The sequence below is a fragment of the Phalacrocorax carbo genome, chromosome 21, assembly GCF_963921805.1.
Source record: "Phalacrocorax carbo chromosome 21, bPhaCar2.1, whole genome shotgun sequence".
In the NCBI taxonomy this organism is placed as follows: domain Eukaryota; kingdom Metazoa; phylum Chordata; class Aves; order Suliformes; family Phalacrocoracidae; genus Phalacrocorax; species Phalacrocorax carbo.
Genome location: NC_087533.1, coordinates 7471337 through 7715129, shown reverse-complemented (window position 1 = coordinate 7715129; position 243793 = coordinate 7471337). Strand labels below are relative to the sequence as shown.

The 243793-nt window shown below is 57.4% G+C and overlaps 14 protein-coding genes across 19 annotated transcripts in view; 3 read left to right on the top strand and 11 right to left on the bottom strand.

Moving 5' to 3' along the window:
- Window positions 1-1587: 1587 nt before the first annotated feature.
- DSCAML1 (DS cell adhesion molecule like 1) lies at window positions 1588-104757 on the bottom strand. Its single transcript, XM_064470890.1, has 32 exons — window positions 104446-104757; window positions 100585-100731; window positions 32214-32360; window positions 30576-30854; window positions 29380-29655; window positions 28535-28831; window positions 26295-26567; window positions 22719-22997; window positions 22313-22432; window positions 22000-22176; window positions 17268-17467; window positions 16506-16602; window positions 16263-16391; window positions 15681-15848; window positions 15449-15519; window positions 14233-14473; window positions 13085-13231; window positions 12848-13003; window positions 11732-11871; window positions 10002-10155; window positions 9657-9774; window positions 9414-9577; window positions 9023-9121; window positions 6884-7072; window positions 6505-6792; window positions 6257-6412; window positions 6073-6103; window positions 5619-5737; window positions 5060-5212; window positions 4530-4724; window positions 3587-3898; window positions 1588-2471 (listed from the first exon to the last, which is right to left on the bottom strand). The coding sequence occupies exons 2-32, from the start codon at window positions 100685-100687 to the stop codon at window positions 2020-2022; spliced, it is 5730 nt and encodes a 1909-aa protein (XP_064326960.1). The 5' UTR covers window positions 100688-100731; window positions 104446-104757; the 3' UTR covers window positions 1588-2019.
- Window positions 104758-121645: 16888 nt separating this feature from the next.
- FXYD2 (FXYD domain containing ion transport regulator 2) lies at window positions 121646-124344 on the bottom strand. Its single transcript, XM_064470812.1, has 6 exons — window positions 124236-124344; window positions 123369-123407; window positions 123151-123225; window positions 122210-122246; window positions 122030-122060; window positions 121646-121847 (listed from the first exon to the last, which is right to left on the bottom strand). The coding sequence occupies exons 1-5, from the start codon at window positions 124327-124329 to the stop codon at window positions 122036-122038; spliced, it is 270 nt and encodes an 89-aa protein (XP_064326882.1). The 5' UTR covers window positions 124330-124344; the 3' UTR covers window positions 121646-121847; window positions 122030-122035.
- Window positions 124345-125645: 1301 nt separating this feature from the next.
- FXYD6 (FXYD domain containing ion transport regulator 6) lies at window positions 125646-136202 on the bottom strand. Of its 3 annotated transcripts, XM_064470809.1 has the most exons (9): window positions 136068-136142; window positions 134444-134806; window positions 129221-129283; window positions 128947-128985; window positions 128744-128818; window positions 128571-128607; window positions 128237-128286; window positions 128077-128119; window positions 125646-127505 (listed from the first exon to the last, which is right to left on the bottom strand). In XM_064470809.1, exons 2-8 carry the CDS (start codon window positions 134547-134549, stop codon window positions 128091-128093), a joined length of 399 nt encoding a protein of 132 aa, XP_064326879.1. In that variant the 5' UTR covers window positions 134550-134806; window positions 136068-136142; the 3' UTR covers window positions 125646-127505; window positions 128077-128090. The 3 variants fall into 3 exon arrangements, with proteins under 3 accessions (XP_064326879.1, XP_064326880.1, XP_064326878.1); XM_064470810.1 differs by lacking the exon at window positions 134444-134806 and having other exon boundaries at window positions 136068-136202; XM_064470808.1 differs by lacking the exons at window positions 134444-134806; window positions 136068-136142 and adding an exon at window positions 130171-130718.
- A 7038-nt stretch (window positions 136203-143240) lies between these two features.
- Window positions 143241-149391, bottom strand: TMPRSS13 (transmembrane serine protease 13). Its single transcript, XM_064470713.1, has 12 exons — window positions 148827-149391; window positions 148357-148458; window positions 147532-147654; window positions 147305-147434; window positions 146947-147039; window positions 146814-146857; window positions 146367-146526; window positions 146051-146223; window positions 145481-145579; window positions 145066-145208; window positions 144765-144917; window positions 143241-144631 (listed from the first exon to the last, which is right to left on the bottom strand). Exons 1-12 carry the CDS (start codon window positions 149389-149391, stop codon window positions 144617-144619), a joined length of 1800 nt encoding a protein of 599 aa, XP_064326783.1. The 3' UTR covers window positions 143241-144616.
- A 10534-nt stretch (window positions 149392-159925) lies between these two features.
- Window positions 159926-164648, top strand: IL10RA (interleukin 10 receptor subunit alpha). The gene is made up of 7 exons (XM_009503823.2): window positions 159926-160077; window positions 161015-161135; window positions 161261-161439; window positions 161724-161890; window positions 162211-162361; window positions 162534-162658; window positions 162789-164648. Exons 1-7 carry the CDS (start codon window positions 160014-160016, stop codon window positions 163773-163775), a joined length of 1794 nt encoding a protein of 597 aa, XP_009502118.2. The 5' UTR covers window positions 159926-160013; the 3' UTR covers window positions 163776-164648.
- A 3036-nt stretch (window positions 164649-167684) lies between these two features.
- On the bottom strand, window positions 167685-170992 carry SMIM35 (small integral membrane protein 35). The gene is made up of 4 exons (XM_064470963.1): window positions 170799-170992; window positions 168358-168474; window positions 168021-168054; window positions 167685-167796 (listed from the first exon to the last, which is right to left on the bottom strand). Exons 1-4 carry the CDS (start codon window positions 170812-170814, stop codon window positions 167691-167693), a joined length of 273 nt encoding a protein of 90 aa, XP_064327033.1. The 5' UTR covers window positions 170815-170992; the 3' UTR covers window positions 167685-167690.
- Window positions 170993-174713: 3721 nt separating this feature from the next.
- On the top strand, window positions 174714-183458 carry TMPRSS4 (transmembrane serine protease 4). Its single transcript, XM_064470712.1, has 13 exons — window positions 174714-174722; window positions 178571-178601; window positions 178682-178795; window positions 178986-179138; window positions 179245-179374; window positions 180759-180860; window positions 180983-181023; window positions 181600-181762; window positions 182045-182211; window positions 182434-182529; window positions 182689-182828; window positions 183009-183158; window positions 183447-183458. Exons 1-13 carry the CDS (start codon window positions 174714-174716, stop codon window positions 183456-183458), a joined length of 1308 nt encoding a protein of 435 aa, XP_064326782.1.
- A 1147-nt stretch (window positions 183459-184605) lies between these two features.
- Window positions 184606-193318, bottom strand: SCN4B (sodium voltage-gated channel beta subunit 4). Its single transcript, XM_064470897.1, has 5 exons — window positions 193199-193318; window positions 188939-189102; window positions 187993-188218; window positions 187583-187712; window positions 184606-187451 (listed from the first exon to the last, which is right to left on the bottom strand). Exons 1-5 carry the CDS (start codon window positions 193260-193262, stop codon window positions 187358-187360), a joined length of 678 nt encoding a protein of 225 aa, XP_064326967.1. The 5' UTR covers window positions 193263-193318; the 3' UTR covers window positions 184606-187357.
- A 7506-nt stretch (window positions 193319-200824) lies between these two features.
- SCN2B (sodium voltage-gated channel beta subunit 2) lies at window positions 200825-205422 on the bottom strand. 2 transcript variants are annotated; one of them, XM_064470898.1, is made up of 5 exons: window positions 205199-205422; window positions 203436-203554; window positions 202203-202369; window positions 201568-201778; window positions 200825-201362 (listed from the first exon to the last, which is right to left on the bottom strand). In XM_064470898.1, the coding sequence occupies exons 1-5, from the start codon at window positions 205366-205368 to the stop codon at window positions 201163-201165; spliced, it is 867 nt and encodes a 288-aa protein (XP_064326968.1). In that variant the 5' UTR covers window positions 205369-205422; the 3' UTR covers window positions 200825-201162. The 2 variants fall into 2 exon arrangements, with proteins under 2 accessions (XP_064326968.1, XP_064326969.1); XM_064470899.1 differs by lacking the exon at window positions 203436-203554.
- Window positions 205423-207385: 1963 nt separating this feature from the next.
- Window positions 207386-214440, bottom strand: LOC135316654 (junctional adhesion molecule-like). Of its 2 annotated transcripts, none has more exons than XM_064470738.1 (8): window positions 214222-214440; window positions 211678-211726; window positions 210173-210336; window positions 209575-209800; window positions 209308-209434; window positions 208866-208926; window positions 208100-208195; window positions 207386-207875 (listed from the first exon to the last, which is right to left on the bottom strand). In XM_064470738.1, exons 2-8 carry the CDS (start codon window positions 211718-211720, stop codon window positions 207714-207716), a joined length of 879 nt encoding a protein of 292 aa, XP_064326808.1. In that variant the 5' UTR covers window positions 211721-211726; window positions 214222-214440; the 3' UTR covers window positions 207386-207713. The 2 variants fall into 2 exon arrangements, with proteins under 2 accessions (XP_064326808.1, XP_064326807.1); XM_064470737.1 differs by having other exon boundaries at window positions 209308-209437; window positions 214222-214439.
- A 1258-nt stretch (window positions 214441-215698) lies between these two features.
- On the bottom strand, window positions 215699-224083 carry MPZL3 (myelin protein zero like 3). The gene is made up of 6 exons (XM_064470830.1): window positions 223935-224083; window positions 222469-222635; window positions 221252-221462; window positions 219837-220002; window positions 218908-218971; window positions 215699-216877 (listed from the first exon to the last, which is right to left on the bottom strand). The coding sequence occupies exons 1-6, from the start codon at window positions 224008-224010 to the stop codon at window positions 216851-216853; spliced, it is 711 nt and encodes a 236-aa protein (XP_064326900.1). The 5' UTR covers window positions 224011-224083; the 3' UTR covers window positions 215699-216850.
- A 239-nt stretch (window positions 224084-224322) lies between these two features.
- Window positions 224323-230334, bottom strand: MPZL2 (myelin protein zero like 2). The gene is made up of 6 exons (XM_064470831.1): window positions 229989-230334; window positions 227631-227797; window positions 227111-227321; window positions 226715-226859; window positions 226160-226250; window positions 224323-225561 (listed from the first exon to the last, which is right to left on the bottom strand). The coding sequence occupies exons 1-5, from the start codon at window positions 230041-230043 to the stop codon at window positions 226187-226189; spliced, it is 642 nt and encodes a 213-aa protein (XP_064326901.1). The 5' UTR covers window positions 230044-230334; the 3' UTR covers window positions 224323-225561; window positions 226160-226186.
- Window positions 230335-233524: 3190 nt separating this feature from the next.
- Window positions 233525-239303, top strand: LOC104041594 (T-cell surface glycoprotein CD3 epsilon chain). 2 transcript variants are annotated; one of them, XM_064470918.1, is made up of 7 exons: window positions 233525-233650; window positions 233768-233877; window positions 235319-235339; window positions 235874-236071; window positions 237398-237550; window positions 238609-238655; window positions 239004-239303. In XM_064470918.1, exons 2-7 carry the CDS (start codon window positions 233829-233831, stop codon window positions 239058-239060), a joined length of 525 nt encoding a protein of 174 aa, XP_064326988.1. In that variant the 5' UTR covers window positions 233525-233650; window positions 233768-233828; the 3' UTR covers window positions 239061-239303. The 2 variants fall into 2 exon arrangements, with proteins under 2 accessions (XP_064326988.1, XP_064326987.1); XM_064470917.1 differs by having other exon boundaries at window positions 235862-236071.
- A 3865-nt stretch (window positions 239304-243168) lies between these two features.
- LOC104041595 (T-cell surface glycoprotein CD3 gamma chain) overlaps window positions 243169-243793 on the bottom strand; it is a 3669-nt gene continuing 3044 nt past the window's right edge. The window contains exon 5 of the mRNA XM_009500884.2: window positions 243169-243491. Within this exon, the coding sequence (XP_009499179.2) occupies window positions 243429-243491 (63 nt within the window). The 3' untranslated portion in view covers window positions 243169-243428. The remainder of the gene's footprint in view (window positions 243492-243793) is intronic.

The window sequence follows — 243793 nt, the reverse complement described above, 5'->3', positions numbered from 1 at the left end:
CCGTCCCGAAGGGAAGCCTGACAGGGTAGTAAGGTGCTGATGGCATGATCCCTGATGCCTTTCCACCAGCCTGGTTGCGAGCGTACTCCTCTCCACCCAGGGTGCTCCTCAGCAGTGGTGACAGCGTAATAGCCAAAACTGATGGAAACTGGGCACAAGAAATTGCCATAACAGCTTGTTTCCTGAGCCTCGAGAGTGAACAGCTGCCAGGCTATTGCCAGGGCACCTTGAGCTCCTCTGGATTTAATGAGTTAGAGCCAGATGGCAAAGGCCGAGCTGCTGAGCAGTGTGCCAGTGCAAGCAGGTACGGGAACTGCCAGCTGGAAACTTCAAATAAAAAGTGATTGGTGTTACTGGTGACATTACATAAACCACCCAAAAGATGACATACAGGTAAAGAAAAAACCAAACCCAACTAAAAACCAACTATGAGATGGTTTTAACACAGCAGTTATAATCAATTGCTACAGAGGTACCTTTTTAATACCTCTCCTTCTCATTTGAAAGAAGTGCTAAGCTTCCTGTTTCACCTTAAAAGAGGGGAAAAATACTGGCAGTTGATAAAAATCTATGCATAGATGTTTTCATCACTTCTCTGACCATGCTTAGTACCCACTGGTCCCATCTCTCATTTCCTTATAAGCCTAAAATTGTAGGAAATGTTACATTCTAAGGAAAGAAAAGTGCCCTTAGCACCAGAACCTCCTCTGGAAGGTGACATTCTAGTCTGGATAATTACAACACCTGTTATTAAGAGCCTTAGCTATTTGAGGTCCAATTATCTGGGTTTGTGTTCCTGGGGTAGCAGAACAGCTAGGGAAGGTTGCTGGCCCTGGGCTCCTTGCCGTGGCTACAGCTGCTCCTGTTTCCACTGCCAGGTATGGAAGGGGAAGGTATAACCTGCCCTGCTTCGCTGGTTAATTGCTATGGCTGGTGGTAAAACCCAAGGGAAAACAGGGGCAAATGCGGGCGGTTTGCTGTGGTACCCTGTGTCCGTGGGGAGCCGTGCGGTGTTTCACTGTCCTTGATTCACCCCGATGGGAAGCAGCGATGCCGGGGTTCACAGCGCGGTGCCGGCTCCACCAGGCTGCACGCTGTTCTGCTCTTCGCCACGACGCGCTGTGCTTCGCCTGCTGCTCCCGCGCGGCCCCGGTGCGGTGCTGTGTCAGGGAACGAGCTTTGCCGGCTGCGCACGCAACGCGAGCCACGCGGCACCTACCCCGTGCTGCCGGAGCCGTGCCGGGCCGTGCGGGCTCCCTCGGGCTGTGCAGCACTTCGCCCCTCCGGCCAAGCTGGGTTCACTGTCCTGCACGGCGGTTCGTCCTGCGGGGCTGGCGCTGGGCATGGCTGGGCTGGACTTACCTGGGAGCGGGTGCTCTGGGTGCTGAGGCACAGCCTGGCAGTTGCTGAGCCTGCTCTCAGCCCTTCCCCTCCTCCTGCCCTGGGGCTCTGCAGGGAAGCAGGCAGCACTGGGGGTCCCTGGGCTCCCGCAGCACGCGTTTGGTCTCCCGGATGGCTTGGGGCTGCCCCCCTCCATCCTCCTGTGACCTTCTGCCCCAGCCCCAGCTACCTTAACAAACACCCACATACAAACATAACCTTTATTGCACACAGCGCTGGGTTTTTTTTCATAGAAAAAGGTATTAACACATAAGCATTTGCAAATTGAAGCAACTCCTGTTGTTTTCTGAACAGTAAAATAGCATGCAATGTCTTTGAGACGTTCCTTTTTAAAACCACCGACAAGATCAGGGAAGAAGAAAAAAAAAAAAAAAGTCGCTGAGTCTTTCCTTGTGCCCCTTTCAAAATGATGTGAAATATATATATATGTTTACATATATATTATATTTTTAAATCTGTAACATCAAATTCTTTGTGCCCTGGTTTCTTTTTGTGTTCGGAGAAGAAGAAAATAGCTTCATTTATACAAAAGAGTTCGTTATGTACAAGTTTGTTAATTAAATATAAACGGTGCGGGGAAACGAGCAGCGTCCGTCGTGGGCGGCCTGGGTTGGGGCCCTACACCAGCGTGTAGGACTTGGAGTAGGCTCCAGCCCCCTGTTTTTGAGACCTGCCTACACCCGATGTGCTCATTTCTAGGAGCGAGTCCCTGGAGCCCCCCACTTTGGAGTGCGTGGGCACCCGCACCTCGGCGGCGGCGGCGGCGGCGGCGGGGGGCTCGGCGGCGGGGGGTGCCGGGGCGGCGGCGGCGGGCGCGGCGGCGGCGCTCGCTGCGCCGGGCATGGGGAGAGTCCGTTGAGGTAAGGTGGTTGCGGCGGAGGCCGGGGGAGGCAGGCCCAGGGGCTTGCTGCCGGGCTCCAGCGTCATGTGCCGGGCTTGCGCGTGGTACGCCCGGGCGAGGTTTCGGATGGAGGCTTCCCGCGGCGGCACCACGGGGCAGGGCTCGTGGGCGTCGGGCTTGCGGAAGAAGGCCTCGGACTTGACGTAGAGCGGGAGGTTGCAGTAGTCGCCTGCAAGGGGAAGCGGAGGCGGGTGAGGATGGTTCCGTTACGCGTTTCAGATGAGTTGTCGTGCTCGATGCAGCGCAACGTAAAGAGCACGTCTAACTCTAGTGTTCCGTGTTTCTGTATTACACGCTATAGTACTTGTTGATAAAAGGCTCTTACTTTCTTGCATCACATAAAACAGGATTATACACTAATAGTAACAGACGAAGTGTATATAGAACACGTCCTATAGTGTCATATGTTATGTTTACATTTGTAATATATATATGTTACTATAGTCTTCAGATCTGCAATATACAATACTATGTAATACTACTGTCTTATATACCACCACAGATACTGTGATATACGTTATGCATTTTGTGTAAATATTTGTACTACAGTCATATCAAAATTCATACTATGCTAATATAATATCACTGATGTGTACTGAATACTATAATAGTATTTCTTCCCCTTCCCCTCCTTGTCCCCCTTCTATCTGTATTTTCGTTCCCTCCCATTCCTCAGTAGGCTTTACTACGAAAAAATATAAATGGAAAGAAAGGAAGAAATAAGGAGAGCAGAAAAGTGGAGAAAAGAAAGTGAGGAAGAGGAGAAGTGAAAAGGCACAAAGAGCCACAAAGAGGAGCAGAGAAAAGTGAAGAGAAGACAAATGAGGTAAAAAGAGGAGCAAAGCAAAGAAAATGAACGTGAGGAGAAAAGGAGACAAGAAACACGATGAGCAGAGATGAGGGAGGGAAGGGTGTGAAGAAGCAAAGAACTGTGTGAGGAGAGGAGAGAAAATTGGAATCGTTAATTAGATTTTGAGCTGGCTCTGGGAGATCTTTTGCAGGTCGGGTTGGGATCTGCAGAAGACCCCTGCGGAACCTATGGAAACCAACTCAGGCTTCCAATAGAAATCCTAACAGGTTTTGTGAAGTGAACGTGCACAAGCGAAACAGATGCTACTGAACGACCAGCACTGTGGAGGGTGGGGGAGAGGCTTTTCCCACCTCCCCTCCTTCCCTTCTCGGGAACTGCCTCTTTCGGTACCTTTATTTTTGCGGTTTTCTCTGCAGTACGCACCCCATTACCCAGGAGGCGTGCAGCTACAGCCAAAGCACGCGTGTACTTACTCTTGCTGGCACGGTGCGGGATGGGTACGGCCACGCTCTTGCCCCGCTCGCTGTCCTGGGGTTTGGGGGGGGAGGCCGTGAAGCGACAGATGCCGGGCTCTGAGGGGGTGCTCATGGAGGTCATGCTGTCGGCGTTGTCGGTGGTGCCGGTGGTCATCTGGTCTGAGGAGCTGTCTGAGATGAAGCACTCCGTGATCTCAAACTTGGCGTGTTGCAGCTGCTCCTCCAGCTTCGCGTGCTCGTAGGCGCGTGCCAGCTCCTCGTAGGTGGACGAGGCGCTCTCCGTTGACACCATGCTGTTCCGCCCCTTGTCTGTGGGGGAGAGAACCATCACCTACCAGGGAAAGTGCCCTGGCCTGGGAACGCCGCTTTCCACAGCACTGGCGTCGTGGGAAGGCCCAGGCTGTCCCTGCCGAGATGCCACCTGTCCCCAGAGCTGGGCACAAGCCCTGCTGCTCAGGAGCCACCACCGAGCTTCGGGAGGGGACCGGGGGGTGACAGCACGGCCCCACAGCTGCCAGGGAGGGCAGAGCCCTGCACGCACGTCCCCGGGCAGCCGCATCACGTAGGCTGGAGCTCAGCATCTCCACGCAGAGCCCGGGGGGGGACACCACCGCCAGCAACTCGCAGACAGGGCGAGACCTGGCACAAGAGCCAATACCTGCATCTGTCCCATTGATGACACTATTCATAACCTTTCTCTAAACTGGAGTACATATTTCAACGCCGCTGCTTTCAGCAAGTAGCTCTTGCAGTGGCAGTCGGGGTTCCACAACCCCGTGGACTAACAGTAAATTCTACTTCTGCAGTCACCCCAAACTCACGGCTTGGGGGTCGCTGGCAATGAACCCGCGGGTGCCAAACCAGCAGCTCCCTGCTAGCACCAGCCCCTGGAGCCCAGGGAGGCCCCGGGGCTGCCGCCGGCCTGGCAGCATGGGCATACCTGTGTCCTGAGAGAGGCTGGCGCTGTAGCTGTCACTCTCCGTGACCGTGATGCCGTGCTGGGAGCCCACTGTCCTCCAGTCGGAGGTGAGGGTCCGTGCAGGGGTGGATGCCTGGCACTTGGTGAGGGTCCACTGGCTGGAGTACCGGTTGCGGGTGCTGTGTGCAGACTTCACGCTCTTCCTCGACACGGGGTCTAAGGGACAAAGGTGACAGGGTCACAGGGACAGTCAGGATGCTGTGCCATCGCCCTGGAGCACTCCCTGCTGCTCCTGCCTTACCAGCAGCTGCTTTTAGGCACAGCCAGTGCTGGGGGGACAGAGCCTGCACCCCAGCACCCTGCTGCAGGGCAGCAGGAGCACCCCTCTGCAAAGGGATGTGCAGGGACCAGCCACAGCACCCCTGTGCTGCCAGAGGGCACGCGGGGGACTGCGGGCAGCTTACCCACACCTGCCTGGCGTCTGCATCAGCACCCACCCCGTGCTGCTCCCAGCAAACCCACCCCAACCCCACACGACCGCAGCCACTTACTGGTGCCGGGGCGGATGTCCGACATGTCGATGAGGGGCCCCGTGTTCTGGATCAGAGCGGGGTGATGCAGCGAGACACCCGTGCAAAAGCTCTGGGGGTTCACCGCCTGACTGAACTCCGTGTCAGTCACCGGGATCGTGGCTTTGTCGTCCCCTGCGGGAAGAAGCTGGAGCTCAGCCCTCCAGGTCCAGGAGCTGGCTGGAGGCACCTGCTAGCCCATGCTCCACCTGCCCATGGGATCCCCCGGCTTCCCCGCTGCAGGGAGCCCCACCGGTGTTCCGGGCCATGCGGGGATGGGAGAGCTGCCTGGCTGTTCTCCGGCCAGGGCAGCAGCGTGACGGTCACCCCCGCCGAGGCAGAGCCTGGCCAAGGGGATTGCTGTGGGTGCTGCCAGCACAGCCCGCAGCGACGCAAGGGGAGCAGGACCCACGGGCATCCCCCTGCACCCTGCTCTGCCGTAGGGTAGGAAGGGGACAGCCTGGGGACACAGCAAGCTTCTCAGGGCAGACCCGGCCATTACTGGAGAGAGCCCCCGCGGCAGGCAGAGCGTGGTGCTTACCCAGCTGTTTGATGCCTTCCTTGTCCTCGATGAGGAGCTGGACGCGAGGGATGTCTATGTGCAGTCGGGGGCCCTGCGGGGGGCCCTTCACCGGCGTGTCAAAGCTGCGGTTATTCTTGCTGTGAGGTAAGAGGGGACGCAGACCCGGCCATTACTGGAGAGAGCCCCCGCGGCTCCGGCCAAGCAGGGCCTGGGGCTTGCTGCCGGCCAGCCCGCGCGGGGCTCAGCTCTCCCCCAGGCGTGGGTGCCGGACCCGCCTGCCTCAGCCCTCCGGCTGGCAGGAGCAGCCGGGAGCACCGGGCTGCTGTGCTACGGAGGGGCTGCCGCCACCTTCATCACTCTGAGCCCAAGAAGGTCTGAAACTGGGCTTAAAAGCATCCAGGACCACCCCCCTGAGCCCAACATTCCCCAGCTTCCCCACCCACCACCAACCACCTGCAGCTCTGAGACCCACCTGATCAGCATTTCAGCCAAACTCTTGGCATCTGTGCAAGAGACAGAAAGAACAAAACAGAGAAGATTTTTTTTTTTTGGAGAGCGCTGCTCAGGGTGTAACCATACTTAGGGTTGGCATCTCACTTAGAGATGGACGCTCTGCGGTCCGGTCCCATGCACCGTGCCTCTGAGCCCCATCTCACCTCGAAGCCTCTTCAGGCGCTTCTCCTTCCTCTTCTTGCGGATGATGAAGAGCAGGGCCACCCCCAGCGTGGCCAGGATCACGGGGCAGGCGATGGTGAAGAGCTTCTTCACGTCGTCGCCCTCCCCTTGGGCAGACTTGATGGGGGGGATGGTGCCTAGGGCAGAGCACGGGCAGGTGGGCGGTCAGCGCTCCCGGGAGCCCCCCGCCTCGGCGGCGCGGCCCCCCCCGCCCCGTCCCCCCACTCACTGCCGTCATAGTCCAGCGTGGCGAACTGCGCGGTCTCGTTGCCGCAGCCGGCGCTGTTGCAGGCCTTCATGCGGAGCTCGTACCACGTGGCCTCGCGCAGCTCGGTCAGGAAGACCTCGCTGGAGCTGTTGGTGCGGAGGCTCTGCCAGACCCAGTTGCCCTTGGGCCGGTACTCCAGGACGATGGCGGTGATGGGGCAGCCCCCACTGCTCCAGCCCTGCAGGTTGAGCCTGGCGTGCGTGGAGTTGATGTGGGTGAAGAGGTGCTGGTCCTTGCTGAAGGAGGGCTCTGCGGGAGAGGAGCCGTCAGGAGGGTGGCTGTGGAGAGGGGAATGCAGCATCCCCCCCCGTGGGGCAAGGACGCTGTGGGGCAGGCTCACCTCTGCCGTGGGTCTTGGCTTCGATGATCTCGCTGATGCGGCCAGCCCCCACGCTGTTCTTGGCCGCCAGCTTCACCTTGTACCAGGTGCCGCACTTGAGGCTCTCCAGCTTGAAGGAGCGCTCGGAGGAGCTGATGAACACGTCCTTCCACTCCTCGCTGTTGTCCACCGAGTACTGGAGCACGAAGCCTGTGGGAGCAAGGACGGGGCGGTCGCCTCCGGGCACGTGGGCTGCCGGGGGCAGGCGAGCAGCACCCGGGCGAGGTGAGAGAAGGGGTTACCATCGGCACACAGAGACTGCGGGGTACCCTGCGCCCACCTCAGGGACGCCGGGCCAAGTCCGGTGCAGCCTCGCAGCACCAGGGCACCCGTTACACGGCCACTCCCGCGCGCACGTGAACAGCGATGGAACGCCGCCCTGTACCCCTGCGCTACTGACGGTGGTTACAGTCGGCTCAAAGCCATTAGCAGGGGCGAGCCCCTGCCCTCCCGGACCCTGCATGTGGTCTGAGCAGAGGTCAATTCCTCTGCTGCGCTGCCCACTGCGCGGGCCCAGGCAGGAGCCACGAGCCAGAGGTGTGTGGGCACCCCCAGCAGCTAGTCGCCTCCGGAGCCCCGGGGCCGCTCCCCCACGGCCCACCGCCGCCTGCTCGCCTGTCCGCCATCGCCTGCCTCCAGCGCCACCGGCACGGCCCCCGGTGCTTGGTTTCACACGGGAGTGCGGGGAGTGCGAAACGTGATTGATTGGTGCGAGGCTATAAAGGGAAAGCCAGAATTAACTAGCTCCCTTGGGAAGCTGCTAGGAAGTTGCTTCTGTCATTGCATGCCGCCTCCTCTCCCATGATTAAGAGTATTAGGAAGCACACTGTGTCCTAGATGAACAAACCTGTTACACTGCCGTCAACAAGACGCCTCGCCAGGGTTTCCCGGGGAGAGGCACGCGCGCGGAGCTTGGGGCCAGGGATACGCCGCCGAGTACACCGGTGCCCCCCAGGGCAGCGCCACTCTGCTGCCCTGGCTGTTCTGACCTTTGTGGCTGTACAAAATCCCAAACTGTCGTGGCGCCTTGGTAGATTTTGGCTATTTTTGCAAGTTATTTTGCCAATTCTCAAATAAAAATAACAGAGAAGAGTAGGCTTTCTGCCTTTGCATGTGCGTCACGAGCCGCACAATGCAGAGCTTGCAGGACCGCTCCGGGTGCCGACGCCGCCTGGGTACCGGTGTGGTGATGCCAGAGGACCCACGCAAAGGCACGCTTGTGCCTCGCGTCAGCTCTGCGAAGGCCCAGCTCTGGCTCGGGCAGGGCAGCGCCGAGGGAAGGGAGGCTCCTAGCGCCTGCCCAGCGCCAAGGCTTCCCTATGGCCGGAGGACACGGGTAGCGGGACCTTCCCGGGGCGGCGTGGGTCTGCCCGCAGGCACACGCTTTCAAAGGCAGCCCCGCACCACCCACGGTGCCCGGTGCCCTGGTGCCTGCCACCGGTTATTTATTTATTTTATACATGCAGCATGTTTTTAATATTTCTAATCCAATTATAACGAAATTTATCAACAGAGTCCGCTGGAGTGAAAGGCTGCTGGCTGGGGAGATTTGCTTGTAATTACTTTCATGCTTTTAATTAATTGTAAGCCAGGTCTCCTTCCTCGCTCCCTGCTCCCCCCTCCGTGTGCAGCTGTTTCAACATATAATTCATGAGATGAATCAGAGCAGAAAGGAAGCTCTGGAAAGCAGGGAGGCTCCTGAAGCCCCCAGCCTGCCAGGGACAGGGGACAAATCCTGCCCTGCTGGGTTCAGAGTCACACCAATGCCAGGAGACACAGAGCAGCCACTGGCCACCAGCGCCTGAGCGATTAATGACACACCCTTCGTCAGCTACTTCGATCGCTGCATTCTGTCCAAAACACCTTATAAGCCCCCTTCATTAGGACTAGCAGCTCTCCCATGACCTCAGAGGCATCTACCTTACTCCAGAGCTTTTCCAAGGCATTTCAGAGAGGGGAAAACCGAGGCAGAGACAAAAGCGGGCGCACAACGTGCGGGGTGTGCCTGAAAACATGTGCCACAAGCCTCGTCCCCCAGCGCCGGGACCAGGATGGGTGCTGTGGTTCTGGCGTTGGCCCCATCGCTCGCAGCAGCCATACCTCGGATGGAGCTGCCCCCGTTGTCCCCAGGAATCCACGCCAGCGTGATGGACGATGCCGAGGTCTTGGAGACGGTCAGGCGGGGCTGGTCCGGGGGCACTGGGGAGGACGGAAAGCCTGTCAGCAGCTCACACGCACCGGCAGAAAGCACCCCAAACCATGCCCCGCAAAAGGGGAAACACCACTGAGATGCCCTGCTCAGCCCTGGGCTGGCGAGAGCCCCTCGCACAGGAAAGACCCTGCAGTGCTTCACCCGCCCCACCGAGAGCAGCCGACAAGCAAGAGTGGGGGCTCCCCGCGGCGGCCGCTGAGACGGAGCGTCTCCATGCAGGACACTTGCTCCCAGATGCAGCTGTGGGACCGCAGGCTGCCCCCCGCCGGCATCCCTCACCTTGCACCAGGAGGTTGATGATGATGGTGTCGAAGCCCCAGGTGTTGGTAGCGGTGCAGGTGTAGTAGCCGGAGTCCTCCGCTTTCACCGAGGGCAGCACCAGCGTGCCGTTGGCCTGGATCAGGCGATGGCCATCCACCGTCACAGGGATGGCAGAGTCCTCGCTGCCGGGAGAGGAGCGGGTGCATCAGCCACGCGTGAGGCAGCAAGGGCGGCGCACCTGGTCCCCGCCCCCCTCGCTACCTGTCCTTGGTCCACTTGATGGCGGGGACCGGCTCCCCCACAGAGTTGCACGGCAGCCTCACGTCCTTCATCCACGGGGTGGTGACGGTGCCTCCAAAGGAGATGATCTTGGCGGGGGCTTGGGGGCAAGGAGGAGGTCAGCCTGGCGAGCAGGCCCCATGCGCGGACCCCGCAGCGTGTACTGAGAGCCGAGACCGCCCGTGCCGTCCCTCCTCTGCCCCGGGCACGAGTCACCCCCGCTGTCCCTTGCCGCAGGCTGGTACGCAGCAGCCAAAGCAGCCCTGCGGGCAGCGACAGCAGAGCCGGGGTGCGTGTCCCCCCGCGAGCCGGCGGCCCCCGCCGTACCTTTCCCAGCAGGCTCGATGGTGACTTTCTCGCTGATGTTGCCGCGGCCGGCAGAGGTGACGGCGGCCACCCACAGCATGTACTGCTGCCCGCGGTTCAGGTGGGCAATGCGGTAGAAGAGCTGGTCGGGGCTGGTCTCGTACTCGCTGGGGGCCTGCGGACAGGGAGACAGGCGAAGGTACAGCCTCCGTGAGACCCTCACCGCCGTCACCCTCAGCTCGGGCACCCCACCAGTGGGGGCACTGCCACCAGCCAAGGTGAAACAGAGGCCAGAGCAGCACCTGAGCTGGCAGCAAGGATAAGCTACGTCGGAGCCAGGTGCCTGCACCTGAGCACCCCTGCCACCACCCCCAGGACCCCCGACGCAGGGCATCCCTACCATCCCGCTGCCAGCAGGCTCGTGCCCTCGCTCCCGTCCCCGGCCAGCTGACAAAGGAGCTCCACAGCTCCCCCTCCCCCCACCCGGCTCTCCACCAGGAGCGATCCCTGGGGAGCTCCCTGCGCTCTCCGAGGGCCCGCAGCAGGCCTGGCAGCCACCTCCTCGAAGTGCCATGGGTTTGCTCCCGAGCAGCGATTCAGCTCTGCGTGGCATTTCTCAATGCCGGTGTAAACCGGCTGGTGTCGTAATTTCTCCAGGGAGCCCGGGCCGGAGCCCGAGGAACAGATGGCTGCGACGGCATGATTTGTTCCCAGGAAAGGACGCTTCCCGGCTGCCCGCCGAGCTGCAGCAGGGGCCGGCTGCGGAGGCAAGCCCCGGCCAGGCTGCCAAAAACCCTCCGTGGTCGCAGCAAGCAGCCGGGGGTCCCCGAAACCCTGCGTGGGCTCGCCTCCCACATCGCCCAGAGCAAGCGTCCCTCACCCCACCGGCGGTCCTCTGGAGAGGTCCGGCCCTGGCACTCGCGCACAGCCTCGCTGCGGGGCTGCGAGCCAGTCTCCATCGCGTCGGGGTCAAAGCAACCCTGCCCCAAGCACGCTGCAGGGCGAAGGGCTGCCCTGCACGGCACCCGGCCGCCCTGCCGGGGCTGCCCCGCCACGCCAGCGCCGGACAGGGGATGGGAGGCCAACGATCTCTGTTGCATGGGATGGATGGGGCATTTATATGTGCAAACACGTGGCTGTGCATCCACCGTCTTCAAACGTGAGCCCTTGTGGGGCCCACAGATGTAAATGTACCCCACAAGCAGACACCTATATGAATATTGTATAGTATACATAATTTTTTTTACCCAAATGACAGTTTTGACAAGACGCCAAGAAAACAATATCGCATCCCAGCGGTTTTACCAGTCGCTTTGATGAAAAGATTATGTTGCCCTGGAAACCAGAGGCTCAGATAGTGAAATGAGTTTGAGAAGGAGCTTTTGATAAGCACTAGTCTGTAGACCTCCCATCAACCTCTCCCTTGCATCGGAGGGATGAGGCCAGGTTTGATTTCTGTTTTATTTTCGGTCAGCTGCTGGTATCTTTCCCCTCCTGGAGCGAGCGCTGAGCAGGGGAGAGGCGGGAGGAAGGGGAGAGAGAGACGGTGGGACTATGGCCTGATGTAGAGTGCCCACAGGCGCCCCTGCAACTCTGCAGTGCGTGGACCTGGCCCAAGGGACCTTTGCTGCTGCCGCCGCCGCCGCCGCTGCCTGGCATCAGCCCTCCCTCCCGTTCCCGCTCGGCCAGCTCAGCGTTCCTCCCGCGCACCCTGGCCACTCCCCAGCCTCCCCCCCGTGCCCGTCCCGTACCGGCTGCCCCGAGCCGGGGCTGGAGCAGAAGATGGTGTACTTCCGAATGATGCCGTTGGGCTTGGCCGGCGGCAGCCAGGACACCACCACGCTGCTGGCGGAAGAGGGGACGGCCTTGATGCCAGCCGGGGGACCTGGAACTGAAGGAGGGCGAGCGTGGCAGACCGGGCGCCGGAGGCCTCCGCGGTTTCTGCCCTGCCGGCAAGGCGGCAGCACGCCGCTGCAGGGCTGGCATCCCGACTGCACGCTGCGGAGGAGCTGCTGTGGCGTTCCCACGCCAGCACCGGGCAGGTGCAAGCAGGGACAGGTCTGCGGATGAGTGGTCACCCTGCTGTCACCCCAATGCCTGCAGGACGACTCTCCGCTCTCTCTCTGCTGAGCCAGAGGCAGGAGAGTTAATTGCAGCCCTGGCTCTGGTTTAGAAACCGCGATTGTCTTTTAATGGCTGTCTCCTTCGTCTCCTCAATCTGCCAGAGTGGCTCAGCCTTACCCTGCCCAGCTGCACCTCCCCAGCATCTGGTGCTTCCCAGGACGGGCAGGCAGCAACGCCAGCCCACGCGCCCAGGAAACGTTCTGCTACCAAGTTAACGGCAGTAAAGTAGGGCAGGCAGGAGTGTAAATATTTAAATATCTGCACTTACAGAAAAGAAAAAGACAGGGAAATGCCCTGCCCGTGGCTATACACGGGGGGTTTCCTCTGCGCCCCCGCAGCCACTCCAGCCCTTCCCTCACCAGTGCAGCAACACAACACGCCGTGGCACGAGCAAGCGCTCCCGTCTCCCAGCATCAGCCGGCTACGGCGTGCTGCAGCCCGAAGTGACAGCGGCCAGACCCGAGCGGGCTGGGGCTGCACGGGGTGCTGGCTCTGCTACCGCGGAGCAGCAGCCGACGACCATGCGCATGCAGCCGGGCAACGAGAAGGAAGGAGAATCCCTGCCCGGCCCCACCTGCTTGCTGCAGGGGCTGCACAGCTGCCTTACTTCATTAATTGCTAAGGGCTCCTACTCAACACTCCATCTTCTTGCTTCTAATTAACACGCGTTGCTGCGGCTTATCAGCCAGGTGAAGAGGCGAGCCCACCTGCACGCACCCGCTCCCCCGGGCAGCATCACTTACTGTCCTCCTTGGTCTGGATGTAGAGCACGCTGCTGCGGACGCCGTCGCCGGCCTGGGTGTACGCCAGCACCTGCACGCTGTAGTTGGTGAACTTCTCCATGCCCCGCAGCTCCACTCGCTCCCGCGTGGTCGTGATGTTCTGCATCTCGCCCCACTCTGCAGGGGGACAGGACCCGTTGGCACCGCACTGCCACCCGGCTGGGCCCCCCGTGTCACCTGCCCGCCACAAGCGCTCACCTCCATCCATGTAGAGGGACCAGAAGATGACACGGTATCCCTTGAGCACCCCGTTGAGGGTGCTGCGCGGGGGCTCCGACCAGGAGATCACAGCCACGTCCGACGTGATGGAGATGGCCCGCACGTTCTCGGGGGGCTGGCTGGGAACTGGGGAGGGGACGGACGGGGAGGACAATCAGCAGGAGGACAGAGAGGCAGCACGTGCCCGGCAGATGCCAGGCTGAAGGAGCCGTGTCCCAGCTGCACCCACATGGGACCCCACCGCAGCCCCCGCTCCCCCGGCTGCTCAAGCCCCTGGAGCTGGTCCCGCCGGGCACGCGGGGCACCAGGGCCAGGCGAACGCAGGAGCCTGCCTCCGGCGTGCAGTTTGGCTCCTGCCAGACCACCGAGGCAGGTGCAACCCCCGTGCTCACAGGGACAGGGAGGCCGCCGGGACACGCTGTGCTTCCCAGCAAGGGGAGAGCGGGAGAGCTGGCTGGATGCGAGGTAATTAGATCCCATTGCCCCACAAGAGGTAACTCTAATTTTTATGAGCATTTAAATGATAATACATCACCGTAACGAACCTCTTTGAAAATGATTATTGTTTCATATTACTTAGGTGCAAAAATATAAGCACCATGTAATTAGGGACAGAGTATAATAAACTAATACAGATAGTCCGTTTGAACAAAATGAAGGTAATATAATTATGGAAAAGACACTATTGCTAAAACAGGGGCCCTTGAATACCCCAGGAGGAGCGCTAATGTAGCCAGGAAATGATCATGGTTTGACAGGCTAACGAGAGCCTTAATTAAGTATGAAAAACTGCTGAGCAAACGCACTGCAAAACTTTTTTCCAGTTGTTTTTACAATGACTGAGGCCACCAGCAATCTCTCCCAGACGGAAACCTCCCTGGCGCTTCAGCAATGTGTAAATCCTCCTCGACGCCCTTCTAACTGCGGCAGAACCCTGGTGCCGCCTCTGTCGCAGCGTCCTCCCGCTCGCAACTCCTCCCGGGGCAGCTGCGAGCGCACACGCGCGTGCACCCAGGTGAGTGCCAAAAGCCACCGGCAGGCAGCAACCACCCCAAGCCCTGCTCGCGGCCGAGGGCTGGGAGTCCCCCAGGTGGGAGGACCCCCGGCGGGGGCCGGGACAGCCTTACCGTCCTCCAGCGTGGTGGCGTTGATCTCGCTGGATGACGGCCCCGTCCCCGCGCGATTGAATGCCTGCACCACCACCCCGTACTGGGCAAACTTCTTCAGGTTGTCCAGCGTGTAGACCTCGCTGTCCCCCGTGGCTTTCATCTCCACGATGCTGTACTGCCCGTTGCTGCCCGGGCTGTTCTCCCGGTACCCGATCTGGTAGCCACGGATCACCCCGTTCTGCAGCTCCTTCTTCGGGGCCTGAGGAACGGGGGGTGCGAGACGGAGCGGTGTCACGCAGGGCTACGCTGCCCAGCAGGCACGTCCCGGGGCCAGGGGCTCGCAGGGCTCCCTTGCCGTGACCACCTCTCCCCAGCATCTTTTCTCAGTGCTTTTAAACTTTCTCTACCCATGGCAGCACGTCCACCCAAGTGCTGAGTGGCAGAATAGCGATAAAAAAGGGCCACCAGGTCCTCGGAGGCCGCCAGCGGGGAAGGCGCGGGCTGGGCAGCGGGGCGTGCTCGGCCAGCACCATTCCCCAACTGGAGCAGCTCAGCGAGAGGAGGGAAAAACCCCAAGTCTGACAGCCTTACAAATGCACGAGGCCAGGTCGAGATCAATCTTAATGATATTTCTCTGAAGCATTAAAGAATCAATAGGGTTGATTGCAAATTTATGTTACAAAGCCAGAGTGATCAATTTCACCAAAATAAGATTCACTTGAAAGACAAGTCCCTTCAGTTTAAGAGTATTTTCCATTCATCTGTCTTTCAGCACTTAGGGGGAGGGGGAAGAAGCTGGAACCCTAAATCTATTGACTTACCAGTTCATTCCGAAGTCCTACCTTTGTAATCAATTCTATTTTTTGTTATGCACCTTTGGAAAAATAAATCCGATTCTAGGTTTTATTGATCTTTGCGCAAACGCTTTGCAACCCAGCGTCTCAGTTTTTACGTATTTATCCTCTCTCTCCCCACGGCCCCCCACGGACATCCTATGAGATAATGAGCTTGTTACAAAACATGATTAATAAGGACCCCGTGCGATGCAGCCGAGCTGCATGCCCAGCCTTCAGGTTTTCATATTGCCCGGGAAATTCTTCCCGGCCCTCGTACTGCGCTGATGAAACGCCGGGTTGTAGGACGAGCTGCTCCCGCAGAGGCTCGGGACGGCGTTTGGCGCTGCCCAAGCCACTGCGGCCAGCGAAAGCCCACGCACCGCCCCAGCCCCGCTCACCTTCCAGGTGACCTGGATGCTCTGGGACGTCATCGGCTGCAAGGTGACATCCATCGGAGGCCCATCGGGAGCTACGGATAAACAGACCAAAAAAGAGCATGGTGAGAAGCGTCGGGGAAAGGACCTCCTCGTCAGGAAAATACTCGGCTTCCAGAGAGCTCTGCCGCAGCCAGCTTCGCTGAGGGCTGCAGCCCCCGCCCGCCGGCCCCAGCGCGCACGCCGCGAGCGGCACCTGCTTCCTCCGTGCTGATGGTGAGCTCCTTGCTCGGCTCGCTGCGCCCGATCTTGTTGAAGGAGTACATGCGGATGCTGTACACGGAGGCTGGGTGGAGGTCTACGATGTTTGCCTGGTTGATGGTCGGGGAGATGTTGCGTGTAGACTGCTTAAAATCCCAGGAATCTGGAAAAGCAGCGGCGTGACACGGGAGGAGGGTCAGCACCCGAATGCTGGGGTACCAAGGGGGCCGTGCCCAGGCAGGTGCGGTCCCCAAGCACCTCTGGCTTTCGTCCCCAGCCCCCGCGGAGAGGTGCTGCTTCCCCCCTCCTCGCTGCCGTGCAGTCTGGGTTTGGCTTTCCGCAAATATTGTCTCTTTTAATATTCCCTTTCAAATGCTCCCATCCAACAGAAATTAACATATTTCATTAATGCTGCTCTCTCCTTTCTTCATCAAAGGAACCAGGATGCAGAATATTCCCTTGGAGGCGCCACCAGGGCAGGCCGGCACCACAGTGGCTGCGGAGCAGCCCCCAGCCCCACCATTTGCCAGGGGCTGTAACAGCACAGGGAGGGGAGTGGAGCTCTGATATCACCTACCCGACTTGTTCTTGTACTCGATATCGAAGCCGGTGATGATGCTGTTGCCGTCAAACCGCTGCGTCCACCGCAAATTCATGCTCCGGGCTTTCACCTCGCGGATCTCCAGCTCCGGTGGGTCTGGGGGCTCTTGGGGAGACACGGGCACGTTAGGGATGATGGGGAGAGAAGCCTCCCTGGGAGCAGGGGGATCCTCGCGGCGAGGCTTTGCACCCCGGGGCTCGTGCACAGGGGAACAAGTACCTTGGACGGTGAGCTGGATCAAGCCTCTGTCCTCGCCATAGGAGTTGATGGCGTGACAGGAGAAGAAGACCGAGTCCCCGCGGTCGGCTGGTTTCAGCTATGAATGTTTCAGGGAGAGAAGAGGGGCTAATTCAGACCGAGCTACCCCGAGCACCGTGCCCCCGCCTTCCCCCGGTATCACAGCCTGCTCCCGCCACTGGCCCCGGCGGGAGCTGTGCCTGGGCAGGCAGGTCACCCTCCAGACCCTCAGTCCCCTGCCTCAGATCTGCACTGAGAATCTGTTCTTTGAGATGTCGCTGGTGCTGCAAAACACCTTTGCAACCAGAGCCCGTTGTACAGTGCAAAATCCAGGGGCTTGTCACAGCGAGCAGACAGTGGCTGGTTTTTAATTGGCGTAATTAAAACTGGAAGCCCAGCTCCCCATGCCAGCCCAGGGCAGCACTGACTCTTACGCTGGTCATAAAAGTCCAGGCGCTGGCCAGGTGCTTCGCCTGGCTGCACCGCACCGTGCTGGGGCCGGGGGAGACGCAGCCGGCGCGTGGTGCCGCTGGCTGGAGACGCGATCCCTCCGGCGGGTTTTCTACCAGTCCTCCCCGCTGGACTCGCTTTTGCCACGCTGGGAGTCCAGCTGCAGCGCCGGCCACCGTGACACCCACCGGGGGCCACCGACACCCTCCCTGGGCACCCCCTGTGCCGCCCACCCCCCTCCATCACCTGAGCAAGACACCCGGCAGGGCGGGTGCGAGACCCCCGGCCCCTCACCTTGAGGGTGGAGATGACCTCGTCGCCGTTGTCCTTGGTGGTGATGGCGTAGCGCATGTTGCGGTCGGGATCGATGACGGTGTCACCCTTCTCCCAGCGGATGATGATGGGCCGCTCGCCCCGGGCGGTGCAGTTCAGTTCCTTGGTCTGGCCCTTGATGGCGATCGTGGTGTTGGGGTGGGAAGTGATCATGGCCGGGACTGCGGGGAGGCGGGGGGTCACCCGTGCGCCCGGGGGACGGCTCGGTGCCACCTGCGGCTGCCCGGCCCCGGCACAGCCCACAGACCCCGCCGGGGAGGCGGCGCACGCGGGTCTCACCGAGAGGCCACGCAGCCCGAAGCGGAATCGTCTCGCTGCATTATACAGCTCAGGATCATAAAATAATGAAGCAGATAAATTTTATAATGCATAGCATTACACCGGGGTAGACAATAAAACGTGAAAGACAAATAACCAAGCACACACTATAATGAAGAGAAAGCCTCCAGTCTGAGACATGCGGGTATGAATTATTGACTAAGGTTTTACACTCCCGAGGATGAGAGGAAGAATGTTTTCCCTCACAGATTTGCATAATTCACTCATATAAACCTGGGCAGAATATAGAGTGCGATTTCACATCAGCAAGGCCGCCTTTGCATTGCAGATACCAGAGGTGATTTCTTTTTTCCCATAGCCACCCCAATATGCAAACGAGGACGGTGGGGAGGCCCACACGCCACAGCCCCCAGCGCCGCCCAAGCAGCGGCCGCAGCACGGTCAGGGATGGCCCTGGGAAGGTGCGGGGAGTCCCTCTCGCTGCTGGCGAGGGCCTGCAGCCCTGGCACAACGCTGCCATCCCCCGTCCAGGCGCTTGGGCTGCTGGTCCGGCAGCGGCACCGCCGCAGAGGAGGACCGGCACGCCAGCCAGCACCGGGCTCGGCCGCCTCCTGCCCGTCCCCGTTCGCTGCAGCAGCCTCTGCCGAAGGGCTGCTCCTTGCTGCGAGGCATTCCTGTAACGAGCCCTGTCCGGGCTCCTTCCCCAGCAGCCTCGCTGGCCCAAGAGCCAAGCCCTCGCACCGCCGCGGTGCCGTGCGGCGAGCGTGAACCTTGCAGGAGAAACAGGCGAGGGCGGCGAGGGCAGCCTGGGTAAGCAGAAAAAAATGTAATGCATAAACAAACAGCGCTGCTGAGTCCCGCAGTAATATATGATAATGACAATCCGCAAAGGCAACACACACTGTTATAATGGGACACAAGAGGCTCTAATGAGCTACGACTTCTCGGCTTTCTGTGGCAATGTAATTCAATTAACAGCTAAAGAAACCTTTCCTCCCGAGCTGCCGGTGCGTGCGGGGCGCAGGGCAGGCACCCATGCCGCTGGGACCGAGCGGGGGCCAGCCTGGCGCCCGCCGGCAGCACCCCGTGGTGGCGATCCCGCGCCGAGGGGAGCGCGGCTGCCTGCGAGCCGGCACGGGGACGGCCGAGAGCAGGGACGTTGGGGCAGCGCTCCCAGCACTGCACGAGGGCACGCGCAGCCACGTTAGGGCCTCGGCACCCCGTTTTGGCACTATGGCGGGACCTCGCTGGGCTCCTGCCTGCCGTCCCCAGCTCCTGCCACCAGAAGGTCACCCCGCTGGGTTTGGCAGGTGGGGGGGGGGGCACCGGGGGCTGCTCCCCCTGATTCAGCCTTCATTTAGCCGAGGCTGGAGGCCGGTGCAGCGCAGAGGGTGTGCGTGGCACAGGGGCCGAAGGGGCAGGACAGCCCCGCGGGGCTGCGGCAGCTGCAGAGGCATCGGCCCCCTTCCTTCCAGCGAGCGGCAGCCCTGGGAGAGGAGCTCCGTTTCAGCCTCTGCTTCGCTGAAACGCACTTATTGATGTTTGATTAAAAGCAGCTCCTTGGATGTAAACATATCAACTTCTCTCAATTGCTGGGGTCCCAGGAGAGCGGCAAGCAGCCCAGAGCAGGGGAAGCAGCAGAACAAACCACAAGCCTACCCCGACCAGCCGTGCAGACAGCACAGCCCCAGGGCGCAGAGGCGGCACCTCTTGCACACTGGTACCCGACACCGGCCCCAGAGCGGTTCTGCTCCAGCCACGGAGGGACAGCATCGTCCGGAACTGGCCATGGCACCTTCCGAGGGCTGTCGGAGGCGGCTCCTGGCCAGCCATGCGCCTCTCCCCGGGTGCAGGGACATCAATAATCCTAGTTCCTGCCTGCCAGAGCATCAGCCAGAGCCCCTGGGGTGCAGACAGGCTTCCCTCGAGGAGAGCTTGCCTCCGGTGCTTCCTGCACCCGCCCGTCCTCCCTGCGCCCAGCCGCCCCTGCCAGCCCCGCTGCCACGCTCCCGCCGTGCCTTGTTAACAAGGCCCCGACAAGAGGCTCGTCCCGCTTGCTGGGCAGAGATAAGGCTGGCTACAAAGGGAGACGCCAGCAGCCGGCACGCGCTGCCGTCCCATGCCGGCTGGGGCACGAGCCGCTTCGCAGCCCGCTCGTGACAACTGAATGAGAACGGTGACAAGGGTGACAAGGGCTGTGCCTGCCTCCCTCGCCCCCCTCTTTCTTGTTTGGAGCCGGCTCTGTGATGTTAATTTGATTGCACCTATTTCAGCTTCCTTTCTACACTGATTAGCTGAGTTTCACCTGAAGCATGAGATTAATTCAAATTGCATGGAAGCAATCAGTTATGCTCTTGCTGCACGGCAGCGAACTTGCAAACGCGTCCGTCCCCGTGCCCGCGACGTGCAGGCAGCTGCCCCACTCCCAGCCAGCCCCCCGGCCGGACCCGCTCACGCCGGCATCGCGGTGCCGGGGAGGCCCGAGCAGAGGAGCCCCCTCTCCCGCAAGCGCTGCCCACCGCTCCGGCAGCCCCGGCACAGCCCACGGGGACCCGCTGAGGACACGACCCTCTCCAGCCCTCACGCTCTGCTCTCGACACCAGGGAGGCGTGCAGCCATGTGCTAAATGGCATTTATCACGCGCCGGTGGTCTCCTCACCTGCGTGCAGCCCAGCGAGCCGTCCCCCCGGGCGCACGCTCCCAGCCTCCAGCATTTGCCGTCTTTCCTTCCGCAATACACCTCGCATGCAAGGACTGGGCCCGGCCCCGAGGGTTACATTCCCACGCTGGTACAGGCAAGGCTGGGTGGCCTTCCTTGCCCACCACCTGACAAAAGCAGCAGCCAGCTCCTGGTGGCACTGACGGGTCCGCAGGCCCTTGGCCAGCACCGCACGCACTTGTCTGAGGTGTTACCTGGCTGCCTCGGCTCGCCCCGCGGAGCCCATCGCTGCGGCGTCGGGGAAGAGGACGCGCGGATGCGGGCTGGCTGCCGCGGCCGCTCCCCTATCCCCCGCTGACCGACCACCAGCGCGCTTTGTTTGGGCTCTGATTAACTTTCATTTAACTCCGTCCGCAGCGGCCTGACTTTCAAGGAAAGCCGGCACTGATCTCACTTTAATTGGCCTGACATTTCACGAAACAAACAAAAATCCAAAAATGAAACAAAACAAAGAGCCCCGTATAATGCTTAATTGGCTGTGGCGCTTCGTCTACCTATTCATCCAAACCTTTTCAAAGGCTGCGGGGTCTCCAGGAAATGTAGAAGCACATGCATAATAAGGTTATGTGCTATTCAAGTCAGCAAGCAACCTGTCCTGGGATGCAATTACAGCAGATAGCAGGGACAAGGCAACAGTTCAGGCTCCGAGACTTCTGCATGCTCAGCCAGGATTAATCGCCTCGACTTTGTACCTGCGCCTTATTGAAGTGCATTGTTTGAAGTAGCTCGTTTCGATTCATCAGTCGGCGGGATAAATTAAACAGCTGACAGGGAGGGGAGCAGAAACGCAGGAAAGCAGAGGCTGGGTGGGGAGGGGAGAAACCCTGAGAGAAACGCCTGCTGACGCCAGAAAATCAAGCGCTTGGCTGGGGAGGGGAGGCAGCAAGGGGGCTGCCCAAGCCAGAGCTCTCCTGCCTCGTCCCGGGTGCGAGACCCTCGCCCGGACACGGTGGCACCTAGGAAGGGATGCGCATCCCCTCTGCCCGGCAGCCCCCTGCCCAGGGGACACCCAGGGTGGTAGTGGCTGCCTCGGCACAAGGCAGGCGGGCTGGCACGCTCGCTGCCTCGTCCCCCGTCACGGGAAGGGCAGAGTTTAGCCCTGCTCGGCCCTGGAGACACACTGGAGCTGCCACAGGAGCGAGCCCTACCAGGCTGGTTCCCCCTCCGCCACCTCCTTTCTGAGGTTTGAAAGCTCACGGCAGCAACAATCAAAATAAATAAAGAAGAGCTGGAGATTATGTATTCTGCTGGTAGCAATGGGAGAGGAATCCAATAATAAGCGCAGTTCAAACACGGTGTCTAACAACGCTTCCCGGCCCATCCCTGTCAAATTAGCCCAGCTATTTCCTTTCCTCCTGTATGATGTAGATTGATTACTCGGTTTTATTAAGGACAAAGTGCGTTTAATAGCAAAAGGGAGGCAGGTCCCTGGAGGCAGGGAATCAATGCCCTCCCCGTGCCCCGTGCACTGATTGCGGGATGCGCGGTGCCGAGGGCAGAGCCGGGCTGGCGCAGCGGGGAGCATCGACAGAGGAGGGGGCCGTGCCGGACCAGGCTCTGCTGGCAAGCACCCACCCCGCAGCCACGGCCGCCTTCGCCGGCACGCAGGGCACGCGCCTGCCTCTGCTCCCCCCGGCCACCGCCGCAGCCGTGCCGGGAGCCGGAGCCCGCCGCGGTGCCGCCCTGGCTACTTACTCTTCACGGTGAGAAACATGGACTTGCTGATGTCTGTGCCCACCCCGTTGCTGGCCTGGCAGAGGTAGTAGCCAATGTCCTCCTCCAGCACGTGGCGGATGAGCAGGGAGCTGTTGGGCAGGATCTGGATGCGGCCCGTGAGGGGTATGGGGTGGTACTGCTGGGGGTTGCCGCTTCCTGGGAGCGAACAGAGACACAGAGCTCAGCAGAGGCAGAGGAGGGCGCGTGAGGCTCGGTGCTGGGGCAGCCCTGCTGGAAGGGGACTCTCCCACCAGCACGGAGGACCCCACGCATTGCCGTGTCTCACCCCTACCTTTTGCGTGTTTCCACATGACTTTCGGAGGGGGGTACCCGTCCACGGAGCAATTCAGCACCCCAGCTTTACCATAAATGCCATCTTGGTTGTTGGGTTGGACCACAAAACGAGGAGGCACTGAGTAATTTGGGAGAAAAGACAGACGCTGTAGCAAAACCGCCCTCAGCTTCTTGCAACTCCTCCCCTGCCTGCAGGCACATGGGTGCTCTGGCTCAGCCCTGCTCCTCGTCCTCCCCACCGGCTTCTGCAGCGCTCCTTCAACCAGAGGACAAGGTCATCTCCCTCCAGCCCCGTCACGTACCTCTGCTCCGTGCCGTGCTACCCCTCCGTCACTGCCCGCCCTCCCGAGCCCGACCCGGCGGCTGCATCGGGGACGGGGCTGGGCTGGCCCCACGGCACTCACCCCGCACGATGAGCTGCCGCTCCCGGCTGACCGTGGCGGCGTCGTTGCTGGCGATGCAGGTGTAGTTGCCGTTGTGCTTGAGGGAGACGCTGGAGATCTGCAGGGAGCTCATGAACTCCTTGCTCTCGATGGTGACTCCAGAGCCAGACAGGATGACGTGCCCGTCCTTCCTCCAGGTGATGTGGATGGGCATGTCCCCGGAGGAGACCACGCAGGGGATGTAGAGGAGCTGCCCGATGGAGGCTGGCGGGAACTCGAAGGGCTGGATCAGTGGAGGGACTGTCGAGGGGAGAGGCAGAGCATGCTGGAGAGCCCGTCCAGGGAAAGCCTTCCTCCAGCGGGGACGTGCCCCGCTGCCCCGGGAGGAGAATCAGCCTAGAAACTAAGGCAGGCTTTTGCTTCCACCAGGAACACGGCCAGGGGAGAGTGGAAGGTGCCGCCAAGCAGAGGGCAGCGGGAAGACAGCTCCCACCTGGCAGGGCCGGCACGCTAGGAGCGGGACGGAGGAACGCTGACCTCCGGAGCGGAGTGGGCCCTGCTCTGGGGAAAGCCCCCGCCGCCACCGCCCCCGCCCACACGTGCTGCCGAAATTCCACCTCAGCATTTATCTGCTCGCAGAAAAGCGATTATTAGATGGATGCTTTTCTTAAAGGCACTGGATTCAGAACCAGCCATTATCTTCCTGATAACTCAATTACGCAACCACAGCATCTCTGGCAATGTGGGAGAGGGAAGAAAGTAGAGAGAGGGAGACAATTAGCTTAACAAGGCTCAGCACCTGGTGGATGAGATCCTCTTTCTACAGTCTCCATAATTAAATTAGCAGGCTGCCAATTGTCCCCTCTGCAGAAATAAGCTGCCCTCTCACACAGGCGCAGGAGCGGCTCCCCGCACCACCACGCGCGTCCCTGGGCTCCCGTCTCCACCCCGCGCCCAGCCCAGTGCATCGCTACGGTCTCTGCGCCGGGTCTCTGCCCCTCCGCCTGGCCCCGGCCCAGCCGGGCAGCTCTGCAGAGCAGCGGGCAGGCGGGGGGCTGCTCGCCGCCCCCGGTAGGCAGGCAGACGGCTGCGGGCAGGGCTGGCCTGTCCCTTCACCGGCTACAGCAACGTGGCTCGAGCTGCCGGAGCCATGGAGCCACTGCTGCCTGTTTTCCATAATTAATGAATAATTAATTGGGAATGCACTGCAGTCTATTGCAGAGCAGGGATGGGCTTGTGGATCCGTGCCTCTCCAAACACGCCCCACCAGCCGCTTCCGAGATGCCAAGAAAAGGACAGGCTCCCTCGACAGAAGAGCTGTCCCTGCTCGAGCTCCCAGCAACTGGAGCTTGCAACTCGCCTCTCCTTCCCAGTTCGTTTCCCACTGCAGTTCCCCTTTCTCCAGGGCTCCCAGGCTCTCTGAGGCAGCTGCAGCAGGAGCCGGCCACGCGGCCGCAGCCCGGGGCACTGCAGGAGGGTGCCCCTGCCCACGGTGCCCGCCGCGCAGCCCGGCACAGCCGCTCGGGTCTGGAGGGGAGCCCCAGCCACCAGCCTCTGCCTCCCTGCGGGGTGCAGCATCGCCCCGCCGGTGCCCCGCCGCTGCGGGCTGCGGAGCGGGCATAGCTGGTGTCAGCACCACGCTCCCAGAATCGCTGCCGTCACCGGAGAAGAGCTGTGCGAGAGCCCCAGGACAGCACCAAACCCACACATGATTAATTAAAACGTTCAGAGATGTCTGCAGGAATAACGAGCTGTCAGGGCACCTTGGAGGAGGCTGGGTGCTTGGACTGTGCTGCCGGGGAAGCGCAGAGAAGAGGCCCCAGCAGCATCCCCGAGCAGCTGCAGAAGCCCTAAGGAGCAGGGAGGTTTGAAGCTGGGACCTGGGGTCCCCAGGCTAAGCAGCAGCAGCTGAACCCAGGTGGGAGCTTCTCTCAACGCAAGACTGGGAACGTGGCTGGGGCATTGCCTTGCGAGCAGGGCTGGGGGCTGCCCGCACATCCCCGCTCCCCGGAGGAACAGCGCTGGAGGGGAGCTGTAAAGCTTTTACTACCGCTTGCTCAGAAAGACCTGCATAACTCACTCGTGGCACTTAATGTGGTCGCTGGGCACTTGTGGCAATAAAAGCTTTACGGTGCTCCACGCCACCCTGTGCTCCTCGCTCGACGCAGTTATATTTATTCACTGCTCCACGGAGCTAGCTCTGACTGTCTTCGAGGGCCTTTGCAATTCTTTTCCACAGGCCTTCTACCTGACGGCCAGAGCAAATAAGGAATCCAGCAAGCGGGGCTGGGTGTAAATCTCCAGCAGCTGCGCTGCGGGCGGAATGAAGACATCTGGCCGCGGCAGAGCGGCGTGCCGCCGGCCCGCACCGCGCTTCCACCCGCTTGCCTTCCTCAGCCTGTCACCGGCCACTAATCACGGCAGTAAATCCAGATTCAGAAGGGTTCGCTTGCGCTTGCTTCCCAGAATATAGGGATGCTCAGCTGAACCTCAGCATCCTGCATCCACCGGTGGCACCTCCCAGTGACTGACAAAAAGCGAATCCCGTTATTTGACTTCAGGCACACACAACCCTGCAGATGCTCTCTCCACACCAGCCCTGCCTGTCCCATTCACCCCAGGAGAGCACCAGCATTTACTCACCTCCGGCCTGTTCTCACTCGCGCATTGATGGAGATTTTGTGTAAGGTGAGGAAAGCCGGGCTGGCCATGCCCTGCCCCGCAGTCCTCCCCACACCGCCCTTAGGTGATCCACAGCCTACTCTTCCCTTTGCAAAGCCTTGGAGAGGAGCATTAGCTAATCAAGTGGTAGCATCTATAACCAGCCTGATATGCTCTCTTGCTAACCCAATTCCTAATAAAAAATGGTGGATGGGAGGGGAGGGAGGGGGATCAGAGTAGAATCCAGTCCGTAAATACCCTGCTGGGTGAGACAGAGGAAAGACAATTGGCCAGCTCCGTCCCCAGCGCGGCTGTGTTTGTCTAAATGATTTACTGCAAACACCGAGCTGGCGACGGCAGAGACGACCCGACAACTCTGAGGACGGGAGATAGAGGAGCAACGCACACTTACGGCACAATCTCAGCGAGTCACTGGGAGGGAATGCATCCGCCTCAATTCATTAGGACTGATAGCTCCCTCAATGGGGCTGAATAATTGATGGCCTGGAGAAGCTTTTAAGATGTTCTGTGCGCTCGAAAGACTGAGAGTACTCTTTTTTTAAAAGCTAACACACACAGAAAAACATTGGTGAAGGTGATCCGAGCAAAGGTTAGATGTTTTAATACGTTATGTTTACACCGCAAATCTTTGCTCCGTCGCTTGTAACGGGAAATGGATACGGTGTGGCTCGGGGCAGCTGCGGGCGCGCAGGCGGGGCCAGGTAGCCGCTCCAGCAGGAGCTGAGCCAGCTCCCGAGGGCTGCGGTGGCGGGAGCTGGGCTCCCATCGGCGCAGCGTTGGCGGAGCACGGCCACCGCCAGGCCGCTGAGTCCCCTGTGCGACTCTTCTCTGCCTCCGTCCCGCAGCAGAGGCGTCCCCAACGTAACCTGGACGGCCTCTCCAACCCATCCAGGGAAAGCCTCTCCGCCTGCTTACCTTTCACCGTGACGTGGACGCTCTGGCTGATGGAGAGCTGGGGCTGGATCAGCACGCTGCACAGATACTCCCCTTCATCCATGCCTTTCTGGACGTCCATCAGCTTAAGAGTCCCGTTCTCAAAGACCACTTGGCGGTGGTTATCGGGCAGCAGCAAAGAGTCCTTGTACCACTTGATGGAGTAGTACGGGTACCCGATCACCCTGCAGTTGATGAAAGTGTCCCTACCCGCTACCGCTGTTATGTTCTTCATCGCTCGGATGCTCGGGGGACCTACATATTCGGGAAGAAGGAAGAGGCAGGCTAGGTTAATTCCGAAGGGCAGCTCGGTTGCATGCAGATCTGCTGCTATTTCAGAGCGAGCTTCACAGGCAAAGGAGGTAACCAGAACAACTGGGACCCTGCCCGATTTTGGGCGAGGAGCAGGCACGGGCTCCTCTCCGAGCGCGCGTGGGGAAAGCCACCTCCAGCTAGAGCTACTCGCACACACCTACAGCCGCACAGCTACGAACTGGGCTGCGGGCCTCGACCGCGGCCACGCTTCAGCAATGCCCACCCCGGCTCTGCAGGTGCAACTTCGGTGCTGAGGCAGCTGAGCCCGCAGGCACCACTGCTGCTCATTGGAGGAGGTTGACGCTGTCTGGAAGTGCAGCGTGCTCTGCAACGGGAACCGTGGCCGCCCAGCACACCTCCAGCAGCGCCCGCGGCCGCAGGAACTGCAGAGAGATGGTGAGTGCGCCGGCACGGTCACAGAGGGGCTCTCTGCCCCTCTGAGAAGGACTGACTGTGTTGTGCCAAACGTCCTCGACAAGACTTGCTAGGGGAACCTGACTTCCATGGGCAAACGTCTCTCGCCTCCCCTAAAATACACCTTTCTGAGCCTCCCACTGGCAACCTGAGCATTGCTGAAAAGCCAGACAGTCGCTGGGTTCTGGCTGGCTCTCGTGGTGTCTTAAGGACCGGCAGAATGCTGCAGGTGAGTATTTCAGCAAGAGGTTTCAGGCATCGATAATTACATTGTTCTCCCGGCCACTGCATAAAATAGCAAACTAATCTAAAGATTAACCCTGTCTTGACTCCTCGTCCTAAGGGCATAGCAGGATAACAGCCTAACAGACACTCAGGATAAGCTGGTGGACGGTGTTTCTCATACTGGCACACCTTTGGAAAAGGAGCAGGAAAAAAGAAATTAGCATCTCACTATCTAACTGTCTCTCGGGCCCATCTGAGGGACTTGCTCCATTCCAGAGCAAAAAAAGCCTGAATCTTATCTCGCGACAGCCTGTCATGAGCTGAGAGAGGGGGAAGAAAGGAGACAAGAGAACATCCTCCTTGTAAACGCTGCTCTGGCTTTCTGTGGCTGAGGGATGAACTCGCTCCAAATTTAGCCATAAACGGCAGCAAAATTCAGACTCTCCTGGGATCCCAGCCAACAAGCCACTAGATCCATTTCAAACCTGAGACAGACAAACACAGCCCTTCAACCCTCTTTCTCACTAGACAAATAAACGCTACCTGTCTGTCTCTCGCTCCCACCTGTAAGCCTAGCAGCTTTAATTGGTGATTATTAATGGGCAGGGGCTTATACCATACCCTCTGCCTGAAAGCGCTCCCTGCAACGCACCAAGCGACACGCTCCAGCCGCAATAACACGGTGATTAACGCAGCCATGGCTTTTAGCAGACAAAGAAAATACAGACATGACAAATCAAAGCTCATTTTCCACGATTTCACGTGCTGCCTCATCATCATTTGTCATGTAGATCCCTGCGCCGGCGGGAGCGTTTGCTGCCAGGGAGCCGGGCTCCCGCCGGGACCAGGGGGCGGTTGGCAGAGCACGGGGGGCCCGGGACGCTTCTGTGCCTGCCCCCACCTTCTCCCCACACGGGGGTCCCTTGGGGAGCTGGTTGCCGACCCTGCGCAGACCCCAAGGCAGGGGCTCGGCAGGGCGAGAGCGGATCCCGTGGGGAGAGCGCTGCCCTTTTCCCCCTGCAAAGCCAAGCTCCAGCTCTCCAAGGCTACATGACTGCTTTGCACTTCGTTAAACTCCCTGCTTGAAACGGCGGGGAGGCTCAACCCTGCGGGCAGGCGTGCGAGCGAGCGGGGCAGGAGCTCGGGGAGTGGGGTCGGGGCGGCTGGGAAGAGGAGGGAAAGGCAAGAAGGAGCCATCGGCCAGGAAACAGAACAAAACCAAAAGCCCAGTAAAAGTCCTATTCTGATATTTAAAAGTAGACAGGCACCTCTTACGTTTATTCGCGCTTGGTATTCGGCGCTGCCCACCGAGTTCCGCGCGGTGCACCGGTACACGCCGCCGTCCTTGATCTGCGGGCTCGTCACGTTCATGTGGCTGACCGTGGTGCCGTCCGACATGGTGTACTGGTTGGTGCGGTGCCCGCTGTCCCGCGGGATGGGCTCGTCGTCCAGCGCCCAGGTGACGGTTGGCGGGGGGGCCCCCTTGGCGGCACACATCAGGGAGAACTGCTCCCCGGGGTTGACCACCTTCTCGCTGAAGGAGGAGACGATGCGGGGGGTCCCATCTGGGGGGCACCCAGGGGGAGGGGGGTCAGGGAGCGGCAGCCACAGGCAGCAGCAGTCACCCGCTGGCGGGGCGGCTTCGAGCTCCCGCTGGGGGTGGGAGCCCAAGTCGGCAGCACGTGCACGGCTGTGCCTGCATCCCTCCGGCAGGGAGATGCTGAGAGGGGCTGAGGGGGCACCCTGGTCGATACAGACATTGGCTCAAGGGAACACCTGGCTTGGTAGAGTCCATCCCTTGCCCAAGCATCCAGCAACCTCGACCGGGAAGGGGACACCCAGTGAAAGGCAGTGCCTCGGTCGAGGGGCTGGGGACAGGCAAATCAACCCTTATTTTGCTCCTTCCCCGTCCCGGCCGTGCTGCATCCCTGAGCTCCTTGCAGATGGCACGCACAGCCCAGGAAGCAGGCTGGAGCAGTCTGGCCCCAGGAGCCCCTGCCCCGGTGGGTCTCACTGCCCTCCAACCATGCATAAAGCATCCTGGCACACCCTGGGGATGCAGTGGCTGGGAGAGGGGCAGAGGACAGCCCCTGCCCCGAGAGAGCCAGCTCACCCTCCAGCATGATGATGGAGAAGTCCTGTGCCGTCTGGGACTTGCGGGTAGCAAAGCACTGGTAGGCCCCGGAGTGGCTCTTCTGTGCGGCCGTGATGAGGAGGGTCTCGTTGCTGATCCCCCGGATGGAGATGTAGTCATCCACCACCACGAGGTCCGTGTTGCGGTACCAGCGGATGATGTACTCGGGGGACCCGCTGAGGGCACAAGAGAGGATGACGGTGCTGCCGATGCCCGTTTTGAGCTTCTTTGGTGTGAGGGTCACACGCAGAGGGTCTGTGTGAGAAAGGGTGAGAGCGGGAGAGGCGTTGGCGGGGCCGGGCAGCCCGGTGGGAGGTGTCTTGTCATGACTGTGCTCCCTCTGCCTTTCCTGCCCTGGAATTGCCAGCCCAACTACGTGTAAAATGTCACCTCACAATAAGGCGGGTGCCCCCACACTGTCCGCCCTGCTGACAGCCCCTGCTTTGAATGTCGGGCCCCGGCGGCGGGGCCGGCAAAGTGGGTGCCATCGGGGAGGTGGCAGGATGACTGGAAGAAGTGGCCAGTGTGATGGGGGACAGCACTGAGCTGGGGACGTGCCAGGGCAGCTCCCAGCAGGCTGCTGGTGCCCAGTCGGTGGTGTGCTCGCCGCGGCATTGCTCCAGGTAAGGCAGGCGTGGTGTACGCCAGCCCCGGCAGCTCTGGTACCACTGGGATCCCGGTCACGGGAGGACCCCCCAGGAACAAAGCAGACGATAAATACTTGGCCTACCCAGATGGTATTTACTGTTTGGCTGGAGCTTATTTTATGGAAGTCAACAAAAGAAAGCGCAGAGGCATCTAACATAAAACCGACGTCGCCATCTAGCATTTCATCTCCCCCGGTATTGCCCTGCGTTTTCCCAAGGCCCCTCTCCCTGCCCCGATTGAAGCAGTAAATCAGGGGACATCTGCAGATGCGCTGCTGCAGCATGATAAACCTCCTGCAAGCGCTCTGAGCGCCACATCGGACACGCTGCGTCGCAAGACGGCGGCCTCCAGCGTGGGATGCGCCACGCTGAAATGCAAGGCTTGTAATTTATACAGCTGTAGAAAACCTTTAAGGCTTGGTATTTACAAATGCTTTATATTTAAGAAGGCTTTATCAAGTCGGGCCCCAGGCAGCAGGAGTGAGGTAACCCTGCCGCCACGCCCCGCTCCTGCCCGCCGGCTCTCACCTATGACTGTGAGGGTCCCCGTGACCTCTGCGGACCCGAAGGTGTTGGTCACCTCGCAGATGTAGGTCCCGCTGTCCTCCACGCGCAGGTCGTTGATGGTCAGGCCCGTGATGCGCTTGGTCCAGCGGCTGTCGGCGGGGAGCGGCCGCCCGTCCTTGATCCACCGGACGGCCGGGTTGGGGTAGCCCGAGGCGATGCAGGGCAGCTCCACCAGCCGGCCCGCCTTCACCTCCCGGGACTGGAAACTGTCTAGCATCGTGGGGATGGACTCTGCCGGGTCTGGGTTTGGAGAGGAAACAGGCTCACCCGGTGAAGAGGAGGCGGCGAGGCTTCTCCCCAGAGGGACACCAGGAGAGCCCTTGGCACGGTGACACCGGTACCACGTGCTCCCTCGGCAGCAGCCAGCAGAGAGCAGCTCTCCCCGTCCCCGTGAGCTGCAGCTCTGCCGGGCAGGAGCGCAGGATGCCAGCCACATCCTCTGCCGGACACGGGGCCGGGGCAGGCAGGGGGTGGCCTGTCCCACGCGGGACAGCCGGCACAGCCCTCGGTGGCCAGGGCAGTAGGCTTTCAGAGAGGTGGAAGGGAAATGCATCTTACTAGCTGATGGGACGAATAAACTCAGCACCAGAGGAATTACTCAAGGTGACACCTAATTGGTGCAAAATACACAAATTCTGTGGCACATTTCAAAATTTACAAGCAAAGGGACCCATCAGGCAGCTGGGAAAGGAGAAAATTAATCACCAAGTCTCAGGCGTGAAATTAAATTCCAGGGGAAAGAAACCTCTTTCATTACTCCCAAGCAGAAGTAAAACGCCGTGACGTGTAAATAATGACAGAGACCAGGAGGGGACCGGGCCAGGCCGAACGCACATGGAGAGGGGATGATACACCCGGCAGCTGCCCGCACTCCTGGGGGGCCACGCAGCAGGATGGCCACAGGAGGGACCGGGACCCTCAGGCCTCCCAGGAGGCTGGGGCAATGTCAGGCGAGCCCCAGCCTGGCCGTCCTGGACCCCTTCCCCACTCCTGCGGGGTTAATTCGAGATGCTAGCGTGGGAGCCACAGCCCGCACACCCGAGCATGGAAAAAGCATATGGCAGAGAGCAGGCATGCTGCAGCCGAGTGGCGGGAGCGTCGACGCGGCTGCGAGTCGGGCGAACTCCCTCCCGAGCGGAGTAATTTGGGCAGTCAGCGGAGCCAGGAGCGCCCCGAGACACCCGGCACTATGGACTGCGCTGCCTGCGCTGCAGTATCGCTTGCATCTTCGTCACATCACGTCAGGCTGCTCACATCGCGGGCTGTCACATCGCATCGCCTCGCACTCCATCGCCTCTCGCTCGGGGTGCTGCGCAGCGCTGCCGCTCGCCGCGGCCAGCAGCGGGGGGGGCTGCACGCTCAGGGGCCCACGCGAGGCAGCACGAACCCCCCGCGCAGCCCCGACGGGACCCCCGACCCGCCACCGGGATGTCCTCTCGCTGCAGGGATGGGAGGCAGCCCTGCCATTGCTCCCCCCTGCACCCCGGGGAGAGAGGCACTGCCGTGGGCAGGCAGGGGAGGAGGAGCGCAGGCAGGGCCGGATACCCTCACGGGCGCAGGAGCTGCGCCTGCCAGCACTGCCAGCAGCCGTGTGCTCACCTGAGACCGAGAGCCTGGCTCCGTTGCTCTGCCGCGTCTCCCCGCTGTACTTGTGCTTGGTGATACACCTGTAGGTGGACAAGGCATCTTCCTTCTGCACGTCCGATATGTACAAACCTCCGTAAGAAGTAATAAAAAACCTATTTTCTGGAGACAGAAAGGGAGGAGAGGGGTGAGCAAGCCAGCCCCGACCCAGCACATCATCTCCCAGGGTCTCAGCACCAGGGTCAAGCAGAGCCCCTGCACTCCACGCAGGCACCAGCGCTGTGGGCAGGAGCTGGGCAGGCAAAGCGGGTCCCTCCTCCACCTCCCCATACCCTGACTGCACTGGGGTGCAGTCTCTGGCTTCACCTTCAGGGGCTGAAGTTTCAGGCAGGCAAAGTTGGGCCAAAAAGGGCGAGCGGCAGCGCTTGCCGCCTTAGCCCTGGGTGTGCCACAGCAGCAATCCCTCGGTGGCAGTACTCATCCTGCGCAAACACACCACCCAGGCGCAAAGGTGGGCTCGGGGTGTCCTTACACGCACCTGCGTTCCCCAGGGGTGGGATTCAGGGGATTTAGCCGAGGCAGACGGCACGCAGCCCTCTCCCCTCCCTGCCCCAGCCCTCCATCGCAATGAGCTCTGGGCTGGCCGCCGAGTCGCAGCGACGCGGCGGCTGCAGAGGGCGAGGAGAGCGTGTGGCACGATGCTCCGCCGGGGCGATGCTCCACCACACGCTGCATAGCAACGCGGCAATTAAAAGTGAATCCGTCCCGCTGAGTTAATAATTAGCTTAACTTACTTGGGAGCATGTGAAAACAAACAAGGGCTGGAGCTGATATTTGAGTGCTGGGCGAGGATGGCAGGCGAGCAGGCAGGGCAGCGCAGCCCCAGGCAGCACTGCCGGGGCAGCCCCCTCCAGCCAGCAGGTTTAGGTGCCTGGTGCACGCCAGTGCACACGGGGAAGGTAGTCTTTGACTCGCTCATGAAGCCAGCCTGACCCCTATAATTCATCATGAATCTTAACTAACACGAACAGGAAGACCTGTGCTGGGGCACCATTTAGTGGCTCCATGGAGAGCAGGGTAAGCAGAGGGACCGCCCCTGCCCACCTGGGAAACCCCTTTACCCTGCCAGTGCTAACAGTGAGAGGAGCCTTTGACCCCAGTTTCTGCGGGGGCCTTTGGGGTTTATTCCAGCACCAGCCGCCACCAAGCCTCAGCTGGGATGGGGTGGCACATCTGCTTGGCCGCACCGTGTTGCCAGCCAAACCACCCCCTGCCAAACACAGAAAGTGCAGAGAAGCAGAAGGTAATTAGTAGAGCTGAATGTTCAGAGTTAAAACCTTTAAACCTAGTCTTAAAATCAGCAGTGGCTGCAAACGGCTCCTTCAAGCCCGGCACCGTGCTTGGCAAAGCAGGACCTAGCTGCTGAGGAGAACCAACTGTTTTTTCTTCTAGCACCTTTTGGAAGCATGTGGATATTCTCAGTTTAGGTGGAGGAAAGCGCCGTGGTTGAACCCGTAAGAGCAGGAGAAAGACAGGTGGAATTGGGGAACTAAAGGCACGTGCTCCCGGAGCAGCCTGGCTCCCCGCTCCCGGGGCAGGACCGCAGAAGCCTCTCGCTGCCCACAGCAGCAGCGCTTGACGCCACAGACTGAGAGAAAACAGGGCTCTCCACCCAGCGAACCGCAGCACATCCCCGGCACGAGCCAAGGCGACGGCAGCCCTGAGCTCTGCTGGCACTACCCCATTCCAGCTGCAGCTCAGCTAGATGTGCGTATTTGACTCTAATTGCTTGATACGAGAGCATTAGGGACTCTAAACAGCAAAGAAATAGCAACCTTAATGAAACGCGAGCCCTGCTGCAAGTTAACAGGAGGCAGAGACGACCGCTGGGCTGGCAGCCCTGTGCAGATTCTCCCTGGAAGCGGCGGGAGCAGGAGCCGGCAGCCCCACGGGGTGCGACGGGCAGCGGGGCGGCTGTCCCAGCACCTCCCGCGAGCTGCAGCCCACGCGCCCCTATGGCACCGCAAGACCCACGGCACTGTCCGTGTTTGGAGGGGCCGGGGGCTCCCCAGCCAAAACCTCAGGTGCAGTTTTGCCTCCCCGCTAGAGCACGGCGACGCCAGCGCAGCAGCACACGCGCTGCACCAGTACGTAACTGGGAGCGGGCGCGCAGCGGCGCGAGTCTCGCGCTCCACGCCGCCGATCGAGGCGCCGAGGGATTCATACAAACCCCGTGAAAGGGAAGGGGGGGGGGAGCAGTCCCGCGAGCGCAACTGAAATAACATGCAAATCAAACATTAATTTTGCATCTTCCATCAAACCAGTAAGCGAAGAACATTGGCTGCACTGGAATTTGGGGGGGGGGAGCCGGTTTCCATGGTAACAGGGGCCGTATTTTGCAAAGTGCTCGGCAGCCCCAGCCGGCCTCCCGCTCCCCGCACGCTCGCATCCGTGCATGGTTAACCTCAGCCCTGCTTGCAGACGCGCTGTGCTCCTCTGGAAACAAAGCCTCGCAAGAGCCGGGGCGACGCGCAAGGAGCCGGCGGAGGAGCAGAAAGCAGCGGTGCTGCGTGCCCGCCCCGGGACACGGGGCAGCGGCAGCGGGGCCCACCAAAGCCCGAGGCTCCTGCCCGGGCAGCGGGAGATGCCGAGGAGAGCGACGCGTGGGAGCGGGCCGGGCGAGCCCATCGCTGACCAGCACCACAAACCAAGCCCTGCCCGGACCCACTGCCCTCAGCCCGGCCCAGCTTGCTGGAGCTCCCCAGCTTCCAGAGCCTGAGGTCAAGGCTCTGAGATGGGGCTCGAGCCAGAGCATCACCCCCAGAGACAGGAACGGGCAGGACATCGGCAGGTTTTAGCATCCGCCTCTGCACCGTGCAGCGGCAGGAGGCATCTGCCCCCTTGCAAGCCACAGCTTTAAAGATTAAACGCAATGTCTACAACCTGACAGCACAGCTTCCTTTTTCTTACTTCTTCCCCTGAAAAGGGACAAGTAACTCTGTCGAGGAACGTTACGCTGGTTCAAGGGAGAGATGCAGGGCAATAATTGATGTAAATGGCTCCGACAGACCTCACCGAAGTGACTTATTGCTGAGTTTGCTAGCGAGATTAACATTGAAGGTCGCTGAATAAAATCAGATCTTTCTGCCTGCCAGGAGGTGGAAAAGCTTTACGGGAAGCAGAGGATTAAGCACATCCGTGGCCAGACTGGAGCGATGTGTCTCTAATAACTCTTCCAGCTAGACTTGAGCCGCTGCCTTCGGGAACGCCTCGCCGAAGCCCCCCGCGCCCCTCTCGCCCACCCCTGCTAGAGAGGAGCAGGGCAGCCAAGAGCCCCGCCGGCCCGCGGGAGCTGGCCCCTCACCCAGGGAAAAGCACGAGGGCGAGAGGGGGGCTCTCCCCCACAGCACACACTGCGGGGGGGTCCCTCACTGTGTATGCACACACACATACTCGCTGTGACCGAAATCCTCTCCCGCCTCCAGCTGCCTGTGGTGGCCATGAAACCCCAGCATCAGTCCCAAGGGCCTTCCAATTTCAAGAGAAAAATTACAGTCGATATAGGTTACCAGCTACTGCTCTATCCAATATAGATTTATAAAAACAATGGGGTCAGGGCTTCAGGAGAGAGCACATTTTATAGTTCGTAAGACTAATGAGATAACTTTCCCTTGGTACTCCGGGGCCAATATTTCCTTATGCAGTCTATTTTAACTGCTGGAGAATCAATAGGTGCCAGCGTTTATGAATTAGCCGTACTTTGAGCATATGCATCCCAAGGCATCCCGGACAAATCCAATAAGTGTTTGGTGCTATTTCTGGCCATGTTTAAAGTGACAAACGCCTCCCCAAGGGGAAGGCATGGAGGGGGAAGCCCCAAAGAACAAAGCCTGTGTTTTTCTGTCACTGCCGTAACGGCAGTTTTCTGCTGCGGCTGCTGTTCCCGGATGCCATTTGCCCGGCATGGAGCTCTCCCGGGGACGAGGAGCCTCCCAGGGGCAGGCCAGCAAACCCATCCAGCAGGGAAACTCCTGCCCACCGCCACAGCATGGCATGGCACGGCACGGCACGGCTCCGCTGCCCCGTTCCTCTGCCGGCTGCTGGGTGGATTGCAGGCACCTCCCTCCCCCAGACGCGGGGGACGCGGGGCAAAGGAGGGGGCTGGCAGGCGGCGGCCGTGCACCAGAGCTGCCTTTCATCTCAGCAGGCTGAGCCCAGCTCCGTGCCACAGCACATGCCAAAAGCAGAGGGGGCCTGGACTGGGTGCCAGGATTAAACATCCGTCCGTCCATCCCAGAGATGTTAAAGACGAACCGCGACTCGAGCTCAATGCAAATTTAATAAGAGCCGCACGATATCTGACAGATTTATTTACATGTTTGCCCGCCGTCGGGGTCCCAGGGGAGGTGTCAGGCAGTCACCGCTCCCCGGCCCTTTCAAAGGCAGCACGTCTCTCCCGCGCAGCCGAGCTGCCGCGCACCCAGCCGAACGTTCCCACCTTGAGGGCTCGTGGGCATCTGTAACACAACAGACGCCGGCTGAGCAAGTGGGTCAGGCTTTGCACCAAAGGGCTCTCTCTCCTCCGCAGTCCAGGAGGAGCGGCCCTTCCTCGGAGGAGAGCGCCGTGCCCCAGAAACCTCGTCCTGGGAAGCTGCGGGGGCCGCAGGCGCAGCAGGCCCTGCCGTGCTGCGGGCGGGCGAGGGCACAGCGCGGGCAGCTGCCTGTTCGCGGGGCCTGCCCGCGCTGCCCGTTCCCCCGGGCGCTGCCTGCTCCTGCGGGCACTGGAGGCTTTGCCAGGAGCCTCCCCCTGCGGGCCAAGACATCCAGGAATTCAGGCAGCCCCGGTGCGAGCCCTTTCCTGGTGGTGGGCAGGTGCGGGCAGGAACGCCAGCCGCACGCCTGCCTGCTGCTGCTGGAGCCAGGGAGGGGGAAACGGCAGAGGAGGGGTGGAAGTCGGGGAGTCGTGACGGGCTTTCCGCCTCCCCTCCTTAATCTCCTTTATAAGCATGGCTCCATCTCCTCCCGTTACAGGATTAACACCCATCTCTCATTCTCCTCTTGCAACAAGATTTTATTTCTAATTACGCTGTAATAAAACCGGGCGCGCTCCCAGGGCTTCTTCCAAATGACTTGTCGACACTAGGCGAGATTGGATCCTACTCGGGCCCCTTGCCGGCGCCTCTGCCTGATGTTCATTAGGCATGCATGAGGGAGAGGTTTTAAGAATGGAATTGCATTTAAATAGCTTTTCTGAGAGGGAGAGATGAAAGAAAAAAAGAGAGAGGCAAAAAGCAGGCAAGGTTTACAAGGAGGATGTCATCGTCACCTCCCTGGCACGCTGCTGCCCAGCAGCTCTGCAGCACCCCAGGGACCCAGCTGCGGCTGGGCAGGGGCGCAGGGCAGGGACGAGCCCTCTGCCCCCACGGCTCGGGCAGGGGACAAGGTCTGCCTTCTGCTCCCTCGTCCCTGGCCCAGCCATCCCACGCACGGCAGAGCGGCCGCTCGGCAGCGGATCCTTTGCCGCTGAGCGAGCTCCTAATGCGTTACAGAATTACCTGCAGAAGCCCAGCCTGCCAGCGACAAGTCAGCAAATACAAAAGAAAAGCTATGGGTTTTTCTGAGCGTCAAGTTTGGCTCTGACCACCGCATTTACAGCCCAGAGAGCGCCAGGGGTGCAGCGGCGTACCAACACCCTCTGCAAACAACCTTAGAGATTTCAGCTCCTGCCCAGGACACCGTTCTGCGGCCAGCGTACACGGAGGTAGACAGCTCCCGCGCCCTCTCCCCTCACCCACAGCACAGCCTGCAAGAAGACAGTGGCCAGTGGCACACAGTGTCGAGCATCTCTGCCCTGCCCTGCAGAGACGGGGTGCCCCGGAATGGCGCTGGGGTCTCCCTCGCTGCAGGGGCTGCAGGTGCTGCAGGCTGGGGCATCGCCCCGGCCAAGGGGCACCGAAGGCAGCTGCTGCAACGGCAGCCAGGTTTACTGGGAGAAATGGCCTCGGGAGGCAGGGATTTTCCTGGCGGGGCTTAGGAAAACGCGCACCAAAACAAACAGGCTTGGTAAACTCAGGTGTTCGCCTCGGCAATGCTGCTCCCCTCCGTCTGGGAGCGAGTGGCCAGCATGTGGCTCGCACGCGCGCCGAGGGAGCACCGCGGCCGACCCACCCTTTGCAGACGTCGTGGCTCTCACCAGCTGCTCAGGTGCAATCCCCACTGCAAAAATTAATCAGCAGCAGCAGCATGACAAATAGTTTCCAACGAAGCAGAGGAAGTTAATCTGTTCACGGACACTCACATCGCAGGGAGCAAAAGTTGGTAAATAAATTACTGCCTTCACAAGGAATCTGCCGGGTGGGAATCACCTTGTTAAAGCTCCCCCCCCCCCCAGCGCCCCTGCTCTCCCTGTCCTAGCGTAAGGCGTTATCTCCCGAAATCTTACAGTCCACGTAACAATTAGCATCTCTGTCACTTCACCCTCGGTGCAATGGCTTTACCATCTGCATTCCTCTCTCTCTGGGCAAGGAAGGTGTAAGAGAAGTTCCGATTTTGTGCACAGGAAGCTTTTGGGGAGGGAAAGCAAAAGGCTGCATTTTACAGCTGCGAGCAGGATCCACGCAGGTGCTCATGGAACTCTGGAACATTAATTTCAATTCACCTGAGAAAACGAAAACCGTTGCCGTAACCGTAGCCTTTCACACCCGTGGTGTTTCCGCCGCGCTCCGAGCAGTGGCTCCAGACGTTTTCCTTGTCCGCTTGACTCACTCGCCGCGTGCGGCTGCCGCTACCTGGACGCCGCTTCCCAGATACAGGCTCACAAGTCAGCAAACTTGGGAAAACAGATGTTAGGAAAGATCTCTTTCTATTAACTCCCTTGGAAGGAAGGTATCCTGCAGGGCTGGCAGGAGTTATTAAATCAAGGGTAATTATTTACCAAAGGGCCAGTCTTGCGAGTCATTTTCCTAGAAGTAAATCCAGAATTATGCTACCTCAGCACGGGATTCACGCGGGCATAAACGAGCGCAGAGTTTGCCTCTCCGGGTTCTAACCTGCCTCTGAGACACCGGAGCTTTTCGCGGGCGCACGCAGTGAAAGCGACGGGCGTTTGGGGACACTGTCACTCGTTTGCGTAGGTTCCTTTGGAAATGAGACGCTTGCACTGAAACACACCAAGGAGGAGGAACTCCTCCGGATCGGGGCCGGACCGGCCGCAGGGCCAGGGCTTGCCCGCAGAGCAGCCACGGCACCAGCCGCGCTGGCACGACCGAGGAAGGAGGAGGAATTAATCTCCCGAGGTGGTCGGAGCCGTCTCATACCAGCAGAAAATTACAGAACAGGATGAAGAGCATTACAAAATGAATAGGAGGGGACCAGAGATTTCCATGGCTAATCCTGTTAACGAGACAATTTCTTATCAAACTCATTATGTGGCAGAAAGCGGGGGCGGGGGGTGAGGGAGGGGCTGGGGAAGCAGGGGAGGAACGGCTACGCCAGGCAAAAGGCATCCCCGGGCGCACCCGGAGCCGGGGCTGGCAGGAGAGCACCGCGGCGCCCCGAGCCCAGCCCACGACGCTGCATCTCTGTACTGTGCGCGTCGCTTTAGCGAGAATTGTATTTCTATTTCCATGGAGAGCTAAATATTACTAGAGTGACATTTAGCACAAAATAGTGCCGTCTGCTTCAGATGTATTGCCAGTCCTCTCCCAGCGCTGAGCTGCAGCGGGTAGAGATTACGGCAGGCATAAAAAAAAAATATAAAATCCATCGAGATAACACTCATTTCAAAAAATGATTTTTCTAGCGTAATTTTTTCTAACCCACTATTAGGACGAGCCTCGTTTTCCAGGAAGAAGCAAAATGAAAGGCTTCAGTCTACAGGTTGAACGTGTGTCTGCCTTTGCTCTGGCGGCGGCAGAGGCTTCGGCACGGGCTGGGGGCTTGTGGCCGCAGCCCAGCGGGGCTGGGCAGCCGGGCAGGGTCTCTGGCCACTGCTCCCTGCCCGCCGGCAGCTCTGCCCGCCTGGCACCCGCCGAGCTGTCGTCTGTCTCCCGCTCAGCGATGCAAGAGCCAAGCAGAGCAGCCTGGCACGGCAAACTGCCGGTGAGGCTCAGCGATTCCTGAACAATTTCAGCACGTTCCCCACCAGCCTCTCCACCTTCTGCCCCCGAGAGTCGCAGGGACTTCGCTGCTACTTTGTGTGCACTGTTTCTTTTTTTTTTTTTTCATTTGCTATTTAAAAAACAGTGGAACTAGTCAGATTTCATGCTAATGAGTCGAGAATCTGGATCGAGGACTGTGCACAAATTTGCATCTCAAAGAGGAAAACAGGAAGTCGCTAAGAAAGGAAAATCCACCACCGAGGTAGTGTGTATGGCCATAATTAGGCTAATTCTGCCTCTTCTGTCAGCTCATTTCCATCAGCCCCGGGGTAACAGGGACAACAGACTCCTTCACCACCCTCGCCGCCGCACTAAGACATGTTTCCCTGCCGCGGCACCCAGCCCCGGCGCACCCAGCCAGGGAGAGGGTTTGCAAGAAGGGACGCGCATCCGGAGAGTCTTCTCCAGCGGCACCGCCGACGCCACGGGCGCGTGCGCCCACCCAAAGGCAGAAGATACTGCAGCACCCTCGTGTTATCCCAGCCGTAACCTCCTTGTAACTACTCCCTTGCCCAGACCAAGGTCACGGTGAACACACGGCTCTGCCCGGCCGCAAACACAGCACCGGCTCCCAGCGCCCGCCCGGACGCGCGGCTGCCTCCAGCCCACCTGCCCCGGCACCGGCCGCCGAGCAGAAGCCGGCGGCACGGAACGACCCATCCTTGTCCCCCGTTTGAGAGGGGCTAATCTGCAGCGTTTCGTCAAATCTCCCCGGATTTTTTAATTGCATTTCGCTGACGCTGTAGATGTTTCTGTTCAAACAATTCCGAATAGCTCTAACCAAGATACTTGCTCATAAAAATCCATCACGAACGCCGAGAACGACAGAAATGGAAAACGCCTAATGAAAACAAAGGGGAAAACAACAGGTACTTCAGCCCTTTGCCATCCATCAACAACCTCGGGTTATTAAAAATACGGGAGGGGAAAAAATTCCTCACATCTGCAATCAAATCTTGAGAAATCTTGAACAGACAAACACCCGCATGGGAGGAAATTCTTTGCCCCCACTTCAGTCTGCAGGAGTTTCGCCATAATTGTAGTAAGAGTAAGGCTGCTGGATAACACGAGAATTATTTTCCCCACTTACATTGTCAAATGATCATTTTGCCCTGCAGTGAAATCTCAATAATTATAATGCTGAACCATGAAAGAACAAAGAAATAAAAAAAGCGGTGTTTTCTTCCAGGGAGCGGGGGGGGAAGGGGAGAACTGCACTCGCAGGACTGAAAGTGCATCCTTTCTCTAATTATCTTTCTCAGGGCCGCGCATCTCTCATCCAAGCAGTAAGAGACCCTTGTCTGCCTTCCTCCGCGGCACAGGAGCCGGGCCAGCCCCCCCTCGAGCGGGGCAGCTCCGGTGCCCCGATAACCTCGGCAGACGGAGGGGATGGTGCGGACGGGAGCGGGCCCCTCCACGCCCAACACAGCGGAGTTTCCCCACCTAGAAACCAGCTGTTTGGGACGAGCGGGAGCCACGGCACCACGGCATCACCTATCAGCCCCCCGAGCCCCCCAGCCACGCGGGGACCTCCCCGCACAAGCTGGCGAGGGGCCTCGGCCACAGGGACCGCTGGCTGCCAAGCCGTGCCTTCGCACCCATCCCAACGCTGACCGCCCAGCGGCAAGGGAAACGCAAGGGGAAATAAAAGAGAAAGGGGACAGAAAAGAGAGGGAGGGGGGATAAAGGAGTCGAACAAGAAAAACAAGACGACAGAACGCTTGCTCCACAGCCCTCGGCTAAATTACAAACCAGTTTACTGAGGTGGAAAGCTGCAGTGAGCTGAGGAGGAATATGTGGAAACCATCTGCAGATTTAAAAATAATCTATTTTACGATCACCCTCGAACATATTCTTTTGCAGAAACCAAATAGGATTTGTTGTTGTTGTTTTGTGCAAACTGTTAGGGAAAAATTACTAGAAACATGCAGGGGGTTCTGCCTTCTTGAGTACTGAGAGGCTAAATATGCCCTTCCTTATGTTTAGAATAGTAACAGTCATCTTAAAATTAACTTGGTCTGCATCAGAGCTTAAAAACAGTTGCAATTCAGAGCCTGCAGAAAGCAGGACGAACCTGCACTGGGATATCTAGTGCTTCTAGCTGGCAGATGTCTTCCTACATATAGTAAATATAGGTCGTCTTTTCCTACCCAGAGAACTGTAGATCTTAATTAACCGGGCCACAAGCATCGTACGTAATGATTTTTTGCAGCGTGCTAAGGAAACCTTCCCTTGATTAGGCAGAGGGAAAATAAGACGCATGTGTAAAGAAGCCATCTCCTCCTGACCCGACTTCCTCACTCCAGCCGCAGCAGCCCGGGCAAACCTCGTGCTGCGGCTCTGGTCGTTATTTCACGCTACAAAATCTGCCTAACGAGATCAGAAGGGTGCGGAGTCACGCATCGCCCTTACCGCTGAGCGCAGCCAACAGCCTTACCCCGGCCTAGCCCAAAGCTCGGCTTTACCATCGGCAGCCAGAGGGGGTTATTAAGCTTTGCAGACTAAACCTCGCTCCTCCTTGTAAACCACTTCTGGATTAAATTATCTCCAGGCTCAGGGAGCCAGAGACAAATGAGCTAATGAAATTCATGCTGCATTATGATGAAGTCGTGCCGAGCCCTCGGCGGAGGGGCAGTTGGCGCTGGGACGGGCGAGGGCAGGCGGCTGCGCCCATCGCTCTCAGGGTCCCCCCAGGAACACAGCGGCAAAGGCGAGCGCGCCGCCGGCAGCGCCTCCTCCAGCCGGACCGTGCCGAGAGCCGAGCCCGGGCTGGCCGCGTCTCAGCCCCGCTGCCGCAGCCTCAGCTGAGGAGGAGGGGGAGAGCTGGGCGAAGTTCTACAGGACAGCGGCCGTGCACCGCCTGAGCGAGGGCATCCAGCAAGGACCCAGCCTTTGCACTGGTTTTCATGGATGGGGTGCTCTGAATCTGAGAGGTGGTCTTTAAAAACCCCTCGAGTTAGAGGGATGGGAGAGCAGAGCAAAAGTACACGGCCTGGATCCCCTCATAGACTGTATTTCTACAGCCAGAAATACACTTGGCAGTGCAAGAATAGCATAAAGACATCTATTTGCAAAGGTCAAAATGTAGGTGCTGGGGATGCTCTGACTACAGGAGAGGCAGCAAGAAGCTTCCTAGAGCCTGCGGGTGGAAAGTCTCGAGGCCAAAAAGCTCCCTTTGCAACATGGAAATCTGCAAGAGAGCTGCATATTTCTGCCCTGCACCAGGCCTAAGCGAATCCTGCTAAAGCCAAGACCTTGTCTTGATCTGATGAGAAAACCCAAAAGCCTCGCAAAAAGAACTCCTGTTGCCTAGAACTCCCGAGTAAGGTGGAATGACCCCCCGCCGCCGCTCGCTGCCACGGCCCCACACGTCCACGCAGATGCGCTCGCAGGCCCCTGCGGTGCGTCCCCTCCTCCCCTCCCTACTACACACCAGGGGAAAAAAAATCGGTGCTTGCAACTCGAACAAAGAGCAGAACTTCCTCCCCGCTCATTAGCGCTGGAAAAGCAACTGAAAAAAAATCCCCAGGACATAACCTCCTCTTCAGCTCTGAAGTCTGAATGGCTTGGAGAGGGTGGCTGGGTTTATTCTTTGCCTTTCACCTTGCTCAAAGAGTTGGTCTGCAGGTTTTCGTTAAGGCGGCACAGATAGGAGCCCTTGCCCATGAAGGCACCCCCAAAACCACCCGGCCTGTGTGCTGGGTCTGCAAAAGCCTGCCCTGGTTCAGACTGATTCCTGCACATGAGTCCCTCCCGCAGGCACAGCCCCATCACCGCCTGCCTTCGGGGGCTGTCGGCAGCTCAAGGCAGCACGTGGCGACCCTTCCCGGCCCATGGCACGCTCCTGCTGCTCCCTCCCTCTCGCCCGTCCCGCTGGAGCGGCTGACTCCAGAGGAAAACCACCTCTCCACGCCTGCCCCGCAGCTGGGAGTGCTCGTGGGGGTCGGCAGTGGGAGAGGAGGGGGGCTGCCAGGTCAGATGGGGGCATCACCTGCCCTCGCCCCCCGTCTACTCCCCAAGCACCACCACTCACTGCTAACAGCAAGCCCGTGGACTGACACGCCTGCTGCAGAGGAGCCAAGCCATCCTTCTGGAAGAGGGCAAGGTGGGAGAAACATCTGTGCAGCCCCAAAAGCCAGCGGTGCTTCACCAGGAGCCCTTCACCATTCACCCACGTTCCAGTGCTGAAAAGGTTCAGAGAGCAACTGGGGAGCTGCAGCTTTCACAGGGGGAAACCACCATCGCGTTGCGTTACTGCCGCTCCCCCCGACAGGGACAGGGCACCAATTCGCTGCAGAGGAGCCTCTTTGCCACACGCAGGGGCTGCAGCGCTGGCAGCGCAGCTGGGAGGGGGAGCGGCCGCCTCCTGCGGGGCACACGATCTGCCGCATCTTATCAATAATTATTAAGACAAGGCAAACGTATGTTGACCTAGTTAGAGGTCCAAGAACTAAACCAGCCACGGTGGCTTTGTTTAACAACCCAGCAGTTCTGCCACAGACAGGCCTGTCTGGTTGCTGTGGGAGCCTCGGCATTAACACCTGCACCCCACAAGGACCAGCAACACCCAAAGCTCTGTGGATCAGAAGACACAGCAGCACGTGACACGTGCAGTGGTCCTCACCGCGCCCGCCCCCCGCCCTGGTCCTGCTGCAGACCCCAGGAGGGAAGTCTGCACATCAGCAGATGAGCACGTTGCCGGGGGGCCTGGAACAATTCTGGTACCTGCTCATCTAGCAGAATTTATGTATGGATTTGGCACCTGGACCATAAATCACTGCTACACCGAGCAGAGTGGGCTGCCTCAGAGCGCTCGCTCAGCAGCACTCGGAGCAGGAGCAGAGGTGCCGGCTCTGCAAACCAGGATGGCACAAGTGTGCCGCATGCGAGCTGTAATCCCACTGAAGAGTCCTCCTTCACCGCGACAAGGATGAGAGCGTGCTACCAGGGCCACCTTATCATTATTACTGTCAGCATATTTAGCGGTTCTCACAAGGTAGGGGCTTTCATAAAGAAGTGTACTTGAGCGCTGCCCTACCTCCTTCAGCAGGGCTTCGAGCACCACCACGGTGTGAGTGGGGACCCTCTTCTCCGAGAAGAAAGGCAGGCCACCGGCTGTTCTGCCACGATGTCAGGTGGGGCTGGGGACCAGGGTGCTGAAAAGGGAGCCCAGGAGCTGGGAGCACACCAGGAGCACGCTGCCCTTTGGCAGAGGACGAAGGAAGGGGTCTGACAGCCGGGGCAGGAGGAGCGGGGGTGCCTAGGCTCTGCCACCACGCACACTGCACACCTCCTGCCTTTGGCTGGCTTCCTTCTTCCACCGCTCTCCAGGACTCAGTCTAGTCTGGTTGGAAACAGCAACGTGCCCGCCGAGTCTCGGCCCAGTGCTGCCGGCTCTTTATCCATCCTCTAGACCCCTCTTAAAATCCTTGCTGATCGATTTTGCCAGGTAGCACAGTGACTGATACAGCAAGTAATGACCAGGGCAGGACAGTGCTGCTGTGATCCCATCAGCTTGCCAATGCCGTCGTGTCCACTGCGAGGCATTTGCTTCAGGGGGCTTGCCAGGATGCCAGCGGGCCCTCGGAAGCAACGCAGTACCCCCTGGACTGGGGACTCAACCAGAAAACCAGTCATGGAGAGGGACAGCCCCAGCAGGCTCGAGCCAGGCCATCAGTGAGGAGGAGGAGGGAAGTAGTCTCACGGCTATATGCAGCCCTCATGCAACTGCTGTACCAAACTACCTGGGAGCGTACGACATGCCACAGGGGGTCAGAGCGATGCTGTGTCTGCCCAGTGCTCTGCCCTGGCACTGTCCCAGACACTGCTCTGGGAGGGCGCACGAGCACAGGCGTTTCTGCAGTCCGGTTCCCTCCCACTTGCCCAGTGTCCCCATCGCATCAGGGACGCGAGCGGGGACACCCCTGCCCAGTCTTTTTAGTAAAAGCTTATAGATCCACTGTCCATGGACATATCTAATCAGTCCCTCCCAGCCCTGGTGATAGGACCTGTGGCCGCAAAGCTGACAACCTGCTGCCAGCAGAGGCACTTTCCGTTAAAGCGATCCCCTCCCAGCGTCAGGGAGCCCCGCAATGCCAGCCCTGGGGGATCCAGCAAGTAACGGTTTATACTTCAAAGACTGGGGGGAAACACTCCAAAATGGGATCACAAAAATGATTCAGGGCTGGAAGAACTAGTCGGATGTTGTGGGATGCAGCACAGTGCCCAGCACCCATCTGTAAGCGGTGGCTTGGTCACCACAGACACGGAGAAGAGAGATCCCACGTCTTCCTGACAGCAGCACAACAGTATCCCCAGCCTGGGAGCTCACCCTAGGCGAATTCAACCTTGCAGTAAGATGCAATTTCCTAGCAACAAGGAATGAGATGCTGGGGCAGCTTACCAGGAGAGCGAGCGGACTCCACACAGCTCAAAGTCTTTAAATGTGATGAGGTTGTCTAAAGACATCCTTTCGCCCACCTTCTGGAGCGGGCTGGGGGACACCCTGGCCCCCAATGCAGCTCTTGGCAGTTTGGATTTAGCCCAGGGGAAGCAGAAGTGGCACACGAGGGCCTGGCACTCCTGGGCATCACTGCCAGGTCGCCCATTATTTTCGGAAAGCATGCTCCCTCCGAGAGGAATGGCTCTTTGTTATCCCAACAGCACAAGAGATGCACGATGCACCCACGCTGTGCTCTGCTTGGTTCGTGGTGTTCAGTTCCTGGGAGCTGGGACCCCATAATTCACCAGTGACTCAGGTGTGACCCATGGCATCTCGCTCACCCTCAGCACGCACGCACATGCACACACACACAGAGTTTTATCCGAGACCCGAACTCAATCTGTCCCCTCCCCGCCTCCAATTTGCTTCCCTGCAGTGACATTCAGGATGAGTCCCTTCATCTCGGGCAAACGTGAGAGGGTCTCAGGAGGTGCCCGCCCCCACCCTTGCCAGGTCGGAGCATCACTTGGGGCAAGGGATGCGAGGACAGCGTGGACACTGTCGTCACTGGCCGGGGGGGACACCTCCTTGGCCACTGGCCTTCTGCCCAAGGCTCCCTCCTGCTCTGCACGGTTCAGTGGCGCCTTTATAACATTCGCTGTGCCAGGACAGCCCGGGGCTTCAGCAGTCACGGCTGGCCTCGTCCGAGCCGGCTGCCTCGGAGAGGCAGCAGCCCACGCCAGGAAGCCACCACGGCTGGGTCACCGCAGGAGGGCAGGCGCAGAGGGGAGCCGCGGACGTGGGGACGCAAAGGGACAGCCTGCGGCACAGGCTGGACGGTCCCTCCCTGGACGGCACGCAGCATCCAGCCTCGTGTGTCCAGCTCCAAAGGCGACAGACTGCAGGGCACTCCCCCTAAAGGGCCGGCTGACAGACTTCCATCACAGGCCCCCCTGAACACAGCCCTTCTGCCTAGGGCACAGACCCCTGTCTCCAGCCCTCCCCAGGCTGGGAACACTCGCACTTCTCCTGCGGCCCAGCCCCTGCGCAGGTCCCCCTGCCCCTGCAGTGCTGGAGCCAGATCTCACCTCCAAAAAGCCTTCCAAAACTCATGGGATACAAATTGGTCATCCCTTTCAGCTGCTATCCAAGGCTTGCCAGCCACCCTTCTCCGCAGCTGCTGCCTCGCACGCGTTGTCCCACCCGCTGCCCACGAAGGGCGGGCAAGGGGCGGCGGGGCGATTTTGGGAGCAAGGAGGGGCAAGCGCAGCGTCCGTACACAGCCACGCAAGGAGGCTCCTCATCCGCAAGCGCCGAGGAAGGCAATGGGAGCACAGTTTGCACGACAAGCGGAGCAGAGAGCTGTGCCACGGTCGGGAAGGATGAGCGTGCTTTTGCTGCAAAAAGCTGAGCTCTCCCAGGGAAGGTGGCAGGGAGGGCAGCACAGGATGGGCTAATGATGCTCCTCGCCAACACGCGTTAGCGGGTGTGCAAGCTAAAGTAGAAGGGCCAATACCCAGCCAATTCACAAACATTTTATTCATAAAAACACTGCAAAGTTCATGCGCATTCACTAATTACTCAACCTGCTCGTCTGTCAGGTGAATAATGAGGGGAAAAATAATCAGCAATTTGTTCAAAACCACATGGAGAAATTCACTGAATGTGTTATTGCAGCGCCCTGCTCTGCATACTGAAACGCAGAGCTGGCGCGTCCCGCGCAGCCGTGCTGGTGCGTGTGTAAAAACCCACAGCACACACAAAAGAGCAGCCCATACGTAACTAGCGCCCGTCATCCGGCAGCGTTTCCAGTGCAGACACACCACACACCACCCCTGCCAGCCGGTTCAGGCCCTGCTGAGACCCAGCTGCCCGCGGGGTGGGAGGCAGCCTCCAGCCTTTACTCCCAGAGGTGCTCTTGCAGCCAGGGTTCAGAGCTGTTGGACTCGAATTGCTCAAGGTGGATGGACCAGGGTGGGTCATGGTGCTCAGAGACCTGGAGAAGGTGCTGCTGCTCCTGCCAACCCTTGGCAAAGCTGCCAGACAGGGCAGCATTCCTATTTCATATGGAGCTTGGACCAAAACCAACAGCTCGCCCCTACAAGGACAAGGGTGCCCGTGCGGGCGCTCGCTGCAGTGGGGCAGCTCCCGCTCCCCCAGCACAGCGGCAGAGGCGTCCGGGGCACATCAGCCACAGCCCCCTTGTTGCTTGCAGCAAGCAAGGGACGAGAGACAAGAAAGTGCTAAACTCTTCCAGCTTCCTTCAGCAGAGCACACACCGTGCACAACAGCGGCAGCAGAGGAAAGCCTCATACAGGACAGAGAACAGTAAAACCCCTCTGGTGTGTCCCACGGTAGAAGGCAACTCCACTGCCAGTCAGACAGAATTTATGTGCCCATCCTTTCCTGGCTTCATCATGATCCCCACACAACGAGGAGAGGTGGCACGAGGCAACGAGTCTGTGCTGACGCCCCACTTCTGACCAAGGTGCACCGGGCGAGAGCCCCACTTTCCTCTGCTCCCTTTGGGGTTTCTTTGTCTGCTGTACGTGCTCTGAACCACGAACGAGAGCAGCATGGCTGGACAAGCTGCCGCTGCCGCAACCCACTGCCTCCAGTGCCAAGCCCTGCCCTAACGCTGGCTGCCAGCGCTCGCTCCCCCCCGGCCCCCCGGCGCTCAGACCCGTGCTGGGAGCTGCACTCAGCACCCCAAACCCCGTCCTGTCCCGTGCAGCCAGAGACCATTTCAGTGGCTCGCGTGCAGACCAAAGCCGGTGCTGAGCCGGGCCTGGCACAGTTATACCTCAGCGGAGAGACATCTTTAACAAGTGGTGAGGAGCTCCTGCTTCCTTGCAGCGCTTGGAAGCCCAGCCAGGCCTTGCTCTCTGCAGTGCTGCTAATTACCACGGCATTTGCACAAGGCAGGAATAATTAAAGCACCTTCCCTTTCCCCAGAGAATGAGAGCGGGGGCCTTAGCAGACGGCACGGGGAAGGGAAGCCACTTCCCAAACTTCTTCGCTTTCCTGAGGAACTGACCCTGGCAGCAGGGCAGAGCACGCTGCCCAGGAGCGGCAAGGGGCATCCTGGGGGGATGCTTCTGTCAGCACACACCCAGCGGGGGAAAGGAGGAGCGAGAGAAAACCAGCGGGCACGAGAGCGCCGGGTGGCAAACCTCTGGATGTTTGGTTGAAGAGGCACTGAAGATCCGGCACATCCGCTCCCCAGGAGCACCTTCGCGCAGGGGGCTATTGCCTTTGCACGCTCATTATTTTAAAAGCAAACCATCCACTGAAATAGTGTGAAAAAGCATCACAGAGCATTAGCAGTGGAAGCCCCTGCCCTGCACACCCGAACACCCCGACACGCTGTGCCGCCCTGTTGGTGCGTGGGAGAGGAGGCGGGTGTAAGGACGGGGCCACCGAGAGTGCTCCGGGGCTGGAGCGCAGGTCTCTGGCCAACACCGACTTTCAGACACGAGCTCTGCAACTCCAGCGAAGTTGCAGGCAAGCGTTCGCCGTAGCGGCAAACAGGAGCGCACGTCTTCCGGAGTGTAATCACAGAGAGGTGAGGGAGGATGGAAACAAAAGCCAGCAATAAATCACTTCCCTGCTGCTACCCGAGGAGATATAATTAAGTTTATGCCTAGAGTGGCGTTGCTGACAGTAGTCCTGGAATAAGATAAACATAACGCGTGAGGTTAGGCTGTAATAACACAAGTGCAGAGTGGCAGGCGATATGTGTGCTCGGTAATGGTCCTCAATTAGGGATCTGCAATCTCCAAGTGCAAGCTAGAGGGGTGAGCGCCATTAGATTTCTTCAAAACTGCACATTGGATGGTGTGGGGCACCGGCATGGATCCAGAAAGGGCTCCGCTGCCTCTGGCGAGGTGCCTGGCACTCCTACCAGCCTCACCCCCAGTACCCCTGCCCAGGGGTGTCCCTTCCCTTGCCCACCCCGCCCCCCACCATCACCCACATGCGGCACCCTGCTCGCACTTAAGCACAGGCTTAACTTTAAGCACGTGAAATATCCACTGATCTCCAAAGGATTATCTGCGGGCTCAGCTGCAGGCACCGGGTGCTCTGCAGGCGCGGGGCTGGGATGCTGAGTGTCACACCCCAAGGACAAAAGACAGCGATAAACCCCACAAGCGGGTTACCCCGATGTAACCACGACGGCCGGGTGGGCCCCATCCAGCCGGCTCAGCACGGGGACCATTGCAAAGGTTTGAAAGAGCTGGTCAAAACCTCCTTACAAACACCAACAATCCTGTGGCCAGTGCAAACCATCTTCTACTTGGACACACCTGCATGTTTTCAAATGGTTTCCTCAAATCTCTTAAACAACAATTTCGTCAACCCTGTATTAATTATCAGTTATTTATTCAAAAGAGCTTTTTTTGAGTTTTCTTTATAGCACACGATATTTTAAGACAATCCCAACACAGGAGCAGGTTTTCAAAGGGGTTTAGTCCTTAAGTATTTTTCGAACCTCCTTATTTTAAAGCATCTGTAAAAGCCTCCTTCTGCCCTTCCCCACAATGTTTTAAGGTTTGCCGGTGGCATTTAGATTAACCCTTTTCTGCGGAAAGTTATGCAGCTTCGTTGATGCCGTCCAGCTGACATCACCCCACGCCGCCTCCACCGAGAAGTCAGACCTGGCCACCTGCGAAGGTCGGCTTTAGCAGCTCAGGCCAGAGGAGGGTAGCCCAAAGCCAGCGGAGCATCGGCGGGCTGGTATCGAAGCAAGAGCCTCTTCCCACGCCGGTGCCCAGCACCGCAACGCCAGGCGCAGACGCCGCCCAACGCTACCGCGGCGGTCGGCCTCCCACCTCCAGCCCCTGCTCCCTCCCCAGCCAGGAGGAGCCTCCGAAACACAGAGCAGGGCCTGGCTCGGCTGAGAGCACCCAGCTGCCATCTGGACAGATAACAGGATTTTTTCCATGCATATATGAAAGAGGGGGTGGGGGAAGGCTGAGGAGAAATGAGGCTGCAAAATGAATTCAGCATCAATTATTCTAAAATATGTGTGTTAATATGGGAAGGGCTCCGCGGCTGCATCCATCTCCACTTCTGATCATTGCAAGCATCAAAATGTGACCCGGGAAGATGACAGCATCTCGCGTCTCACTTACACAAACATGAGCCGGGAAAGGGGGAATATTAAAAAGGGAGACAATGCCGCATATTAAAATGCCACAGATGGAGCTTTCTGCAGCCTTTGCAGTCTGCCTCAGAGATTATTGCTGGGCCATATTGTATTAGAAATGGGGGGTGGGTGTGTTATTTATTTAATTTTTAAACAAATTCCGTCTCCTACTCATGCCGGATGGATAAAGTGAGCTCTTGAGCTCCAGCCAGCTTTTCCAGCAAACCCACATGAAAAATGCATTTTCATTACTACAAACTGTTTGCAGTAGGTAAATTAATTCTGGAAATGGTTTTCATACATGGCAAATTACACGTTCAGTGAAAACACTAGACGACACTCCGCAGTCACAATAAAAGCCCTGCATTCCCTTTAATGAATCAGGATTGCCAGGTAAAGGCAGCTAGCTGGAACAATTAAATAAAAAAATAAGTAAATCGGTGAGTAAAAGCTGAGGGGGTTTGGTGGTGCCAGGAGGGTCCCGCAGCGATCCCAGGATTGGGCCCCACGGGCTCCAGTCCCCGGTGAGAAGCAGGAGGGGAAGGAGGAGGCCACGTCCCTTCCCGTCGCTGTGGTGCGAGGGCCGAGGGTCCTGCCACGGAAAGGTGCAAGGGGACGCAGAGTTTGAGAGCGCAGTGGTGAAGAGCTCAGCGTGCTCGCTGAGGAACAGCCAAGGCGACTGCCAACCCTGCGCCATCTCCCTGACGAGAGTCCAGCCCAAATACTAAGCTCCCTCCTCACAAGTTTCTCTTCTGCTCTCAAATCTTATTATGTCTCCTTTATCAGTCCTGCTTCTGAGCGCCTGCTTACAGCAAGGGAAGCGATATATAATTGATGAAATGACGATGTGCTACGGCCCCAGCCCCAGCTAGAAGACATCTGTTCTGCACGTAGACTCGCTCAGGTGCTGTCACGCTGCATTTACCGCAGCGTATCAGAGCCTGACTGCGTACGCTAACGTCGGGCCAGCCCAGATCTGTAATATCGTACAGCTCGGGGTGTCGGGAGCTAGCGAGATATTGCTGTAGGTATTATGCCTCTCTGCTATGACCGTCCTGCCTTCTCTGCCCTGCGTTTCAGGCTTATTTCCACAAATTGCCTTCAGCTTGCTTCCCCCATCCCTCGGTGCCACCGCGCCGAGCCTGCAACGCAAGCTGCCGGGGTTCGGGAGCGACGGCACCGCTGCGCCCTTCCCTCGCTGCGCCCTTCCCTCGCTGCGCCCTTCCCGCAGCTCACAGCCCCTCTCAGGCAAGTTGCCTACTAACGGACCGCCTTTGCCTCGGCAGTTCTGACTTTAACGAGGGCCAGACGGAAGGCAGGCACGACACCTTGGGAGCGGACAAACCATCTCAGAGTGATTTGAAGAGCAGCGCAAATATCAATCCCCGCATTTGTCACGGGGAACTGCGAGCCACGGAAGGAGGGGGCAGCATTTCGTAACAGCCTGCCGCATTAGAAAACAAAGAATGATAAAGGATCTTTTAGTCACCTCTTAATTACATATTCCAGATGCATTAAGAAAGGAGAAATGCATCTCAGGTCACTGCCTGTCACCGTGACAAAGGCCCGTGATGAGTTCTGTATTCAAAATATTTGCACTAATTATCAGCACAGTTCCCCTTTGAAAGCACTCGGAGGGAAGGACGGTGTTTCACCCGAGGGAATCAGCTCGCAGCCCGCGCTGGTTTCACTGCACTACAGATAAATATACTTGTGCGCGTGTATATTTTTACCAACGTGCCCGCGTATGTATCCATGGAGAAAAACCTATAAATGACTAACACTCATCTTGTGGGGCTGGAGAGAGCTGGAGCAGCAGAAGAGGGGCTCTCTTCCTCTCTCCTGCAGATGCCAGCAACGATACGGGCTGAGACACGATTGCCTCCGCTGGATTTCTGAATGTGGGAGTGGGTACTCTCACCCTGGGGCAACCGCTGCAGCCACAGCTTGGTCAAATGGAAAACAACCCTCTGCCAATGCAACCGCCCAGGGAAGGAGAGAAACGCATTGAATCCAAATGGCGACTGACCTTTAATTAGTGCATAAGTAGGCACAAAGAGGGAAAAAAAACCAAGCCACCAGACCTTCCCTAGGCACCTTCCCTTTCCCAAGAGCAGCAGGAATCACAGCCCTCCCATGTCAGCAACTCTGACTAATATTTTAGGCAGGAGCTCCCAGAAAACATCCTCTCCCTCTCTGCCTGCGCTGCCGCTGAGCCCACCTCCCAGGACGGCCAAAAGGAGGGCGAGGGATGGGCAAACACAGTGCCCAGCCTCCCACCGCGGGTGCCTGCAGGATCTTACTGATAAGTGAGGCCAGAGAAGGACCAAAGACGTTCGGTACATGCTGCTTTCCCCCAAAATCGCTCCTGCCACCCAGCAGGACACAGAGCAGGACTGCCTGTAGACATCCTCCTCGTTCGATGGAAACTAATCCGTGCCAAAAGCCCAGCAGAGCACTCCCCAGGAGCCTCAGGGCTGCTTGGGGCCACCTGGACAGCACAGAGGCCCCTGCCTCGGGGTCGCTCCTTCGTGCCAGGCTCATAGGACTCCGCATTATTTCCCCTGGTTTTTGTTAGCCAATAACCCCTGTAGCCTTCCTGATACACTGAATCTAACCTGTCCATATGTTATGGAGCAACCCATTTTCCTCAGCAAGCATTTAATCTGACTGGACAGGAGCAAAACCATGTAGATATAAAAGGGACAAGGAGAAAATAGCATGCTTCAGCTTCCTCAGGAAAGCACACGAGAACAGGAGACTTATTAATAAATTCTTCTTTGTTCTGTATTGTCTGTGATAAATAGCCACACTCAGTCTCAATAACTGCAAACATCCTTGGGAAAGAGACATATGCAGGAACCCATCACGCTGCTGAAAGCGGAGAATGGATTCAATTTCAGTTTTGAAGGCAAATTTCACAGTCCTCAACAAAATTATCTGAGGGGGCTGCTGTGGCCACACACACAATAAACGTAAGGTTGTGGCTGCTAAACCAGGAGAACGTCTCCTGAGTTATAATATCTTAAGCTAAAGGACAAGAAAGAATAGCCCCATTCAGGATGATGCCTGTGGAAAAATAACATTCACGTTTCCAAATGAAAAATGTTTTTATTAAAGGAACACAATGCTTCTGGAATGTTATGGCCCTAGAGATTACTCAAACTCCCACCCCTTGCTGGCATCCGAAAGTAAATTTCCACGAGATTTTAAACACTGCTGAAACCTCAGTAATTTGGGGGTAGGAGGGAAAAGACAGCAGTAGCAAGAGACATTCCTAATGGCGAAGACATGAAAAACGCAGCTTTATTTTTTGATGATTGCATTAGATTTTTTATCACAAAGATGAAAAATGAGCAGCTACCACCTCCTAATTCACTGCCTGGGGACTGGATTCCTCTCCGCTGCCATATGAGGAGAAGCACTGAAAGCAGCGCTGTGCAGGAAATGAGATACATTTAAGAAGAGCCCACTTCATTGGGGAAAAAGAGTAAGCTAGTACAAAGTGCGTAGACTGAGGGCACGAGAAAGCCCAGTCCCATTCTTAAGGCATGTAGCAAACTCTAGGTTTCCAGATGAACAGTGGCAAAGGCAATAAAAATGAAGACGAAAAAGGGCAGAAACTAGAAATTGTGTCACCTGGCGTTGCCCGAGCTCGCTCAGCAGCCCAGCTGCTGTCACCCAGGAGTCGGGAGGCACAGGGTCACAGTGCGTGGCAGGGAGCCTCCCCATCTGCAGGAGGGCTAGAGCCGCCACACGATGACACCCGCGGGGTCACAGATAATGACATAATCCTGTTGCCTCAGCGTGGGCAGGATCTACTGCAAACACCGAAGGGCCACTACCCGGCCACGGCCGGTCAGCGCCGCAGGGACGGACAGCACCACGGACAGCGCCTCAGCACCACGGACAGCCGCCCCGCAGACCCCGCGGACAGCCGCCCCCAGCGGGGACCCCAACCACTCCACATCCCTTCAAAGATGCGTTTTGGTTTATTTGCTCTCTCAGGCATAAAATACCTGTTCCTTTCCCCCACGTGTACCAATAAGTAGAGAGTTTTCCTGGACTCTGGAGGCTCTGAATGTGCCAGTGTGGCAGAGGAAGAATTCAGCTCCTCATCTCTTTTCCCCTGCAAAAACCTTTCAGTTGCCAGTGTGTATTTCCACCTACAGATGTAGTGACTTCCCTGGGAAGCTCCAAGGAGTAGGAAGTGCCATCCAAGATGGTCTGAAGAAGCAGTACAACCACCCTGCACATGCACGATGGATGTGAGGAGATACGATTGATACAGTTTTCGTTCTCCTGAACAGTTTCTCCCCTGAGACATCACCTGGATATACACAAAAGTCCACCAATGGCCACAAGCCCCAGGCCAGCTTTGTACCTGCAGGCACAGAAGAGCTCTCCTCCTGCCGCTTGGCTGTAGGCCAGGATGCATTTCTGCACGCACCTGGGATTCCTGGCCAAATCCAACCATAGCAGCTCTTTTCCAACAATATTAAAAGCTCAATGCTGCTGCTAAAGCTCCCTTTGGGCGACACGAGCAAGTTTCAGACAGTTGTCACAGAAGTGAACATGTCTTGTTGGAGTTTAACCTGACTGAAAGGCACGAGTGCTCAAGGAAGCTGTTTGCACAGCAGCCTTGCAACAGGGCATCCCCTTTCTCTTTCTTGTTAATCCTCTGCTCTGTAACCACTTTTTTCTCATGCTTTACCTTGGAGCACCATGAGTTTGAAAGGATAAAGTGCATTAAGAGTTTTAATGCTGAGGAAGATATCAGCCTGACATTTTAATAACACTAATGCTCTGGAATTGGCAGAATTATCACTGTAATGCATATCTCAACACCAGTCCCTCCACTGTGATAGGTACAAGCTCTATACCATGTTAAACACCACGGGCTTTTGTGTTGCTCAGGGTAAAGAAATCAGCCCCTTCCACAGTGCCCGAGACAGACACTGATTCTCTGGCATCATGTGCAGAGGCATCCTAGGGATTACCACCTTCTCCCCCATCAGATTGTAGATGACTGTTCCTCACCCTCTCTCTCCTGAAGATCCCAGCTGCAGTGACAGTCAAAGCAATGGTGTAAAGTTACAAATGCTGTTTCTAATGGGCTTTTTTTTTGTCTCAGCACAAAACCAGGCACTCTTGAATGCCAGTTTCCTAGCCTGCATCTTGTAGAATTGTTCCCAAGGTATCGCTTATACATCCTACAGTTCGATGTTACTCAAGTTACTCAGTCCTTTGCCTGTGTCAAGCCCGAAATTCATCCTAAGCTAGTGCATGTAAATCAGCAAGGATAGGATGCAGTTTAGATGACGCAGTAAGGGACAGACGAATAGGAGAGGCTCTCTTAAAAACAAAGAGGACCATTCCTGCCCACAGAAACAGGGTAGAAAGAGACAGATGTCAACAAGCTCTCCTGTGACGGCCACTTGGGCACCCCCCACGGCTGCACGACAGGCCCCAGATAGGTGAAAGCCCTGACAGCCAGGACAGCCATACAAAATGCTGGGAGCTCAGGGAACGGTGGCAGCTGCCCCATCCCTGCACGTAGAGGAGCTACGCAAGCCAGCAGCACGCACAGCTTCACCTTCTGCACACCCCGCTCTCACACCTTGTGTCCAGCCAGAGGAGCCGTTCAAACCATAAAAATTCAGTGGCAGAAACAAGCAGCAAAGGGAAATACCCAGGTTCAGTACTGAAACATGCCCCCACCTGCACCTTCCGGTGTCTGTGCTCCCAGACACGAGCAAAGCTCTGGCCACAAAACACCCACTCCAGCCCCTGGTTCTGCTTTTTCAGAGGAAGCTGAGTCCTTGCACTGCCTGGTCCCCCTTCTCTTATGCCTGAGGAAAAAAAAAACCTGAAGGAGCTAAGCGCATCAGTCAAATCTGATGTAGAAATGGAGATGTATTAAAAAGTTACAAGGACACAAATCTGTAAAAAATACAGCTAAAATGCAGCCAAAGCCAAGGCGTTCTGGAAAGGTAAGACCTAGTGATGGGAGCGAAGCAACTGCTTCCTTTTCTGTCTTTCAAACGCACACACGCTGCTCTGCAAAGCCTAATGGCAATAGGCACCAGGGTACCCTTCTGGCTTCCGAACCCCTCTCCTGCACGTGCAGCCCACACACTGTGACTGGGCTTAACCAGCAAGAATTTGAAAGCAGAGTTCGACAGAGGCTAAAAACGTGCTTAAGTTTCACATGCAAAATCAAACACAAAAGTAACGAAGTGGCAGGAAGCCGAAAGAGTAAATGAGACTGTTATATCTTGTGTCTAATGAGTGACACTAGGCAATGCTGGCAAATTGCTCACCTAGAGACAGCATCACTGAATTTCTGATGGATGAACAAGCCTTTTTTTCCCCTCATCAGCACACATCACAGTGAATGATAGAGCATGTTTTTCTGATGGTGCTGGAGATTGTCACAATCGTTTGCTAAATCCAGTTCCGCTAGTAATATTTTGGTTAAAAACCCAAGTAGTGCTAAGTCAAATCCTCAGCTGACACAAGCTGGAAAAGCTCCCCATGGGTCAGCTAAAACCAGCTGCGTGCCTCTCACCCTCGGCTTCTCGCAGACATGATCCGGACTAAAAATAATCAACGCGTGCAAGACTGAGACGGCGTGTTTGGTACGATGCTTGATGGGCAATATGAAAAGCACTGAAGCAGCTTAGGGGGAGAAGTGGTTTAGTGCATGAGAACAAGCAGGTCGTGGCTGATCCACAGCCAGAGTTATGTAAAAAGCCACAAGGCTTTGTGGGTGCTTCACCCCAAAGCAGGGTGTGAATGAGGGATCCCAAAAGTGCCGTCACATCCAACGTAGGCGGCCGCCCCTGCCTGGGCACCGCTGCCGGCCTGGCACGGGCCAGGCAGCGAGCGCTGCCCGTCACGTGGGGCAGCCTCATGGCTGAGCTGCGATGCGTAAAAGGATTTACAGATGTAAAGCCACATCTCGATAACGCTTGGAACAAATCCCTGACATTCTTCACACAGCTCTGCACTAACAGGTTAGGCTCTAGCAGAGTGGAAACGGCAGCTCCCCGCTATCTCCACGTCTCCATTCCCGTTAACTGTTTGAAGCCTTCTCCCCTCTGAAACAAGGTGGAGCTGGATCGATGGAGGCAGGACTCTCCACGCTGACAATTATTCTCCATTCAGGACTAGCCATTTGCATGCAGTTCATTTGTGATGCAGAAAAGCTTGAACCTGTCATTACTGCTTGGCATCAGTACAGCACTGTGAAAAGACACCGCTCGGAACATGCGCACAGCGCTGCACCCTATTTTCTTTAATCTAGGCTAAAATGACAATGAGAGAAAGCAGGAGGGAGGGAGGGGGAGGGAAATGGGGAAAGCATCTTCTCCATAAACAAGAGTTTGATTCTCTGATGAGCCAGGCACAAGTATCCTCCTCAGGGCTGTGAAGGTTTGTATAGGGATGATCAGGGGGCAAGGTGAAAGCGAAGGGTTCTCGCAGTGTGTATGGGGAGTGCGTGCAGATGACATTGGTCTGGTCTCCTCTGCACAGCTGGAATCCGCTCAACAGAATTATCCCCTGGAAGGGCTCCGGGAGCCACCATTTTGCTGTACACGCACAGTCCAGCCAAGCAGGAGATGCCCAGAGGTCCTCCCTGACACAGGCACACGACCAGCATCTCCTCCCTCCCGCCCCCCCCAGCACAGCGAGATGGGGATGGCAGTAAAGTCAGGGGAGCAGATGGAAAGCAAAAGCCCAGTGAAAGCTCTGCTCCCCATGGCTATTTTCTGTCTCCTCCCAACAAGCAGAGATCACAAATGCCTCCTGTCCAAGGCCAGCGTGCGGGGAGGCAGCAGTGCTCTCCTTTGCTCAGGGGAGGGCTCTGGGGACCACAGCCGGGCTTATGGCTGACACCCTCGAGAGGGCCCAGGGGACAGTGCAGACACTGCCCAGCAGCTCCAGCACACAACCCCTCCCTTAGTGAGCACTCCCAGCACCCAGGCACCCCCACGCATGCTGACGATATCGGTGGCCATCTGCATTTCAGAATGTGCCCGCACCAGCCTCTCCAACACCCCTGGCCTCTCCCCACATCCAGCACCTGATGTAGGCATGACAGCACTAGAAAGGCCCGCGTGGGCAGATGTGGACTAACCCAAATGGTCAAACATCAGCTCAAGCCCTGCCTGCAGCATGGGCTTTAAGAGCTCTGTCAGAACATATGTCAGTAACTCCTCTCACTCCGCACGTCACGTCAACATCCAATTGCTTTTGGCTAATAACTTGACCTCTGTCACTGCTTCTGGCAAGATACTCCAGATCCTGACCACGAGCGACGTGGAAAAGCACTTCCCAGTGCCAGCGCTGACTTGCAAAGCCTTTGGCCCGTGCTGAGCGCCGTGCTGGCTCACCGAAGGCAGCTGGAGCCCGGACGCGGCAGCACAGCCCTCGCGGTCACCATGCCTGCGGGGCAGCCGCCTCGAGCCCAGCCCGCTTCAGGAGGAGGCAGCACCGTGACACACAGGTGATTTAGGAGCCCAGATCCCATTATGATTCATAGCCAGCAGGGAATCTAACTCCCTTGTTACCTTTCAAATGAGCAGAGCTACACATGAATATTAAACACCACCTCATTCTAGTCCCAGGGAAAAAAAGCCAGTCTTTGAGAATCCCTCATTAAGATGCAATGGACGCCTTGCACAGGGAGCCCGAACGCCAATTAAGCAGGACTGTAACAACCCTAAAACGAAGCTGTGTGCCTAGTTCGGTTCCAAGCCATTGGCAGAGCTGGCGTGGGTGCACTCCCCACGGTGCCCGAGCCCCGGCTGCTCCCAGACCCTCTCCCCGGCCGTCCCAGCTCCCGTGGCTCCTGGTGCCGTGCTATGTCGTGACACACCATTGCCACCACCAGAGGAAGGAGATCCCCGGAGAGCAGCAGCTTGACACCTCCCTAGCAGGGACGGGTCTCCTCCCAAACCAGTGCCCCTCCCCACCAGGCCCTCAGCTCCTGCCTCCACTTCCAGCGGGGAAAAAGAGAGGACCTTCGGCAAAGCTTATTTGCCGACTTTGAAACACCATTATTTCCATGCTGGATTGCAGGTAATACGATCAGACAAGCCCAACGTGTCTCCTGACTTTGGAAGGACTCTTTCCTTGTTCTGTGGCTCAGCCTCATCCTACCCGTCACTTTCCACTCCCTCCCCGCCAACGCCAGCAGCCCCCACTTCAAAATCAATTTCTGTATTTCAGATACAAAGGTTGTTTTGCTTGAAAAATGAAGCTGCCCTTCACAGAGGTAATAGAGAGATCAATACTAGTTACATCAAGTTTCCCCGTGCCAACGGGGAAGTGTCTGCATCTTCATCCTCCTGATCCACCCGACGGTGCCTGCGCCCCAGGCCCGGGCGGGTACTCGGCCGGACAGCCCCGGCCCCTACAGGACCTCGGGAGTGGCTCTGCACAGTCCCCTCTCCCTGCCAGCGACAGGAGGGGGCGGCGGGAAATGGAAGAGAAAATTGTGGATATAATTTATAATGCCTCATTAATTTGACAAATGCCACTTCACGCGTGCTCTCCGTCAGCCCGTCACTGTCCCAGAAACCACTGTTTCACCAGCTACTTCAGATGGAAAATCTACCTGCAAAATCCTGCTGTTTAAAGGATGGATTAATTGCCACCGATCCTCACGTCAGCTGCTCAAGCGCCCTGGCCGGCTGAGACCCCTGCACAGGGGAGAGCGATTCCACTGAGGGTTGCAAATAGAGGCGGAGAAGGCAAATATCACAAATAACTTTCAGAGAAAGCATCTGACCAGCTGTAACAGCTCCTTACCAAGGCATTTGTACAGAAGCAATCCCATAGGAAATACTTCCTTGCCAAAATTAATCTTTTGTGGAAATTTCTCATTGCGGTCATGAGCTGAAATCAATTTTATCTTCATTGGAGAGAAAGTTTCCTTTCTCCCCACATCTTCTCCTTCCTACAGGCCACTTGTTTCTCCACTGGGAAAGCAGTAAGGTGGAAAGGGAAAAAGACACCTTCTAATTGGGGCCAGAAGGAACCAGGAGCGGGCAAATCCTGCCCAGCACACCCCTTCGGCTCCCTCTCTTCCCAAGGGGATTCAGTCAGCTCTCGCCTGAGTGATCTTCCAGGCAAAGCCAAGGCAAAAGGCAGCAGGCACCAGGGAAGGGAAACCGCCAATCCTTCCAAAGCCAGGCAGCTCCAACCAAAATCCTACCGTGCCCAGCTGAGTTTGTATCTGCGCTAACTGGCACCCAGGATTTTAATCCCATAAGGAAAACAAGAGGAGGAGGTTGGAGATGATGTATGTGCGTAAGGCAGCATTAGCACAACTCCGCTCGCTGTGCATTAAATAACTCTTCCAGGGCATGAGTTAAATGGCAGCACAGAGCAATCAGGGGACAATAAATACCTGGTTATAAATTCTGGCACTAGACTGTAAGATTATAACCATCGTCCCTGGCTGGCTGCAACCACCTCCAAGCCCAGGGAGTGGGGGGATGCAGGGCAAGCCTGGGAGGGAGGAATGTCTGCCTGGGCCCTCTCCCTCCACCGACATCCTTCCAGCCCCACTCATCCCCCCACCCCGAGATTTTTGTTCATTTTGTGCCCCGCTTCAGGAGCTCCCCAATGTCATCGTGTGTTCCCCAGGGCGGTCTCAGCACAAAGGGGGAACGAGGTTCCCGCTTGGGTCCACAGCAAAGCTCCAGAGGCCGCTTCCCAAAGCACAGAGCACCCCTCAGTGTCCCGCTGGCCACAGCCTTCCACTCACCCACACGAAACGGGTGTTCATGCCTGGGGCGTGAACGGTCTCCCGAGCTAAGGGGACAATGGCTTGCCAAAGCGCTTTACGGAGAGGGGAGAAGAGAGGGAGGAATGCACGGTGTCACCGATCTACCTTGCTGCGTTTCAGCTCTGCCTGCTCGAGCTGTTATTTCCTGCAAATATATTGCACTGTGGGACGCCTGCGATATTTTATAAAGTTAATAACTTTTTTTTAATTGGATGAGTTTATAGAATCGTGTGAGCAATTAACAATAATTACGTTTAAGACACTTAAATTCCAGGATGAACCACAAACACTGGAATATTAAGCTATAAAAACCCTCGATTGTACATTCAAATTACATTAAGGGTCTGTTGGAAGGAATACGCTCTCGGTTTCAAGAGCCCTGCTCTGTTCTGTTGATACGATTAGGTTACGTCAGACGTTGAGGCAGAGCAGCAGCAGCCCCGTCCCGCGCGCAGGCACCGCACCGCCGCCTGCCCACGCTCAGCTCGGCGACCCCTGCCCGGCAGCCCCGCGGGAGGCAGCCCGGCCTCTCCGGGCACGCGTGCGAGGGCAGTGCACCCAGGGCCCAGGGCCACCACAGCACTGGTGCCATTCCTGGAAGGGGAGTTGGGCCAGCGCTTATTTCATTTTAATCACCTGGTGCCAAACTAAATTATTGATGTAAGTTCTCAGTGACAGGTAAGGCATTTTATTACTGCATCTTTAATAATGCAGGAGCCATGATCCTTCATGCTAAAATGTCAAGTAATTCTCAGGTTACCCTCGCCACGCGGAGAAGTTTTCCCCGTCCTACCCTTCATGGCTGGCACCAAGGGCTCACCACCAGCACCCATCTGCTCTGCAGCAGCTGGCACTGAGCACGGTCCTGCTGCCCTCCCCGTGGGACCCGTGCGACCCCCATGCGGCACCCAGGCCAGCAGCCTGGCTGGCAAGCGTTAGAGCAGCAATGACATCAGAGGAAAAAGAAGGGATTAACCAGAGCTTGCCGGTACCTTTGAGAACTAACCAGAAAGCCCCTCTCACACATCCACGCTGGTGCGCTGCTGCCTGCCTATCTCGGGCCTCAGCTGTACCAAAACATCCTCAACGGGACCAGAGCTACCCAACAGGGCCTTCGGGTAGCGAGCTGCCGTTCTCTGCCTCCACGTGGGAAATGGCTGTTTCCATCACCACTGAAAGCCTGCATGATGCTTACACCATCATTCCCGTGTTGGGCATTTTCACTACAGAACCCTGTTTCAGAAGCAACTGCAGTAGGCAAATACGCGCTGAGGAGCGCGGGGGGCACGTCGCGCAGCTCGGCACCCACGCACCCTGCGCCAAGGAGCTGCCGTGCCCACGCTGCTGTGCCCCTGCTCCCGGCCCCAACCACCCCTGCGGACCACGCAGGACAGACGGGCGGCTGGAGAGCAAGCAGCACGTGAGCCAGGCTGCAGACGTACGTCGCCAAAGACAGACCCTCCCGCAATCCCCCAGTGCCTGAGCGGGCGCTGCCAGGGGCTGTGCGCTGCACTTCGCTCCCCATGCAGCGTGCTGAAAACGCCACTTACAGACCCATTTTGTACGCCCCGGCCACAGAATAGGACGGCTTTAGAGGCACGAAGGCTTGAGGCTGAGGAACAATAGCAGGCTAATGTCTCCATTTTGAGCCGTGCACACGCAGCTGGCATGCGCCTCCGGCAGGGAAAGGGCCTCTCCAGAGCCAGCACAGGCTGCACGGAGCAGCTCCGAGAAAAGCAGGCCATGCTCGTTCAGAGCGAAGGCAAAGATGTCAACATCCCCAGGACCCCCCAGAGGGAGAGGAGCATTATTTGGCAGGGGCTCCTGAGCCACCAGCCCCAGGATGGGGAAGCCCACCTGAGACAGGCTCTGATACAGCTGAGGGGGGAGAGTCCCCACGAAGCAGCAGAGCTGGTGCCCGAGCCCGGGTGACACAAAGCAAGGAGGAATGCAAAAGCCAGCCTTCCCCAGCACCGGGGACGAAGGCGCACTGCTGGCGGGACCCGCGAGGGACGGGCTCCAGCTGCTCCCCGGCACGCCGGGGCGGGCTGAGAGGAGGTGGCCAGCACCCTGCCCTGCCTCTGCGCCCGGCACAGAGCCTTTGTATTCCAACGGTGCAGCCTGACATTTATAGGGGAAAGCTTTATTCCTGCTGTAAATAACCTCTAATAGTGTAGGTCATTACACTAATTACAAAAGATAATTAATTTTCTGATTCTTGTTAGACCGCTGCATATTCCAAGAAGAGCGCAGTTCATTATTTTCCCATGCAATTATGACCTCCCTTCTCCTTCTCCTGCCAACCCCGCCTTCAGGATTTTAACACTTTGTCAAGTTGTTTATCATGCAGCCATCGAGCTGTTGCGAAGATGAGGAGGTGCAGGGGCTCCTCTCTTCCTCCCACCCCATTTACACAGACCAGGAGAGCCTCGTGCTGCAGAAGCCACCCCTCTGCCTCGCGCAGGCTCTTCCAGACACTCTGTTGCCATGACGTGCTTGGTTTCCAGCAGGACCGCACGCCCTTCCATACGGCTCCAGCCACACGCTGGGTGCGAGAGAGACTCGCCAAGCAGAATCGCCACTGCCTGGGCACCCCCAGCACAGGGAGCACCCTCTGGGGCCACAACACGTCTCCCAGAGCCACGTGGGATCTTCCAGCGGCTGAGAAGGGCACGGCCCCATCAACAATAGGAAAGATCTCTGTTCAGTTGCTCAGAAAACATCCCCTCCAAGAGTCCGACCTGCTGGTGACTATTAATATGCAGCAGACTGATGACAGATCTCTCGACACAACACTCGTTACCCAGCCCAGGCTGCGAGCAAGAACATCTGCAGGATCTTATCCCGCCACAGGGCTGAGCATACACGTAACTACCACTTCTCAGGTGCAGATGGTGGAATAAGGACAACCTGGCACCCGGCAGCTCTCACAGCTTCATTGTCCTGGCCCTGCGCAGGACCATAAACCGCTGCAGTAAAACACTGTGCGGCGCGAGAGCTGCCGTACAACGCTCGCCCCGGGAGCGGTGCCCTGCATCTCAGCCGGCGGCGGGGCTGCACGACGCGCCGCGGGCACGGGGATGAGAGAAACGCAGAGGGAAGAGCTGCACCGGGGCCTCTGCAGGGCAGCTCAGAAAAGCCACGCTGCAGCACTGGCACGGCCGAGGGGCAGCTGGGAGGCAGCAGGCAGCTCCTGAGCCTTTTCTTGCCTGCTAAGGGAGGGCAAAGCGTTTACCTTTTCTCCTTGGCCAAACGCCTACAGAGACACGTCTCTGGCTGGAAGAGCGTGCCAGATCCTGGCTGATGGGGGCTGGAGGCTGCCTGGCTTTCCAGCCACGCTGTAAATCTGGGTATCAGACGGGTTTTAGTCATAATCAATTGTAATAACAAACACGTATCCCTTGATCAGATAAGTGGAATATTATGCTTTAAGTCCAGCTGCAATTAGCAGGGGCAGATGGATGGGGGCTAAGGTAGCAGTAAGGGTGTTTTGTTTTCCCATCCCACAAGCCAGCACCTGGTGCTGGGTGCCCACGACTGCCTTCCCACTTGCACCGGATAAACTCTTCACTGAAAGTCCACGGATGGCGTGACCTGGCTCACCCCACCACCCTACCAGGGAAGCGCATTTCAAGGCAAGGGAAGAGGGAGGCTGCTTTCGCCCAGTGGACCTGTGGAACTCGCTGCAGCAGGACGCTCACCGGCTCCGAGAGTGCAGCCGTGCGTCAGAGGGGCCTGGGCCCAGCAGCTGATAACGCACACACCTGCTGTTATAGCAGAGACAATGAATTTTTAAAAGGCACATAAACCTCTGATGCTTCAAGGCATCAGCTGAGCGCTAAGGAGGATTAGGAGGAAATATCTCCTGTGGAAAGCTTATTCCACATGAATTCCACTGAAGGGATCCTTTCATCTCTCCCTGGAGCATCTCTTCCCCTGGCCTGATGTGCCTTGGCACTTACTGAGCTCCTGTAATATATTTGCAGGCAGCGATCCACCCGCAAAGGTTGACAGCTGTCTCCGTTACGATGCCGACTCCTGACTGACGGCGATCTGACAAGCATCGTGATGGCGGGACAGGCATCCGTCCCCGGCGGGACAGCTATCCCCGAAACACACAGCCACAGTGCCTGGCCTCAGGCGGGCGAGGTAGGAACGCGCTTTGCTCCCAGGCTGGGCAGCACGAAGGGGCTGCGAGCTGCGGAGTCAGCGCTGGGAGTTCAACATGAAGCTGCTTATGCAGCCCAGGGGCCAGGGACTCCCACAGGGCTCCCCCCTTCCCCCCCTACCTGCTTAGAAAGTGTGCCAGCAGAGCATGCCATGCCTCAGAGCTGTTAACGGCCCTGGGGAATAAAAACCCGTCATCGGCATCCCCCCAGCAGCCTTTTCTGCCCAGCACCTCTGGGAGCACTCCTCCTGCACCGCTGCTCCCGCAGGAAAGCATCAGCTCGCACCTCAGAGTCGGGAAGGGAAAGGGTTAAAATCAATGCCCTCTCCCCTCTCCTTTGCCTTGGAAAGGAGAGGCACTGAGTGCATTAAAAACTGGGTTAAAAATGGCTCTGGTCTACCTATCTTATCTTCTTTGTACTAAAAGCCCTCAAAGAACGGCAGGTTTTCACGCAGAATTTTCCTGTCTAATCCCCTTTTGTTAGCTCTGATACCGGCATTGCAATACAAAGCTCGTCCAGGCGATTTAGGAGGGATTACACGCCCTCAATCCTACAGCATGTGGGAGAAAAATGTTTCCTCAAATCAAATTTTACACAAACTGGTATTTGAAAATAATCATCAAAGCGCAAATCCCTGCTGCGGGGATTTCTGGAGGGAGGCAAGCAGGGGGTGGGAAGCAGCAGGAGCCGGCGCACCCAGCCCAGCACTGCCACGGCCCCAGCACCCTGCCCACCAGCCCCCACCACGCACCCCAGCACCCTCAAGGCCAGACTAAAGCCAACTCAGAGCACACCAACAAATAACGCACACCACAGCCCCAGAGTGGGGTCCTGTGGCTGGGGGCGGGAGGAGATGGGCAGAGATGCGAGCAACGGGGGTGCTGGGAGGAGATGCTCCTCACCCCGTTCCCATGCTGTGCTGGCTGCGAGCTGCAACGGGGCATGGAAAACCAGTGTCTCTAAAGCCAGTCAATAACTCTTGTCTTTTACATAGCCCAACGTGCTCTACGGGGCTCTGCACGCGCCTATTTGCCTCAGCTTTCCCGATGAAATATTGCTGGTGCAGCTCCTGTAATATATATGTCACAGATGCAACCTCATTTTATTGATCTCTCCTAGCTGCCGGGATATCCATAGTGGAATTAATATGTCTGTATCGCTGCAGAAAAAAAAAAGAAGAAAAAAGGTAAAGCCCATATGACAGTTTCAATTAAGGAAGCGTGAAAAGCGATTTGCGTAAGAGACTCGGGCTTTGCGGGGGAAAGAAGGGCAGCCCGCAGGCAGCGCGTCTGTACACTCGCATCTGGGTAAGTGAAGTGATTTCCTACAGGAAGTGATGGAGGCCAGACCGAAGCCGGGGCCGCGGCCGTCTCTGGCCGACGAGCCCCCCAGCCTGCCTCGCGCCAGCTGCCACGGTGAGCACCCGGGGAGCAGTGTGGCGAGGGCCACGGGAGCAAAGCGCCTGGGGGAGATGCCTGCAGAGATCCCCAGGCTCCCAGTGGGAGTTTGCAGGGGTCCATCCTGCACAGACGAACTCCTTCCTTCTGCTGCACAGCAGGCCTCGGACAGCGTGAGCATCGCCAGCACGCAGCCCCTCTGCCGGGCACCGGGAAAAGCCTGGCCCAGCGCCAGGGACGCCCGGGCAGACACGCAGATGGAGGGGGTCTGTGTTTCGGGAAGGGGCAGCGGGGAGCGCGATGCCCCAGGAACGTGGCACCTGTCAAGCAAAACTATAAACCACATCCATCCGCTCCCATCAGGCCCACCGAGAGCTGTGAAATATTCATGCTTTCTGCCACTCACAGGAGGTGGTCTCCTTGGTGCTTCCCCTCCTCTCCCCACTGCTTTGGAGCAGAATCAGGGAGGTAAGGAGGGAGGGAGCACTGCCAGCTCCGTGCCCTTCACATCCTCCAAGGAGCCGGAGGCACGCGCACCTGGGTCCGCAGACTCCCGAGGACCCCGGAAGGGACATGCCCACGGAGGCTCACCGGCTGCCCCGGGTTCATTCAGCTGGACGGCTCCGTGCCTGTCACTGCCCGGCTCTGGGGCAGGGTGGGAGCCCCAGCCGAGCAGGGCTTTTGGGCACCCCTGCCATACACAGTCCCGTGCAAAGCTGCACCCCCTGCGTCTATGGATACAAAGATGCTGCATCATCTAATTTCTATGCCCTTCCCCTTGATTGGGGGCAATGCTCTTAACTCCAACAAAAAATTAAAAGTCATTTGTCTAGATAAATCAATTAAGACCTTGTTTGCAACACCTACAGATAAAGCCCACCCAATCCAGGGTCTGGCCAGCTGTCTCGACATTTGGCTTATTCTCAGCAGGACGCACCAGAACACACGAGTGCTTAAAAGCACTCATCTATGAGAGAAGTGAAGCTCTTTCCTAATCCACTCCCCCACTGACCACCGGCCTGCTGGGCGGTCTGCAAAGCCCCTCGCCCTCACAAGAGGGGAGGGCAGCCTGCTCCCTGCCCCAGGCTCTGGGAGGAGGAGGAGGAGGAGTGAGAGCTGCTGCGAGCGCCTCTGTCCAGCTGGGCACCTTTGAAACCCGCTGTTCCTCCCAGCTGCTCCGAGCACCCTTCACCTCCAGCCACCCCCGCTCAACAGCACCTCCGGCATCGCTGGCAGGCCGGACGCTGCTCAGCGCATCGCGAAGTGCCCACGCGGTCAGCCCCAGACATGGCGGGGCAGGGAAACCAGCCCCACTCAGCCCCAGAAGCCACGGTGGCACGACAGCTAGTGGCAGGAGCTGCCCTGCGGTGCCTGGGACTGTTCATTGCCACTGGCAGATGAGAAATAAAAACCCAGGTGGAGCTTGCTGGTCTTCAGGCATGGCCAATCAAGTTCGTCTCTGGTTTCCTTGGACTTCTGCAAGCTGCCAGCGGGCTGCCCCGCTTACCCGCAGCCCCCGCCTCGCACACTCGCTCCCAGCCATCCGGCGCTCACAGCACACACGAGCCCACGCTTACCCACAGCTGGGCTTTCTGGCTCCAACAACAGAATATTACCAGTCATAATTACACGGTATCTTTTTCTTGGGGGTAGTTACTTTTAAGTGCATATATTCCAGTCACACTCAGAGGCCCTACCCGGGACCGGGAGCCAACCATGCCGGGCACGATGGAAACCCTGCACGCAGCCGCAGCCCTGCCCCAAGCTCCTCCTGTCCCAGGCAGAGATCAGGACCTGGAGCTACCGGTCAGCAGACCCACAACCGCACGCCCTCGCGTATACACACCTTTCAGTGGCGTTCGGGAGCTGCAAATTCAGGCGTGCAAGCGCCAGCTCTGCCAGCCGCCTTTCACACCAGCACTGCTGTGGGCGAGCACCGAGCTCACGGTACTTGGACGCCTTTTGCTTTCACATCCAAAACAGGGCACGCACCTCATTCCTGCGGGCCATGCTCTCCAACGCTCTCCCTCATTAACACTTTTTGGTTGCATTAAAGCAGAACCAAAATCCCCAAAGTTACAGAGCGCCAGGCGTGGGCTCCTGCCTGCGCCAGCCAGGAGCAGGGGTGCCTGCTGCCCGCCGCGGCTCTGCGCACGGGCACTGCGATAACCAGGGTCTCTGTGACAGCCAGCCCTCTCGGGGTGCTGCTCCCCGCCACCCTGGCAGCCTCCCAGCCCTCCAGGCCACTCCACGGCCACCGCTGCACCAGGCACCGGGAAGCTCTGCAGAGCAGGAGGGGACCTCCTGCAACAACGGGGCTCAGGGTGTCTGCCCGCTCCCCGGCGCGCAGCTGAAACAGGCTGGACGGCAGTGCCCGAGGAGCTCCGCAAAGCTCTCATTTCTGAAGGAGCACAGAGACAGACTGCCTACGGGCCCTCGGGTCTGGCAGTATTTATGGTAGAGACTGACATTGGCTCAATGGCCAGCAGAAATGAGGATGCAGCAGCATCGAGGAGGACCACACGAATCCCAGGACGTGCGGAGGGGGACATCAGCTAAAACACAGAAGCCCTCATCGCTCAAAGGCTGCTCTCCCCGCACAGGCGGTGCCAAGGGACATCAGCAGAGCACCTCGGAGCAGCCCTTCACACGCGCACACGGACACAAGCGCAGGACTCGCCGCCCGCGGTGCTGACTCTGCACCGAGCAGCAGAGCCGGGCAGGAGCCCACTTTTGGCCCCTGTACCCCTCCTTCCTCCAGCTGCATCCCATCAGGAGGAGACAGGCCCCAGCTGAGTGCAGCCTTCCGCTCGGTCCAGCGGCCAGGGCCGAACTGGGCTTTTCCTCCCCCTCTCTGGATACAGGCGATGCAAAAAAGCACTTGCTAAAAGCCCGACCAAAACGGCCCCCATGCCTCTGGAAGGCCGCTCCTGTCCACGGGGAAGCATCGCTGCCAGTTTCGCAGCACTGCAGAGTACACCGACAAGAACTGATTTACTTAGTTTCAACAGTTTAATCTTCTCCTTCCCTTGCAGCAGGGCTGCCTTCCCTCAAGTCCCCTGTGTGAAGCTTTCTGTGTTGGACTCAAGAAAAAGGGGGGGAAAAGGTAAAACATAAGCACAAAAAAACCCACAACAAAACAATACAAAAAACCCCCACAACAAACTACATACCTTCTGGCAAAACCCAGAGCACCACTTACACAACATCTTTACTTGCTCCATTATTTATAGCGCAACTGAAACATTTATTCCTACACGGAACTACCCAGAGCACCGGTGTTTCGGTGAGCTGGAGCAAGCGCTGCTGCGGATCCCCAGCAGCAACCTGTGCCTGGCCACGCAGCCCCGTGCACCGGGGCGGACGTGGCTCCCCACGGGCAGCCCCGAGCTGGGGCTGATCCAGCCCACAGGCCAAGCCCGGCTCTGGGTGCCGCCGAGCCTGGGCCACCGCACGTCCCTGTGCCCCGGGGCATCAGCTCAGAGCCACAGGAGGCTCTGATGGGAATATGCCTCTATTCAAACCGGACCCAGCTTTGTAGCACAGAGATGACAGAGTAACACCACGAATGTAACAGTGGAAATCCTCCTGGAAAACGTAACTCCACGATGAATCAATAAGCAGGACAGTGAAATTGCTATTAATTATGCTTGCTGGGAACTCTGTCCCACCCCAGCACTGCCTCTTTCTTCAATCAAGGAGAGGAATTGACAGCTGAATAAAACAAGTCTCCGGCACCAGGATGAAATTAGTTTCAAAGCAGAAGGGATCAAGTTCCAGAAGTTGACATCCAACACCAGCCAATCCCGGACCCTCCGCACTTGTATGGCCACGACCTAGAGTTGGTTCACAGGGACAGGAGGTCCCTCACACCCCAGAGCTCTTCCCCTCGACAGCTCACCTCTTCCCAAAGGCCACAAGCAAGCCAGTGCAGAGTGGCTCTGCTCTGACAGATGCAAACCCCATGCTCTGCCCAAACCTACACTACAGGCACAGCTCCGCCCCGAAAGCCTCAAACCAAGGGCTGCAGCCAAACGGGTACCACTCTTCCCCAGCCCCTCTCCCAGCTACTTTTACAGGTGTATAAACAACTTCTGAGCGATGGGAAAGAGCAGCCGGCGGCTCCTTGGCAAAGCCCAGCGGCACAGCCATGGTCTGGTCAATAGAAACAGCTGGTTGCACCCCCAGCCCCACAAACATCTTTTCATGGCAACTGATGTCACGGCAGGACGAAGTAATTACTGATGGATTACGGGCAGGCTGTAGCCCAACCGTCTCAAAGCCACATAAGACAAATCAATAGCAGTTCATCAATAGACCGATCAATCATCTCTGCTAGTAAATATATTTCAAGGAAGCCCAAATCCCATTACACGTATCTTTAGTCAAAACCCAGCGCCGGGTCTCCGAATGCACAGCTGGATTAAGGACAGCATAATCTGCTATTCGGAGCGCACAACACACAAGCCTTGTGGCAAAGCTCACAGCTGGGGCTGCCCTACGTGTGAAGGGAGAGGGTTAAAAATGAAATTAAATTGACACAGGCCAGGATCCAGCTCGGTGCAGGCTCTGGGAGGATGCTTTATGCGTGGGACGTGGGGAATGACGAACCTGCACGAGACAGCTCTCCCCCTGAAGGACATGGTGCCAGGTGGGGTCAGAGCCACATGCCCTCAAGGGATAGTCCCCGCTCCGCTCCTGGGACAAGGGCAAAGGCATCCTCGTGCCCATGAGCTGCACCGCCAGCACCCTCCTCCCTTCCAGGAGCCGGCGATGGCCAGCGTCCCAGGACCAGCAGGACACGCCATGCTGGAGGTCTCCCCTCCTCTAACAGGATCTGTCGTCTGGCAATCTAATTTGATCGGGGAAAACTAATGAAAACAGGCCCTGGTCTGCAGCACGGATTAGCCCAATCAGTCCAGAGTGGCTACTTTATTGTTCAGCTCCCTGGCACCAGCTGTGCGTGTGTGCAATCAGCCTCTAATAGCCATTAGGCTGCATCCGCCCCAGCTGCCCAGCCAGCAGCCCTCCATTTGCAAAGCTCTTCCACCGCCCCAGCAGTCTGGGGGCTCAGCTCTGCGGGCTGTGGGCTTTTACACTCACGTGTAAATCACAGCCAAGGGCAAACGGAGAGATCACACAAATAAGGAAGCAGTCTACACTAATACAAGTTTTCATTAGCTTTAAGGGATGTCCCTGGGTCAAAAACAAATCCCGCTACTTAGGAGAAGGGCATACCTATCGTTAAGGCACATCAGTATTCCCAAGACAGTACTGATTTGTCCCCTTCAGACCCGAGCCCTTGGTCCCCGGCCGGGAGGGATGGAGGAGCACACCCCAGGCCTCCGGGCCGCCCCCGCACGCAGCAGCCCCTGCCCCAGGTGGGCTGGATGTGTGCTCAGCGAGGCCAAAGCCCAGGGAAAGCTGCACAACTCTGCGATATGGGCAACGGGCTTTTCCTTCTCCTAATCCCCGCAGACCTTTTCGCTCTCACTAAAGCAAACACAGCGTCACTCCTCCAACTCCACGCAAACCTCCCGGAGCCACCCGTGGGTGCCAGCGCTGCCCCGGCACACAGCTGCAGGCACCCAGCCCCAGGAAGGACCCCGTCGGTGGGCTTTTCCTCCGAGGGCGACAGGGAGTTAGCTGCACAGGGGATCACAGCACTGAAGCCTTGCTCCTGCCAGGGGACAGAGCTGTTTGCAGCAGCACGTGGCAGCTCATGGTGAGGCGGGGATGGAAGAGGATAGGAGAGTGGAAGAAAAGTGTGGAAAACACCCAGACTGAAATCCCGCATGAGGCTGCACTGAGATTGCCAGTGCGGGGCCGAGCCCCATGGAGGGGACCTCACTCAGCCTGGCAGGCAGGGAGGCAGAAAGAAGCTGAACATGATGGGTAAATACCTGTATGAGCAGGGATTATCTTCTTCTGCCTGCAAATATTTGCTCACCAGAGCAGATACATCAGATGCAAGTCAGACATTCAGCCTTACACATGCAATCACACGCGCTCTGGCAGCTCCATAAATCGTGCAGTGACCAAAGGTTATAGGATCTGTTTATGGCTTAATCACGTGGGCCCTGCAATCAAACGGGCGCTGCACGCCGGGGCGGGGACCACACGTTCGAGCCCCACGTTGCACACGCCGCTGGGTAGGACCCCGACGCCGTGGGGGCTTCCCCAGGGCAGGGCAGGCCACAGGGACGTTTGGCCACGTGTGACGCCACGGGGCAGCCCTGGCAGAGCCACGCGCAGCACTGCCCGGCACCGGGCGGCATCAGCGCTTGGGGCTGGGCTGAGACCCCCAGCAAGGGCCAGATGTGCCGACAGCGCTCCGATGGGCTTCTCGGCCTCTACCCAGCCCCGGGTTGGTCCTTTCCCCACACGCGAGCTGAAAACCCAGGACAGCAAAGGGGTGGCAGCGTTTAAATGACACAGAAGAACCTCCAAGCAAAAAGTGCTGGCAAAGAACTGTGAAGCTTTAGGAATTACAGCTCTGAGCCACCCGGGACATGTGCATATTGACTTAGACCCAAGCCTTTAATAAGGCAGCTAACAGCATTGCTTTTACATTCATCCCTGTTACAAGCTGAACATGCCCAGGATGAGTTAATGTTCCAGCTACTGCACTCACCGGGCTCAACTGAGGGATTACCCAGCCTTGTAACTACAGCTCGCCTCTTTTCCCCTTTCTTCCCTTTTTCTGTTCTTCCTTGGTGTCAGGTCAAAGCCGCTCTTCCCTCTCCATGCTTTGTTTTGTGCTTTGCTTGCAGATCACACACGTACCTCCGAGGGACAGCCGAGGCGAGATGCCTCCTGCCCTCTGCTGAGGAAGTGCAGGCGCGGGGCACTGCAGCGCTACTTTTTTCAAGTCATTTTAAAAGATTCGCCTAAACATCTTTGTCACTGGCAGATGAGTCTGGAAAACTCTCTGAAATTCAAACGCCACCGCCTGCGTCTGCACTCCCGGGGCCTCTCGCGCCGACCGCTGCGAGGACAGCTCAGCAGATTAATGTCACAGTTGCACCACGCAAACGTCCAGTGTCGGAGAAGTGATGGCAAAGAGCAGGAGGAGACTTAGCACGGCCATTAGCAGAGGCTGGAGTATATTAATATTATCGACAGGCTGTCAGTTAAGCTAAAGAGGCTCCGCCATCCCTAAGCAGGGGATCCCGGCTGGCTGAACCCATGCAGCGCGGTGCTGGGCTGGCTCAGCCTCTGCGCCCGCACTGTGCCCATCTTCAGCCACCCTTTGCAGCGCGGTGGCCGGTGCCCCGAGCCGCGGCAGGAGCTGTGCCGTGCACACGCTGTGCATGCACGACAGCGGCACGGGGATGCAAGACACCGGCTGCACCGGCCGTGGCTTGGGACCGCGGCTGCTGGGCGGCAGCTGGCAGCACGTGAAGACGCGGCCTCGGGAGCTGGGGCTGCGAGGCAAACAAAGGCCGGAGGAGAGGGAGGCAGCCAGCGAGTCCCCTGACCCGTGAAGGAGGGGCCCCAGGAAGGCCCCTCGGCCTCCCACATGCTTGCTGTCAGCTCCACGCAGGACAGTGCCCTGATGCCTCCGCCTCCCCCTGCGCTTCGCCAGCCTGCCCACGGGCGACAGCCCGGCCCTGTGCTGCAGCCGGGAAGAGGAAGGCGATGCTTGGGCACAGGAGAGCACCCACCCGTGCCCATCACCCTGTAAGCAAGCGGCGGGACACGGCACCCCGCTCCTGCCCCACGGCAGGGCAGCACGCAGGGACCCACAGCAGCACGGGCTCTGGCCCCAGCCGCCCCAGCTTCGGGCGACGGCTTCAGCGCCAGCAGCAGAGCACAGCTTCGCAATCCTACGGCTGTGCTGAAATACAGCGGTGGGAAGTCCCCTACTGTTCCCTGTGTAGCATTTTATCTTAATAACATTTTATCTTGGATGACAAGCCCGTGTAATGTGGTTTAAAAGCCACGGCTATGCTGACACTGTAAGGGGGGAAAGGAAAAAAAAAGCTCTTTTCTCCCGTCTAATACATTTGCTAAGGTCACAACTTTAAAACCTCTCGCTGTATCTCGCTCGCCAAGCTGGGAGGCTGCTTTGTCGAGCAGCTCACAGAGACCGGCAGGGAGCTCAAACCCTGCTCCTCCCTCCCATTCAGGGTTCCTGCAATAAAGGCTCCAGCTCTCGCTTCTCCTTTGCGGTTTTTGCTGGGGAGGTCTTTTTCTTTTCCCCCTGCTTCGTGCAGTAAGTGCCAGAGGCTTTGAAAGGGTAACTGCGAGGCTTTGCTGCATCCCAAGGCCGGCAGGAGGCTGAGCCCCACCGAGCGACCTGCCTGTCCTGCCGGCGGGGCGACAGCAGCCTCGCTCGGAGGAGCGGGTAAGCCACCCGCACCAGCGGCACAGCCCTTGCACGGGCTGGATCGGCTCCAGCAAAGCCAGCTGCAGGAGACGAGGTCCATCCCAGCTGCCATCATCTCCACCGGCAGCAGCACCGCGTGTCCCAGGGTGACTGCCTACACTCTGAAAGCAGCAGAGACCCCGCCAGGTCCTGCAAGGAGCAGCTGCGGGCACTGCCCAGCACCTTAAGCCAGAAACAGGACTCAGACCAAACCGTGCTCCAGATGCGACCCATGGGAGCAAGCCAAAACCGACCCCCTACAGCCACGCAGTGGCCCCAGAGCTTCTGCCGAGGGTGAGGCAGAGCCGGGCTGCCCCGTGCCGCACCGCGTGCCCTGGGGCTGTTAGGGAGCAGAGGGATTAAAGCTCCCACAGGAGTCCAGCCCTCCCCAGCCCAAGTCCTGCAGCACCCCAACTTCTGCTGCGGTAAGCGCTGCAGCATATTGCACAGTACGTTATCATTAGGGAGACAGCTATTCTGGTCTAATTGCCAGTGTTTCACAGAAAACATGGCAGCCTTTGCCTGCTCGGAACAGCACTGACCCTGGGTAATCATTGTAAAGACAAAGGATGCCCAAAAGAAGGAATAAAAATAGATGTCAAAAAAGCAAGGGGAACATAAGCACACAGCCAGGCTGACTTGGGGAGGGAGGAGACGCTGACCCAGGAAGGGAGCAATGAGGGTTAAGCTGCTCTTGTCAGAGCTAATTTAAGGTCAGGCAAATCCTGCTGACAGATTATTTTTCGCCTAAAACATCCAGATCAGTGGCTCGGCCACCACAGCCCAGCAGGACCCGGAAAGCAGCTGGAGGAACTGCCGGCAGCCCCACAGCTCACGCTGGAGAACGCGGCAGCCCTGCCCAAGCCCAGGACCAGGGCGAGCAGGCAGAAGCCCTGCCCGATGCCAGGCTCCCCGGCACGCCGGCAGCCGCCGAAGGCAGCCCCACCGCCTTTGCTGAGATGCAGGCAAGAGCCCACCCTGTGCATGACGCTCTGTGGTAGTGCCCCCAGGAGGGACAGGAGTCTCCCCCCACCCCAGGCTGCCACTCTGTCACCTCTGCTTTGCTGTGACAAACAGACAAGCTCCAGCTCACGGGACCATCAATTATTCACATGCACTATTTCTGAATATTGATGTTAAAAGCAAACGCCCCGCTTGCCCCTCGCCTGCATTTCAAACGAGATTTTCCCAGCGCGAGGACCCAAGTTCCCGCAGAGCCATCAGGCGCCGCTGCCGTCGGGCACACCACCACGGTGGGGGGAAGGAGGGACCTCCACTGCCACCAGCAGGGCCGCTGACACCAGGTCTGGGGTGTGCACCTGGGGGTCAGCAGGAGAAGCCACCCCACGCGCCTCGGGCAGCCGGGGCTGGGGGCATCCCCTCCCGCCTGCCCCAGCGCCTTCGGCTCCCGAGGGATCCAGCCTGGCACGCAGCTATCGGCCCACCGGCGGGTGCTAGCAGGGGAGGAGGGCTCACGGAATGAAAGGATGTGTCTAACGGAGACAAAAGGAGCTTGCTCTCCCCTTCTCTTTTGTACAAGAAAATATTTGTAAATAAACATTCCCTGCTTCTGTTTATACAACTTTAAAAGGCTTGAAATGGAAGCCTGCTCCCCACACCGTATCATTACCCTTCATTATTGCAATTTTCCAGAGTTTAGGTGGCTGGAGAAGGAAAACAGGATAATGCACCACTCTCAAAACTGCAGGAAGAAAAACAGGGAGAGAAGCAAGCCCAACTTCCAGCCTTCTAGCCAAAGGATTTTGATAATCTCAACATCTGACTTCCACCTCTCTGCACCCCGGCAGGCGGCCACGGCTTGCCAGACCCACACCAAAGGGCAGCAGCAGTGCAGGGGCTCCTCACGCTGCTTGCAACTGGCCGGCTTTTGCACCAGCCCCCAACAGCACTGACCTGCGAGCACCGAGCCCAGCTTCAGTCCACACCAAGAGCCACGTTACGCCAGGAGGGCTGGAGGGAGGGCAGAGGCATGCTCCCCAGCCGCAGGCGGCACCCCCAGGGGACACCCAGGCCCCCCCACTAGCAGGACGAGCCCAGCAGCAGATGAGCTGCGTGATGCTGGGGCCACCGAGCCCGAGCGGCACTGCCCACCCCAACCCCACGCCGGTGACACCGGGTGCACAGCGGGCATGTGGCAGGCGCTGGCTGCGTGGCTCCGGCACGGCATCCGCACGGTGATTAGGGTCTGTGCTTATAAACAAACAAGGTAGATGTCAGCACGTTTCTAATGTGCTCACGACTGCCGCTGCGCAAATTAAGCCATTTCCAGCTCGGTCAACCTTCTCAGCAGCACAGGGAGCCCCATAAAGCAGAGGCAGAAATCCCTGCGGCTTGGGGCTGGGCTGAGCCCCCGGCACCCGCGTCCGAGCGCGCAGCCGCAGGCAGAGCAGTGCGCGGCCCACAGGCCGGCACCCACCACCGCGCTCCTGCGAGCGCACCCGCCCCAGCACCGCAGCTCCCGTCAGGAGGCGGCCCTGGATGCGAATCGCCCGTTTGTCCCCGCATCCATCCTGCTCGAGGCAGGCAGCCCCAGCACAGCAGCTGCAGCCAGGCCACAAGGCCCTGGTTTGCTCTGCAGAGCACAGACAGCAGCAGCAAAGGGTAAACCAGATAACGGGGGGTTTGGTAGTGCCGGTTTATTTAGTAACCACAAACAACCCTCCGGAAGGACTAAACCAGCCCTGGTATACAACAAAGACAAATTATCATGTTGGGCTTCAGAGGAATAACGCAATTCTGACCCTACGTACCAAGGCAGACCAGCAAAGTACCGTAGCCATGTACACCTCGATGGAGAGAGGACGACTGACCCAAAAGGCGAGGGATGCTCCTGCACCTGCCGTGCCTCACCGGCTGGGGCACACCGCATGGCCCCCCAGCCCTGCTCACCCCTGCCCGCCGGCAGCAACGGAGGCCGGGGGGAAGGAGCTGCGCAGAGCTCACCCAGAGCACCGCATCCAAACCCGGGTCCCAGCCCGGCCGTCACGACCCAACAGACCTCTCCTTCCCTTGGCCTAACAGTCCTCGGGTGACGGACTGAGTCTCCATCACACGTGGACAGCTCAGGTTTCACTGACTCGCTGTTCATCATCGCTAGATGCTGGAACAAAGAGCAACGGTGCCGTGACCGCTGCAAAGCCAACAAATCGTTAAAAAGACGGCTGTTGCATTAGCCTAGACATCACACTGATGGGCAGCTGACAAATGCCCACAAGCAGGGACAGCTCTTGTTCAACAGGGAAGGGCTCCAAAACCAAATCTCATTTGTAGATCATTGCTTTGATATCTTGGGCATTTTATTATTTTGCATTTCTGTTTTACATAGTCTTTTTTATTGCATTGATATTTCATCCTGTAGATTCATCTTGGATCATCGTTAAGGTTCCTCCCCAGCTTGCAGAGGTGCTTCTGCTTATCATAAAAATCTATGTTGAAAATTCAGATTAATTAAAAGCTGTAAATTGCAAAGCCAGATGCGATAACTCACATCTCTGCCCTTCCAAAAAAAAAAAAAAAAGGAAGACAAGGAGAACATGAAAGCGTCTTGTTTTATAGCATGGCCTGTCCCCTCAAGATGTCGCATTCGGCCCGGAGCCACGTTGCTCTGTCCTCGTTGTGACCCAGCCAGCGCTCACAAGGTGAGCATTGCTGCCTTCGAGAGCACCGAGAGACACCTCGCACGTGCCAGGGAGTTACGCTCAGAAAACCAGAAGCATCACTCTCTTCTCCCAGTAACGCTGACCTGCTACCCCGGTGAGGCCAGCGGCGATGCTGCTGCTCAGCGCACGCCTCCCTGCTCACACGTGCGTGCTCCAGCTCCGCGTCCCCCCCACACGAGACGATGCTGCAGAGGGCACCGTGCCAAAGGAGGTGAGGGGGAGCCTCTCCTCCACCTGAGAGGAGCCTTCCAGCCACTCAAGTCTTTCTGACCAAGCTCAGCTTTCTCCGAGAGCCGGAGCAACACTGGTGGGAGCAGATCCCACCCTGCCGCCCGCGCGGCTGCGGCAGTCCACGCCCTGAAAGGGGAGAGACACGATCCGCCCCGCGGGACCAGGGACGCTGCTTTTCGTGCCCAAGGACATCCACACAGCCACGACCACCACCTGCTCGCTGACGGAGCGCAAGCCAGCCGGGGCTCCAGGGCGACGGCGTTGCCTGGAGTTAACGCAGGCACGAGGGTCACCCACCGCTCCCCTGCACTCCCGCAGACCCGCTCCAAACAAGAGCTGCCTCGCACTCCACTTACGCCCCTTAAGACGACGCTGTTTCAGGAAGCGAGGTGTTTTTCGGCTTATCCAGTTCCTCCCAGTTTCCAGCTCCACTGCCTACAGCTCTCCTCCAGGCGCAATACCTGATTTGACTCGTGCTGGCTCCCGCTGCCCTCTTCCCATCGCCCCACTGGCAGAGTAACAGAAGAGGGGCAGGCAGCAGCATCCCTCAGTTCTTGAGCTCCTACTTGCCGCAGATCTCTTAATGCATTTCTTGGCCAAGGGTTAGGAGATTAAACACTCCATAGAAGGCGAGCTGACACAAGCTGACAGACCTGAGTCTTCTGCACACGCATAAGTGCCAGTCCTCATCACAAGGATGCTTATTTGCCAGCCTCATACCTATCACTTTGGCTGGGAGTCAATCTAAATAAAGCAAATTCACTGGTTCTGATGGGGAGAGGGAGTCGCTGGGCTGTCATAAGGTTGAACTCAGCTGGCATCATTTTAAAGTGGAAGGTGCTGCAGAAACACAAGACACGGTATTTCCAGCCTCCCGGGAGCAAGAGGAAGGGAGTCTTGCTTTGCCTCAAAGCAACCACGCCAGGAGACAGCAGCGAGCCCCCGACCCACGCCCGCGAGGAGCTGGGCTGCTGACCCTGTGCCCCCACCCCTTCCTCCTCAGGGACAGGAAAGGTCCCGGGAACGCTGCACAGACAGAGGTTTCCGCCTCAGCGCTGAGGAGCGCAGGTGACTACGGCCTGGCCCTGCTGCCCGCTGGGGCCCAGCCTTCTCCACCCCACGCGCAGGCCAGAGGCGACCTCGGAGCGCTGCCTCGCGCGCGACCGGCCCTCCTCCTGCCCACCTGAGCCGGCCCTGCCGCGACAGCTGAATTTCACAGCGCTACCTTGCTCTGCTCAGACACACAGCCCAGCCTCCCCAGGCTCTCCCCTTCCCTCCTACCCCCCCGGCGGTTGGCTGCAAGGATTAAGACTCATTTCAAATAAAGTTTTCATTATTTTCTGCTCTCCTTCTTTATTCCCAAACTCATTTGCATTACAAAAAAATTAAACAAAAGCTGCTTTTTGAATCTCCACTCATTACTCCCATTACATTTGTTAACATCATTATCTTCAGCTGAAGATGGCAACTATTATCAAATGTTGCCGAGCTTTTGTAGACCCCTTGCTATATTACTCTGGAAAATTGCTTTAATGCTTACGCTTTTAGTCGTTTTAAAAAACCAGCTATAGCATTAGAAGCCTTAAAGAAGATAAAAAAGCGCATCATTTGATAATATGTGCGGTTTTCCCCTTTACACTGAAATATGAATACACGGTGGTAACGCAGGATGCAGAAGTTTTTCCTCCGCTCCAGCAATCCACCACAGGTCCTGTGACCTGACCCTTACATTCACTAGTCTCTCTCCTCAGCAGCTCCTCCCTTCCCTAAAACACTTTTCTTCACGAGAGAATATTGCAATAAAAGCTGGGATTAAAAGGAACACCCTCCAAACACAGCACAGTTCCATTTTCCCAGATTTCAGAAAACCAGATTTTGTCTGAAAAAAAGGAGAGACACGGCTAACGGCTCAAGCCGGAGCTGCTGAATCCCTGTCTTTGGGGGGCAAGAAACGCCCCGAGCGACAGTGCTGCTCAGGGCATAGCGCGGCCTGAAACGGCTCTTGCAGAGGGAGGGTGGTGAAAGGGGGTTCAGCTACCGGCTTCAGAAGCCACACGGCGCTGCTGCTGCAGTGGAGGGTGTTGGAGCAGCTCAGGAGTCCCACAGGTGCTCTGCGAGGGAAGATGCTTTAAGTGTCAGCAGTCTTTAGACAGGAGGGATCAGTACTGGAACACGAGAGGCTTTGCCTGACTTTAAACACAGATTACAGAACTGAAATTTTCATTATAATTAAATGCAAAACGCTGTAACTCAGAGCTCTAGCTACAACCTCGGGGACGCATCCAGCTCTCCGAATGTGAAATGGTGGGTTTCTCTGAGCCCTGCTGAAAGCCAAAGCAATCAGATAGCAAAAGCCTGCTCCCACAGCGAGCCCCAACGCAGTGCACAGACATAGCAAGGCCCGTGCCCATCCCGGCTGCACCCGCCCTTGTCCCCCCGCACTGCGCTGGGGGACGCAGGCACAGCCACCCCCGAGCGTGCCGCTGGCAGGAGCCCCCTCCCTGCTGCTCCACCCGGGGCTAGTTCAGCATCTCTTAGGGCGTCCCTTAACACGTGCAAGTACAGCAGCTGATACGACAGGTCTCATGACCTGGCAGGGCGCTCGCAGTGGGAAGGAAGGAGACACGAGCTTGCTGAAGGTGTGGCAGGTTTCTGGGAAGACAGGACAGCACTGCACCCAGCAGCACCGGCTCTCCCCACGGCCCCCTGGACTGATCCAGGAGAGCCCCGTTATCTTTACAGGCGCATCTCTCCTCCCTGCTAACAGTTCAGTGGGTCTAATTACAGAGGACACGCCTGCTGGTCCCAGTGCCTCTCGCTTTCCACTGGAAACCAACACAGATAACCTTCAGAGTGCTGATAGCTGAGCCAAGCTGAGCAGAGATGTTATCTGGGGGGATGTTTTCACAAAGAAAAGAAGAAAAAAAGAGTGAGCTAGATACAAGCATGGGAAGCCAGATTTAGCAGGGTAAAAGGGAAGCGGGATGGGGGCTTCCAAATCCCCCTTCCAAGGAAATTATGTCTCTCTCCAGGGTCACCACAAAAACCAAGGCTCTCAGACACAACTGCTCTGGAGCAGAAGGGGCAGAGACCCACAGGGCAGAGGTGCAACAGGGAGAGGCGGAGGGGGAGCAGCGAGGAGGTGGGAGCGAAGGCTTCCCTGCAAAACGAGGGAGCCGCTCATACACCACAGCGCAAGCGAAGAGGCTTTCAACACTTGCCTAAGCAGGCTCAGGCAGCGATGCAGAGACCCAGTACAAGAGGCAGAGGAAAATAAAAGCCAGGGCCAGGACTGGGCTGCCACTCGCGGGGGCTCTGCCACTCGCCCTGGGCCTTTGCAGCCCCGAGGGGTACGATGGTGCAGCTCGGCAGCCAGGACCATGGCCAAGCCCCACTCCAGCAGCGGTGGGAGCTGATTTACAGCATCTGCAAGAGGTCAGAGCTCGATAGGCTCTCATCGATCAGTTAATTAAACTGAAGCACAACAAACATAATGAACGTAAAAATTTACAACCTCTGCCACAGGTTCAGGTGCATCCAGAGCCGAGAGAGCTCCAGCTCAACCCACTCATCTTCTCTCCTAACAAGCCAGGACGGGCTGGGCTTGGGCAGGCGGCCCAGGCACCTCTCCGGAGCACGCAGGACATGCAGGGACTGCAGGCTGCAGCCCTATCTGCAGCACAGATAACAACAGTAACAACGAATCGCCAAGACTGAGGCAACGCAGAGGTGTTAAACCCTGCCAGAAAGAAGTTAAAAGTACGGCTCTCCCCGAACACGGGCCCAGGCATGCTCTAAGGGTGGCACGTGAAGCGTGACACGAAAATGACCTGCTTAAACCACACATGAACGCAGAAATCATACAAGCCTGTAAGTTCACGCTTGGTCACACAGCCCATGAGACCCACACAAAGGGATTTAAATTATTGCTTTGTTTTCCATCAGGCTTTTGGTGTTGATTTAAGCTGCCCAAACAAATAATTATGGTCTTATCTCCATCACGCAGCAGCATTAGCTGCAATTCATCATTTTTAGCTTCTTTGTTTCATACATTGTGTATATATGTATAAATAAAGAAGTAATTCAGCCATTCACATTCACAGAACGCTGGCATCAAGATGCTCTTGCCAACACTGTGAAAACAGGCATTTGGTTAAATCTGGTCTCAACTAGAACAAAAATATAATCTCCAAAGAACTCTTCCCTGCAGGAAAAAGAAACTCATGTGCGTTTTTAACAGCTTCTGGAAATGACACTATCATATCCGCAGTGCTTGAGGCACAGAAGTGATGCTCAACAGTAGAGCACACAGATGTGGAAAGGGCTGCCCCGAGCTCAGGCTGAAACACACCTAAAGCATGGTGGAGAAGCCAGCCCGGAGGGAGCTGAGCCCCTGGCACCCCAAGCCCCCCGCTCCTGTGCAGCGCCGAGCCGAGGAGGAGCTGGGCAGCACCACGCTGAGCAGCAGCACCGTGCTCCGGCGCCTGGCCGGGCACCAGGACCAACATCATGCTAACGGTGGGCTGCAGTCCCGCAGCAGAGCTGCTGGGGCACAGGGAAGACTCTGTGTCAGCACCAGAACTGCTGATTACAGTGTCCAGACCTTTTCCATGAGCTCCATACCTGTGCACCGCACCCTTCCTATAGCCACAGACTTTAATATGCCCCCTCTGTCAAGGAAACAAAAGAAACCCAGAAACAGCAACAAAAAGCAGCAAAAACCCCAAAACCAACAACAAAACGCTAACCAAACCACAGGGGAGTCAGACGCCGAAATCCCAACACGGCAGCGAGCGCCGCATGCGGAGGGCACGGTGCAGGGCTGCCAAGCAGGTGCGGGGCTTCAGCACGGCACTGCGGGGAGCCCTGCGGGACCCACTCCCACCAGGAGCCTTCCTGGCAACTCGAAAAGCGCTGTTACCCAGCAAGGTCGATGCCAAGGCCCACGTCCCAGCAATGGCTCCTCCTAAACTCCTGCCTTGCATCTCCCACCAGGTGCACAGGAGCGACAGGCAGAGGGGCTGCTGAAGGCTCCCACCCCTGCAACTGCTTAAGCAGCTCCCTTTGCACAGGACGACCTGATGGCATCCTGCCCTTGGGCGGCTGGAGAGCCAAAACAAAGAGGCAAACCCAGCTCTGGGCCGCACACTTTGGCTCCTTCCCTTCCCCAGCCTTCAGGCAGGAGCTCCCCCACCAAGTTTCAAGCAGATGTTATGCAGCTGCAAAGCGGAGCTGGTGCCCTCAGCATCCAGAGCAGCAGAGGAGCCCAGGGCTGCTCCAGGCTCTGCTGGATGGCAGGGGGGAGCCCTGACACAGGCATTATAAAACCTTGCTCACCATCGATCTTATCCGCAGAGCCAGGACGGAGGTAACTATAACTCACATACAATCACTAGATAAGACACGACAGGTTATGCCAAAGCTCTGCCAGGAAAGATCACGGAGATGATTATGAAGTTAATTGACACTGTCACGCGCGTGCTGTACATATATTGTATGCAATAGCCATAGCTCTTGTTTAAACAATGGGACGTGCCAGGATGTCTGATCGATTATACAGCAGCCGAGCTCGGGGAGCAGCACTAAGTACGTGGAAGGAGGCCAAGAGACAGACTGACTTCACCTGGAGAACCCAGCAATGATCTCCCTGGAAGGAGCCACGCGTCTCGCACCCCGACCGGCGGCGGGGGGAGCACCAGGCCGGGCGCCCACCGCCCGGGTGATCGCCAGCCCTCGCCCAGGGCCACGGGGACGGCGAGCGCGTTGCGGCCGGGACCCTGCCCCACCGCCTCAGGGGTGACGGGAGCTCATGGGAGCCGCGAGTCGCGCTGGGTAGGGAGCGAGGGCCAGGCCAGCGCGGGGATGCCCTGCAGCCCCAGAGCAGGTCCTCGGGTCCGGCAGCTGTCGCTCAGCCTGCCCTGCGTGCCAGACCGGCTCCACTGGCATGAGCTGCAGCCGGGCTCTGCCCCCTTCCAGCTCCCCCAGCCACAAGCCCCCCAAGTCTAGCTTCTTGGAAACACCCACATCTTGCTCAGCTTTTCTACTGGGATACGTACAAGCGTGGAAAACAAGATGAAGAAACATTAACGCTTCTATATGCTCAGGAAGCATTTATGAAACCACAGCATTAAACACGTATGACAACTCCAGGCACCCATCAAGCATACGACACCGTTAAGTTCATAGTATAACACTGCAAACAAAACGCAAGAGATGCAAGTCAAACGGACATTAAATGACAAACAACAAGCCATCTCCAGTGGTGTCACCAGCTTTCGTTGCCTGCAGCACACTGTTCCTCCAAGATGCAAATGAGATCTGGTGAGCAGAGAGAAGCAGCTACAAGTAATCAGTCAGGGTCTGAAGCAGGCTCTAGTAAAGGTAGAGAGATAACCAGCACGAAGCTTCTCATTTCAGCTATGATCAAAATTCTCCAGGGATGGGGAGAGAAAGACCCGTGCCTCCCCTCGACCAACCCATGAAGGGTCTCGGCGCTGCCAGCCCAGGTCGGGCAGTTCACTTTGCCAGCTTCCCCAGGACCCGATGGCTTGCCTGCTGCGTGAGGGATGGATGCCAGACCCTGACCTTCAAGCAGAGTGAGAGGATTTGACCATCCTTCCAGGCAGCCACGAGCCTGTTCGGCCATGCCTGCGTGCTCGGGGAGCCCGTGGCCATCTGGGGAAGGGAGTGCCTGGCGGCAGCTGTACAGCCGCTCCCTGCACGGGGATTTGCTCACCCAGACCCGAGGTGGCATTTACAGCCCTGCACACCCGGTGCCCAACACCGAGCACCAGGCTGGCTTGGGCAGGAGAAGCACCTCCTCCGCAAGCCCCAGCTGCACGCCGCGCTGAGCGGTGCCTGTAACGGGTACCCTGAACTGGGGATGCCAGGCACGGAGGGGAAAGCGGGCGCAGGCAGAGGCTGGGGTGCGGTGACAGCACCCGAGCGGGCACAGAACCAGCCAGCTGTGACATGGAAACAACAAGTACAGCTCGGCCATGACGATTTATGGTTTCAAATCTGCTTTTGGTGGAAAGGCCCAGAACAGGCAACGAAGGCTCTGGAAAGAAACATTAAACACTGCAGAAATAAAAGGTATTGCTCAAGAGAAAACATAACAAGGCTGAAACCCAGCATGGTGCAGCCTTCAGATGAAATGGAGATGAGCTACGAATGAATTGCTCCCTCTTACGGGAATTTCTGGCTTTAAGGAGGGAGGGCCCACCCGTCCTTACCAAACAGCCGGGGCCGGGGGACGCCCGGGCAGGGTGGGATGCAGTCCAGGGCCACTCGCTGGCCCTGGAGCAGCAACATGCGGGATCCCTGCGTCTCATCGCGCCGCAGACTACAGCACCCCTACTGACCCCACCATCACCGCCCTCGCCGGGAGGGCCGACCGCAGCACCCCACGCCCCGCCGGGACAGCCCTGCTTGGCACCTATCGCCACACTGGGGATGGTCCCCCGCAGCCCTGCGACAGAAATGGGTTTCAGCAGAGGCAAACCCCAGGGGCAGAGCATGCTCGGTGCCAAGGGCTGCAGGCAGGGAGCCCGACAGGCTGGAGCCCCCCAGCAGCACAGCCAGCAGGAGGGACCCCCCACCTCTCCCCCCAGCTGCGCACGGGGTCCTGCCGTACCCAGCCTCTTCACACGTCCTATTTCTTGGTACCTTGTGGTTACACGGGAGTCTCAGTTTCCAGTTAAAAAATAACACGAGTTTCTAGCCCTCAAAGGTGCAGAAAAATGTGACCTCTCAAAATTCAGAAACCGAAAGGCAAAGCAAATGAGTCCCAAATTTGTCTACGCTATAAACGTCAATTTCTTTTTGAAAGAAATGAATGTTTTTGATGAATGTTTTCTTGAATGCCTGCTTTTGGCAGTGCTGCCATCTGTGAAAAATCTCTGCCACGCTTGCTATTAAGATTTCATTTCCAAGAAGAGTTCATAGCTGCTTTAATAAATGGTTAAAAGATTGTCAGGAGTCCAAAGGGCCAGCAGCTTGTTTACCACAAGTGGCTTCTGTCACCAAGTAAAGCACTTTTGACTGATAAGCTTATAGCCCGCCAGACCACATGCAGCTTCCTCCACAACCCTCTAACAAGCAACATTTCCAGAAGCACTTTAGCTATGTCGGGCACTTAGGAACCTAATCCCTATCGACTCTGAATGAGATTTATATTCCTGAATGGCTAGCTCACTTGTGAAAGAGGTCCCTGGGTCATTCAGAGCCTTTCAGAGATTTCACGCAACATCCCCGAGTCATTTATTAGCCTTTTAATACCATTCATCAGCAAAAAGCACACACTCTCACCCTAGCATGCCCCCAGCCCAGCACCTGGGCTCTCAGGTCCACAGCAGCAGCCCCTGGCACCAGGGGCTCCCAAAAGCCTTCAGAAGGGGCTGAGGACACATCCAACACCCCCAGCCCGGGCTGTGCCCCCCAGCCTGGTGCTCGAGAGGTGCAGAGCCCCCGCAGACGGTCCTGGCAGGGGAGAAGGCAGCCTGCCGCTCTGTAAGGCTGCCAACGGCTGGGAGCACGGCCCATGGTTCAGCGTGCGTCTGTCAGAGCACGAGCGGCAAAGGCTACCCATCGCAGGAGGCCTCCTTCAGCACGTTAGCACCACGGCTTATGAAACGGAGTCCTGAAATGGCTGGTGTATTTGTAGATCTTGTGCGTGACTAAATCAAGAGGAACAATAAGATCTTTTTCCAGATTCGGCAAACATCAGTATAATAAAAAAAATTAATTATATGCTTGAACACATGCACCAGAGCAATGCCCTGTATTTTCTCCTAATTGTTCTCCAAGCCTTACAGAGCCACATTTAAATAAAAATGAAGCAGTTATTTAAACCGCAATTAAAGATGGAGCCATTTATTTTTAAACTCGAACCATCGTCAGCAGCGCAGGAGAGGAGGAAGGGGAGCTGCACGGGAACCACACCCAGCCCGCGCAGGGCAGATGCCACAGTCCACCGGCGCCACGCAGCCAGGTCCTCCACGCGGGCAGGCTTTGCAGCAGCAGCCCTGCACCCAGCAGATGCTTCCACGACCCCCCCAGAGGGGCGCAGGCTGCAGTGCTCTCCGTGCCCGATGCCGGCAGCTGCTCCTCGCTGGCACAGACCGCGACCGCAGCAGCCCCAGAGCCCTCTGACGGGCACTCACCCCAACGCAGCGACCCCAGCGCCTCGGCGCAGTGACAAGGACGAGGATTTTGGTTGTAAGCCCGTGCAAAGGCTTAGCCCTTGCTCTGCCAGCTGAGACCGGCTCCTCCCCAGCAAACACACAGTCTCAGTCGCATCGCGGTGCACGCCAGGGCCAGGCACTGCGGATGCGTTTCAGGGAAGCATCTGCACCACTGTGCTCATTTTCTTCTAACCAGGTGTCTGCCGCCACAACCCCAGGGTCTCTGCCCAAAACCCAGCCCCGCTAGCCCTGGGGAAGTTCGCCCAGGGAACTCAGCCCTCCCTGCCCCAGCAAGGTGGCCATCAGACAGCGTCCCACGCCAGGAGCAGCGAGCATCCTCTACAGAAAAAGGCTGCCGCTGCGCTGCCGGGAGGGTGCTGGGGAGGGAGGAAGAGAAGCAACCACAACAAAAACCCATCCTCTCTTTTCATAAGACAGCAGAATTTATCAGCCTGCAGCCCTTCACATCTGTCTCCTCATACAAAATGAAAGAGGCTTTGAAAAACAGAGGAGATGAAATAAAGCCGTCTGTGTTAGGAAGCTGGCATCTCTGCCACTGTCACTGTCACCATGGTAGGAATAATGACCGTGATTGTTTCTGCATCTGTGTATGTGCATGGGGAGGAGGGGGGAGCAAGAGGCACACCCGCACCACCGCGGCCACCCTCCGCGTGGGCAAGCGCCCCGACCCTGCTCCCGCCCGCTCAGGACGAGCTGCCCACGCGCGTGCGAGCCTCCCCGGTGGACACATCAGCCGTGATGGCACGAAGCGCGATGACTTCAGCTCTGCTACACACAGCGCGGGTTCCTCTCCCTCCACAGCCCAGCACGAGGCCCCAGGGGCAGGTGGCTCAAGCTCATCAAAGCATGTGGTTTGAAAAGAAGTTTTGACCTGTACAGTTTTCACATCACTTGGCTTTGCTGTAGCAATTACTGCCATGCTGCCCTGGTAGGCACAGCTCCCCGGGGAGACCTTGGGGTAGCAGGACTAGAGCCAGCACTGCCTTCACTCCATTAGATGACGATTAAAAAAAAAAAGGAGGTATAAAAGGTGGAGAACCTGAACATGCCAGCAAACAGCTGGTGAAGCAAACCCCCTCCTTTCAAACCCACTCCTCAAAGCCGACTTAAGCATTTTCAAAGGGATTTTGGTGCTTTCCAAGGCCACCAAGCTGGTAGCAGCCCTGCACAGCGCTCCAGACAGAGCGGTGGCTCCCAGGGATCCCTTAGGCAAGGTGGCCCACGGCTGAGTATGAGCTGCAGCCCCTGCATGGAGCTCCCTGCTGCTGCCGCACCCCTGAGCTGCAGCCGGGCTGCGGCCCTCGTGCTCAGCATGCACACCATCGTGCCTGGCACACGGAGCCGCGATCACAGTGTTAGCTGCTCCGGTGCCTTAGAGAAACTCATACCCCAGAGTATTTCAGCTCTCCTTCAGCAGCAAGGTCTTTAAAATGCACAAAAGCATTACAATTTAGCAAATACCTTCTGAACAGGGAGATGAGACCATAGCCCTTGTAATTCAGCAAGGACCTGTATCCTCTAAGGTCAGTTATGCAGGCAGTAAGGAGGAGCAGTGGCTTCACCAACGTGCAGAAGGCATGCGTAGCACCAGATTTCATTACAAAGCTCAGCTCCGCTGCAAACCGGGCCCCGTAACCTTTTCTGAGGGCTGGTTCTCGGTAGAGAAGTCTCTCGCAAGGACAGGCAGCTCACGGTCCAAGGGTCTCCGAGCTCATCCAGGCAAGCCCAGTCAACTCAAAGTAAAGACGCCTTGTCACCACGGGAGGTTAATCAGCCCCGGCTGCACCTCCAAATCCCTCCTGCCCAGGTCATTCCCCTTCCCTGCATGCCACTGGAGGGGTGCTCCAGAGGACTTTCCTCTTGTTCCTGACTTTTTTGTAATTTCCTGCAAAAAGACAATCTGCAATTCAGAGCGTAACTGGAACAACCTACCCGGGCACACAGAGTCACCCTAGGACTCAGGAGGGTCCACGCAAGACACCCTTCCGGCTGCCACTAGCAGACCCTTCCTCCACGCATCTCCTCCTGCTGAGCTCTTCCTCCTCCTGCTCTCTACACTCCAGTATCTTCTTTCGCATAAGTAATCTCAATCCTCATGCCACAGTCACTGCTGAAGGTTTGCGCCCAGCAGGTATCACTGCTGTTATCTCCAAAAAGGCAGCCTCCTCCTCCTCGGGTAGCTCCCCTGCAAAGGAGCAAGCAGAGCGCACAGCGGACGCTCGCCACCCTTTGCTCTCGTGCTTCCCGGGGGTCTGTGAGTGTTCCCTCCCCTGCCGGGATGGTCTGTGTGCCAAGCTCAGGCAGCACCGATATACTGCAGGGATACAGCAAGGCCTCCCCAGCGCTCACCACCCCCCTCACCTCCGCCAGCGGGGAGCTTGATGCGGATCCTAAGCCCTCGACAGCTCAGGCAGATACGGGGCCAGCGGTGTGATGTAGGAAATGAATCTCTCACTGGGTCTGGGTTAGGCATCAGGCAGAGATTTACAACCTGCCTGCCTCCGCTCCAAACCCTCAGCCATCCATCCCACCTCTACGCGCCATTTCTCCCTTCCCTATGGCACAACGGCTCCTTGGGGTGGCCAGAGATTTACGCTCACAGGCACGCCAAGCGATGGCAGCTCCAAGAACAGCTACTCCTCTATTTCATGCCTTGGAGCTTGTCATTCTGTATTTGGCTCGTGCTCCATCATCCCGCAGGGCCTGGAGCAGGGGCAAGGACATCACATGGGACTAGAAGAACAAGTGCTACATGAACAGCACCTTCCCTTCCCCAAAACCCTCTCCATCCTTTCTTCTCTACCCTGCAGAAAAAGCAGTCAAAGACTTCCTTGCTCTGATCTCAGCTGTTGCAGCTTCTGCAGGAGAGGAACGCTTCAGCGCAGCAAAAGCAGCAAACAGCTTTAGTTCAGGACGGCCTGAGCTCAGGCGGTCTCAGGCAATTTCTCATTTGAGATCTGCTGCACGGGCAACTGTTGGGAGCCAAGCCTGCTCCGCAAAAATCGGGCCTCTCGCATCAGGGGAAAGCGGCCAAAGCTCCACCCAGGGAAGGGGCCTCTGGAAACCCGCAGCTCCCCGACCTTTCGTCGCAGCACTCGGTCGCGCAGGACTCCCAGGATCCGAGGGCCCGATCCACGCAAAGGGCTGCCTGCCAGCATCTCCCCGGCCGCCCAAGGGCCACCGCAGCGCGGCGGGGCACCAGGAGCGCGCGGCAGCCGGGAAGCGCCCGACGGCGCCCCGCCACGGCGGCTCGTGGAGCGGGGCAGCCGGACCTCGGCTAAGCCCCGCGCCGCTTCCCGGGCGCTGCTGCGCGGGGGCACCCGCAGCGACCGGGCGCTCGCGCCTCGCTGTTCCAGGCATTTCATTTACTTGTTGTAGTCCCTTCTTTCGGTGTGTGTGCATGCGTGTGCGAGATTGTCTCCAACGTGACTCTGCATTATCAGGGCTATAATGAGTCCTTGTTAAAGTGGATTTGATGGAATAATTATATTCAAAAAAAACCTGCAGGAAAGCTCTCTCCCCTCTTAAAGGGCAGGATCATCAAACGTTCTCGCCACATTATTTGCAGTCACACCTTCTGCTGCATCTGCTCCTTTTAAAATCTCTAACTCCAATCTGATCTGAATATATAAATCTGAATTATCACAGCAAAAGGAGATGTGCTCACACCTTTTTTTATCTGTTGCCATGGCGATTAGATAAAATTCACGCCAAGTCTCTGGGGAAGGATGAAATGATTTCAGACAGAATCTCACCCCACTTGGTGAGAATAACGCCTGGAGCTACTTCCCTCTGTAACAGGTCTGGGCACATGTCGCAGCCAGCGAGGGTGGCAAGGGGTGGGGGAGAAGCCAGGACACCTTTAAAGATCTCGGGACCGACAGGGGAAAAGGTTTCCCAGCACCCCTAGACAGGGTAGGGTAGGACAACGCTCGTTTAAATCACATCAGGCTGCTCCATGCTGCGAGTCAACCCGTCCCAGGCAGAAGCTACAAAATTTAATTGAAAAGGCCAGTTCTTCGCCAGCCTTTTGCCCAACGGTCACAGCTTTCATCTCGGCACTGTCTGGGCGCGCACGCCAGGAGGGAGCGGGGCAGCAGGCCCAGCAGCCCGGGCTCCCTCCTCTCCTGGGGGAGGCGGCAGGTCACAGCCACCAGCCCCACGCTCCGCCGCAGGTGACGCCTGGGACGGGGCAGCAGGGTGGCCTCGTGCCCCACACGCTCCCACCCGCAGGCTGCTTGCTGCCAGGTACCTCACTTCAAACCAGCTGGGGTTAGTTTGCATTCAGGCAAAACCAAATAAACAGCTAACAGCCAGTAACCATCCCCAGTAACTCACCTCCTGTCCCCAAACCATCCCAATGAAGACAAACACATAAACAAGGGCTGCCTTTCGCCTCGCCGTGTTTGTTCCGTCCCGGCTTGCAGCTTTTCTCCAATAACAGGAGATTGATGTCCCCCAGAACAAGCCTATTGACACGAGAACAATGCTGAATTATCCAGGTCCTGGCTCTTCTGCCCCTTGGATGGTCGCTCCGCACCCCTGGCCCGCAGCACCCCAGCCGTGCTCCCGCAGCCCAGCAGAGAGGGAACGCTGCATCCATAAATCCTCGCTGGGTGTTTAATTGCCAGTGGCCTCACGCTGAGTCCCTAGACTCGCCACATCTTGAGATGGATTGCAGTGGAATTTGTGTACACTTACACTTCTAATATTTCAGAGAAAAACGTAACGGGTGGCAGATGTTGCCAGGTACAGCAGAGGAGAGCATACATCTTTGGGGTGAACAGCTACGTTTAACCACCAGAAAGCTGCTGCAGTTTTATTTCCCCCATCACTAAAGCGTTGCTGCGATGAGTTTAAGAATCCCGTAAACAGCCTTGGGCACTGCAGAGGATGGGACAGAAAGGGCTACTCAGGTCAAATTAAGCTCATATCTGAGCCACTGCAAACAGATTAGCTTAGGTATTTATGGAACTCCTAACAGGCTACTGTTCAATCAAGTACACACACACACACACCCCCCCCTAAAACTTCAGAGCTCAAGTTTTTTTTTTTTCAGTTCCACCCTTCTGGCAAGCTCTACGTTTTGCTTTCCAGAGAAAGGACTCTGTGGATATCCAATGACTATCAAAGTACACCCAAGTATCTGCAGCCCTCAAAGGATACATATTAGGGCCTCTGAGAAAAGCAGCACCCTTAGAAATGCCTGTACCTTCAGAAGCGCTGTATTTAGATTTTTCCAACACAACCTGTTACATACACGACACTGAGGCGTCACTTAGCGGCTCAGCTCTGGGCTTGCCGGTCCAGGGCTGCTTACTGCCTCCAGATCATCGCTTTTCTGTGCTGCCCTTGCGAGTCACAGGCTACTGACAGGCTAGGCAAGATCGGAGGACAAATGCCATCAGCTTTCCCTTGCAGCTGACACGATGCCGTTACACCCATGAGGACACCAGGGAGAGCCACCCCGACCACACCGCGCCTGTGCACCCAAGTGACACCCGTGTCCCAGCTGAGCACGCAGCCTCCCGAAGCAAATCCCGCCGTGCTCTCGGGACGCGCCAGCGCAGACACGATGGCCATAACGGAGCCCAACACCACCGCGGAACCGTCCTCGGGGCCACCCTTCCCACGCAGCGCAGCACTCCCGGTAGCACGACAGGCACAGCCCGGGCAGGGGACGTGTTTGTGCCAAGGCAGTCAAGCCTGCACTGTATCGACACCTCTGAGCCCGCTGGGAACGGCTTGGGTGTGAGCGTACAGACACGCGTGCGCTCACAGGGTCACAGAAGCCGGGTAATGTTCAAATGAACACATTTCAACAACAGCGGAGGGGCTGACAGCTGCTCAAAAATCCTCTCTTTTGTGTCTCTCAAGCAGCTCCCCACATCACCCCTTGCTGTTGTAAACTGCAGCTGGACACACACTCCAGGAGTGCCCAGGGCCGTCGGATCCACACCGGCACGTTCTGCAGGACCTGTGGCTGCTGACATCAAGTTACAGCCGTGCAACACCTGAAGAGGGACCAGTCAGTGCCATGAACTTCCATTTTTGTGCCACAACCACCACGGCACGGTGACTAAAGCAGCTCCAGTCGCATACGCAACATAGTTCCTCCAAGACAAACCCAAATCATGCAAAGTGCCTGTGAAACTCTTCACATTACCCAGCCTGGTGATAGTGCTTTAAAAATAAAAAATATATTTTAAAAAGAGCTGTTTACCACATGAGTTCTTAAGCCAGTTTGGTTTATAGCAGTAGCTTCTCCCTCTTTTCCTCTCGAAAAGGGGGAGGGCTCTGTAAAACATTCTGCTCAGCTGCAGTCCTCCCATCCTCCTCCCTCGTCCTCCCCTCCCAAACATATATCAAGATTCATCAATAGCAACAGAGTTTGAAATCACAGCCTGGGTGTGAACTGCAATCTCATACACAGTCCCTGATTCTGTAAGCACTCCTGCTTTACTCCACGTAAGCACTAGCCTACATTAAATGCCAGGGTCCTGCGAGTGGTGCTGCATGTTTGCGACAAGGCTGAGAACGGAAGGCAAGACTGATTTTGATGTGAGCACCAGCAAAGCAAATGGGTTTTTGAAAACCCTGTAATTTCTCTGCAACCCTTGACTTCACTAAACACACATTTTTAGACTACGGCACAGTTAGGTAGGCATTAAGCAAAAATGAGCTGCGCTAATGATGATTTATGTGAGGGACAACCTTCCATAAAGAATTTATCTTTGATTTCAGGGTGAGTTACAGTGTCGCCAAGTTAACCAAATAATGCAACTTGCCACCAAACCCCCCTGCTGCAGCAGGGCAATGCAGACACGCTCCCTGCAATTGCTTTGAGATCTCTTCCAACCCAGACCCAGGTGCTCCTGCGAAGACACACGTGCCAGGAACTCGAACGGGGAAAAGCCAGGCAGAGGCACCCTCTGCAAGGGGAGCCCTCCCGGGCCGGCGAGAGCAGCAGGAACCCGAGCAAGGGTCCCCATGCACCCGAGGCTCCCCGCATCCCTCCACGCCAGCCCATCCCCCAGCAGCAGGGCACTGCCAGGACCCCCACGGGGACGGAGGGATTCGCCCAGGCACCTGCACGGTGAAGCAGACGGCTCTGCAGCCAGGCTTTCTGCTGGCAAGGCACCTCGGCGAGCGCTGCCAACGCCAGCCCGGCCCCGCAGAGGTCCTCCACCCATCAGCAAACCGCCCTCAAAAGAGCAGCAAGGCTGGTCAGAAAAGACACGGCTCAAAGGCCCAGCAGCAGAGGTTGGGAGCCCTGTAATCCCAATTAAGCATCAAAAGAACCCAAGAAAGCTCACAAAAGGGCCACCCAGCCCACGTACGGAGCCGGGGGCCTCAGCTCACGAGGACAGCAGCCCCAGCAGAAACGCTCGCTCCCCCTATTTGAGCTACAAAATATTTTGGTTTCATGGGAGGAAAGCCAGGGATGCTAAGGAAAGCAGACATTCGCTGTGAAAATAGTCACTTTAAAGAGTTTTCTGCCACAGAGAGGTCTGGATGGCCAGTTCTCCCGCTCACATGCACAGGACTATCCCCTGCCGCGCCAAGACTTGCTGGGGAGATGCAGAGTCTTCCACAGGAAGCACTAGAGGAAAGTTTCAGGAAAAGCAGCAGGTTTGGCACCGTCAAGGTAGGAAAGAACGCCACGTTACGCAGCCAGCTGTAAATGTGGCGCGGGTGTACTTCTGAAAGAGCCGCGGTACTTCCACACACCTTCTCTTTTCGCAGGCTGACTGGAGGAGAGCTGTGCGGTGCTGTGCCTGCACAACTGCTTGATCTTACAATTCAGAAAGCACATCTGCGACTGAAGGGAGCTATTAGGCCTCAGCACCACATTTCAGCTTTTGTCAGCCTTCGTGCCGTTCACTCTGAACAGCAGGGTCCCCCTCCTCCTCTCCTCATCTTCCTTGCTCAGAATTAGGACAGAAGCAGAGGTTCACCAGCTGTCAAGAAAAGACCATGGTTTTGGTAACAGCCAAGCCAGTTTTAGCTCTAACACAAGAGCAATAAAAAAAAATAAGCTTCAGGCAGATACTATATTTGTAATCCAACGGCAAAACATGTTTGCTTGTGTTGACTCTGCACTGTAACACAATTTATATGTTCTGTCTTTAGGGTAATTATTGCTTTAGAATGTTAAATCGTTACACTCTAATTAAATCATCATATTAAAAAATCCACTGCCATAGCAAACTTGAGAACAAGTCTGGTTAAGATCACGCAAGTGCACGGATGCTCGGTTGACAAACTTGCTGCTAAGCCAACCAGCCACGCTCCGCGAACAAGGAGCACGGGCACCGCTCCGCTCCGCCCTGCAGAGCCCCGAGCGGCGAGAGAACCGCCGCCTTCCCACAAAGCCCTGCCGGAGCCGGCGCGGCACCGCCTGCCCCCGAGGAACCAACAGCGCAGGTTCTCACGCTGACCGGCCTCGCCGTGCCCCGCTCGTCAGACGGCACAAGCCTGCGGTAGGGCAGAACATCACCGCCCCTCCCCACCCCAGGACATGGTGCCAGGAGCTCCTCAGTCCCATCCACGGGACAGAAGGGAATCCACCTTGCGTTCACTCGCTCACACAGACACAACCGCTTCCTGGAGCTGAGCGGAGAAGGGCTGGCAAGGCTGTGGTACCAGCCTGCGCCCTACCAAAGAGGGCCATGCCTTTTCCAAACACCAGCTGCCCTGCAGGTAACCCTTCCCAAACATGCTTCTATAAGCAGGCCTCTTGGACCACCCAGAGGTTTCTCGCCTACTAAAACAAAGCGCACGTTTCCGCAGTGCTCCAAAACACCCTGAAGTGCCAGAAGCTCCTTACACAGCCTCCTACTCAAGGAGGCCATTTGCTAAGCAAGAATCTCCCTTTCTGGGCAAAAGGCTGCTGCGGGCGCGGGCTGGCTGCCGGTCAACGCGAGCTCATCACTCTGAACACCCATCCGGGGAAGACCGTGTTCCTGAGGCAAAGAGATTCGCCTTGTATTTCATCCTGAGACTGTCAGAAAGGGGTCAGCGCTGGGGAGGAGAGGCTCTGCAGACTCCGTCCTGACCGCGGGAAGGCTGTTGGCTCCCAGCCCTGCAGACCGTGACGGGCTCCGTGCCAGCAAGGGCGCAGCCTCTGTCAGGAGGGGTGCCCGTGCTCCCCGGTCAATCATTCAACCCGGCACCCCTGCCACGCAGGGGGCTGCGCACAGACCCTGCCGAGGCATCGCAGCCCCGGGGGCCATCACTCTCCGGCAGGAGCCCGGCAGCACCGCTCCCCTTGGCCTGCCTCCGAGCGCTTGGGCTGCGCTGAGTCAGCACATCAGCTGTGCTCAGGAGACCCGGGCCACCAGCAAGAGCCACCACAGCCCTCAGGAGAATGGGTCACCCGCCTCCAGGTGAAGCACTTTGCTCCTTAAGCTCCTTAAGGAAGGAGCATCCCTGCAAGAGGGATTAGAGCAAATCGCCTCTCGTGCTTGGTCAGCGGCTGCCCCAGCAGGCACCAGGCTCGCACCCCGCTGCCGGTGGCATCTGCCCTCCTGCATCTGCTCCCCACGGCACTGCCAGTGAAGCAACACTGAGCCCTAGAGGAGCATCAGGACTTGCTGACCTGTGAGCAAATATCAAGCACACAGCATTCACTTAGGGCAGAATCCTTTAATTCTCTCTGGATCCCCCTGGGGAAAGCAGTATTGATTGCTTTACTACTAGCTTACACATGCTGTGCAGGGCAGCCAGTGCTGCCATCAATACCGGCTCTGAGGAGGGAGCCAAAAGGTCACCCCGGTACACGGGGACACAGGGCTGGCCCCACGCTGCGCCCAGCACCTGCCTGCAGCCCCCGCGCTGCTTCAAAGCCTGCGACAAGCCAGGCAGGAGCACAGGAGCCAGAGCCCACAGCAGCGGCACGGCTCCCCACGGGTTTGCCCGTTCCCCTCCCCTCCCACCGAACACTCAGAGGTGCCTGGGGCAGGTCCCATTCCATCAGGGCTCTGGGCACCACTCCTCCCCACTCCCCAGAAAACCAGCTGGGGAAAGACCCTGGCTTCAGCAGCTCTCTGCTTCCAGGGGACCCAGGGTGCTCTGCACCTGCCAAAAAATCACAGGGAACTGAGGGGCAGAACGCCCAAAGCTGCCAAGTCCCTGTGCAGGGACGGGTGCTGCTGTCCCTCCCGCAGGCCCCTTCACCGCAGCCGAAGTCAGGGCTGAGCAGGACACGTCCCGGGCTATGGGGCAGGCACATGGGACAGGGAGGTCAAGCAGCTTCCAGGTGCCAGCACAGAGAGGTGCACAATGTCATTTTTACCAAGTTCCTTTCCCCATGGCTGAAACAGCTGAGAAAACTTGCAACAGAAGCTGCAACATTTACTTGTGCATCATCCTGACAACATGAAAACCAGCTCTGGCTGCAGGACTCGGGACACAGAGAGCACAGGCAGACTTTTCTACTGTTGCCCAAGCGCCAGCTGCCAGGTACCCAAAGCGAGCCGGCTCGCAGGCACGCAGCAGAAGCCAGGACAGGGCACACGTGCCACCACGCTTACACCAAACATCCGTGAACCCAGAAATATGTGAAGTACCAACCACAGCACCGAGAAGACCCTGAACACAACACATCTGCTCACACCACCAGCGTTTTCCAGTATGCAGCCACAACACGGTCAACAATAAAAGCCTTTGTTTGGGCACCACAGGCACGGATAAGCCAAAACAAGCCCCTCCACGACCGTCAGTTTCACACATGGCAAAGCAGGTCAGATTTTCCGAGAGAACAGTGGCTCCTCTCTTACCTGGGATGATAGAAACGGTGTCCTTCTCCCAGGACACAACACTAACGTATTCCTGCACTGAAGAGGGGATGAGGCACTTGAAAACAGCCACGTTTCCACGCATCGACCTTTGGTCCTCCACCCGAACAGTGTACGGTTCCCTGAAAACTGTAGAGAAAAGCAGATGGTTGGTAGCATGACAGTGCTGGAAGAAAACACTCTTCCTTTTGCTTTAATCCCACGTTTCCCAAACAAACCAACCCACCCAGCAACAAACTGCTTCCATCCAAAACACTTGGCCCACCTTCCCAGGGAAGGCAGCACTTCTCCTTCAGAGACCATAGCCCTGTGCTCGGCATGCAGAGGGGATGCCTGGCCCAGCTCTCGCTGCGGGACCCTGCAACGGTCCCCAGCATCACCCCAGCCTGCCACCAAGGCAAGCTGCTGGCTTTGTAGCCACCAAAGCTGCTAAGGCAAAGGTTTGCAGCACGCAGGTTTCAGTACAGGGACCAAGGGCACTTCCTAGCTGCAACGTTCAACCTCCCACCTTCAAGGCAATCATTTCACTGCTGGATGCATGCTGAAACTGCAGCGGTGAGGCACCCAGGAGAGAGAGCCTGTGACAGAGGCTAGCACCCTCCTAAACCCACCAGCGGACTATTTAGGGAAGCAGATGACAGTTTTCCAAGCCATGCCACAGTGGGAGCCATGAGCTGTCTCCACCACATGCCCTATTCCTCAGGGAGACGCATATCCCTTTGATAGCTCCATGCTGCTCCCTGGACCAGTGGCAAGGAACTCCCCAGAGCCACAGCCCTCCAGCAGCACTCACTACGTAAGCCAGATCCACCCCAGCCTCTTCAGAAAGACAAAAAGATGTCACCATGCCCAGGAACACAGGCAGACACCATAAACTCCTAAAGTTTAAGTATAAAAAGCAGTGAGCGCAGGTGCCTCCTTACTGTGACAGTAATAGCGTCCTGTAGGATGCAGGCACCCGGGCATCGTGATCGCAGGACAGATAAGCATTCACTTTGTCATTTAACAACACCCCTTGGCCAAAACAAAAGCAGCTCAACAAATCTACAACAGAACCCCTTCGCAGCCCCAAAAGGAAGGTGTTTTCCCTGAGTGGAAAGCACCCACTGGCAATGCATTGTATGCCTCGCACAAACAAGTAAGCAGTGAGAGGGTGGCTATCTCCACCTTCATTTCCCAGGCTTTCAGGGCACCCTGCTCGGCTGCAAGAGGATGGGCAGAACCAGGGGCACACTGCAGGCTCCACCCTGGGGTGCTGGGTGACACGTCCCGGCCGGCTCCGCACACCAGCTGGCTGGCAGAAGAGACCAGCAGCATGCATAAAACAGTGAGTTCCAAGCTGCAGAGGGCTGCCCCACCTTCGCCTCTGCAGCGCCTGCCCTCTGCCTGCAGCCCAGCCGCCCTCCTGGCAGGCAGGGCCCCTGCCCCAGGGGAATGCAGTGAAGAGGGTTCGGAATGGCCTCCAGCTCACTCCCGTTATTTACCCGGTGCCCCGGCAGGGAGGATGAGGGCCGGCACCACGAGGACACGGGGAGAAGCCTACCACGGAAAGGGACTCCAGAGCCAAAGCAGATTAGCTACCAAAAGCCTCCTTAATCTCATGGAGTAGGTGGTTTATTCACAGGCTTTAAAGGCCAGCGGGGACCAGGAGGAGCATCCAGCCCGGCCTCCCGCACGCTCGCCGCCGCTGCGAGTGCCCCAGCGCGGAGCAGAGCTCACGTTCGGGCACCGGCGCTCGCCCCCGCCGCTGCCGCCGCCGCCGGCCCCACGCCGGGCACTGCCCCGGCTCTGAGCCGCACCAGCCGCCGCGGCTGGGGCTTCTGGCCTTTCGCTGCCACTGGGAATAATTCCAAGGGTAACGTGCAGCCACAACTAGCACACTTAAAACCTTCCATTGGCTGGAGAGACTTGCTCCATGTGCTCACCCACAGGTTTTCCAAAGCTTCCAGAGATTTTTCCAATTCCACGTATTTCCAACTGTGTTTGCTTTCTTTATACAGCTTTAATTGGCTTTACTTGGTGCGTTGCCATCACAAAGCACTGGAGAGTGACTGGGATGCAAGATGACCGGGAGGAAGCACAAGCGGGGGAACGTTTCACAACCGTTTCCAAATGCCATAAAGCCGAAGCACTTCACGCTGCCACAGCTGGAGCCATCCTGGTGGCCCTGGCAGCCCTGCGTGTGGGCCCCCACGACGTACTCACGCCTCCAGCTACGTGCACCTGCTAAGGGGGCAGGGGAGGCTGGGCTCCCAGCTGGAATCCCACGGACAGGACACGTGCATTCAACCCAGTATCGAGAGTGGGATGAAAGCCAGGACTCAGCTCTGCTGCTGACTTGCTGCGATCCCAAGGAAGCGCTCAGCACATGGGAGAAGAGCTAAGCAAAGGCTGCCCGCCCAGCAAGAAGGCAAGGACTGAGACAAGCCTCCTGCCCTGCAGCACATCCAGAGCACCAACTCTCCAGACAGCCAGAGCAGGCATCCTTGATGCACGAGCCCCAGGCACCGACAGCCCCCAGCACCGCCACCTCTGCACCTCCTGCCCGGGAAGTCTGCAGAGCCCCACAGTTCCAAGCCACGTCAAGCCCAGTGTCACCAGCACCAGAGGGGCCGTGATCGTCCACTCAGAAGCACAAGCCAGGCTTCACACACGAGGAGCCAACTGAGGTGCCGCAGCCCTCACGGCCACTCGGGGCACGGCCACGTCACCCCGTGCCGAGGGGCCACTCGCCCTGCTGCTCCCCGGGCCGCTGGCAGGCACCAGCCGGCCACAGCCCTCGCCGCTGCCCCACGGGGAGCCCAGCCTCTGGTGCCTGGCAGAAGGAGGGCAACACCTCCATGCTCCACACCCACCGTCATGGCACCCCATCTGTTGCCATCCCTCCTCCACCGAGCTGCGGTTTATAGGTAACCTGATAGCATTGGTAAATAATTCACTGTGTGGAAGGGGGTTAATACCAATTTACTCTGCAGTACAAGGTATTAAAATAAAAAACCCTGTAGTCACTTCTGTCATGTTCCCTCTGCTAGCCCCACTTTTAATAGGTTACATAATGAAGCCATTTCTGGGCTATTAGCCCTCCTCAGCCTGGTCAATAATTTACTATAATGGCTTTTGGAATCAGCTCTTTGCCATATTCCTCCTCCTCTTTTTTTTTTTTTTTTTTTGCTTAATAAGCCTTGGCAAGCTGGGGCTGGATGCTACAGCGGGAACAGACAGGCTTGAGGTGTGCTGTGGGACACAGTGGGGTCCCCACCACGGACAGATGTGGTCCAGCATCTCCTGCAGCCGTCAAAAGCTCCCATGCATGGTTGGGTGCGACAACAGCGGTTCAAAGGGAGAGGACGTCTCCAGGCCAGAGACCCCCAAGCTGAGCACCTCTTCCCTGCTGGTCACTCCAGCCCTCTCCCTGCCAGTAACCAGCCCGAGTTAGAGCTGGCTCTTAGCTGGGGCAGGACGCTGTTTTGCAGACACGTATTGGCAGGCCTGCTTCCCCAGCACCCTGCCCTCTGTCCGTGCAGCGTCGATCGATCCCCTCGCAACAGGCCAACGCAGCAGCCCTGGCTCCGTGCTCCGCTCCCCGGGCAGGCAGCAGCAGCGGCGCTCAGCAGCAGCAGCGGCTTGCGGGACGGCGATGGCACACAGCTGGCAGCAGGACTGCCTGCTCCCATCCCCACTCAGAACACCCTGGCTCTGCGGGTGGGACCGCAGCGCTGCTGGCCCATGCAGGGAGACAGCGGTGAGCGAGGCGCGCTCCATGGGCCAACCGGCAGGCCATGGAGAAGACTGGAGAAAAGCCAGCACCTCGTCCAAACCCCAGCGCCCACAGAGAGCTCCTACCTGCTTTAACACGGATATTCGGGCTCCTGATTTTGCCAGCCGAGTTCTCCGCGGTGCAGAAGTAGTCGTTGTCGTGGATAAAGCTATTGAAGGCTGATGGCGAGAAGGGGTAGAGCTGCAAAGTCCCGTTAGCGTGGACATGCCGGATGTGGGGCACATCGTAGATGTCGTCGCCTGTGGCCAGGTACCACCGAAGGACGGCGCTGGGTGACCCTGCTGCCGGGCAGGGGATCACCACCCCCACTGTGCTGGAGAAGGTGACCTGCTGGATAGAGTCGTTCACAAAGTAGAGGCTGGTTCCAACATCTTCAGCATGTGCTGCAGAGAAAGCAGAGGCCACAACAGCGGGGGGTTACTGCAGAAATCACCGATCCCCACCGGCACAGCGAGCACCCCCCAGCACAGCTGCCCTGGAGCCCAGCCCCTGGCCCCCATGTGCAGCGGAGGAGCATCAGTGCATGGGCTGGAAGGATAAGGGCCACCTTCACAGGCCAGCGCTCTTTCTGGCAGCACGGATCAGGGATCACAGGCACCCAACCAGGACAACTCGGGGCTGTGCAAGTACGGAAGGGTTCCCAGGGTTTGCCCCATCAAGGCCTCCCCAGGTGGCCGTACGCACATAGGTAGCGTGGTCCAACCATGCCTCAGCACCCACAGGCCCGAGGACACCCACGTGCAACAAGAACAAACCAAGCACGACAACCATTTCTCCTGCAAACCCCAACACCCCCCAGCCCAGAGCTGCAGACAGCCAGCACCCCCACACCTCATCAGCTCCCCAGCACAGCCCCAGCCAGCCTGCAGATGCCCGTTGGGCAATGCCAGCACATCCACTACAAGCCTCCCCCAAGCAGGGAAGAGACCTTTCGCACTACCCCACCACTGCCTCCAAAAGCTGCGGCAGCCCCTAGGGGCAGGAGAACCGGGGTCAGTGCTGCTCCCCACTCCCACCCTGCCCCAAGCCTGGGCTGCAGCCTGGCACCAGCCATTCCCGCACCACCCAAAGCCCAAGACAGGCAGTGTTCAAGGCACAGTCCAGGACAGAGGTTGCAGCCTCCCGGATGCCCAGAGCAGCTTTCCAGGGCACCGCGAACACTGCAGAAAAGCACTCCCCTTCTTCAAAATGAGGGAAGGGACCTCTTCACCCAACTCCTCCAGGACCATGAGCTCCCCCTGCTCAACCAAAGGAAGCAAGATTGCCTATAAATAAGGATGAGGAGGCCCCCAGTCACTTAGATCCGTTTTCTTTTTTTAGTCGCACTCTTTCCAAGTGGGCGGAAGGACAGGGATATAGAAAGCGGCCCTCGGCGGGTGTATTAATAGCTCTGGCTGAGAACACCGCTCGTGGTGCCGCAGAGCCAATAAGCAGATCACTACCGCACCGCCGGTTCAAAACGAGTCACGGGGGACCCTCCATGACCTCGATTTCTTAACTTGGGGAGGAGGAGACAGGAGCAGGGGGGAGAAGGGAAGCCTCATCCATATGGACAGCCTAGCCTCAGCTCTGAGGGCGAGCACACTGTGGCTGCTCACCTGAGGAAAGGTTGGGTGAGTGTCACTGGCCACGGTCACCGGCACCTCCCTGCAAAGCTTCCTCCGGCACCCTGTGGTGGCGAACATGCCTCTCCCAGCTCGGTGCTGTGCCACCAGCCTGCTCCGTGCCATCCTCAACCGGGTCAAGATGGGAAACCCCAAAACACTTCACCCCTTCCCTGAGCACAGTCCTCTTCATCCTTCCCCCAGCTGGACGGACCACCTCATGCCTCATTCAGCGCCCATGAAATCAGAGGTGCGAGTCCCTGGTTCTTGACCTCTGCACCTGCACTGAATCCCATCTAAAACACCAAGTTCCCTTCTTCGCTGACTCAGGGCCCTACTATCCCACATCAGGGGCACCGCACAGCCAGAGCTGCCCAGCAAACCCATCCATGTAACGCATTAGCTGGCTAGCAAGGTCCAGCACTGCCACCACACACGAGACAACAGATTTATAGGTCAAGAAAGCATCTCCATACCTCCCCACACACCAGTGCGTTCGGTTCCCTGTGTCCATGCACAGGGAGAAGTAGACAAAGCCATTCATTTTTTCCACCCTCACTGACTAGCACCAGAACGATGGACCGGAGGAGTAAAGTGCTCCGGCGCAGCAGCACCAGGCTTTGCAGAGCTACGGGGCCACCGCATGGCCCTGCAGATGTCATTTCGTGACATCTCCAGGCTGGTTTGTCGTCATGAATCAGCATTTCCCTTCATCAGAACAACGCGGTGCTTCTCCCAAATACATGAAAGAGAAAAGCGCACATTCGCAGGCAGAGGAAGGAAAACAAAGCACGTGCGAGCAGCAGTGTGCTATTTGTGGCAGTGCCTGTCGCCCAAGCAAAGCAGAAGATGGCTGAGCCAGGGCACGCGGCGCGCAAGGCGCACAGCAAAAGCCACCCTTTGCCCATCCGCCGGCTGCGGACCCGGAATATCCCGCTGTGCTCAGCACCCCATCGTCCACCCAGCTCTGCCCCAGGCTCTGTCCAGCGTCCCCCCCCCAGATCCCAGAGCACGGCTTGAGAAGGCTCCTGCTGTAATAAAGATCGGAGAGCAGCCACAGCCTGGCAGGGCAATATCTTCTTCCCAGGCAGCGCCCAGGAAGGTTTAGAGATGGACGGATGAGGGGCTGGGGTAAAGAGTGGAAAAATACCTCATAAACAGAGAAATTCAGATTACCCGTAAAGCTTTTTCAGGTCAAAGGGGGAAACAGATTTTTAATAGAAAATGGAAGTTATGGGATTGGCAATAGTTATGTGACAGACGCGTAGAGTTAAACCCATATAATCTCCTTTACCATTTAGCATTGAGCACCATCCTAATTCCATGTTCCATAAAACTGTCTCCAAATCACTGAGAGAGATTAAAAATTTAGAAATAGCACTGCAATATTTTTAAACCAGAAATCACTGCTCACATCTGGTCAGATGTGCTGACCCTAACCTAAATATCGAGGGCATTAATTCACATGAAACTGAAGAGAGGAGGCTAGAAGAGCCAAAATGGAACCGTTTCTGCTGGGGAAAATGCAGCGATGCAGGCACACAGCACCAACCCTGGAGACCAGCCCGCCAGTAGCTGGAAGCTACACAAAGCCCAGCACGTAGCCGGACACTGTCTAGCTTGCTCTGAAAGGCGTGTATTTTAAGTTATCCAAGCGCAATCTTCTTAAATTGTAGTAAATTACAGCCTAGAGGTATTGAAATATTAATATCTCTATCTGAGCTGGGAGAAGCGAGTCATTTTGCTATCATCCCTCAGGAATATTTACTAGTCTTGACCACTGGACTTTCCAAACTCCAAGACCTTCAGCAGCACGCCAGCCTGGGAACTGCAAGGCGCTGGGCTGTACAGAAAGCGCTCCTTTGCTCTAACAAGTGGCTAAGGCAGAGGGGCCACGAACTGACCCCAGGGTCTGTCACCAAGCCACGTATTTCTGGAAGGGGCAGCTGGGGTGGAGGGGCGAGTCCTGCTTGAGCAGCGGCACAGACTGAAACCTCAGCCTGTGTAAGCAGAGAAATGCCTCCACCTCCCAGGCCAGCGCCCAGCCGCGCAACGCTTCCTCTCCTCCAAACCGCCCATCCTTTCCTACGAAGTGGATTTAAGACTTGTCTCAGACAATGACCTGCTTCGTGCCAGTGCAATTAGAGAGCCGTTTCTCCTGAGCTAAGAAGCTTTTCCTGCCCTCGACACACAGACGTCTGCATTAGCAAGCTGCTTGCTCAGGACCCCGCAGCCAGTCCCGTGCCCACCCAAACCCAGCAAGTTGCTCAAGCCTAAGCAAGGTCTTTTGCACATCAGTTACTGGGTAAAAAACTGACAGAAATAGAAAAAGGCTAAACAAGGTGTGTTGTGAGGGGGTACATGCAATCATCTGGGTGTGGGCGATCCAGCCTGGGCTGATACTGTTCCTCAGGGGGTGGCAGAAGCCCATGACTGCCCAAGGACTTCATCAGAAGAGAGTGGCCACTGGAGGCTTGACAATTTGCCCCAATTAAATGCGTTGCTGGCATTCAAAAGGAGGTTTCGCAGCACCTCAGAAAGGGTGGGCACTAGGCTCGAGTTCACGTCTCCCCACTGGCAGCATGTTTCCCAAGACCTCCCCTCTTGGGATTGGTGGTCTGACCAGCGGGTGCCCACCCCAGCCCCCCTCAGAGGCCGGGCGAGATGCTGCCAAGGCACCACCACAGCAGAAAGCCCACCCGCAGGCCAGCAAAGAAGCCCACCAGGGCTTCTCCAGCCACCAGCTGTAATGGGCTGCAGGGATGCTGTAAGAACAGCAGGCTAATCACCACCTCGCCACTCATTTATTATCCTCATTAAGGGTGTTTGACACCTGCCCTATTCAAGGAGAAAGTGAACCCAAGCTTGGCACGCATTGTGGGGTGGGAATTACAGGTAGGTGGCACGTCCTAATCTTTCCTCTCTACTGCCTTAAGAAACGACAGTAATTCCATCACATACTTCCTGCACATTTGTAATGCTGGAGCAGTCTTTGGCCTTCCCTGGAATGAGCTTCCTTCAAGCCCACATCTTCGGGACACTTTTAATAGCCTTTCTCCTAATGAAGAGAGCGACCTTGGAGCTGGCAGAGTGAAAAGCGACATCTCCGAGCATCACAGAAGGGACAACAAGAGGAGCAGCTGAGAGGAGGCAAGAAACACGAGGCTGGTACCCTTTCAAGCAGAGCACAAGACGTGCACGCACCCTGCCAGGAGTGCAGCACAGCCACACACGATGCCACCCCACTGCGGTGACTTTACAGCCTGAAGGGTTAAAGCCACGACTCGAGCCTCCCCCATGCTGTGCCCCTCAGGGACCAGTCCGGGGGGTGCAGGAAAGCGCCACAAAACGCTGAGCACAACCTGGGGCGTTCAGCCCGTGCCCAGCACAGACACAGCGATGGCAAGCACCTGCCACAGCACCTTCCCTGCCCCGGCACTGCATTCCGGCCGCCGACGGACTCCCACCCTTGCGGGACAGTCCCACCACAGTCATTCCCAACATGCAGCTGCTGTCACTGTGAACCAAAGAGGGAGCAAAGGAGAACACTGCCTCTGGTCTTCTGTGGGTAAGGGCACCGCACAAACGCACTTGGAGTACTACCCGCCTGCTCCTTAGTGCATCTGCATGGAAATTAAGGCCTGAACCACCTCCAGCTATTACGACAGCACCCAGGCTGAGGCTGTAACCCTTGCCTGGAAAAGAAAAAAAGCACTCCCCGCTGATTGGCGTGGCCCCTGAACCTCCTGCACCGGTCTGCTGGAAGTGCCAGCCTCACCACCCCACCCACACAGAGGGCTGGCCCAGAGCTGGACACCCCCCAGCTCTGCGTCACCTCCTGAGCCCACCAACCTGCCCGAGCTCCCCCCAGGGGCCCTCTCCTCCAGCAGGTGAGGAACAAGCCCAGGGACCACAGGCAATGGCTGTCCCTCCCCTTCCACAGCCATGCTGACCACAAAGTCTGTGGAGCTGCAGCCGAGTCCCAAGGGGACACGTGGTGACAATACTGAACGCCAGTGAGAGCGAGGTCCCCCCCGGGAAGGCCAAGCAGGTACGGGGGGTGGGAGAGGGGACGCACCAGAGGCCGTGCACGCCTGCTGCCAGGCTTTCTCTGGAGCCGCCAGCCCGTGCCATCCGGCACGCCGCAGCCTCCACACTGGCTTTACACGGCAGAGACGAGGACTTCCACGACGCAGCCGACAGGTACAAGAAATGAGGGGAATGGATCGATAGAGCAAGCTCTGAAACCTCGTTCGCCTTCTCCTTTTCCCCTCCAAGTTGTGCCTGCTCCCTTCTCTCACGGAGAGGAGCTGACGCAGCCCTTTCCAAGAGGCAGCAGCTGGGGCAGGCAGCAAGCGTTAGCAAGAGTCGGGAAATGGATTTCCTAAATATTTGGTACAGCTCTGCTGGCAGATGATGGCAGCAATATGCAGACTGGATGTGGTGGGGTTTATTTCTTAAGGATCTACAAGCAAGGAAAGGGTAACTCAAAGTCATGATTACATAAAAAAATGTAGCTGGCTATAATCTGGATTTCAAGGCAGGAAACGCTCTGCACCCAAACCTGCCACTGCATAAGCCTCCCAGTAAAGCACGCATCATAACGACTGCGACAACTGAACACCTTCCTCCATCGTGCCTTCCTAGGAAGTCGCACTTATTCACAGTCTGCTTATTTAGGTGTGAGATGACTTCACGTTATCCGAGGCGCAGCCCAGAACTCGCGTGCCGCCATGGCAGAATTCCTGCCACAAAGACGCTTCCAGTTCTAGCCTTGCACTCAGCTCACCGGCTGCTTCAGAGGCGGGCAGAGCGCTCCCCATCCCTCCGCCTCAGGACCGAGCGGGCAGAGACCAGAGCGCTGTAGCAGAAAGGCGCCCTGTGCCACAGCTGCCCCAAGCTAAGCCTACAGCTCCGCAGCAGCCCCCGTCTCCGGGAAGGGCTGCTCGATAGCACATCCTTGGCACTCGCCACTTGTGCGAGGCGCAGCCTATTCCTCCAGAGAACAAACACGCCAGGAAACATCAGGGCTGCCTAGATCAATTTCCTCATCCAAAGGCAGGAGCAGCCCTGAGCCCACGCCAGGTGCAGGTAAGGGCTCCGGGCAAGTCGCCATCGTGGCTCCTTGTGCTGGGAAATTTTGGCTACCCGCAGGATAAACAAACACCGGGCATGGCGAGGAGTTCAGCACTGCAGGCTTCTCCTCCGTGCATTTAATGAGGTTTCCGTGTTTCATTTCAGAGACAAACGAGCGCTGTGCCACACTGGGGGGGCCGAGATGGGGAGAGATTAAAAAAACGCAAGCTGCACAGTTCACTGCACCCAATACAGGAACATAATGTAAATATAATGCCAATATAAATCAGGCAGCAGAGAGATCCAGCAAGAACATGCAGGGAGATGCGCTCCCAGCTCCGAGCCTCTCAATTTTGACCAGTATGCTCTTCATCACACCACTCGCCGCTCACCTCCCCTCCTCCTCCGCTCTCACTCACGCTGCCAGACCGTCTTTCTGCTCGACTCCCTGTTTGCTTGCCTGCCAGCCTCCTATTTTTGCTTATTTTATAAATGGGGAAGGAAGAAGCGGCTACAGCCCATTGAGGGATTTCTAAACTTCAGCGGTCCCCTGGATCAAATGTTTATTCGCTTTCAGTTTCTACTTGAGCTCGTGTTCTGCAGCAGGAACACGTTAAAAGGATGCGCTCTGATGCCCAGAAATATTAAGTATCCAAAAGGTTTATCATGCATTAAACAATTCATTTTTTTTAATCCCATTATTATAATGAAACTTCCATTGTACTGCTATCCTCTCTTTGGAACCGTTTCACTTTAACACTTTCCATCACTGAGACTGTTCAACGCTGAAGATACATTTTATTTTTCAAAAAAAGAGAAAATGAGGCCACGAGGAGTTGTGCTAATGGAGGCTTTTAATTTGCTCTTCTCCGAAGAGACAGCTCTGTGGGAAGAGATCCCTTTTCCAAGAAGCTGGAGCTGAAAACGTGCAAAAGCGATAAACCCAGCGCAGCTCTTTATTATTTTCACTATTGGGGGGAAGAAAGTGTAGCATCCTCAACAGTTATTTGTTTTCGGTTTTGTTTTTTCCTTTTAGCACGGTAAAAAATGCAAATGTAAGCAAAGCAGACGCTGGCACGTTCAGCTCAGCAGATCCCGAACACAATAGCGATTTTGGGTAACGCTCCCAAACGGGGTTTTATTCCAGCTTGAATAAAGCAGCTATTCCATAATTAATAATTGATGGAATAATTGATCATCACCGCACAACCGGACAGGACACCCCATTAAACCTCAGAAAATATTTTTCATTGGATTAACATTCAGATAAATGGGTAATGTAATAGGCAGCAAGAGAAGTCTCCCATACGGGGGCAGCTTGCTTTCGCCTTCCTTATTCCCAAAAATTTCCCCCTTACTGTTCCCAAGCGTCAAAAAAAGATAATTAGGGCAAATGTCATTTTACATCCTCTAAGCAGGCAATTTTCCAAAAGGTGGGCGCTTCCATCACCAGGTCTGCAGATCAGGCATGTGCAAAGAGGTACTTTATTACAGAAACATAATTAAAAATTCCCGCAGAATCGGAAAGGGACAATTCCTTTATGTAACATCGATTGACTGTTGTAGCAAACGCACTGCGATTTAACTACCCGTGTTACGAGCAGCTCCTCGGCTTTCTTTTTAAATTGCATCTATGGCAGAGACGCGGGTTAGAGTATTGCCCCTACCGATTTGGACAGCGTTCGCTTCAGCTCCAACTTTAAAGATTAGATTTAAGCGTACATCTCCTTGACACACTTGTTTCGCGATTCCCCCCCAGCCCACCCCCACCCCCATCCTGATTTGTATCAAGCCGCTGGGATACGCCGAATTCAGCATTCCTGGAGGGGAGGATGCGATTTTTAAAGCCCCGCTGGATTTACCGTGCCTTACGGGATTCGAGTCTTGCCCGAGGCAGTCCCGGGAAGCGGGGCCGCGGAGCACAGCTCCGGGAAGCGCCGCTGCGAGCCTCGCTCCGCCGACGCCGGCCGCGGCGAGAGGGTGCTGCGTCCGTCGGGGCCGGGCTGCACCTCCGTGCGACCACCGGCGCCCGCGGGGGCTCCGCCGAGGGGCGGCCCCGCCGCTGCCCCGGGCCGGGCCCCCACCGGCCCCGCGCCCCGCTCCGTCCGGGGCGAGCTCCGGGCGCCCCGACAGCCCCGCCGCCGCCCGCCGGGACCCCCGGCCGGGGCACCCCCCCCCCCCCGGCCGAGCCCCGAGCCCCCCCCCGCCCCCGGGGCCGACGTACCTTTCCGCAAAGAGTACAGCAGGAAAAAAGTTACCAGCCACATGCCATAAAGAGCACCGACGGCCCCGGGCTGCGGCGCAATTGCGGGCGGTGCGGTGCCCCCGGCGTGCCGCGCTCCCTGCCGCCGCGCTGCCAGCCAGGGTGCGGTGCCCAGAGCCGCGCTCGCAGCCGCTCCTCCTCCTCCTCCTCCTCCCCTCTCCCGGCGAGTGGCGTCGGGAGGGCGGGCCGGGCTGCCGCGCACTCCCGCCCCCGCCGAGCAAGTCGCCCCTGCCGAGGGAGAGCGCCCGGCTCCCCCCTTCCTCCTCCTCTTCCTCCTCCCCCGGCCGGGCGGGGGGCGGCGGGCAGCGCCGCTGCGAGCGCGGACGGGGGGCTCACGGACGCCGACCCCCGCGCCCAGGTGGGCTGGCTGCCACCCGGGCGAACACCGCAGGCGCGCCCGCGGGCGTCGGTGACAGCCGGGCTGCGGCGGTCCCGCTCCGTAGCGCCGAGCTCTCTGCCGCGGCCCGGGGGGGCTGGAGCACGGCTGGCTCCCTCCCCATCCCCCGCGAACCTGCACCTCGCCTGCCTGAGGCAGCTTCTCCCCGGGGTAGGCTGTGTCCTGGCCTCGGAGCCGACCCCAGGGCTGGGGGCACAGCGGCATGGCTGGGCCACCTAACCCTGGCAGCTGGCAGCCTCCCCGGACCTCCTGGACACTTGTTAGCAGCCTGAGGGCAGAAATCGGGTTTTCGCAACACCAAAAGCGCCGGCCCACGCTGCTCCTGTGACGGGGACACAAGCAAGATAGGGCCTAGCAGACTTCACCGCACATCATCCCTCTAGCCGGCAAAACACAAATAAATACTAAATAATGCTTCACTTCAGGGTGTATTAATCTAAGGCTTAATTCAAGCCTAGGATCTTACTCCAAGGCTTAGTCACACCAAAGCCAATTTGTCTGGACCATTAGAGCAGTACAGAATGTCTTTCCTTACAGTGATTATAGCAGGTTTCCAAAACAGCCTTCCCAATTGGTTGGAAAATAAACAGGAAAAAAAGGATTGAAGCTTTATGATTTCAAACAAAACAAGAGTAGAAAAAACATTATGTACCAATTTAAAAAAAAAAAAAGCACTCTTTAGGTTTAGTTGAAAGCCTAACTATTGCCACCCAGTAAAAAAAAGGAGAACACAATAACTCCTTGCCCATTTTCAGCCCGTACTGGTTTGTTGCAATTCCTCATACTTGGGAGTCCCTTGGAAGAGCCAGAGCTCACCCACACCGCCGAGGTGGTACTTGCACAGCGTGGGAGAGTGATTCCCGTTTCACAGAGGAGGGACACAGCCAAAGCACACGGAGAAGCTGGCAGGGCTAAGGCTCCCGCACACCCACCCCACGTCACCCTTCCCCTCCCTGCTCCAGGCCACCCACACCAGAGATACCCTCATTTTAGTGATGGGCACCATGAAGCCAGTTGTCGCCTAACCCATGTACATGCACCTGCCCAGACCTCAGTGCCAAAAAGCCAACAGCAGAGGTGGGAGCAAACACTGTGCCCGTGCTGCGTGGGTCTGACATGCCACAGCCTTTCCTCCTCCTCCTCGCCGAGGACGTGCTTCCCCTTCCTCGGTGCTGCCAAGCCCCGTAGCTCCGTCACCACCCCCTCCTCAGCCCGTTCCCAGGCCACCGCAGCAGCTCTGTCACGGTGCGTGGGTGTCCCCAGCACACAGCCCTCCCACGTGCACACGTGCTCCTCCCCGGCCCCGCGCTGCTCACTGCTGGCTCACTCGTACCCCTGGACACACCATCAGCGTCCCGAGAGGCGATGAAGCAGTGGCTGATGCACACCCTGTGCCCACGCATCCCTCTAGGAATTGAGGTGCATTTCAATCGCCACCTACATCCATATACAGATGTTAGCTGATACTTCACAAGGAAATTGGTATTCAGGCCCATAGCCAAGGCAACAAGCAAATCCCAGGCTCTGGGGAGCCCCAGCCACATGCCAGGCATCTGCCCCCTTCCCTCCCCAGCAGCTGCTGCAGGTCGGCAGCACAGAGCAGCCTGCTGACATGGATCTTCCAGCCACAACTACTGCTACAGCATTTTGCTATCCAGCACACAATGCGTTGCACTCAGGGGCAATTTATACCCTCCTACACTCAGGACAGAACGAAATGGGGGTGCAGGGGCCGGCAGAGCACTTTTTGGCACGGCACACACAGGGCCTCACAGATCTCCATTTAAGGCACACGTGCAGGGGAAGTAAATGCTAGTCACCACTTCATTTTTAGCTCCTTTGGCTGTTCAGCATCTCCAGTAAGTTTCCTGATCATCCCTAGCTCAGAGAATCAGCCTCGACCGAGAGCCCTAACCTCCCCTGCCAAGAGCTCCTTCCTCCAGGACAGGACAGCATCTGCTGGCAAGACGGAAGCAGCACAAGGAGATACAACAACCAAAGGCTGCCAGGGTGAATGACCAGCCCTGGGTCACGCTCAGGGAGGCATGGCAAGTCCTTATGCTGTCTGTGCTGCTCATTACAGCCCCGTTCCCTCCTCCATTGATCACTCGGCCCAGGCCATTTGTCAGCCTCCCGAGCAGGTCTGGCAGTGGAGGGCAGGCAGCCAGCCACTCCCTGGAGCTGGCTCCTGCGAGCCCACACCTGGGACTCAGCTCCTGCCCAGCAGCTACCATTTAGAGACATTAGCCTTCCCGCAGCTCTGACATTTGAATATGCACAGGAAGCATTTGTGCATCGCCTCTGTATGAACGTTCAGCCCAGAAAGCTCGTATCATTGGTATCATCCACCCCATCAGCAGGCTGGAACAGCATCATGTGCTTCACACAGCTGTGATCAGGAAGGGCTGAAAATCACCACATTAATTATTTGGGCAGCACTGACCTGCACTCTGGCAGCACACAGAAGGCTCCCAGGAAGTGAGGCCAGCTCTAACACATCAGGAGAAGCGTGCCTCACACCGCCTGTAGCCACTGACCTGCTAACAGGGAGCGAGCAGCCTGCCAGAGCCAGCAGCAAGCCCAGCTGCACAGCTAGCTAAAAGGTGAAGCTCCTACTAAGGAATTATTTCACAAACTCCACACAAAACACGGGAGAAACTGTAGCAGCACATACCCACACGCAGTTCTGAGCCTCCACAGGCTTTCCCTTTTGGGAGAAGGGACCCTCTGCACTTCACCACAGCAGAAAACATACAGCAGGGTCTTTCCCACAAAAGGGCATTCTTCTGCCTCTCCCCAGGGGCAAGTGTTGCCATAACCACTCTAACCCAACCCACCTCCTTTAACCTCTTTCTTCTGGCTCTGGTCAGCATTTACACTCAGCTCCAGGCTCCCCCAGGCCCCAGAGCTCTGGGGATTACAGGGGTGCCCCATGCTCATGTACCCTCTTAGCCAGCCAAGTACTTCCCCGTAAAAATAGTTCTTCCACTAATAAGCAAAACCCCCCTCCATACAAGCACGCAGAGGGTCACTGGGGAAAACAGCCAAAACGAGAGTCCTGAGGGGCACCCCCACAGCAACTGGGGTCAGTGGCAGGCCGAGGCTTTGCCCTGTGCCAGGGAAGGGGCACTGCAGAGGGGCACACAGCACTGCGGGGAGCATCCCGCAGCCTGCTGTCCCTCTGTCTAGGGCAGACCTCACCTCCCACCGGTCCCCAGCCCCGTGCCCTCAGCCGCCCTCCCAGACAAATCCCCCAGAGGAAGCAGTCATTAAAACAACAGGGCTACTTACCTGGTGCTAGCCGATTTCCACAAAGCACTTCCCACGTAGTCAGGAGCTTAGCCTCGCAGCACCTCTCTGGCGAGCAGAGCCACCCTGCTCTGCAGGGGCCCAGGCACAGGCTCTGCCCTGCATGGCAGCCCCCAGCCCTGCACAGCCACCCCCGCTAGCCCAGTCCCACCAGCAACCACCGCCTTCGGGGAGGCGGAGGAAAAAGGCTTTGGGGGTAATTGCAGGATAGGCTGCAGCTGGGCTAACCGCTGGGAGCACCTGGCCGTGAAAGGGCCAGGCACTCCCGCCCGGCCGGCCGCCCCGCGCCCCGCAGCGACGCCCGTCCTGTCCCCCCGCGCCCCTCCTCAGCCCCGAGGCTGGCCCTGTGCGGGTGCTGCCCGGGGCGCTGCTGGGGGGGGAAGCGTCCCCCACCCCGCCTGCGGGCATGTTGCAGCCCCGCTCCGTGCCTCGGTTTCCCCCGCGGCAGGGGGGAGCGAGCGGCTGCCGCGCGGGACGGTGGGAGCGTGAACGTCCCGGAGGCGGCGAGGGGGCTGGTAGCCGGGTAAAGGGGCTGGCGAGCCCCTGGCCAGGCAGATCTCAGCTGGTCAGCATGCCCCGAAACGGGATCCTCCTGAGCCCCTCGGGTCACCTGCAGTACAGAACCGGCTGCGTTTCCTTAACGGGCTCCCCGCGGCTTGCGGGGGGCTCCGGGTCCCGCCGGGGCCGAGCGGGAGCCCGTGCCCGGCGCCGGGGTTCGCCGCTGGCCTGGGCAGGAGCGGGCAGCCGGGATGCTCCGGCTCCGGCCCGCGCTCCCGCTGCCCGGGCAGGCTCTTTCCCGGCAAGAAGCTTGATTTTTGCTTCCCCCTAGTGTCGCAGCGTGACAGCGCGGACGCGTGGCTCCGCTTCTCCCGGGGCTGCGGCCGCTGCCAGGAGCCTCCGCCCGGCCCGTGGGCACCGCTTGTCCCCGGCCCCGCGCCCTGCTCCGAGCAGGGGCACACCGGCCATCCCGACACGCACGATTTCCCCGATGCCCAGGCGACCTAGGAGCACAAGTCGGGAAGGTTTGCGGCACAGTTTGTACTCCTGTCGCTGAGCAGTGTTCCAGCATCCCGGGTTTTCAAGCCTGGCTGAGGCGGGGGGATGTGGGGTGTGCTGGGTGCGGGAGTCACACCCCAGAGCAGAGGGAAGCCCGTTCAGGGAGGTGAGCGGGGTCCGCACCCGTGCCAGCTCCAGGGCAAGCCTGGAGTCACCAGGGGATCTGCAAAGTTTTAGCAGGGCCAAGGCCTCATACACACGGACCAGCTTCACAAATACCCTTTACTTCCTAGCTTCAGCCCACTGTGAAGCCCTCCGTGAGGAGCCAGCCCGTCCATCCCTGGGCTCCGGCTGCTGAAGCTGAGCCGTTGGGTTGCACTCACGCAGCATCGCCGCTGCACGGCTGTTCTGTGGGCCCGGCTCCGGGGCAGCCGCCCATCTTAGTGTGAACAGTTATTTCCTAATAACCACTGCTTTGGGGCATGTGCAACATGGAAATGAGGGCTGAGATGTTATTTACTTTGCTTGGGAGGATAATTTAAGACCGTGGAGCACTGCTGTTTTGGCAGACATGTTGCTGTTGATGGATGCGCTGCCTTTTCGGGAGCAGAACAAAGGGAGAACGAGGCGTGTGGCTGGCTCCCCGCCAGCCCGGCCCCATCTCACCACATCGTCAAGTGTTCCTCTTTGGCTCCATTAGTCACCATTTGCTGCTCTCCTGTTTTAACTAACGAGGAGACATTTTGAATTCACATTTCCTCGTGGGCCAAATGCGTCCCTGGCATCATGGAGATGGCGGAGCAGTGCTGGCAGGCTCCAGGCTGGGCAAGCTGAGCAGCCAGCCTCCCTGGCTGCTGCTCCTCCTGTTCCTGCCCCAGTGCCTCGTGTCCTTGCATTCAGTCGTGGATTAAACATGAGAGCTGGCCTAGCCGCAGCCGGCCGGAGCCCCTCTCCCTTGTACCTGTCTGTCCAGTGACCAGCAATGCAAACAGGGAATAGCCAGTGCCAAGGGGCAGCTCTTTGGAACTGGAAGTCTTCTCAGAGGAAAAGGACACTCCAGTTGTGCGCTGTATTATTTACCCAATCCCCTTTGTGTCACAGAAAAGATTTACTTTGAGAAGATTAATGGCTCAAGGGACTGTGAGAGAAATCCTCCAAGATTGCCTTGTTGAAGGGAGAAGATGAACGCCTCCTCGCCGAGGCCACAGCTCCCTGCTGACCCACGGGTCTGCGGGCACAGGAAAGGGCTGCAGGGCTGGGGCTTGTCCTGCGGGGCACCCTCCGATGGGGACCACGACTCCCCCTGCCCAGGCCCTGGGGAGAGCAGGAGCCCCTCACTGGGGCAGCAGCAGGAGAAAGGCAGCCGAGTGGAGATGCGGTGGCCCCTCCCTGCAGTCTTCCCAGCCCTCTGCTCCCATAGCTCCTGGGCTCGATGTCCAAAGCCAAGGACTGTGGAGGTGTGGAGAGCAGCTGAGAGCCCTGCCTCGGAAGAAGCTCACGCCTGTGTGCCGGCCCGGCAAGCAGGGGCTGCTGGCAGCACCCCTGCCCCTGGCACAGGGAGGCCACATTGACCATCCATCGTATAATTTGATTAAGCCTTTCCCTTGTTCCTGGTTCCCAAGTTCCTTGGCTCCATCGTGCAGGGGCACATAGCTAGGCTGCTCCCAGTTTAGCTCTGATAATAGCCTGGACTCCAAATGTAACCCCCAGTGCAAGTTTTCAGGTGCTGGCAGCATATCCTGCTCTGCCGCTGCACGCCCCGTCGGTGTCCCTGACCCATGGCACAGCCCCCGAGCCCCAGCCAGGGGTGCGAAGGGCTGTGCAAGTGTGCATGCACACGTGGGTGCCCGCAAGCTGTGCAGAATAATGCTATTAATGCCATCTGGTGCCGAGACAGAGATCCCCCTGTGCTGGGAGCCAGACACAGCTTTTCGCTCCCCTTAATCTCCTCCCTTCGAGCTGCAGGGGCTCTATCTGCGGGGCTCTCCGGGGAGCCGGTGCCAGGGGATGCCTGTGCCCTGAGCCCTGGCACGGCTGGGCACTGGGGAAATTGGGGAGCCCTGGGCCTCAAGGACATGAGGCCTTGCTGAGGATGGGCTCATTTCATATGCTGGCTGCCTTCCTGGCTGCCGGGCCCTTTAGCCCCTTCTTTAGGGGGACACAATCACACCGCATTCCTCACTGGTGAGGACTGGGGGTCCGAGCACGGAGAGGGCAGGGCCAGCTCTGCTGCAAGCAAACCCTTCAGCTGGTCTGTGCTGTTAAACAGGTGCTTTTCTCCCACCGCCGGAGCACCCTGGTTCCGCTTTGAGCTGTGCAAAGCCGCAACGAGTCTTTATTAGTGGGTCAGTGTCAAGTCAAAATTATATTTCAAAATAATCTCCTTACTGTATTAAATAAGCACCTCAGATTAGACAAATTGCACGGATTTTGTCTAATAACCTTCCCATAGCTAAATCCTATTTCACTGTCAATGTCTGACCTCAACTGAAGCCCAAACGGAGCAGGTGAGCAGGTCTTTCCCCCTCCAGCAGCACCAGGATGGTCATTCTTCCAGAGCACCGAGCAGCGCAAATCTGAGCCCCCGCAGGGCTGTGGCCCCAGCAGGGACTTCAGACCAAGTGAGGAAACCCCCGGAGCGGGCCAGGAGCCCTTGCTGACCCATCCCTGCCTCGCCACAATGGGCCTGAGCCCAGCCGGGCTCCTGTGGGCCCCCCGCTCCCACAGGGCTGCCCTCGGGAACCACCCCGCACGCCGGACTGCAGGCGCAGAGGAGGGAAGGCAAAGCAACCCCACGTACAGCTGAAGCCAGGAGCGAGCTCCCCACTGCATCTGCCTCTGCCATTTCCACTTCTCCGCTTGTTTCGGGTGACCCGAGGCACGCCTTCGGCCACAAAGCCTGCAGGAGAAGGGGTCAAGGGTGCTGGGCGGGGGGTTGGTTTCGGGGGCAGGCAGCCTCCGGAGCTCTGCGGGACAGCGGAGCTGTCAGCTGGGCTGCCTGGCTGGTCGCTACTGTCTGTGTCAGTCCAACTCGCCTGTGCACAGGCGCTGCCGAGTGAACCTCCCTCCTCACTCACCGCCCAACTGCGGGAGAGTTTTGTTGCCTTTTTTTTCTTTTTTAAGCGGTGTTTCCATATCTATCCAAAGATGAGAGAGGCTGTGATACCAACGAGCTGCGTAGACCATCCCAGCCCCGTTCTTGCCCAGGAAGCGTGCCGGGATCAAGCGCTCCGAGAAAGCGAGCACACAAGCCGCCCCGCACAAAGGGCATGCGCCCACGGGTGCGTCTGACCTGCCCTGCGGGGCAGTGCTGCAAACCCCTCGCTGTGTATCTCAGCGAACAGCTCGTGCCACGGGATTCGGGCGCCCACAGCAAGGATGCACGCTGGGCGAGAGGTGTGTTTCTTCAAAGCAGCCAGGGTGGCCAGGGGCAGGAATGGCCCTTCCTCCGCAGGCCCGGTACAAACCCAGAGTGGAGACGCCAGCTGCTCCATGCCATGGGTGTGCGGAGGAGCCAGCAGAAACCTCTCCTGGGTCTGCGTTGGAACATATCTGCAGGGCAGAAAAGTCATTGGTGCCAGGCCAGGAGAGTGGGTGATTCAAATGCCTCGGGCACAAAGTTTAACCTCTCTCAGCTTGAACTTTATTAGCCAAGAAACTCTTGCTGGATCTAACAGAGGGGAAAGCACGAGGGCAATTTGCGTTCTGGGCTCGCCTGGGGTGAGCAGGGTAATGGATCCACTGGAGCGGGGTAAGGGGTGGCCCTTGGCAAGGACTTCTCTGCTTTGGATGAAGCTCTGCTTCCACGGTGGCATGGCAGCTCTGAAACAAGAGTGGGAGGGTTACACGGCCACAGAGGACAGCGTGTCCTAGCGCCTCTCCTCCCAACACAAACCCCCGTGTAGGTACTTCCCTGAAGCACAGGTGCCTTGAAGCATCACTGCCTGGAACGGGCAGACCCAGGGAGCCTTGCTACTAGCTGGGTGCATCTTCCTGCAACCTACCTGCAGCTACAGGTCTTCCTCATTTCCTTGTCTGTGGAGTGAAAACCAAGGGGAGATGTGTTATGCTGGGCAACGTGGCTGAGACGTGACGGAGTATGAGACTAGAATCCAGCCCTTTCAGCTGGCAAGACTAGGACGGGGAGGAGAGATGAAGTTGCCTTAAAACCGTGCAATACCCACCTCCTCTTCTTCTTCCCTCCGCAGTGGAACCGCTGGCCTAGGGGCAAGAGGAGCAACTGAGGCCTTTTGTGGCCGGAGCCTCGCCCCCCCGCCCCATCTCACCTGCCTCTCTGCTCCGATGAAGCAGTCCTGCTCGCAGGCTTGTCCCCTCAGCAGGGACCACCGGGTTTGGCTCCTGCGGGAAGCCCCGAGCCCCCCTGCCTCCACGATCAGGCTAGCCTCCCACCAGTGTGGGGAGACACCGACCCCACGTGCTGCCTCCCCACACCTGGCTGGGCTGTGCTGCCTGGCCAGCCCCCCCGCACCACCCCCGACCCCAAAGCCGCAGCCCGCGCCGCTGCCCAACACAGCGCCGGCCACAAGAGTCCACTCAGATGTCTGTCTTTCTCCCTGAGCTGTCCCCATGATTGCAAATGCGGGCAGTTTTCTTATCTTTCTCCCTAAAACCGCTGCGCCAGGTCACTGCGTGCAGCTGCAACGCTGCGGCCGCCCCCGCGAAGCGAGGTGGGCCGTGCCTGTACGCACGGGCAGGGTCACAGGGTGCCCCTACGTGCTTGGCACCAGGTTTCTCCGGGAGCTGCCGAGGTCTGAGGGCTCTGGGAAAGCTGGTTTCTCGCTCTGGAAATGTCAGTGTTTTCTCTGCTATTTTTAATTAGTGACCTTCCCTCTGAAGCCTTGATGCTGGCAGGGAAACACTAGATATTTATGTGGTCTCCTTCCCAACTCACTTTCTGTTAGGAGCTTGCCTAGATGGAAATTTCCCAGGCAGCCCCGGCTGCGGGCGATGCCCACCCCTGGCATGGTGGGACAGGGTCGGTGCCCCCCCCGACTCCAGCACCCGCTCAGTGCCTGGCCCGGGGCGAGGAGGGAGGTGAGTGGAGAAGGGGCCACGCGCAGGGGAACAGAGCCGAGCGGGCGTCCGGCCCTCCCAAGGCACTTACTGAGGATGATGAGGAGCCCGATGACAAAAGCTACAATGGCGAAGATCAGCCCCCCATTGCGGATGGTCTCATAGTCTGGGGAGGAGGAGAGCCAGGCAGGGGTCAGCCCGGCCGAGGCGCAGGGCTGAGCCTGCAGCGCAGAGCCCATTGGCAGCAGTGGGAGTGGGCTGCCCACCCCGCTGCCCGCAGCCCCCGGGCTGCACGGGGCACGCACTCACCGTAGCTGAACCTGTCCAAGCCCTGCTCGGGTGCTTGCTCTGGAAAAGAGGAGAAACCCAAGTGAGAGCCAGGGTCTAGGCTCATGGTGGGTGCCTGGACCAGGAGGTGAAGTGAGAAACATCAGGAATGAGGACTGCAAGCAAGAGCACTCTGATTTCCATAAGATGTAGCCAAGCCCGTAAGGAATTCCTGAATTCCTGTTTTTCACCCCAGGAAATAAAAGTCCACGGTGCCTTTGCAGGGTGCATTTGGAGGGTGCGTGTGAGTCTCTCAAGCTCCAGGTGAAGCTGCAGACGGGGACCCAGCTCGACTGTTTGCAGCAGCCGGTTGCTATTTGCTAAGGCTGCGCCGTTGGCAGAGCTGCCTTCACGGTGCGCTCAAGAAGTGCCGCTGCCCGCAAGGCTCAGTGGGGCACCGATGGCTCTGCTCCAGCCATGCAGAGCACTGAACAACCCCTCGAGCTGGCATCTTGCACCGGGATGTGTCCCGGCAGCCTCCCTCCACACCGGCAGGCTCATCCATCTGATGGTTGCGTGTCGCTGCTCGAGCCACCTTACCTCACTGCACATCCCTCTGCCAGGAGCCGTTTGGAAGGAGAGATCCCCCGAGAGGCCGAATACCAGCCGGCACCAATGTGCCAGCAGGCTGCAGAGCTCTGGGGATTCATCCCCACGTCTCCCCTGACTCCTCCGTGAGAGCTTCCCCCACGCAGGCTCCTGCCTGGCGGGGGGGACCGGCCTTGCGCCTCCCACAGAGATGCCACCTTGAAGGCTTCTGCCCCCCCAGGGAAGCCCCTTTCGGATGGGCCGAGCAGGGCGCTGGCTGCAGGTGCCTGCCACCCACCCCGCTCCCTGGAGCGCCCTTACCGTCACCCATCGTGTCGGCGTGTCGTCCGGCGGGCGTCTCGCTCTGTGAGCGGGTGCCCACGGGAAAGCACATTAATTGGGAGACAAACCTCATTAAACATTAACGGCCTCGGTGTAATGTTTATCGCAGTCACGAGGGGAGGCACAGGGCTCCCACCCGCCTTTGGGAAGGAGGCCCGGGAGGGGAGGGCAGGGTGCGCACCCACCGTGCCAGCTGGCGGGGAGGGCTGGGCACCCTGGAGCCGCGGGTGTCCCTGTCCCAGCCGGGAGGGGGGTGGCACGCCCTCCCTCGCTTTGCGAACGTCAGGCCAACTGGGCTTCACCTCCCGCTGCGGAGGCGAGCCCGAGGCAGGGGGCAGAGCGACGGGCTCGGGTACAGGCTGCGACTGCCTTTTGCTAGAGAGAAGCGGGCAGCACGCCCCGTCCCCGCAGCCTGGCGCCGCACGTCCCCGCAATGGCCAGCTCAGTTTCTCCCAGCACAGCATCGAGCCATCGCGGGGGGCCCTGCCGCACCCTGGCATGGCGATGTCTGCGGCGCATCCCGGGCCGGCGGTGGGTACCAGGATGCTGCACCCCTCGGGGCTGTGCCGGCCCTGGCCAGGGAGGCCAGCTGCCAGGCAGGCTGTTCAATCCAGTTTGCTCTAATCTCACAATCAGCGAGCAGGAGTCATGTGCCCAAGCCGATTACTGCTGTGGTGGCCGGGGGGAGCCATCCCCAAGGGAGCGCTCCCTTTGCCAAGCCTGGGGCGCAGCCCCGGCCGAGGAGCACAGGCGCCTGGAGCCCACAGCAGCTCAGCTCTGGCACCGCAGGGTGAAGCCAGGCCCTGGGAGGGTGGTGTGTGGGGCCATCCTGCTGTCTTGGAGCCGAGGCAGCGCCCAGCATCCCCGTCGATCGGTGCGCCAGCAGCCACGCCACAGCAGCTCCTGAAAGGCCGAAGGACAAGGGGACTCTGTGCCGGCGTCCCTCGGGGTTGTGCAGCCAGGCTCGCCGCTCACGCGCTCCCTTCACACAGTCTCTGGCTATTGTTGAAACTGCTGCTGGCTGCAGAAAAGAGCACAGCGGGGAGGGGGCTCGGACAGCCCGCCGCTGCTAGCACAAAGCCCGTCTGTGCTGCCCGGGGGGTGCGCTGCCACTGCTCCCCTCCGCCCCAGTCTGGCTGTCGGTGCTGCCCAGCGCAGAGGGACAGTGTGGGAAGCTGCCCGGCGGCTCGCCCCGCCAGCCTCCCTGGCTGAGCTGGAGCCCTCAGCCCCAGTCCCGCTCCCCGCAGCCTGTCCCCCGAGCCCTGGAAACGCCACGGCCCTTGAGATGATGCAGCCAGGCACCGATAGAAACAATAATTTATTCCTTTCCCCCTCTTAGGTCACAGCACAGAACACACCAGTCCTTTACCACAGCAGGACACTCGCCTATTTAAAAGGAAACACAACAGCTCGGTTTATTTTACAACAGTCAGGATTTTGCCATTTCTACACACCACAGGGATTTCTTTGTTTCATGTTAACACCGATGGCACGCTACAGACACCACGGGCACTCTGAGGCGGGACACGCACACAGCTGACTCTCAGGGGCTGGGCTGCACGGGGCCTGCTCTGCCCAGGCTGCGGAGCGGCGCAGAGGCAGGAGGTGAGCAGAGCTCTGCAACAGCCACGAGGAAGGGAAGGGACAGGGTACCGGCGACACGGTCCCTCTGCCTCGCACAGATGGGCCGGAGCGTGCTTCCCAGCGCCACCAAAGGATGCAAAGCACACAGGGTCACAGCCCACGCTGGAGGCAGGGCCACCAGGTGGGTGGGCACAGCAGGAACCCCTCTCAAAACCATCCCAGAGGTCAAGAACCCAGCATGTGGATGGTGCTCTGATGCGTTTCAATGCAGCCCTGGGGATCTCCCTCTGCTGCCCAGGCTGACCCTGCCTTGGCAAGCACCCGTGACCACACCGGCAGTCCCCAGCCCCAGCTGAGGCCACGGTTTTGCATGAGCACAGGCTTGGGGAAGGGGCCAGACTCACAGGTTTGCCTCTGACCCACGAGTGGACACAAGGTGATGATGGACTCGGGGCTCCGCCCCTCTAGAGCCAGGGCATTGCCACCGTGCAAGCTCAGGCGTGCAAAGCCCCTGAGCATCGCTCGCTGCGGCTCTGTGGAGAGAAGGGGCAGCTGGCATCGGGGGGCTGACGACACGTAACCGCCACGGGACAACACGCAGCACTGACGCCGGTGGCCGTGTCCCGGACCACGGCACAGGGAGCGACAAGGCATCAGGAAGGGCAGGGAGCACCAGGAGAAAATGCCGCTGCCCCTTCCCTGCCGGAGACAAGCAAGGACAGGACCTTTATTTCAGTCCGTGTTTCTCTTTAGCCCTCGGAGACTTTAACCTGCCCACCTCTGTCTCGTGGACAGGCAGAGCGTTGGTGAGGAGCTGCTTTGTGCTGGTTAGCAGGGTCACCACTGCACAGCTGCCCTCTTTCACAGTGTCACCGTGCTGGGGGATTTCACAGGCTTCTCTGCCACCACAGCAGTTCCTCACATTTAAAACTGCATCCCACACAGACGGCTTGGTTTTAGCCAGTGACACAAACAGGGACCGAGCAGGCGAGAAAGGGGAGCTCCCTTCAGCCTTAAATCCAGCACCGAGGTGCCACCACCTAGGGCAGTCAAGCTGTGGGATGTCCCCACCTGACTCACCCCCCGCCGCGGCTGCCTTTGGGCTGGGGGCGCGCAGGAGGATTATTGCTGAAACGGCAACGCGCAGTCCAGAGCCACGCTGGGCCGGCCCCCAAAACACCCAGGACCGGTCCCCGAGCCCTGCCCAAAGCCAGCCAGGGTGAACCACGAGCCCCCGGCTCCAGGCGCAGGGAAGGGTTGGGGGACGCAGGGCTCCGTGCACCGCAGCCCGTGCCACCCTGCCCTGCGGCTCCCGTTCCTGGGCTTGGGGGGCAGCCCAAAGGGGCAGCACCTGCCGGTCGTACACAGCCAGAATCACACGCACAGCACGGGAAAGGTGAAGAGAAAGTCACTATTACAACATCAGCAACGACTAGCCCTAGAAGTAATGATCATCTCACATCAACATTACACACCACTGGAGGCAGAGAGGACGGCGAGCGGAGTTTAGTCGGGTTAGTAAACAGAGAACCGGTGCTGACGTACAGAGGGTAACACAGACACAGCAGCTTCGCATCTCCTTAGAGGGACCTGTTGCTGCGATTTCAGTTTCCTCACAGGCCACTGGCATCTGCAGTCCGAGCATCTGTCCTCGGGTCTCTGGGTCTGCACGGGAAGGAGAGCGGCGAGTCAGGCTGGGAGCAGCACTGCTGCCTTTCCCTGCCGGGTCTTGGCCACCAGCAGCACAAACGGTGCTCCTGCCAGCATGGGCTCCAGAATTCCCCCCTCTCCGACAGCGGGCCACAGCCCAGGAGCTGGAGGAACTCTGACTGCAGGCAAGCAGCGAGATGCCCCAGGGGACTCGCACTCAGCTCTCTAGAGGCCCTAAAAATAAAACCACTTGGGGGTGGAGGAGCACAAGGAAACAAAATGTAAGGCAAGGGAAAATCTGGACAGATGCTTCCTTTTCCTGCAGGGCTGCGTGGGGCTTGCTGAGCACAGGACACCCGGGACCTTGCCAGCAATGCACGTTTCCCTGTCACAGCCCCTACCAGTGCTTGCTCCTGCTCTGTCCTGGGGATGCAGAGCTGCCCAGTCCGAGCAGACTGGTCTACTCAGAACCCTGCAGTTGCCCCCCTACGCAGCCCCGGCTGGCCCCGCTTGCTTCCCAGCACTGAGGCCCTGGTGCCACCACCCACGCTGGCCCGGCCCGGGCCGCAGCAGCCCTGGGACTCACCGCATGGCTCTTGTTCAGTTCTCTGCTTTCTGTGCTCCCGTTGCTGCAAGGAAGAGCAGAGTGGTTTGCAGCGGCTGCCCAGAGCTGCGTGCTCCACAAGCAGGCAAGTGCAACCAGAAACAGCAGCAGAGCACGCGCGGCACAGGACAGGCGACCTTACCGTTTGAGGTGATCAGGTTCTCAGCCTGAGCCTCCTCGTCCCCTGGAGCTCTGCAAGAAACGGTGCACAGTGAGAGCGGCTGCGACCTGCACCCCGTCCCAGCGGGTGGGCTGCCCGACCCCGCGGGGCCATGCTGAGGGAAGTGCCCTGGGAGCAGGCCCAGCTGCTCTGCCACCCAGGAGCTGTGCTGCAGAGCATCCCTCTGCTTTGGGCACCAGGCACCCGACAGGGATGCTCTGAGAGTGCAGCCTCTCTGCCAGCTGCAGGAGGGAGCCCAGGAAGAGCTGACCACAGGGCAGAGAGGCTCTCCAAGGCAGGTGCTGCCCTCACTCACCTGGGCTTCTGGTTAAAACTGCACCTGCACCTCCTGCCTGCAAGGGGAGAGAAACACCATGAGCGTGGCCAAAGTGGGAATGGGCCATGGCCTTTCCCGATGGCCGCCCCCTGTGGGAACAGCCCCCACTGCCCTGGCCCGCACACCCAGTGCCCGCCGGGTCGTCAACTTACTGAGTATGAGAAGAATCCCAACAGTGAACAGGACCACGGCAAACACCAGCCCCCCGATCCTCAGGCTCTGGTAATCTGGGGGGAAGAGACACAGGGGCTGGTTCCTGCTGGGCTCAGGGACGGGGGCAGCCTCTTCTGCTCCCCATCGCACACGCGCACATCTCCCTGCCAGCATACCCATCCCCGTGCACGGTGATGCTCACCATAGTTAAAGGGGTCCTCCTCCTTCTCCTGGGTGGCCACTGGAAATAAGCAGACAAGGGGTGTGAGTTGAGCAAGCTTGCTGGCAGAGCCCCTGCAGCCCCCCACTGCCCCCCTGGCAGTGCAGGCACCTCGACAGGGCTGCGGGCTCCCAGGGCTACTGCCCACACCTCACTCCAGCCCCCTTGGATCGGAGGGGCAGCTGTCCTCCAGGGCCCCACAGCCTTTTCCCACACCCCTGCCACCTCCTGCATGCGGGAAGCACTCGGCACCTACCGTCTGCCACAGCCGCCGGCACCAGCAGGGAGCACAGGAAGATCAGCACTGCCTCCATGGCCGCTGTGAGAGAGGGGAGAAGCAGGCTCAGCCCCCGGGCCGCTGATGGAGGGCACCGCAACAGGGCTGAGGTGCACGGCGGGGACGACAGGCAACCCGTGCCCGACTGTGCGCGCAGGCAGGGCTGCACAGCCCTCGCGGTCCACGCTGGGAGAAGGAGCCAGGCTGGCCCCGGGAAACACCTGGGGGCCCGGCCACGATACCTGGTGCCATAGTTGCCCCCAGCCTGAGGGGGACACGGCAGCTCGCAGGCGCAAAACAGGGGAAGGGTTTGAGCAAAATGACAGACAGACTTTCTGTGGGGTTCTGTGGTATGTTTGCAACCACCTCTGCACCGCTGGCTCTGCTTCTGACGTGGATCTCGGTGCAGTCTCAAGGTTGCACTGCAGGCAATGGGGCCAGCACAAGGGCTGTGATCTCTCCATCAAGGTCAACGCTGTGCCCTTCACCCAGAGCATACTTTAATTTGCCCCAATTAGCATAGCAATTACAGCTCATTCCTACAATGAGGCCAGTGGCCCTGGTGGGACACGAGCTGGCGGCCGCGCTTGCCCCTCCCAGCTCCCAACGCTCACCTGCCGCAGCAAAGAGAGACCGAAAACACTCCTTGGTCCCCCCTCACAGCTGAGCCTGTCCCTGCCCTTCACCAGCACCGACACACTGCCCTGGTGTGGGAAGCACAGACCCTCGCCAAGGGATGCCAGCCTGGGCGTAACAACACTGCGGCCGGGCTGCGACACGCCCTGCCGGCTTGGGCAGGGGCTGCACATCTCCCTGCCCTGAGCTGCTGCTGCTGCACCCATTTGGGATGGTCGCCCTTGCTGCTGGGACCAGCCAACAGCAGGCACCGCTGCTCTGCAAAGGGAGGGCCCTGCCAGCACACACGGTACCTGTTAACCGGCCCCGAGCACAGCGGGGCCAGCACGAGCATCCTTTCTCCCTCTCGCCAGGGGCCAGGCAGGGCCAGGGGAGCTGCTGCTCTCCACCCCGCGGGCTGACACAGGGCACTGCGGACCCAGCCGCCCCTTCGTGGTGGGTGGCTGCATGTGGGGGACGCCCCTCGCCAGGAGGAGAGGGCTTGGCAGACGCGCCTCCTTCCAGGGAGCAGCCGGGGGCTCGGGAGCGCAGAGGCAGGTTGGGCGCTGCCTCCCTGGCTGCCCACAGCTCGCTCACCCATGCAGGGCTCTGCTTGTTTGTGTTTTGCTGCTGCCAGGCAGCCGCTGAGCGCCCCGAGGACAGTGCTCGGTGGCCATACATGGTGCGGGAGCGCGAGGAGGGCTAGCTGCTGGTGCAGGAGGGGAAGGGGCGGTTATCGGGCACCCTGCACAGCACTGATAGCACCGAGTGCTACAGAGCTGCTGCAGCTGCTGTGCTGGATTAGGGCCGATAAGAAAGGGGCCCTCGACAGAGCAGGAATTCAGCTAGCTGACGGATGCAGATCCCCAGCGTGGTGCTATTCAGCCCTGCCAGAGCCTGACCTGATTTGGATGCAACCTCCATCCTAGCCCAACCTGGCTGCCAGTGACAGCGGGGAGGCAGCTGCCCCAGGCTGGCTCCTCGGGGCACCAGGGTCCCCCAGACCCTGCTGCGGCCCCTTGTCCCAGTCTGTGCTGTGAAAGTGCCCAGACACGGCACGCGTGGAGTGGGCTCAGCAGTGCCCACCAGCCTGCCCGTGCTGGCCCCAGTGGCGTTTCGCTCCACGGCTGGTCCCCGGTGCTGCCTTCGGGAGCCAGCTCCCATCGCGCCCACGAAGGCAGCAGCCTCCAGCACCGCGCTCAGCCCCACAAACACGGGCAGTATGTTTCCAGAACCCAATTTATTCATCATAACAAATTGCGTCCCATGATAACTCACGTCCTTCCCTCCCCTTCCATGTCTTGTCATTTTGAAGTAAATGTGTGTTATCTGAACACTGGAGGGTTTAATTTCCCTTGCCTGCAGCTGCTTCTGCCATTGTGTAGCGCGGGGCTGCGCTGCCACGCCGCGCTGGAGCGTGCCACCGGCTCCCTGTGCCCAGACAAGCCCCCTCATTTGCTGAGGCACATAATTCTGCATAATTACCAGGTCTCAGAAACACGTACAAAGAACCCAACAGCTGGTGATACAGTAACTCCGAGTTGCACATTTTCCTACGTCCTTTGTCTCACGTCCTTTACCTATTTACGGCCACGGCTGCTGGCGCAAAATCAGTGTCATTACCCAATACAAGGGTGTTGCATGTGCACAAGGAGATGCAATACAGCACATGCCATTGCTAGATGAAGCGTACTAATTGGCTCCTATAGCGTATTAATGATGCCTTTATTTTCTGAACAAATCATTCATCAGATTTTTACTGTTTATTTTACCGTTATTTGACTACTATAGCAGCAGCAGCTCAGCGACATCCTCCGGAGCACACACTCGGGAATTTTGTGTTATTCACAACCGCCCCTGGCCTGCCCTGAGCCCTGCGACCCCAGCCAAAGTGCGTGGGAACCCTCTCCCAGGGGCCGAGCCCTCCTGCCTGCAGCCCCGGCGCGAGCGCAGGGGTGCCGGCCGGGCGCGCTCCCCTCCCACACCGGGCAGCCCCCAATGCACTTCCCGAAGGCAGTTTTTCTCACCCTGCGCCCCACAGCCCTCTGTCTCAGCCCGAGTCACTCATCACGCGGGAACCATCCACCTTCTCTATTTCGGGGTGCTCCCACTGGCGCCTGGGAAGGTGCTTTACAGCTCAGGGCAGCCCTGCCTGCAACGGTGAGAGGGTCTGACACGCGGGCCAGAGGTCCCACAGCGGCTTGGAAAACGCACGAGCTGCCTTGCTGGCTGCCTGGGTGTGCTGCCAGCACTAGCCAAAGTGAACGTGTCCCCACTGCGGCACCCACTCAAGGCTTTGCTCCCCGCTCTCCCACCGCCGGCCCTCCGCAGCTGCCTGAGGATGCGGGCCAGCGCTGGGGCCCGGCTCAGCCACAGACAACATTTCCAATCCTCTGCTCAGCTTTTGGCTCCTTGCATTTAGTGCAGCAGAGTTCACTTTTTTTGCCAAGCCAAGCACACAGCACACATATGTTCTTTGTTTTTCTAACTCAATTCCCAAAATTCACACACTTCCGGATGCTAAACTTCTCTCTGCACGAGTCAGCCATCAGGATTGGCGGTGTCCTTGCTAGAAAAACAAACACAGCATTCTGGAGCGCAAATGAGCCCAGTTCTCCTCCAAGGAAGCATATGCTTTGCGAAGTGCCACAGGTTTTTTGGGTTGTTTCAAGCTGGCCCACCCACTTTTTCGTGAAGCTGAAATAAAGTGAGAAGAGCAAACATTGCAAAGGCTCTGCCGTTTTCCCTGCTTGTGCCTTCAGACCACAATGTTCCAGGCATGAAGGCGCCGCTCCCTGCCCTCTGTTCACGCTGAATCCAGCTGTGCCTTTGCACTGAGAGAGTGGAAAAATAACAGCTGCCTGATGAGCCACGGAGCCCCGTGCCCGGCCCTGCGGGCATGGCCCACTCCTCACCCACACTGCGCCGCTGGGCAGAAATCTCCTTGTTTCCTCCCTATTAGTGACACAAAGTTTGCAGTCACCAAACCCAGCAGCCCCACACCCGTACAAACCACAGGTAATGGGCAGCATGGTGCACTTCGCATGCAAAGTGAATCAAAACATGTTTTTTTCCTGTTAAAACTGCAAGATCTGCCTTACTACGGAGAGAGGCAGAGCAGCACAGGAAGCAGGGCAGTGGTACCCAGAGCTCTCCTTCCCTCTCACCTCGACCAGTTTTAAGAGGTAAAACCAAATATTTACACCCCCCCATTCCCACTTGCGTGGCTGAGCGAGAGCAGGTGCCGGGAGGAGGACATCAGGCATTTGGGAGAGGCTCCCGGGTGAAAGCAGCAACGCCGCAGACCGAGGAGCAGGGGGGAAATCTGGGCAGACCGACCCAGTCCCTCCTGCCCACTGACTAGCTCTCCACTGCATGGCAAATCATGCCAGAGCAAGGCAGGTAAATTTGTAACGGCATTGAATCCTCAAGTCCCGTTTTCCTTTCATTGTTTTTATATAGATCAGCCCTGTCAAGTCCCAGCCACCACAGCATAACACTGGGCAGCCTCCTCCTCCCATCAGGAGTCCCCAGGGCATCTCCTGAAGATCAGACCTAGTTAAAATCTCCAGTTTCTGTGCAAAGCCCCCAAGACCGTGACAGCAGCGCTCAGTTGCCTGGAGCATTTAAGAGCGTGCATGTGTGAATGAACATTTCCAGCTATGCATAGATGTGCTCTTCTGCCATTTCATGTCAGCATCAATCCAGCTATTAATGTGCCTGGTTTTGTGCCTCGTGTTCCTAAATGAGAGAGAAGGAGAGATTTCCAGACCCTGCCATTCTGATACAGACGGCACTTCCCAAATTTGGTGCTGAATCAAAGGCTGACTGGATAGAAGACCAGGTTTGGGGTATCGCCCCAAAGCAGAGGATATTCAAAGGAAACCCTCTGCAGGAGCCGCAGGAACCCAAACTTCAGCCCCGCTTCTGCTGAACAAGACACACATGCAGACCCCCACGGACCGGCCCTGACCAGGTCAATGCTTGCAAGAAACACGACCACAGGGAATCGCTGAACACAGCTAAGCAAGGCTCCGAGCGTGCCCTGTGCTGCATCCCTTACCTGTACCCTAGCATTAAACTTGCCTCCTGCAGGGCTTCTCCCAGCCTCAGGCAGACATCAGGGAGCCTCAGCCAAACTGCGTGGCCGTATCGGGCTCACGCGCAGTCCCCGGCCCACCCTGACGATACGCGCTTCCCCAAACGAGAAGCGGTGGGCACAAAACAGGGAGGCCAGCCCTTCATTTGAGGCAAACCTCCAGCATAATGACTGTCGAGCTAATGGCTGCCTGGCAGCGCCGGCTTTGGGAGAGCCGGCAGAGAACCCAGCTCCCGGCTCCGGGGAAGCAGCAACCACCTCCACCACCTCAGTTTGCTGCTCCTGTTCTCCCCTCATTTGCTTAACAGATAATCAGGTGCTATAAACCTGAAGAGTGCACCTGCTTGGACTCTCCTGTCCTCCGCCACAACCAGCGCTCCCCAGCCCTCGCCGCACGCTAGCTAAACCCTGGACTCTGCGCGCCGAGCGGGGCATGGCCGGGCACCAGCACAAGGGGAGTCAAACAGGTGAGTCAAAGCAGAGGTTACCTGGCAGGTCCTGGTGGCGAGAGGAATCCAGATCACCAGAAAACACTGAAATAGCAGCGTTAGGAGAAGCTGTTTCAAGCTCCCACGTGTCCTGGGGTACCACCATACCACCGTGCTCAGCGGAGCATCAAAGAGCGGACATTTTCTCCATCCTCTCCTTTGCTGTTGCCATCAGCCACGACCACCACCGAGCACGAGGCAAACAGAAGTCCCCAGCAGGCACAGCCGTCGTCCCTGCCAGCACGGCTGTGCCTGCACGCCGCGAGGAAGGACAGCCAGGTGGCACAGCCCCTTGGTGCGAGCAGTACCTTCTCCACGCGGCACGCCGATGCAACAGCCGCAGAGCTTGGTGGCCTCTTTATGCTTTGGAAACACACAAACAGCCCAAAAGGAAAACACAGGGGAGCAATCAGACACAAAGCTGCCAGTTTGCCGTGCTGGGGAGTTGTCCTCAACACCAAAGTCTAAACTCCTGGCAAAACCGTGACTCTCCTGAACGGGTAAGTTTCAAGGAGGCAGCTAAAATGTGTGTTTCACACTCGCCTGACGAGAGGAAGGTGCAGCCAGCCCCACGCCTCGCAGGCACAGGGGTATTCTCCAGAGGCCCGCGAGCACGCTCTAACAGGTGGCCCGGCTCTGCAGCCACTGCACTTCTGTACGCTGGCAGCTTTCCCTTGCGCGCTCCCAATCACCCCGCCTCGCACTGCCTCGGAACCACGCTCCCGCTGCGCGCGGCCAGGGAGTCTCTGGGCTTGCCTTCATTTCAAACCGGGAGTAAAACCACCCGGGAGAGCTAAAAATCGCAAAGGAGCCCGACAGCACCTCGGAGCACCGCGGGCTTGCTGAAACAGGTGCGGGGACGGCTTCAACTCCTAACCCACATGCAGCTTTTCCTGAGAGGCTGCTCGTTCACGCTGCAAAGCTTATTCACATCCACACAAACCACCTGTCACTTTCCCTCCCACAGAAATATTCCTGCAAGATCCAAGTACCACCACATGGACTCTGGTATCTGTTTCTTCAGGAAGCATTAATTACACACCCCGAGAGACACGCTCTTCCCTTCCTCCGGTACGCCTTCCCGGGATAATGCGCTCCAGTGTTTATGTATTGCTACGGTGTTAGTAAAATATTTAACAACAGAAGCCCAAACGCTGCCAAATACTTGGCGAGAGGTCCGCCCCCCGTCCCCCGCGATCCCCCCGCGCCAGAGCCCGGCCGGCCGGCGGAGCACCGGGCGTGCCCGAGGTCTCCCCACGGTGCTCTCGGGTCCGCCGGGGCATTCTTCCCCGCACGGGGTGGGGGGGGGGCTGGTAACCAGGCAACGGTGGGATGAGGGAAACCGTGGTACCCGGCGTTGCCATGGCAGCCGCCACGGCCGGGGATGCGGGCGGCCCGGGGCGCAGGGCGATGCCCCGGGGGCCTCCCCGGCGGACCCGGGCTGCGGCACGGCGGGACGCCGCCGCACCCCGCCACCCGCAGCCCGGTTCCCGCACGCCGGTACGAGCCGGGCGCGCCGCGGCAGGACCCCCGGAGGCGGGAGGGACCCCCGGAGGCGGACAGCCCGCCCCGCCGCCCCCTCCCCAGCCAGCCCCGCCGGCGGCACCGCGTCGGCCGGACCCACCTGAGCTCTCCGGGCCGGAGGGGAGCGGAGGGGAGCGGAGCGGGGCGGGCGGCGTGTGCGCGGAGCGGGGCTGCCGCACAAAGGGGAGCGGGGCGGGCCGGGCCGGGCGGGGCGGGGGCGGCGCCTGCGGCCGGCGGGGGGGCGATGCCCGGGGCGAGCCGAGCGGGGGCCGCCGCCCCGCCGGGGAGCGGGGGTCCGGCCCTCGCCCGCCGCCGCCCCGGGGGTGCTCAGGCGGCGCTGCCCGCCCTGCCCAGCGGCACTTGGGCTCCCGAAGCGTGTGCGCGCTGCCCAGGGCGGTGGCGACGCGAGGGTCGCTCTGCAGCGGGCTGCTCGGAGACCCCCCCGCAGCAGGTCAGGCTGCGTGCGGGGGGCGGCCGCGAAGGGGGAACGTGCCGGGCTGTGAACCGTCCCTTCCCGCACCGCAGAGCAGGCCTGGACTCTGCCCCGCGGCGTGCACCTGGTGCGGCGGTGGCGGGGGAACGGCGAGCAAGCAAGAGCAACTCCGAGGCTCACAGAAAACCCACGTAGGCAAACTGGCAAACACGGCGCAGAGGCTTTTCTCTCTTGCTCGCTGCCCCCCGAGAGCAGAAGGGCGGAGCTGGGAGGGGGGGTGCCCCGCTGCCAGGCCAGGTGGCCCCGTTCACAGGGCTTAATCCACCTTGCTCGGTCGGATCTCCGGGGCCACCCAGGGAGGGGCAGCAGCGACCCTTCCAGCCTGGCCTGGCTCAGCGCTGGTAGCACCTGGTTTGGTTTCGGGCATGCTCCAGAACTGGTACTTCCATGGGCTCTCCCAGATCCGCCAGCATGTAGCAGCTGGTGAAAAACAGACCCTTTGGGTTTTAACCAAAGCAGATCAGAAACCGGCACAACTTCAGAGAGTCAGAGCAGAATGCTGCCCAACAGAAGGAGAAGGGCTGGACCCACCGCTGCTGTGAACAAACGCCCTGTCACAGAGCTTTGGGGCAACCACTTTATTCCCACTGCACAGCTGGGTGCCTTGGGAGGAGCAAGATCTGGGAGGGAGATACGTGTTTAATATAGCACCGAGGGAACGCCTCTGCCTGGCCAGCCGCGCGTGGCCAGGGAGCAGCCTGGTCGCAGCCACAGCGGGGAGGGAAGCTTTGGTGCTGGCTGTGCTTGGAGCTGCTGAGGTGGCCGCGGGCTCTGGCCTGGGCCACCGCCCTGTGGCTGTGGGCATTGGCAGCAGGCAGGCAGCGAGCTGGGGGCCTGCCCTGAGCTCCTGGGAGCTGTGCAAACCGCAGCACCAAAAGTTCTCGGTGGTATCCACGCAAACCCAGAGCTTCCCGCAGGCCAGGCACAGCATCAGATGGGCAACGGGATGCTGAGAGCGCTGCTGGGCAGTAGCTGACCGCAGAGGGCCGGCGGGCACCTCTCTCTTTCAGGCCAGGCTGGCACACCCGTGTCCGCCTGGCTCCTGCTGCTGCCCCAGAGAGCCATCTCTTCTTGAAAAAACACCTTAGCAATGCTGCCACCACTGAGCTGGTTCATCCCCTAATAACTCAAATGCATCTTAGATAGAAATCAGCCTCACAGACAACGATGACACATAGTCCATTGTACATTCATTTCCCCATTTCCAGTAAAATATAAAAAGAAAATAAACCAGCACTGGCATCTCAAGGCAATTATTCAGAAGGGTCATGAGATACAGACCAACACAGAGGAGCTGGACAACGTCAAGACTCTCTAATGCGTAGGGATAACATGATAAGGCTGTCAGCTACCCCGCAGTGGGTGAGGCAGGGATCAAGCAGTTATAATCAAATTTCGGGCTTCTCTGACCTTACCAGGTCCGCAGCTGTTGTTATCCACTCCACATGGCAAAATATTCTGATGCTGTGGTCATGCCCTGGGGACTGCAGCGAACACGGCGGGTCTCTGCAGAGGCACAGGCTCAGAGCCCCCGTGCAGGCAGCGGCCGGGACACACGGCTGGCTGCAGCTGGATGTGCTGTGGGCTCTCTTTCCTTTAGTTCTTTATTAACAAATTTGCAAGGCATCGCCCAAAGCAAGTAGAATCCAAAAAATTGGCACAGTAGCCTTTTTTCTGTTCAAACTCAGGTGAAACAGAGACCCTATTGTGAATGTAGGAAGTGACGGGTTGGCTGCGCTACCCCCACGGAGGCAAAGTGGCTGCGGCAGTTGCTAATGGTAAATGTCTGCTCCACAGAGCCACACTGCTGGGAGGGAACCGTAGCGAGCAATGGTTTCTTTTCTGGCGAAATTGAGAGGCAAATCTTTTGCTGGTGTGATGCAGGCTAGCAGCGCTGAGGCTAGGCAGGCAATGGTGGCTTATGCTAATGAAGGGGCTGGGCTGATCTCCTCATGCTACTTGAGTCAATAGGAGCATTGCCAGTAGCTTCAACAAGGGCATGATTTCATCTCGGCCTGTGTCATCTTACACTGGAGCAGGCGCGGAGCAGGCATCTCCTTCCTGCGCTCTCCGGGCAGCAAGCCCTGGCAGGGAGGAGGGAGAGGAGCCACTTGCTCTCCAGAACTTTCCCCTCCAATTTTAAGGTCTTCCCCTTCTCTGTAAATGTTTGCAAACCACCCATTTGGTAGCAACACAGCCCTCAGCGTGGCCAGGGGCACAGGAGAGCCGAGCAGTGACAGAAGTCGTGCGTAGCCATATGGCTGCGTTTATCCCGCCATGTCTTCCATGAGGCCTAGGTCATTCCTTGCACCCTGAATTCCCCTGAGTGTGAACAACAAAGCAGCAGACTGTACTGAAGCTGCTGAGGCCCTATTTGCTAGTCGAGCACAGCCAGCGTGGGTATTGCAAAAGCTGAAGTTCAGTGACGCTGGGCCAAGTGATGATGTTACCGACGGCGGAAGGGAACCAATCCGAAACTGTGGGAAAAACATTTTTGTAGAGGAACATCATCTCTGAAACCATATAAACAAATCAGGTTTTGACACAACAGAACAAAGACTATAAAAGGAGAGTTTGGGGAAAAACACCGCTAATGGGTAGTAATTCACACAGTGCCTGCCAGACTGTATTTTTGTAATTTGTATTCCTTGGGGACACTGGCCTATGATTTCCAAAGCACTGAGGAATATGGAAACAGCCCGGCCAGATGTGGGGCCACGCTCGGCACCCCTTGGCCCAGAAGATGCTCCAGGGCAGGACGCAGCCGGGCGAGCAGGGGACAGCCTGCCTGCTGTGGGTGTCGACCCACTGCGGGCTGTTCCCCTGCAGACGGGACTTGCCAAGGACACGCATGAGGGACAGCAGCACCGCAGCTGGGAGCTGCCTGGAAAGACATCAGCAAAACGAACTGGATTGACCCAAACCCCAACATGATCTCCCTCAGCTCCCGACCAGCTGGACACAGGGGAGAGGCAGTTCCGTGCAAGAGAGGAGCCAAAGCAGAGGCAAACCCCACTCCCAGCGGGGCCCTCCCTGAGGCAGAGGTGCCAGGAGCCCTAGCTTGCTGCCATGCCCAAGAGGAGCCCAGGCGGTGGGCTGGGGAGGGCAGCGAAAGGCGTCACCCACCAGGCATCTGCCCCTTGCTCAGGGTGCTAAGCACAGGGGGCTTTGCGAGAGCTGCAGGCGCTGCCCTGGGCTGGTCCCGGGAGGCTCCTCAGGGCTGTGCTCCCCTGGGGACCACAGGCAGCGGGACCTTTTCACTTGAATGTTCCAGGAGCGGAGGCGAAGTGGCGTCCGAGGCGTCCGCTTCGTTGGCACAGTGTTGTCTTTGGGAAGAGCAGAGCACAACAGCTGTGGCCAGGCAGCTTCACGAGAAACTAATCACTTCTAATCTGGTTAGAAAACTTCAGCCCTTGGGAAAACACAGCATACCTGTGGGCCTGGGAGGAGGGACCGCTGGATGGCAGGTTTAGAAGAAGTAATTTAAATTTGTGTTAGAGGCTGAAATTGTTTCTCTGCTTTAAGACGCTAGTTCAGAGAGCAGAAGAGCAATAACCTCTGAGGAGGTGAAATCCACAGCAGAGGAGCAGGTCCTCTGTACTCTAAAATGGCACCGTTACCAGGCACACAGAGCCAGCGTGATCAGCTCTTATTAGGTGCCAATTTTTGTTTCATTCTTTCTCAGAAGATCTGTTTCTCCAGCATGCCATCTCAGACAGCAATGAAACGTGATGAGCCGCTCCTCTGTGGAGCGCGCTACGACTTTCATGAGCAGAAACCCTGAGATCCCAGAGAGACTTTGGACAAACGTAAGCCAGGTCTGTAACTTGAGGCCCATTGAATTCACAGTTTAATCGGACCAACATAAAATGGGGAAGTCACGCAGGGCCCCTGCTCTTACCCTATCTCAGCTGCTTTCGTTTGTCAGAAAAAAGTCACCTTCTCCACTGCACGTGCAGGGCGGTCAGCTGCTGCACCGTCAGCAGAGACGCGGTGCCTCTGTGTGCCGGGGAGCAAGAGTCCCCGTTCCTCCCTGTTGGCTCTCCTGTGACCAGGGCAGAGGTGGCACTTAGCCCCTAACACAGGCCACCTATATGGCCTCACACCCAGCGCTCGATCACACCTGGGTCATCCGCAGTGGGAGCATGGGTCCTGCCCCAGCGGGTCCGTGGTACCAGGAGGAAGGCCTGCACCCCACAGCCACCGCCATTCCTCTGCTGCCTCCAAGCAGGACGTGCAAACAGGTGACACGGAGCGGTGCCGCCAAGGCGCCCGAGCCCGGCGCCAGCCATGTGGCTGGCAGCGCCCGACATGGCACGCTGGCCAGGGCAGGAACGCACCGGCGCCGGCAGCGCCGCGCCGCCGCTTCCGAGGTGAGCGCAGTGCGGTGCTGCAAAGCCGCTGCCCGGGGGGTTGCAGAAAGGGGAGGCTGATGGCTCTGCAGCCAGCTGCACGCGGGGCACCAGCCTCCCCAGGTCACCCGCTCTCCCAAAGAGCCCCGTCTGCAGGGGGGCACCCAAGCACCCCTCCTGGGGAGGTCGCCTCGGCTTGCTGGGAAAGCACTGGAGCCCAAAGGGAGCGGGTGAGCAGGGAGGCTGAGCCCACGCAGGGAGTGCCGGCACCGCAGCCCCACCTCGCATACCCCAACCACACGACTGCTGCAGCAGGCTTGCCCCGGGCCCTTTTCACACTTCAATTTTTTAGCTACATTTTTCGCTGTTCCTCCAGCAGCACCGGCTGTATCAGTGCCGAGCAATGCTTCTGGTCTGGCTCAGTGTTGGCCCAGCTGAGCAGCGCCCCTGAGCCCATAACCTGCCCAGCCAGCCCCCTCCCTCCCTCAGGAGGCTGAACCACCCGGCCGTGACCCCCCCCAGCCTCGGGGTCACCCCAACGGGGGGCAGAGCTGCAGGGCAGCACCTGAACCCCTGCACGGCTCTCCAGCTGAGTGCGCGCGGTGGAGCTCAGCAGGTACGCCTTCCCGCACCCACGGGCTCTGCTCGCTCTCCCACTACCACCATTAATCCTGCAGCTCTGCACCTCCTAGCAGGTCGTTGCCCCATTACCACGGGAACCCGAGCAGGCTGGGTTTTGCACCACAGCTACAAAGGCAAAGTCCCTCTCTGGCCTGAGCTACGGGCAGCTTGTTGCGAGCAGCAGGTTATTCCCCCCCGAACTCACGGAGCAGCGAAGACATTATAAAGTGAAAACAGTCCCTTGGCCTCTGCACACCCCCTTCACAGGCAGCTCGCGCATGCCGTGGGAGGTTTCTGGGTTGCTTCTTTGAAAAGCTATTTGAGGTCAGGCTGACTCAGTGTTTCCCAAAAGGCAACAACTCTTACTGTTTCAGTGCAGGTCTAGAGCGGCTGCCAAGCACCGGCCCGCACGCTGGGGCCTGCTCCGAGCGCCAGGGAGAGGTTGGTGCTTTTTTGTACACGTAGAGCCAGACTAGACCTGCTATCCCAAAATTCAAACGGAAACCGCAGCTCTCTGCCTGTAGATAATCTTTTCCACAGCAGGCGGCCGGTTCTGGGAACCCGGGGGATGCTCCCAGGAGGTGAGGAGGGGACAAGCCTGCAGCAGCCCACGCACCCCAGGTATTTCTCATCTTCACTTTGCAGGTAGCCTCTGCAGCTCCAGAGCCTGTGCACGGTTGGAGATGGCAGTCTCCAGCACGCTTATCGGAAATGAGCCTTCCCAGTCCACAAAGAGCCAGGTGGCTCCACTGTAAGCGATGCAGGTCAGAAACCAGGCTGCCCGGCACACACGAAGTCTAGTACTCACATCGTCTGGGGAACTGGTGTTCCCAGTTCCCCTGCCGGACACGCTGGACACCACAGCACTGAGCTCTCTGCTCGGGGTCTGCCCCCCACGGCACAACCACCTCCTTCCCAAGGAGGGAGAGGCAGGCTGCAGCAGGCGGCTGGTGCGCTCCTGTTCTGGGGAGAGAGGAGGCCACCCTGGCTGGGGTCAGCAGAGGCAGACTTGTGAGGCAGCTTCAGACTATATCAAAGAGAGTGACCGAGCTCCCTAAAGCACCGGTCCCTCCTTTAATATTCCCAGCTGCAAGAAGATGGGCTACAAAGAACCAGTTGCAAGTAACCTTTCCTCTTCCCAGAGAAAATTCAAGGCTAAATGCTCGTAACTACCATTTCTCTAACGTGGGGTAATTGCACAGGCTGCGCAGCCTTCTCAGGAAAGCGGTTTATTCTGGCCCACAGCATTCACAAGCTGAATTTTGATACGGGTCTCCCCTGGATTCCCCCCGCCCAGGAGGCTTTACCCCACACAGCTCTGTCCCTATGTGATGTCCGTACCTGAGCACCTACTGCCAAGCCCCCTTACGACCTAAAACACCCCCTTTCTCCCAGTCATGAGCTGTAACCCAGAGGGTGAAGGGCAGGACGGGTTTTTGTGAAAAGCCACTCCATCACATTTGCCCACATGAATGGCGGCAGCCGTAGAGCAGCTCAGGAGCGGGTGTGCGTTGGGGTGCAGAGCACAACCTGCAGACCCCTGGCTGCAGGCTGCATAGGCGCACCCCCCCACTCGCTCACTGCGCAGCTACCCCATGGGCCCACGGCACCAGGAACGGCCTTTCCCCATGAGGAGGGGGGCAGCCCTGGAGCACTATAGCATGATCGTGGGCCGGGACATGCCCCAGACCCAGTGCAGAGCCCAGGGGTGGGCAGAGCTCTCCCCCCTCCCCAGGACTTCCTTGGTACCCAGGCGCTGGGGCTCACCAGCTTCCTTTCCAGACTGTCCAAAAGAGCTGTCTCCGCATGGAGCACTACCAAAACATTTATTGAGAAGAGTGTTGGGGGGCCAGGCTCCCCAGGACCCTGCTGCAGCTGACCACACGTCTGGGGAGAGGAGTGCAGGCTCAGAAAAGGGGCAGCCAGCCTCTGCCCACCCAGCAGGCTCTCACGCTGCCATGCTGGGGACCTCCCGTAGCACCCTGTGTGCCTCAAAGCAGCCACAGGGAGATGTGGGCACTTGTTCCCTCGGGGGAAATGTGTCCCCCACTCTGGCGTAGCCAGGGAAGCAAGGTTGGCTACGCAATCCCTGCATGCTCGGCGGCCGAAGAAGGAGGAAGCAATCCGGCACCGGTCACTGAACAAACAGCTGTGAGATCTGGGGGCTGGCTCATGCTGGCTGGCCTGGGCGCTGCTGGGGAGGGGTGGCTGCTCTCCATCACGCTCCACCTTGGGCTTTGGCTGCTGCCGGCTTCTGTCACAGCTCCTGCAGCCACCCCTGGAGAGCAGACCTGCCCCATGCTGCTGCCAAAATCCTCATCAGAGCAGGTGGGGGAACCTGGCAGTGAGCGCTTGCTCTGACCATACCCACGACATGGAAAAATAAACAAATGTGTATTTCTCTCATGGGGAGGAACATACTTTAAAAGGTGCTTCCTAAACCTATGTGCAAACATGAGAGCAATTACGGCACCTCCCAGAGGGTGCTGTAACTGCACCTTGGGGCTCCCAAAGGGAAGCTCAGCCCTCCCTGGAGAAGAGAGGGAGCGTGGCCTTGCAGGTGGAGGCAGCTGCTGCCTGCTGGGGCTGCACGGCTCACAGCTGCACCGTGCTGGCTGAGCCCCGTCCCGCACCCCACGGCGGCACAGCTGCGACCTGGCAGCAGCATGCAGAGGAGAGGGCTCCCTCACCATGGGCACCCCACAGCTTTCCTGCTCCTCGCATCCATCTGCAACCTCCTCCGGATCAAGGGGCAGCTCTAGCAGCCCCTCACCCGCCAAGTGTGCTGCAGTCCTGCCAGGAAGCACTCGCGACACCCCCAGCCGGACACATCTATTTACACGAGAAGAGCCACAGACATAGGGCAAGGAGGTGCCCCCCAGCCGGCACAGGCAGCCGCCGGCACAGGCTGCTACCCCTGCGCGCTGCCAGGCCAGGGCTGGCTGGGTGCTGCATCCAGCCACCACCAGGCCATCGCCCTTGCACCGGGCAAGGGCAGAGTCACTTTGCAGGTGCTGTATTTTCTGAAGCTGGGGGCAGCGGCAGGTCCCTGGCTGCGTAGACAGTCCAGAAATGGGTGGGGGATCTGCTGGTAGCATCATGCCCTGGCAGCAACCAAGGGCAGGGGCCCACGCCGGCCGGAGAGGCACAGCCCAGGCAAGTGTCCATTTGTCCATCCCGATCTTAGTCATTCTCGCTCTGTGAGGGAGAGAGGGGAGAGCAAGAGTGAGGTGCCAGGGGCTGGGCAGGGGGGAATACGGCCCCCCTCAATGCACCCCGAACCACCTGATAAGTCTCCCTGTGTGAGCACAGCCCTGCCATGCCCCCTCACCTCCATTTTGCTGTATATCCAGCTGAGGAGCTTTGTCACACGTGTGTAAACACCGGGCTTGTTCTTCTGGCCGCATCCTGTCCCCCAGCTTGTCACCCCAGCCACGTACCAGCGACCGTTGTCCTCACAGACCAGGGGCCCTCCGCTGTCACCCTGGCACAGAGGGGCAGAGCGATGAGGAGAGGAGACAGGAGATGCCCCTCTGCCAGTACTCAGCCAGGGGACACCGGCGTGCAGATGTGGGCAGCCCTGCCGGTCCCCTGCCACCTTGCCTGGTGGGAACCATGTGCCCCCAGCTCACCTGGCACGCATCTTTCCCCCCCTGCAGGTACCCGGCGCACATCATCCGTGGGGTCAGGTAGCCCTCGTACACCTTGTCACTGTTGCAGATCTTGTAGTCAATCAGCTTCACCTCAGCCTCCCGAAGCTTTGGGGATGTGTTATCTGCAAGGCAGGAGGAGCCGTGGGGCAGGGTGGGCCTCGTCCCCCACCACCCCCTGGCCCCTCCGCAGCGCCAGGCGTTTCTGTGGCAGTGAGGGAGGAAGCTGGTATTTCTTGCAGGCCTTATTTCTGCAGAGCCACACAGCTGGGAGGGCAACCACCGTGAGTCACCCCTGCGGGAACAGCCCTCAGATACAGCAGCAGATCGGCGCTTGCTCCTCTCGCATGCTGCGACGCACAGGAGCTGCCTGGGGAGAGCCGGCATCCTCCCTCACCTTCGTTCTCCCTGGTCTTCCCAAAGCCGGTGATGAAGCAGGACCTGCCGGTCTGGAATCGCTGGCCGTACATGGGGAGGCAGGCTGGGCGAACCTGAGCTGGAGGGAGACATGATGAAAACCAGGCGAGGAGAGAGGGATGAGTCACCCAGGAGCAAAATAGCCGCTGTAGTCACCAGCCCTGCGGCGAGGGAGGAGCAGGGCGCACAGGAAACACTCCCCTCTGCGCCCACCGCGGCAGGGTCTCTGCCAGCCCCCCGCAGCGCTGCCCATGCAGGGCACAGCAAGCAGCACTACACCGGCTGCACGGCCAAGCGCACAGCTGTGTGTGCGCAGGCACTGCCGGGGACGACGGGCCAGCTCCCGACCATGGGACAGGCAGGGGAAAGCCGTGGGGCCGCAGCAGAGCAGGATGCTCCAGCCGGCAGCAGCCGGGTGCAGCTCAGGGAGCAGGTCAGAGGGGACCCGAGCTTCCTCTTGCTCCTGCCCATCCCCAGGCGCTCTCTGTCCCCCTGAACCCTAGCCCCAGGCAAAGCCAGCTCTGTGGCACGGCAAGCTCAGGGGCCTCACCTGAGAGCGTCAGTGGCCTGGAGAGCTTCATGAGAGCGATGTCATAGTCATCGTGATCATCACTGTAGTTGGAGTTGATGATGACTTGGGAGACAGGGATTCCCTCCGCACGCTGCTTCAGGTCCGAGACCCCGCCGTACACCTTCCAGTCGTCGAGGATCTTCATGCTGTTCCTGGGCAGGGAGAGGTGGGGGCAGCAAGGAGTGAGACGCAGGGCACAGGGCTGGGCTGGGCGCCTGCGTGAGGGCTGCCGGCTGCCGCTGGTGCCCCGGGCTGGACAGCAGCACTGCCGGCAGCTGCCTGTGGCAGCACTCACATGAAGAAGCAGTGGGCTGCAGTGAGAACCCACTGTGCGTCGATGATGGTGCCGCCGCAGATGTGGATCGGCCCGTACTGCACGCTGACCTGCCAGGGCCATTTGCTCACAGAGGTTTCCTTTCCTCCAATGATCCGGCCAGAAATTCTCTGCCCACAGGCTGGAGGAAAGAACAGGACAGAGAGAAGGGCTCAGAGAGGAGGCAAGGCCGGAGGGGGACGCACACAACATCCCCACCACCCGCAGGCACCAGGTGTGCTCGGTAGCTCGTAGGGGCCAGTGGAGACCACTGGGAATGCAATCTTCGTAGCTTTCTATTACCTAGCAGCTTTGCTGGAAGATGCCCTGTTTGCCCAACCCTGTGCAAAGAAAGGAGGAAAGTGCTCCCAAGCATGTTTTTGGCCTCGCCCGCCCTTGGCCGCGTGCCCTGCCAGCCAGCCCCCTTACTTGTGCATCGGAGAGAGACGTACTTTCCCGTGAGACACTGTGAGCTGCAGGAGAGAACAGGGACACACAGCCTCAACCCTGGCGCTGTGGCACCAGGGCAAGGGCAGGGCCAGGAGGCGATGCTGCCCGGTACCTGTTGACGCTCTGCTGGATGGTGTCTCGCTCGTCAGTCACAGCGAGGCTCTTGCCAGAGATGTGCAGGGGGATGTATTCAGTCTGCGACGCACTGGGAAGGAAGAGGAGAGAGGCAGTGAGTGCCCCTCCTCACTGGGCACTGACCACCCAGTCCCTGCCTTCTCAAAAAGGCCCTGCACACTAAAGCTGGGACAGGGGGATGGACTGAAATGCCTACAGCAGCGCTGAAAAGCACAGTGCTGGGGGAAAGAGCACAGCGGCCATGCACGCGGCCAGGGCAGGAGGGCCAGAGCAACACCCAGGGGACTGGCAGGGCCCCAGCACCTGAGGCGGACAACCCATCCCTGCGGAATTACTTCTGAAATCCCAGCTGCCGGCAGGTCTTTCTGGAGAAGGAGTCGTCCCAGGCGCTGCTGCACACCGGCAGCCACTGGTTCTCAGTGCTGGAGTAGATGTGGAGCAAGGACTCGTCGGACGCAAAGCGCACTGCGGGGATGGAGCCGGAGGGTCAGCGGTACCCAGCGGTACCCAGCGCCCCAGGGGCTCCCCTCGCTCCCATTGCCCCCAGCTCCTGGTGCCTCACCGCAGCCCAGCTCGTCGCTCCTCTGGGAGCAGTCAACGATGCCGTCACAGCGCACGGGGTTGTCCTTGCAGCTCTCGGCAGGCTCCTTGTACACGATACCGGTCTGCGACCGCCAGAACATAACTGGAAACAAGCGCATGCTGTGGTGAGGCGGGGGCTGGCGGTGGGGGCTCGCTGCGGGCAACGGTGCTGTGACCCCCCCGGACGGGAGTCCAGAGGAGGTCTGCCATGGACAGGGGTGCTCCCAAACACCAGGGGCGAGCTCTGGTGCAGGGCTGAAGGAGGACCAGCCAGCCCTGAGCATCCCCCCATGCTAGCCCAGCAGCGTGCAGCTCAGCTGCTGGAAGCCTCTCTCACTTAACCCACTTCTAGTTTGCTCCTGCAGAAAGATGCATTCAGTGGGCTTCAAGACCACGGCTACAGCAGCTGGAGCACTAGCAGCTAGATGTTACGAGGATTAAAGTGATTCCCGCGGTTTCTGTGCCCGCTCCGCCTACGGACTGCACTCTCTTTGACAGTCGGTCCTGCCTGCCAGCCCCTGGGGGTGCCCCGCCGCCCACCGAAGCAAGCCCAGGAGGAGAGCACGGCGCAGCTCCCCGGGACTGCAGGGAGCCCGAGCAGCAGCTCTCCCTTCCCCGGCAATCCTGCTCCCGTATGTCCACCAGATGTCAGGAACGCTCAGGAAATGGGAAAAGCATAACTGCCTGCTTGCATTCCCCCCCGGGGGGTTCCCTGTGGCACTTCCCAGCCTCTGGTGACCCCCAGCCTCTCTGAGGTCTCCCCCCCACGGAGCCCCGAGCCACCCCAGGTTGGGACCGCACTCACACAGCAGGATGAGGGCGATGAGCAGCACGATGAGGACGGAGATGCAGAAGATGAGTGCAAGCCGTCTCTGGCTCATGCAGGGAGCTCTGAACATGGAGGATCCTGGTTGCAGGGCAGAGGCAGGGTCAGGGGAAGCAGCTGCCTTCCCAGGGTGCCTGGACCCTGCTGTCCACTGGCACATGCCAGAGCTCCCTGGCTTCACACAGGAGCCACGAGATGTAGGGCAGCGGGGCCATGCACACCCTGCACCTCCCTGTGGCATCCCCCCATTCTGCCTCTCATCCCCCCCATGGTCACTGTCCTCTCCCTTGGCCCCAGCACCCCTCACACCCCCAGGGAAACACTGTCCCATGGCTGAGGCTTGTGCCAGCAGCGGGCACAGGGACCCATTCCCTGCCTCCCTCCCTTCCCAACCTACGTGGGACCAGGGCCACGGTGGCCAGAGACCACCCTCAGCACCATTCTCTTACGTGTGCTCTCACAGGTCGTGCAGGCGGCTGGGGCTGAGCTGGACTCTGGGCTGTAGGGCTTGAAACTAATGCCAAGGACACTTTCTTGAGGCTGCGGAGGTCGGGCACCAAAGATGCTGCTGACTGTGGAGGCATGGAGGCTGGGAGGGACACTACTGGGTGATGCCGTGGTCTGTGAGCAGAGGAGACTGTTACTGGCAATGAACGTTGCCCACTGCAGAGTCCCTGTGGCTGGCACCCCGCCACCCAGGCAGCTGTGAAGGAAAAGGCGGCGTGGAGCTGAGCTCCCTGGTACGGCGCTGAGCTCCCCGGTGCAGCCAGCCGTTGCCACTGGTGGCTGTTCCTCCACAGTGCCGTGAACTGCATGGCAATTTACCGCTGTGGTGCCTCTTTCTGTACCCCAAGGCCCGAGCTGTACCCCATCCAGGACAGCTGAAAACCTCTTTGTTGCAGAGCTTTTCCCCTTTAGGTGGCTGCTGACCAAATGTCCCAAACTGATTGCTTTGATCAGAGCGATCAGCTGGTTATTTGGCATCAGGTCAGTCACACTGTGGCCCAGTTCCATGGGGCTAATGCCCCAATTTATGCATCTATCCTTAATTAGCCATTTGAAAAATACAGTGCAATTTCCAGCTGTTATTTAGTAATACTTAATAATCAGTGTTTTCCAAGCCCTGAAACATCCTGTACCCTGGAATGCTGTTCTGCAGTTGTGTCACTCCCGATCCATGAATTTGCAAAAGAATATGTTTTTGTTTCCTTTCCTCAAGATACACTCTTCCAAGCACTCCATCAGCTTCTATCAGCTACATAAGTGACAGCCTCTCATTCTCCTTCAGAGAAGACCTATGTAAACAGCCCACAATAAACGCCGTTTCTGCTGCCACTGTAATTTCATTTGTAAAATCTCAGATACATTTTTGGCAATAAGGAACGGCTGCGTGCCTCACAGAAACTGCGAGGGCATTGCCAGCCAGCGCACGGCAGCATCCGCCTGGCCTGGGCTTCGTTCCTGGCAGGTGCTTACCACGCTGCCTCGCTCCTCCTGCCCTGCTCCCGGCGCCACGCAGCCACAGCTGTCCGTCTTTGCACCGGGTTGTTCAGGGGAAGCCAGTCAAACTGTTGACAGTCAGATTTGCACTATGCCTGTCCCTACAAGTGACATTTCTCCTGTCCCACAGGAGGGGCAGCCAAGGGAGAAGCGGAGCCGCCATCCTTTGGCAGCAAAGTGCAGCCAGCGTGGGCACCCTCACCCCAGCCCACCTCCCAGGGGACCACTTAGCAGCCGGGAGGTGGGCTCAAACACGCCCCTCTGGAAGCCTGCCTCTGATTTTTGGCCCTGCAGTCGCTAGCAGCCACAGTTCCTCATAACCAGAACACATCCCCTTCCCTGCCAAGCCGGCGAGCAGCACGTGGGCTGGCGCCCAGCTCTGGGAATGGGCAGAGAGGATGGGGCACCGGGCAGAGCAGGAGCAGCAGCAGGAGCTGGGTTGCCCCCTTCCAGCTGGATTTTCTCTACCCTCGTGTTTCCTGCTGGGAACCAGGGGCCCTAATGAGCACGTCAGGAGCCTGCTCAGGCTCATGCTTTGTAAATACGGCTGTGCCCTTTCTTGCAATGCAGTGGTGTAACTTCCTGGGCATTATCCCGTGAGTCACGCACCCCGGCGTGGCCACGCGCACGCCCCACGCAGGGCCTGCCTCAGCCCCCCCGCTGAACGTCGAGGGGGACGTGCAGCCCCTCTTGAACCGTGCCGTAGTAACAGCTTGCAGCCCAGGTGCAGCTGCCGCAGCACCCCGCGCTCCCGGGGGGCTCCCTGGCCACCCGCCCTGGCCAGCAGCAGGGCGCGCAGGGCCACCCCCCGGCTCAGGCTCTCAGGCCTGGGGGCACAGACCTCTCCCCGCTGCCCGCGGGGCCCTTGGCACAGGCACCGCGAACGTCTCCCGGCCATCGAGAGCCACCTCCCCGCTCACGTCAGGGGACAGGGACAGAGCGAGCAGCTCCCCATCCCTCTGCACACATGGGGAGGAGCAGAGGCACTTTCTATTTCACAGCATCACCCACCCCTTCTCGCTCCTTCCCTGCCGGACAACGACAACAAGCCTGAATTTGCTCAGCCTGCAGCCGAAGAACAGTTTTTCCTGACACCCGCATCTCACAGCAGCCGTGTGAGCAAGCCCGGGACAGCCGTGCTGCAGGCTTGCCTTCTCGTGGGCGCACCAGGGATGCCCCTCGGTGTGCTCTGTGGGGCTGGGCTGGCACAGCAGCCGGGAGGGCTGCAGAGTGTCCCTGCAGCATCCTCCCCTAATCAGCCTGAGCAGTGACGCCGGTGGGATTCAAGTCCTCACAGCAAGTATTGCACGCCTGCACCGTGAAACATCCCCGGGTATCCTTAGTGCCCGTTGTTAGAAAGCATACGTGATCAGCAAGACAGAGCTGCAGCGGGTCCTGCGCCACTGCTTCTCAGAAAAAAAAAAGCTATGAACAGATGCCAGGAACTTCCCTAGGAAAAGAATTTATCTTGTTTATGTATAAATGGGGTTTTTGTAAATACCCAGGCAGTATCATTTACGTTGGCATTTGTATGCTATCTCCCCGTGTCTGATATTTCATATGCCTCATCCTGCAGCGTGTGTAACCCTTCAGTTATCAGATCAGCAGAATTACAATGCTGTTAAGGACGAGCCTCTCCACTCTACTAGAAGACAGCCCAGAAGACAGAAGTAAGCCAGTGGTGCTGGATGCTAAAGCATTTCTACCTCCAGTGTACAAATATTTCAAATTAACAGGTAAATTCACTATAGATGAAACTGCTCTTACCGTTCCTTAGCAGGAACACATGCCTTTTCTTACACTTGGGTGAACTAATAACTACTTCTTTCTTTAAAAGCCTGAAGTCCAAGTATTTTTTTTTTCTACATCTATCGCAGAAGCCAACAGAACTTTTATCACGGGCTCCCAGTAACCAGCGTAACTGGTTGCTGTTGAGCAGCCACCGGACCAGAGAACAAACAGCAGCAGGTTTACAGAGATATTTCTGTTAAGGAGCATGTATTACCCTGGGGATTGAGCTGCAACTTCTGCCCACAAAACCTTTTGTCATCCTTTGCTGGCTTTTGAGTAAAAGCCAGACCCGGAGCCATGCCTATCTCACATGTGTGGCTGTGGTTTTAGCCTTTTTTCTGACGTCCTCTCTGCAAACGTTCCACCAGCCACAAGAGCATTAAGTGTTGCTGTGGGCTGGCGCCTGAAAGTCAGCGTGGGGACAGGGAGCACAACCAGCTCCTTTCCGTGGTAAGGCTAACTTTCAACCGACAGGGGAGGAGGGATGCTGGGGACACACAGGGACCCCTCGCCAGCTCTGCTCCCCTCGCACCCAGCACGGCCCAGGCTGCCTGGGGGATGAGCGGATGCTGCCTGCCTGCAGCATAAGCCCTTTGCTAAACTTGTCATGAGCGTAAACACCACCTTGGTCCTTCTCCGCTCTGCCCCAAGGCTTGGAGCAGAGCTGGGAAAAGCACCTACGCCACAGACAGCAGCGTGGCACTTTGCACTTTGCACCCTTTGCACTGTGACCTGCCACGTGCACTGACCTCCAGCTTGACTCCCTGCTGCAGAGGGAAGGCCACCAAATCCACGCCAGCAGAGGACAATCACCCAGGAAAAGGCGGTCCAGGCTGGATTCAAAGCTTGGGATCCACGCATGACGGGGAGGGAAGGCAAGGAAACCAGCCAGCAGTCACCCGCAGCTTCGGAGTGGGAGGGAGAGAGGAAGAAGCCAGGCAACACCTGGGGTGTTGCAACCAGACCCAGGGCCCAGCTGTGTCTCAGAGGAGCAAAAGGGCACAGCAGCTGCCCAAAATTTGGAGCATCAAGAAGGGAGGGAAGCAGCCTGGCTTAAATAAGCTGGAAGAAGCTGCCTAAATACTGTCCCAGCTGAGCTTGGCAGCCCACCCCATTGTTCAGGGCAGGGAACCGGCTCCTTCACCTGCTCAAGGAGCGCTGATTGTCCACGGCAGATTAGCTCAGCAAGCACACAACAGGGACATTGTCCTCACGCTCGCCTGGGACAAAACCCTCCTGAGCCTGTGAGAGCCCCGTTCCCTCCTGTGACACCAGAGCTCTGCGAGTTCCGCGGCTGAGGGGTGGCTCAGCGGGGCCTTTCTGGGAGGGGACAGACTCCCAGGCCAAGCCATGGCCCCCCCAGCTCGCTGGCCTCGCTCCCCTGGCTGCTGATGGCATGGGGCTGGGCAGGGCCACGAGGGACATGGGACAAAGAGGGCAGGAGCTGCGGGAGGATGCTGCACACCCAGGTGCCACAAAGGGGCGATGCATGGGGAAGTGAAATCCCAAAGCACGCAGGGGCCATTTTGCAAGCACAGATGACAAGCCGCGTCAATTGAGTAAGCCCGATCTGGCCAGGGACAGGTTGCCTTATGCCACTGTGAGCAGCCCTTCAGGCAGAGATCAGGATATATTCCAGTAATTGCTTCTCGCTCCATTCTACGAATAGGGAAACCGAGGCACGGAAAGATGAAGTGACTCTTCCGCAGTTGCAGAGCTGAGGGTGGCACCTTGGACTCCTAAGGCTCATTTAATCCAAGCAACAAGGCCAAGGTGGCCCAGTGGGGATGCCCAATATTGGGTAATTGTTGCCGTATGTGGGCATCGGAATTCCTGCCCCCTCTCACCGAGACACAGTGCTGCTGCCTGCTTTTGGGGACACCCAGAGCCTGGATCACACTGCAAAGCAGTGCTGGGGGCAGGCTGGCCCCCCCTTGGGACCCAGCCAGGATCTGGCTCAAGCCCACTCTGCTCCTGCTCCTGGCAGCCTCTGAGACACCCTCACACCAAGGGGCAGGAAGAGAGTGGCTTTTTACAGCTGGCCCTGCCTCCCCTCGAGCCCCATCCACCCTGTCACTGCCGGCTTTGCACGTTCCGGACGTCGCTGGCACAGCCAGCAGCACTCGGCATGGTAATTATCCGCTGCCTCACCCAGGTGGACCGAGCCTAGTGCCCAGCCAGGGATGGATGTTTTCCTCATGACAGGATGCTCAGCAAGGCCCCAAGGCCGAGACTGAGCAAGCCCTGGTCAACACATCCTGAAAAGAACATGGGGAAGACTGCCAGCAGAGCAGGTGAGGGAGAGCAGCGGAGGCTGGGGCCGCTACCAGAGTGCTGGTGGGATGTGCCAGGGGGCTCAGGAACGTGCAGCTCCCATGGGTGCTGAGCGGCACCGGCTCCCACTGGCAGTGCCAGCCTGCCCCGCCAGCCTGTCCCCCCAGTTTGCAAATCCACTCCAGTGTGGACAAGCGCAGATGCCAGGGTCCCTGATGCCTCCTCTGCTGGCATGGGGCTTACACCAGGGATGCTGGCGGCTGTCCTCCTCCCTCCCTGTGCCTGGGGGGTGACGGAGGCAGCAGCCCCACGGGCAGCTCATCCCAGGTCCTTCTCCCTGCCAGCAGCAACAGGCTGCTGTAGAGGCAACGCCTCAGAGAGCGGGAGGGATAAACCAGGGCCTCCACCAAACCCCGAGGGAAGTGGGTCCCTATGGTCACAGAGCAAACCCCGGTGCTCCTAGCCAGGTCAGAGCTGGAGGAGCTGCCCACGCCTTACCGGAGAGGTTTTCCCGTCCATCGGCCGCTGCAGGGCTGGGCTGGGATCACAGCTCCGGCACAGCCATCCTTCGCTGCGCAGCGCCGTGCAGAGCAAAGTCAGGTCTGCAGGGACGGGGCAGAATCTATTTGGCGAGCGGGCTTGTACGTCAGTGCCAGCGCCGGGCGCGGAGGGAAACCAGTCCAACCTGCCGCCCAGCTCCACCACTGCCTGTTTCCCAACTGCTCCAGGCACAGCATGCAAAACACCTGCCTCTGCTGCTGGTGACCCCAGCCAGGCACTGAGGAACACTGGGCAGGGGCAGTAGGAGCGCCGGCTGTGGCCCAAGGTCTGGGAGCAGGTCAGGTCTGGCCCTGGGGGGAGAGCAGCATTCTGGACACTGGGGGCTGCTGTGGGCTCCTTGCCTCTCTCCCAGCTGCCTGCCTGCCTGCCCAAGCACCCCCCATCCTCTGCTGTGTGCTCACCACACGTTCACCTCACCTCTCCTACCCCGGCCGAGGGCTGCGAGCGCCAGCTGAGGAGGGGAGAGGAGGGGACACACAGCCATGTGCCAACCCCAGCAAAGCCCCCCTCGTGCGCCCCAGGTGACCGAGAAATCCAGAATGCCCTTTTTCAAGGCAAATGAAATGCCTTTCTCTAGAGGCTTTTTCACTCCTTTGCTTATGGGGTGATGCTTTTGCATTGTGCAAGGAGAAGGCAATGGCCTCCCCCATCCCCTGGGGGAGTGAGCTAGGAGATGCTTTGCTTAAACCAGAACTCACGTTTGGGAGAAACAGGTAAAAATATCCAGATTAAAAGGAAAAAAGCCCAGCTCCATTTTGTGTTTCCTGATGCCCAGGCCCCAGACCCATGTCCCTCAGTGTCACAGGCCCCGCTTGCCCCAGCCCCTGGCTGCTGGAGGAGCGCCTGTGGGGCGGATTAACAAGGCCAGCGGGGAGCCTGTGCCTGCACTCCTCGTCAGCCAGAGCTGCACCACAGTCTCTGCTCTGCCTTGCCCAGCAGAGAGGCACGATGGTTTCCCAGAGATGTAAATGGTGCTTCGTGTAACCCAGACTGCTCCCAGCCTCAGCCAGCGTGTGGATGAGCAGCCTCTGGGATAAGAGGTTATAGCAAGCTATGGCCCCACTCTTGCCGGCCCACAAGGGCTGGCACCAGGCAGTGCGAGGGCAGCACATGGCTCAGCAGGGAGGAGGGTAACCTCTCCGACAGCCTGGTCCCAGGAGGCTCTGTCTGGCAGTGTGGTGCCTCCTGTGAGCCCCATCCCGACACTCTCTTTTCCAGGCACATTTCTCCCGGCATTATTCATAGCATAAGTCCCTTATTCATCTGGCTCCCCACCCATACCTTCTCATCGGAAGGGCAGGAGACAAGCAGGGCCTTCCAAGCTTGGAGGAAACCTGCCTCAAAGCCCCTTTGATTTCAAGACTGAAAATCCCAGGATGGATCCCACCATCCCCTCCACTCTGCCCCAGGTCTCCCCATCTCATCCCTTCCCAGAGGGGTTAATTCCTGCCCTTCTCCCGTGCACAGCCTGGAGGCAAACTCAGGCAGCCAGAGAGGGGGATCGGGGGGCTCAGAGAAGACCAACACCTGGGTCCATCCTGTTTATGGGGTTTACTCCCATTTTCTTCTGGCAAGGTCATTGCTAAGCCCTTTGCCTGCCTCTTTCCCATGAGCCCACCCAGGGCCTCGCTGCCGTGGCAGGTCCAGCACGTGCGCTTCAGCGCACAGGGCAAACGCTTCCCACGGCAGTGGCCACGAGGCAGGCTGCCTGCTCTGGGGATCCCCTGCTTCCAGGGTGGCTTCTGACCCAGCGCTCACTCTGAAACACACTCCTCTCTAGTTTTCACACACAGAACTAACAGCATTTTGTTTGCGTTTTGCAGCTACCCTATGCCTCTGAGGGCTCTGTCCTGCTGGGTGCAGGGGCAGAGGGAGGCAGGGGATGGCCAGGCAGTGAGCTGTGTCCCCAGGCAGCCCTCAGGTGGCCTTGCCTGTGAGCTCGCATGAGCTGCCACATCCTCATCTGAAAAGGGATTCTCAGAACGTAGCTCCAGGTGGCAGCTCCAGAAATGATTGCTTGCTGGTGTTTCTACAAAGCCACCTACAGAAAGCAAGTAATAGAGAACCATGTGTCTGGCCTTGACCCCAGCAACCTGCTGTTAAATGTCATGCATGCACAACACCTCCCGGGTGAAATCCTCACACTTTCTTGCTGGTAGCTGCTCCTATGGGCCCTGCTGCACCCTCCTGCACACACAGCCAGAGCCAGCACCTCCAGCCTTGGAGAGTCCGGCAGCTTCTCCACTCTCTGCTCTGACCTCCAGGCATGAGGGAATGAGGAGGGGAAGGGGATAACTCTGCTCTTCCAGGCAAGGTGCCTTCTCTGGCTATTCGTCGTCCGGCAGGGCAGAACCAGCCCTCCAGCCCCAGCCCGAGCCCTGCGCTGCACGGAGCAGCGTTGCTGCCTGAGCCTGCCCCCCTGGGGCTGTACGATCCCCCTACCACCCTGGGTGAAACTCCCCAAGGTCCGCAGTGGCGGAGTGCAGGAAAAGCTGGTCTCTACCAGCTCTGCCAGGTGTTCTCTGGGCCAGGTTTCTCCGCAGTGGTGTCACCCTGCCTGGCCAACACAGTGGCCCACAAGGGGATATTTCAGGGTCAGCCACATCACCTGTGGGGCTTGGCGGCGTTTGGGAATCCCAGCCCCACTCCAGCCTTGCCCGTGCTGAAGTTGTTGGTGTTGCTGAGGCTGCGGCCACCTCCACCCCAGCCACAGAGCAGCAGCTCCAGGATGTGGGTGCAGTGAGAAGGAGCAGCAGCCAGGCAGGTGGGAGGACGAAGCCAAGGACATGCTTTGCCCTCCAGCCTGCCCCACAGACAAGGGCAGCCCCTTTGCCAAGCCGGTGCCCATGGCTAGTGGCTGGCAGGAGGGTCCCAGCGGGAGCCAGGCATGGGGCCAGGGTGACTGCAGCTCCCAGCCCTCGCTGCCACCAAGAGGAGCTGCAGAGGCTTGGGAGAAAGACGTGCTGTGCAGTTCTGACTCAGGTGATTTCCAGGTTATTAAAAACATGGCTATTCCTATTCAAAGATTAGTCAATTATTTTGAAGATGAAAAGGAAACTCAGCAGTGTTCTTGAGGGCTGGTTTGACCTGTGAGTTCAAAACCTCTCCTGCTGAGACTTCAAACACGTGGCTGCTCTTTACTGTGATGCTTTGGTTTTAATGCGGTACTTTGGTGGTCACCAATGCCTGATACAAAGCTCGTCTCTGGTTATCGCCGGGCCCCTGCCTGTGCTGGGCCTGCAGGGGCTAGGGGGTGCCTCAGCACAGCGCACGGCTGCGGGACAGGCTGGGGCTAGGAAATGGGTCTGCCCTCCTTCCCCTGCAGCACAGCGGCTCCCTCCCTGGGGCCCCTTGCAGCGGAGCTGGTGGCAGCAAAGGTAGCACAGAGACACGAAGCCTGCAGCCTCAAGGATGCTAAGCAGCATTTCATGGAGGGTGAGGGGAAAGCACCCACAAGACAGGGATCCTGGGCAGCATCTGCACCACGAGCTGTGGAGCGGGCAGCGTGCGGGCACACTGCCACGCTGCCCCAGCACCAGCTCCTCCCGTGGCACCTGGCGGTGCCCGCACGCATGCAGCAGCTCAGGTGCCACCACAAACTCGTGGGGTAGCTGCACCGCTCACAGCCTGAGCATTCGGCAGAACTGTCATTTCTCTTCAGCCTGTTTCATTTTCTCCTAAAGTGCCAACCATTTCTCCAAGCCTCTGAACCGCCTCACCCGCAGAATGAGCCTCACAGTTTATTTTCCACAAGGCTCCCTCCTTCCTCATTTTTGGTCCCATTGCTTTTGATTTTCACTCCTTTACATAAAACACAAGCTGCGGCTTTGTGTGGGATGGGCTGTGCCTCATCTCAGAACTCCTAAATTCAATAGCTGCTAGATCTGACTCACGCACTGATAGCAGGGTGACAGGACATCAGCTGGTCTCCCAAAGAGGGGAGAATAAAGCCAAGCCGGGGTGAAGCCAGGGAGGGGATCTCCTGCTGGAGCCATCCTCCCCTGCCCGTCCCTATGGCTGGCCCTCAGCAGGAGAACAGCCGTCAGCGAGGCAGAGTCTCTCCCCACTGCCAGGCACCCAGCACCACCGCCCCGTGCCCGTATTCCCCTTGGCCTCGGCAGAGCCGAGCCGAAGCCTGTGTGTCCCTGGATGCCACGAGAGCCGGGCATGCCGTCGTGCCATGCCCGAGGTCCTGTCGCCAGGGTCTGGAGAACGGCTTAGCAGCACTGACGGACCGACCCTGCAGCTGATGAATTTGCTGGTGCTCAGGCAAGGCTGCAAGTTCGTGGAAGCCCGTGGGCTTTAGCAGGAAGGATGAGTCAGAGAATGGACTCTGTTCAGAGGCTGGGAAAAAAGCAGGACTCTCCCACTTTGGGCATTTAAGATGGCTCTTTGAGGAGTCAGTTCGCTGTGGCAAAGGGACCTGAAGTCCTGTGCCTCTCTGTTCGCCAAGCCAGGGACTGCTCTCAAGCTTTCTGAGGCTGTCCAAAGCACTCTCGGTTTCTCTTGCTCTTTCTATTTGTGCCCTTTCTGCTAATTCCCCAGTGGGAAATTCCTCTTTTTGAAAACAAATCACTCTCCATCACGAGGGTCCCTGGGTTTGCACAGGCCTCAGGAAAGCCCTCAAGCAAGCTCTGCTGCAATCCAGCCTGCCAGAAGGCAAATAAGAGGACTCACAGTCCACTCCGTGGTAATTCAGGTCCTAGCACCTGAGGCCAAGATCACCAGACAGGCAGCACATGGCCATGGGGCAGAGGCCTGCAGCCACATGCATCGTGGCCATACCGGGGCCCTGGGTCTGGCTGACAGCTGCCGGAGCCCTGGGGACACCTTACAGCCCCCTCCACTGCACCCGACTTCAGAGCTCACGATGCCACCCACGTGCATAGGCGTTTCCAGGACATGTAATAGCCCAGAGGTTGTCACTCGTCCCCAGAAATGGGGAAAGGCAAACTGCAGACTGAAGCAGGAGAGTACGGGAAAGCAAAAACCTCCTCCTGGGGCTCCAGGGCTCCCCAGGGATGGCTCTGACCTGGCTGGCTTTAGCCACCGGCAGGACAGGACATCGGTCCAAGGGACACTACCGGGTAGGTGCTATGCTTAAGTAAAATCCCTGTAACAGGTCATCCTAGGTGCTAACGCTGGCCCCCTGTGCTGTGCTTTTAACACCTCGTGTAATAACGAAGTGGCAAAGGCAGCCATGTGATTTATTCCTATTTTCCCTTTCTCAATGGTGTACCGTTTTGTTCAGAAAAGCCCCCAGAGCTCTTCCTTTAAGGCTGCTTGTAGGAAATGCCCAGCCTGGGCTGAGACATTAGCTGTGGGTGAGTGGGTGGACAGTGAAGAAAAGTGGAAGCCGCTACACAGCTACTTTCCTCCCACTGCGCTAACGCCTCCAATACGTCACTGAGCCAGCCTCCAGGGGAAAAACAACTGTTCAGCAGCCTGCCAGAGCAGAGCTCGGCACCCTGCTCACCCAGCCCAGTGCCCGCAGAGGATGCTGAGCCGGCATGGCCCCCTCCACCACAGCCCTGGCACTGTGCGTGGCACTGCTGCTCGCCCGGCGGACAGACGGTGAGTCTCTCTTCCCCACACCGCGCTCGTCTTCAGCTCCCCACTCGCTGTGCCGCAGCCCCACGGCTGCTCTGCTCCCCTCCGCACCCGAGACCCCGGCACCGGGAAGGCGCGCAGGGCAGGTGGCGAACAGGGGTGCCGGGGTATAACCTGCCGCTCGGACACCTTTGCCGGCTGGTCAGCGCCCAGGCTGGTGGTGCCTGCAGGCTCCTGCCTGCTTGGAGCAGGACACAGCCAGGGCTCCCTGCTTGCCACTCGCCTTTCTTTGCCGTCTGGGGGGGGCTGTGTTCGTCCTGAGGCACCAGCCTTGTTTATCTCCGCTGGTGGGGACCAGCGTGCCTTGTACTGTGGTGAAATGCCCCGGACGCTAGCGCAGTGCTCTGCTGCCGGCTGTCCTCCCCAGGCAGCGGCGCTGCTTGGTGTTTGCTGGCGGACACCGAGGAAACCAGCACAGAAAAGGTGACAGATGTTATCTAGTGATGCTTTGCTGCCAGGTGACAATACCGAAATTCAGGCAGGAGGCGTGAAAAATCCTGTTTTTACCAGATAGCAGATAAACAAAACAGAAAAGCTGAATCCAGACAGAGCTGCTAGCAAACAGCAAGGGGGGGTCAGGGGAGCAAATACAACAGGCTCCTTTCTTGGGCCAGAAAAGGACCAAGATCCCCTCAGCCAGGGTGAGCTGGGCTCTCCCCAGAAGAAAAAGGAAGGGAAACAGAGGGACCAGCAAATGCTAAAATTTGGAAGTGGGACAGGCCTGGACAAATCCTAGTGCTTTTCATGTGGGTGGGTGGTCATGGCTGAACACAGAGGGTCAAGCTCCAGGCGAGCCATGAAGGAGGCAATCGTGAGCAGCTCTGCCCAGCTCCCACAGGCACCAGCGAGATGGGATGGGACGCGGTCCAGCCTCACCTAACGCTCACCTTTGGTCCTGTAGGTGAGGAGCTGGCAAGCCCCAAGAACGTGCGCTTTGCTGCAGAGATAGCGCATCACCTGCTGCGGTGGGAGCCAGGACAAAACCACCCCAGTGATGTCCACTATGAAGTGGAGCACAGAATGTGAGTACAGTGATGGGGACGCAAGGTGGTTCAGCCCCTGCCTGGGATCTGATACCGACAGTGGTGACAAGAAAGTCCCTGGCCCCTGCCTGCAGTGCTCTCACCCCAAGCACTTCTCCCTGCAGCTATGGCATGAATTTGTCCTGGACAGCCACCCCAAACTGCATGAGGATCTCAGAGCACTCCTGCGACCTCACATACTACACCCTGGATCCTGACCTGCGCTACTACGCACGGGTCAGGGCCGTGTCTGGAAACCACACATCCCAGTGGAAAAAGACCGGCTCTTTCTCCCCACGAGAAGGTAGGTCGGGTGTCTGCCTCCACCCTGCGGGCAAGGGCAGGAGGCTTTAAGGATGACAGAGGTCAGGGCGCCAAACTGCTTGGGAAGGACTTTGGGACAGATGAAAGCAGGGTTGTCTCTCTCTTTGTACCTTCCTGGAGGGCCATGGGATGGGATAGGACAAACCTAGGACAGGTGGCACCAGCTGCAAGGAGCAGTCACAGCTCAGTCCACTGCTGCAAAGGCTCTTAGAGCTGCCAAGAGAAGAAAACCCTAACATGCTCTTCCAACTTACTTGTTTCCAGCCAGCCTGCGCCTGTCGCGCCCGTTCCTCTCTGTGACAGGCAACACCGTCCATGTGCAGCTGCAGCTGCTCTTCAGCGTGGGGAACCTCACCATAAAATACGATGACATACAGAAGCATGCGAGGCTATACCAGGTGTACATCAGGAGGACACAGGACAATTGGACGGTGAGATGAGTTGCTGGCCCCATCTGTCGCATGCAGTGCTGCTCAAGTTGAAAAACACAAAGTAGAGTGTTCCGTACAAACTTAATATTAAGCTTTCTCATAGCCACAACATCGCAGAGAGATTTCTCTGTACAGTTTATTGCAGTAAGTTCCCCAAATCTTGTTGGGATTCTGGGTCTAGCTGCTGTCAGCTGTATCGCTCAGTACCCTAGGGACTTTCCCCAGAGGACAATGGAGGAGGAGGGAGGAAAGCACAGGGCCCAGCATTCCCGCAGGAGCTGGGGACTGTCAGGTACCAGCCTGTCCTCTGGTCATTGCAGCACGAAGTGATGGAGAGCACCCCGGAGTTCAACATCAGCAACCTCTTCTGGGACATGGAGTATTGTATCAGCGTGGAGCCTGACGTGGCCAGCCGGCACATCCGCACCACACGCAGCACCGAGCAGTGCGTCACTATCAGCAAGAGAGACAGTAAGTGGTGGGGGAGCCAGCGAAAGGCAGATCCTCCTCAGCCTCCTGGCCCTGAGGATGCGGGGGTCTGCACCAGGGCAGCTGCTCCGTGCCCCCGCTGCAGGGCCTTCGTGCTATGTGCACCAAGGACTCTGCCTTTCCCGCCCTCACCTGGGCATGTTCTCTCTTGCAGGGACTGCAGAGCTTGCCCTAAGCATCATCAGCTCCTCCTTCATCACCCTGTTGTTCTTGGGCCTCCTGGGGGCTCTGCTGGTGTGCACCTACATAAAGAAACCTGTGAGGCCGCCGTCTGTCCTGGTAAGGCAGCTGGGAACGTGGCACCCTTTGTGGCCAGTGTGAGGGTGCAGGGCTTGGGTAGCTGTTGGGAGAGGCTGGCAACAAGCAGGGATGAAGCACAGCTCACTCCCCTCTTTTCTCTCCTTCCCAGAAGTCTTTCATAAAGCAGAGCTCACTCTGGGTGGAGCAGGAGTCCTCGTCCTCGGGCAGCCCGGACGCAGACCCCGTCCAGCAGCTTTTCCTGTGCCAGAAGGAGCCCCAGCAGGACAGTGGCCCCAACGACAGCACCTGCACAGCCCAGCTGCCCCTGGAGAAGGGCTGGAGGGTCCCAGCATGGCCCGAGGACTGGGTATGCCTGCTGGGGCCAGAGGCCACGGGGAGCGGAGACAGCAGCTGCACCAGCACCGACAGCGGCATTTGCCTGCACATCTCCTCCTCTGAGCTGAGCTACTCCTCAGGCCCCAAGCCCCAGGGCTACAAACAGCAGCTACCCACTGGTGACAACAGCGGCGTGGGCTTGGAGAGCACCTGCCCTCGCCCCACATGCTCCTCCAGCGGCGGGAATGCCAGCCCCGCGGAGACCAGGCAGCCCCACGGAGAGGAGCTTGGCCTCTCCCCTGCCACCGGCCAGGACAACCAGCAGGACGTGGAGTTCTGCGGGTACCTGCAGCAGTCCAAGGGCACAGTGGAGCCAAGGCAGGACCCAGCCAAGGGAGTGCCCTTGGGCTATGCAGGATCCCCGCATGGCTCGGGCAGCACGGACATTGTGCTGGATGTAGACTGCTCCAAGCTAGCTGTGGCCAAAGGGTATCTGAAGCAGTCCTCTCCTGAGCACCCCTGCAGCCGCACACAGGACCTTGCTCCATGGGGGGCCCCTCAGGAGCCCACCGCCTGGGACTTTTCTAGCCAGGTGGGGCGCCGAGCCCCCACTCTGCTGAGCTATGGGCTCCCGGGTGCTCCCTTGGCCTCCAAAGCTGGCCCTGAGCTCCTGAAAGCTCCAACTGACCTGAGCATCTTCAACACTGACCTCCTGGGGACACTGCCCTTCATCTCCAGCCTCAGCACCAACGAGTGGCTCACACTGCAAATCAACCCCCTGAGCCTGCTCAATGGGGACAGTAAGGACAGCCGCCTGTGAGCCACCCCCGTGCTGGGGAGCAGGTACCTGCCAGCCCCACACGCTGACCCAACTACCTCTTCTAGCCATTGCCCTTTGGGAGCAGCTACTCCAATAACCTACCACTGACCCCTGAATGTACCACACTGAGCGGTGCCCCAGCCAAGACTCACACGGGAAGCACCAGCTTAGCTAATTCTGGGGCTGCTTTGGCCCTGGTACTGCTGTGGCCAGCCCATAGCACGCCCTGCACCTTCCCTCCAGCCAGTGTCCAGTGTAAAGCTAAGGAGACATGGGGCAGCCTGTGCTGGAGGGGCTCACCCACCCTTCTCTGACCACCGAGCCCACGGATACACACCAGGACATTTCCAAAGGGCAATGCCGCCTTGTGTGCCCTCCCCAGCAACCCAGGGCACGCAGCCCCCGGGCTCAAGGCCGCCCCCGGGCTCAAGGCCACCCTCGGGGGCCAGGGCCAGCTCCAGCCCTGCTCTTCCCCTCCCCACTTCCCCCTTTCCCAGGCGAGAGCTGCCCCCTCCAGCTGACGTCTGCACCCATGCGTCCAAAGCTTTCGCAACAGACAGCGAAAACAGACAGCAGCCTGACATCAGCCATCCTGCTGCTGGGAGTGCGGAGCTCCCACCACAGCTGGACTCACTTGGAGGGAACGAGGGACTCTCCTGACCCTACAGCGGCCCTTCAGCGTTCAGCCCTGATGGCAGAGACCCAGCGCGCTGGCTACCTCCGACAGGACACAGAACGCACACAGCAGCTGCCGTACGAGCTCAGCATGAGCCAGGGCAGCCCTGCTCACACTATGGTCTATGTTCTGCCACTGTTGCATACAGACCTTATTTATTCTATTTAATTTGCAAATGCAGAAAGAATGTGGTGTTATTTATTTGGTCCATTCACCCGTACATCCTCTAAGGTCAAGCTGCGCTTTCCGTGTTCAGATACGGACTTTCCCCTGCAGTAAAGCGCAACATGCCTTTGCCTCACACGGGGAACAGTGTTTCCACATCGCAACTGGAAAAAAAGAACAAAGCCAGCCCACTGAGAGCTTCACGCCCATCTGCAGACCGGGGTAGCTGTGCCAGGCAAGCGCTGGGTTGTGGGAGCACGCACCAGAGCAGCAGCAGGGAGACGGACCTGGGCAGCCTGTGGTGATTGCACGGGGCTGCACTGGGCATGCGGCGCGTCCCGCACGGCACCGGCCCGGGGACCACACGCCAGGGAAGGACAGGAGCACCCCCAGGGCAGGGCACAACAAGTCAGAACCGGGGGGCAGGGGAATAGTTTCTGTGAGAATGGACGTAAGCATGAGATGGGAATGACTTACCGTGGGTTACATTTGACTACTGCCAGGTCACTAGAAAGTTTTTCCAAAAGCCACTTCGTTTCCAAGAACCTTCACTGTGGGATAGTCCCATTAAAACTGTTGGTGGAAACCCATCTTGGGGAGTACTTGTTTTCAGGTGAAAACACGAATCAGTGCCGTCAGAAGGGCTGCTGATGCATTGCTACATTTCCTTAAGTCTGACGTTGCGCGACTCGCGCTTACGATACACGCTGTGTCACGCCGAGGGCCCAGCTCCTGGCCGTGGTGAACACCCCGCTGCAGCACCACTGCCGATGCCAGCCCTGCTTGCTGCCAGGCATCCTCCTGCCTTTACAGTTCCACCATCTCTTCTGCCTCTGGGTATTTTGGGGGTTGGGGGTTTTTTTGCCTCTTTTTTTTCAACTTCCTCTGAAAACCAGAGTCATCAAAATTAAGCGCGACTTTTTTTTTTTCTTTCTTTTTCCTTTTAAATGCTCCTGACGTCAAGCTCTGTGGCCGGATCCCGCGTAGTGCTGGGTGCTGCCGGTTCCTGCTCGCTGCGAAGGGCTCCAGCCAGCAGTGCCCCAGCGCAGCACCCGAGGCAAGGGGAGGCAGCATTTCTTTCCCCCCTCCACGAGCAGCCAGGGCTCTCCTTTCAATGAAACCCAAATGATTTTGCCAGAAAGCTACAGACCACACACTTCGGCTCCGATAGCTGAGAGCATGGACTCTCTGGAAATCCCGGATGCTCACATTTTCCTGAATTAAGTCACAGTCTAATGCACGGAAGACGTTTGGCTCTGGCTCCTGCAAGCAGCTCTCCTCCTCCCGATCGTCCTTGCAGCACAGAGCACTGCACCTCAGCTGCCCCAGCGAGGGGCTGCACTGGTGCAAACACCCTTCTTCCCCCAGCACCTGCCTACGCAAATGTTCCCAACCCGTTTCCAACACCAGGGCTGCGAAGCCCCCAGCATTGCACAAAGGCTGTGAGGAGCAGCGCAGTGGGCACGGGGAACAAGGGAGGGGGAAGGCACGGCCATTTCACCCGCCCCAGCTGCCTGCAGAGCCACCCTGCGCTCAGGGTCTCGTGCACACGAAGGCGGTGGTAAGCCACGGAGCCTGAGCTTGCAGTCCCTGGGCAGTGCCCCACAGCCACCCCGGACCAGCCCAACCCCTTCCCCAGCCCTGGAGATCCCACAGCCCCTGCTTGCAGCCGGCCACCAGCACCCTTGCAAGCCAGGGAGCAGACTGGGGGTCTCTCCTCCATCCTCACCGGCTTCCCTACACATGGCCACACAGTCTCCCAGGTTCTCTTCCTTTTCCTTCTGAGAAAAGAGTTTGGAAAGAAACAGCCCAAGCCCCCATGCCTTGCCAGTCCCCACCTGCCAGGCAGGGGCCCTCTCCCAGGGCCACAGTGGACTTTGCCAGGGCTGCTCTTGTGTCCAGGCACTTCCACAGTGGGTTCCCATGCCCAGGTTGAAGGCAGCCGGCACGCGAAAGCCCACAGGGGATTTCTGAGGTGTTAGCTTGCACTGCCAGCGTGAAGGACAAATTTCCACATTGGTCCAGATATTTGACCAAGAAGGGAAGTCCCAATCAGTCTCATTTCCTTACAGCATTTTCCCCTGTTGCACAAAACGAGCCATCCAGTTCTGTGGCTCACTGCCATCCTTTTTAGCTGGTTCCTCGCACTCCCACTGTCCTGTACACCAACAGCCTGGTCCAAAGTCTCCTGGGCATGCAGTCAGCTGCTCCTGAGGGCTGGGGTGTCTCTGAGCCATGGGGAAGGGGGCGTTTCTCTCCAGGATGCATTCTGAGGAAGCCTGGGCTAAGTCAGCTCCCTCTTCCTCCATCTCAAGCAAGGGGAGGCTGTGCCAGTGCACCAGCATGGGGGTGGCAGCCAGCCCCAGGCACCTTCCCATGCTGCCCATGCACAGGGAGGGCCAGCAAGAGAAACGCAGCTGCAAGGAGCAGGTGGAGAAGCTCTTTTACAAACAGAAACTGCACCGTTACAATTTCACTAGAAATCCAGCATATTCAGGGGCTGTTTTTTAAAGAAGCAAGAACAGAGGAATTCCCCCATGGCTGGTTTTGATTGCTCTTTCTGTGTCTGCTGGAAGGTGGGCGTGAGGCAGCATGAGGAAGCGGTGCAGGGAGCACACGGGCTCCTGCCCCAGCCCTCTTCACCCCAGCCACATGGCCTGACCCAGGCTGAAGGCAGCAAGGCGCTGGGAAGGAAACGCAAGCCAAAGCCCGCATAGGGGAAACAAAACCAGAGCCCAGGGAAAGCCCCTGATGGCCCACAGGCACGGGGAGGAATTTTGCAGGCAAAACCTTGGGACTATCCCAGGGAAAGCTGCGATGACCAGGGGCTATGAGGAGGCATAGAGGCTCTGGGGCATCGCACGCATGGCCAGCACCTGGGCTCTCCCCTGCAGGGACGTGCACTGCTGCAGCAGCCCCGAGCACTGGCTGCTCCCAGGCACCGCAGGGCGGCTGCACGGTGCTGATGCTGTGGGCTGTGCCGGGGGACATACACGGCAAGGGACACGCTCGCCCACTGCCAGGCAGGGAGGAGCAGGGTGATGTCCTACCTGCAGGCCAGCCTGGCTGCCACCTCACGGCCGCCGGTCGTGGAAGGGCACGTAGCCGCTCCCTGCCCCGCTCAGCGAGCCGCTGATGCTGAATGGCGGCACCAGCTCCACCGCCACCGACCCCAGCCCACTGTGGGAAAGCAGAGACGTCAGAAAGCTGCCTGCCCACGTCCAGCCCACGGGGTGGGGGCTGTCCCCAGACAGCCAGGGATCCCCAGGGCATCTGTCCCGGGGAGGCAGCACGGGCAAACAGCAGAGCTCAGCGGGTTTGGGACTGGCAAGGGTTTGCAAAACCTTGGCACCCTGCGAAGGGAGCACCCAGCCCACCCCAGATCCCCGGACGGCTTCACTCACCAGGTGTGGTGGAGGTTGAAGACAAAGTCAGGCCCTGGGAAGGCAGGAAGGAAAGGTGTCAGAGCCATGTGGTGCCATGAACTCACCTTCACAAGTCTGTGCAGCAGCGTGGAGATGGACAGGACAGCCAGCCACACCAGGACACCACTGTGTCATCCCCTCCTTGGCCTCTGCATGCCCCCAGCCTGCCCCAGGGCCACCCTGCATGTGGGTTTGCCCAACCCCCAGGGACCAGCAAATGTCAGACGTGCTCCCCGCACCCCAGGCCCCGCAGCCTTTTCCTTCTGCGCCCTCCCTGTCCTGCTGCTACCCGTCCCCCTGCTCTGCCCGTACTCACGGCGCCAGCACTGGCCGTTCTGGTACCACCGGACGAAGGTGTAGACAAAAAGCACCACGATCAGCAGGGCCAGCCCGACACCCAGGACAACCCCGAGCACATTGATGGGCTCTTGCCCTGTAAAGCAGAGGGAGAAGGTGCTCTGCAGACAAATGCTTCCAGGAGGCTGGGGGTTCTGACCATCCCCTTCGAGGGGCAGGACAGCTGTGGGGCTGGGATACATCCCTGCACCCTGTGCTGTCCCTATGGCATGCAGGGACTGTGCTCCAGGAGGCTCTTGAGCATTGTGGCACAGATTTTTCCTACTCCCAGAGCCCTGTGACGGAGACCGGTGATCTTGGCTGCAGAGCCACTACCTCCGTTGTCCCTAGATGAGCTGGTGGACAGGATGGGGACCTGGGAACGGATCCCAGAGGGGAGTGTGGGCGACCTGCTGCCCTTAGCCTAAACAGGAAGGGAATGGATGTAAACAGGAGCCCACGTCCTCCATAAGCAGGGTCCCCTACTATTCCCGCTTCTGGCCCCACCGTGAGCTCACCCAGACCCCAGGCAGCTTCTATCGGTGCCCAGGGCCCATCACATTGTGCTGCAGACAGAGCTGGCCACCCTGATGGTGCCTGGATCCCCTCTCCTGGTCCCATGCACACTTGTCTGGGGTGAAGCATCTGTCTTGGTTGCACAAGGAGCTGCTGGCAATCAGCAGGGTTTAGCCATGCACTTCAGCTGTAATTTTGGCAGCAAAAGCACAGGTCGAGCAGGGAGGCAGCAGAGCAGGGCTTGGGCTGAGGAGATGCTTGGTGGTTTCACCTCCTGCAGGCAGGGTCCTGCAGCTCTGTTACATCTTGCTGGCCATGACCTGGCAGCACCCGTGTGAGTGAAGAGGCAGAAGAGTAGCAAGGTGCCACAGCTGTGGCGCTGGTGCTGGCTATCCCAGTGCTCCCAAAGCCACGCGGTGCCATACCCCAGTCTGTCTCTGCAGCCATCCCTGTGCAGCTGCGCAGACCCATTTCTGGACAGGCAGTTCCCTCTAGAGGATGCATTTGTCAGGGCAAGCAGCCTCCTGCTGGGCTGTGATGATGACGGGGCCATGCAGGACCTCTGCGGGAGCTCTGCACCCTCTTCATCCCTCCTGTCTACACCACAGGGTGTGGCAAAGCCCAGCACCAGCCAATGCTCACAGCATTGTCAAGGGGACACCAAGATGCCCAGGCACAGCACAGCTGATTAGCAGCCGTTTCTCCACTGACAGCAAGGTTGCACACTGCACAGAGCAAATCTCATGCCATGTACAGCACAGGGCTGCAAATCATACCTCTCCAGCTGCTACTAGCTCCTGTTCTCTCAGACCCCTGGCAAACGCCATCCCGCACCCTTCTCTGCTGTCACAGGGGGCCCCAGCATGAGCCCAACTCACAAGCAGCACAGCCTCTTGCACACCCGCCTGCGCCCCAGCATCCCCACGGGGTCTCCTTGACCAGTAAGCTGCCCAGTCAGTCCCAGTGTGGCCCATTCGCAAAACACAGGCAGGAGGTGGTGGGCACAGCTCTGGGGGCTGCTCTGGGAGCTGTGCCCGGGAGGGGACGGCAGGGTTTGGCCACTGCCCCAGCACACGGGCAGCCCCACAGCACTCCCCTGCCTGTGTGGAGGGCTTGGGGCAAGCACAGGGACAGGGTGCTGTGCCTTACACCATCAGGAGTCAGCGGAAAAGGGTGACCTAACAGCAGCTAAATTTAGACAGATGCCAGTGGAGTGAGACCATTTCCCCTGTGGTCACAGTGTTTACATAGTGAGCAAGGTCCCAGGCTGTCCTGCAACCCACAGCACTTGCTCTACCTCATGGGACCCAGCAAGGAGCCGGGGAGCCGCAGAGCGCTGCGCTGCCAGCTCCCAGCTGCACGGCAGACGAGCAGGACCAGCCTGCCCTTCCTTTCTGCTGGGCCCTCATGGCAGGTCTCAGGAGGCAGGAGACGTGGGCAACTGCCCTGCCTCTGCTGGGCGGGGGATGCGCTGGGAGCCCCAGGACCCCAGTCCCCAGCATGGGCCGGTGTGGGTGAGGTCAGGGAGTCTGCTGCAGGAGTGACTCACGCAGCAGGAGCTGTGGGACAGGAGGAGCATGGTGCAATAGCCTCCCTGAATCAGCCTGCTGCCGAAACTGCCCTCTCCCCACGCCTACCACTGGTGGGAGGATGACAGCTTCATGCCCAGCCCCGGTCCTGTGCTGTGCATGGGAGGCACTCTCTGCCCCATCACCCGCAGGAGCAGATGTCCTTGCACCCCAGCGAGACGCCTCCGAGCAGCACTGCTCGAGGCAGAGCCAGAGCAGCAGCTTAGCCCTGAGCCCCAGCTCCCCAGGCAGCAGAGGGGAAGGTTGCCCAGCCACCACCTGTGCCATACACATCCCCATCTCTGCTCCATAAGGAGAGAAAATGCCACCTACTCACCTGCCCGGGGGTCCATCTCCTGGCGCCCAGCGCTGTGCCGCAGGAACTGCTCACGGCTAGCCCAGACCGGGAACTGCTGCAGGAGAGCCTGGTGTGCACTGGAGCCTGGCACGTCCCGCCTGTCCCCTCCTCTCCCGGTGACACAGCTGCCTCACCGCCCGTGCCACAGCGAGACCAGGCACCGCTCCTTGCCCGCCGGTTCAACTGGTTCCCAGGGGAGAAAGCAGAGGAGCTCCAGCAGACATCACTCCTCATGTGATGGCCGGTACATCACCCGTGCCCCAGCCCAGGATGGCTGCTCTTAGCCCAGCCCAGCCTCCCTACCTGCACAGGGTAGGCACGATGCCTGCCCATGCAGGCAGCCCTGCCCTCCTGCTGCTGGCAGGGACGGGCACCCTGGCAGAGGCTGAACTGGTAGTGCTGGGAGCCCAGGGGGCAAGGACACCCTGGACACAAGGGTGTCCAGCCTTGACAAGGTACCCGAGCAGCTGTATCCTCTGACTGCCACCTCCTGGCAAAGGACAGTGGCCAGGAGGGTGGCAGGGCCCTACAACAAGCCTGGGCTTGGGTGTTTGGGGATGCCCAGCAAGGTTACGGCCCTGTGCAGTGTGAGGGCACCCAGGGGAGAGCAAGACCCCAGGGTAACAAGGCATCTCCCACCTGCTGCCCCCAGCCACAGACACCTCCCGGTACGATGCACTTACAGGTGTATTAGATTGTCTTCTCAAAGCCCTGAGCCACAGGGTTAGGTGGCAATCACCGCCTGCTTGCAGAAAGAGGGGGAAACCGTCTCCTGTGGCTGCAGGTGGAAGGTAGCAAACAGGGATAACCGTCAAGAGCTTGGAAATCAGACAGCCAGGGGCAAAAACCCTCACCCCAGAAACCTCCTCTTTGTGCACACTTTGCCAGGCACACCCTCTGACTATGCTGTGCCCCAGTGCAGGCAGCCAGGGCAGGAGCCAAGCCTCTATGCAGCCCTCCCCAGGAGCGAATATCTTGGCACCAAGACCCAGGGCTGATGTCTGGGACACATGGAGATGCTGGCCAAGGAAGGGTGGGGTGCAGAGCTGGTGCGATGCAGGGGGGATGATGCACATTGCAGATCCCAAGGCCCTGGCAGCGCTTGGCTTGGACGAAGAGGCCACGGCTGCTCCTCGCTGGGCAGCACAGAGGAAAGGGGCAGGAGGCATGCCCATGTGGCTCTGGGAGGCTGGTGGCTGCGCAGAGCCCCGGGCCAGCCCTGCCTGGCCCCTGCCTGACCCTAGACGGAGCCAAGGTGCCTGGAAGCCTGCGTCATGCCAGGGCTCTGCGTGCACATGACAGGCCAGGGAAGGGTGACGGGCTGGAAACAGACGTACTCCAGGAAGCAAAGCCCCGAAGGCGCGCGGAGCCATGACATAACATCTGCAAACCTCAGCTGCTTCCTCCAAGCCTTCGCTTAACCTCAAAGGAGGAAGAGCCACTCCCCAGCATGCCACCTCCCACCCCACAGATGCTGCCAGCCTGCTCTCCCTTCCATGAGAGAACCCACCATGGGGTGTGTGGGGCTGGCACTGGGATGATCTGGGAAAGCAGCCCACACCCCAGGGGGGTCTCTGTGGCACAGCACAGGGCTGCAGCTGCGCAGGTGGTGCTGGATGATGGGGCTGAGCTCACTCCAGAGCCTCCGCCTGATCCCTGCTGGCCCAGCAGCGCCCAGCTCTTGAGCTGCTTTTGCTTTTAAGCCGCAGTTTGTTCCCTGACAAGGGACAGGCATGCTCAGGCTGGACAGGAGAGCTCGCTCCACCAGGCTGCATGTCACACTGCATCAGGTGCCCACACAGCCACTTGCCTGTGCTGCCTCGGCCAGGACCTAATGTGGCACATCAGGGACACAATGTCTCTCCCCAGCTCCCCGCTGCTGTGCACAGCCCCTTAAACCCATTTGTGAGCTGAAAGCTCCCGTAGTAGTGCTGGGCACCCTCCTGCACAAAGTGCGTGGCTGCACCTGCCAGATGCTGCTGCCCACCCTCCATCCCACGGTCTCTGGGCATCGCATGGACCACGTGGGCAGGAGCTGAGACTGCAGCCTGATGAGGTCTCCACGCCTCCCGAGGGGGCTGGATCCCCACCGGTGAGTGCAGGGAGGATGTCCCTTACCTGCAGAGCCACTGACAGATGCCAGGATGCCTGGCCAGGCTACCGGGTTATGCTGCCTGCTGTCCCCAGAGCGGGCAGGGTCCCTGCTGTGGCAGGGGTGAGCTGGCACAGGGACTGCAGGGCTCCCTGGCCGAGGAGCTGCATGCCCAGGACACGCCACAGTCTCCCCACTGGCACAGTGCACACACCTGGCAGCAGCAGCTCTCCCTGACCGCTGCGAAAGCTTGATTCCAGAAGGAGGTGAGGGTAATTAGCTGCTCAGCAAATCCTGCACACCCACCACTTCCAGCACGAGTCTGCACAAGGCCAGGCTTTCCAGACAGCTGCCAACAGGGCCAACTGGAGCCCGCAGACTCCCTGACCCCATCCCACTCCCTGCGCTGGCCTTTGCCCAGCTGGAGCAAGTGTCTCCTGCACGCCTAAACCTAAATGCCCATCCTGCCCAGCAGCAGGCTAAAGCAAGCCACTCTTCATCCCAGAGCGATTATTCCTGGGCGCGTAGCCCAGGTTTGCACCAGAGACACGCACAGCTTCACAAGCGCTCTGAGCACCTGCCTACAGGCACAGCACTTCCTCAAAACAGAGCTCAGGGGCTGTAAGAGCCCCTCTCCCCACCCAGCCCTGCCAGCCCCGTCTTGTGCAACGTCAATGAGCTCAACCAACACAGGGCAGCTGCTCCACAAAGGGACAGGGGTGGTGCAGGAGAAGGGCACAGGCATCCCTGAGCTCACCACGGTGCCCCACTTGCAGCCACAGCCTCAGCACCAAGCCCAGCACATCTGCCTGCATAGTAGGCCTCTGTAAATCTCCATAAATCACCCAGGAGCATCCCAGTGGCGTAGGAACCGGCAGTCAGCACGCTCACAGCGCTGCCATACCACAACAGGGACAAAAGCCAGGCAGAGGGAGGGAGGTTTGTCCCAGAGGGCAGGTAAGGGAGTCTTGAGGGCCACGCTCAAACCTCTGCACGGCTCAGCTTCCCAGGGTACCTGCTGTTACACCCGCTGGGCAGGGACCGGGCACCCCGCTCCCACCAGGGAGCGACCACTTCATACAGCCTGCCCCGGACACCAGCGACTCCCACACAGCCGGGCGTCTGCCCGCGCCCCCAGCCTGCGTGGCAACCCCAACACTAACCTGCCACGGGCACCCGCTCGCTTTCCTTTTATCTTCTAACTCTGGTTCTGCCAGGAGCCAGCCGCAACCTGGGGCTCTGCAGGGACACACAGACCGAGTGACCTGACAGACAGGGGCATGTAATGGCCTGGTAACCTCACGCATAAACTCTTCTCCTTTCCTCCTCCACCTACTAAAACTTTGTTTAAAAACCACCTGGTGCAACACGGAAGAGACGGACAAAGAACGGGACAGCTGTGGTTCCTCTTATCATCAGTAAAGGAGCAGGAAAAATCCTGCTCTGTCAGTCAGCTCACTCCTGATAAGGTATTTTGTGGCAGCAGCTCTGCAGGTGAGTCACCCTTCAGTGGCAGATGCTCAGGAGATTATTGCAGGTGTTGGTGCTGCTGATAGACCGGTGTTATATTACAATACAAATCATAATTCCTGTTGCACAACTCCTGTTGTGGGTTTTAAGGAGTGCTTGGGCGGTACTGCCCCAGTGTTAGTACAGTGTGGGCAGAGGAGCACAGGCTCAGGGGTGGTGGGAGCATCGCCAGCCCGGGCTCCCTGGGCATCGGGGCACCCACCGCCTCCCTGTGTCCCACACTGGAGGATATTTGCCAGGTTTCTGCAGGCAGAAGTCCACGTCAGAGCTGGATGAACATGGTGAGTTACCGACAGCTTTGCCCACCGCTCTGCCCCTCCCTGCACGTCAGCCCCTCACCCGGGAGCGGGCAGCCAGCACCCTGCGCACCCCACCGCTGGCTGCCCTCGCACCAGGTCTGCCAGGAGCCATTTACTGGCAATGAGGCAGCCCAGGCTCAAAAGAGCTGCTGCTCCCTGGCCCTAGCCCCCTGCAGCATCCAGGAAGGGAATGATCGTGTGTCTGTCTCAACCCCCCTCCGCGGCTTTTGGGTTCGGTGCTTGGCTATCTCCAGGAGCTTTCGCTCCCACACTTCTCTGTGGCTTGTCTTGGCCCTCTCCCAGAGCGGGAAGCAGACAAGTAAGGCAGCGTGTCTCGCAAGTCTGCTCACCAAGGGGAACGTGCTCTTCTGGAGCATCTTATCCGCCCCCTAGAAGGGGCTGGTTCTTCGGCAATGCCTGGGCGAGAGCCTGGCGCCCCTGCCCCCCAGCACAGCTCCCACTGCGGGACTGCTGGTCCCTCTGCTCAGCACAAGGGACACATTCAGCTCAGCTTCCTGCAGGCAAAACCATGGCCACCAAACCCCAGCTTGGCATGCAGCCCCTCCCAAGGAGGAAAACGCTTCCTTAGCGGCGGGCTGCCACGTATGGCCCAGCTCGCTGGGCACCGTAAAACCCTCCACCAGCAATACGCAGGGACATCATCCCCTCTTGGGTGGGGAACTCGCCCCACCGCTCGGCAGCAGCAGCTACACACACCCATGGGTTACATCCCCTGCAGCCAAGGAGTTATCCCCTGACCCGAGCACCCTGCGCCCTTTGAAGCTGGGTTTCACATAGGAACATCCCACCTTTCCTCGTTCGGAAGCCCCTGGCACAGCGACTCAGCGTCCCGCAGAGCCTTTCAGCCACACGCTGCAGAGGGCGAACGGCAAGCGTCCGACTGCACCCCAGCTGCCCACGCCTGCTCAGATGGCGTGGGTGAGAGGTTCCCTGGGAGCACATGGCTCCTGGGCTGGCGTTTGCACAGCTGGAGCACAGGCTGGCCATAGCAGCATTAACCTGCTTCCACAGCAAGGGACCTCAATTAGTTACAGTAGCCTTGAGTTCTCCAGCAAATCACGTGCTTCCACTCCACGCGGGAGCCGGCACAGCTCTTGCCTTGCTTTGAATTTAACCAGTGCAGCTCTTGCATGTAGTGTGGTTTTGAGAGCAAGTGTGTAGTCACGGAGAAGCAGCCCCTGGGGCAGCTCCAAGCTGTGAACCTGTTTGAAATGGAAAAGGTTCATGGACTGAAGAAAATGCAAAGAAGAATATAAAATCAGCACTGGGCAATACCTTCTCTGCGTGGGAAGGCAGCCAGCACCACAGCACCACCCCTGCCGCCTGCACAGGGCTGTTGGAAAGGAGCCCGACGCCAGACGACACGATGGGCGCGAGTGCGGGCGGCCTGTGGGCAGGCAGGGGCAGCTGCGGTGCCCCTCGGCTGCAGAGCCCTGGCTGGGCCGCGCGGCCTGGAGGAGCCGTCGCTGCCGGGGCCCTGGGACCGTTCCCGCAGGGAACCGTTAGGATCCCATTATCCAGGTCATGCCCGGCCCAGGCCCACGGTGACACAAGAGGTCAGCATGAGGAAGGACCGGCCTCATGTGCCCTCAGCTGGCTGCACTGGAGGATGTAGGTGGTGTTTGGGAGAAAGCCGAGCTGGCATTACAAAGCTCCCAGAGCTCCTGCAGGCAGCAGGCCCACAGATAAGCAACTCGGGAAGGGCAGCTGGGATGGGAGGTCCAGGAGACACACTCCCGTTCCCACCCTGCCTTCCTGCTCCCAGCAGGTCCCCGACTCCCTGCCACCAGGAACCAGGCTCTGTGCCCCCGGGAGCTGATCTGGAGCTTGGCTCCCCTGGTAGCACTGCAGTGCCCTTACAGGAGCCAAAAAACCCCAAGGGGCTGTGCAGAGCCCCTCCAGGGGCTGGGCGCTCGCCACGACTTGCCCATGCTCAGCATCGGTGCCAGACGAGCCCGGCTGTTCAGAGAAAGGCCCCTGGCATTCCCTCAAAAGAGCCAGACGGCTGGATGCTAGGGCACAGCCACATGCCCGCAGCCCCGCCAGCACCGGGCAGGATCCGGCCCTCCCCTGCACAGGTCGCTCCTTGTTCCCAGGCTGGGGAGCAGCTGAAACTGGCGGCCCAAGGCATGCGGCAGGGCCGCGAGGGGCAGGCAGCATTCCCTGCCTGGGCGAGGGGCAGCAGGCGCTGAGCTTGCAGCACCCGAAACCCAAGCTATCTTTGTGTGTTAACCCACAAATAGTCGCTTGGCGCTCACCTGTAAAATCCTGCTGGTAGAGTCCTGGTGCATGGCTAAGGATGCCCAAACACAGTGGTCCAGAGAAGGAGGGCTCCACCACTCCCTCCTACCCGCCTTGGCTGGAGCACAGCCCCTTTTACAGCCTTACCACATCCCTGGTCTCACTGCACCGCTCTTCTTCAGAGCCCCAACCTCCAAGCCCTGAGATTGCACCGGGGCCTCTGCTCTCATCCGAGACAACAAATGCAATCATCTCCAGCCTTCTGCTGCCCAGGGAGAAGCACACTGATCCCGAAGCTCAGCAGCCAAAGGAGCAAAGGCTTCTAAACCCCAAACTCCTGAATCGTGCTCCTGGATCTGTGGGTTTATTGCAGTGTTTTCCATCTTCCTTACCTCTGGTCTTGCTGGGTACAGGCCCTGCCAAAAAAAAGCTTGTCCTACCTGTCGTGGCAGAGTCCAGAAACAATAGCAAAGGAAAAGAGCTCGCTCGGGGCTGGAAGGGCATTCAAGGGAGAAGCAAGTGTGCTGCTTTCCACAGCCTCAGCAGGGACAGAGCATGCTTTCAAACCGCAAGCTTCCAGGAAGCAGCTCAACAGCTCGGCACAAGCATGGCTATGAAACAGGGCAACAGAAACATACAGCATCCACCCAAAACTCTCCCAGAGGGGCTCTGATCTTTGCCCAGCACCAACCTGCCCACTGAGGACAGGGGCAACGGCTGGCCGGTGCAGCTCATGGGACCTTTCCTACTGCAGCTGGTCATCTCTCATATGAGGAGCCATTACAGGAAAATAATTCCGAAGAGATCAAGTGGGATCAATACCTTATTCACCACTTGCTCCAGCGCTGACTGCTACCTGGGCTGTGTTTACTCTGTGCCCTAGCAGCGGCACAGCCCTCCCTCCCCACCCTGAGAGGGCTTTGTTCCCGTGGGCCAGGCTGGTTTCTCCAGCAGCGCCGGCAGTCTGCTGGGGAGGACCGGGGCTGTGCCACTCAGTTTCTGACCCCACACTGGGACAGCTAAAGAACATAATCCCTGTCGTGACACGTCTGGGCGGCACAGCCCTGCAGGCATGTGTATTTTTACTCAGGGTTTCTTGGCACGTTGCAAAGTGCCTCTTTCATAACACCTATGACTTCCTAAGCCTCTGATGCATTAAAGGCAGTACCTCTATGACGTTAGTACCCAGTTACTGGAATGGCATAGGTGGTGTCCATGGGAACAACGCAGCCGGTGAACCCAGGCAACAGCAGAGCCAAATGTTGTCACATCAGGCCATGCCACCCCCCGCTGCCACCTCCATCACCAGCAGCTCTAAAGCAACCTCAGCTGTAGGTTGGGGCAGTTTCCCTCTAATCCTCCTGGTGGGCCTTGAGCAAGCCAGAGACTCAGCAGCCTCTGTGCCTGCCCAGGCTTAGCTGATCCTTGCTTTCTCTGGGCTGCCCTCCCCAGGGTGGCTGATCATGTTAGCTGTGTGCTTGGCGTGCTGCTACAGACCCTTCCGATCTGCCAGCTGCTTTTTGGCTGAAGCTTCAGCTTGGTAACTGGTTTTCTCCTCTGGTTTGCAGGATTTAGCCTCCGAGCCGCTGAATGGCAGAGGTAATACCCATGGGAGCTGGGGGCGCAGGTGCTGCCAGGCTGGGCCTGGGGATGCAGGGCCACTCCCCTCTGTGTTGCAGGTCCCAGCACAAGACACAAAGCCTCCACAGCACTGGACTCCTTCAAGCGGATCGGCCTCCCCGTCCTAGCAGCAGTGCTCAGCCTCGCCTGCGTGGTTACGGTTGGGTTCCTGGGTACGACTCCTGCTCTCCTCTCCCCCCTCCTCCTGCCTCTGCTGGGCACAGCCATGGCTCAGCAGTCACAGCTCGGGACCCAGGGCTCAGCCAGGACCAGCTCTGCCGCCTCCTTGCTGAGTCCCCAAGTGCAAGCCCTGAGCCTGCCCAGCACCACAAGCTCAGCGCTGAGCTCCCCCTTTCCCTCTAGTCAAGGTTTACCTGGACTACCACTACTTCTTCTGCAAACAGCCCCTGAAGCTGGTGCCACTGCTGCAGGTGTGCGACGGGCAGGCGGACTGTCTGCAGGGTGAGGACGAGGCCAGTTGTCCCCAGCGGGTCCCTGAGGGGCCACCAGCTGCTGGTGAGTCCAGGACACCCTGCTAGAGCTCTGGAGGGGCAGGGCTGCTGCAGCAAGCCTCTGCCAGCTAAAGTCACCTGCGACAAGCTGACTTGGTGTCTGTCTCCAGCCCGTGTTTCCAAAGACAGATCCATCCTGCAGGTGTTTAACAGAAACACCAGAGCCTGGTCCTGCGTCTGCCATGACCACTTCAACCTGGTGCTAGCAAAAGCAGCCTGCGAGCAAATGGGCTACAGGAGGTACGCAGCTGCTTTCTCCCCACCTCTCATGCCTTCTTTATCTACCCCTCTCCCATAAAAGCTCTTTATGAGTGGGGGTCTGTTCACTTATAAAGCACTCAGAGCGCTGCACTAGTGGTTTTGGTCCATCCCCACCACACAGAATACTCTGTGTGTCCCCAGGAGCGGGCTGGTCCCTGTGCTAGAAGGCCTGGCAGCTTCCCATGCAAGCACAGTACTGTGCCCAGTGTCCCTTGCTCTGTCCCCAGCCCACAAGCCCCCTGCTCCGCTCCTACCCCGCACCTGACACCCACCTGCTAGCAGCCACCCACGCAGCAGGGCTGCCCTCCAGCCCCCAACAGCATGTGCGCACTCACCTCACCAGAGCAGCCCCTCCTGGGGCACCTGTAGAGCTCAGCCCAAGCCCCCACCGCAGACGTAGCTCTCCCAGGAAGGGAGGGCAGCGCTGCACTCCCCTTTTAAAGCCCTAGGAGAGCCGCAGTTGGCCAGGGGTGTGGTGCTGGGCCGGGGGTGTGGATGCTGCACAGCTGTGGGCAGGGCTGGGTCTTTACAGCTGCGATGAAGCTCCATGTAACCCACCTGTGTCCACCTCGTGTGCTGCCCTGAGCTAGCAGCAAGTTTGTAGGGCTGCATTCAAATAAAGCTGGTTAAAGCCAAGATTTGGGGAAATAGCTTGCTATCCTTGCGTGTTTGGTATCAGCCCTGCATAGAGAGTTTGACTTAAATTAGGGGTATACTAGGGAGATGGGTTCTGGTGTTTGAGCCCCTCCAGGAGCCTAGACTGAGCCCAGGATGGTATTTTCCAGTTCCAGAAAGTCAGGGATTGAGGCTTTGAGCACAGGCCCCAAATGTCACAGCAGCAGGGACACCCCCGAGGTCCCCTGGGAGCTACCTGCCCCATGCTTCTCTGAATAGCAGTGAATAGTCTCCCTTCCTTCAGTACGCTCCTGTCCCTAGCCGTGAGCTCAGTGGCCAGTCCCCCTTTGCTGCCCCCAGCCCTTCAGGGCTGCGGCACTTCCCTCTTGGCATCCCTGCATCCCTGTCCCAAGGAAACCCCTTTCTATGGGGTCTTTCTCTTGCTCACTGGCACAGGGTCAACATTCCCTTCCTAAGCTCCTGCTTCCTTCTTATATCACCAGCACTTTGTTGGGGCCATCAACAAACATTTAGGACCTACTCGTAAGATTTCAGTCCCTAAAGTTTTAAACTGGTTTATACCATCTTTGGGTCAGCCTGAGCCAAAACCGCCAAGTTTCCAGACACCCAGAGGTGCTCAGGCACCAGTGCCTGTCCTCTCCCAGCATCTGAACCCCGTGGGTAGCGTGCCTGGGGCTGCACACCCCAGAGTGTGCTTCCTGACCCATGCCCTCCCCTTGTCTTTCAGCACCCCAACTTTCCAGCCGGTGGAGGTGGGCGCAGGGCAGCCCCTGCCTCCCCGCGAGGTCGTGCTGAGCAATGGCAGCCTCCATGTGCTTGAGCCGGGCAGGTGAGTAGTGGGGCTGTACAGAAGAGGCTGCCATGCCCCTCGCCCTGCATGGGAGCCTGCTGTGCCTGGCCAGAGAGCCAGAGCTTCTCCCCCACTGCATCCCCTTTTCCTCCCTCTTCCAGGAAATGCCTCTCTGGATCGGTTGTTTCGCTCTTTTGTTCCAGTAAGTATCATAATGCTGTTTGCACCTTGCAGGCATGCAGGGCCTCATACCACTCCAGGTCCTTGATCCTGGCACAGCCCCGTGTGCTGCACTGCAGCCCCAAGAGCTCAGCTATGGCCCAAGGCCTGGCCCTCCCCAGTTCCCGCACTGTTTGCATGAGAAAAGTTGGATTTAATTACAGCTAACCTTCTTGTTAAGCCAGTATAAACCTCCCAGAAGTGAAACACCTAAGGGAGGCTTAACCAGCTGCCTGGATGGGTCTACTTTTGCTGATGAATCACCCTGATTAAACTCACCCCCCTGGTGGCCTGGAGAAGGCAAGGAATGGATGAACCCATTTCAGCAAGCCTGGGGACGATGTGCAGAGGACAAAAGGGGTTGTGACAAGTGGCCCAGGAAGGGGTGACATAGGCAGTGTCACGGGGGGTGAGGCACCTGGCCCACGATCCCCTCCCTGGGAGGCGCAGGAGCCTCTGTCCCAGCTCACCCATGGGATGGAGGAGGGCAGAGCGGGTGCTCTTTCTCTCCACCGCTGCATCTAATATGTTGCTTTGTCGCTGCTCCACCACCTGGCAGAAGACTGTGGGGATAGCATACGGACTCCGCGCGTGCTGGGTGGGAGTCCGGCCGCCATCGAGACGTGGCCGTGGCAGGTCAGCTTGCAGTACAGGAAGGAGCACATCTGCGGGGGCAGCATCATCGACCCCAACTGGGTCCTGACGGCAGCGCACTGCTTCAAGTGAGTCGGCCACCTCCCTGCTGCACCGTGCCCATCAGCCAGCGCCGACGTGCCGGGGCTGGGTCGGATCCTCGAGGCCAGGCTGAGTCCCTCTGGGTTTAAGCCACGCATTGCTTAAATGCCCCACAATTAACCCACCTGCACAGGGCTTTGCGCCCCTCGTTCCAATGCAGCTAACTGATGCTGAGCAGAGCAGCATGTAGGCAGGGCTTTGCTGCCAGTCCCTGCAGCAGAGTCATGGCGGGGAAAGAGGGGAGCAGTAACAGACACGTCTGTGCACAGGAACAACCCCATCATTCAGAGCTGGAGTGTGAAGGCTGGCTCCCACCTCCTCTCAGGCACCATCACCCTCGCTGTGGAGAAGGTCTTCCTGGCTGAGGTGACGCCCGCATCTCCCAAGGACAATGACATTGCCCTGGTGAAGCTGCAGTCTCCCCTGTATCTCTCAGGTGAGAGGTGGCACACGCCTCCTTGGGGCAAGAGCTTACAAAGGCAAAGGCACCGCTAGGCACCGAGCGGGGATGTGGAGGGACCCACGTGCGAGCGGTGCCTTACCAAGAGCGCAGCAGAGCTGGGTGCCCGGCTGGCACGTGGCCCTGGCCAGCGTGGGTAGGGGCACCTTCCCCACAAGCCTCCCCAGACGCCTTCTGTGCCTCACCTCCCCCTTCCAGACAGCAGCAAGCCCATCTGCCTGCCCTATTTCGATGAGGAGCTGGTGCCAGGCACACCCCTGTGGGTGATAGGCTGGGGCTACACGCAGGAGCACGGTGAGTGAGACAGCGCGGGGGCGAGCCGAGGGCAGAGTACCCCGCCAGCACCGCTTGCAGGAGCAGTCAGGGCCGGTGGGCTCCTGGTGGGCTCCTGGTGGGCTCCCTGCTCACCTGCGGCTGCTGGGGGGCCCTTCTGAGCGGCCACGTTTCACACAGGCAAACTGTCAGACACCCTGCAGCAGGCGGAGGTGAAACTCATAGACCGGGAGAGCTGCAACCTGTCCGGCTACCACGGGGAGGTCACCCAGAAGATGCTGTGTGCCGGCCTGCCCCAAGGCGGGGTGGACACCTGCCAGGTGGGGGGCGGCTGGTCCAGAAGGAGGGGGTGGGTCCGCACCTATCAATGAAAGAGCCCCTTTCAGGGAAGAGCTGTCCTCCTGGAAGTGGCCGCAAGCTGCAGCTGTGAGCAGCAGCACCCACCTTGCTGGGCGTCGGGGGGCTCCTCAGCCTCCCCTCAGACGGTTTGTCCTTTGCAGGGGGACAGCGGTGGGCCTCTGCTGTACTCGGGCAGGCACTGGCAGGTGGTGGGCATCGTCAGCTGGGGCCAGGGCTGCGGGACACCCAGCACGCCCGGCGTCTACACCAGCGTCCGTGCCTACCTCAACTGGATCTACGCCGTCCGGAGGGTCAGTGCCATGCTGCCGACACCATGGCAGCAACACGCACGGCTGCTCTGTCACGCAGGTTTCGGGGGCTGGTGGGGAGGGGTCAGAGCCCCCTCGGTGGCTCTGCACAGAGAGCCACACCGGCGGAGCGCAGCGTCGCTGCAGGGATGGGGCCGCAGGGCTGCAGCCACCAGCCCACTTAGCTCCGCGCAGGAGCTGAGCCGGCTCCTTAAGGACGCGACTCTGCCTCCTGGTTTCAGCTGCTCTTTCAAAGCTTGCAGTTTCTTCTCTCCCTCTCTCTCCTTCTAGTCGGAGCTCTGAAACCTGCTGGGACAGTTCCCTCCCCTCTCCCCCAGCCTCCCTCCCCAGCCTCCGGCAGCAGCTGGGAAATGGATCTCAAGCCATGAAAGGTGAGAGGCGCCTCCTGACCCCTCGCTGGCAGGCTGTCATTAGCACACCAGAGGCCAGCCAAAGAGGCAAAAGGTGGCTTGGAGCAACGGCCCCCGATACCGTGAAGGAATCTGACCAGATCAAGCTCCCTTCCGGAGAGATTAACTTATTGCCCTGTGCCGACGGTGCTGTGGCAGATAGGCTCACGCGGGGCACAGCTGCCGTTTGCTCACTACTGTTATATAGAGATAAATGATGTTTGGGCTGTAGAGTATCCCCATTAAAAGAAAGTATTTGTTTTTTCACACAGCCTCTGAAGACTTTGTCCCTCTTGCTTGCAGGGGTGTTTTTTGCAATACCCTGCACTATATGGCAGAGCTGCTTTCCCAGCGTAAGGCAGGGTTTATTTGCTGGCTCTTGTGAGCAAGCTGTTTCTGAGCACAAGGAAGAACGTGCTGCGTGGACCTCGGCCACTCAGTCAAACAAGCCGATCGGGATGGGGTCAGTTTAAGTTATTGTAAGCAAACAGGGATGCTAAGCATTATTTTAAAATCAACCTTTTCTAGCATAGCTTCAGCCCGAGTAGAAATCAGGGCGTTCCCATGCAACATGGCAGGGCGGGATCCTGCTTGCCATGCAGCTGACCCGGAGAGCCTTTTGTGCAGGGAAATAGCCCCAAGCACCCTGCAAACACTGCCCGTCCAAAGGCGGCAGTGCAGCCCCAGACAGAGATGTCTCCTGCCCCGTCCCATGGCCCATGCTGGGCTCGCTCCCCGGCTCCAGGCACCCGCAGCTCCTGGGCTCGAGCGGGCAACGCAAACCCGTGGGTGCTGGGAAGCCGCACTCAGCCCTCGCCGAGGGTGTCCAGGGGGGAGCAGCAGCACGCAGGCAGAGCAGTGGGGACAAGCAGCTACAGAGGACCAACACAGCCCACACTCGGCATGGAAGGAGAATGCTGCTGCTTTTCGCCTCGGTGCAGAGTTTGCAACGCAGCGTGCACACCCAGGGGGTTCATAGCAAGCCTAAACAGACGCCCACAGCAACCCACGCTAGAGTAAGTTTCTCTAGTAAACGTAAACTTTATTTAATTCAAGGCAAAGCTAACTAGACCTCTACAGTGCAAAAATGTGCTGTAAGTCATCACACAGCATGTTGTACACATCCTGTGTTTATTCGCAGGTATCTCCTACATGTATTTATATATGCTCATACACGTGTGTGTGTCGCATCACGCACCTCCGGCAGGGCCTTCTGCCCCGCGTGCCCCGGAAAGCCTGTGCAGAGCCCCCAAAGCCCTTGTGACAGCGGGATCCCGCAGGAGCTGGCACAAGCTCCCACGCCAGCCCGCTCCCCCGGCGCTGCGTACAGTACCCACACACATAGGCATATAGGGAGAGTTACATTTCAGAGACGGGTTATGTTGACTTTTCCCATCAAGCCAGAGGAGTAATCCATGCATAGTACAGCATTGCATATCCTGTGGTAAGTGGAGCTGTGTCCAGATACCGTCTAAAAAAGGCCAACAGGTTAGGACAGCTAAAAATAGTTCTTTAAAAAAATCCCTTCCCTCGCTGTCCTCTCCCATCGGAGGCCTCCTCCAAGGATGGGCGGGGGGGGCTCTTGGGGCAACTGGGAGGTCTCATGCCTTCCTGCCCAGACTCTCATGTGGGACACTGGTATGTTAACAATACTTTGCATTTACAGAGTGCCTTTCGCCCCAGGATCTCAGAGCACTTTGCAAAGCCATGCAGGGAGCCTCACACCTCCTGTGAGGTAGGTCAGATTTACTGTCCCCATTTTACAGATGGGGAAACTGATGCACAGAGAAATCAAGTGATTTGCCTGAGGGTCCCGCAGATCCTCAGAGAGGGAACCGGGATCCCCAGGACCTGACCCCTACTTGCCTATCTAACCAGCAGCAATGGAAACCTGCCTGGGGCCAGGTGCCTGTACCTGTCCCCCCGTCCCAAACGCAGGACCCTGCTCCAGTGGGTGCCTCTGAGCCCAGCCCGGGTGCGGCCAGCTGGCCGTGCCCCCAGCCAAAGGCCGCAAGGTGCTCCCCACACCTCCGCCCCCACAAGCGGGCAGGTGGGGTCCGACCTCTCCCACAACAGTCTCCAGAGAAGGTCGCACCTAACCTTTCCTTGTTTGCCTTGCCCACCAAATCCTCCCCTACCTTCCACTCCAGCCCCTCTGTTGGGGTGCAAGCCCCCACAGCCGGGGAAGTTCAGGCTCAGCTTTGATTCCCAATTTCGAGTGGGGACGGGGGAGCTGCCTGTCCTACAGCTTCACTGACAGACACCCACAAATAAAGAAGAAATAGGGAACAAATCACATTGTAAAGGACATTGTCAACCTCAGTTGTAGGATCAGTTCATTCCATTCGTGTCTCATGTCTTGCCACAGCCCTTGGGAAGGGGGCTGGGTTGCCCAAATCCCCACTGTGGGTACCCTTCGCAAAGACCCTTTCTGTGGCACCCCTCACCCGAGGATCTCAAAGCACTTTACAAATGTTAGCCAAGGAAGCCTCACAACAACCCCTGTGAGGTAGAGCAGTATTATTATCCCCATTTTACAGATGGGGAAACTGAGGCATGGAGGGGCAGAGCGACTTGCCCAAGGTCGCCAGTGGGCCAGTGGCAGGCCTGGGAATGGGCTGGCGCAGCTCTAGCCCGGCTCCCCTCACCGGGGCTTGACTGTGCTCCCTCCCTGCATCGCGGATGGAGTGCCACAGTTTTCCTCAGGTGAAAGGGAAACGCAATCAGCCATTCTCCCACTGGAGTCTGATATAGAAAATATCTGCGTAACGAGTTAAGCCTTGGCAAGTCAGCATCAAAAGCATCGCTGCTCTGAGTGCCGAGCTTTAAAAAGAGGGGAGGAGGAGTAAGAGCAGCGGCAGCACAAACCCAGGGAGCGCCTCCCGAGAGGGCTGGCTGGGGGAGAAGCCCCCTGCCGCCCCCGGGGGACGGCCCTGTGCAGGGGAGAAGCGAGTGTGAAACGTGGAGCTTCACCCCGCCGTGGGCCAGCAGTGACCCTGGGACATGGCCAGCCCCAGACACTGGCCCTCCCAGCCCTGCCACGGGAGGAAGCGAGGCACCGTGGGGTCAGCCTGCCCCGCGGGAGAATGGCACCCAGCCCCAGCCGGGAAGCAATGACAGCCCTGACAGCAACGGGCCTTTCACTGATTTGGTTCTCAAGTGTGGTTAACAGGAGAGCTGAAGCTAAGCCCTGCTGTTTTGACAGTCCTGCTTCCTCCCTTCCTCCTGCGCCGGACCCATGAGGAGTGCAGCGAAGGCAGGAGCCTCTACCTGTACAGCAAGTTCCGTGCATCCTTCCTCTGCTCCAGAAACCTTCTGCATGAGACAGGCAGCTACCGCACGCCCTGGCTCAGCATCGCCAGAGTCAGACAAGGCGCCCCAAGCTCCTCACAGCCTCTACCCTGCAGGCACGCCGGGCCCCCTGGCTGCACACCACCCTGCACCCCCGTGAGCACAGTGCCTGCGGCACAGCACCCGCCCGGCTGCAGACCAGGGTACTCCCCAGCACCTGGCCCCTTCCCTGCCCGCCCGGCACCCTCTTGCCTTTGTTCAGAGCAGAGCAGGCAGCTCCCTCTATCCCAGCAGCGTCCCAGTCCGAATCCAGAAGAAGCTCCCAGTCCCCGCGGTGGCCGAAGTCTTTTCTGAGAAGCAGTGCAGGTTGCAGGCACGTGTGTAATAGAAACATGTCTCAAGCATTGGCAGTTTGGAAAGAAAACAAAAGGGAAAGGCTTGCTTGTCCCCCTGCCCACCCTCCCTGCTGCTGGGCGGGCTGGGGCTCGGGGCGCCGCTGCTTCATGCCTTTGGTGGTGCTTTTTGTTCTGCCTTGGAGCCAGCCAGGCCGTTCTCGGTGTTGTCGTTCCCTGATGAGCTCACGAGACACTCCTTCCTGGGGGAGAGCACACGGCCAGCTGACAGCGTCCGGCCCCCCCGGCCCCTCTCACCACGACCCCGGCCCCGTGCAGCCCTGCCCCATGGCAGCACCCACTGCAGGGTGCTGGGACCAGCACCCACACTCACTTCCCATCCTGGGTCTTCTTGATGATGAACAGGACTACCCTCTTGATGAGCATGAAGAGGATGAGGAGGCCGATAAGCCCCCCCACAACGCCCACGATGATGAGCGTCACAGTGTTGTCTGTCTCCACCACTGCAGGAGAGAAGGTGCTGAGGGGCCTCAGGACGGGAGCAGGGAGCTCCCAGCTGCATGGCCCACCCAGAAAAGCAGCAACCCCCTCCACCAGCCACTGGCCCACAGCACAGAGGGGCACAAGGCCAAGCTTTGCCCTTCAGGGATGCCAACTACCTCCAAGAAGCAAGGACACCCCGTGCACCGCCACAACCGTGAGCCAAGGTGGGGTCAGCCCGGGTTTCCATGCCCACTACCCCAGTGCCACTCGCGGGGCACAGGACCCGCAGCTGGCACTTACTCTTCTGGACCACTGTGAGGAAGATGGTGGCGTTGTGCTGCGCTTTCTTCTCCCTGGGGTTCATGACGTGGCAGGTGTATCTCCCAGCATCGCTGAACTCCACGTTCTTCAGGACAATGGAGATGTTGTTGTCCTTCCCGGTCGTCGAGCCGACAAACTCGACCCGTGGGTTGCGTGCCACAAGGAAGGGCTCCGAGGCTTTGCTCTTTATCTTGCCGTGGTAAATCTGCAGAGGCAGGGATGCAGGACTTGGGGTTGGCTGGGCTCCCAACAACCCCAAGTGAGGGAAAGGCTCAGGTTCTCCTGCCAGTGCCCTGCCCCGCCGCTGCACACACAGACACACGTGGCCAAGCGTCCCAGCAGACCCCATTACAGCAGGAATGGCTGTGGAAGGGGACTTGACGCATGGCCCACCAGGGAAACAACCAATCAATCTGACTTGCCCTGCAGCAGTGTTACAGACCATGCAAAAGGTGGAAGAAGCCCAGGGTAGGGAGTCCCTTTGCTCTAGGCCCATCCAGGGCTGGCCAGTCTCCAAGGACAGACCTGCTCTAAACCAGCCCAGGAGTTGAAGAGCAAAATATTCCGCAGAAAGCAAATCTATACCTTTAGTATTTCAGAGCAAGTGCAGGCGGAGAAAATGAACCATATTCTGCCCAAAGTGCAGCCTTGCATCTGAAAAGCCAATTTATGATCAATTTATGAAAAGAAATTAGGCTGTGGGCAGCTAAGAATCCAGAACAGCTTTGTGCCAAAAGCACAGATGTGCCAGGGTATTTGAGGCACCCTGTTTGCACAGTCCCACACCCCCAGAGCCGGAGACACTTGGAGGGAGGGCATCCTGCCCTCCAAAGGAACTCCGTGAGAACTGCAGTGCTGGTCTGCACTGGGAAAGTACAAAAGGACCTGCCAGAAAAGCAGAGGCAAAGCCCAGAGAGCCACCCACCATCTCTGTAGAGTTGAAATACCATGTGAAGACCAGGTTGTGAAAGCCTATGCAGGTGGTGAAGGTGCAGGGCAGCAGGACATTGGAGTTATTCAGAGCCATCACAGTGTTGGTCTTCCCCACTGACACCTCCAAGGTGAAGGCAATGGCGAAGACATGCAAACCTGGCAGGAAGAGGGGAGGAGAGAGTGAGGACACGGCGCCGGTACGCAGCCCAGCCCGCTGCAGCCTGGTCCTTCCCAGGGCCGCGATGCAGCCCAGCCCGCTGCCGGGCTCTGCTGCGGACGCGCACCCTCGGGGCAGACGGGGCAGGGAGGAGAACGGTGCATGGGAAGGACTGCTTCTCCCCCGCTGCAGCCCACCTATGCAGCCCACCTATGCTTGGAGCATCAGCCACAGTGGGGACCCCCTCCCAGGGAGCACGTCAAGGGGCAGCAGGGCTCAGCCGTCACCCCACTTCGGTCCCGCTCCGGGCTCCTCCGGGGACCCATGGCATTCTCCTCCGCCCCACAGCCTCAGCACAGGGGAGAGGAGCCCAGCTCTCCTCCTGTCGCAGAGCCCAGGTTTGTTCCCCTCGTCCCCTTTGGCACAGCCAGCTGACACAGCAGCGCGGCAGGAGCAAACGCGCCTGTCCCCAGCCCAAGGACAGCTCAGCAAAGATAGGGGACCTGCTCCTGGGGGAAGGGCAGGGGCTGGCTGACACCCACGGAGACAGCACGGATTCAAAGGGAACCATCATATCACCATGAATAAAGTATGCAGTTAAACCCTCATTTGCATGTTATCCACCAGGCCTTCAGCTAAACCTTAAAGGGGGTAAAAAAAAAAACCCCAAAGCAAAGCAGAGCTCTCTGTTCTTCAAGCAGCCAGCTGGAGCACTAATTAGCGTTGCCATCCTGGACCCCTGCCACGCTGCCCGTCCCCCACCCCGGCCAGGGGCTCTCTCAGCGACCCAGCAGAGCAGGCTCCTTGCAGCGCCTGTGCAGACCTCCGGAGCGGCACCCCCTCACGCCTGCCTTGCAGAGAGCTTCGTCTCCTGCTGCAGCTGACAGATGACCTTCACACCGCAGAATGCAGCTCTCCCGCTCCTCTCCTCCCTGTTAGCAGGGAGAAACACATGGAGAGGCAGGTACAAGCCCAGCTGCGAGAGCTGAGGGCATGCCTGAAAGCTCCTGGTGTCCCACACAGAGGACTGGCGCTGCACCCCTGTGCACCAGGCTGAGCCAGCAGCGTCCACACAAACCCTTTCCAGGGCCCCAGGGATGCTTTGCTCTGGGCCACGGGAGCAGCCCCTCCCCTCATCCCCATCCCACCGGGACCCTGTCCCACTTGTGTGACATGGTATAGCCAAGGAGGAATACAACCCAGCAAAGCACTGTCCTCCCCCTTCCCAGACCCTGGCCACTCAAGGGACTCAGCCATCCCTGCAAAGCTTTCCCTGGGCACTCTGACAACCAAAACAAGGGGACACAGCTCTTCACAGACCCACGAGCCGGTCCCCAGCTCCACTGACACTTTAACTTGGACACCCTGCCCTTAGCTTCAGATTTGCGACCCTCTGCAGCTACTTCAGCTCCTGATTTATTCCCCCACACATGCCCGTGCTAACAACTCCCCAGGCACATTGCTGCCCAAGCCAAGCCCAAGATCCCTGCATCCTGGGCTTCAGGCCCTGCTGCAGTGCTGCATTGCAAGCACTGCAGGAAAGCAGTTACTTAACTTGTGAAAGCAGCACTTTTTGTTTTGCTTGAGAGGCTTTAGCTAACACCAGGGAATGGTTCCCGCCAGATGGAGGTCTCCTGCAGTTGTCAGGCTCAAAGATCAGCCCTGGGGATGCTATAGAGGGGAGCCATGTCACAGCCAGGAGTGTCCCAGGGGAATTACACTGCTACACGGAGTACGACTTAGCAGGGGGATGCCTGCCTCTGCAGATATGCCTGAGCAGGCAGGGTACTGCAAGGGGACAGTTACTTACAGGAAAGACGATTCGTTGCAGTTTGTAACACTTCTATTCCTGTCTGCCACCATTATAACGTCATGAAAATTATCTGAATTGAATGTGTGGGGTAAAGAAAGGCTGGTCTTGCTCCTGTCATGCTGTGGTCTCAAGAAGACACAATTGATATGCTAGCACTAAATAAAGCACAGCGGAAAGCACATTGGGAGGCCAGGAGATCGCTGACTGAACCTGCCACACCAGCTGCCGCTGCTACTTTTCTGTATGCCCAAAGTTGCTGCACTTATTACCGCCAGAGCCCCAACCTTCAGCGCGCAGGGCAAGCCCCTTCAGGGACTCCAGGCTACCTCCCACGCCTGCAGGCACAAGCTTTCCCCAAGAGACAGGGAAGGGGGACCGGGGAACAGCCACTCTTGCTGCTGCCAGATCCTCTGCTGCCTGCTCTTTGCTCTCGCAGAGGGTGAGCACCTGGGGCAAGCCCCCCTGATGAGGGGTCCCAGAGCCGCTGAGCTATGTGCAGTAGTGCTGGGTATGCAACCCAGGACGCAGCCCCAGCCACAGCAGCAATAGTCTTCCAACCTCGGCCAGGGCCCAGAGCAAGCCTTTCCCCCCATGGGCTGCTGGCAGCCCCCTGCTTTTCCTGCAGCCTGTCAGGAACCTGGTCTGGGAAGCACTGTCCTGATGGAAGGGGCACACAGCGTTCACCTGAAAAGCCATAGAATGGCCCCACCATCTGTGAGAAAGTTGCTCCATAAAAACTTTATTGCCCATAAAAATCAGCGTGACCTCCCGGCACAGACAGCAACCCAGCCTGGCCACCTGGCCAGGCTCCTCTCCACCGAGGTCAGAAGGGAGGAGTTCCCAGGCTGGTCTGAGCCCAGGCGTGATGTGCTCTGGGGCAGGACACCCAGGCCTCGCCCTTCCTGCAGGCTCCGATGGAAGCCATGCCGTGGCCCCGTGGTGCAGCCAGGAGCCCACTGCCACTCCCTGGAGAGCACGGCATCCCCGAAACACACAGACCTGCCCAGAAACTCTCCCTTTCCCACCTCCCCCTCCAGGCTCCCAGCGCACCCGAGTGACCTGTGGAACAAGGTTCCCACCTCCACACCCTGGCCCCTGGACCCCAAGTGCCCTGATCTCCGGCATCTCCGAGTCTCTCCCGCCACCGCGCTACCAGCCCCACGCCGAAAGCAGCTTGCACTGCACCTCTCTGAGGGGCACTTTCAACCAGCGACCAGCACCCAAATCCTGCAGGGAGTCTGGTACTTACATGTCTTTTCATGCCTCCAGCTTACTTAAAACAAACTTAAGAACTATGCCCTCTAAAACGCCTCTCAAGCAAGTTTTCCAGCAGCAGGTGCTGCAAAGGCAGCCTTTAGTTTCAGGCTCTCTGTGCCGGTCAACGCAAGGATGACCTACAGGAACGGAAGCGTACCCCGTGCGTGAGGGCTGATGCAGGTGGCTTGGAGCCCCAGGAGCTGCAGCGGGGAGGGGACGGCTGCAACCTCCTTCCTCCACCCTGCAGCTGTGGGATCTCGGGCATTCCCGGACACAGGTGTGGGCGTCATGCCCCAAGCGGCAGCCCTGCAGTGTGGGTTCATCCCTTGGCTGGGGAGAAGCGCATGCAAATGGTTGTTTTACAAAATTAACTGTAGAAAGAATGACCTGTCGGCAGGCGTGCTGGCTGCTGCGTTGAAGCACTGCATTGCTTCCCTACGACTATTTCCCTGGTTCACGTTAGCAGGCAGGTAGCAGTGGTCCCTGCTCACAGAGCAGCAGAGCGGAGCAGGGCAAAGCGGGATGCAGCCGCAGTGCTCAAGAAGAAAGCTCTGGCGATGTTAGCAACTGATGCAGGCAGGGCAGGGGGCTGGAGCCAGGACTTCAGAGTCCGCTCTCGGACTCGGCTGCGAAGTCACCTTGGACAAGTCACTTATCCTCAGTGCTTCGGACTCTCCGTCTGCAGAGCAGAGATAATTGCATTAGCGTCCGTGGACGGGAAATTCATCCGAGCAGCAGCGTCCGATTCCTTGCGGTGCAGGCGGGCCAGATGCAAAGCAGCCGAGCGCGAAGGGAGGGTGGCTTAGCGAGGGTCACCCCGCCTCGGGAAGACGCGGGGGGCGGCCGGAGGCCGGGGGCAGCCCGCGGTGCCACCCTCCACCGGGCTGCCGGAGGTGCCCGCGGGTCCCCAGGGGCGGGGGGCGGCAGGAGGCCGGCGGTACCTGGGGAGGAGCGGGTCCCTGCAGCCCGCCGGGGTCCCGCAGCCCCCCGCGTCCCGCAGCCCCCCGCGTCCCGCAGCCCCTTACCCAGCAGCGCTGCCAGCAGGCGCGGCGCGGCGCGGCGGCGGGCGGCGGGCGAGCCCAGGGCCATGGCTGCGGCGCGGAGCGGGGCGACGCCGTCCGTGCTGGCCCGCAGCCGCCCGGCTCTGGCCGCCCCCGCGGAGGGCGAGCGGAGCCGGGCGGAGCCGCGCTGCGCCTTCCTCCGCCCTCCTCCTCCTCCTCCTCCTCCTCCTTCCTCCGCGCATCCTCCCGCGCCGCGCATCCTCCCGCCGCAGCGCCCGCCGGCGGGGTCCCGGCCCGGGCTGCCCCGCCGCGTCCCCTGCGCGCCCCGGCATCTCCTCCCCGCGCTCGGGCCGCCGCCCCGCACGCCCGCAGGCCAGCCCGGCTCCCCCCGCCCGGAGGCCGCCCCTTCGCCTGCCCTCCGGCGGGGTTTGGCCCCGGCATCGGTGGCGTGCCCGCTGCTGGTGGCTCCGAGCGAGGGGCTGGGGTGAGCGGGGTGGCAGCGGGGACCGCGGGGTGGGCTCGGGGGAAAGCTCCCCGCGGGGAGAGCCCAGGAGCGCTGGGCTGGTGCTGCCCTGGGGCCAGCTTTGGAAAGGGGCAAAGCACCGCTCAGGCTGGTGGCTTCCCCTACCGCTGCCGGGAGGACCACAAAACGGGTCGAGGCTGGGGCTCGGCTCTCCTTCGGCGCACCTCAGCAGGGTGACGCCGCCAGTCTCCCCAGCCTCCATCCCCACAAGCTGCCAGCGCCCCTCCAGCCCCAAGGCAGACACCAGACAGCTCCGCAGCTGCAGACCCGGGACACAGCCGGACACCGACGGGCAAGGCGGCAGGGCAAAGCCGGCTGGCGCCAAAGGGAATGCTTTGAAAACTTATTTTTCTCACTGTGAGCTTTTTCCAGGATAATTGGCTGCACATAAGTTCACGTCTCCAGAACCTTTTCCTCACCGTCACATCCATTAGACCTAACCTTCGGCAAGCCACATCCAAAAAGGTGGTGGTAGGGGCCCTCCTAATGGAGGCCTCCAATGATGTGGTGTGCCGAGATGGAGCTTTACCTTTGCGCCCATGTCCATTAGACAACCAGTCCAGAGCAGCAATTTGCTGGAGGTGACGTGTTTTGAGAGCAGGCATGGCAGCAAGGGGGAGGAGGTGCCGCCGTGCTCGTGGTACAGGATCAGCACTGATGGTTTCTCCGGGCTGTAGTCCTTGCTGGCACAAGGCCTGTGTCCCAGCAAAGCTCACCCCAGGGGCCGGGCGAGGCTGTACCTCCTTTGCTGGGTACAGCACTACAGCATGGCTTCCCTGAACAGGATTGCTTCTTTTTGGGTGTGAGAGCAGCTCACCTACAGGGATACTGCCTAGGGCCCTGCCTGCATGGCCGGGGTGGCATGGCCTGTCAGCTCCAGGGCACTTTGAGAGACTCCTCGGCCCCACTGCAGTCCCCTTTGCAGCTCAGTCTCCTTCCCACCTGGCCAGGAGCATGAAGCAGGAGGGAAGAGGGAAAGCAGGAGGCTTCGCAGGGCACAGGGGCATCCCGGGGGACCCTGAGAGGATGCCAGCAGTGCCTGTGGGTTGGGGAACTAGGGCTGCAGAGCTGGTAACAGAGACAGGAAACGTACAGGCAGAGCAGGCTGGGCAGCGCTGGCAGCTGGCGCTGCGGGAGCGGCGTGCGGAGTACTGCTGATGCAGCAGAAGGTGTCTCGGCAGGCGGCTGTGATGGATACAGTTACGTGATGAATACGGCTTGGTGATGGATTCAGCTTGGTGATGGATACGGCTTGGTGAGCGGAGGCACTGGCAACCAGGCAAACGGTGTGCTGAGACAGGAGGAGGAGTGCTGCATCTGCTGGAGTCTTGCTAATTGTGGGCAGGGCGGGAGCGCACCTCCAAGGAACAGTTTGGCAGAGAGGTGCAGAGGGATGGAGGGATGCCTGTCATCTCTGCAAGGGTGCATGACGGCTGCTAGGTGCTGAAGAGCCCATGCTGGGGGCCTCTGGGACACAGTCACAGGTGCTGAAGCAGGGGGGCAGATGAGGCCGAGGCTGCACCCTCCAGCCTTGTCTGTGAGCAGGCCCACAGAGATCTGCAGCACTGGGGCCCTGGACCAGTAACACCCATACCCTGGTGCAGGGAAAGGCCTTTGCATGTGGAGGACTCCTCCCCAGGACGCTCAGGTGTCTGAAGTTTGCTTCCAAAAAGATGGGTAAAGTTGGGATGGGTTTGGCCAAGCTGCCATTGTGAATCCCCAGAGCAGAGCCCTAAATCCTTTTCGAGGCAGGGAGGTTGGGAATAGCCGCACCACCCAGCTGGGAGGGTTGGCCAGTAAATAAATACAAAGGGGGTCCTGTGACACAAACCAGGCATGCTGGGCAGGCCAGTACCCAGCTTCTTCCATTACGCACCCCTGAGGGCACTATCTCCCTGCTGAGCATCCCTGCCGAGGCAGGGCTCCGTGTGCCTGGCCAAGGAGAGGCAGTGAGCCTGGCACCGTGCTGCCTGCTCCTGCTGCACGCCTTGGGCCAGCCGTGCCCTCCTGGCCACACGGCCCCAGGGCTTGGATCGGGAAGCTGCCTGTCACAGCAACCTGATGGAGCTGTCACACTTGGCAGCTCTGGCCAGTCTCCTCGGCCGACTGATCTCATGAGACATCTGCCACTGCCGTGGGCCTGGGAAATGCTCTGCTCTCCTGCCACCCAGCCTTGGTTGAGCAGTGTGTGCCATGGCCAGGAAGGGCGCTCACGGTAGCTGGCCCAGGGATTTTGGCATGATGCTGAGATGTCCGGCATGGGACCCGGTCATACCACAGCTCAGCGGAAACCTGTTTTGCTGAGTCTAGCACAAGGCTGCGTGTCTGGTTTCAGGCAAAGTGAGCTCCCTCTGCTCGGACACTGTCACCTCCCCGGAGGGACAGGAAGAAGGGCTCGGGGTCCTGCCAGCTGGCTCCCAGCCTGCTGGGGGGTGTGTGGACGGCAGTAGCTGCCAGGCCCCTGTACACCCCTCACTCACTCTCACCTTGCACTAATGGAGCTGGGAGGGTTAAAATGCCAGGTTGCTCTCCGAGGAGGGCTCCTGCTTCCCTCCACGTGGGTACCGAGCAGGGTAGGGCTGAGCAGAGCAGTTGGGCTGCAGCCTCCCAGCTCAATGCAGCAGGCGCTGCGCTGGCCCCAGCTGCCCTGGAGCATCTTGTGGGGGGGCGGCCCTGGCCCCACTCCCAGCAGCAATGCGAGAAAGCCCCCTCCCAAACCTTCCAGAGTCAGGGGCTGCTGGGCTCCCAGACCAGGAGCAGGCAGAGCCCTCCTGCTGATGAAGGAGGTGGGGACGTGGGAACAGCTTCCCATCAGCACCTTATATTTACTGCAAGGTCCTCTGGCTGTGACCTTTAAAAGACAAGGTGGCCTGGCAGCCTGGGAGCTGGCAGCGGGCAGGAGGCGCTCACAGTGATCAGACACTCTGCAGGACCGTCCCGGCTGGCCCAGGCACGCCAGGCTGGGAGCTGAGCAAGAGGTCCCGGGTACACAGACTGCGGGTGAGTGCTTGGCTGCCTTTATCATTCTCAGCCCTCCCTTGCCTGCAGCTCTCCCTCAGAGCAATGCTTTCCCCTCTCCATGCCTCCCTCTCCCCACGCAGAGCCATCCTGCCTACTGCCTCCTCAGCACCCTCCAGCAGAGCTGGCTGCCCTCTGGGGAGGGCACATTCCTTGCCCCCTTTCACAGGCCCTTTAATACAAGCAGGGGAACAGGAGCGGTGTGCCCAGGCAGCCACTGCAGAGGCATCTGCAAGAAACACTGAGACAACCGTCCTGTGTCCCAGGAGAGTGTCTCTTCCTGACCCGGCACAGCCTGAGGCCACCTCTGCTGGACCCTCCCCAGCCCCGGCTCCATCTCTCCCGTGCTGCCCTTCACATCCCTCAGCTCCCCAGAGTTCACTGCCCCAGGCTGTCCCCTTTTCCAGGTCCCCCCACATTACTTAGTGGCCCTGCAAGCAGGGCAGCCAGGCTGCAGGCAGCATTGCAGGGGCAGCGGCTCCGTGCTCCCAGCGAGGCACCCCAGAGGTCCCCCATGGCTCTCTGCACAGCGCTGAGCAGAGGTCTCTCCAGCACAAGGAAGGCCCCCCCCCCCATCTCCCAAACAGCTTTCTTGCTCTTCAACACCTCTAATCCCACCCGGTCCAAGGAAATTTATATGGTCTGTAAAAGTGACTGTCCTGGTTCTGGAGGAGCTGCGACGCCCCGGCGCTGGGGGGTTGCAGTCACTGCCCTCGGTCCGTTGCGGTGATGAAAACTCACCCTCACTGTGTCCCACGGGGCTCTCCTCCGTGATCCCACAGTGCCTGCCTTCCTCACGAGTTTCTCGCCAGTGACTCCCAGAGGCGTCCCCAAACTGCCAACCTGTGGGTCCCCCATCCCCTATGCCTATGGCTGCATTCAACCCTCTGTCGGGCTGCCTCCTTCTGAAGCTGCGCGGGTAGATAACTGCACGACCTCCTCTGGAGAGCTGCTCCTTTCTGCAGCAGCGAAGCTGTTCCCTGCCACGGGCCAGGTACAGATTGCAGCCTGGCTGGGCTGTACCCCCCAGCACCAGCCCAGCTGCTGTAGGACTGTGAGAGCAGAGATTTGGAGGTGATTTTCATGCCCTTCCTCCGGGGAGGGAGAGGTGGGAGTTTTCTGTGGAGTTAACCCCGCGGGCACACGGCGAGGTGCGCAGGACTCGGCGTCTGTGCCAGGCAGGCGGCACATGGAAGAGCTGACGCTGCTAGTGCTGCTCACTGTCACCCTGCTACTGGGAGCAGCAGTAGGCTGAGTGAGGTGGGGTCACTGGGGAGTGGGTAAGGCAGGGCAGGCAGGCAGCGTTAGCCCAGGAAAGAGGTAGCCTCTGTACGTGCATAGGGGCGGTGTGCTGGCCAGACCTTACTTGTGTGCGGATTTGGGATGCGCAGGCATTCAGCAGCCCGGGTTGGAGGGAGAGGCACAACTGGGGGCGGCTGTCAGAGCCCCCCTCGCCCTTGTGTCTCCACGGTGGGTAAACTGATGGATGTGCCTGCTAACTGTGCCCCAGTTGTGCCGTGCCGCTCTGGTCATCTGCACGGCACTGCTGGAGTGCTAAATCGGACAGCAGCCCGGTTATGGGTGTCCATCACCCTGTGCGTGCCCTGGGCTCCACTGGAGCCTGCCGAGCCTTACCTGCCATGCCCCGAGCAGCTGCTGTCCCCAGCTCTCTGCGGAGCAGAGGTGGGGAAGCTGGCAGGGCGCAGCTCCCTGTAGCACAGCTGGAGCCCCCGCAGTGCATGTGGAGCACCCCTGAAATCTCGGTGCGTGAAGACTCGGGCAGCACCGGCCACTCTCCTGCCCCCAGCACTGCCCTGCCAGCACCTGGCTCTGTGGCAGCTCCCGAGGACTGAGCTGTGGAAGCACAGGTTGCTCCGGCCCCCCTCGGTACCTAAAGCAAACTGGTGCCAGAGCGGGACCGAGCGCCGGGCGCACAGGAGCCTTCTCATCCCCCTGGACAGGTGCACAGGCAGAGCAGAGATGAGGGACCCCGTCCTGCCCCTCCAGCAGGCAGCAGCACAAAAGCATTGAGTGCAAAGTTTGCATTTTGTTGTTCTTTTGTTTGTTTAACTGTACAAAGAGCAATAAAAACATCCTACGCTCAGCAGAGTGTTTGGCAAACGAAACCCATCAGAAGGCGCAAACCCAAAACTATAGTCATGACCGATAACAGCGCCTCCTGTGTATATATATATTATATTTGTAGAGATCCTGTCTGTTGTGTACAGCTATGTACATACAGATGCATTGGCAAGTTGCAATCCAAGGATAGTGCATGAAAGAAATGAAAGGCAGATGCAAGACTGGTCATGTGCAACAGTCAGAGGCCTCTGGCCACAAAGGTGCCAGCTCAGTCCCTCGTGGAGCTGCTCACAGCCCAGCTTCGAGCAGCCCGCAGTCCCAGGGAACCAGCCTTGCGGCTGGCTCCCCACCAGCACTCTATGGGGAACTCCATCCGGCGTGGGCACGGGGGTGCACGGGGGCAGGCAGCCTCAGCCCAGCCCTCCCCGGGCAGGAAAGCCCACGGGAGAGGGGGAAGCCACGCGGCAAGACACGGCGCATTCCTGCGGCAGAGGGGAAGGGGAGCGGTGCAGAGCCCGGTGAGGTTGAGCAGGGTGGAGAGGGCACGCGGGGCCGGAGCAGAAAATTATGGGGGCAGAGCAGGGAGCGCACAGCCATCCTTTCATCCCGGGCCCGACAGCATTGCCAGCGGTGCTGCCGGGACAGCACCCGTGCAGGGACGCGGCAGTGCTGGGCGGCGGGTGGTGTGGCGAAAGTGTCCCCTCTCCCCTGGCAGTGCTGCCCATGGGTGACAGGGCACCTCCACCACCGGGCCCTGGGCAGTGTCCCCTGGGGCTCCGTGCACTGCCTCTCTCCTGCCCCATGTCTCGCCTGCCAAGGGAGAAGAGAAGCCCGGGCACGGTGCAGCAGGGGACGCTTCCCCAGGTCATTTTCCCCACCTGACCCGCAAGAGGCACCAAGCAAGAGGCTCCCCAAGCGCTCCAGCCAGCACGGCTCACCTGCCAGGTCTGGCGCAGGGGGCAAGGGGCTTTCCCAAAGCCAGGCGGCAGGCCGGAGGCAGGCGGGACGGCCAGTTCCCAACCCTGGGGCTCACCGCCTCCCCCTGCACCGCAGCAGTGTGGGACCAGCTGGGGTCACCGCTCGCTCACCCCTGCCCTCGCCCTCCCGAGATGCCCGGGCCACTGCTAATAACGAACCGCAGAGCACGCAGGGCAGCTGCCGGCGTGCGCTGAGGGAGCTGCCGCAAGCAGGGCAGGCGCTGGACCATGGATGGGACTGAGGCAGGCGGCAGCCAGCACTGCGGGGCCCGTGGCTGGGCGGGCTGGCAGTGCGCTGCCGTGGCAGTTACGGGTTGTGCAGTGCTCTGCAGGGACGTTGGAGGAGGCAGTCTCAGCATCGCAGGGTTGCTCAGGGTGACAGAGCTCTCCTGCCTCCAGGCCTGCAGTTGTGCCCAGTACTTCCCAGCAAGTGCCCAAAAACCCCTCTTCCTCCCAGCACCTCTTCATCCCTACCAGCCACACCCCACCGCTCCTCACCACCTCGGTTTGGCACACAGCAGAACATTTTCCATTAGAATTGCCCTCCCCAAGAAAGAAACAAGCACAAAAAATTCAGCCCAGGACATTTGGCTGATATGCTGAGGCCCAAAAATAGCCCAAGAGGCAGAAGGATGCATCCATTACACACCAGGAGCCATTAGCTGCTCTGAAAACCTGCAAAGCTCAGAGAGTGCGTTGGCTAATGGTCATTACCCAGCCATCAGCTTCTGAGCAGGCTGGGGCAGTCCCTCAGGAGCACGAGCTTCTTGTCGCAGCACCCTCAGCACTGGCACACAGGTACTTGGAAGGAGGAGATGGGCAGCAACTGGGATCCCTCAGGGACAGGTATGCCAGTGCCTGTGTCCCGGGCACAGCAGGAGCACCTCAGGGGTGAGACACGGCCCCAAGGGCAGATAGCTGCTGGCTGCTGGCCCCTGCTCTCTTTTTCTAGTGGGACAGAGCACATACATCTGGGCACATCCCCCTCCCCTGCATGTACCGCTCCTCTGCCCCTCCCGGCACCCCCTAGCCCAGCCCCTCCGTACGTGGGGCCTCACTCTTCCCCCTCTCCCCCAACACCCTGTGCCCAACACCTCCCCATGGCCCCATGCAGTGCTCTGGCACTCAGAGCATGCTCAGCCGGAGCAGGGGACAAGTCGGTCCCAGCTCAGCCTCAGGGGCAGCCTCGATGTGCTTCAGCCACCCTCCCCAGCCCTGCCTGCTGCGGCTGGGCTCTGGGGACCTTCTCTCCGCGCCCTGCTCCAGGCTGGGTTGGGTATTTAGATGGAAGGAGGGATGCTCTGGGGAGACAGAAATCCTTGCTCTGGGAAGCACATCAACGGGGTCACGCTGTACAGGGGTGAAGAGGGAGGGGCAGGCAGGGGGTGTTACTTGGTGCCCTCATCTGGGTTGCCTTCGCCGTCTGTCTTCCCTTCCTCCTCCGTCTTCTGGTCATCTGTGTTCAGCCTCTGCTGCTTTTTCCGGCGCACACATTTCACCACCATCAGCACCAGGATCACCACGGCCAAGAAACCACCTACAGAGGCGCCCACGATGACAGCCACTGTCGAGTCATGCTTCGGGGGCTCTGGGGAGACAGGGCACGGGGCTCAGGGCACGCAGCCCCCCGCTGGGACAGCCAGCGGGAGCAACAGGGAACTGGCAGGGCTTGCTCCCACTGCCGGAGAGCAAACCCTGCATGCGTAATGCAGGGAGAGGGCAGGGCACGGGGCAGAGCAGAGAGCCAGCACCCATGGGTGCCCAACAGCAGAAGGGACTACTATACCACTCACCCTTGGTGAGCACCTTCAGGCTGATGCTGGCGTGACCCCGCTGCCGGTCCGGGGGGTTCAGGACATAGCAATTGTAGGTGCCCTCGTCCTCCAGCTGCACATTTTTGAGGGTGAAGGATACATCGTACTTGGTGGGGTTCCCAGTGAACTCCACCCGGTTCCCAAAGCGGTCCAGCTGCTTATTCATGATCTTCATCCGGAACTGCAGGAACTGGGCAGCCCGTGCGGGAGAGGAGGTGAGACAGTGTCTAGCACCCCACGCGCTCGCCTCCCCGGCCAGGCATCCCTCCCCTGCATGGACCGCCCCAGGCGCGCGCCCACGCTGCACGCTCGCCCCCGAGCAGCACGGCCCCCGCACAGCTCTGGCCGCCGCAGCGCCCAGGGCCGGGGTCTCCTCACGGAGCAGCGCCGCCAGCACCTCTCCCCGCTCACACCTGCCTGTCCTGCCACCTCAGGGCAGCTGCCCCCAACCCTGGTTCTGTACGCAGTTGGTTGCTAATTTTCCCTGTGGCACAGGAGGGCTGGAGAGCAGGATTACACATAAGGAGAAGGCTCAGGACCCCAGGCAATGTACATGACTACTTCAAGCTGGTCCCGGGACCTCTCAGCAGATCCCTAGCCGCGGCGAGACTCACCAGCTCCTCAGAGCAATTCCTGCACTCCTGGTACGTCCAGTTGAGGGAGAACTGCTTGTTCTCCACCTTGTAGCAGGAGTTGAAGGTGCAGGAGAGCTTCACGGAGGAGCCATTCAAGGCATTGATGGTGGCGGGAGCCATGACCTCCATGCCCAATCCCATGGGCGCTGCCATGAGCACAAAGAGCAAGAGCAGAAATGCAGACGCGTTAGAAAGGGGGCACAAGCAGCCATCCTGCTGGCTGAGCTGCTCTCCCCCTCCCACCCTCCAGCTGCACAGGGCTCACCCTGTGGCCTGGGATTGCCTTTCAGGCACATCCACGCACTGACCACACTGTGGCCAGCCAGGACCACGGTTTCCCTGTGCAGCGGTTACAAGGGGGGAGCAGCCCCAGCCCTGGCATCATCCCTTGGCTGGACAGAAAGAGCATCAGCCCTGCTCTGCAAGGCCTGATGACCCCTCCCTGCCATGCCTGGCCTGATTGTGCACGGCGCTAAGTTCTGCTGGCTCCAGGCAAGCCCTGCTCCTTGCCACTTAAACGAGGTTTTCCTGCTGCAGAATCGATAACGCTATGCAAAGGGCTGAATGCAGCATTAGCATGCAGGGCTCAGTGCCACATCCGCTGAGAAATTTATGGCTGTGTTCATCAGATTTCATTCCTGGCAGGATGCACTACAGTGGCGAGGGCTGGGATCTGCGAGGGCCAGCCCCCGGGGGCTGCAGGGGGAATGCAGATGCTCCCCACTCCCAGTGGTGCTCATGGAAGGATTCTCCAGCTGGGAACGCCTGGGTCAAGATGTCAGTCACTCCAGGGAGGGCAAGGCCAGTCCCTGCAAGCTGGCCTCACTGTGGCAGAGAAATAGGGGCATTACGCAGCACAGCTCGCAGGGCAGGACAGCTCCCTCAGAGCATGGGCAGTGATGGGGTGTCTGTGCCCTGCTCCCTCTTCCACTCCTTTCCTGCAGCTCCCCATGCCTGCTGGCTGCCGCAGCAGCACCCAAAACCCAGCGCCTGCATCCAGCACATTCTCCCAAGCCTGCAAAGGGAGGGCGCGCATGCCAAGACAAGCTTCCGTACAGCCAACAAGCTGCAAACTCTAAGGCTAAGCCCCAAGAAGCACAGGGGTGGCGAGCCCTGGAAGGACTGCTGGGAGGGACGAGGCTGTAGAGGGCTGTGGCACCCACAGAGCAGGGACAGCGACACTAGCAGCAGGTCCTTTTCCGATCACCTCACCTCTCCCCTTTGGCTGCTGTTCTTTGCTCTCAAACCTTCTTCCTGAGGTGCTCCTGAGTCCAGCCCTGTGGCCAAGCTGGATGCATGTCAAGGCTGCTCCGCTGGCCAATCCGCTCCATCTGCAAGCAGGGCAGGAAAGGGGCCATGCTCTGCAGCCATGGAAAAGAGGCTTCTCCAAGTTGCAGACATGGCTGTTTTGAGCCACAGGTCTAGCTGCAAGGTGCGAACCAGCAGCATCCTGAAGCCAGCTCTCTGGAGGCAGAGGGGTGCCCTCCAGGTACGGCCGAGCCCCTGGAGATGGCTCCCTGCTCGTGCTGGCAGCCAGGCAGCCATGATGAGCACCCTCCATCCAGCCCCAGCGCAGGGAGGGCTCCCCACAGGGTGCTGGGAGACAGGAATGGGGAGAGCTGGTGCATGGGGACAAGTCGCAGCACCCGAAGAAAGAAGTGCCCAGGCCCAAGCTGGTGAGCCAGTCTTGCTGTCCCACTGCAGCCCACCTCCTTAGACACTTTCAAGAAAACCTTGTCAGGGTGGGAGAGAAGAGCTGAGACCCTGCCTGTCCCAGGAGGCCTCTTGGCAGACCCAGCCCAGCAGGCCTGCTTAGAGGGGTCCCTGCAGAGTCACTGGCTTGGGTGCCTGGCGGCCCTCGTGCTATGCCCTGTGCGCCTGAGCTTGGGTGGCACGGCTTGGTGCTGTGTCCCTGGGGCGCCCCAGGGCTCCGCAGAGGGCTGGGGTGCCACCAGGGGCTCTCCCAGGCTCTGCAGCGGTGGGGCAGCCCTGGCGAGGGCTTTGCCCTGCCACCTGCGACAGCAGGACCATAGCGCAGCCAGAGGGTCCTCGCAGGCAGCCAGCACACGATAGACACGTGCCCTAGGAGCACCTATGTGCGCAGGTCCAAACTCTGCCGTCGCCCGGGCACCCAGCACCGAGGGACAACAGAGTTGGGGCAAGAAACCGCTAAAATCCCAGGGGCTGACCGTCCAGGCTGCATCCTTTGGTGCTGCGCAGATTCCCAAACGCTCTGTCACACTACACCCTGCACCCAGAGCTTGGGAGATAAAATTACACGCAGCCTCTAAAGCAGACCTTGCTAGGCTTTTTATCCTCCATTTCCCAGCCTCTCTCTTAAAGCAAAGGCAGCCCACCAGGAGCTCCAGGACAGTGCAAACAACACTTCAAAGAGGTGATGTGTTCCTGTTTCCAACCAGTATAGACCCAAACCTGCTGACACACACTGCTGGCTCCCAGACAGGGCAGAAATGCAGAGACCAGTTCCCCACCACCCCATGCAGTGCTGTCAGCCCAGAGCCTGCCACCCCAGCAGCCAGCTGCCAGCCAAAGGACAGTCACAAGCCACCCGTAGCCCACCAGCCACCACCTTCCCAGCGAGGCAAAGCCAGAAGTGCCCCCTCTCCCCATTGCAGCCCACACCTCTGCCTGGCATGCAAACAGCCTTGCGCTTAGACAATACCCCACAGCAAGCAGGATGCACGGCTTTTTTAAAAGAAGATGCAGTTACAACATACCCCCCATCCTGCCTAAAAGCAGGTCACCCTGGCTGGCGGATTTCAGAAGGGTGCATATCGGACCACCTCCGTCCCCGTCCCTGCGGCACAGCGTTTCTCGCTGTCTCGCTGCTTCCCCGGGGACAGGAGGGGCTGGGATGTGGGGAGGGGGCTCCTGGCCAGAGAGGGTGTTTCTCCCCAGCCTGGGTGCTCTCCCCTGGCAGCCATGTGCATGCAAGGGGTCAAGTCGACACTTACCCAGTGAGAGGAGCAAGCTGAGGCCAGTGAGGAGCAAGGTGGGCTGTGGGAGCCAAGCTTCCGGGCTCATTTTGAAGGACTTTTGTGTATGGAGAGGACCTGGTGTTGGTGTGGATTTTGGTGGTGGTGGTTTGCTTTTTTCGAATGCCCGGGTTATTTGCAGGTGACATATAACATTAGAGCTGCTTTATTTCCACAGCCCAATATGGCTGGCTGGAGCAGTGCTGGATCCAAAAAACCAGTAAATGCTATGGTTGGTGGATTTCAGCAGGGGAAGTGGGAGGGCAGAAAAATTTTCCCCTGAACAGTCGGCGAACGCTCCTGACGCTTCTGCTCTGGGGTCCAGTTGTGGGCTGTGTTGGTGTGTCTCCTGCAGCATGCTGAGCCCAGGGTAGCCGAGGAGCAGGCTTCTGCTGGGATTCCCTCTCGCCTTGCAAGCTTGCTGTGGGAGCAAGCAGCGCTAAGGGCTCTGGGGACTCAGACACCCAGGGACTTGGCCAGTGCCCCACAGCACAGGCCTGACCCTGAGGGTTCCCATGGCCCCTGCAGCCCCCTGGTTGCAGTGGGGCCATGTAGATGTGTTACCTCTGCCCTGCTGGAGGCCGGCGACCCAGCCCTGCTTGCGCTGCTCACAGCAGCAGTTCCCATTCTCAAGGGGGCCCAGGAACATCAGAAATGCCCTCCCGAAGCCAGGCAGAGAGCAGAGGGACTGATCTGCCCTGGGAAGGGCAGAGGGTCCCAGGGAAGCAGCCTGCACAGCAGTCCAGCCCAGGAGGAGGCATGACTGTGGGCAGGCAGCCTGCAGCAGGCAGAAGCGCTCTGGGTGTCCCTGCCCACTCCCACGCTTCTATGAAGGCAGACCCCTCGCCTCCCAGGGGTGTCAGACTCTGACTGCACCTTCCTGCTTCCCTGGCAGCATGCTATCCCAGGGCAACACCCTCCCTTCATCCAGCCCTCGGGATGCAGAGGGTCTACCCAGCAATAAGAGGGATGGAGGAGGTCTTTGGTCCCTTCACTCCATCCACCAAGGAAACCTTTGGGCCAGGGACTCCAAGCCTGGATTCAGGCTGCAGAGATGGGTGCAGGAAGGAGATGATCCGTAACCTCAGGGACACCACAAAGCTACTGACAGCAGCTGCTTAGCCACCCCGTTCTCATGCTGCGGGACGCAGGATGGTGGGGCTTGCTGCAGCAGCATCAGTGAGGAGGAAGGCAAGGGGGGCCCTGGAGCCAGAGCACATCTGCGTTCCTGTGCACCAAAGCCCAGGAGAGGAAGGGGTGGGGCAATGGGGAGGCAGGAGGGATGCAGGGGTGCTCTGCTCCTTGACCAGCTCCAGGAGGGGAAATGGGGCAGCTGGGAGACAAGGCATCAGAGAAGTGCCAGGGTGAACACAGGCAACTGACTTAGCATCCGTACTCAGTGCACACACAGCATGGTTTCCCAACGATGCTGGGCAGGCAGAGCACGCTCTGCTCTGATGGAACAGGTCCCACGACCCCACAAAGGTAGCAGAAGTCATACATAACCCCCAACACCCCAAAGTCAGCTCTGGTTGCTGATTCCTCCTGTAAGCCACTTACGCGGCTTCATTCAGGAAAAGAGAGTAGGGAGTCAACGTGAAACCAAGGACTGCAGCCCAGAGCAGCCTGTGCTGCAGTCTCCCATCTAGCAGAGCCGGGTGGGAAGCGGTCCCCAGCGGCTCCCCGCTCTGCACCTGGAGATGTCAAACATCTATATATAGCGCAGGAGAAGAGCCAGCGCACACCGAGACGCTGCCCCGGAGGCCCAGGAGGGGTTGCTGGACTCCCCCCGGCCAGGGCAGCGAGTCCCAGCTGTAGGGTGCACACAGAGGTGCTCACCCACGGCGAGCAGCTGGGGCATGGGAGACACCTGTGAGCACACACACGTGGGGGGACCCACTGCCCGTGGGGCCTGCCCCACTCCCCTCCATCCCCCGCAGAGCCAGGGCAGCAGGGGGGCTCGGTAGCTCCCAAGTGGGCCCCTTCCCACTGCAAAGGGACCCCTTTGTGGCCCATTTAGCTTTACTGCTCCCTGGAGCCAGCGGGGCAGGCGCAGGCGCGTGCAAGGCTGCACATGGGTGCAGGGGCTCCCAGGCCCTGGGCCAGGCAGTCTTTGGCACACTTGGACATCACACGCTCAAGCAGGAGGTAAAAGGAAGCCAGGAATATGGAAGAACCCCTCAGTTTTATTATCTTCAGAAGATACCATTGGTGTATCTGCACAGCTCCCACTGGCTCTCCTTGGAGATAGTTATCTCTGAACCTGGTGCTCCTCTGGAGACTAGGAGGCAAGAGCCAGAGAGACATGTTTCCCCTGGTCCCCCAGCAGACAACCAGGGTGGGACATACCCCAGCGGTGGCTCCGGCACGGCGCACACAGTGAAGCGGCACTTCTCAGGGAAGGGCTGGCAGCAGCAGAATGCTGGCCTGCCCAAAGCAACAAAAATGTCTTGCACACACCTGCTGGCTAAGGGGCTTAAATCCCCCAGCACAGCTATTTCTCCCGCTCTGGAGGCCAGGGAAGTGCCGCCTCTGGTCTACTGTAGGGTTCCTTGCTTTGTCCATCACCCTGTCTCGCCTCTCCCATCCATTCTGCTGGGATCACCCTTTTGGCCAGCTCCACATAGATGCCGTTCTCCCAGAAGAGAGAGGGGTGCTGCAAGGAGCAAAGGACAGGGCGTGAGTCTTTCTGCAGGTATCAGGGCCCATTTGGAGTGGGCAGGAGGCAAGGGACGCTGTTGTCTGGTGTGGGGAGTGACGGGTCAGGCCCTGGATGTCATCACCCGGGCGGGGCTGGTGATGCAGGGGGTCACACTGGCCCTACAGCTGCACACCCTGCCCATGCCTGCCACAGCTCAGGGCAGCTGCTCGCCTCCTCACCATGGTTAGGTAGGTCTCCTCAGCTCTCCTCTTCTTCCCTGCATCCTGTTCAGCCTTGGGCACCTCAGCTCCAGGGACCGAGAAGTAAAGTGCTTCCTATGAGGGGGAGATCAGGACACTTGGAACCGAGCAGTCCCCAAATACAAGAGGGCCTTCTTACCCCATAGGACTAGCACGGAGCGCCACAGCCATGGCTGGCCAGCAAGCAGCACCTCATGTTTGGCCAGTGTGAGATCCCCTCCTTCAGCTTCCCCAGCGCTGTGCCCCATACACCTCATGCCAGTGATTCCTCCATGTCCTGAGGACACACAGCCCTAGTGACGAGACAGCAACCATCCTGCATGAGGATAACCCTGGCTTCAGCCTTCGACACCCACCTGAGTCCAGGTGGCCCAGGACCCCACCTCCCCGTGCCAAGCCTCTTGGCCCTCAGGCATTCAGATGCTGTGGGAACATTTGCACCATCAGCCTCCTCTTAACTGCAAGCCAAACGAAACGGCAGGACCTGGGGCTCGTTCCAACCGCGGCCCATGCACGGAGCCAGCGGCGCAGGCAAGGACCCCGCAGGTCTCCCTCACTGGGGGGGGCTGGCCACGGGAGGGCATGGCCCGGTGTGGGTGCTCAGCACCTGTCCTGCAGCCCTGTGCACCCCATCCCTCCCTTTCTCCGCCTCTCCTCCCTCTCTTCAGCTCCCGTAGGTTGTGGCAGCCTCCCAGGGCAGGGCAGGCACACACTCCCCTCCACTCCACTCAGCCTCAGCTCTCACCTCTACTTTGTTCTTGCTGCTACCGTCTTCATTCCTCTCCAGGGCGGTGTTGGCTGCAGACCTTGAGGGAAAGCAACGGCGGTGTCATCTTTGGCAAGAAGCATCTCCTACTCCTCCTGTCCCTGCCCTCCCTCTCCTGGGACACTGGGACCCCTTGGCACGTGCCTCGGCCAGGCCATCATGCTGCTGGCACACCGGGAGCCCAGCAGGTTTGGGAGCAAAGGGGGGACAGGCCAGAGCAGCGTGACACTAGAGGGCAGCAGGAGTCTGCACCCTGCTGCGGCCAGCAGCATTACCCGGGGAGGTACACCCTCCTCTGCTTCCCACAGCTCCAGCCCTGCTTGGGGCAGGTCAGTCTAGTGCTTGGCCAGGGAGAACGGGGCAGGAAGGCTGCAAGGAGGTGCTTGGCTCAGCCCCATAAACCCAGAGCTAGCCTCGGTACCTCTTCCTCAGGCTGAGTCCAGCCAGGAAGGCCAGCACAACGGCCACGCAGACACAGCCCACAGCCAGAGGCCAAAATGCAGTGCCTCCCGGGGCCGCAGCGTCCAGGGCACCTGCTGCTCCTCGTCCTGCTGGGGAGACACCAAGGCAAGGGATGTTACACACAGGGACCCCAGTCCTACTCCAGAGGAATCCTGGAGCCTCTGCAGCTCCTCTGCTTGGGGCCAAACAGGTTGGCAGAAGAGGGGAGCGGTGACAGGGCACGTACCTCTCTGTCCCACGGGGCTGACGTGCAGCACCGTTTGGTTCTTGAAGATGCTGCTGCACTGGAGCAGCCGGATCTCACACACATAGATGCCGCTGTCGTTCACCTGTACGTCCTGCAGCTGAATAGAGCCATCCCAGCGGGACATGTTCCCTTGCCACTGCACCCGGTCCCGGAAACGGCCCACAGGGATGCTATGATTGCTGTAGTAATAAAACACCATCTCCTCCTGCCAGGGCACAGACAGCATCAGGTGAAAGGAGCCCAGTGGAAGAGCGCTGCCCTGCGTGCCTTCCCTGCTCAAGAGCCCTCAAAACCACGCTCTCTCCCTCTCCCCGTGGAGCGCTCACCACACGCAAGAGCCCAGCTCACTCCCCTGCTCTTTTGGAAAGCCCCAGGACACAGCACCCAGCGGTACAGGGCCATGGGGAGTGGTGCAGATGCCCCACCAACACAAGGAGAAACCCTCCTCCTCTCATGGCCTGGTCCAGGCAGATGGGCTTCCCTACAGCCTCCCGAGAGCAGCAAGGCTGCCTTACTTGCCCTGCCGCCACCTGCCGCCGTACCCTGCTCTGCCGCTCACCCCCTGGTCCCGACCCACCTTCTGTGTGCCAGCTCCTGCCATGTGCAGCCAGTCCACCTTGGCCATCGTCCTGCCCATGGCCACCGGGTCTAGGAAGAAGCACTGCAGCAGGACAGAGTCCCCAGCGCTGGCTTGAAGCTGAGGCTCTGTGAACACCCAGCCAGCCGACCCGCTGCATCGCTCTGCCAGGGACAAGGACAGCAGGATGAGTCCAGGGAGGACGGCCAGATGCAGCCTGCCTGTCCCCATAGGTATCTCCTCTCCAGATAAGCCTGGGGCTAATGGCACTGACCAGTCCAGAATGCAACAGGGAGGCCCTGGTCCCTGTGTGGGCAAAGCCTCTCCCTGACCCCTGCTTTTGGCGTGCCTGGGATGCAGGGCAGCACATCCTCCCAGCCACCAGACCAAGGGCTGCTGCGCTCGCTGAACAAGCCAGGCAGAAGGGAAGTGGGGAAGCACAACCCCAGCCCTCTGCGGCTCCAAGCCAAAGGCTGCAGCTCCTGCAGGGGTGTTCCTGTGAGTCACTGCCTGGGAGAACCAGTGCCACCCTCATCTACACCAGGCCAGGGGCAATTCAACCGCTTCACACGAATTTCAGTTCGTCTTTCACAACCTGCCCGTTTGGCTTCCTTACCCCTTGCTCACAGGCTGCTGGCCTGGGCTTGGACTTGTCTGGCCACATAACTACTGCTTAGGGTTTCTAGAGAAGCCAGACAGTGGGGAAAAAAACAACACAGAGAGGACGAAGCAGCTGCCGACACAGCGGGCTGCAAAGCGTGCAGCAGGAAGGGGAAATAAGTGGGGCAGAAAATGTCCCTGGAGCTCATCAAGAGAAACCCTGCATGCCCCAGACTCTGCACTGGCAAAACCTATCAAGAAGAGAGGCTGAGGCTCTGGCACTTGTTTGTCAGGAACTAGGTGAGCTGATTCAGTGGGGAGCTGCTCAGACAGGTAGACTTTTCCTGGTGCCTTAGCCGCTCTGCTCACTCTGTCCACAAGCCACTGAGGGCTGGGCCCTGGTAAAGCACCAAGTACATGTCTGATGCCGTGTAAATAATAAATGCAAAGTGCTCCTGCTTCCCAAACAGGTTTCCTTTGGTCTTGACCAGCTGTGGAGCTGAAAATGAGAAATATTTGCCGGCAGAGAAGACCAAGGGAGCCAGTTGCCTCGAGCAGAGCCAAAAATCAATACCTTGGCCACCTTTCCCTGTATTTAGACTTGGCAAAGCAGTTCTACTTCTTTCAAAGCCTTGGAGTCTGGCAGAATAAGTACAGGACACCATCCAGGGATGCCATTGCAATTTGAAGCTTATATACGTGAGCTCTGCAGGAAGGGAATACGCAGCACCCAGAGACCAGAAAAGTTACCGGTACCCAGGAGCCCACTAATTGCTGCCAGCCCTGTGCACCTGCAAAACCCCAAGGGGTTCTCGCTGCAGGAAGAGAGGAGCCAATGGCACCTTCAGCAAAGACAGGGGAAAGCAGGCAAGGTAATAAAACCAGCAGAATGACTTACAGCTTACCCAGCCATATCAGCACGAGGGTCAGGCTCAGCAACACCTCCATCTTATCCTAAAAAGAACAGCAGAGGTAACACATGCATCAGTTTGTCCTGGGGCAGGACACCATCAGTTTGCAACCAAACTGAGTCCCGAGGTCAGAAAAAGACTTTCTTCAGTTCTTTGGAGAGGGGCACAATCTTTGCTGCCTGGATGTTCAGCCTGTCAAGTTAGCCACTATCCCAGCAGGGAGCCTGAAACTCAGTGAAGCACAGAAATCAGATAGGTCTCTGATTTGAGACTGCTCTGAGCCCTGGAAGGGAAGGGGGGGGGGGGGGGGGGGCGGGGGAGGGCTCAGCGTGAAACACCTTTGCATCTTCCCCTTAGTAATGAATCTTTCCGGTGGTTTGGGGGTCGGGTCTCTAGCATCTGAACGGAGATGTTCACAGACATTAACTCTGCTCAGAGAGCAATGGGGTGTTTTTGCTGTTACATGCTCAGAGAAGTTTGGATATAGGTCCTAAAAACACAGACCCCCTTCTTAACCCGCTTGCTCCCGGGTCCTGCACACGGTGAGAACTGCTGGAACCCTCAGGGTCTGCTCAGACAGTGCCATGTTTGGTCACTATGTTCGGTTTGGCCTGCTGCACATCTCTCAAAATAAAACCAATATCTCCTTTCTACACATGGAAGACATACCCTACGGCCCAAGGAAGGACTGACTGTTATCATGAGGAACACGCCAGCCAGCGTTCGCGCGTGGATTGCAGGAAGGCAAAAGCCAGTTCCCTGCTCGCTGTGTCTCTGCTCCATGATTCAAAACTATAGCCATTCAAAACTAATAAATAGGTTTAAGGGCAAAAAGTTACTGAGAGCAGCCCTCCCGCCTGGAGAGCCTGCACGTTACAGTTGAATTTGAGGCTGCCATTACCAGCACACATTTTCCAATACATGCATTTCTGCTGCAGAAATAGAAAGACAAGAGGCGAATCAGCTCTGAAACCTTGCTAGCTTCTCTCCTTTTCCCCCAATTGTGCAAGCCAGAGCCAGCTAGTCTCTAGACTAGCTTCAGTAAGGCTTGAAAGGAGAAAAGGTCCCAGATAATTCTCCCCAGGAAACAGCCATGAAAGGAATTAGAGTAAGTATGTAAGGCAAACATCTGCCATTATTCCTGCTGCTCTCAGAGACCCATTGCTCCCTTCAGTGCTGTGGAGCAGAAAGCCACAGCGACAGATCTGTGGTTCTGGGATACCGTTTCCTGGGGCTGCGCCTACATCCTTGGCACCCCAGGGAGAACCGATGGTGACAATAACGGCAAGTGCAAAGGGATGGCGCAGGCAGCAGGGAGGTGACGGGGATGTGCCAGCTCCGTGCACGCACCATGGAGCAGCAGGAACAGCTACTGTGGCTCTGCAGGGAGTGAGCAGGGAGTGGGGAAGGCCTCCACCCCGCCATGGCTCATCCCCTAAGAAAGCTTCCATCTCTTCACCTGGCCAGACTTGTTTGCTCATTCCTTTTTCTTTCCAAATGCATTTTTGCCAGTGAAGGAAGCTCAGAAACACACCGAGAGAGGCTCAGGCAGGGATTACAGGCCCAGATTTAGCTGCTGGGTGACCCACAGGTCTGTTCTAGGCTGAGAAACAGTCACTACGGCTTTCCACTGAGTGCGTGGCGTTTCTGCCATGCAGTCAATGATGTAAAACCACCCCTGCCCTTCATCGCCCTCCTCTTTCCACAAACAAAATCCTGAGAAGCGGCAGCAAGCCTTCAGGAATTTTCTCAAACCTGCCCTTCGAAAAACATGACCCATTTGGGGGCTGGGTTTTTTGAGGTGGAAGGGAGAGCTGTGTGGTTTGACTGCACTGTTTGCAGCTCTGCCATGACATAGTTTGCTGTACAACCTGCACGTGTGCACACATGACCTACAAACAGAGCAAAATTCATGCTCAGCTCCAATGCTCTTAGCTGGTGCAGCACACCTCAGTGCAGCAGGCCAACGCATCCTACTTTCTAGCTATGTTGCTAAAAGCTGCAGAACTCAAGCAGAGCTACACCCTCCCAGAACCATCCCCATGCAGGAGCCAAAATAGGAGCCAGCTTAAAAAAGAGTCCTCAGCACACAGAAGCCTGTGTACTGGATATCTAGACTCAGAACTTCATATGTTCTCTGCAGCTGAGCTACTGAGGCTCTGGTTGTTATTTGCCATCGATCCTTCCTGGACCTACCACCCTGTTTCTCAGAAGAAATTCTGGTCCTGCCTGGGAATGTATTTTCACAAGGTCTCCCCATGACACACGCCAGCTAGTGGGTACGTGCATGCACCAGCTGAAGACAGCACCCACTCACCCAGGCTGTTATGTATATTACGGTGCTGGCATATGCAAATGTTTCTGCAGGGCAATTACCTTTACTGAACAGATTGGGGAAAAAAATACATAGGTACCATACTGCCTTCACATTCTACTTTTGCACATGGTATCCGAAACCCTCAGCACTTCTGTGTTTGCTTAGTTCTTCTTTCAGGAAAAACAAACAAAAAAGTGAACATTACGGCAAAATACACTCACCTATGGTGGCTTGGGTCAGCCAACTCGTCTCTTGCACAAAGGGTTCTTCAGTGACTAATTTGAAGTATCCTTCAGTGACTAACTCGGAGTATCCGAAAGAATCAGTTGCTAAAGCATCTTGAGGTTTTACGTGCAAGGCATTTGTCTTACTTACCAGCCTTTGGTTTCAAGTCTCTTATTTCACGTTCAGTTTGGTGGTCGCTTTCAACTTGCAAGAGGAAGTTAAGAGTTAGATTGAGGTACTAACAAACCAGAATGAGAAGTGTCTGCAAAGGAGAAGTGAGAATTATAGACGTGTATGCCTGAGCGCAGATGATGGGTATGCAGCTTCATAGGGAGAAGGCACCTCACAGGTACAAGGTGGGGCTCAGCCCCAGCCCTTCCGTCACGGCGGACTGATCCGGTCAGTCATTGTGTCAGAAGTGAAGACCGGAGAGATTCTTGGCAAGCAACCCTTCTGCGGCCTGTGATCCCTCCTGGTTTCTTTCTGGGGATCAGAGGTGGCTGAAGAACCGCCACTCGGGCAGACTGGACCTTGTCCTGATGAGGTATCACCAGCAAGCAGCGGAGTAACTGTGCTCAGCCTTGCTGCTGGTGCTACCAGGGCCCGCAGGTGAGCAGGCATCCTATGGGCCTCTATCAACACGCTTTTCACAGCATAGTCAGCTGCTCCCTTTTGAAACACGTACAAGAATCACAGAATGGACTGATTTCAGCTGGCATACCCCTCCCCACCCACTCACTCAGAAAGCATATTTTCCTCCTTCCTCTTCCTCTGGAGTACCCCAGGACTGACTGTTCTCTACCCCAGTAACAGCGGTTTTAATGGTACACAGAGCAACTTCCCTGCCAAGGAAGGGAAAGTTAAGTTGTATTCATGCTCAACACCATTCCCGATCCAGAAGCTATTAGCTTCAAGGTGGCCATTTAGCTTCGCACCAGGAAAAGGTTTGCCCAGCATCTGGCCTGCTGTTTCCAAAGGAGTCGCAGCTGAAGGCAAACATTCTGCAGAAAACCAAGAGTCATTCATTTCCACAAGGAACTTGAATGACGTGTTATTGCTGAAAGCGGAACAACAAAGCCATTTCCTCGAGGCTGCACATACCACCAACATCCTTTCTCAGGAAAGTTTTGGTTGGGAGAGACATTGTGTCACCAGGAAGCACAAGCTTTTTAAATATTACTTTACTGTGGACAGGAGAAAAATTTATTTATTTTTCAGGGATGGACACACACACAGAGATCTACAGCTAACCTGCTTTGCAGCCAGGAACTTCAACAGACCTGTAATTGGCAGCCATCATAGAGCTGCTAGATGGGGACTCGGTACGTGTTCCCTTTTGAGTTAAATCTGTTCCCTAAACACCTTTACTCCTCATCATAGGACAATTTCTATAGCTAAGCAACAACTCAGGAGGGCAGTTTTATAAGGTCAACTATATCTAGCCATGTTTAGGCCAATAAAGAAGTCCACAGCCCAGAAAGAAACAAAGCAATTTATTGGTAACGGCACATCAAAGTCAACACATACATAAAAGGAGACTATTTGACTAATGCCGCACACAGAAAGGAAGCAGAAAACAGCAGCTGTTTAGATATTGACCAGACATGAACTCCACAGCTCTCTGCCATTCATTACTGGACAAGGTTGGTTAAAAGAAAAAAAGTACTCTCTCTTACTGGGCCCTAATAATGCATGCTTAGCTGTTTCCCTAAAGTGGCGCCTAGAAGACAGGAGCAACATGACTGTTGTTCTGAACACGGAACATTCCTTTGGACACTGTTTGAGTCAATGGTTGAGGTAGATGGGGTTATGTTTCCCCGGATACAGAGTCCCCATTTCTATTTCTGATTTTAAAAATTAGTTTTATGACTTGTGCTTTACTTCTACAAGTAGATGGTGTACCTAGTAATGGAGCTGTTGGACAAATAATAATAAAAAAAGTAAACCTCAACAATGCAAGGTGATACTATGGTGCAGTTGGTGACTTCAAAAAAGAATCAGAAAACAGTAGGAACAAAATGATGATCCTGTAATTAAGTGGCAGATTACACCGAGAAATAGTTAAAAAGCAGTAGGTTGTCTTTGCTCCAAGACAAAGGGTGCCATATACCAACTTAATCAACCCGGTTTAAGTCCTTTGCAAAAAAAAAAGACATTCCACAAAACTTGAGGAGCAAAACCATTGTCAATGCCCATTATGATCACCTTAGAGAGCTGACGTCACTCTGGAGTAGCCTGTGCTTCCGGCAGCTTGAATTCAAGGGCAGAGGAAAGGAGGGATGTCACCAATAATAAAGGAAACAAATCTGCAAGTCAACTAAGAAACACGTGTTGTCAGACTGCTCGTAGGAAACAGGCTGTACAGCTGTAGGCACTGAGGTTTCTGCAGGCACTGGCGAAGTAAGGTTAAGAGATTTTTTTAGCCCCAGTAAACTAGAAAGATTTCCAAAATCATCATTTTGTGCTTAAATAAAAGTTAGTTATCCCGTCAGCATTATTCTTCCAATCTACCGCGATTAGAGCAGGTCCTTCAGTCTGCACTGTGCATCCAGCAGCCTTCATACCTATCTAGCCATGATTTTCAGTGCTGTAATTTTGTCCTTTATCCATAGCTTTAGTCCTTCTTCAGTATGGATCTTCCTCATCTGTGTCCTAAGCAGGGAGTATGGAGAGAGAAATGGAGACTGTGTATGAAGACACAAACCAAGCAATGAGTTCAACAAAATTTTGAGGCTGCTAGCTTCCAACGAGCGCTTAAATGCTTTCCAAAATGCTGCTGTGCTTGACTAAGCCATAGGACTTGTAGTCATATAAGCACTTGCAGCTAAATCTGTTTGACTTATCACAGATACACAAATGAATTGCCTCTGTATAACCAACACGTGAAGTGTGTTTTTCAGGGAAGTACCAGCTAAAGCTCAAGCAAACGATTAACCATGAAGTGCAGATAGCCATGTTCTCAAAAAGCACCACCAATCCCTACAGAGAAGGTCCGGAGCAGCACAACTTCTTGTTTTTCAGCTACAGTCAACCACATACTGTCAGATCTCTGTCATCTATTGTTTTAACCACAAGAATCATCTGATGGCGTCCCCACAATCCAGCTCTGCAGCTCTCAACTTGAAAGAAATGTAACAACTCTATAAGGGAAAATCTCACTAACTTTCCAGCCGTTTTGAGTCCAAACAGATTTTCACTGGCTTTACAATTTTAATTATTTGGTAACATGTTAGGCATGAAAAAGTACATTACAGAAACCTCAAAAATGTAAAATCATTAGAGTGAGTGAGACAGGATGTTAAGAGACTTGGTAAGCTAAATACTTTGATATCAGAGAGCAAAGTATCCAACACATGACAAAACACTCAATAGGAAGGAATCAGGATTATAGCATTCAAATTTGCCTTCTCTCAAAGGATGAGAAGACACCCTTCCATTTTTAAAATCTCCAACTGCCTGACAGCATTTATCTCGCTGAATTGGGGCTCCCATCCTCTTCTCTCTCTCCACATCCAGTAAAGCAATGGTGCCTCCCTGCTCCCCAGCTTGTCACTTGCAACAGCTTTTCCATCTCCCATGGCAACTCTCTCTTCTGCATAAAGTGTTTTCAGCTTTCTTCACCTCTCAAAACTCTTTTTCCCCTGATACTGCATTGTAACTGATGTGTCTTAGGTACAATTGTAAATATTTAATATGTAGCTTGCACAATTGCTCATTTTTCATTCTGTATCTAATTAAGCATAGAAACTATCAGCACACACCTGTCTCAAGGCTCACGCGTTTGGTACATTTAAAATCACTGACATTAGAATAGTGAATCAAGTAACACATATTTAAATCCTCCTTAACATACTTCCTGACCGTGTATAAAACATGTAAAGGTGCGGCTGAGGTAAGCTTGCACTGTAGGAAATCAGGGAAAAAAAAAAATGAGAACACTCTCAAATTAGGCAAATTAGTAAACTTGCTCTGGAATGTGCCACGCTTCTGGCTGCGGTTGCTAATGTCAGCACACAGAACTTAAAGGCACATTTTACAAAACAAGAACAGAGGTGGCAAAAACATTCAGTAGTTCCAGCAGAACATCTGATGAACAGAAGCTTACTGATAGGGTAGCAGGCGAAGAAGCAGAATTAGAAGACAACCACCACTTCACAAAACAAAGCAAACAAAGAGCCAGAAACAAACCATAAGAGTTTAGCAGGATTGTGCTGTGATGAGAACAGGGTGAGAAGATCTCCAAAAACAAGGCAAGGCTGCACACTACTATCTTTGCAAGAAACATAGTGGATTGAGATATCACTGCCCCCATTCCCCACTGTAGCGCTGTCAAACCCCAAACTGGTTTTGCAGAGCCCATAAAGAAACCACACAGCACAGTAGCCAGCACTTAAAATTCCGAATTTTCATCTCAAAAAGTCAGCTTTGATTTCAATACAGTCAAATGAAAAATCGATTTGGTGGATCTCAAGACAACTTCCCCTACCAGTAATGCGGTACGACCAGCAGTTCTCAGCCCTGTAGCCCATATGTGGAAAACACCAAGGAGCATAAGCCTCACCATTGGAGACACTTCTTTGACATCCAGAGGAGCTACGACAAGCTCTACCTGCTGCTCTTAGCACCTCCTCTGAGCACCAAAGTTGACAAAACTACTTATGAAAACACCAGCTTTCACGTACCACGCAGTTCAGACACCAGTTTCTGAGCTTCCCCAAGCAGTTGTCTGTCTCTGTATGCTCAGGCCTGCAGAAAAAACATAGGATTAGGCCGGACTTTCACCCTCAACACACATACTAGTATCTCCTACGGACTGTGAATTCTAGTTCTAACACACTGAACTGAAGGCTCTTCATCATGATGAAAAGCCTTCGACTCTGCACAGCAAAACCAAAAAGAATTAAAAATATCAGGTCCCTTATCTTGAAAGCAGACATTTCACTTAAGTGCCATGAAGACTACAACAAGAGTTGCTATTTGGCTGGCAAATCTTGCAACACTAATCAGAACACTGTATTAAAAACCCATTCTGCAAAAAATTGCGGTACTGAATTCATTGCAAAAAACAGGTGTGGCTCCAGCAGTAGCAGTGCTACCCTATTGCTCTCACTGTTGAACCTTTCCAGAACAGAATCCTCTCCAGTTCAGAAGGGAATTCAGTCTCCAAGGTTCGTTCAGTACCTGCATCTCTGCTCAGGCCATTACAGGGGAACCAGTTAGCATTATTCAGTTTGTTTTGTTGTTATGGATACTTCATACCAATAAGCAACACATAAAGCCCACATAAGCAAAATATCTTGCTGATTTTGGCAGAAATAAATCTGATTACAGAAGTGAAAGTCTGTCTAACTCTAAACTCCTTCAGTTCCATGGTTTTGCACCAATAACAGGCAAAGGGGGGATGTACAGCACTTAGTTTGTGCTCCAGCATGGGGATTTTCCCAAAGTTTTCTGACTGCAGGCTACGTTATGCTCATGCAGAAGTGGATTTCAGTGACTGAACTGCAGGTGCTGAGAGCTATGAAATGAAGAACGGTGGAGAAACTGTCCTTTGGCCTGCATCAACAGGCCAAAGCAGAAATACAGGCTTTAGGTTCCAGCCAGTACTTACTCATCAGACATTTCGATGGAGGATTTCTTACAGCCAGGTTTTTTCTTCTCCTTTACTGCTCCAAATTTCCTTCCCATTCTTACCAACAGCAGAGTAACCACAACAACAGAAGGGAGAAATACTAAAATGGACAGCAGCACCGCTGAAGTTAGCTGGAAGGAAAGGCCTGCAGGAACAACAAAGAGCAGCCCAGCTGTACCAGTAGTAAAATATGGCTTTCTTAACTCTCTGTGACCACTGTTCATCCAGGACACAGGTTGCTAGCCTCTTCACATAAAGCACAGAGCTGGCAGATTTGAACCGGCTTGTCAGTGAATCTGTAGGACTCCTATCACATATCCAACACAGTAGGGTGCTTTATATGCAAAAAACTACAAAGGCAGGCAGATCACGACGTAGTTCTATGTCTAAGCTGCAAATTTGGGTCAGGTCTGACATGTAGGGCAGATGAGTGTCATAGTTTAGCCCCAGCCAGCAACTAAGCCCCACACAGCTGCTCGTTCACTCACCCCCCAATGGGATGGGGGAGCAAATCAGAAGGGCAAAAGTAAGAAAACTTGTAGGGTTGAGGGAAGAACACTTTAATAATTTAAATTTTAAAAAATAGTAATAATAATAACAACAACAACAAAATAATAATATTGTAATGAAAAGGAAAACAAAAAAAGAGAGAGAGAAAAGCGAAACCCGGGGCGGGGGGTGAAGGGATGCAACCATTTACCACCCGGCGACTGACACCCAGCCAGTCCCCAAGCCGTGATTGCTGCCCCCCCCGGCCAACCTCCCCCAGTTAATATACTGAGCATGATGCCATGTGGTATGGGATATCCCTCTGGCCAGGTGGGGTCAGCTGTCCTGGCTGTGCCCCCTCCCAGCTTCTTCTGCACCTGGCAGAGCACGGGAGGCTGAGAAAGTCCTTGACTAGTGTAAGCGCTACTTAGCAACAACTAAAACAGCAGCGTGTTATCAACATTATTCTCATACTAAATCCAAAACACAGCACTGTACCAGCTACTACGAAGAAAATTAACTCTCCCAGCCAAAAGCAGGACAATGAGGAAATTAAGTATTACTGAGAATCAGTGTTTGTGATGTGACAGTTGGTTTTAGACCAATATTTCTTATATATTTAACTTGCTCTACTGTGGCAGTATGCGGAGACCAGAACTCCTGAACAAATGCACACTGTTGGTATCTGTTATTGCCACAGCCTCCTCTGTCCCTTCCTGCCCCCAGAAAAGACATTAGTTCTCAATGTATTTAGCTCAGAAAGAAGGGCTGAGCTAACTCTTGCCGGAATTCTAACACGGAACTCCAGGGAACCTATTTCACATGTGATGCTCTGACTTGTAAGACCAAGCTGCAATGCAGCTGTATCGCAGAGATGAGGACATGCTACTGAAATGGAGGCTTACCCCTCTCCGTAACTGTCAGCATCGTCTGGGGAATGTTATGGTACACGTCTGGAGGATTCTTCACGCTGCAGATGAACGTCCCATTGTCACTCATCACTGGACTTTGGATAGCAATGGAAGCATCACCCTTGGCAACATTCCCAACCCAGGAGATCCTGTCTTTGAACTTTCCCACTGTTGTTGGGTATGGAACAGACTGATAATGAAAAATCTAAAAGGAGGCAAAGACAATAATTGCACCAATAAAACACTCGTCTAAAGAATGCAAAGTCAACAACTTTTTGGATTGTAAACATAAAGGAATACACATTAAGAACTCAGAAAGAATACTTCTTGTACAGAAGACCTTTTCAAGTTCCTATCTGATAATTCTGAGGCAATCCCATTTCATTAGATCTCCAATGATTTATCTACCAGCCTCAGCTCTCAGATGTCACCATCACCACTCCGACCAACTTCTTCCCTTCCGCAGATCTTCAATTGCAAAGCAGAGCAGGCTTCTTGTCTCATGCAGGGCAGAACACTGCAGTTCTGCAGCTTTTGCTTCCTGCACTTTTGCTCTTGCTGTCCTATGAGTAGAGACTTAGCAGACCTCACTTCATACAAGCACCACCCTTTTGTTCCAGATACAAGGACACTTCCAAGAGTTCAAACTCTTCAGGCAGCAGAGGTCACTGATAATCCATAAAGTTGTGCATTTTCTGTTTCCAGCTTGAATGAGAGACTTCCAGTGGGCTTTCAAACTTATGTATTTGTGCTTAGATTTCAAAATGCTGCCAAGAAAACAGCAAGTAGCAGCCCATAAACCTTAGAGGCTGTCATCATCACTGTCTTCAGACTGTCATTGCGCACATGTTCCTACCACTCTAAGCTATATCAGCAGTAGACTGCACGACAGGACTACTAGGGAACAGCTGCCTTCTGGAAAGCTACCAATCAAGTGCTTTACAGTCATTCTATACATAGCTACAGCATACAATAAAGCACGTGTGTCAAAACCCAAAGTTTATCTACTTTATCATCATCATCATGCTATTATGCATTTACATAGAATATTTTTTGCCCCAAAAACACTAAAGCAATTTCACATGGGAAAGAAGGCGATGATTAGAGTCCCAAGGCACAGCAAGGCAAACAGGAAAAAACATCATCAGATTCTCAGCATCCACAGAGGCCTGGTCAGTCTCCACTAGAAAAAGGCTCTCTGCTCCACTTACTGTCTCCATCTCACCACCTGTGAGGGGCCGGTATGTCCAGTCTACTGTCAGGCTCTCAGTGATGGGGGAACTGGATTTGAATGAGCATTTCAGCGATACTTTTTCACCAATGAAAGCTTGTACTTTAGGACTGACTTTAATTTCCAGGGAAAGAACGTTGCAGACACCTGATGGAACAAGCACAAAAAACAAGGATTAGTTCTTATCTGTGAAGTGCAGGAGTGACCATGTCCCAAAGGTATCAATGCATGCGCAGCTCAACCACAGTCCAGAGAGAATCACAGTAGTGACTACCACAATGAAATTTAAAGAAAACCAGACAACTTCCCTAACCTATTCTCTGTGGGATTGGAACTAGCCCTAGTCAGTATTTATCTGGAAAATACCACCAAGACCCTACAGATATTTAGACGTGGAGATAAAAAGCTGAGAAAGTATATCAGCTGGCTCTCTGATGAGTTGCTAAGTACCAGCTTTAGATTACCTCACGGTAGTTCTGGCTCTAGGCATCTTGCCCCAAAGCCATACAGCCAATGACTTGCACATGCACCGGGTCAAGAGTCACCCTGCAGCAGCAGCAAGTACTCTTACTTCTTGTTTTCAATGCGTGCAATGACTTCTGCCTCCTTTGCCTACTGTGATGCTCCAGCCAGGGACGAGGTCAGCCTGGCCAGCATTCAGCAAGAGCATGGTTCAAATCCTCCCTTTCACAAGTCTCCTGCTCCTGGCATACTAAGATTTATTACAGTGGTACTCTGCCTGAAGTTCTGCTCTGTCACAGATGACTCTTGGGCTGTGCAGGCTCAGAAGGAGCAGGCACAGATTTCTATGCAGATTTCCCGGTTCCCGTGCAAGTTTCCGGCATTGCACACCGGTTCTGCAGCTACCGGTATAAAACGGAAGGGTCTTGACAACACACGGCTGTTGCTACCAACTGAAAGTCTGGAAATCTCGAGTGCAGCTAGCCGGACCGTAGCAAAGCAGGCAGAGACGGGACAAAGGCACCCGTGTCTCCAGTGCGAGCAGCGGGCAGAGCGCGGGGGGAGGAAATGAACGCTGCCAGCTGCCTGCGGCGCCCTGCCGGAGGGGCTTCGCTCGCCCCACAGCTGACCACCACCCCTCCCACCCTTTCCAGCACTCCCCGCACAGAGACCCGCTCCGGCAGCCCGCTCGCCGCCGGGACGCACAGCGAAGCCGGGGCCCGGAGCGGCCCGCGGCCGGCCGGCCGCCCCCCGCCTCCGGAACGGCCCTTCCCAGCGGCTCCGAGCCCACCACCTCCCCGCCGACCACCCTCACTGTGGCGGCCGCCGCCGCCAAAGCCGCCTCCCGGGCGTCCACAGCCCGGCTCCGGCGCGGGGCTCCCAGCCGGGCCCCACCGCCGGCAGCGCCGGTCCGGTCCCGTCCCATCCCGCCGGCACGGCGGCCCCCGGGGGCGGGAGGTGCCGCTCCCGGAGCGTCCCCGTTACCGAGCAGAAGCAGGACCCCGCGCGAAAGGAGGAGGAAGCCGCCGCCGCCGGCCGCCACCGCCTCGCCGCACCGCATGCCGGCTCCGCTCAGCGCCGCAACATGGCGGCTCACCTGCGGGCCGCACAGGTGAGGGCGGGGGCAGGCCCAAGATGGCCGCCCCGCGTCGCCATGGCGACGGGTCGCCGCGCAGCCGGGGCGGCCGCCGCGGCCTCGGCGGGGTTTCGGGGCCCCGGCCCTCCGGCGGGGCTCCCCGCCTCTGCGTTAGCCAGGTGGCCCCTTTTTTAGTGATTTTCAGAGCAGAAACCCCCCCCTTATTTGAGGTGCCGAGGGCGTGGCAGGACCGCGCCTCTCCCATGTCACAGCGCTTGTGTAACACCGTCGCTGCTCTCCACAAGGCGTGTTTATTTATGACACATGCGATCGAAAACGACAACATACAAATGGATAATGTGGCCCGCACATTACAGGAAGGGTTATAAAGTCATGAAGATACTCTTTAAACAAGTGGGCAGCTGTTTTGATTTGGTGCTGGTTAAGTACATTAACAGCTCAGCAGTTTCAAAGGTTTGAGGCTTCGTTTGCCTTAGAGCGAATAAGTCTATGCAAGTACAGGGCATATGTTGGTGAGCGCATCGAATGCAGGGGCGAGGTGTGCCGCAGGTCACCTGGGCGATAAACGGCACTCGGAGAAAGCCCGATATTGCTGCTGCTGTTGGAAGCCTGATACCCTGCTAGCAGGGGTTGAAGGCTGCTACCGCACCGGTGGCAGCGGGACAGCGCACCGGAGCATCGCCCGCTCAGGGCAGTCTCTGAGCCTGAATCGCAGCAGCCGCTGCCAGCCAAAGTTTCGGGGCCCCTGCAACGGTGCGCGTAAGGCCGCTGAGCGGGGGAGAGCAGCGAACTGCCTGGCAGTGGTGCGCTCCCTCAGAGGGAAGGTGGGAGATGAGGGGAAAGGAGGTCAGCGTTGGGGTGTACTGGCAGAGTGGCCGTGGGAAAAGGAGGGGAGCTGAGCCACAGCAGAAGGCAGTGTCCTCAGCTACCGTCGTTACAAAGCCTACTGAAGCTGCAAGAGTTCAATATGAAAAGCGCACCCGCTGGTAAATGTTATCCCTAATAAGAAACAGCATACGTTCCTGAACTGTAACACTCCCCATTTACAGTAGCAAAGAGGTTTAAAGTATGTCATAGCAACGGCTTTTCTGATCCCTCATGGAGTCAGTCTGCTTTTTTGTGATGTCAAAGAGGATTTTGAGGGAGGAAAAATAGGGCAACACAAATGCACCTTGCAATTTTTAAGGTGCAAGAGTGTGCTCAGACACTTTGAAAATCTCTGTTCGGTCAGCTATCTTGGCATTTTGTTCAAATCTTTCAGCATTTTTTCATCTTCAGAGCAGCTTTCTTCATATTCTGCAGGTGTGAAGATTGAGGAAAGTTCCTTGTTTGTGGGCAAGTTCCTCCTGCTTTGCCTCAGTGAAGGAAATTTACAACTTATGTTAATGTCATCCTCTTTCCTTGCAAGAATTTCAGGTTGAGCAGGGATAGCACACTTGCGGCATGAGGCGTCTGTAATTCAGCTTTGTTCTAACATCTGAGATTACAAGCTTTCACCACCTGATTTAGAAGTACCTAAGTAGAAAGATTACAAGAAAAACAAAACAGATTCTTTACTCAGGGTTATTGTTGAAAACAAAAATAGTAGAGACAACTGCTGACCTCAGAAATGGAGTGGGTAAAAATTATGCTGAAATGCTTCAGAAAAGTCAGCAAATATGGAAATGGTTTCAGTCTTCCTGTAGCAATTTTAAAACAATCTAGATTAAATGAATCAAACAGCAGATTCAAAAAATGGTGAAAGGAAATTAATTCATTCCTCTCTATCCACAAAGCAGACATGTCACGGAAAGCAGCAACAATGGCTTTCCTACCAATGATCCTCAACACTAGGGTGGACAAATCTCTTCTACAGTTAAGCACAGAATGCCAGGTTGGAGGCGACCTCAGGGATCATCTAGTCCAACCTTTCTAGTTAAGAGGCAGCTCTGTCTCCGCTGCCTGTACAGTTATCAGTGTCTCTGAAGGCTCCTCAAGAGCAAAGTGTGAGTGTGGTCTCAGTTGTTTCTGTTTGTGGCTACCATGGCCATAGAAGTGAAATACCTAAGTAAAACTGTCTTAGAAAATCTGCAGTAACACTGAGACATTAATTAGAGAATGGTTGAATGGATACCTGCATTGTATATACCATCGAAGACCTCTAGTCTTCTAATGGACTGGCTTCCTTTTCTTCTCTAATCTTGAGGTTCTCCTTTTCTCTACTACTATAAAAAAGGGAAGAAAAAAAAAAAAAAGAAAAAAAAGCCCAAATCAGCGTCAGATATTCTGAGCAGGACAGTCACCTTCTGAGTTACATATAGCATACATAACATACAAAAAGAAGCTACATGATAAGGCAATAAGCATGCAACATGCTTATTGACCACAGTGTCAGTTTCATGGAGGAAAGAACAGTGTGATCATTTGGCAGCTACTACCACCATAACATCTGGATCCTTCTCTGAGTGAGGAGCCACTGTGAAGGGCAAGAGCAAAATGAGGACTCCAAAGCTCATGCATCCTGGGGCTCTGTTCTGACTGCAAGTAAGCAGCCAATTATTGCTAATTGTGCTGGCAGTTTTGCATTGTAGATGTTTAGTGTAGGGTCCAAGCCAATGATGCAGAATATTTACAAAGATACGTTTGACAAGCTCTCTCAGAAGCCTTTCTCTCTCTCCTCTGTCCTTACAATTCAGTGTCTGCCACCTCAGTCCTCTTCTCTTGTGCTTTCTTCCGATGGTGTCGATAGATGATCACAACTGTCACCACAATGATCATTAGAACACAAGCAGAGCCAATGGTCACCGCCAGGAAGTGGATTTCTGAGAAATGCACTGCGTGGAAACAAACAGATAAATGAACAAGAACTACACACAGAGGGCTCTTGGTATGAGGCTGGAAACCTGTATCCAGGAATAGAACGTTTCCTCAGGCTCCTTTTATCTTTGTATCCATTAACTACCCTCACGCTTTCTCTTTTTAATCCCTTTTCTTCTGTATATTTTCCCAAATGTGGAGGAAGAACTGCCAATGCTTTGCACTGGCTAAATTCACATGACCTCTGGTGGGATTCTTGGCCTCTCACCTTTCTGCACAACTCTAAGCCGCACTTCACCAATTTTGCCATTAACATCTGGTGGGTTCTTCACCTGGCAGGTGAATGTCCCATTGTCAGTGGGCTGCAAATTCCAGATAATGATGGAAGCATCATTACGCTCAATATTCCCATCCCAGGTGACTCGCCCTTTAAACCGTCCAGGAGACAGCTTGTACGGCTCCTTCAGGTAATAAAATACCTACAAGAAAGAAAGGAAGCTGTCATTCCTATGCACTGCGCAGTCTTTGAGATAGAAGCAGCACATGAAAGTGGAGTGGCACCAGCTGAGGTGCGTGGCCTTAGCTGAGGAGAGCTGTGTTGGCTCAGCCACTCTCAGATGAACTCTGAGGCCATTTCAAAAGGTAGTGCCTTGTGCGTTTCAGCTGTTCTTGCCCAAACCCACACCTGGAACTTCTGCAGTCCCTGGGCTTACCCGGTGCTGTGCCTTGGGACTGGTTTGTTTGGGCAATTGTGCATCAATGAAATGGAGCATAAAGGTCTCACTTACTGGCTCATGAGAGCTCAGGTCCTCAGGCTGGAAGTTCCAGGTCACCGACAGGCTCTGGCTAATAGGGCTGCTGGTGGAAAAGGTGCATTTTAACCGCACGTCAGTGCCGTTCACAGCATCCACCTCCTTGGAAGTGTGAACTTGCACGGCTGCCGCAGGCCACAGTGCTGCAGGAAGAACAGAAGGGGTTGGAGGTAAAGAAAACGACTGTCTAGGAGTAAGCTCATCACTTTTCCTTATCTACATTTAGTCTGTGCAGGAGCTTGCCTTATCTATCTGTGTCAATGTTTAACCTGAGAGTCACAAGCACACAGATGTAATTACTGAGGGAGGTGATCCTGCGTACGTTGAATACAAGAGATCCCCTGTGCTTCATAGATTTTTTCAGTTGATGTGCAAGCTGCACAGTACTGGTTTCAAGGGAGTTTGCATTCATCTGAACTGCTGGCACAGTGTTTTCGTTGTAGTCTTGTGGCTGCACAGTTAAACACTTACAGGTCTGACAACTGGTTGAGAAAGGACCACTGAGAAGGACTTGCCTATAGGGACAATAGACCTTTTTTTGAGGGGGGGAAATATCTGCCTTCAGTCGGGAGCAAACTTGACATCTGTGAGGTGCAATGCTATTGTGAATGCCACCCCTCCTTAAATATACACTTGCTCCTGTCTGGCACTATATATACACGCACACCATATAACTTTTCATGTGTTTCTCCTGGTCACATTTTCTCAAGTGATTACACTGCACTGCACTCAATTCCCCAAGCAGATTTCTTCAGAAAAGCGGCCCCACCCTTTCAAGTCAGACTGCTGACCCCAATAAACAATTGCTATTTCCCATGCTAGAACCGTCCTTTATACACTTATCAGCCTGAGTGTCATGCACACCATGGTGAAAAGTGCTCTTACTGGTGTAAGAAGTGCCTTTTGGAAGGTGAATAGCCCAGCTGGAAAACTAATGGTCAAATTTAGTCAGGCTGAGGAACTCTACTGGAAATCCTCAAGGTAAATCTGTAAGCATTTGTTTGTCAAAGAAACATCCTCTGTTAACTGAACCACCACAGCTGCCGTTTTAAAAATAAGTTAGCATTGCTAACTCAGTGGTACCCTGAAAGACAGACAACCAGCAAGAGAGAAAGAGAGCATCAAGGCACAGAAAGGAGAAAAATGAAAAAATAGGAAAACCAAAGGGTTGCTGGTGAAGATGCCTCTCACGCCTGAGCCCTAGTTGTCATCTGCCTTGCCCTGCCATTCCAGACAGTGCAACCGCTTTGGCAGATGGGTGCTACCAGAACAGTGGTGCTCACGTTCTCATTTTTCTCCCGACAATCACTGTTTTGCTTGCCTGACTGCTTTAGCTCTCTGAGTTAGTGGGTTAGTTTCCACAAAACAGCCGTGCTGAGCTAAAAATCTTGCTGCTGTTGAAAGGGACAGTCCTCCCTGTTCCTGATCATGTGCTCCCATTAGTTTCAATTTTCTCACTGGTCAAACCATCCCACCAGAGAAAGAAAATAATAATTTCCTGTCACTTTAGGAAGACAAGTTAACTTAGCCCAGTGTGATTCAAGGGAAATAAAAAAAAAATGCTTCTCTGGGATTCTAAGATATGGCTTAACAACAAAGACAATTTTTAAAAATCCCGTATTTTAAAATAAGTTATAACCAAAGACTTCCTTGCCAAATAATTTCTTTTCTTAAAGGAGAAGATATTTGAAATGCAAAACATTGAAGGTGTTCACATTTGGAAAAACTTCACTGACAGAGATCATGTTTCTCAACCAAAGATTGGGTGTCAAACCTTTTCATTTTAAACCCCTTTAAAAGAACAACTGTGGGAAATACGTGTAAAATACTTTTTTTGAGACAGATTACCAAGCGCATCTGTGTGCTGGTGCATTTGGGAAAGGAGGACACAGTGTTCTTAGATTCCAGCTGTAATTGATATAAACCACTGAAAATTCAAGCGAGTTTATTGTCGGTCTGGAATTGTTGCCATGTAAAGGACCTAAACCCAGTGCTGCTTAACAACCTCCGACTGTCTACTAACAAAAATAGTGAAGAAAACATCTCCAAGTAAAGCCCAGATTCCTGGCAGGAGAGGGAAAGATGTGTAACCAGAGCTCAGAGTGAGATCAGTGGTGTTCTTCCGCCTGAACACACCTAAACCTGTTTGTCGAAGAAACTCAGTCACTTTGTGTCACTTGCAGCGAACCCTGGACCGAAAGAATTGAATCAATCGTCCACAAGAAGTAGCTGAGACTCCTATAAAGTTGCTGCCTTGGTGAGGACGATAATTAAGGGATCAGAAGAGGAAAGTCAAGATGGCAACGGAGGCCTGAGAGTACCAGGTTTCCTTACCTCGGAGCTGTACCCCAAGGAAAAGCACAGCACCCAGCCAGCTGGGGCCGCCCATCGGGAAGACAAATCCGTAGTCCACGGGTTGAGTGGTGCCGGAAAGAGAAATTTGTTTCAGGTTCTCGATAACCGGGTGAAAGATGAGTTTCTCAAAGTCTTCCCAGCACAGTCGAGCAAATTCCTTTCTCTCCGCTTGGCCTGCAAGGCAACGTGAATACTCCCTCCTGCCTGAGTCAGAGCACACTCCCTGCCCTTGCACTGAAAGGCAAGGTGTGGCCAGCACCGCTCACTTCTGTGTGAAAACCAGGGAGATTTTCAAGGTAAGATTAATTTCTTCTGCCTCCCACATTCCTTTGCTCTTTTGTGTTGCAATCACCCCTCCTCCCAGCTTCCACCTGAAACCACTCCCCTCTTGTGGGAGATAATTTTGCTCCTAAAAGGAAATTTGCCAGAAGGCGTTTGTAGATAGCCTGAAGGAGTGCGGGGCATTTGTTTGTCAAAAACCTGCAAACAATCCAAAAAAGGCGACCCAGACCAGACGGTGGTAGCAGTGTGGGCACACATGCAGAGGATGGAAATGTCCTACTGAAACACGGGTACCTAGAGTAACATGAAGTGATCACTATAATGCTACTTGGTTGCAGACATCCTGCTGAAGAGCTGGGAGACTGCATTAACCGGTGCTTGTAAAGTTATTGGAAAAGTCAAAGGAGAATGGCACTGGACATCAGTCCAGCCGGGTGCTAGTCCAGGCATAGCTGGGGAAACCCCACTGAGCTTAACAAGCAGCGCAAAGTCCTAGAGAAACTCAGTGTGAACAACGTATTTTCCTGGTGGCACCTGGCAGTTGTGAGAGAACGAAACCAAGTTGTGCATGTGTGTTGGCATACTAAGGATGTTTGCATTTGAAGACCATAAATCACTTCAAAGGCAGAACCTCCTGCTGGCTGTGGCTGTGTTTGTGTCTGGTCCATGGCCTAGTTCCAAGAAGTCATCCCAGGTTATGAGCCTTCATTGTAAATGATGCTAATTTTCCTTGCAGTGGTGCCAAGGCAGGGATGGGGAGGATGCCCTAACCTCTGGGTGTTTTGAAAGGCTCCCTTCAGCTCAGAGCTAAGGAGCAGAGTGCGGGCACTCTTGCTGTGCAGCGCTGTGGGCTCCGACTGGGATGTTTCGCCTTACCTGGGACACATTGAGAGGATGTCAGAACTGGCCAGAACAAGGTTTTGGTAGAAAGAGGACAGCAGTGGGACTCTCGCACTTCCTGCTAATGAGCAACCGTGTGGACATCTCTCCTCCCATTTGCTGTTGTAACAGCCTTGCGGCAATTTCTGAAGAGAACACTGAATTCACTTTTAGCTGTTAAACTACAAATTTGGCAACATAAAAAAGCACTGAGGCCATCAGTCTCATGGGTTGTCCACAGAACAGCACAGAGAATCTTGTGTCTGCCAATGTGTCTCTGCTAGTAGCTCTGAGATACCAGATACCTCTATTTTAATGGGAATAATCTGGCCTTGTGTTAACCCTTCACTACCACTGCATCTCCCCAGATTCCCACTCAGTTACAATTCCAAAACATCATCTCCATTTCTTTCATTGCCACCATAAGCATTTATTAGGCTGGGGTTTTTTGTTTGGTTTGTGAACCGAGGATACTTCTGGCTTGTCATATTTTGTTTCAATTACCTGTACAGCAGCGGCTCGGCGGTCAATCTGCTGCCACCCCCTAAGAGTGCCTTTTTAGACAGCAGTAACTTCTCGTCCTCAGGCAGCCCACGCAGAGGCTGGTAGGACAAGTGTTTTTCTTGCTGTAACTCCCCTTTGGCCACGTAGCCACCCTACGGGCTCCACGTAAGACCACATTTGGGTAGCGCACGAGACTGGGAAGAGTGTCTGTTCCGATCTTTACTTGCAGACTTTCACTAACCTTCAACACCTTGTTTCAGAACGTTCTGACTCCAACTGCTAAGAGAAGCCCACGTCCCTGGCACCCTTACTAGCAACATAAATCCTCTCATTTTTCATTTTGAAACAGAAATAAGCAAATGCAAGGTCTGACAGCCAAAGAGAGCACCTCAATCAATTAAATAAGGGCCCACAACATTGTCATTAGCCGTGTCATTAGACGGTGAGCTCTTGGGAAGGAGCAAGAAGCCAGTTCCGTCCTTCCAGGCATCTGGAAAGGAGTCCCTTGAGATGTCCGCGGCAGGTGCAGAAACGCAGTGCACCCTTGTGGAAGGAGAGAGCCTCGGCTGGCTTTGCAGCGTCTGGCCGTGAGCCCCCAAACCCCCGCTATTCTCACAGCCGCATGAGCAGCTCTGCCACCTCCGTAGGCGTCAAGCAGCGGGAAAGGGAAAGACAGGGCGCTCCTGCCTCGTCCATGCCAGCACCCCTGGAGGAAGCAAAGCTTGGAAAGGCCCCTGCCCCGGCCCCGTGGCGGTGCGGGGGTCTGTGCCTGCCTCACGCACAAGTTTGGGAAGAGAACGCGCCCGCCCTGCGGTGCTTCCCCGGGGCTGGCAGGGGCGAGCGGGGGGGCGCGGGGGGAGCAGAGCACGCTGGAAGGGGTAGGAGCCCCCTCTAGAGGAGTCAGGCCTCTTCTGCTCCGTGAGCAAACCCAGGGGAAGTCGGCGCCTGGGAGCTTTTCCAAAGGGACAGCGCCAAGTCCCAGGTGGGCCGGTGGCAGGGGTGCCTGAGCGCAGGGCGTGGACTCCTCCGTCTGTGCATGGAAGGATGCCTCTGGCTTTCGGGATGGGTTTGCTACACCACGTTCCCTTCTGCTTTTGGCAGCTCGTGAGACAGAGGCTTGCTCCAAGCAGCCTTAGCCTTCCCCCTAGCATTTACGTTTTGTGAGGGCCGCTAGACCGGTAAGTAGACGGACATAAAAGTGATTTAAAAAAATAAAGCTGATTTTGTTGTAGGTGCAATTTGTAACATGAGTACTAATGCTGCATGAAAATGTAGAATTGCTTTTGCAGCCTCATATTGAAACTGAAGAGAACCAGCACCACAGATAAGCGAGTTCCCTTGTAATGGGAGAGCATGTCATCGAGTATCTGTTGGGAGCAGAGCACTAGCTTCAGGTCAGATGCCTGCAGCAGGGGTTGCTGTGCTCAGCCGCTGCTTTCGCTGTGCTCCTCGCTGTCGGTACGTGTGCAGAGGAGAGTCTGGACGAGGAGCTAGCAAACTCCACTCTTGAAGAGGCAGCAGGAATAAATGGGTTGTGTTAGAGCAAAATAACAAAAGCAGAGTGTACATCACATCATCAGTGACTAAAAACGCCCAGGTTTTACAGCCTGGTACTTATAGGCTCATTTCTGCTGGCTATAGAGTGTCTCCAGGTGCTGAGCTTCCTGTAGCGTTTCTGGTTCCTTTGTTTATCTCCTCCTATGCAGCAGTTTGAACTTCAGAAACACTTGCTTTGAAAAGTTGTGAGGAAGGTCCTGACGGCAAATCTAATCCAGGCTCGTTTACCTCTCGTGCTGCTCCTAGGGCAGATACAACAGGTCTCTTGAGACTTGAACTGGTCTGGTGCAGAGCAGCCACCCCTCGCTGTCAGTGACGTTCCCTGAAGGCGTTTTGAGCCTCCGCATTTCCTGACATGGGCTTTTTTGTCATATACGCTCCGTGTCTTTCTTGGCTGCTTGCAGGTTTCACTGGAAACAGTGAGTCTCCCCAGTACTGCTCAGTTTGTTGCCGTATCCAATTCTGGGAAAAAACCTTGGGCCTCTTTCTTGTAAGCGAGAACTTGGAAAGCCAATGTGTTCTTTCTTCCCTTGCAGCCAGCCTCAGTGATGCCAATCTGATGTGGTAAAGAAAAGCAAGACAAGGAGGAACACAAGGATGAGGTTGGAGCAGTCCTTGCCTCTTCTGGGACTCCTGCTGTGTGTGGGTGAGTACAGCTGGCCAGAAGCCCATGGGGACCAGAAGGGGCTGCAGAAGATAAAGAATAGGGGTGTGCGCTTGGTTTGGCAAAGTACCTGCAGCCGCATCTTCTGCAACTGGCGTGTACAGTGCCTATGGAACTGCTGCTCTCCAGAGTAAGTGTTCCCCTCAGAGTGTAGGTTGCAGGGACACAGAAACAGGGATCCAACCCTCTCAGGGTAGAGAAAAGAACTTAAGGTGCCTAGTGAATTTTTGCTTACTAGCTGATTCACTGAGACATCTGGTCTCCAAACTTCATGCAGCAGGGTTGGAGCTTAATGCACTGCTTTCTGCAGCAGTGTGAACAGCAGGGCTCTGTGGCTTAAATTTTATTTTAACGCTTTATTCACATGCTTTTCTTAAACTGTTTTGTAATCATGAGTAAATAACTTCAGTTCGGATTCACTGTGATATCATGGGAGGGCTAGCAACTTCCATGTTACCAGTTTGAACTCACCAGCATTTAGAAAGCGGGTTTAGGCCAAAGTGCAGAGTAACTGTAAAGACTATAAAGAAGCTTGTAACTATGAAAGATAAGTTTGAAAGATAATTAAAAGAGGCTATGATAAGACTACATCTACTCTGCCAGTGTGCTGCAGATACCAACTGATATTCTTTGAGAAGCCTGAAAACATTTGGTTTATCTATGGCCTGTTCTTTTTCCAAATTTAAATTCATCTTATATGAAAAAAAAAAAAAAGCTTTAGATCACCTTCTCTCCAGCCAAGTCCCATGCCTGTGGAATTTCAAATCTACAATTTTGTTACAAGTAACTCCTATTGTAAAGCAAGCATTACCTGGGACGAGACAACAGTGCTGAACACATGAATACGGGTCATTCTTTTAGTTACTTATGTAACTTTCCATCAACGAATGTCTTTAAAGCAAATCACAAGCCTGATTCAGCCCTCCTAAAAGCTGTTTCTATAATACTCCAGCTCCAAAGACTTGTTTCCTACCAGGAGAGAAAAATCACATAGATAAGCTGCTTTACAGCGTTAAATCAAGTGGCAGGGTCCAATCCTCCAGGGAGTGCACTCTTGCAGAGGACAGTGGTTCTTACTGCAAAAACCGGGCATGATTTTCTAAGTCTTTGGTCCTTGATAATAAAGCAAAATTGTTGGGTGTACAGCTTGCAATAACCCTTTTTTTCTAAACTGGGTTGGAAAATTATTGACATTTCCGTTCTGTGTTAGCCCGTGTTAAAAATGGCTTCCAAAGTAAAAGACTTCATTTCAGAGCAACATCCTGTCTCAGCTAACAGAAGGCTTTTAATGCCTTTAGCAAAAATATAGGAGTATAAACATATCTTTCAAGCAGCTGAGTTCAGAAAGGCTATCCTTGAAGTAGGAAAGGGGTATGGTAACAGTAGCTAAATTATTTAACACTTCTTATTCTTTCTTTTGTAGTTGGCACTGCAGCTCTGGATGGTAAGTGTATTTTACCAGCATTCTTAACTATTTAGTGTGCTGAAAAGACCAACTGTGGCTCACAGGTGAGGACTGAATGTCCAATAGAAATATGTGAATTTTGCAAATATTGTAGGATAGGAAAAAGTCCCTGTTCACTAATTGTTACTGATCTCGCTGGTTTGAAAAATTGGCTGTCGTGAATTGTCCCTAATTAGTGCTAGTGATCCCCAAGCTGGGTTGGCCCTTTGCAGAGACCAGCAAGCATATGGGTAAAGAGAACGATGAATGGCAGGTGGCCGGGCTCTCTGACATAAAGTTGAACACTCTGTGATGGTATTTTGATACTGCTTAGTGTTGCAAAGAATCAGTGTGAAAAAGCTAAAGGAAAACACGCATGCAGAAGACACATACACAGGGAACTTACGTTACCATAAAATCGAAAGATTTTGCAGAGCAAACTGGCATGGTAGGATCAAAGGAGGGCAGGGAAGTCTGCTCAGAAGCCATTTGTAATGCTGGTTTCCCTTCTCGTTGGCCCAGCTCTCAATGCAGAATTCCAGGTGGAGATTTCCGGAACCACAGTGACAATCACATGTCCCTTGAGTGAAGGTGACATAAGCTGGAAGACAACTGGGACAACCCCAACCCCCAAAGAGAGGACTTATGTTATAAAGGATCACGACAGCTTTCCTCTCAACGTGAGTTGTTCGGCAAATGGTGTGGAGTACGACATGTACCTGAATGCCAGAGGTGAGTGAAAAAGCTCTCCGTCTACAAGCTGAAGATAGAGGCTACACTTCTCAGTAACACATATTGGGAGCTGATTTTTAGTGCTGCTGGACTGGGTGAATGCAATTCTGCTGAGGCCTTTCCTGCTCTGTGTGGGCAGTAAAAGAGTCCAAGAGCACATTTTTGGCAAAAGGAATCTCCCTGGTCTCTACGCCTTTCCCTTCTGCTGTCCTCAAGCTGGCTGTATGTTAAGGGTTCCCACGTATACAGCATGCAATCTTTTTTTACACAGCTTCTACCATGCTACAAGGCAAGAGTAATATATGTCACAAAGGCCAGAGGCATTTCTCACCTTGCAGAGTGGAAACTTTGTATCTGGAGCACACAGCCTGGTTTCTGTGACACATCAATCAGGGGGAGTTTACCTCCACCCTGACAGAGTGACCTAAGCCTCTGGACCGTATGACATTTGGGCAGCTGCTCTGCACTCAGGACTTTGAGTCCAGCATAGGCAGAGGGGATGTCCTGGTTTTGGCTGGGATAGAGTTAATTTTCTTCATAGTAGCTGGTACAGTGCTGTGTTTTGGATTTAGTATGAGAATAATGTTGATAACACGCTGCTGTTTTAGTTGTTGCTAAGTAGTGCTTACACTAGTCAAGGACTTTCTCAGCCTCCCGTGCTCTGCCAGGTGCAGAAGAAGCTGGGAGGGGGCACAGCCAGGACAGCTGACCCCACCTGGCCAGAGGGATATCCCATACCACATGGCATCATGCTTAGCATATAAACAGCGGGGAGTTGGCTGAGGGGCAGCGATTGTGGCTTGGGGACTGGCTGGGCATTGGTTGGTGGGTCGTGAGCGGTTGCACCACTTGTTATTCCTGGGTTTTGTTTATCTTTCTTTTTTTGTTTTCCTTTTCATTACTACTATTATTATTATTATTAAATTGTTCTTATCTCAACCCACAAATTTTCTTACTTTTGCTCTTCAGATTCAGTACCCCATCCCACCGGCAGGGGAGAAGGATGAGTGGGCGGTTGTGTGGTGCTTGGTTGTTGACTGGGGCTAAAGCACGACAGGGGGGAAATGATCTAGGAGATGTTTTGCACCCTCTGGCTCAGGCCTTGCAGACAGCAGAGGATAGCAAAGGAGGTCTGTTTGCAGACCAAAACATCGCAGATAGAACGGCCTGTGCTGTCCCCCTTCCTTTCTCTTTGCTCTCTTCTCCTTCCCACCCAGAACCGAATCTTTTCTGCTAGCACTAAGCAGATGAGTGAAGCCTGGATTTTCCTTACTGGAAAGGAAACCCTTGTGCGTTTCTGAGCACCTTCATCTCTCCTCCTGGCAGTGTGCGCGAACTGTGAGGAGCTGGATACCTTGGCGGTGATAGGGATCGTCACTGCGGATCTTCTCATCACGTTTGGGGTACTGATTCTGGTCTATTACTTCAGCAAAGACAGGAAGGGGAGAGCGAGCCCTAGTGCTGGCAGTCGGCCACGAGGTAAGAGCCATTTCAGGCGTCTCTGCTCTCCGTGATGCCCGCTAAACACTGAATTCAGCAGTTGCCCCTGCCGGGTGATGGAGCCTCCTCTGTTGCCCCCAAACCCCCAAGACCTTGCCAAACAATGCTCCTGCTTGCCACATCTGTTGCTCCAGGCTGCCTTCTTGCATGGGATGTGTGCAGCTGCCATGTTGTGTCAAAGGCTTCCTGCCCATAGGAAACCATTTCACAGGCTGTTGTGCAGCAGCGTTGAGTCTGTGCTGAAGCAAACACTGTACGGCAGAAGCTCAGCTTGCAAGTGTAGCTGCAAAAACAGCCTGGCCCTGGCCTCCTCAGCTGCTGTGTCAGGCAAAGACCAAGAATCAGGCCCGCACACACAACATGTGATTAGAACTCATGGTGTTATTAAAACTATTATTATTATTAAACAGAAATTTGAATTTCTGTTTTCTGAGGCCACGGTTTGGTGACCCAGTGGGTCCAGCAGTGGGGCTTATGGGTTATAAATGCCGCAGTAAAGTGATGCAGGGCGGTGACCTCACGATGTTAGTTCAGATTTGTTCAGACTGCCTGTCAGACAATTACCATGGGAGCTCACCGGCCAGGCTTTGTGCGGATCAGCCGTTGCCACTTTTTCCCTAGCCTCCACAAAGCTGATATAAACCCTTTGGCAAGTCTAAATTCCCCATTGTGTGCTTACTGTGCATGTTGTGTGCTGCGTTCAACGGAAACGGGACGATGTGCTCGTGCTTGTGCAGCTCGTTCAGGCAGAGGAGTATAGATCTGGTATCCATATTGTGAAGCTGTAGCCTGGGCCTGTGCTTCTATTTTCAAGTATTTCTTCACAACCAGGAAAGCTAGAAATTTACCCTTTCTAAAAGAAAACGGATTTCTTCCTAAATGATCACAAGGCCTCCTGCCTGCAGCAGTTGGGTCTTTAAAAGCTCTAAGCTCATAATAAGGCCATGGGAGTCGACCCATGGCATCTCCATGAAAGTCCCTTGTGCTGTGTTATATGAATCATCACCGAGGATAACCTCTCTTTGCCTCTGTTGCAGGTCAGAAAATGCAGCGTCCTCCCCCTGTTCCAAACCCGGACTATGAGGTAGGGAAGACCTGCATTTTTTCCATTTCTCTTTGCTGGCTGGGGAGGGACAGCCAGAGCTGGGAATCTGTAGCAGTTATCCTTTTTGCTCCTTTGAAGAACCATCCAGTTAACCTCCAAGCTTCTGTGGGAGCAGAGGAAAAAGGTGGTAGGAGTGGTGCCCCTTCTCCTGGTGCTGACACAGGGAGTCGGGAGCAGAACTGCAGCCTCTTGTGCACGCTGCCAGAGCAGCACTACGCCTGCTCGCTGCTGTAGTTTTCTCCATGTACTGTGTGGACCGAGACCCTGGTGTTGTTTGAGGGTGTGTTAATAAGGATTCCCAAACTAAAATCTCTGCTGTTCCCACAGCCCATCCGGAAAGGCCAGCGGGAAGTGTATGCAGGCCTGGAATCCAGGGGCTTCTGAAATTCCCACGGATGACAGGCTGGAAAACAGCAGCAAGCCCTCTTCCCCAGCTTGGTACCGGTTCTCTGCAGGCCTGCTGAGGCCCAGGCATTTTGGGGTAAGCCAGACGGCTGCACAGGACAGGCACCCTGCTGCGATCCGCTGTCCCACCCTGGTGTGTTCCTTCAGCCTTCGGTTTGACATTAGGGAAAAAAATCAAATGAGCATATTGGCAAGAGAAGTTTTCCTTCTCATTAAAGGACTGCAGCCTCACTTGTGGTTCCTGGCCTCATTTTCCCTCACACCTCCCTCTCTCTGCTCCAGCTGCATGATCTGGTTTTCCCTCCCATTTAATTTCCACCCTGAGTGCCTCCACTGGCTCCCCATGCCGTCCTGGGTAGCTAGGGGGCAAAGACTGAGTCCTTCTCAGAGTGACTGGCCTCCGACCGTGCCCTGTTCTCGTGTTCGTAGCCTATCTCAGTTTTGCTGCCCAGGATTGTAACAAAAGGAACAGAGACAGTCAGTATATTAAAAACAAAATGGTACGTCTTCATAGAGAAGCCACTGCTTTGAATGAAAATATTTCTGTCAAAAAGACCAGTTTTCCTTTAAAAAATTTGGAAGCACTTCTACCACTACATGCAGACTGACCTGACCAGCCCCCAGCCCTTCTGTAAGAAATGAGTGGGGCTGAGTACCACCTTGCATCCGGTGACCTTCGTGTTTCAGACCTTCGGCAGAACATCCTTTTAGGGTCACATGGGGATTTGGCACCTTCCCAAGGCACCTGAAGGTCTCCTGTTAGGAAATTTCAGTCCCTGCCCAAGTGTTAGATCTTTGTTACTCTTAACTAGTGGGGGTCTTAGATATTTCAGCTAAGATTTGAACCCCCACTTAGCAACGAGTATCAGCTTTGCAGTCCGACTGAGACAGCACAACAGGGATTCTCATGTTTCTGAGACTCGACTAGTACTCTGCCCTGAAACAGCTTGTTTGCTGGAATTAAAGTGAATGCACTGGGGCCGCAGAGATAATGCCCAGGGCCTACAAAATCCAAGAGAGCATCAAACTGTTTTGTTAGGCTGTCCTTCTCATCCCAGAGACTTCATGGACTCCATTTGTACTGATATTCTCTAGTGTTGTCTAGGATAAAGACATTTCTTCAAGGGTGTTGTACCCTAAAGGGTGCACATTTGCTGGCCAAGTTTCATTTTCCAGAACTACTGCTCTTCCAGAGTCTTGTGATCTGTCCTTTGTTGCTGCCCTTTCTCTCCCCGTTTCAGCTCCGTAACTTGAGTTCTGCCTGGGTTCTCTTAGAAAGATGGCAGGTGGCTTTGCCGTTAGTAACGATCCACTTTAACTTTTTAAGATACATTTTTAAACTGTAATATATTCATAAGATGGGAGACAGCATCCCCAGCTAGGCATTGTAGAAGATTTCCCCTGTGTGTTTCTCTCTGTTAAAGAAAAAGTTTTTGTTAAGGGGACTCCCCAGGTCAGGATTAATGCGAGACAGTGAGAGCTTCTGTGGGTCGGCTGCAGCAGCCTACGAGGGGTTTGGGAGCAGTCTGTGCCAGGATCGGGGGAGACGACTACACTTACAAAGATGTGCTGCCGTGCCTAGGAGAGTGGGGCCTGAGAGCAGGGCAGGGGTTAGCAGGAGCTGGGGAATGGCTCTGGGCCTGCTGGCTGGGGACAAGTGAAACAGCTGAGGTCCCATGCACCTAACATGTATTTTTAAAAGCTGCCTCATTTTAACAGCTGTGGTTTCCAAAGCAGCAGCAGTGGGGCAGGTAGTAACTTCAGGAGCAGGGCCCAAGAGATGCTGTGATGCCTGGGAACGTTTCTGGTCTAACACTCGCTGAGCGAGCCACATTTCTGTTGCTCTGCGAGCAACAGCTCCAAAGAAAGGAAACAGCAGCAGTGATGGGGGCTGGGGTGGTTTAACCCTTAGGTTTCAGCATGGGGAGATAAACACCCAGCAAGTTTCATGCTCTGAATTGCTGTGCTTACCCTGCAGGATGTGGTTTTAAAGGCAGCACAGCTGGGTTTGCCATACAAGACGCTAAACATCTAGGAGGGAGATTGCAAGATACAGAGAGCACTAACCCCCGGTAGCTCTAAAACCACTCTGGGCCACCACGTTCTCAGCTTCTGCAAAACATCAGTGCTCCAGGGACTCTTGCTCAGCCCAGCCATACAGCCCACTGCCATGAACAGGATGTGAGAAACTTGGACCACTCTGGGTGCACAAGGTCTAAATTTTTCTTCAAGCTACACCCTGGTGCTTCTACCACCATTTATGGGGCTTCATGTTTGGCTAATGTTTGCCCCAGCCAGTGCCATCCCATGCTCTCCTTATCTCAGTGGGATCAGCACCCACCCAGCAACAACATCAATCTGCCTCTGTGCTTAGCTGCACTATAGAAATATTTCTTTGTCCTCTGAGAGCGAGGTGCTGGGGAGCCTCTTGCAAAGCAACGAGTTGTATATGTTGCCCCTGCCATGTCTTTGATTTGTGCAGAGCACACCCACCCACTCTGCTCTTCGCGTGCCATCTTTACTCATTGCTTCGAGATCTGATGGTGGTGAAAACACTATGAACTAGGCAGCCTGCTGGTCACTTTTTTAATAAGGTCCTACCCAGACAGCTTTGCCGACCAAAGGCGGCTATTGGCGTATTTTACCCTTCACTGGAGCAGGTTAGAGCGGAAAAAACCACTAAGACGTTATTCCGCTCCTGTAAAGAGCAAAATGTTGTCGTGTGAAGAGCCAACACCATAGGAAAACAGATCCTTTTCTTGTTCACTGTCCGCAAGGCTGATCACACACTGGTTCCTGTAAGGGCACGTGGGGTCCACCCACAGCTTTGCACAGCCTGCGTGTTGTTTGCTGTCTGAGACGCGTCACAGATTTGTGGCCAGTTTTTACCGAGTGTTAACTCTTTGGTGCTTGCTTTATACCACTGAGCCACAAGACGATTCACAGGCTGGTGCTTTCTAAACCCTGTCACCCAGATTCTTAGAAAAGCAGGAAGACACAACCTACAGGTGCATGCAACTGGCACATGGAGGGTGACCTGGTTTCTAACGGCGAGGTGATCCTGTTATCTGCCTCCCATTTTGGCCATAGTCAGACCACATTAGCTGTTTCTGCTTAGAGCTGGGGAATGAGGACCTTGCCAGGAGGAGCTGGGTTGGTGTCGGGATACCCAGTGCTGCTCAGTGTCAGGAAAGGTGGCTGAGCTGGGAAAGGATCTGAAAGTTTGCGGGTCTGCATCCTGGACTCAGCACACTGGGGTGGCTAGTGACCCTGAAGGAGGGGTTGCCGAATGCCCCTGGCCTGGTCACAAAGGTCAGTGACTCTCCAGTGGGCTGCAGAGGGAGAGGACGGTGGGAGAGCCTCTCAAGAACATCAGAGGTGTGGGGAGCATGGACTGCCTCTGGCCTTCGCTGCCCGGCCAACTCTGCTGCCACGTGTTTTGCACACTCTCTGCTGCAGTTTTTATGCCCTCTGCTGTTTCCATTTCCTCTTTGGGCCCAGCTCCCGTGAGCTCTTCTGGGGAGCCAGCAGAGCTTGTTTGCTCGTATTTCACTCCCCAAAGCACTGAGGCAACTTGCAGGCTGGCTGGGTGCCAAGAACCTGGCACGTCCCTGTGGTTTGGGGACTGCAATTAGATGCCAAGGCCTGCATATGCAGAGAAACCATTCTTCTGTCTGCCCTCCTGCTGGTCCCCCCGCTCTGTTCAGGGGACTGAGGCATGCAGGCACTCTGCAGGGGTGACACAGACCCTGCTGAGTGTCACTGTGCTCCTGGTGTCCCTGCTCCCCATTCTGGAAGACGAGTTAAGTGAGACAAAGCCTCTGCTACTCTCAGGGGCAGCAACCCTCTCCATTCACAAGGTCCCCAATCCTCAGCTTCAGCAATGGACCCAGATGTCATTTAGATCCTGGCACAGAGAGGTGACACAGCCACGGGCACCTGCCTGCACTAGCAGAGCGGTGTCCTACCAGGACAGGCACGAGCCTTACAGCTCTGCAGCGATCCAGACAGATTGCATCCCGCGCTTACCTTCCCCAGTGACTGCATGGTCCCCCAGGCCTCAATACAACCGACGGAGCAGGGAGACTATGGGATAGGCTCATCTTTAATGAGACAAACACAGAAGTGCAGGAGGTCAAGGAAAGAGCAGAGTGCTACAAGCAGCCCATCCCAGCAAGGAGCTGGAGGGGTCTCTAGGCAAAAACCCATACTGTCTTCCTTGTGGCAGCAGTGTGCTTACAAAGGCAGTGCCAGGGCAGGGTACTGGAGCTCTTGGGTGCTGGCGGTAGCTTTGCAGTTGTATCACTCCTGGTGTGAAGGAGTCACAGGCCCCAGCATCTTCCCGCTTCACTTGCGGGCTTTGGCGGGTGCCAGACGGCTGTACTGTCCATCGTCCCGGTCACCAAGGGGCTAGGAGGAAAAAAAGGTGAGATGAGCCACAGCTGTGCCTGTCCAGCCCTGGGAGGGAGGGTAAGGGGAAGCTGGCCCAGCCCTCCCTTTGCCAAGCTTTAGGCAAGCTTTCCCTCCCTGTGTTAAGCACACAGAGCTTAACAACCCCAGAGAGTAAGAGGCAGAGGGTAGCTGAGCTTGCTCCATCCTCTGGGTGACTCGGAGAGGCAGCAGTGAATGCTCCAGCAGAGAGCAATCTCCAGTACAGCTCATGGCGTCGAGTATCCTCCAGCAGCTGTGCTGCCACGGCCGCGCCAGTCCCA

Excerpts from the sequence above, each read along its gene's own strand:
- DSCAML1 (XM_064470890.1), bottom strand. The coding sequence starts at position 100,687 with ATGCGTGGAAACGTGGCTGTTTTCAAGTGCCTCATCCCCTCTTCAGTG. Across the intron at positions 6,104-6,256 it reads GCGCCTGAAGAGGCTTCGAG|ATGCCAAGAGTTTGGCTGAA; the intron begins GTGAGATGGGGC and ends TCTCTTGCACAG. Across the intron at positions 5,738-6,072 it reads TTGGCTGAAATGCTGATCAG|CAAGAATAACCGCAGCTTTG; the intron begins GTGGGTCTCAGA and ends CTTACCTCACAG.
- FXYD2 (XM_064470812.1), bottom strand. The coding sequence starts at position 124,329 with ATGAGGTTTGTCTCCCAATTAATGTGCTTTCCCGTGGGCACCCGCTCA. Across the intron at positions 122,247-123,150 it reads CGGGCTCCTCATCATCCTCA|GCCAGCGGTTCCACTGCGGA; the intron begins GTAAGTGCCTTG and ends TCTTGCCCCTAG. Across the intron at positions 122,061-122,209 it reads GGAGGGAAGAAGAAGAGGAG|ACAAGGAAATGAGGAAGACC; the intron begins GTGGGTATTGCA and ends TTCACTCCACAG.
- FXYD6 (XM_064470808.1), bottom strand. The coding sequence starts at position 130,537 with ATGTATGGCCACCGAGCACTGTCCTCGGGGCGCTCAGCGGCTGCCTGG. Across the intron at positions 128,287-128,570 it reads AGTTTTAACCAGAAGCCCAG|AGCTCCAGGGGACGAGGAGG; the intron begins GTGAGTGAGGGC and ends CGTTTCTTGCAG. Across the intron at positions 128,120-128,236 it reads GAACCTGATCACCTCAAACG|CAACGGGAGCACAGAAAGCA; the intron begins GTAAGGTCGCCT and ends TCTTCCTTGCAG.
- TMPRSS13 (XM_064470713.1), bottom strand. The coding sequence starts at position 149,391 with ATGGAACTGGGCCACAGTGTGACTGACCTGATGCCAAATAACCAGCTG. Across the intron at positions 147,040-147,304 it reads CGGCAGCTGGGATTTCAGAA|TGCGTCGCAGACTGAATACA; the intron begins GTAATTCCGCAG and ends CTTCCTTCCCAG. Across the intron at positions 144,918-145,065 it reads GGGGGAAAGATGCGTGCCAG|GGTGACAGCGGAGGGCCCCT; the intron begins GTGAGCTGGGGG and ends CCTCTGTGCCAG.
- IL10RA (XM_009503823.2), top strand. The coding sequence starts at position 160,014 with ATGGCCCCCTCCACCACAGCCCTGGCACTGTGCGTGGCACTGCTGCTC. Across the intron at positions 161,440-161,723 it reads CTCTTTCTCCCCACGAGAAG|CCAGCCTGCGCCTGTCGCGC; the intron begins GTAGGTCGGGTG and ends ACTTGTTTCCAG. Across the intron at positions 161,891-162,210 it reads GGACACAGGACAATTGGACG|CACGAAGTGATGGAGAGCAC; the intron begins GTGAGATGAGTT and ends TGGTCATTGCAG.
- SMIM35 (XM_064470963.1), bottom strand. Across the intron at positions 168,055-168,357 it reads GAACGGCCAGTGCTGGCGCC|GGCCTGACTTTGTCTTCAAC; the intron begins GTGAGTACGGGC and ends CTGCCTTCCCAG. Across the intron at positions 167,797-168,020 it reads TTCAACCTCCACCACACCTG|TGGGCTGGGGTCGGTGGCGG; the intron begins GTGAGTGAAGCC and ends GCTTTCCCACAG.
- TMPRSS4 (XM_064470712.1), top strand. Across the intron at positions 182,212-182,433 it reads GTCTCCCCTGTATCTCTCAG|ACAGCAGCAAGCCCATCTGC; the intron begins GTGAGAGGTGGC and ends TCCCCCTTCCAG. Across the intron at positions 182,829-183,008 it reads GCGGGGTGGACACCTGCCAG|GGGGACAGCGGTGGGCCTCT; the intron begins GTGGGGGGCGGC and ends TGTCCTTTGCAG.
- SCN4B (XM_064470897.1), bottom strand. The coding sequence starts at position 193,262 with ATGGCCCTGGGCTCGCCCGCCGCCCGCCGCCGCGCCGCGCCGCGCCTG. Across the intron at positions 189,103-193,198 it reads CCTGCTGGCAGCGCTGCTGG|GTTTGCATGTCTTCGCCATT; the intron begins GTAAGGGGCTGC and ends TCTTCCTGCCAG. Across the intron at positions 187,713-187,992 it reads CCTCACAGTGGTCCAGAAGA|TGGTGGAGACAGACAACACT; the intron begins GTAAGTGCCAGC and ends TCTCTCCTGCAG.
- SCN2B (XM_064470898.1), bottom strand. The coding sequence starts at position 205,368 with ATGTCACCTGCAAATAACCCGGGCATTCGAAAAAAGCAAACCACCACC. Across the intron at positions 202,370-203,435 it reads ACAGCAGCCAAAGGGGAGAG|CGCCCATGGGATTGGGCATG; the intron begins GTGAGGTGATCG and ends TGCTCATGGCAG. Across the intron at positions 201,779-202,202 it reads GGAATTGCTCTGAGGAGCTG|TTCCTGCAGTTCCGGATGAA; the intron begins GTGAGTCTCGCC and ends CGGGCTGCCCAG.
- LOC135316654 (XM_064470737.1), bottom strand. The coding sequence starts at position 211,720 with ATGGAGGTGTTGCTGAGCCTGACCCTCGTGCTGATATGGCTGG. Across the intron at positions 209,801-210,172 it reads CAGGAGCTGGCACACAGAAG|GAGGAGATGGTGTTTTATTA; the intron begins GTGGGTCGGGAC and ends GTGCCCTGGCAG. Across the intron at positions 208,196-208,865 it reads GCAGCAAGAACAAAGTAGAG|GAAGCACTTTACTTCTCGGT; the intron begins GTGAGAGCTGAG and ends TCCCCCTCATAG.
- MPZL3 (XM_064470830.1), bottom strand. The coding sequence starts at position 224,010 with ATGCGGTGCGGCGAGGCGGTGGCGGCCGGCGGCGGCGGCTTCCTCCTC. Across the intron at positions 222,636-223,934 it reads CGGGGTCCTGCTTCTGCTCG|GTGTCTGCAACGTTCTTTCC; the intron begins GTAACGGGGACG and ends TTGTTCCATCAG. Across the intron at positions 218,972-219,836 it reads TCCATCGAAATGTCTGATGA|GCCTGAGCATACAGAGACAG; the intron begins GTAAGTACTGGC and ends TTTTTTCTGCAG.
- MPZL2 (XM_064470831.1), bottom strand. The coding sequence starts at position 230,043 with ATGGGCGGCCCCAGCTGGCTGGGTGCTGTGCTTTTCCTTGGGGTACAG. Across the intron at positions 226,860-227,110 it reads GCTTAGAGTTGTGCAGAAAG|TGCATTTCTCAGAAATCCAC; the intron begins GTGAGAGGCCAA and ends GTTTCCACGCAG. Across the intron at positions 226,251-226,714 it reads GAGGTGGCAGACACTGAATT|TAGTAGAGAAAAGGAGAACC; the intron begins GTAAGGACAGAG and ends CCTTTTTTATAG.
- LOC104041594 (XM_064470917.1), top strand. The coding sequence starts at position 233,829 with ATGAGGTTGGAGCAGTCCTTGCCTCTTCTGGGACTCCTGCTGTGTGTG. Across the intron at positions 235,340-235,861 it reads TGGCACTGCAGCTCTGGATG|CTCTCAATGCAGAATTCCAG; the intron begins GTAAGTGTATTT and ends TCGTTGGCCCAG. Across the intron at positions 237,551-238,608 it reads TGCTGGCAGTCGGCCACGAG|GTCAGAAAATGCAGCGTCCT; the intron begins GTAAGAGCCATT and ends CCTCTGTTGCAG.